General features: G+C 38.8%; 12 protein-coding genes, 1 non-coding gene and 1 pseudogene across 41 annotated transcripts; 7 read left to right on the plus strand and 7 right to left on the minus strand.

The window, feature by feature from the left end:
• The first annotated feature begins 10,763 nt into the window (after window positions 1-10,763).
• Window positions 10,764-14,000, plus strand: LOC104600523 (mediator of RNA polymerase II transcription subunit 11-like). Of its 2 annotated transcripts, none has more exons than XM_010263509.3 (4): window positions 10,764-11,146; window positions 11,487-11,556; window positions 11,650-11,766; window positions 12,699-12,905. In XM_010263509.3, the coding sequence occupies exons 1-4, from the start codon at window positions 11,061-11,063 to the stop codon at window positions 12,828-12,830; spliced, it is 405 nt and encodes a 134-aa protein (XP_010261811.1). In that variant the 5' UTR covers window positions 10,764-11,060; the 3' UTR covers window positions 12,831-12,905. The 2 variants fall into 2 exon arrangements, with proteins under 2 accessions (XP_010261811.1, XP_010261809.1); XM_010263507.3 differs by lacking the exon at window positions 12,699-12,905 and adding an exon at window positions 13,486-14,000 and having other exon boundaries at window positions 10,776-11,146.
• A 6,457-nt stretch (window positions 14,001-20,457) lies between these two features.
• On the minus strand, window positions 20,458-86,976 carry RECQL3 (DEAD/DEAH box RNA helicase family protein). Its single transcript, XM_010263514.2, has 20 exons — window positions 86,834-86,976; window positions 85,814-85,989; window positions 84,998-85,105; window positions 84,867-84,874; window positions 84,694-84,777; window positions 78,780-78,920; window positions 78,633-78,667; window positions 77,347-77,430; window positions 65,558-65,646; window positions 58,343-58,495; window positions 58,163-58,259; window positions 43,283-43,286; window positions 43,015-43,164; window positions 42,841-42,933; window positions 42,688-42,753; window positions 42,456-42,589; window positions 41,785-41,876; window positions 23,884-24,014; window positions 22,588-22,697; window positions 20,458-21,089 (listed from the first exon to the last, which is right to left on the minus strand). The coding sequence occupies exons 2-20, from the start codon at window positions 85,962-85,964 to the stop codon at window positions 20,615-20,617; spliced, it is 2,205 nt and encodes a 734-aa protein (XP_010261816.1). The 5' UTR covers window positions 85,965-85,989; window positions 86,834-86,976; the 3' UTR covers window positions 20,458-20,614.
• Window positions 86,977-87,067: 91 nt separating this feature from the next.
• LOC104600524 (small ribosomal subunit protein uS14z/uS14y/uS14x) lies at window positions 87,068-89,587 on the plus strand. Its single transcript, XM_010263511.3, has 3 exons — window positions 87,068-87,232; window positions 88,057-88,156; window positions 89,336-89,587. The coding sequence occupies exons 1-3, from the start codon at window positions 87,171-87,173 to the stop codon at window positions 89,342-89,344; spliced, it is 171 nt and encodes a 56-aa protein (XP_010261813.1). The 5' UTR covers window positions 87,068-87,170; the 3' UTR covers window positions 89,345-89,587.
• A 2,959-nt stretch (window positions 89,588-92,546) lies between these two features.
• On the plus strand, window positions 92,547-116,207 carry LOC104600527 (Alpha/Beta hydrolase fold-containing protein). 2 transcript variants are annotated; one of them, XM_088893885.1, is made up of 8 exons: window positions 92,547-92,860; window positions 93,335-93,654; window positions 97,170-97,367; window positions 98,032-98,304; window positions 98,667-98,769; window positions 104,100-104,218; window positions 113,974-114,150; window positions 114,938-116,207. In XM_088893885.1, exons 2-8 carry the CDS (start codon window positions 93,355-93,357, stop codon window positions 115,790-115,792), a joined length of 2,025 nt encoding a protein of 674 aa, XP_088750011.1. In that variant the 5' UTR covers window positions 92,547-92,860; window positions 93,335-93,354; the 3' UTR covers window positions 115,793-116,207. The 2 variants fall into 2 exon arrangements, with proteins under 2 accessions (XP_088750011.1, XP_088750012.1); XM_088893886.1 differs by having other exon boundaries at window positions 92,552-92,860; window positions 98,109-98,304.
• A 3,067-nt stretch (window positions 116,208-119,274) lies between these two features.
• LOC104600529 (protein STRICTOSIDINE SYNTHASE-LIKE 4-like) lies at window positions 119,275-125,916 on the minus strand. 2 transcript variants are annotated; one of them, XM_010263521.3, is made up of 8 exons: window positions 125,778-125,916; window positions 125,270-125,326; window positions 121,936-122,296; window positions 121,621-121,833; window positions 121,193-121,260; window positions 120,737-120,973; window positions 120,441-120,573; window positions 119,275-119,795 (listed from the first exon to the last, which is right to left on the minus strand). In XM_010263521.3, exons 2-8 carry the CDS (start codon window positions 125,290-125,292, stop codon window positions 119,523-119,525), a joined length of 1,308 nt encoding a protein of 435 aa, XP_010261823.1. In that variant the 5' UTR covers window positions 125,293-125,326; window positions 125,778-125,916; the 3' UTR covers window positions 119,275-119,522. The 2 variants fall into 2 exon arrangements, with proteins under 2 accessions (XP_010261823.1, XP_010261822.1); XM_010263520.3 differs by having other exon boundaries at window positions 121,621-121,845.
• Window positions 125,370-134,566, minus strand: LOC104600528 (polyadenylate-binding protein-interacting protein 7-like). The gene is made up of 6 exons (XM_010263518.3): window positions 134,183-134,566; window positions 132,427-133,298; window positions 129,726-130,173; window positions 129,561-129,631; window positions 127,233-127,348; window positions 125,370-126,107 (listed from the first exon to the last, which is right to left on the minus strand). The coding sequence occupies exons 2-6, from the start codon at window positions 133,213-133,215 to the stop codon at window positions 125,804-125,806; spliced, it is 1,728 nt and encodes a 575-aa protein (XP_010261820.1). The 5' UTR covers window positions 133,216-133,298; window positions 134,183-134,566; the 3' UTR covers window positions 125,370-125,803.
• A 14,832-nt stretch (window positions 134,567-149,398) lies between these two features.
• Window positions 149,399-153,158, minus strand: LOC104600790 (putative calcium-binding protein CML18 pseudogene; annotated as a pseudogene).
• Window positions 153,159-182,216: 29,058 nt separating this feature from the next.
• Window positions 182,217-185,895, plus strand: LOC104600530 (uncharacterized). 9 transcript variants are annotated; one of them, XR_016079798.1, is made up of 5 exons: window positions 182,220-182,613; window positions 182,823-183,328; window positions 183,578-183,639; window positions 184,000-184,026; window positions 184,110-184,547. XR_016079798.1 is itself a non-coding variant. In XM_088893915.1 (4 exons), exon 2 carries the CDS (start codon window positions 182,833-182,835, stop codon window positions 183,307-183,309), a length of 477 nt encoding a protein of 158 aa, XP_088750041.1. In that variant the 5' UTR covers window positions 182,220-182,613; window positions 182,823-182,832; the 3' UTR covers window positions 183,310-183,328; window positions 184,000-184,026; window positions 184,110-184,547. The 9 variants fall into 9 exon arrangements, 6 of the variants coding, with proteins under 6 accessions (XP_010261825.1, XP_088750041.1, XP_088750042.1 ...); XR_016079799.1 differs by lacking the exons at window positions 184,000-184,026; window positions 184,110-184,547 and adding an exon at window positions 185,591-185,895; XR_016079797.1 differs by having other exon boundaries at window positions 184,000-184,547.
• Window positions 185,896-190,536: 4,641 nt separating this feature from the next.
• Window positions 190,537-203,648, minus strand: ALDH7B4 (aldehyde dehydrogenase 7B4). 2 transcript variants are annotated; one of them, XM_010263524.3, is made up of 15 exons: window positions 203,215-203,648; window positions 202,741-202,827; window positions 202,443-202,574; window positions 201,832-201,904; window positions 201,664-201,686; window positions 201,450-201,513; window positions 196,637-196,682; window positions 195,533-195,713; window positions 194,686-194,862; window positions 194,434-194,598; window positions 193,052-193,192; window positions 192,835-192,932; window positions 191,194-191,343; window positions 191,012-191,081; window positions 190,537-190,918 (listed from the first exon to the last, which is right to left on the minus strand). In XM_010263524.3, the coding sequence occupies exons 1-14, from the start codon at window positions 203,347-203,349 to the stop codon at window positions 191,027-191,029; spliced, it is 1,527 nt and encodes a 508-aa protein (XP_010261826.1). In that variant the 5' UTR covers window positions 203,350-203,648; the 3' UTR covers window positions 190,537-190,918; window positions 191,012-191,026. The 2 variants fall into 2 exon arrangements, with proteins under 2 accessions (XP_010261826.1, XP_010261827.1); XM_010263525.3 differs by having other exon boundaries at window positions 190,537-190,933.
• A 13,923-nt stretch (window positions 203,649-217,571) lies between these two features.
• Window positions 217,572-224,995, plus strand: CCX4 (cation calcium exchanger 4). Of its 17 annotated transcripts, none has more exons than XR_016079557.1 (6): window positions 217,572-217,697; window positions 217,802-220,132; window positions 220,858-221,118; window positions 221,464-221,748; window positions 222,643-224,675; window positions 224,780-224,995. XR_016079557.1 is itself a non-coding variant. In XM_010263526.3 (2 exons), the coding sequence occupies exon 2, from the start codon at window positions 218,040-218,042 to the stop codon at window positions 220,023-220,025; it is 1,986 nt and encodes a 661-aa protein (XP_010261828.1). In that variant the 5' UTR covers window positions 217,572-217,697; window positions 217,802-218,039; the 3' UTR covers window positions 220,026-220,326. The 17 variants fall into 17 exon arrangements, 1 of the variants encoding a protein (XP_010261828.1); XR_016079543.1 differs by adding an exon at window positions 220,581-220,633 and having other exon boundaries at window positions 217,585-220,132; XR_016079549.1 differs by adding an exon at window positions 220,581-220,633 and having other exon boundaries at window positions 217,585-220,132; window positions 220,858-220,953.
• Window positions 224,996-233,570: 8,575 nt separating this feature from the next.
• Window positions 233,571-234,391, plus strand: COPT5 (copper transporter 5). Its single transcript, XM_088894029.1, has one exon. It carries the CDS (start codon window positions 233,733-233,735, stop codon window positions 234,162-234,164), a length of 432 nt encoding a protein of 143 aa, XP_088750155.1. The 5' UTR covers window positions 233,571-233,732; the 3' UTR covers window positions 234,165-234,391.
• A 131-nt stretch (window positions 234,392-234,522) lies between these two features.
• TRNAA-CGC (transfer RNA alanine (anticodon CGC)) lies at window positions 234,523-234,596 on the minus strand. Its single transcript has one exon. It is a non-coding gene; the product is annotated as a tRNA-Ala (tRNA).
• Window positions 234,597-240,007: 5,411 nt separating this feature from the next.
• Window positions 240,008-241,461, minus strand: LOC104600535 (protein LURP-one-related 6). Its single transcript, XM_010263529.3, has 3 exons — window positions 240,997-241,461; window positions 240,576-240,818; window positions 240,008-240,422 (listed from the first exon to the last, which is right to left on the minus strand). The coding sequence occupies exons 1-3, from the start codon at window positions 241,231-241,233 to the stop codon at window positions 240,279-240,281; spliced, it is 624 nt and encodes a 207-aa protein (XP_010261831.1). The 5' UTR covers window positions 241,234-241,461; the 3' UTR covers window positions 240,008-240,278.
• A 6,383-nt stretch (window positions 241,462-247,844) lies between these two features.
• Window positions 247,845-252,937, plus strand: LOC104600536 (uncharacterized). The gene is made up of 5 exons (XM_010263530.3): window positions 247,845-248,702; window positions 250,300-250,352; window positions 250,545-250,589; window positions 250,669-250,713; window positions 252,290-252,937. The coding sequence occupies exons 1-5, from the start codon at window positions 248,556-248,558 to the stop codon at window positions 252,768-252,770; spliced, it is 771 nt and encodes a 256-aa protein (XP_010261832.1). The 5' UTR covers window positions 247,845-248,555; the 3' UTR covers window positions 252,771-252,937.
• Window positions 252,938-260,040: the final 7,103 nt, after the last annotated feature.

Below are 260,040 nucleotides of genomic sequence, written 5' to 3' on the forward strand. Positions count from 1 at the left end.
CCGGTTCCCAATTTTTCCGGTCTAACCATTTGGTTTGATCCAGTTTTGAAAACACTGTCCCCATCAACCCAATATTCAATTTGATGATATAAATGATCAAAAGGATATATTGAGTATCAACCACATGGTAAATTTCTCAAAGTACACTAAACTGTCTTTAATATTCAAAAATGTAATTTTATGAAAATTTTGGAAAATTTATTGAACTTGTGTAATTTTGAAATTTTATTCAAATTTATTTAATTTTTATTAAATAATTCATATTCTTTTTAAATGGTTTACTTATAAAATTATACTAATTTATCTTATAATTTCTAATATAAACTAACCAATGATTTCCTTTTTCCAATATTATACTAATTTATCTTAATAATTTGTGTAATTATTTGTTCAAATTATAGTTTTCCATTTCCCATAGTCATTTATCTTTAATAATTTTCAATAATTTGCCAGGAAAATTACATAAATTTTCAATGGTTTTCCAAAATCTATCAAATGTAATAAATTTTCCTAAAATTTCCAAAATATTCTAATAATTTTGATTAATTATTTAATTCATTTTAAATAAACTTTTAAATACTTTGTATCTTTTAATTTCAAAAGTTATTTTACGAAAATGTAATTTTATGAAAAATTTTTAAAATTTGATTACATTTCTATTATTATGGGGATTTATTGAAAAAATATTTAAATTGTTATTAAATATATTTTTTATTTGGTAGTTTACTAACAAAATTACACTAATTAATCTTTTATTTTTATATATAAATTAATTAAAATTCGATTTTCTAACATTATAATATTTTGTTCCCCCATTTGTATTTGGTTATTAATTATAATAATAACAATAACTAAAATTTTATACTTTTTGATAATTGTTAAATATAATTCTCAATTTTATAGAAATTAGTTAAAGAGTTTTCAATTTTTTGTAAAATGTTGTTAATGAGTTAATTAATAATAATATCTATTAATTTTTGGTAATTTACTAAATGTACTAATAAGAATATTTATTTTTTTGTAATTTACTAACTCTATTTATTAACTTTTGGTATTAACACTATTTAATACTCATTGAATGTGGGTGGGATTAAATATTAATCATATTTAACTATTTATTAATTAATATAAATTTTTTAAGCAAGGGAGAGTGAATATAGATTGGGGGGATGCATTTTATGAACTTATTAGGGAGTAGGGCAACATGACACTTTCCTATTGATTAATGGGAGTGGTGGGAAGGGTGACATGGCTTAATGGGAGTGGTGGGAAGGGGAGAGGAGAGAAAAGTCAAAGAGAATGTAGGGTGGGAATAATGGAGCACGAAGAGCCATGGTGAGAGGGACTCGTGCTTTGTTAAGCGAAAGTTAAACAATATGCCTAAACCGATACAACCCGAGTTGGTGGGTTTTCGCTAATGGTCAATCGGTTTCGAGTGACAAACTGCGGGCTTGACCGGATTGATTTGATTGGCGAAACAACCTACAACTGAACTGAACCGATCATTGAACACTCATAATTTCAACTAAATTTATAGTCTAATATCTAATAAATAACAATAGTTTAATCTCTAATAATTATTGATAATTTTCTATTAAATAACAAAAAAACTTTTATAAATAATTATTGAAAATTACTAAAAATAAAATAAATATTAATTATAGTATATATAAATATATAATGAGCATACACTATTATTGTAAAATTATTACTAATAAATATAATTTGATTGATAGTTAATTTTTATAATTATTAATTGATATAAGTGAAATTAGTTATGTACAATATTATTTAGTTATTGAAATAATATTGTTATTTAAATTCTTAAAATATTAATTATTTATTGAATTTAATAATCCATAAAATTATAATTGTACTATTATTTAATAATTCGTTATTAATTTTGTAAAATATTAAATTATTATTAATACGAATATTATAATTATTTTTCTATTTTTTATATATTTTTTAATTTATTACATAATTTTGTTATTTTAACTATTTAAAATTGTCATGTTAAATATATTGTTATTTAAATATTTAAATAACATGTAAAATATTTAAAAATTTTATTTATTTTAATGTTATTAAGTAATATTAAATATTTTTATATTATTTAGCTATTTTTTAGGTTTTCTTAGGATTTTTAGTTATTGAAATATTTAAATAATGCTTTATTTTTTAATGTTAAATTTTTATTGTTTGAATAACATTTAAGTTGAATAATTTATATTGTTACTACATAATTTCGTGATGAATTTTATAAAAATATTGATTTATGAATAATATGAATATTATTAAATCTATTAGTTTTTTGTGTCTTGAATAAATATTTTAAATTTAGTATATAATTTCATTATAACATTTAAATAGTTTTGATTTTTTTTAATTGAAACTTTCTTTAGATAGATATAGATAAAAAGTGGGGGAGAGGATAAATAGGAATTAGAGATAGTTTATGAGAGAACCTCTTTAAATATTAGAAAGGGTCATTTACTAAAAATCTACCCTATAGTTAGCATTTTACTAAAACACCACTTATAATTTGCAACGGATTTAATCAATCTTCTATTAGATGATAGTGAAAAATGACAGTGTTGACCCTAATGTTCGTTTAAATAAATTTAATCAAAATAAAATAGAAATAAAAATATCATTTTGCCCTTAATAAGACACGAACAACCACTCTATTGGCTATATTTGGCCAATTTTGTTTTTTGTATAAAAAAGTGTTAAGGGTATTTTTTGGAACAAAAAAACATGGGTGTAATGGCAAAACAAACACTCCTTAATGAAATGTTGATTAAGTAGATAAATTGTAAAATATATGGGATATTTTAGTAAAATGAAAACTATAAGGTAGGTTTAAGTAAATATGTAAAAGTATAAGGTGTGTTATAGTAAATGGCCCTAATAGAAACACGTAAGAGTATATAATTATTTTATATTTTTAACTTTTTAAATAATTAATAATTATTCATATTTTATATACAACTTTTAACAAATTTTTTATAATACAAAAATAACAATAATTAATTTCAGTTAGGTTTATTCATCAAACGTATGAAACCGACCAAGTTGGATCAATTTCACTTTGGCCATTTGTAAACCGACCAAAACCAAATGACCTAATTTAAATGTAATTTTTAATATGAAAAAGTGATAAATTTCCCATATTTCTTAGTCTAAAATGTTTCATTTCATAAATCTAATTTTTTAATAATTGTTGTGAGTGAGGTGGTTTGGCTATGCACGGGAGTTTCCATAAAGGATAAAGGAAAGTCGAGTATAGGAGGTAGGCTAGAGGCTAGGGCAAATGAGGTGATAGAATGGTTATCTCGTCATGAATTGGACCCCTATTTATAAGGAGGGGATCCTGAGGTCCCAAAAGGAATGAGCCAAAAGTGTTTGGTTTCCATTAAGAAATGGAAGCTTGGATTTTGTGTTAGTTGTTAGGGAACACTACTACGGTTTTGCCACATGTCTTATGAGATATCTCAATGACGAACTTTCCTTTCGTTTGAGGATTCTCGTAATACACGTGTGCCACTTCCTTTCGTGATCCATTTAAAAAGATGTGGCATGGGTGACATCACTATTTAGCTTGCGCACCCTCGTTAGGCTCATGGGGTGTCCTGTCACGCGCGTTACTTAACAACACATGTTTCTATTATTTGTTTCTAATATGTGGTGAGTATATGCTCATCCCAGTTCTACGATGAATTTAAACTCATCGCAAGTCCGCGTGGGTCCAAAGTTCATCGCATCCTGTTTCGGCTAAGAGTTCATCACAGAAGTTTGATGAGTTATGAACTCATCTGCAGATGTACAATGAGTTATGGACTCATTACAGGCATTTGCATAGTATTAGTTTGACACCTCCTCTGTTATCATAAGTGACCACCATGTACCTACAATTAGAGGTGTAAAGTGGGTCGTGTCGGGCCGGCACAACACAACCCGTACTTTGTGCGGGCCATGCCGCCCTCCCCGGTGAAAAATTTGGGGTGTGTGTCATTACCCCCAAAGTACAGGGTGGTAATTTATAATTTATGCTTTTTTAATAAATAGGTGTAACTCTAATAGATTACCAAAAACATATTTGGTCATTTATATTTAATTTTAATATTTTTAATGAAAAATATAGAAAATTACCAAAAAAAGGACAAGTCTCTAATAGACTACCAAAAAGGAGTTCTTAAAATTATGCTTTTTTAATTTATTTTTAATAAAATAGATAAATTACCAAAAAATGGATATGTCTAATTTATTTTAGATTATTTGATATATGTATTTTAAGGGGGGGTCACAAATAACTCTTTATTTATCTCAAGCATAACTTTTTTTCCCTATAAAAAGAAAAAACCTTAATAAAATAACTCGGGAGTTCAGGTCCCCAATGGGAATTTGTCTCAACTATGTGGTAGATAAGGAGTATGATCTCCACCCTAAGCCTACCACATTGTCATTCCTAGTTATAAACATGCTATCAAAATAAATAACAGAAACGTATAAAAATCAAGAAAATTATCAAAAAAAAAAGGCATGCATGATAGAATGACGGTTCAGCCTAGAGTCAGAATTTCTAGGCCTAAAGTACAGTTGGGTAGGTGCCAGATCGGAGTTGATGCCAATTCATGGGCGAGCATTCGTGTATGGAGTAGGGTTTTTGACATTTTGAATTTTTATAGCTTTGTAGTGGAATTCAAAAATCTGCATTGGGTCTGTCCGTACTTTTCCGTATTATTTATTATATATTCATCAATACAAAACTAAGTACGAAAAGTGTTGTTATTAAAGACAACAACTATAAATACTAAAAACATAATAATAATTAATACTCACCCCATGATCCAATGATTGGGCCAAACAGGTAATAGTTCAACTACTTGATTCTAGGGGTGGTCCCGAGCCCAGCTCTTCATGAGCTATTAGAGCCTAGCTCATGAAAAGCTCAACTCGGCTCGATTTTAACCGAACTTCGAGCCGAGCTCATAATAATAACAATAACAATAACAACAACAACAACAACAACAACAACAACAACAACAACAACAATAATAATAATAATATAAAATTATGGAAAATAATATATACAATACAAATATTATATAATATTTTTATTTTATATATAATAATAACTAATTATAATCCTTAATTTTTTAAATATCAAATAAAAATATATTATATATTATATATATATTTTTTATTTTTATAAAACATTTTTCTCAAGTCGAGCTTGAGCTGAGCCGAGTTTAAGCTTATGAGCTTTTGACTTGAACCGAACTCGAGCTCAAGGTTCTAGCTAAAACTGAGCTTGAGCTCGAGCCTTGTACTGCCTTGGCGAGCCGAGCTTGAATAGCTAGCTATTCGGCTCGGCTTGGCTTGAATCCACCCCTACTTGATTCATTGAGCCATTGACCAAGTATAGTGTATATAGATATACATTATACTTATATATTAAATATTATATATGTATATAGATATATAGTATATTTAAAATCAAAAGCCAAAATGAACAAAGAAAATTGGAATGAAAAATCCAATTAACCAAATCAATCCCAATTTGGTATTTTTTGAAAAACCAAAGAACTAGCTTGATTATTAGTTAACCTAAAAACCGGTGGTTAACCGAACCAACCTGCATATATATCATCTATATAGTGTATATAGATATATATTATATTTCTAATACATCGTAATAATCCCTAGCCAAGTATTTTTTTTTGACAAACAGTTCAAGGTGAAATGGGTCCAGAAACATGAGTGGGTGGTGGATCAGCCAATACATCCACCCAGGTTGACAATGGGTTGAAAACATTGTTGTGCATTGAAGGCTATCAAACTTATAGAAACATTAGGGTAAATTGCTGAAACATGCCCTAGAGTTTATGGTTGTTGCTAAAACCTCCCAAGGAATTTGGTGATTACAATCACCTCCCACGGACTTGATGACATAATTGCAATTAAGTAGACCCCCTTTGGTAGAATCTTCTAAAAAGAGGCATAGAAATGTCTAAAATACACATGCAGTTGTTTTTGACAAAAAAAAATTCATTTTTTCAAACATTTTCTCTTCATATGAATCACCACTCCACCCCCCTCCAATCTCTCTCTCTCTCTCCCTCTCTCTCTCTCTCCCTCAAATTGATTTATTTTTCAAATTTGCTCATTATATCAATCACCGTAAGGGTTGCAACATTAAATTATCTTTGTTTTATCGTTCATATGGTTTATATTGTTTTTTGGTAGAAATCAACCTCGGTAGTAATTACATGAATATTTTGGGCATTTTCATGCCCTTTTTTAGGAGATTAGGGGGGGTCTATTTACAACTGAATCATGAAGTTCAGGGAAGGTGGTAAAGTTACAATTACTAAACTTTAGGGGAAGTTTCAACAATAGCCAAAAACTTCATGAGAGATTTTAGCAATTTACCAAAATGTTTTTATTTATTTTTTGTTTTTTTTGGTAGGAAGAGAACTTCAATCAAGACAAGCCAGAAAACAGGAATGCAACTGAGGAAAAACTGAGAAACTAAAACAAGACTACCCTAACAGGAAAAAAAAAGCCAAAAACAAGAAACAACTAAACAAAAAGTCTAATGAGGAGGGGAGATCTGCCTTTAACAGAGACAACAACCACCCTAGAAGTCCTGATGAGCAAAGACTAGCCAAAAAGAAACATTTATCGGCCAAAGCATGGGTAGCAACATTTACATTTATTCCAGGCAAAAATCTTATTGCAAACTCCGACGCTGGTCGAACACAGTCTAAGATAAATTTGACCCATGGTTTTCAAAATCGGACCTGACCGGACGATCGGACCGGAAAATCGGGAATCGGTCACATGACCGATTCCGTTTTTCCCCAAAACTGTTGATTTTGGTGAGAAAACCGCTGAACTAGCCGGTTAACTGTTCGACCCAGTAACCGGACCCCTGACCGGTTCAGTTTTAAAAACCATAAATTGACCAAAATTTAAGGACTTAGCCAAAAAGAACACCCTCAAAACATGCCAAGGCCTCTGCTTGAATCACAAAACCAGCTCTCAAAGGACCACATTTAGCAGCTATACAACGACCATAAGAGTCCTGAGCTACAATCCCAAAATTCGTCTTTCCTGATCCTTGAAAAAATTGCATCAACATTTATTTTAAATTTTTAGTCCATCTCTATTGTGGGGGACTCTAGGAGCTAGAACCCATACGAAATCCCCTAGAGCTAGAAGGGAGCTGTATTGGTGATGATAAAGTTCCCTAATCCACTAGACTCTGTCATTGCCTCCGAACCCTGTTAATGATCAAAGAGGGATTGGGGTTAGTACCATTAAAAACCCAATCATTTCGCATTACCCAAATATTCCACATCAAAAGGGCTGAGTAGGAGACCAATTCATTCTTCCTTTCTTTATCGATAGAACATGTTTTGAACCATTCCTGAATCCATGATTTGAAGTTTTGTTCTTCCCTTTTGCGAGGAAAATCTTAGGCTTAGGTAGCTTCCAAACCAATATCTACTAGCAAAATCACAAGAGTAGAGACAATGGAAGATTGATTCAGCAGAGGAGTGACACAAGGAACAGTCTCAGTAATTTTTCTGCCAACTAGATTTTGTTTTTATCTATATTTACTACTTGCCACATAGATTAGTGTGATAGCTAGCATTCTCAAATATAAAAAAAGGGCATGAGGCGGGCATTGCATGGTTTGTCGTTCTAAATGAAGTTATATTGAATTAGATATCAGGTTAAAAAGACAAACTACAAATATCACCAAAAGCTCTTTCCTTATGTTGGTACGTAGTTGTTGATCATACCATTAGAGTACAGAGGATACCGAATTAATACTTCACGAACGTTCGTGATAAGTTCATAATTCATTGGACATATGCATCGCATAATTGCGATAAACTCATACTCGAAACAGGTCACAATGAACTTTGGCTAGTGTGAACCTATGATTAGCTTTAAACATGCATAAATCTGCGATGAACTTTAGACATATGTAAATATGCGATTAACCTTATACACGCAAAGATTTATGATGAGTTTTGGACACATGCGGAGCTGTGATGAGTTCAAAGCCATTGTAGAACCGCGACGAATGAAGAATCACTGTAGATCGGGAATAAATATTAGTTACACGTGTGTCTTTAAATTACATGTGTGACTGTACACCCTGTGGACTTAGTAAAGGTGCACCCACTAAACAATGTCGTTACTCGTGCCACGTCAGTTAAATGGGATGGAAGGAAGTATCACACGTGGGTTATGAGAATCCTCAAACAAAAGGAAAGTTCATCCCTGGGACACGTGGCGAAACCCTAGCAATGCTCCCTAATAATTGATGGCGAATCCGAGATTCCCTTTCCTAATGGGAATCAAACGCTTTTGGCTCCTTCCTTTTGGGACCCCGGGATCCCTCCTTATAAATAAGGGTCCATCTCATGACGAGGGGATCATCTTATCACTCACACTCACCCTAGCCTTGAGACTACCTCCTGCATCCAGTTTTCCTTTGTTCTTCAAGGAGATCCTCATCATAGCCTCACCACCGCACTTACACCTTTTTTATGTTTTTCCTTTTCTACATGAAAGACATGAACAAACACAAGAAATTTGTGTTAGCCCTTCTCTTGTTTTAGTTATTGACGAGGGGTAATTTGGTCATCCAATGACATCATGACACATGTTATCTCATAATAGCTGGGTGACACCTTGGCACCATGTAAGCAGATAATCTCGGACACTTTATAATTGCATCATTCACAATGGGGCCATCCTAGTAGACCAAATTGCGAACAACTAGATGGAATCTCAGGTCGGTGTGTGTGCAACCAGCTTCCACTGGACTATCCTAGTCCCGTCAAGACGTCAGGTCAGCATGAGAGGCAACCTGCTTCTGCCAACCTAACATGAGTTCAGCTAGCGACATGCTGGATCTCCTTCTTTGAGTGAGTTACCGTCTCCGACTTCTCTAGGATCACGACGCTCAACCGTTAGACCCGTCTACCCGCATCGTTCGCATCGGAGTTGATTGGATGGACCTTATCCCTCTGAGTGTGGTTTCCTGGAAATCTCGGGTGCATTGCGAGAAGCTCTTGGTTTCTTACGCCTATATAAAGGCATCTCATCCCTTAGAGAAGGTACGCGTGATTCATCTTTCAAACACTATAGCCCTTTCGCTATTTAGCTCTCTCTAAAATCTCCAGTTCGCTGACTTAAGCATCGGAGTGCCTACCCTCGGATAAAGTAGCCCGTGCATTCTAATACTGTCTCTTTGCAAGTTGACACGACGAACTAGCTAGCTCAACATCCGAATTGTCCTCCAACAGGGAGCTGTCAGATCGCACACCATCAATTATGATAAGAGTCAAATGCTAAGAGTACAATTCAATATTGGAGAAAATCCACAAAACTACTCAAGGATCACAACAATAGAATACAATCATTTTTCATTTTCCAGGGGCATTGATGAAAATCATGAATAAGACTCTTTCATTATTTGGGCAGGGCTGCAAATGGATGAAAAAGATTTTATTGTGTCTATATGTGTGTGTTTGGTAATAGAAATACAAAACAACTACAAAATCACTTCCCCACAAGAATTGGGTTCTCCGACCAAGGAGGATCATGAGCAACCCACAAGAATTGAAAGCTGCCACCTAATGAGCAACAAGATTAACAGCCTTGCTAATCCATTTGAAGGATATCTTGATGTCAAATAAGATATGTCATAGAGGATAGGCCATACTTATTCACTGTTTTTACTGGGTGATGCATTGCACGTATGCTTCATCAACCTTGTTTCAATTACTTTTTCTTTGATTATTTATCTTTTCCTGGACCTTTTGATATCATTTTCCCTTTCTTAAACTTCTTTGTCTTTTGTTTTAATGGATTGCCATGCACCGCATAAAGTTTACACGAAGAGTAAACCTTGTCAAAAGCGTTTATTGCAATAAGCACTCAAAATAAATGCTCCCAAATATGGGCTAAAAAATATGAAATAACTTTAAGCCTATGAGTTGAGAAAACACTTCCATCTGATTTGACCATACTCCTTATAGAAACAAATCACAGAATGACAATCTAGAAATAGTGATTATAGAGTTGCAAAAACAACATCAACACACTCTACCTCTTTAAGCCTCCTTCTTTTACAAATTTTAAGTGCACTTGCCCAAGTATATATTTGATAGGTAACACAACTATGTTCTTTTGATTCTCAGGTAAGTCGTAAAAAGCTAAAATTTGTTCCATCATGTTTTATAAATTTTTCTCGGATGTGGAAAAAGTTATTTATTCACTTATGAGATGGATAAATTTTACCTATGTAAATGAAGTTCTTTTAAACTTAAAAACCCAATACTTAATGCAAAAATAATAATGTAAAATGGGTCAATAAAAAGAAATAGCCATTGACAAATTTTCCACTTTAGTAGTAGCAAATTAAAAGCAATTAAGTAGATGCTGTATTCCAAAGATCACGTATCCACCATCCAAATCATTTTTCATTTCTCTTCATGGTGTACCTCCTCGGTTTACTATTTTCAAACATAAGATAGTAAAATTGGGATTTCAAAAAATTATATTAGTCACCGGGCATTTGCGATTTGCGAATGGATTGTAATGGCATGTTGGCATGTAAACAGCTGGAAAATATTTAAGTTATGATTCAGTCCACCCCTAGGTGGAGTTAGGATTTTGTAAGGGTGGACTGAATCCTGCCCGTGGATTGATGTTAAATTTATGAGATAGGATGTGGTTTATAAGGGGACTATAAATAAGCTAGGAGAGGGCTGAAAAAAATTTCTGAAGGGATTGCAGTTCAAAAATCCAAATATTTAATCAATTCTCAGAAAACTTAGGCTGTATTTGGTTTGACTCCTTTTTTTTTCCAAGCTGTCCCTTCAAACGAAACACAGCCTTACGGATACTTGGATTTTGCAAATAATATAGGGGAAGTTTTAGTCCATTCGGATTCGGGTGACATTCAAAAACCTCACTCTGTCGAGTGACTCAAGTCTGTCCGACTCTTCTATTCCCTGCAACTAACGATGTTGCTCCTCTCATCGACGAGGCGACGACGAACGATTGTACGAAAATCCTTTCATCGACGCCCCTATCCCAGTCGGCTTTCTCGGTGAATCTCCTTTAACCGTCTTTTCTTCTTAGTCGTCCTCTGCAATTGCTTCCCTTGTATCTGCTTCTCTCTTAAGAGAGATCGTACCAGGACTAAATCCATTTTGCTTGGTCACCTCAATAGACAAGACTTTCCAACAATACACCAGGCACACCCGTAATTCGATGATTTGACTTCCTGAATCACATTCTCAGATTTGCAATTTCTTGTATCTATTATCCAAAAAAAAAGAAGAAAGATTTGCAATTTCCTGAAGAGATTCTTGAGAAAAAGAATCATATGTTATTGCAGAAATTATTGATAAGTCAATGACGGGTTCTAAAAACACCTTTTTTTTTAGGAATTTTGGTAACTCAATGGATTCTCAATACCAAAATACTTCATTGCAGAGGCTTCATCATGTGGAGAAGGTAAGAGAACCTGAAAAACAAGCAAAATAAATGTTTCTATTCAGATGATGCGTATGTTTCACAATAAGGAGGAAATTCACTTTGATTGCTCAGAGGATCGTCAGGGTTTTGGAGCTTGCTGGTAGTGTAACGGACGAGCTTTCAAACTCAACTGGCCCACGGATGGAAATTCTTAACAACCATTGTCGTGAGTTCATGCAGTCAATCATGGTTTGTACTTTATACATTTTTTTTACGAGTATTCCCTTATGCTCTCTGATTTTATGCATTCAATTGACTTGAGGAATTATTGGTTTGCTTGACATGATGGGTTTCTTATTAATAAAAGGATTTTGAGCTTCCATTGGCTTGAGTAGGAGACAAAATTGGGATGTGATTTATGTTATTGATCAAGTTTATGTACTTATAAAAATTGCATATCTATAGTCTGTATGGCTTAAACTCATAAATTCTAATGTTAATTTAGTTTTTATAAGTATGTAAACTCAGTTCCTCCCAACATTTGTACTTCACTCGCCCCCCTCCCAGAAAAGAAGAAATGTAAGCAGTTATCTTCTAATTCTATATCTCAGGCAGCTCGAGAATTTAAGTTGTCGAGCTGGTACTTACATCTTAGGGCTCATTATATCTTTGGGCTGAGAATCAAGTATTGCCCTAGATTTCTAGTCAAGTTGCTTGGTAGGATCAATGCCAACAATAATGATGAAGATGATTATGTTAAGTTTTTCTGACCTGGGGAAGTGGAATTTATTTAGATTTATCTACTTTAAAGTGTTTCAGAGCTTAAAATTTAGATATAGTCATGGAGTTAATGTTGATTGTTATCACAGAGCATACCTTATAGTGCCAGATAATTTCCATTCTTTCTAGTACTTAACTACTAAGCATGGTTATTAAGAGGGAAGTGGTTGGTTGTTGACTTATCACTTAGATTCAAAGGCAATGGGAGTTCAATTCGATTCAATGGATGTTTAAAAATCTTCAATTGGTTAGTGTACATGAATAAATACCCAAACTGTATGATGAATATTAAAATTTTCTCCTTGTACACTCCCTGTTATATTTTCTTTGATAATAGGACTTCGGTTTTATTATTGATAACAGTGGAACTGTTGAATACTGATATGTTTCGTGTGCTTTAGAATTTAGATGCATCCTCAGAGGTTACAGCTGACTACAAGCCATCTGATTTTGCTTTGTGTAACTATATTATGACCTTGTGGTTTGAGGTGTTATTCATTTGTAGAATTACACAACGATTTAATGTGTTCTGAAGGATCATGGCTGATTGGCTGCTATTGTATTTTATTGGATAAGGTCTCATGAATACAAAACCTTTTAAAATCGAATCAGGCATCAAGCTGCTCAAGTCTGGAGCTCACCAATCCGAACAATAGTTAAGCTTGACCCTCTTTGCTGCCTACATACATCTACTTTTTTTTTTTGATAGATAGCATACATCTAATTGCTTGGGCTTTGTTCCAACCCTCATGGTTTTAACCCTATGGCTCTTATTGAACTTCGATTTTTCCAACCATTGGCTTTTGCTGCCAGAATATAAAGATCTAAGCACTTAATACATTATATTTTGCTCTGTTTGTATTGCTTAGGATGCCAAGATCAGGTTTGAAGCTTTGGAAAATTAATCAACTCTTCCTTGAAACATAATATTTGGCTGGACAAAATACAGTCTGTTAAATCTTCTCTTAGTTTCTCTTCTTGTGTTTTTATTCCTAGGACTGTTTAACAGGGCTCGTCACTCTTTATCCCAAATTGCTAAGAACTTTTGATGCTGACTGTGTGTGGATGGGATCCCCCACGCTCTATATTGAACCCTTTGTTTTTTCTTTTTGTTAATAGTATGTTTTGATTTATCAAATATATATATATATATATATATATATATATATATATTTTACATTATGTCAGAACATTCAAGTGACATTGCGGGAAGAAATTAAAAGTGCATGTGAGTATCGCCCATTTGAGAAATGTGATTACAGTTCAAGAATATCCAACGAAATCTGTTTCAAGAAGCTGGAGTATGTCATTGAGCAGTTAGATGGCATGAAACAAAGTATTGGTCAATATTATGGTGCAATGTGATGAGCCAGTCATAAGCACACTTACTGACTGACACAATATCCTTTCAACCTCTTATATACTGTCTGGTTTAGACATCTTTCTCTCTGACTCTCTGTGATCCTGCAAATATACAGATTTAATGCCAATTCGTGCTTTGCTAATTTGTTAGACATGTCCAACAAAGATGTATTGATTGAATACCTTGTTACTCTGGATTTCCTACCAAAAATGATTTATGTATTGAACACTATGGATTGCCAACAAATAATCAAAGATGTATGCACTGATTACTATGATGGATTTGTGCATGGCGGAGTTGTGGGATTCTCAAACTGTTGAATGTAATGTATATATTGCATGTTGGTTAATCTATTTTTAATTTAGGGATGAATACTTTTAACATTCCCTGAGGTGCAATAACAAATTCTACCGGTCTACAACTTTCCCTGAGTTTTCTGGAATTACTTAAACCTCCCTTATTGGATGTTGTGGCACCCCTAAGGTCTCTTTTCCATTAGTTTGCTGAATGCCTTTTTATTAAAAGCACATGTCCTAGAAAACTTCACGAAAATCCAAATATACTCTCAAGTCAAATGATGTTAAATTTCATGAAGTCATATTGTCTCAAAAGCTTTTGATATAGTATTAAAACCTTGTAAATGGATAGATCATCTATAACTTTCCTTTGACTACCAACGCCAACCTCTGGCAACCACAGCTAGCAGTTTGCCTTGCATGACATTCAAAGTTCAAATTGCCAACATGATTGTCGCATTCCAAATTATCATCATTGATGAAGGGATGGGAGATTCATCATATGGATGGCCGAACCCTGTAGGAAGGTTGGGCGAAATTTCAAAAATTTCTTTACTCCCATGTGTGAATCCTATTCCTAGTTTAGAAAACTGCATTTTCAAGGTTCGTTCTTGTAACCAAATCGGACCAAATCTGAAACCAAAATTAGAGAGGGATATACCTGATACGGAGTCCACGCAAAAAGCTTCTCCCAACGTAGGTGTTCACGCCCAAAGAGTGTACCAAATCCTCCCTTCACTGAAGATGACACAACTTAGGATGAGGTAAGTAGTTCTTCACCAAGAACTTGTGATTTTTCAACAAGAATCGAGTGGGGTAGTGAGTATAGATTCAAGATTGTTTCTTCTAGCAAGAAACAATATCAAGATCAAATCTTGATCAGATCCAAGAATTGGAGATTGAACAGGGTAGGGCGGCAAGAGCAAGAAGAAAAAGAACTGAAGGCAAGATCAGTCTGACTGAGTTGTCTTCTCTCTGTGTTGTGTGTCTTTTTCAGGTTCGCCCTGCTCTCTATTTATAGCTTTAAAGAGACAACCTCATAACCTGATTAGGAGTCTCCTCATCCAAATCTTTATTTGGATCTGGACTCTTTAAGTGATAAGGGTAATCCCTTATCTTATTTGTAGTTCAAGATCAACTAATTCCTAATCAAATTAGGAGTTTCCTGATCTAAATTTTTATTTGGATATGAACTCTTTAAGTGGATAAGACTTATCCTCTTATCCTCATCTGTTGATCCAAATCCAGATCCGCCCCTATTTAATTAACCCAATTAACATAGTTCGAAATGGGCTTTAGGCCCATTAAGTTTTCAGGCTCATTTCCCTTTAATGGCTAGCTTGGCTCTCTTTGTATGGCGTGGGACCCTAACATTGATCTACACATCAGCCACATGGTAGCCTCTGTTACAAGGCCTGGCCGAATTCACTGCTGGATACAGTAAACCCTTGAGTCCATCACCATGGGCTCTTAATGAGCCCAACATTTACACTAAATGGTCCTTGGGTCCAACCATCTTATGAAGGCCCAACGATTGTGGGCAGATGCAAGATTAGCCCATCAGGTATAACCCTCAATGGTCTTACACTTAACCTCTCAGCCCTTAATGATAAACACTACCCGACAAGAGAGGACCTCTCCCTCGGCTGCAAGGTGCAGTGCTGCACTCTCTACTCACATGGATATTGGGAATTAAAACCTTTTGCAAACAATTTTGAAACCATAATATATATATACCAAATTTCAAACACATTTGAAATCCATTGCCGACAGTTTAGGTTTCCATTAGAGAGAGTGCATTTTCTCGATCATTCACTTTGTCTGACAAAGGGGCTGATCCTGTCACTATGATCACCCACTCAGATGAATTTTCGGATTATCTCAACATACCCAAGTTTTGACCCCCTCTAAGGATCTCACTGATTGGCATATTAAAGAGCGCCTAATCCAACACCTAGTGTAGTATCATAGTCGAGTTTAGGGGTCAGGTGTAAAATTTCAGTTTTGCCCATCTGTCTCCAAGGTCTAGGGCAATACTGGAATTTTGGTCCGGTTCAGGGTTTCAAGAAAACCCACACTGCATGTACCTCAGGTCTCACTCTGGCAGCTGAGATAAGCCACCCCAACCAACTTGGCGGCATATCAGTGTCAGCCTTAGCAGGATAAATCTCCCCAGATTTATCCAACGACTGTGAAGATTCTAAACTAACACGAGTCTCATATGTGTCCAGTTTAAGGGTATTACACAAAAACACACCACAATAACATGAATCAAATATGTATTTTATTCATTTACAATAAATGTCATAATGTACATCATGTTGACTGGAGCTAAGGGCATATACTGTCTAACAGTTGAAGGGAGTTATGGTGGATTATTTAATTAATTAATTCACAAACAAAATCCTGTTAAAAATTGAAAGAAAACATGCTTTCATAAATCTTTCAAAAATGGCGGGTTTATTGCTATCATCAATTCTTCTTACTTCTTAGACTCCAAGAATCTAAAACCTTTACCAAAGGATGGCATTATTCCCTCAAGACTCATTTCAAATTCAATCCTGGTTTGGAAGTGTCTTTGCCAAAGGAGAAAATGGTGTTTGAGAGACCAGGTCAGATGGTTACATGCATGGTTAGTCATCCGAGACACCAATCTCTTTTAAGTGGTAGAGCATTTCTGTAGGTGTGCCTGTGACGGGTTACTGCTATGGTGGTTTACCATAATGTCACGGTCTGACACAAGCTTAGCTTTGCCTACGCTTGGCGGGCTTACATTAAGGGGCATCACCGTCATTTTCGCTTGTAAGATTTTTGGGAGAATTGATGTTATCTTTAGGCAAACCTCTAAAAGCTTAATGTACTCTTTGAGGAGGGGTGGTCGACCTCCTTGGGTGCCTGACCTTGGCATGTGGGTCTAGCTTAAACATGTCCCTACACCTCGCCAGCCCCTTGCCCAAGCTGATTGAGCTATCCCGTTGCCCATAGTGCACAGGTGTGTTCCGGCCCAGCGGTTGCCTATCATCATCATCGGCACAACAGGTGCCTACATCATTGGCATATAGGAGTCCCTCTCATCGGCGCTCAGTCGCCTCTCATCATGGTTGTCCCCCTTTAGCACGTAAGAGGCGCCTCCCATGGACCGGCTAGAGCCAGTAGAGAGCCCCGACTATAATTTGAATATGGATAGATGACTGTGAGCGGATAATTAAGGGAAAAACAGTATGCAAGATTATATAATATGCACATCCAAGAATAATAATTAATACCAATGCAACAATCAAATTATAAACCCTTGAAGAAATAGAATCTGATTTTCTTTTATGTATACAATAATATTTAATTGGGTTTTAAACTGCGCAAGCAGCACAGAGCAGCTTGGCTCTGGCTCGCTAATGAGACTTTTCCGGGCTTTTCTTTAGAGGCTGGTAATGAGTCTTCTCTTCCTTTGCCTCATCATCCGACTTATCCATTTCATCATCTTTGGCAGTGGGATTTTTTTCATAGTAGGGAACTAGGGATTAGTTTGGCCTTTACATCGGATTTGCTACCCACACCATACCGACTTAGATATTACAGCTGCACATTAGGATTGTCTTCCTTATCATTCATGGAAGGATGTTCCTCATACAAGGCGGTGTTCTGTTGGTTGGGATGTGAGAACAGTTTGTGGGTAGCAGATCCAGAGTGGACTGGGACCATGACGAAGGTGAACCACTGTTGTCAATGGCTCCACCAGAGTGGCAGTCATCTCTTTCATGAGATATAGAGATGTGAATAGACCAGAACTGCCACCACCATGCCCACTTACTTGATTGCTTAAGGAATAAGGCCCATGTTTTCTCATTTTCTTCTATGAGAGAATTGCATTTATTTGAGGACTCAAAATTGTCGATTTGCCCAAGCCCAAATAATGCTTCTTGGAAAATGTATGGTTTGAGCCATCCTCCTGTGTCCTGTCCTCACCTAGCATTATGCAATGCTGTACAACATGCTTTGTTTCTTGTAATTGGTTATCATTATTTCCACCGGGTGAAATAACTCACTCCTTGGAGGCTTGGAAAGGATTTCTGGTTTTTGAGGAATGCAAATTGAGTCAGGAAATGCATTCTTTTAAAATCTAATTCCAATTTAGAACAGAATGATATTTTGATTTAAGTAAATTGATTTTTAAAAAACACAATGTCAAAATATAGGATGTTTTACTTGGATATATTTTATAATGTAAAGTATTTTTATACTAATACATTTGTATGTTTTTAAGGATTCAACATATATAATATACAAAATACACCATTTTTATTTTACAATTTTTAAAAGATCAAGCATTATCATATTCTCCTTTAGTAGATATATCTATTTAACCAATTTTGGCATATCTTTTAGGGTAAATTTCTTAAACTACCCTTATGGTTTAGCTAATTGACTAAGTGTAGCATTACTGTTTGAAAATTGACTAACACTACCCCTACTATTTTTGACAATTGACTAATACTTCCCTTACCATTAGTGCCCCTTAATATTCGTTAACAAAAAGACTAAAAAAATTATTTTGCCCTTTGTTTTTCTTCAAAATTTCACCTCTGCATTACTCACTAAGGCCTGAGGGATTTTCACCGGTGAAGGTCTTGGATTTTGGACTCTTCTCTCAGAGCCACAAACCTCTCTGAAGGGGACTTTTCCCATAGGAAAGTAGTGAGCACGACAGATTGGAGTTCCCCCATTTGCTATTGTCCCTTTCCATTTCCACTCTTCAGTGAATGGAGACTGATGTAAATCAAGATTAAATTTTTGCCATTTAACAGGATTAGGGGAAGAACCAGAAGGTCCTGAACCTACATCATAACCATTATAAGAGACATTCAAATGGTCATTTCTTTCCGCAACGAGTTCATTGAGCGATTAAGGACGCATTGAGTTCATTGAGTTTGGCCAAAATGAAACAACAAAACTCACCTCCCTCTCTCTCCACCACCCCATCGAAATCCCTTTGCCCACTTTTCGTCCAATCTTTTCTCAATATTTTCGTTAATCATTCTTTTGTTTTTCCAGTAACTTTTCAGGAAATTATCGTTGCTTCTCACTGCTGGTAAGATTTTTTTTTTCTCTTGATTGTTATTGGCAGTGATTGTTCCTAGTTTCTCCTTTGGTCTTAGATTTTTTATGTTTTTTTCTACAAAGTGGAATTTGTGATCCTTTGCATCGGACGCTACAACGATCTACCAAATATTTCAATATTCCTGGAAAACAGGGGATGGAGGTTACAATGATTGTTCCTGGTTTCTCCTTTGATTTTAGATTTTTTATTTTTTTACTACAAAGCGGAATTTGTGATCCTATGCATCGGATGCTACAACGATCTATCAAATATTCCAATATTCCCTGAAAACAGGGGATCGGAGGTTACAATGATTTATTTCGCAATGTTAGTGAATGGCTTATCTGAGCAAAATGCAAAAAAATAGCATGAGCTTACCTGTGTCAATGCCAAATAGTTTGACGATGGAGTTGATGTTTCTGGCAGATGAACTTGAGCAGACGACTGGAAATGGGAGAGAAATGCAGTCTAGTGGAAAGGTGTGGCAAAGGGCTGAGTTCAAATAGGGTTGGAAGTTATAACAAGGGCAAATTGGGTATTTTTGGAAGTTATAAAAGTCACGTGATAAACGCTTGAATGGTTTATGGCAGAACATTAACGGTAAGGGAAGTATTAGTCAATTGTCAAAAACAGTAGGGATAGTATTAGTTAATTTTCAAATAGCAAAAGTACACTTAAGTCATTTAGCTAAACCATAAGGGTAGTTTAAGAAATTTACTCTATCTTTTATTTTTTCCAACCACATTGCATACAAACTTTTTCATAATATTAGTATTGCTAATTGATCGCTAAAATTAACAAGTATAAAAAAAATTATGTTTGTTTTCTAACTATATATATCTTAAATCTCCCACCATTTCTTAACATTTTCCAAGTATGTCCCAGTTTTTTATACTTCATATTAACCATTAAAATGTTTTTACACGTTATTTGTAGTTATTTTGAGTCTTGCATTTAATGTTGATGATGCATTTGTGAGATGTTTGTCTGCTTACTTAAGTCCACACCACTGCTGTACTGGTCTTTCTTTAGTTCTTTCCAGAACGTAAATTGGATCTTCTCAGGACTTAATTAGAAGAAATGACAGTTGCCAGTTAATTGCTATGTAGTTGCATGCGTTCACATGCAGGATTCTGACGTTACAGAACATCTTAGATGGATTGCCTAATAGGTGAATATCAGCACATATCTTTTAAACTTTCTCAAAAAGAAAGAAGAAACTAGTTTAGAACCCGGGGGTGTTCGCAACTTCGCATGTATGATTTTGTTTTTCTAAAACAAAACCAGCTACCAGCTTAAGATGCAATAAACATATTTTTTATGAAGTAGCACAGTTAGTTTTGTTTTAGAAAACAAAATCACACGTATTGACACACACCACCCAAGTGAGAATCACACTTTCCAACTTAGAGAAGCTTTGTTATTTCATTAAAATTACAACTAGAGATCAACTTTAATAATCAAGAAACAGCATAAACTTTAAGCAGAATTTACTATGCAAGGATTATATCCACCACTAGCATGACTAAAAGATGACTAGGAGGGAATAAAGCTGATTTCACCCTACTGAAATTTCATCCTCTTCTCTGCATTCTTCTGCACAAGTGTGGTTGAGTGTTTGTTTGATGTCGAAGAAATATTTGATCTACTTTCCTTTCCTTTGCTTTTAACAAAATCTGAGAATGATGGGATTGGAGGTAGCTTTATATCTTGGGAAGGAGTTTCCAACTTTAGATGATTGAAAGAACATTCTGATCCAACAACGCCATCAATTTCTTCTTTACACACTTCGATTGGTCCTTCACCCCCATCCTTGGGGGCTGTCAATGGCAAGGATGGTGATGGAAGGGATTCCATTTTACAAGTGTCATTCTCCTTCATGGAACAATTGCCAAGACGATCCATTAGTTCTGCAGAACTTGCAGTTGATATCCACCTAACCGTACTTGCCACTTGTGAATTATAGAATGTCTTCCCAACCTTTCCATACTTGTAGCAATCACATTCAAGAAAAGCTGCAAACACTTCTAACTCAATACTGCAAAAAACAGGTTACAGTAAAGATCAAATTGGATATTAGTTTTGAGGGTTTCTCACCCTACTCAAATTAATACAAATTACACTTTGCCTATAAATAAAAAATGATATTATGGTGAACCGCCACAAAAAATATGATATTATGCCACTTGATATTCTCCCCGACTTCACCATAAACAAGAGAACATACAGAGGGTTGGGTCTAGTTTGGAATTCCTTGGAGCTACTAGGCCTGTCAATGATACCCGAAGACCGAGGCCCGATCCGACATCTAATTCAATTATCTTGGATCCGGAAGATGCATTTATGTAATCGAATTGGATTTGGATTTGACTCCATCCAATCCGATTAAAATCTGAATCCGATTATATTATAATATATATAGACTTTAATATATAAATTTTATATAATTATATTTAAAATATAAAAAAAATATTTTATATATTATATATGAATTTACATATAATAAATTCAGTATGTTATATTTACACTAATTTATTATACATAAAAGTTGAAAAGTCTATTTTTTTTTTGGTGTTTTAAAAGATTAGAGTGGAGTTGGATTAAATCCAAATTCGATCTGAGTCCGTTAGGATTCGAATTCGAATCTGAGGTCTTCAAATCTGATTGGATTTCGGATCAGATTCAGATGTAAATATTCGATAATTGGACCGGATTCAGATTTTGCTGAATCTGATCTGATTACAGCCTTACTTGGAGCTAGATATCTATGGTACTGTATAGCTCAACTTTAAGGGTGCGACTTCAGCTGGGTTAGCCTGAACCTGACCCAAAAGAGTCAGATTGGGTTGGCTTGGGTTAGGGTTACGGTTGGAAAGTATGAACCTGACTTAACTTCATATTTGTATGTATAAAGTAAGTACTTATGTATATATGCACCATGCAACCATAAATGTATGTATTTATGTTATTATGTATATATATGTATGTAAAGTGTAAACAATTACACATTTTTTTAAAGCATGATAATAATGCTAACACTTGAGTAATCTCAACCCTTGAATCTAGAAAATAAGAACATTTTGCAAAAGGAAGTAGGCCAACCCAAACTGAACCTGAGCCCAACCCAACCCCAAAAGGGCCAAAGCCCCGGTTGCGCTAGGGATAGTGTTGGGAGTTCAACAGCTGAGGTTGGGTTAGGGTTGACCTCAACCCAACTTAACCCGGTTTGACTTAAACCCTACTCAACTTCTATGGTAGGTTAGATGGCTCTGGTGCTCTCTGATTAACAGAGTTTTTATTTTATGATCTCTGCTGCAGGACCAATAAAAGATTTGATTCCCTTGATGGCACAGGCATAATTAATATCTTAATGAAAGTTACCATTTCTTATCCCAAAAAAAGAATATATTGTTTCCACTTTTCAATAACACACCTAGTTTCCTTAGGAGATGGTAAAACAAAGCAGGGATTATTTACAATTCTCAAGAAACAATATCCGTTTAAATCACAAGGATTATAAGATGAAAAGTTCTTACTTGAGTTTGCTAATCTGATTTTGTTTCTGCCTTAGAGCATTGACAAGCCTTCGTTTGCTTGCTTCCCTCAGCACTTCAGATATTGCCTTCTTGTTAACAAGGTTACTATTCTGTAAAAGAATACAAGTACAAGATGGCTAACAACATTAATGCATGCTATCTGTGAATAACAATCATCTTCCCAGCTTGCTTATTCAGCAACCATTAAACATGATATTGAAATACACATGGTGAAATTTAATGGGATTGATGGGTTGAAAACATAGGAGATATTTAAAGGCTTGTTAAATTAACACCATTCATCAATGTCTTAAATGCCATGCTACTTCACCGCCTGTGCAAGCTCGAGTCTGAGAGTGGCCACTTTGTGCAAAAAAGATGCTGGGGGTCAAGTCCATATCCAGTTCATTCCTAAACCCCAGATATCTAGAGCCAATTGGTAATTCCCTTTCAGCATCATCAGCATCATCATATAAGCCTTGTCCCAACTATATGGGGTTGGCTACATGAATCCTGTTTCATTTTTCCATTCTATTGGCCTTTATTAGTGTGCAAAATGCAAAATTAACCACATTCCAAGTGTTCAAAAGCAAACACTTTTTCTTGAAAAGGGGCGCCTTAAAATGGTGTACAGTAAGGACACAAGTTTCCACATCCACATGCATTGACCAAAGTAATCATTTTAATAGGGGTAGAATGATGACCTTCACCATGGGGCAAGTAAATCAATGATCTAAATTAATAAAATCTCTAAGTTCATTGCACCAAGAAACCAAATAATGTCAGTCATTTTCTTATAGAATCATCCAATATCGAGGAATCCATGCTCTTAACAGCCAGAAAATGAAAGGCAGCATACCAGTCTCATAAAGTTTAGCATTAGATTGAAAACTCATAATTGTCAAATCAATGATTAACTGCTAATATTAGAGGGTTAAACCAGGAAAGAGAGCAAAGAAGAATTACCTGCTAAGAACCATGGTGCTCAAAGAATGGGTGTTTCTGTTGATATTGGGGTTGAAAAAGGTAGAGCTTAAAAAGGTCTATTTAAAAGTGATATGGGATTGGCAAGAAGTATCTTGGGTTTTCTCATAAAATGCTCAAGATCCTTCAGTAGTACTGTGATAAATGTCCCATCATTTCCTATGATTATCACAAAAAGTTGATAGCTGAAAAACACATCTGCATGATCATTTTTTCGGATTGGTACTTTTTCAGTGATGGTGATTAACATTTTACAACTTCAAATATTTGTATCCCCTGTTTTAGGAAAGTGTGAGCAGAAAAAGAATGGACCTGCTTGTTAGGGTTTTTTTTCTGATAATACTCCTCTTCTGCACGCTGCAAGAACTCAATTTTCTCATTCAATCCTGATTTTGATGATAAATTTGACTTCTTAGACAAGTCCTCCAAAATCTCCATGCCATCTGTCATTTCAAATGTTTGCCTTATAATTGGACATAATGATGTAAAAAAAGCAATGCTACAAAACGGGAATTTTTTTGGGACCTTGTGAATCATGACTCGTATGCAAATGCAGAGCATGTACAAATCTACTAATCTACTATCTTCATGGTCTAGGAATTTCCTATATATATATACAGGCATAATTATGGTAGGCATTGATTGATGTCAAACAAGAACAAGAAAAGATTGGGTGGATGGATCAGAAAGAATCATGCCTAAATCCAATGTAATGTCAGAATCTGATACAGATTATGCAACTGGCATATGCAACATGTGATCATAATTCATTTGGAAGAATTAAAGCAACCTTGCTGGAAACAAAATGAGACACAAAGGTTTTATGATGTAAGATACATAGGATAATATTGGGGCACAAGTTTTAAGAGAACAATTTTATGATTAGGACTTGGAAGGAAAAGAAAAGTAATTTGATGTGACCTACAGAAAATGTTGGCTAAGAACTTTTTCTTCGATCAGTAACAATAAAAAAAATTATTAAGTCAAATAAACAAAATGTACAAATTTACAAATAGAGGTAGATGACCACTGTCTACCCCAACAGAACATCCATTAAGCTCCCTTTGGAACCTCCCTCCAAAACAAATCCCTCCTATCCTATGCACCCCTTGTCTAGCTGATGCATCAACCATACAATTTGCACTCCTTGGAATCCAATGGAATGTGGCCACCAGGATTTCTGCCAACAATCTAATTTTTCTTTATATGTATCTGTAACTCCAACTTCTCAGAGTTTGATCCTTAACCATCCCACAACCACCTTTGAGTCTCCTTCCATAATAATATTTTTAAAGTTCAATTTCTTTCCCGCCTTAGTCTATGTATCACAGCCATCAGTTCTGCCCTTGTGGAGTTCCCATACACAATAGGTCCTGAAAAATAAGGTCATTACCTTCCCCTCCTCACATTTGAATACCCTTCCAACACCAGACGCCCTTGGATTCCCAAGGCTGCAACCATCAAAGTTCAATTTGGTATAAGGTGGGGCTGGCATCTTCCATATGAATCTAGTTTTCAGCTTTAGAGAAGATGAATTGGCTATAATTAGCCAATTTCTACCCAAACTATCAAAGGAAAAGCACTCAAAAAGCAGAGAAGTTTTGACCCAGTGCACCACCCTCACAAAAATGGTTTCCATTAAGGATTCCTTAGACTGGATTTTATCAAGGAAGAACCTCTTGTTCCTTTCTTCCCAAACAATCCATAAAATAGTGGTTCTCAAGCATCTCCACAAAGCTTTACTTCTCCTCCTAGGCAGTGAAAAGAAAGAATTTAAGATGAGTCTCTTAAGATCTGAATCATCTGATGGCGGATTCCACATGCATCCAAAAAGAGAAAAGAAAGAGATCCAAAAGGCAGCTGCAAAATGATAGGAGATTAGCAAGTACAAGGATGTTTAACGATCAGACCTGCAAAGGAAACACATGTTAGGAGAGATGCAGCAGTAGGTCTTTTTCTTTGAAGGGTATTGCATGGATTAATCTTCTCATGTATTGCATGGATTAACTCTAATGGGTATAGGGCCACCCCAAATAGCCTTGGTCGGGAAGTTGGGACTTGAGATTCAAGGACAGATTAGAAGACAAGGTATTGAAAAAGGAGGCACAAGCCGTCCAAATTCTACAATCTCCCTCCAACAAGTCCAAATGAACCCCCCCCCCCCCCCCCCCCCCCCCCAAAGGACACAATGAGCAAAGACACCTCTGAGGCCCCTTCTAAAATTAAGATTCCAATCTAACTCATTCTGGGACATGGAAAATCAGTCTGAAGCAAAGGAATTCTTATTAGAAGTAACAAAAAAAAAAAAAAACAACAGAGAAGGGGACTATCTTTAAAGAAACAATTCCCCATTTCCCCACCACAAATTAGTCAAGAATTTGGTTTTGAGTGTACCTCCAGTTGAATGTGTTGAAGAAACTATGTAGGTGTTTGTACCATTGCCATTTATTTATAAAAGTAAATGCCTTGGGTTATGTGAAAGCTACCATTGCAAGAAACACCAAAATGAAGCTTCTTGGAATGCTACCAATTTCCCAAGCATAAACGTTGCCTGAGAAAACGGCAATGATACCAAACATGCCCTAAGAGGACAGAGAAAAAATGGCTTTCCAAGGAGCAACATTAGTAGATTGAGCAGCAGCTAACCCACATCTCAACTATCAGCTGGCAAGCCATGGATGCTCTTAACCACGGGACACCATAATCTATGTGATTCTCTTGGAAATCTCCACACAATTTATCTAAAAGTGCTTTATTTTTAGCTAACAGATTCCTAATGCCAAGCCTTCCATCCACCTTGCTCCTACATATTGTGTCCAATAACCATTTCAGAACCCCTCCAAATTCAGTTCCCTTCTTTAGTTCTCTACCCTAAGAACTTGAAAAAAGCTAAAAGAAATTTCATTACCATCAGATATTGCTTTTATTTGTTTCTCTCTCTATAACTTTCTATATATTGCAAGAATTTCAGCATTAAATTAGCTTCCTAATCACATCATACAGTAATATAGCCCTCGACTAACTCTCATACACCTTCCCTAGACCTGTCCCTAGCCATACAAACCCAAACCTAGAACTGAAACCTTCACAATTATCATTTTCTATTCAGTTTTCCATGATTTTTTTTTTTCAGTCTGACTTGGATCATCAGGCCTACATCAAATTGGTACTAGAGCATCTGATCTTATATCAAATGCATCCCATATATTAAACTTCTAATTTTTTTTTTATCAATAAAAATTTCATTAATTCACCATAAGAATAATTGCAAAAAGGAAGACAAACACACTTATCTTCCAAATACAACTTGGGTCCTCAAGAAAGAAAAGAAAAGAACAGGAAGAAACAATAAAATTACATCTTAGCCCAAAACATTGAATCCTTTTCTACCCCTTGTTTAGCTAATCCATCAGCTAAAGAATTGGCTGATCTTTTAACCCAGCTCATCTTAACTTCCATCTCCCGCACTAGCCACTTAAACTTCCTCCTCTCGTTGCTGTAATTCCATAAGCCACTGTTGTCTTTATTCAGCCACCCTATCACCACCTCCGAATCCCCTTCAATTAGGAGTTTTCTGATATTCATCTCCTTAGCTTTCTGAAGTCCTTCCATAACTGCAAAGATCTCAGCTCTAAGGGAGTCACCCAGCCTGATTGTCCAGGATTCCCCCTACTACTCCCATCAAAGTTTAGTTTTAAGAATCCAGCAGGTGGTGGGGGGGGGGGGGGGGGGGGGGTCCAAGACACACTCATTACTGACTTGGTCTGTGTGCATTTTGCAATTTCACCGTACAGCCCTAATATGGATGACAGCCCTCAGTTCTTCTGCCCCTCTCTTAGCTTCTGAGAATATCCTGGAATTTCTTTCTTCCCATAATGTCCAGCATACTGCAGCCCTCAGCCCTCTCCACATAGTCCTTCCCCTTTTCATACACCACCTGAAAAAGGAAGGGGATAAAAGGCCCTGCATATTTGATGGAGGGTTCCAACTACACCCAAAGATGGAAAAATCCTATTCCCAAATTGACTTCGCAAATTGGCAAGACACTAGTAGATGAAAACCAGTCTCCCCATCCACTTTAAAAAGAACATACCAATGAGGTGACAAGCAAGTGTTGGGTCTCTTCTTTTGGAGCAGATAGGCTTCCCAATAAAAACTACCAACCCTAGGAGGAATTGGTTTGCACCAAACCTCATCAACAAGGAAAGGGGGGATTACAGGACTGGTGGACTGGCTTAAAACTTTGAAGAAGGAAGCACAAGAAAAGGAGCCAGTGGGGTTAGGGGTCCAAATTCTAGAGTCCACCTTAGTGGGGTCTAAGAAAACATTATCAAGAAGTTCAAGGAGGCTTGAAATACTGTCGAGGCCTGAGTCCCTCACACCCTTCTTAGACCTAGGTTCCACCCAAGCCCAGACCTAGGTTCCCCTTTAAACTGGTCCTTTAAAGGGGCATTCCCCACCCAAGTTTGTTCCCAAAATTTTATGGAGTTACCTGAATTCAAATCATACCTGATATTAGGGGAGAATACTGGTAGTAGATCATGAATGACTTTCCAAGGAGAAGTGCTTGTGGTCCTAGCTCGGATTCCAACATCTCATCCATTATGCTCCAACCCATGTATGCTTGCCACTATTCTAGCCCATAGCTTCTCCTTCTCCAGTGGGAACCTCCACAACCACTTCCCTAAAAGGGCCATATTCCTTCTTCTAATGTTCCCAATCCCCAAACCACCACAAATTTTACTCCTGGTCACCACCTCCCAGATAACTCTATGATCCCTCTTCTCCTCTCTTGGCTCCCAAAGGAAATCTCTCATCATCCTCTCCAATCTGCTAGAAACCTTCACTGGGATTTTGAACACTGACAGGAAATAAATGGGTAAGTTTGCTAGCGTGGCCTTAATCAGTGTAGTCCTTCCACCAAGAGAGAGATAATTCTTTTTCCAAGAGACCAGTCTCTTTTCAAACCTTTCCACCGCTGGGTTCCAGAAGCTCTCTCATAGGGTTATCACCTAATGGCTGCCCTAAATAATTCAATGGCCACCTTGAAACTTCACACCCTAGCACTTACGCACTCTCCCTAATTTCTCCCCCCTCCATATTCACACCCACTACACAGCTTTTCCCGAAGTTCACCTTCGAGTTCGACATTTGCTCGAAAAGTTGTATCACCAGTTTCATGTTCCTGATGAAACTCACATTACCTCCTTCACAAAACAAAATTGTATCATCAGCAAACTGTAAGTGAGTGAGGGAGGTTTCCTCCCTTCCAACTCTCCAACCTCTAATGAGACCCCTAGAGTCTGCTCTGTGAATCAATTTCCCTAGAACATCAACAATTAGTATGAACAAGAAAGGAGAGAAGGGGTCTCCTTGTCTTATACCCCTAATGGCTGGAAAGAAATCTACCACTGTCCCATTCACTAGCACTGAATAATGACAATTCCTAACACAACCCATGATCCATTTGCACCATCTAGCCCCAAACCCAAATTTGATCATAACTCTCCTAAAAAATTCCTAGTCCACCAAGTCATAAGCCTTTTCCAGATCCAACTTACAGACCACTCCCTTCTTTTTATCCTTGAAGTTCTCCACATTCTCATTAGTGATGAGGATTTGATCAGTAATCTGTCTGGCAATACCTCCTTCAATCTCAAAGACAACACCTTTGCGATAATCTTATACAGGCTATTTACCAAGCTAATTGGCCTAAAATCCTTTGTGAACCCATCCGACCCTGGAGCTTTTGTTTTATCCATAGAAAACACAACCTCCTTGATCTCTTCCAAAACAAATCTTCTTTCCAACCTTCTCCTATTCTCCACCCCTACATCTGGCCAATCCAATCCTTCTACCCACACCCTTCTACTTACAGGCCTTCTTAGAATGGATTTAAAGTGCTCCACACATGCCCCTGCTATCTCCTCTTGTTGTATTAACTCAACTCCATCTACTACCAATTTGGAAATAAAGTTCCTCTTTCTCCTTCCCTCTACCAAAGAATGAAAATACTTGGTGTTTCTGTCTCCCTTATGCAACCATTTACACCGAGATTTTTGCCTCCAGCTTATTTCCTCCTTATGCAGGCAATCCTCTAATTGTTCATTGTCTTCCTCTCCAAATTCTCCCCTTTCTTCTTTAGAGTCAAGGCTTTCAAGTTGGTCCATCAGAGCTCTCTTCTTTCTTCTATCCTCCCAAACTCCAAAAGATTCCACTCCTTGATTTTTGCTTTCAAAAATTGTAGTTTCTTATGGAATCTCATCCCCTCCCATTCCACCATTGGGTTACATTCATACCACCACTCCCTTACTTTATTGGTAAACCCGGGATGGAGTAACCACATATTTTCAAATCTAAAGGGGGCAGGTCCTCCACTCCTTTCCTCCTTGCATATCACTATGGGCCAATGATCCGAGGTCACCCTAGGGAGAGCTCTAGAGGTCAAGTTCCCCCAATGTTCTTCCCAGTCCAAAGAGAACAGGAATCTATTCAGCTTAGAGCAGATGGGCCTAGATTGGAGATTTGACCATGTAAATGTCTTGTGGGCTAGAGGAATCTCCTTAAGCTCAAAGGCATCCACAATCCTGTTAAACTTACTCATGCTTGTTGTCACCCTTTGATTAGTCTTATTGGTTTCCTTCGAATATCTGATCACATTGAAATCCCCACCCACACACCAGGGCCCATCCCACAACCCTCTAACATCAGCCAATTCCTCCTACAGTTTCTCTCTATGTAGTCATTTGGTCCGTATACATTTGTAAGCACCCCAACATAACCATCCTCTTGCTGCTTAAACTTCATGGAAATTAAGTGCTTTCCAATCAACTCCTCCATGCCTTCAACCACATCCCTCTTTCACATTGTTACAATCCCCCCTGAAGCACCCCACGAGGGAGCAACCACCCAGCTAATCCCCCTGGCTTTCCATACACTCCTTGCCCATATATTATTAAACTCCATTCTCTTGGACTCCTGTAAAAGTACAATGTCTGGGTCATACCTCTTTATTACCTCTTTTATTGTCGCTCTTTTCCTCGCACTTCCTATTCCCCTCACATTTCAACTAAGTATCTTCATTTTCACTTCTTTTTAACTCCCTCTTCACCTACCCACTACTCTCCCCCTTTCCTTTTATCTCCTTTTACCCCGAACTTCTTGTCACCTTCTACATCTCTTTTCAGTCTCTCAACTATACTCAATTTTCTCTTCTTTGTTCTGATCTCCTTCTTCCTCTTCCGTAAACCTTCTTTCAGCACATTCAAATCTTCCATCCTACATCCCAACTTCCCCACAAATTCCGCTATCATGTCCTCTTTAACTGATTCCTCCATCACCGTCCTTTCTGCATATTCCCCTCCACCTCTGCCCATCTTCGCTTCCTTCCTCCCTTCTTCTCTCCTCTCCATCCTTCCTCCCTATCCTATTACTGTTACTTCCCTCCTTCAAAGTTCTTTCCCCATGTTCCTCTCCAACTCTGCCCTCCTTTCCTTCCCTCCTCTCCACTGATCCCTCCCCTCTTCTCTCCTCTCCATCCCTCCTCCAAACCAAATTTCCTTCCACTTCATTAAACACTCTTTCAATAATTTCCCACACTTTCTCGTTCCTATACCTCCCTTCCCGCACCTTCCCACTGTCCTTCGTTCCCCTCTTCATTACCTCAAAAAACCCACCATCTTGCTTGGCTACACATTCATGGGCTACAAGACATGGAGCAGGAACGAAATATGGAACAAAAGACACAGGAAACACATTAGTAGCACAAACCGAATTCACTTGGTTACCTAGGTTTGATAGAAAGGTTGAAATAGGACTGTTCCTAGCCTCCCTTTCTTGTTCCAGAGGTTGGTAAATGTTTATCTCCCTGAGTTGGTTGGAAAGCACTTCTATCCTTTGGTTACCCTGGCGACCTTTCCTCTCTACCACTGGTTCACCCCTAGATGTTGTGTTCTTGCTCTGCTTCAGGTTCTCCCGATTTACCCCTTCTGTTGTACCTTGCAAACTCTGTAGTCTTGAGGATGAGTTATTCCTATTAAAACCTTCAACCCTACTTGTTACAGGAAGTCCAAGCCTACTTCCTTCCTCTGTTTGATCTTTCTGGCCGCCAGTTTCATGCCTCCATGTTTCCTCTGTGTCACGCTGAAATAGGCTTGCAATGTTCCACCCACCCATGTCACCTACACCATAGCCACCTTCGTCGTTTACACTACCAATGCTGGTACCATTATCTAAGCAATCATCCGATTCCTCATCTCCTACACTACATTGCACCCAACTTTAATCTGTCTCCTCCCTCTCTTCGGCTCTTTTCCTTGCATATCTTGGGTTCGGCCTCTCTGAGGAGCGTCGCAGGAAGCTAAACTCCTCTAGGTTTCGGTAGGGGACCCATTGAAAGTTCCCCTTCTCCATTTTCCGCTGCTACGGACAACGCCCATCCTTTCTCGCCTCGCCATCTGGGACGATGATAGACCATTATCATTGTCTAGAAACGGCCTTTGGGACATCCCCTTACCCTGACCCACATGACCTTTTAAGTTATCACATGGGTCATTTAAAAGGTTCCTCGTTTCAGTATTAGACTCGCTCGATCCGCCTGTGTGACCTTTTAAGTTGTCACATGGGCCCTTAAAGGAGTGGCCTGGTTCAGTATCCGATCTGCCCAACCCACCCACGTGACCTTTTAAGTTGTCACGTGGGTCCTTCAAAGAATGTCTCGGTTTAATCTTCAACCCGCCCGACACACCTAACACCTTCAACGGCTCGGACCAAGCCATTTGGCGCCCAGGACCAATTAGCTTCTTCGCCACGTCAGCATAAGATGAAGAGCCCGCCCTTACTTTGTTTAATTCAAAACCATTTGAATTAATTTCCTTAGATAGATGGTCTGTCGTTTGGTTTTCCCTAGCTGGTACATTAACCTCAAAATTAACTTTCGCCTGCACTACCTTTTCACTGCCCACTCTCTTCCCTCCACGTGTCCACCACCCTGCCATCTCATCATCTTCAACCTTAGAACCGCTTCCCCACCACGACTATTCGACTTCTGAAGCCACCCACACCTTGTACTAGGCATCATCCGAACAAATTTCAAAGAACCTAGGCAGGTTCTCATGTTTAATACCAGCTACCTGTAACTCAACGGCACCCAGGTTTCGTTTATCAACTTGCACCAAAATACCTCCCAGGCTCTGCACTATGTGCTCAAGAGCAGGGTCCCGCCAGAGGTGAAAGGGAAGGCCTACTAGCTTCAGCCGAACACACCCATCTTGAACTGCGACTTCATTACAGATTGGGCTCCAGTTCTGGACCTGTACCAGATCTCCATCCACCACAACTGCTTTGAAACTTAGCTCCTGGTCACCTACATCAAGCACAACTTTCATCTTTGCAAATGGGAACAACGTTGCTTCAAGTAGTCGCTCAAGATTGAACAGACACTTAAAAGGAGAAGAAAAAATAAGAAAAGAAGAGGGAGAAAAGAGAGAGAGAGAGCTCGAGAGAGATTTTGATAAAAGAGAGTTGGGTTGATGTTTGAAACAGCTGCCCCCCTCTTAAATTTATATACATAGTATCATACTTGTAAAAGGGCTGAATTGCTTACATGGCAAGATAAGATAAGATAAAGATAAAAAAAGACTATTCCTAATCTTATAAAAGACTAGCCCTCATCTTATAAAAGACTAGTCCTAATCTTATCATAAAGAACTAATCCTAATCATAACTTATTGCTGACATACGAACAATGGGGACCACCTTCGTGGGGTCCACATTAGTGTTCTCTACACTACCCCTCAAGTTGGGAATAGATGTTTGTCATTCCCAACTTGCATAGATCGGCCTCTAACTTCTTCCTTGAAACCGCCTTGGTGAGAAGGTCTGCCAACTGCATGTCGGAGGTGATGTATGGAAGACATCTTGAGATGTAACCCTTTCTCTGATAAAATGTCGATCCACTTCAATATGCTTAGTTCTGTCGTGTTGTACCGGATTATGGGCTATATTGATGGCAACCTGATTATCACAGTACAACATCAAGGGTTTCTCATAAACAATACCTAACTCCTGAAATAATCATCTCAACCATAGAATCTCACCTACAACATTTTATTTCTTGCTCCTCCAAGAGACAAGGTTACCTCCTACAAAAGCACAATATCCAGAGGTAGATCTTTGATCATCAACACACCCAACCCAATCAACATCTATGTAAACTTCTATCTTCATGTGATCATTGTTCTTGAATAAAATGCCTCTGCCTGGGCACCTCTTCAAATATGCTAGCATCCTCTCAATTGTAAGGAGGTGAGTAGTCATAGGAGAGTGCATATACTGACTAACCACACTGACTGCATAACTGATGTCGGGTCGAGTGAGACAAAGATAGAGAAGTTTTCCAACTAACCATTGGAACATAGCTTTATCTTCAAGGGGCTCTCCACCCTCTGCACTGATCTTGTGATTTTGTTCAATGGGTGTGTCAGCAGGCTTAACACCCAACTTTCTCGTTTCTTCCAACAGGTCAAGGACATACTTTCTTTGAGAAACAAAAATTCCATGCTTGGATTTGGCTACCTCAATGCCCAAGAAGTATCGTAGTTCTCCCAGATCTTTTACCTCAAACTCTTGATGAAGGAGTTGCTTAAGGGACTCAATCTCAGTATTATCATTTCCTGTTACTACAATATCATCCACATATACAACAAGCAAGGTTAAGGAAGAATCCACTCTCTTAATAAACAAGGTGTGGTCTGACTGAGCCTGTACATATCCAAACCTTTCAAGGGCTTGTCTAAATCTATCAAACCAAGCTCTGGGGGATTGTTTTAGTCCATACAAGGCTTTGTTCAACTGACAAACCTTCTTTCCTGTCTATATACCATAAAATCCAGGAGGCAATTGCATGTAAACTTCTTCTTGCAAGTCTTCATTGAGGAAGGCATTTTTAACATCTATCTGATACAACGACCAAGAGTAACTGGCTGCAAGAGATAATAAGACTCTGATAGTGGTCATCTTTGCTACTGGTGCAAAAGTTTCCAAGTAGTCAATACCATATGTCTGAGTAAATCCTTTTGCAACTAATCGGGCCTTATACCTTTCAATAGAACCATTAGCATTATGTTTCACAGTGAATACCCATCTACATCCAACTGGTTTCTTACCTTTAGGATGATCAACTATCTCCCAAGTATTGTTTCTGATGAGGGCACCCATTTCTGCTTTTATTGCATCTTTCCATTTTGGTACTTCCAATGCTTCTTGTATTGTTCTGGGAATGGGAAGATCGGCAATCGATGCGAGAAAAGACTTATAGGAGGGAGACAAATGATCGTAGGACAAGAACTGAGAAATACTGTGAGCTGTGGATGTGGTGCAACGACGCTTGCCCTTACGAACTGCTATGGGAAGATCAAGATCATCTAATGAAGGTGAAGGCTCCATGGTGAGATGTCTCTCATCTGTAGTATCTGTGGTACCTGGATCTGGCTTTGCAGAAGGAACTGGGGCTACTGTGTTACCGGGATTTGGATCTACAAAGAAGACTGGGATTGGCCTGCACTGTCGATGTCCGAAATCAACCTGTCTCCATCGTCTGTGATAGACTCTCACATCCCTGCATCTCTAATAGCCCTCCCCATTACACCCCTCTTCACTTAATGGGATAGGTAAAGGAACTTCTGACGAGTTAATCTCAACCTTTCCCCCTGAGGAGAAACTCTTGGATAATAGGGTACATCTTCAAAGAAAGTGGCATCCATTGAGACAAATCTTTTCCCAGAAGTAGGTTCATAGTAGCAATATCCCTTTTGAGTTTGTGCATAACCAAGGAAAATACATTTTGAGGCCTTAGGATCAAACTTGGAACGATGAAGGCCAAGAATCTGAACAAAGCATGTACAACCAAAGGTTTTAAGGGGAATGGTAAATAACTCTTTATCAGGATATAAGAGGGTAAATGGAGGTTTCATGTCAAGAACCCGTGAAAGAATCCTATTGATGAGATACATTGTTGTAAGAATAGCATCCCCCCAGAAACGTATAGGCACATTGGAGGTAAACATAATGCTTTTGGCTACCTCCAATATGTGTCTATTCTTTCTTTTAGCAACCCCATTTTGCTGTGGTGTATGAGGACAAGTACTAATGGATAATCCCATGTTCAAGCAAATAGGAGGCTAATGGGTTTGCAAAATATTCTTTCGCATTATCAGATCTAAAAATTTTGATTTTGGCCCCAAATTGGGTTAAAATCATCTGATGAAAGATCCTGGTTAATGCTAGAACCTCATCTCGAGAACGCATGAGATAAATTCACGAAAAACGAGTATAATCATCAACAAACAGTAGGAAATATCTGTACCCCCCATGGCAGTGGTATGGTAAGGTCCCCAAACATCAGTGTGCACAATTTCAAAGGGAATATTACTTCTATTATTACTTAATGAATAGGTTGTCCTGCAGTGTTTTGCAAGTTCACAACTCTCACATTTCAAACTAGACATCTGGATAGATTCAAATAAACTAGGAAACCAACTCTTCAAAGCCTGAAAAGATAAATGACCCATCCTATTATGCCAAAGCATAGCCTGATCAACAGATTGAGAAACACAAGACCTCTTAGTCTTACTATCTTCCCAATGAGGACTCCCTCCAAGAAGATGGACTCCATTTGCCTCACGGCCAGTCCCAATCACCTTCCTTGTCTCCAGATCCTGAAAAACACATCAATCCGGAAAAAAGGTTACTGAACAATTCTGGTTTTTTGTAATGTTACTAACTGAAAGCAAGTTAGTACTAAGCTTAGGAACATGCAAAACCGAAGATAAGGAAATAGCATTAGACAACTTGATGTCTCCCTTGCCAGAAATAGGAACGAGGGAGCCATCAGCAATGGACACTTTGTCTCTACCTGAAGATAAGTGATAGGTAGTAAATAGAAACGGCAAGCCAGTCATATGGTCAGATGCTCCAAAATTTATTATCCATGAATGTTCTGTATTACTTGTAGCTGAGGCCCGATTACCTGAATGAGCAAAAGCTGAGGTAGGGGGTGTTGATGGTGTCTAAGGAGGTGGAGCTGAATTACCAACTTCATTTTCCAGCTGAATTAGAGCAGCTCGGCCAGCAGCTAGAGTGTCTAGAGGATTGCCTCTTGTGCTAGACAGGGTTGTACTATCAGTATTAATAGCCATATTTGCATTCCCCTTTTTGTTTCTGAGTTTTGTTGGAACTAGATGTGGATGCAACTTCCAACAGGTCTCTTTAGTATGTTAAGGTTTCTTGCAATGCTCACATACTAGGTCCTTTTTAGCTTCTTTCTTCATGTCTCTTTCCTTATCACCCCCAGATTTGGGCTTAACTGCTGTCAGAGCTGATTCAAAAGGCTGTTGCTGGAGCATAACTTTTCTCCTAGTCTCTTTGCTGTGCACTAAGGAATAGGCCTGGGACAAAGTTATACTGTCTCTTGTCAACAATTGCTGCCTCACAATATAATAATCCGAATTTAGACCAGCTAGGAACTCAAACACTATTAGTTTCAATCTGCTTTCTGTAAATCTGTGCATCCTTCTGACTTTCCCATTCAATTGATTCAAGCTGGTCAATTTCATGCCACAGGGATTTCAAGATTGAAAAATAAACATAAACTTGTTTCTCACCTTGCTTGAGATTTTTAACCTCACATTTCAGCTCATAAGCCCTAGCAACATTAAGGGGCTGAGTAGGTTTCTTTCACAGCATCCCATATTTCTTTAGCTGTTTTTGCCCATAAGTAATTTCGGCTGATGTGTGGCTACATGGAATTGCACAACCATGTCATCACCAAATAATTTTCCTGAATCCACTTAGCATAAGTGGGATCCTCCTTATTTGGTTCCTTCACATCTCCCAACAAATAGTTCAGCTTTCCTCTTCCCCCAATGGCCATCATGGCTGATTGGGCCCACTCTAAGTAGTTTGAACCATATTTACAGTTTTAATCTAGAAGGTCTTTTTAGTCATGCCACCTGAACCAGTCCCCAAAACACCCTCCCCTTGGTGCTTGAACTCCATTCTTGGTTAGGGGTTAAGCAAAAAACACCTTCTATTTACTGTAACAATAAGCCTACTGGGTCTGAAAACTAACGACAGTAGGTCTAGAAGCAGAAATCAGATTCAGAGAAAAAATTTCCAATTCACTGTATCACTGTATCAATCAGCCTACTAAATCTGAGAACTAATAGCAGTTGGCCTAGGTACAAAACTCCAAAAACAGAGATCAGAGAACAGAAATCTGATAGCAGCCAAACTTAAAAACAAGTCTAATCTCTTATCCGGACACAGTAACAGTCCTGGATTTCAGGGTTTTCCCTTAAAACCCTAGAAGAGAAAAAGAAAAAAATTCTATATAGCCGTACCTCATAAATTAAGCTATCCTTGCTGCTTCCCTCAAGAAGGAATAAGACCTTACCCAGGAATTTCTGAAAAAACCTGATCTTGATTAAAAAATCTTCCTGAAATTCTGATCGCCAACTTCAGTTTGCTCAAAACTGATCTTGATTCTGATCAACTCGAGAAACTTCTGAAACAGAACTGATCTCGGAGAAAAATCTTCTTGATCGCCAACTTCAGTCTTGATGAGAGAACCAAAAAATCTGATTGGCACCTCCAATCTTGATCAAAGACCTAACCTTGGTCACTTAATTCTTCTCTGATTCTTCCTGATTACAAGGAGCACTTTCCAATCCTTGGACAGTTGCCGAAGACTTCTTGTAATCTCCAAGAATCAGTCGAATGAAAAACTCAGCCCTAAATAATTCTCATGTGGTCGGCTGAATTAATTCCACATGAGAAACCCTAGATCGAATGCTCTGATACCAAGTAGTCACTCAAGATTGAACAGACACTTAAAAGGAGAAGAAAAAATAGGAAAAGAAGAGGGAGAGAGAGAGAGAGAGAGAGAGAGAGAGAGAGAGAGAGAGAGAGAGAGCTTGAGAGAGATTTTGATAAAAGAGAGTTGGGTTGATGTTTGAAACAGCCGCCCCCCTCTTAAATTTATATACATAGTATCATACTTGTAAAAGGACTGAATTGCTTACATGGCAAGATAAGATAAGATAAAGCTGAAAAAAGACTAATCCTAATCTTATAAAAGACTAGTCCTAATCTTATCATAAAGAACTAATCCTAATCATAACTTTTGCTGACATACGAACAGTGGGGACCACCTTAGTGGGGTCCACATTAGTGTTCTCTACACTTCATTTCCAATGCCTATCTACTGTATTCAAAACCTTCTTCTAATCTGTCACTCCTTTATCAGCCACTAACACCATTGTTTTCTTCCAATCATCCGTCCCCGCTCCTACCAGTATTCTTCTATGAATAGAAGAGCAAGCGACCACCATTCCAGGAATCGGAGGGCTTTGCACTTCTACACTCCCAGTAATTAAAATCAAAACTGCCTCCTGAATTTTTTGACCCTGGTCTTTGGATTTTTGACCAGTTACCTTCACAAAAACCATCCACCCTTTCTACAATCTCCCTTCCGGCACACAGAGCATTTGTTTTCCATTTGTTGCAAAAAACTCCGCCACAGTGATGAACCACCCCTTACTGTTTTTTTTTTCAATTCTATTTCATATTTCTTACCTGGAACTGACATGGAGTTTTTCCAGCCATTCACCTTACCAGAGTTGATAGCCCCATCTACAAAGCCTTTCATCCATACTATGACCTCCTTTGGTACCAGTACTGTCGCCCTGTTATTCTCTCTGATTTTCAGTGCACCCTTACCTTTGGTCTGTTCCTCTTCAAACTTGAAAGTCTTGGCTTCGATCAACACCTCAGACCTCCATCTTCCTACGACTCTGAATCCCCTCTTGCTCTCCATCTTCCCCTCTTCATTTCCATATTAAACTTCTAAAAATCCAAATCATACACATACTATATGTTTTCTATGAAAGGTTTATTTACTTTTCTCTATTTTAGAACAATTCAGTGTCTAATATGCATTTAGTCAAAATAACAAAATGCATGTATCATTATCATATGCACACTTCCTAGGGTTTGTCCAAAGAATTAGCTATTCCTACATTTACAGAGAAATTATGCATATATAACCTACTCTCCTTTATTCAAAAAATTGGCTAGTAGTACAATAAATTCTGGTATTCTAAAAGATGGGTAAAAAGAACCCATATCCACATATTAAATTATAATTCTTGAATTAATGGATGATTATTTGTTTTTTTTTGATAAAAAAATGAACTTTTTATTGATTTGGAAAAGTTAGCACATACAAGCAGCCCTTGGAGAGGCGCGAGCTGCGATCTCTCCACTAAAGAAGAAAACAAAAGAAATAAGTTACAATTGTGCCCAATACAAAACTTCCCTCGCCGCCCCTTGCTTGGCTAGACAGTCCGCCATAGCATTTGCTGATCTCCCCGCCCATTTTATTCTTAGGTCCATGTTTCTTGTAAGCGCCTTAAACTTTTTAATTTCATTCCTGAAGCACCAACTTACTCTGGGTCTTGCAACCAGCTTATTACAACCTTTGAGTCGCCTTCAACTATTAGCTGGTTCACCCCTAACTGAGCTGCAAACTGTACACCTTGCAGGGCAGCAGATATTTCTGCTCTAGTAGTCTCCCACTCCTAACGGACCTGAGAAAATAAATATCACATTCCCGACTTCATTCCTCAACACCCCGCCTACTCCAGAAGGACCTGGGTTTCCTAGACTGCTTCCGTCAAAATTCAACTTCGAGAAGCCTGCAGGAGGTAATGACCAGCTTGTTCTCACTTTAGTCTTGGAAGAGGAACAGCTTGCCACTGCTGCCCAATTCCTCCAAATGTCATTAAAGGAGAAATGGTGAAACAAGTCCAAAGATTTCAGCGAATGAATCACCCTACCCAGGATGCAGTCCTTTAACTCTTGAGGGTTCCTTTCCTTTTCCAAGAAAGTTCTAGCATTCCTTTCTTCCCAGATTGTCCATATCAATGCAGCTCTTGCACACCTCCACATGATTTTACCCCTTTTCTGTTGCCAAACAAAAGTCGAAGTATCAAAAAGCGTTCTTAAATCTGCTGGCAAGTTCCAACTGCTCCCAAACAAAGAGAGAAGCCAGTTCCATAATTCTGCAGTAAAGGAACAAGACCTTTTCTCTGTTAGGTTCAGAGGAAGGCCTGCTGGGGGTTAGAACAGCAAAGGGATTTGAAAAAAGAAGCACAAGAGAAAGATCTTTCCGATCTAGGTGTCCAAATTCTTTTGTTAGGTTCAGAGGGGTTCAAAAAGACTTGATCAAGAAGGCAGAGTAAACTGACTAAGCACTCAATCTCCTCATCCCTTAAGCCTCTACGGAACCCAAAATCCCAAGTAGGAGCCCAAGGGGTTTCCAATGAGGAGCAAAACTTGGAAACAACCTCTTTTTTGTATCGAGAAACTGAGAAAGAGGAAGGGAAAAGGGTTTTCAGGGGAACATCTCCAACCCAAATGTCCTCCCAAAAGAGGACGGAGTTACCATCACACACATCATACCTGATAAGACTGAGAAACTGAGGAAGAATATTGTGCACTGCTTTCCAAGGGGTTGCTGAAGTTGCCTGCCTTGATACACCAGCATCCCATCTATTCCCTGAGCCACCATGTATGCTTCTTATCACCTCATGCCACAACCTGACTCTCTCTAACGGCCACCTCCACAACCACTTTCCCAGTAAGGCTGTATTTTTCTGAATTAAATTCCCTAGTCCCAATCCCCCTTCCTCTTTACTCCTACACACCACCTCCCACTTATTTTTGTTTGCCATCAGTTGTTCTACTTAATCTAAATCTTGATGTAAATTTTGAATCTTTGTAACCCATGTGTCTTAAGTAGAATTCACAATTTTTCTAATTACCAGACCATATGATGGACGCAGCTAATTATTGAAATGATGCAAACCAATCAAATTAGAGAACTTAGTAATGTGATTGATAGAACTCATGCAATCAAGTGGCGGTTTTAGCACTAAATACTAGGCTAAAGAAAATATTAAACAGATAAAAGAAGGGAGATGAACAGGAGAGAAAAAGAAGAGTATAAAATGGAATAAACAAGAAGTCCAAGGAAGCCACATAGCATTTGACTGAAGCCACTCAAAGCCTCATCCCTTGCTTACCAGAAAAAAAGCATTAGTTCTAAACTTCAGCAATAGAGAGTTTTGGGAAAAAAAAATCTGGTTGAGATACCATCAGATTCAGAGATGTCCTCAGAACAACTTGCTTCATCATCACGGTTCCAGAACTCTGTGAATTGCTCATCAGCAGTTGTATTCATGGAGCTGAAACATGGCATAGTTAACCATAAAATATGCCAAAACAACATAAAAGTTCAAATTTTAATCCACAACATGTCAATCAAAGTTAGTTTCCAATTTAACGGAAATTGTAAAACCCTTTTTTTGGAGAAAAAAATAATAATAATTCATACATATTCAGACCATTAACTTCAAATTGGTCATACTGAACCCATATTCAGATCCTACAAGATGCATATATGCCACCCTGATACCTGGCGGTACCATCACAGAAATCCAAAATGTATGCCCCTCTAATACCCAACATATATGCCTCATCATATGAATAATTTTTTTTTTCTTTTTTTAATGCATGAATGATTTTTTTTGGGTTGCTACTTCTGATATAAAAATCTGTTGACTGTTTCCTATTAAAATAGTTCTTTGGCTCTGCATTCTTTAAAAGCCAAAAGTAGTCTTTCATTTCAAACTCTCATCGTTTGAGGATATACATCTAGTTAACCAGCTATTCTACATTAAACCCAAGCTTCAATGGCTATTACCCAATGCAAATCTGGACAATAGTTATACCAAATAGATTATTAAATGAGGACATAAAAGTACTTGTTGATAATGATGCCAGTGAACCGATTCTTCTTGCAAGTAGTAGAAGCAGAAGTAAGCTCATCCAAATACTTGGCAACTAGATTTGGGTGTTTGCAGGCATCACATGATTTTCTACACCATGATATAGGGACCTGTTATTCGAAGATGACAACAAGTACTTTAATATGGAGAGAGACAGAAAGCATCAATATGTACAAACATAATTGCATATAAACCTAGTGTTCAGTACCTGTTCTCCAAAACTCTCAAGAATTTTCTTTCTACGACAACCAGAACCTTCACAGTATTCAACCATCTGCATGCAGGATTCACCCAGGCTCTGACATGATTCCAATGGTTAAGGCAGTACTCCCAAACTTTACTAACATCATTGAAGGTGTACCTGATTGAAATCTATTAGCGATTTTTTTGACAAACCATCATGGGAGCTTGAAGACTCTAGCTTCTTAACCTCAGCATTATTCAAAATAAATTCCTGCCACAAATTTTCTAAATGGTTCAGAAATCCAAATAAAAAATACAAATTAAAAGGAAGAAAATAAGATGTTAATACAACCATTCTTTTCCGGTCATCTATTCCATAGTACAACAAACTTCTTGAAGGCAGTTGATCACGACCAGCTCTTCCAGACTCCTGATAGAAGGATTCCATTGACTTTGGAATATTGAAATGGCAAACAATTCGGACATCCTTCCTATCTATTCCCTACAATTTTTTTGAAGCTAATTAACTTGGACATTCTTCTGGAAACTATTGTCTTTCATATCTGCTGAAAGAATGAATAAATCAAGATCTTTTTGAACCAGAAAGTCCTATAGCATACCATCCTGAAGCAACACCAGTCATGGCTCAATTAACTGCCACATGCACCAGAGGAGCTCCAAAAAGAAGTCCAGCAAGCAAAGCAAACAGTAGATATATCAAACTCATGTTAGTCACAAGTGTCACAATATAAAATTCAAGGATATGGGCTAAAAAGAATAAAGAGTACAGGAAGAAACATTAACCTTCCTTTTTAAGATATAAGTCAGACTAACAACCTTTTCTGGCTTCATAAGATTTTCATAGCCCGATAAGGTAATCAAGTCCAGCAAGTGCAAGGTCTTAAACTATGCATATTACAAATAGTCCCATGAATTCTCTGTAAAGCGGATGGAGAAACTGGTTTTCATCTATTGGCAACTTGCCAGTTTGCTAAGTCCATTTGGGTGTGGCCATTATCCCTCTCATGGTTTCAAATGTCGTTAATGTCGCCCGACATATGTCGATGTCGAGGCTCACCGACATGAAAGTGGACGGTAATATAAAAATTACATTATGTCGGTCGACATTTCCTATATTTCGGAAACGTCGACCAAATCAGTCCAAATAACCAAAAAAATACAGTTTTTCCTATTATGTCGACAAGATGTCGACTAATGTACATTAAAAATATAATATATTAGTATATTATATTAATATAATACAGTATATTAATATAGATTATTCCATTAATAATTTCTACTTAATATTTCAAATAAAATATTTATAAAAAGAATTAACAAAATATAAAAACAAAAGAATAAATTAATTACTTTATAATATAAAACATAAAATATTTTTCAAGTAATAAAATATTAACTAGTTAGTATTTTTTAAAATATTTATTAAAATCAGAAAACGTTTATTAAATTTTATAATAAACCATATTCTACATTTAATATAAAAAATCAGAATAAATTTAATAAACTTTATACTAAATCATAATTTATTATAAATTTAGTATTAAAAATCATAATAAATTCATTAAGATTGAAAATTGGTGCCCCCTTTTGAATGAGGTTGCTGTTATAGAAGGCAGTTTTAAGCTGAAGCTGCTAGGGCTACCTTTTCATCTCTGGCAAAAATTCACCCTAGAGAGATTGGTGCGAGCGATGGGTAGTGTTCTCTATCGTACAAGACTACAAATTTGAGAGCAGTTCTTTTGAGAGTTGCTGGAATGAAGCCTGAGGAAGTTCCGAGGGTACTACAACTATGCGTAGAAGGATACTGGTATAAAGTCTGGGTGAGTTCGGAAGTTGAAATGTTGCAGTGGATAGGGAGGTCAAAGCTTGAAGGAGATGATGACGTGGCAAGATGGATTACAGTTGGCGGGATTGAGCAAAGGAAGTTTGGACACGTGGCAACTGCTGGAGTGAAGCTTTCATCAAATGTGGAAGCTGAAAAGTCGAATGCCGAAAGTAAAGAGGCATTTTTGGAAAAGCTTTCAAATTTTTTTGAAAACAAAAACAACTTTACAGCTGGTTTGTCCTATGCGGAGTTGATCAAAGGAGTAACTCGGTCAGACCAAGGGGCGGTTCGAGTCAGGTCCAAGTTTGAGTTTCTCACTACACATTATGACCCGACTGGCTCAGTTCCGGGTCAGTTTGTTCATAATGAGATAAGGGCCCATAGCACTTCTTCGGATTCATGTGACCACTTAAGTGGTCACGTGAGTCATTTTTATAAGCATCCGTTGATAGACAATTCCAAGTGTCTATCTTCTTCCTCACGAGATTCGACTGTTGGGGACCGAAAATCTCTTTCAGCCAGCCAGAGTTCATCGAAGAAGACTCTGAGCTGGATTCCAGTGATAAAACATAGAGAAGACGACCGGGATGGGACGGAGGGAGATAGGCCAAATCCAAGATATTCCAGGGGGTGTAGGGAAGACGGTGAAGATGAGGATGGTGGTTGGGTCAGTTGTGGTAGCTCAGAGGAGATGTCAGACTCAGACGATGAAGCGGAATTTCAGTGTGATAAACGTCAAGGAGAGTTGGAAGACACCTTAAACACTGATATACTATACTCAAAGCTTGCAACAGAGGATCCCTTACTGCATAAAACCTCCACTGGGTGCGGAGAGATGAATGTTGCCGAGTGTGCTTTGAAAGACAAGGAGGAAAATCGAATACTAAGTAAGGAAGAATCAATCGGGGACAATAACTTAAGACAAGGGACCTGCAAGAGAAATTCGGTTGCTCACCAAAATTCGAGCAGAGATGGCACATGAGGGGATAAACGACAGAGCCTCGGAAGTACGAACAAGGGTGAAGTCAGCCTAGGTGGCGATCAGCTAATCCCTATTCAGAGAGTGGGAGGACTAACCTTGTCGATTGTCTCTTCTCCTATTCTTTCAGACCCAGGTATGGCTGTGGTTTTGGTTTTAGATACTAATGTCTGCTCTGCCTATGATGTCAGTCTTTCAGATTCTAGTCGTGCCCTTGTACTGAATACCCAAGGATTAGAAGCTGACAATGAGGAGGGTGGGGAATTACAGGAGGGGGGTAAGAAGGTGGTGAGGGTGGGTAAAGCAGATTCAAGTGAATTAGCTAGGGGGGAATCTAAGGAGGGCAGTGGTAAGTTGGAGAAGGAGAAGGAGGGGAACGGGAGGAGTGAGGTAGGGGGGGGGGGAGAAACATAAGGGAGAGGAAGAAGAGGAGTCATTAGCTGAATTTGTAGGAAAGTAGGTTGCAAGGTGAAAGATCTAAATGAGCTAAAAGCGTATTTACGGGCTGAAAAAGATGGCGGGAATGGGAGGAAGAGAAGGTTAGGTGAAGCTGAGAAATTGAAGTTGGAAGTGGATGAGGGCAAAGAGGCTAGAGTAAGGAATGGGGAGGGGAAGAAAAGGAGGCTATTAGAAGGAAAGGGAGTGGGGGTAAGCAGAGGTGTTGAAGAAATGAAGATTGTAAGCTGAAATGTGAGAGGGTTGGGGGTGCAAGGAAAAGAGCTTTAATAAAGGAGGTCTTAAAGAAAGAAAACCCAAACATTGTTCTAATTCAGGAATCTAAACTCATGTCATTTGATAAGAGATGGGCTAGGAGCGTGTGGAGAGTGAACGGACTAAGCTGGGTTAGAAGCCCTTCTTGGGGCTCATCTGGAGGGTTAATTACTTTGTGGAAGGATGAAGTAGTGGAGGGAGTGGAAGAGTTAATGGGAAGGTTCTCAATTTTTGTCAAATTTAAACAGGTGTCAGATGGGTTTGAATGGGTCCTCACTAATGTTTATGGCCCCAATGGTTACAAACAAAGGAAGGAGTTGTGGGAGGAATTGGAAGATATTAGAGGTCTATGAGAGGGGCCATGGTGTGTAGGAGGGGATTTCAATGTGACTAGGTTCACCGAAGAAAGTAACAAGGTGAGGCAAAGGAGCACTACCAGCATGAGGAAGTTCAATGATTTCATTAATGCTTTTGAGTTAAAGGAATTGAACCTTCTTCATAATAGCTTTACTTGGTCTAATCTCCAAGCTGAACCTATCTGTTCCAAATTAGATAGGTTCTTGTTCACCACAGACTGGGAGGAGCATTGGGGAGATTTGGTGTCAAGGGCCTTACCTAGAGTTACTTCTGATCATTGGCCTATAACGATATGTAAGTCTGATCTTGGTGGATGTGGGCCTTCTCCCTTCAAGTTTGAAAATATGTGGTTACTTCACCCGAACTTCAAAGACAGTGAAAATTTGGTGGAATGAAAGTAACCCGGAAGTCAATTGGGCTGGGATGAAATTCCATTGGAAGCTAAAAGAGATGAAAGTCAAAATTAAGGAATGGAATACTATACATTTTGGGAGGATAGAAGAGAGGAAGCAGCAGTTGATAAGCCAGATAGAAGAGTTAGATGCGAAGGAAGAAAGTGGATGTTTTGGGGATCGGGATAAAGAACTGAGGTGGGAGTTAAGGAAGAGTTTGGAGGACACAATTTTCAAAGAAGTAAGTTGGAGGTAGAAATCTAGACACAAATGGATGAAGGAAGGAGATAGGAATACAAAATTTTTCCATGCAATAGCCAATGGTAGAAGAAAGAAAAACACCATTGTTGAAGATTAATTAGTTTTATGATGTTTTTCTGAGTAGATGTTTTATGTTAGTCGTTAGATAGGAGGTGGGGACCACAATAGTTATGTGAGTCCAAATTTTATTATGTTTTTTGAGTGTTATATATGCTGTTTTATGTTTTGCCGCCCTATGAGGGCATAGTTGCCTTTGTATTGTTCTATTATTTTAGTATAAATAATAAGTGAAGGGGGCGGCCAAATTATTGCTCTGTTTTCTTTCAACTTCTCTTCTTCTCTTCTTCTCCTTCTCTCTTCCTTCTCTCTTCAATAAACTACTTTCTTTCATATTTTTTTAATTTAGCAGATTTCTACTTGGTATCAAAGCATTGGCTAGGGTTTCTTGAAGCATTCTCATGCAGCCCTAGATCAACCGACTGCATGAAGTGGTAAAGGGCTGATTAATCTGCTATAGATTGCCCAGTTCTTGGAGTTTTTGGTGGGATCTAGACATCAGGAAGGTGATCTACTGTTCAGCATCAAAATCAAGAAGAACTGGAGTACGGGGAAGAGTCCCAGAAAAATTGGAATCTTTGTTTTTGATCTGATCTTGGGCGCCCAGGTATTGTTAGTTTTCTTTTGATTTTCTGAAGGGCGGTTTGGTTTCTGAAATTTTCTAGGCCTCCCAGAGTGATCAATTCACTTTTCTCTCTGTTGGGAGGCGTGGGGAGGAGAGAGATTTTCCTCCAGCTAGGGTTTTCTTCTTCCGGAAGGGTTGGTTTCTATGTGAGTGGTATTAGATTATTTTTTGAAGGTCTCCAGTCTATTTTTTTCTTACTGTTGAATTGTTTGAAGTAAAATGGAGAGTTGGAATACCGAGATGAAATCTACCGATACTGTGGGACTAGGTGTTGGAGGTAGTAGTGATATTTTTGGGTCTGGGATCATTACTACAGTAAAACTTGATGGTACAAATTATTTGGAGTAGGCACAATCAACTAAGATGGCTATTGGTGCCCGTGGAAAATTAGGGTATCTCACTGGGGAGGAGAAGAAACCTGATACAGACTCTTCCCGATGGGTGCAAGAGAATTACATGGTAATGTCTTGACTGTGTAATTCTATGTTACCTCATATTGCAAAAAATTTCTTATGGGCTAATACATCTAAGGAGATTTGGGATGGAGTGACTAAAACTTACTCTCATAAGCAAAATGAAGCCAAAGCCTATCAGTTAAGAAATCAGGTGATAAGTATGAAACATGGAGAAAAACCTCTTGTTATGTATTTCTCCATGCTGAAAACCCTATGGCAGGAAATAGATCACTTAGAAACTGCAGTATGGGAAAGTGTAAATGATGCAGCAACTTATCACAAACTGGTAGAGAGGAATAGGGTTTTTGAGTTCTTGGCAGGGCTGAACCCTGAATTTGACATTGCTAGGCAGCATATTCTTTCTAGGGAGGGTGTGACACTCTCTCAGGCCTATGCTTTTGTCTCTGGAGAGGAGAGTGGGAGGAATGTAATGCTGAGACAGCCTGGGATTGACCAGTCAGCTATGGTTGGTACAACAAAACCTAAGCCGAATGGAGACAGAGGGAGTAGTGAAACTAGAAGGGAAGATAAGAAGGACTTGGTGTGTGATTAATGCAAGAAGACTAAGCATACCAAGGACACTTGTTGGAAGCTTCATCCAAATCTTATGCCTGCTCGGATAAGAAACAAGAAGGGAAATGCAAATGTAGCCATTACAGGAGACTCTTCAGCCCCTCTCTACCAAACCGATTGGGAATCCATTGCAGTAGCAGCAGTGAAAACAGAATTGAAGAGGTTTGGATAGCTTATGAGTAAGAAAGATTCACCTAGCTCTAGCCTTCCAGATGGACAGCAGAATGCAGGAGCCAACTACACCACTTCCTTTGCACTTTGCACATACAGATAGTTCATATGCAACTGCGAATTTTGCATCCACTTCAGGTAAGGAGGGACCTCCCTGGATTATACTCAGGAGCATCTGAGCATATGACTAATGCCCCTACCATTTTCAGTTCCTATCAGTTGTGCTCTGGTAGAGATAGAGTCTCTACAACAGATGGTTCACATATGCCCATTGCTGGGAAGGGGACAGTTGGAGTAACCAATGATATAACTTTGTCCTCTGTTTTACATGTCCCTAGACTTCATACCAACCTATTTTCTGTTAGTTCTTTGACAAAAAATTTGAATTGTTCAGTGACCTTTCTTCCTGGTAATTGTGTTTTGCAGGATCTGGAGTCAAAGAAGATGATTGGGAGTGGTCGTGAGATGAATGGAGTCTACCTTCTGGATGAGATTCCGAGACATCAGGGCCATCATGTTAGCAGTAGCAATAGTAGTGGGTCAGAGTCAATAAACCAGATTATGCTTTGGCACAATCGCTTGGGACATATTTCTTTTAATTCTTTGAAATGTCTTTTCTCAAAGTTGTTTGAGTCTGTTCAATTATCTACTTTGGAGTGTGAGAGTTGTTAGTTAGGAAAGCATTGTAGACGACCTTTTAAACCAAGTAATAAAAGAAGTACTTCTACTTTTAATATTGTTCACACTGGTGTATGGGGGCCATATCAAATCCCTTCCATGGAAGGATTCCGTTACTTTCTCTTGTTTATGGATGATTATACACGATATTCTTGGATATGATTGATGAGATCACGTGATGGGGTTCCTAACTTAGTACAACAATTCCACCAGATGGTTCTCACACAATTTGGAGTGAGAACTAAGGTTTTTAGATCAGATAATGCTAGAGAGTACTTTGATGGAGTTGTGCATATACACCGCAACAAAATGGAGTTGCTGAGAGGAAAAACATACATATTGTGGAGGTGGCAAGGAGTCTTATGGTGTGTGCTTCAGTTCTTGTGCAGTTCTGGGGAGAAGCAGTTTTTACAACCATACATGTGATTAACCGTGTTCCTTCACGGACTTTGGGGTTTAAGGTGCCATTTAGCCTCCTTTTTCCAGATGGAAAGATATTTCATATACCTCTGAGGGTTTTTGGTTGTGTTTCTTTTATTCACATTCTTGGCCCTCATCGTAAGAAATTGGATTCTAAGGCCAAGAAATGTGTTTTTCTTGGGTATGCTCAGAACCAAAAGGGGTATTGCTGTTATGACCCAGTGTCGAGGAGCAGATTTGTCACTATGGATGTTACCTTTTTTGAATCCACATCCTTCTTGAGTGGTTCTCCTCAGGGGGAGAGTTTTGGGGAGGAGAACTCACAATCTGTTCCTCTTCCTGTTTTTGTTGTGCCTCTATCAGTTCAGCCACCACCTGCAACATCAATTCAGCCAGCACCTGCACCTCCAGTTTCATTACCTGAGCCACTACGGGCAGCCTCACAACAATATCAGCGCTGACAGATGATGGTTGACTCCACACATCCTCGACCCACACCACTCTCTGTTAGTCCTTCTGAAACTCCAGATTCGACAAATACAGTTCCAGGTATTCCTCTTGAGCCTGTTATGTTTTCTGATGATAATGTTTTTGTCCCTAACACCATTGTTGCAGCTGATCCCACTGACCTCGATCTTTCCATTGCACTTCGTAAGGGGAAGAGAATGTGTACAACCCACTGCATTTCACACCATCTTTCCTACAGTGCCTTATCACCCTCCTACTGTGTTTTTCTTTCTTCCCTGAATTTTGTGTCTATACCCAGGAATGTTACTGAGGCTCTCTCCAAACCTGAGTGGAAAACAACCATGCAAGATGAGATGGATGCTTTGGTCAAAAACCAAACTTGGGAAATAGTTGATCTCCCCTCAGACAAGGAGACAGTCGGATGTCAATGGGTATTCACAGTGAAGTATAAGGCCAATGGCAAGATAGAGAGGTACAAGGCAAGGTTGGTAGCAAAAGGGTATACTCAGACCTATAGTGTTGATTATCCAGAAACCTTTGCACCAGTAGCTAAGATGAGTTCAGTTCATATTCTTTTATCTCTAGCAGCCACCTATTCATGGCCCTTGTTCCAGCTTGATGTCAAAAATGCTTTCCTCAATGGTGACTTACAGGAGGAGGTATATATGGACATTCCAATAGGCTTTTATGAAAATGTTGGTAAAGGAAAGGTGTGCAGACTCAGAAAATCTCTGTATGGACTGAAACAGTCACCTAGGGCTTGGTTTGACAGGTTCAGAGGGGCACTCATCCGTTTTGGATACACACAGACACAGTCTGATCACACCCTCTTTGTGAAGAGGAGAGATGCTTTGGTGTCAATTCTGATTGTATATGTGGATGATATAGTGGTGACAACAAATGATCTGGAGGAAATTGATGATCTCAAAAATCATTGCAGCAAGAATTTGAGATCAAAGATCTTGGTGAGCTCAAATACTTCTTAGGGATTGAAGTTGCAAGATCCAAGCATGGGATCTTCATTTCACAAAGAGAGTATGCACTTGACCTACTGCGAGAGACTGGGAAGCTGGGGACCAAACCAGCAGACACTCCTATTGATTCAAATCACATAATTAATGGTGTGGATGGTGAATTGGTAAAGGATGTGGGGAGATATCAAAGAATGGTGGGCCGACTACTGTACCTGTGTATGACACGACCAGATATTTCTTAGGCTGTTAGTGTTGTGAGTCAGTGCATGCATGCACCTCGGGTTCAGCACTGGGAATCTATTGAGAGAATACTTGCATATCTGAAAAAACACCCTGGTAGAGGCATTCTTTTCTCAAATCATGAGAATCTGAAGCTAGAATCCTATACAGATGCAGACTGGGCAGGATGCTTAGATGACAGGAGGTCTACATCAGGAGTGTGTACCTTTGTAGGTGGAAACTTGATCTCCTGGAAGAGTAAGAAGCAAGCGGTTGTGGCAAGGTCAAGTGCAGAGGCTGAGTATAGATCCATGGCTCATGGTGTCTTGGAACTTCTTTGGGTTAGATCTCTTTTGAGTGAGATTGGGGTGAAAGCAGAGGAAGCTATGATGTTATACTGTGACAATCAAGCTGCAATCAATATTGCCCACAATCCAATTCAGCATGATAGGACAAAATACATTGAAGTTGATAGACACTTTATAAGAGAAAGGGTAACAACCGGAGAAGTTTGTTTGCCTTATGTCTCTTCAGAGTTGCAGCTGGCTGATGTTCTCATTAAAGGGGTGGCAAGGAACAAACTTGAACATGATCTACGCAAGTTGGGAATGTGTGACATTTACTCCCAACTTGAGGGGGAGTGTTGAAGATTAATTAGTTTTATGATGTTTTTCTGAGTAGATGTTTTATGTTAGTCGTTAGATAGGAGGTGGGGACCACAGTAGTTATGTGAGTCCAAATTTTATTATGTTTTTTGAGTGTTATATATGTTGTTTTATGTTTTGCCACCCTATAAGGGCATAGTTGTCTTTGTACTGTTCTATTATTTTAGTATAAATAATAAGTGAAGGGGGCGACCAGATTATTGCTCTCTTTTCTTTCAACTTCTCTTCTTCTCTTCTCCTTCTCTCTTCCTTCTCTCTTCCAGAAACTACTTTCTTTCATATATATTTTTTTTAATTCAGCAGATTTCTACTACCATATATAAGTTGGAAGTTGATGGGACAGTTTTAACTCAACAGCAAGAGATTGTTGGGGCTTTTGCGGAACACTTTAAATCCATTTTCGAAAAGCCTCTGCAAGCGAGATTAAGGATCGAAGGGTTAGAATGGCCTAAGCTCCCTGATGAGTTGAGGTTGTGGCTGGAAAGAGAGTTTGACTTAGAAGAAATCAGGGATGCCATTTTCTCCATGGATAGATCTAAAGCCCCGGGCCCTGATGGTTTCACGATGGCCTTCTATCAAGATTGCTGGGAGATAATTAAGGTTGATATTCAAGCAGTGTTCTCAGAATTCTTTGGAAGAGATGTGATAAACCCAAGGCTTGAATTCTACTTTTATTGCTTTAATTCCGAAGAAGGTTGGGGCTTGTCACCCTAAAGAGTTCAGACCCATCAGTCTGGTTAACAGCCTCTACAAGATCATTGCTAAGGTGTTATCTAGAAGAATTAGAGTGGTGCTCCCCTCAATTATCTCCCATAATCAAGGTGCCTTTATGATGAGTAGGCCAATTGTGGACCAAATCTTAATTGCAAATGAGAGTGTGGAAGATTACAGAAGTAGAGGGGAGAAAGGGTTGGTGTGTAAGCTGAATTTGGAGAAGGCATATGATCTGGTTGATTGGTCTCTGTTGATGGAAGTTTTAGAGTCTCTTGGGTTTGGGCAAAGGTGGTGCAAGTGGATAAAAGGGTGCATTAGAACTTGCCATTATTCTGTGTTAGTAAACGACAGAGTGGTGGATCACTTTCCAGCTGTCTGGGGTACTAGGCAAGGGGACCCTCTCTCCCCGTTCCTCTTTACCCTAATTGCTAAAGTGTTAGGGAGGCTTATTGAGAGGGCAGACTCCAGAAATCTGATTAGTGGTTGGAGAGTGGGGAGGGATAGGGTTCCAGTCACTCACCTACAATTTGTAGATGACACAATTCTGTTTTGTGATGGCAAGGAGATTAGTGGGGTGAGCAATCTAAAGATGGTGATTAAAGTGTCTGAACTAATGACTAACCTCAAAGTAAACCTTGATAAGAGTTGTGTGATTGGTATTAATATGAATGAAGGAGAGGTGGAGGAAAGGGCCCGAGCGATAGGTTGTGAGATAGCTCATTGGCCACTGAAGTATTTAGGGCTTCCTTTAGGGGATAATCCTAGAAAAATGAGTTTTTGGAATCCGATGATTGATAGGTTCACTAAAAGGCTAGCTTCTTGTTAGAAGAATTACTTGTCTTTGGGGGGTAGGATAACCCTGATTAAGTCAACATTGGCAAACCTTCCAGTCTATTACTTGTTGGTGTTTAGAATCCCTGAAGGAGTTTGTAGGGAGTTGGAAAAAACTAATGAGAGACTTTTTATGGGAACCCGGGGAGGAGAAAAGGGACCATAGAGTTAGGTGGGAGCTAGTTACAAGAGCTAAAAGTGAAGGGGGACTGGGGCTGGGGAACTTGAAGAAGAAGAATGAAGCTCTGTTAGGGAAATAGTTATGGAGATGGTCCAAAGAAAAGGAGAATCTGTGGGCTAAAATAATCCTAAGTATTCATGGGCAAGAGGCAGCTGGCTGGGATCCGGGGCTATCACCTAGGGCTTTAAGAGCCTCTCCTTGGGAGTCCATTCGTGCCATCCTTCAGTCTTTTCTTCCCCTCATCAAGTATGATCTTGGTTCTGGTTTGTCGGTAAATTTTTGGGAACACACTTGGGTGGGGGATTTTCCTTAGAAATAGCAGTTCCCCTCCTTTTATGCTCTGTCTAGGTTTAAAAATGAACTAGTAGCAACCTTTGCTACCCTATCTAACTCTGCTATTGGTTGGAACTTGGGTCTTAGAAGGGCTCTTGGAGATTCTGAGTTGGAACCCATTTCGAATTTGCTTAAAATCTTGGATGAGGTAGCTCTTGAACCTTCCCGTGTGGACTTTAGGGTTTGGTCTCTTGTCCCTTTGGGTATCTTCTCTTGCTCCTCTTTTTTCAAAGCATTGACACAACCTAGTCCGGTACCTGGGTCTTCTTTTCCAGTCCGGGAAGTTTGGGGTAGCCCTATCCCTCCTAGGGTAGGTGCTTTTTGCTGGGAAGCAATCCTAAAAAAGTGTAACACTTGTGACATACTTCAAAAGAAAAGGCCTAATTGATGTTTATCTCCACATTGGTGCATCTTATGTAAGAAGAATGGTGAAAGCTGTTATCACTTGCTTGTTTCTTGCCCTTTTATTTCAGAGATTTGGTGTTGGTTCTTTTCTTTATTTGGTTGCAGGTAGCCCTCCCCTTCAAGCGTGCAAAGCTTGTTCAATTCCACTCCAGTGAGGGGTTTAAAGAAGAGAGGTAAAATTTTGTGGAGATGTGCTAAAGCTGCTATTTGTTGGATGGTTTGGGGAGAAAGAAATCAAAGATTATTTCATGACAAAGAAAAAAGCAAGGAAGCCCTCATAGAAATTGTTTATGTTAGGGTGGCACACTAGGTCAAGTCTTTGAAGCTTTTTGAAGCCTATTCAGTAGGAGACATCATTAGAAACTGGGAAGACGTGGCTCGGCCAGTTCCTATGTCTAGTGCTATTAGACCTGTTTGGACTCCACCAGATTTGGGTTTCATCAAATTGAATTTCGATAGTAGCAGTGAAAGTAATCCAGGCCCTTCAGGCATAGGTGATATTTTCAGGGATGAAGAGGGTCAAATTATTGCTATGTTCTCAGGATCTATAGGCTGGGGGGATTCTCTGAGAGCTGAAATCTTGGCAGTTCTAGGAGTAAAAAGAGCTAAGCAGTTGAATATTAGTAAGCTGCTGGTGGAAGGAGACTCTCAATTGACTGTTAGTTGGTTGCAGAAGGAAGAGTCTAGCCTGTGGAAGTTCTCAAATGAAAGAAAGAAAATCAAGCAGCTAACTCAGAATATGATTGTAAGGGTTCAATGGGCCAAGAGGAGCATTAATTCCATGGCTGACACCTTGGCTAAACAGGGGGTGGGAAGATCTAATTTCTTTTGGGCTATATTGTAATAGGTGTTTTCAGTTCTGTAAGTGAGGGTTAAGATGTCTTACCCCTCCAATCTGGTTGTAACTTCCATATATTTTTAATAAAATTACTGTTATTGATAAAAAAATAATAAATTCATTAAGTTTTATAAGAAATCAGAATTTATCATAATCTTAATACTACAAAAAGGAGAATCGGTTTATTAAATTTATAATAAAACATAATGTATTATAACTTTAATATTTAAAAAATCAGAATAAATGTATTTCCATTTACTAGTGTGAAATAAATATATTAGAATTTATAATAAATCAGAATTAAAAATAAGAAAAGAAAATATCAGATAACCTTGTAAAAACATCAAAATGCATAATAAATCGGTAAATCGTCATTTACTAATTTGTTATTGATCTTAGTTTCTTAGCTTTATATAATGGTTGGGAATAAGATAATAGTCTAGAAATATGTATAAATGCTTCTTTTATCATTTTACAAAACATCTTTGCATATTTCCACATATTTCATAATATTTCCACAATGTCTCTAATTTTAACAATATTTCCCCTCGACATTTCCAACATATGTCCTATATTTTGGTAAGCGACATTTCCATCGACATCGACATTTTAAACCTTGATCCCTCTTTGGGGGTAGATGGAATCCTCCATCAAATTTGCAAAGCCTTTTTTCCCCTTCCTTCTTCAGGTGCCGAATGAAAAGGGGAAGAACCATGTGGAGATGCTTGAGGGCTGTAGTATGTTGGCCTTTGTGGGAAGAAAGAAATACCAGGATCTTCTCTGAAGTAGGGAGGGACAGTGAAGAATTGAGAGAACTGATCCATAAAAGGGTAGTACAGTGGCTGAAATCTTCAGAGCTGTTTACAGACTTCTCAGTGGATGATTTATTGAGGAAGTGGGGTGAGATTGCTAATTGCACCCAGCCCAAAACAATAATGAGTGTGTTTTGGACCCCCCCCCCCCCACCGGCCGGTTTTTTAAAACTAAACTTTGATGGGAGTAGTTGGGGAATCCTGGACAATTGGGGATTGGAGGTGTGTTTAGGGATGAGAATGGGCTTGTTTCAGCCATGTTTTCAGCCCCAATTGGAGTGGGTGATTCTCTCAGGGCTGAGATTTTTGCAGTTCTGGAAGAAGTCCAAAGAGCTAAGGAGATAATATAAGAAAACTCATCATTGAAGGGGACTCAGAGGTGGTGGTAGGGTGGCTGAATAAAGAAAATAGCAGTTTATTGATGTACAGTAATGAGAGGAGGAAATTTAGATGGATGGTTCAAGAGATGGAAATCAAGATCAGCTGGTTCAAGAGATGGAAATCAAGATCAGCTGGGTTAGCTAAGCAAGGAGTCGAGAGGGAGTTAATGTTTTGGGCACAAGTGTAATTTTTTCCTTTTTCTGTTCTTGGGAGCTCAAGCTCCAGTTGGAAGATAAGAAAGTTTATCTTCATCCTTGTAAAATTTTTGTGATTAATTAATGAAATGTGGTTATTGATAAAAAAAAAAAATCTATGCAATATGGTTTCGTCTGATTCAAAGCAACAAGTACATAGACAGTTGTAGTTTTGGGACCCCAGGGAAATCAGGGATAAGTCTCAGAAATCATGTGGAAGAAATCCTGATCATTTACACAGATCTCATTAGAGGTGCAACTTGGTGTGGGTCAATTCAATTTTTTTTATCAATAACTGCAGATTCATTAAGATAGAAAATTGTGTGTACAGAGTAAAATGCAAAGACTGAGAAATAAACTTTCTTATCTCTCCCCAAATATGGTCAACTCAAAAAATTTAAGAGACCACATGAGGGCTGGGCTTGGTTGCATGATAGCAGATCAAAATTTGGGTCCATCATCTTCTTCGTGTACAAGGTTTGGAAATTATCTCAGGTCTCTAAAAAGGTCAGTTGAAAGATGGAGCAACCATGAAATGGTTCAAGGTGAAGATCTGAGTAGTGTTAGTTCAGGTTTAGGGGAAAAAGAGAAATGGGAGTGGGATATTACTAGATTTGTTCTAGAAGGTAATTCAAAGCTCTCAGAGGTTGGGGTGGTTTCGAAATGTGGGATTCTATGTAAGAGTGGTAATGCCTAGGTCCTGTATTTATTGCAGGTACTGCAAAGCTGCACAATTGGTTGATTCTTGTCTCAGTACCCCCATCCCAATAGAGACAAAATCTGTAGTATTTATCAAAATCTAGACAATTTACAAGTGGCTTTTGTCACAGTTTCACAAGTTGAATACATTAAATATCATTGCACTTCTATTCATTTATTTTTTGGAGGGCCACAAGAAAGCTCAATGAGAAGATGAAAAGAAAAGTACAGATCTATTTAAGATATCCAAGTTTACAGTACCCGAAAGCCACTGTTGCCACAACAACCTGTATTCTGGAAGAAATCCAATCATCTAAAACTGAACTTCGCAGTTTACTGTTCAACCCTGCATGATAAGCTAAAAAGAACATCTTGACTAAGAAAATATGTACACTAAAACTATCAAGAATAAGGCTAAGTATGAACATTTTATTCAATTACCAGCACAGGAAATGCCATTTTCTGACAAATGAGCAGACAAATCATCACAAGTTGTGCGTTCAAGACAATAAACAATTGAACATGCATCTCCACTGGACTTAAGCACATTAGACAAATCAGCATAGGCATCATCCAACAGATCTTTATACCGAACTGCATTGCACAAAAATCTTGTCAGGTAGGAAAACATGGTAACTACAACTAACGCTAAGAGTATCACTAGAAACACAAGAAAACTTGTGATAGATGTTGTCATGGAGAAATTGCAAACACTCCAACCTACATGGAAACATTTATCGCCCAGGTGGTAAATCTACTAGAATAACTCTAGTAGTGTCCTAGGTATTACAACTAGAAAGAAGAAAAAACCTAGCTTTATACTGGCATTCTAGGCATTATTCCTAGAGAAAGAAAACATAACACATTCTAAAAGATTTGAGTGAATTCTCAAGAAATGTAAATAGATAGCACTTCATTTTTTTTTCAAAAAGAAAATAGTACATGAGTATATATAGACTTGGTCTGAAAATTGTCTTCAGAGCAAGTAACTCTTGCCAATTACTAGTTACCTGCTTATTTTCTCCAATTATAACTTATCACCTACCCATTGCACCTATTTTCTTTAAATGATACCTTCAACTTGTCATATACTTTTAATCTACTTAGAATTTACTTCATGTAAGTAGCTGCTTTTTCTTTTTTTGAGAAGAGGTAAAGTATAATTTTATTAAGATAGAAAAGCCCCTGTACAACTAGTGGCTATACAATAGGAAAATACAAAAAAAGCCAGAAAATTAGACCACTATCCCTTTTGTGTTTACAAAAAGATTTTCAAAATCAAAAGGAGAGCTATAATTTGATCTTTCTCTTAGTTGAGCTGATGACTAGGAGAACAGATTACCCACTATTTTCTGCCACACTTCCTCAATTTGACAGCCTTTGTTCTGAAAACCCCTTAAATTCCTTTCCTGCCATATAATCCAAAACACTTCTCCTGGAATCATTTGCCAAATCACTTTTCCTTTGCTCAGGCCTTGGATCCACCACCCTCTCGATAAATCTTGTACAGATGCTGGACAGCATCCTTTGAAAGCAAAAAAGCTTGAACACTTTCACCCAGATGTTACAAGTGAAGCTGCAATGCAATAAGAAGTGACTTACAGATTCTTCCACCCTGTTGCATAGGACACATTCTGCTGAATCAAACATAATTCCTCAATTTAACAGGTTGTCCTTAGTGAGGATCTTATTTAAGTAGGCAGACTAAACAAAGAAAGCTACCTTTGAAGGTATGTACTTGCACCAGATTATACCCACGGGAAACTGTAGCCATCCCACCATTATTTTTGAGTCCCCATCAATAATCAATCTCTCAATATTTAGCTCCTTGCCTTCCTATACTCCAATTAAAGCAATGGTTGGGGTGAGTCAGGTGACCAGGGCTCAAATCATGGAAACAGCCTCTCTGTGTATCTGCAGAGGTACGGCTATGTACATCTATCCCTCCCTAGACCCCGCATTGGCAGGAGCATCATGCATTGGGATTTTTATACTCCAATTAAAGCAGACATGACTTCTCTTAGAGAATCCCCTATTCGAATCAGCCCTGAAAACATTGCTTGTACCACCCCTCCATCCCTAAAAACTACTCCCACTCCTTAAGGCCCTGGATTTCCCATGCTGCTTCCATCAAAATTTAACTTGATGTAACCTTCTTCAGGAGGTTACCAATGTTGAGAAATTGTTTCTTTCTTGTTACCAGAACCCACCGTCTCCCTCCATTTCCTAAAAATATTATCGTCAATGGAAAAAGGTGAGAAGAGGTCTATTCTTTGGTCCAGTGTGCTACTCTAATTGTAACACACTCAATAACTACTTTTTGTTCTTTCTTTCTCAAAAATTCTTGCGCTTCTTTCCTCTCAAATTGTCCAAATTATTGTCGCTCTTGTTGTTCTCCACATTATATCTTCCCCTTCTATTTGGCCATTTGAAAATTGAGGAAGTGAATAGTCCAACCATGTTAATCTTACCATCAAAGGCCTCCCAACAAAAAAAACTGACCTTGGGAAAGAATTGGATGACACCATATTTTTTCAACAGGAAAAGGCTACAGCAGATTAGAAGGGGAGTTCAAGAAAATGAAGTCTAGCAAATGGAACAAATTAGTGACAGAAGAAAGTTTCGAGTTACGAATGCCCCTTCAATATCCCAAATCCCAGTCAAAACCAATCCCAAAAGGAGAAGCAACCACAAACATAGAAATTGTCTCGCCTTTTAAGGAAGACAACTGAAAACAAATAGGAAAGCAGTCCTTCAAAGGGGAGTGTCCCAGTCACACATCCTCCCAAAAGCTCACCAAGGTGACATCAAAAACATCATGCCTTATGCCATTTAGGAAGGTAGGAGGATTTTAGCAATTGCCTTCTAAGGAGAAGCTCTAGTGACCCTTCAAGAAAGGCCAACATCCCATTAATTTGCCATGAGCCTATATATGCTACTAATTACTTTATGCCACAATCTATCCTTCTCAATAGGCAGCCTCCACAACCACTTCCCACAAAGCTACATTCTTTTTTATCCAATTACCCAATGCCTAATACACCGCATTCTTTCCTTTTGCACACCACTTCCCAATTCACTAAGCAGTCTCATCTCCTCGCACCCGGTTCCCACAAAAAAAAAATCCCTCATATTTTTCTCCAACTTATTTGCTATAGAATGTCAGATAGGAAAGACCAAGAGCTAATAAACAGGAAGGTTAGACAAGGTTGACTTAATTAGAGTTATTCTACCCATCAAGGAAAGGCAACTCTTTTTCCATACTGCCAGTTCATTTGTGAACCTCTCTAAGATAGGATTCCTAAAAAGAAACTCTCTAAGATTGCCACCTAGGGAGAGACCTGAATACTTTAAAGGCCAATTGGAAATTGAACATCCCAAAACTTCAGCACATTGAATAAATTTCCGAGTTGTTAAAAGGTTTAAACAAAAAAAAAAAAAATCCGAGTTGTTCCAGTCTCAATGGCTTTTGCAAGGTTAAGGGGAGATTTATTTGGAGTTGGATTAACAAGAGGACTTTGAAGACAAAAACAACCTTGAAGAGAAGAAAAGTGGTTTCTGTTCCAACTGACGAAGGTCTGAAGTGAATTTGTTTTGTTGTTTGGTAGTTGGAAGGGGAGTTTTGGGCTGTCTGTTTAATAGGTGTTCAGGTAATATGAGAGGGAGCTCAGGTAGGATTTGAGGCATGGTCAATGTTGGGCATTAGTTGGGTGGTTGGACAGTGTTGTTTGGGTTTTGATTGTGATTAAAGCTTTTGGAAAATTTGGGGTGGTAGGTGTCAGCACCCGATTTTTTCTCAATCCTGTCTGAACCCCCAACTCACCCTCAAACACTCGATTAGACCATTCCAATCCTTCCAAAACCCAAAGAACCCAAATCTCTGCCGCTAAATCCTTAAAATTCATCATCAAACCCACCTAATACCCTTAAAGCCCAAAAATGCCCCTGCATTCCAAACTCCAAAAATACCCCCTCGTACCAAATTCCTAAAATGCCCCTCATCCAAAATAACCAAAATATCCCTCATGCCAAATACCCCAAACTACCCTCTTTTCAAGTCACCAAAACTACCTTTCATGCCAAATGACCAAATTGCCCTCCATTCCAAATTCCTAAAATATCCTACTTCCAAATTATGGAAAAAAATTCTCATGCCTAAATTCCCAAAATACCCCTCATCCCCTAAATTTCCAAAATACCAAAGTACCCTCATTGTGCCTAAATTCCAAAATACCCCTCATCCCCTAAATTCCCAAAATACCCTTTTCCGAATTACCAAAATACCACTCAATTCCAAATTCCCAAAATACCCCTCATCTCTTAAATTAGCAAATACCCTCCAAAGCCAAAACACCACTCACCAAATTACCCGAATACACCTGAAACCCCAACCTGGCAAGATGTCCCTCCAAATCCTAACTTACCTACCAAAAACCCCAAGATTACTAAATTGCCCTTCTTACCCCAAATCCCCTTTTTGACCCCTGAAACCCCAACCTGTCAAGATGTCCCTCCAAATCCTAACTTACTTACCAAAACCCCCCTTTCATTTTGAGAAATTTCTAAAATACCCTCCTTCACTTCACATTATAAATAAGAGGAAATTGATTTTGAGAGGGGGGAGGAATGATTCATTGTCTTTGACCTTGCGGCAAATGCAGAGTGGTGACGATGGGTGGTGAGCTTGGATTTCCCTAGTTTTCTCTCGTTCCCCTTCTCTCATTCTTTCCCCCCTCTCTCCATTTTGCTTCTCTCTCACCAGCTTCTTGCCTTTACATCACTTCGACCACAGGCCGCATTTCAAGTTGCAGTGGCGGGTTTGAACACAACTAGCAACAACCACTCCTCTCGACTCCTCTAGCCATTTGATTGAGTCCAAAGGTGGGAATTTCTGATAGAAAAGGGGTGGGGATTTATTTTCTCACCCTTTTGCTCAGGCTCCTGCATCCAAAAGGGGTATGGCCTAGAGGATAAGAGCAAGGATTTCATAGTTACAGTACATCTTCAAGCTGTCAGGGAATGCACGTTCTCAAATATGAATCCACATGCTTTCACTGTTTGAAATTAGGAAAGGGATTTGGCATTCACACTAACCAGAGAGAGGGGTGCCTAATCCCTCCTCTCTCTCTCTCTCTCTCTCTCTCTCTCTCTCTCTCTCTCAACTTAAGCCAGACTAGCCTTGTTTAGGCCGAGGAGTGTGGAGTCACTAGCGTTCGATTAATTTTGAAAAATGCAATTCCGAGAGGCCCATCACTCCCAATTATCTATTTCGATGGGTGGCAACTCCATCTGATTGGCCATGAAGTGAACTGTTGGGTTTTTTCCATCGTTCACAGTAGGGTATTTTATTTTATTTGAGGGTGATGACTTGTCACCCTTTTTTCTAGATTGGAAACGATAATTTTATTAATACAAAATTAAGTACTACTGTCAACCCCTCAACAGGTGTTGAGTCTCAAGTAATCTTTATTACAAAATTTCCCAGAGCATACTCTCCCTCGTAGTCCCTTGTTTAGCCAACGTATCAGCTAAACCATTAGCTGATCTCCTTGTCCATTTGAAGCAAGCATCAATCACCCTTGTTATATTGAGGATTTCCCTTATGGGCTGTCTATAAATCTAGGCTCCCAACTTACCTAATTGCAGTCAATCAATTAACAATTTAGAGTGTCCCTCTATCTCAATTTGGTGTACCCCAATTGTTTGGCACATCTTACTCCTTGAAGCAAGCCCATCACCTCCACGCTCAATGAGTCCCCCACTCCTATTGGCCCCAAAAACAAAGCCACAATTCTGCCATTTTCATCTCTGAATATTCCCCCTATACCTAAAGGGCCCGGGTTACCTCTAGAGCTCCCATCAAAGTTCAGTTTCATTCTTTGTTGTGTTGGTGGGGACCACAAATCCTGTACAGTAGGTTTTATGGAAGCTGTAGATGCCACCATGCCCCAATTCCTGTATATGTCCTCAACTAAGAAGTCTCTAAACAAATCCAAAGTTTTCAACCATTGAATAGTCATAATGGTTATTCTTTCTACAATTTCCTCGGATTTCTCTACTCCTTCAAAGATCCTATTGTTTCTTTCTTCCGAAACTAACCATAGGATAGCTGCTCTTGTGGCTCTCCACATTAATCTTCCACGCCTCTTTAGTTGCCTAAAACAATCTTGGGCAAAAAAGGCTTACCACGTCCAAGGGAGGTGTCCACCTACAACCAAAGATAGAAGAGAACCCAGGTCCAAATAAAGTACACGAATGGACAAGAAATTAAAAGGTGTATGATCGTCTTACCAGAACCCAAGCAGAGGCTACAAACATGGGGTGACTGGCAAAAATTTGGCCTTTTTCTTTGCAACATATCTAGAGTAATGGTTTTTTTTTGAGAACCACCTCCTAGCAAAAGCCCAAATTTTTGGAGGTACAGACTGACACCACCTCCCAGATGGGGAAAGTTTCCAAATTCTACTGTCCAAAAAAGATTGATCCAAATAGGTTGACCCTAAAAGGGTGACTAATTCATCCACCATTGCCATTTCCAACTTCATTAGATCTTTCCTTAGACCCAGGTCCCAAGAATTATCAATAAAAACTGAAGAGATCACTCTTTTATTTTTTGACAGTGAATAAATAGTACGAAACCTATCATTAAGGGGAATCTCTGCAACCTAAACATCTTCCCAAAACAACACTTGGTTTCCTGCACATGCATCAAATTTAAATTAAGGATGGAAGGCAATATACCATGAATAGCTTTCTAGGGAGAACATCAAGAAGCCCTAGGGTTGACTCCTACATCCCAACCATTGTCTACCAATCCATGAATGCTAATAATCACTTTATGCCAAAGTCTATCTTGTTCCAACAACAATCTCCATAACCATTTCCTCAACAATGTTGTGTTTCTTAGTCTGATATTTCCTAGTCCTAGGCCTCCTTCACTACTTCTAGAAACCACCTCCCACTTCACTAGCTGGTCTTTTATTGGTGTCTCCTGGTTCCCAAAGGAAGTTCCTCATAATCTTCTCTAGCTGGTTTGCCATTTTCACCGGTATCCTAAAGGTAAATAGGAAATACACGAGTAAGTTAGCCAATGTTGACTTTATTAGGGTTATCCTACCTCCCAAAGAAATGTAATTTCTCTTCCAAATTGCAAGTCTCTTTGTAAATCTCTCAATCACTGGATACCAGAAGCTATTTGTATTTGGATTTCCTCCCAATGGTAGTCCCAAATATTGTAATGGCCAATCCCCCACTTCACACCCCAACAGTCCAGCTAGCATATCCACTTCTTCTCTCCCTAAATTTACTCTTTCCATGCAGCTCTTGTCCCAACTAATTTTAAGGTTGGAGATCCTCTCAAATTTATTTATGTCTCTTTCTAATAATTTTTTCTCTATCTATAATAAAAAAATATTGTACTTTGAAAAATAAAAATCCCATCTGCCCCTGCAAGAAGCATTTGAGGACTGCTAGAAAATGAAAAATCAGTACTAGTTCACTTAACTCCAGGTGCCAAATCTTTGAATCCACATAAACAAAGAAATAATAGAAATCTACATCAAGTGAAATTAGAAATTCCTTGTCTCAGTGAATAGAAATTAAACAATTAAGAAAATGCAAAGGAATTAGGATTGGATTTGGCTAGCAGGACATTACCTTCATAAAATATATTAGGACGATTAAATGATGACCGGAGGACTAGAGGGTTTCGCAAGCATAATGACTCCATCACATCTTTCTGAACTCTGCACAAAAAGAGGCAATAAAGGATATGGTATTGTGTTGTACTTTAAATGAAAGAAACTATACGCAATAAACAACACTCGTGTCCTTAAATCACAATATAAAATCATGGAGGTTTTACTATGGAGTGTGGAAAAAGAAACAAATTTGCTTCCAATATTAAGGAGTTTTAACTTTGTAGGCAATAAATTTTCATCTTTCTATAGGGACATTGTTGTGGATCTTGGTCATGTTGATGAAATTGCCTTCTCCCAATGGTGCTTTTTTTCACAAATAGTGATTTTTCCTACTTTTACTTTTGGTGAGCAGGGGGAGGGATGGAAACAAGGGTTTTTTTTATGTTATGTTATGTAGGGTTAACAAGGTGTATCATTTCTTACGCCTATTCCTTTTTATGTCAGCAAAAATGATAAAGGAGAGGTTTATCTATAATATAGGAAAATGTAGGAGTTCAATGCAACAATAAAGGATCCATAAGAGGGAATACCAGTGTTTTAAAAGCAAGAAGCACAACTAAAGCACAAGGGGTTCATATAGCCTGAGATGATATGTGCAAGGCAAGGCACATGCCTAATTGAACTGGGGGGTGTTATCCTAACACCTACCTTTAGGTTGTACTCGGTTTTTTTGTTTAATAAAACTTTATTGTTATTTAACAAGAGAGAGAGAGAGAGAGAGAGAGGCGATAAGATACAAAGCTTCATACATTTCATGATTCCTTAAGCCTCTCCTAAGGCCTAAATTCCATGTTAGATTGTGCTCAATGATCAGAATATAAGAAGAAACAACATATCTGTGTATATAAAAATGGAGTAAATGGAAAAAAATCTATCCTTAAAAGGCACATGCCCCCACTAGATATCTTCCCAATATTTGGCTTTATTAGCTAAATGAACATCATATCTAAAATGTCTCTTGCATTCAACTTATGTCCCAGCCATTAGCCAAGAGGCCATTGACCTTTTTTTCTTTGGGAAAAACATATGCTGCTGGAAAGACAAATACCAGAAGAGCTTTGACCAATCAACCCCCCCCCCTGAATTTTGATAAATACCACTTGATTGATAAGCACTTTTATGATATTGGTTGATTGGTGTCTGGCATCATAGTAGAACCATTTTCTTTATTGCCTAGTTCAAAAAATATTAGGAGAATATGTCTTGTCATGTGCAATTTTATTCCTTTACTTTTGATAAAAGTTCAGACCTGCACTAGATTTCTGTTAGAAATAGTATTAGAGGAAGATTAGAAGAGAGAAGAAGAGAAGAAAGGAGAAGGAGAAAACTAGTTCGAACAAGAGAGAAAAGCCACTCTCTCTAGTCGGCTAGGTTATATTTATATGTTTCTATTAAATAAAACAATTATGTCCCTACTTAAGTATGGGACATAAAATTTTGGGAACAAACCTGGTGGGGAGTGCCCCTTTAAAGGATCAATTTCCTTCTTTGTTTGCTCTTTCTGATTTGAAAAATGAGCCGATCTCGTCTTTCACCACCCTGTCCTCTTCCACTTCTGGGATTGGGTGGAACTTGGGCCTAAGAAGGGATTTGAGGGACTCAGACCTCGACAGTATTTTGAGCCTTATTGCTCTTCTTGATAACGTTTTCTTAGACCCCACTAGGGCGGATTCTAGAATTTGGACACCTACCCCCAGTGGCATCTTCTCTTGTGCTTTGTTCTTCAAAGTCTTAAGTCAGTCCACCAGTCCTACCTTCCCCCCTTTCCCTGTTGGTGAGGTTTGGTGCAAAGCAATACCTCCTAGAGTTGGTAGTTTTTGTTGGGAAGCCTATCTGGAAAGAATCAACACTAGTGATCTACTCCAAAAGAAGAGACCCAATACTTGCTTGTCACCTCAGTGGTGTGTTCTGTGCAAAGCGGATGGGGAGACTAGTTTTCACCTACTGGTGTCTTGCCACTTTGCGAGGTCAATTTGGAATTGGGCTTACTCCTTATTTGGACAGGGCCTTTTCTCCCCTTCCTTCTTCAGGTGGCGAATAAAAAGGGGAAGGATAATGTGGAGAGGACTAAGGGCTGCAGTATGTTGGACACTGTGGGAAGAAAGAAACTCCAGGATATTCTCATAAACCCAGAGAGGAGCAGCAGATCTGAGGGCTATCATACATATTAGGGCGGTACAGTGGCTGAAATCTTTGGAACTATTCACAGATTACACTGTGGATGACATGTTGAGGAAGTGGGGTGAAATTGCAAATTGCACACAGACCAAGTCAGAAATGAATGTGGTTTGGACTCCCCCACCTGGTGGATTCTTGAAATTAAACTTTGATAGGTGTAGTAGGTGAAATCCGGGACAATCGGGGATTGGGGGTGTTTTTAGGGACGAAAATGGGGTCATTTCTGCCATGTTCTCAGGCCCAATTGGAGTGGGTGACTCCCTTAGAGCTGAGATCTTTGCAGTTATGAAAGGAGTCCGGAAAGCTAAGGAGTTGAACATCAAGAAACTCATAATTGAAGGGGATTCAGAGGTGGTGATAGGGTGGCTGACTAAAGATCAAAATGGTTTATGGAAGTACAATAATGAGAGGAGGAAATTCAAGTGGCTAGTGCGGGAGATGGAAGTTAAGACATGTTGGGTTAAAAGATCGGCTAATTCCCTAGCTGACGGTTTAGCTAAACAAGGGGCAGAAAGGGATTCATTGTTTTGGGCTAAGCTGTAACTTTAGTGTCCTCTTTTCTTTTTTCCTTTCATGAGGCTCTTTGTGGCTCTTGGAAGATAAGTGTGTTTGTCTTCCTCTTGTAAATTCTTTATTGATGATTTAATGATGATTTAATGAAAGTGTTATTGATAAAAAAAAAAACATTACACATCAGCTTAAACATAAATAGAAAGACTAAACTACCCCTATACAGTTGACACTAACACTCCCCCTCAAGCTGGTGGCTATATATCATATAGTCCCAGCTTGTTACATATGTAGTCCACTCTTCCCCGACTTAATCCTTTGGTGAATAAGTCTGCCCATTGACTTCCTGTGTTAACATATGCAGTATCTATCACTCTACTAAGCACCTTTTCTCTCACAAAGTGACAGTAACTTCTATATGCTTTGTTCTCTCATGAAATACTGGATTATAATAGATGTGGATTGCAGCTTGATTGTCGCAATAAAGCTTCATTGGAGTGTCAATCGAATATCCCATCTCATGTAGAAGATTTTTCAACCACACTAGTTCACAAGTGGCATGTGCCATGGCTCTGTATTCAGCTTTTGCATTGCTTCTTGCCACAACTGTCTGTTTCTTACTTTTCCATGTCACCAAATTACCCCAAGAAAAGTACAACAACTTGTAGTGGACCTTCTGCCAGATATAGAACCAGCCCAATCAGCACCGGTGTATCCTTCTATTTCAAGATTTCCTCCACTCGTGTATATCAAGCCATGACCAGGAGCTCCCTTCAAATACCTTACAATCCTTAGAACTACATCCCAATGTGGAACCCAAGGTTTCTGCATAAACTGACTCACCACATTAATTGCAAGGAAATATCTAGCCGAGTAATGGTTAGGTAGTTTAGCTTACCCACCAACCACCTGTACCTTCCAGGATCTTCAAACTCCCCACCCATATCACTACTCAATTTGGTATTTGGTTGCATAGGTGTTTCAGTTGGTTTGGCACCTAACAATCATGTCTCCTCCAACAAATCAAGAGCATACTTCCTCTGACACAAAATAATACCGTGCTCAGACCTTGCTACTTCTGTCCTCAAGAAATATTTTAATTTACCAAGGTTCTTTGTTTGAAGTGCTCTTGTAGAAAGGTCTTCAGCCTATCAATCCCCAATCTATCGCTACCAGTAATGATAATATCATCCACATATACCACCAGTAAGATCTTTCCAGCATGTGAATCATAGCTAAATACCGAGTGATCAACCTGACACTGTTTCATACCAAACTTCTTTATCACTTCACTAAATCTACCAAACCACGCACGGGGGGGGGGGGGGGGGGGGGGGGCTGTTTAAGTCCATAAATGGCCTTCTTTAGTCTGCACACCTTACCATCCTCCCCCTAAGCAACAAACCCCAATGGTTGCTTTATATAGACCTCCTTAAGGAGATCACCATGTAAAAAGGCATTCTTTATGTCAAGTTGAAACAGAGGCCAATCATACATAGTAGCTAGAGATATCAAAACATGAATGGAACCAATTTTAACAACAGGAGAGAAGGACTTGATGTAGTCAATACCATATGTTTGGGAATAGCCTTTGGCAACCAGTCAGCTTTCAATCACTCTACACTATCATCAGGTAAATACTTAACAGTGTATACCCATTTACAACCCATAGATTGATTACCAGAAGGGAGCGTGGTGAAATCCCACATGTGATTATGAGCCAAAGCTAAGAGTTCTTCTTCCATTGCATGGCGCCACCTTGGAGAGGCAAGGGCATCTTGGACATCCATAGGAACCGAAATAGAAGACAACAAAGAAACAAACTGACGATGGGAAGCAGAAAGGTGAGATACAGAAATATAATTGGAAATGGGATGAAGTGTACAACTGCATTTACCTTTCTGCAAGGCAATAGGAAGATCGAGGTTAGAAATAGGAGGTGGAGCTGGTGGGGGGACAATTGCCAAATCTATTGACGGTGAAGAAGCTAGAGGAAGAATATATTGGTACATGTTGTCGATGCATATACACTTGGCGGATGGGTGGCCTTTCAACAAGAAGTTGCATTGGAGGCGAAGACTTAGTCACAACCGGAACAAGTGGGATGGGGTCCTCAACAAGAACTGGAAGAGGAGGAGGAGGTGAGGAAGAAGAAGAGACATCACCGGACCCAGAAAAAAAAAAAATCAAAGAAAGTAACATTAAGGCACACAAAGGAACGTCGAGAACTAGGGTTATAACACTTATACCCTTTTTGGGTCTGGGAATAGCCAAGGAAGATACGCTTTTTTTTATCAATAACTGAAACTTTTCTTAATAAAGGAGAAGGAAGAAAATACAACAGAAGGGGGGTAAAAACTCTTACCCCACCCTAAAAGAAAAACATCATATTACAACACAGCCCAAAAGAAACTAGCTCTTCCCACCCCTTGTTTTGCTAAAAAGTTTGCGAAAGAATTGGCACCCCTCTTTGGCCATTGAAACTGAATTTGCATGTCTTGAGTAAGCTGGTAGATTTTCTTTTTTTTTTCATTCGAGAATTTCCACAAACTAACATCTTCCTTTTGCAACCAATTAATAGTCAATCTAGAGTCACCCTCCACTAGAAACTTCCTAATATTCAATTGTTTGGCTCTTTTTATTACTTCTAATAATGCTGAAATTTCAGCTCTCAGAGAATCCCCCCAACCTATAGGCTCTGAAAACATGGCCAAAACTCGACCTTCTTCGTCCCTAAACCAAAGAGAGGGCATGGATTTCCTCCATTGCTGCCATCAAAGTTCTGAAACAAAAGGACAAGAGACTAATAAGTGATAACAGCTCTCACCATTCTTCTTACATAAGATGCACCAGTGTGGGGATAAACACCAATTTGGCCTTTTCTTTTGGAGTATATCACAAGTGTTACACTTTCCTAGGATAGCTTCCCAGCAAAAAGCACCTACTTTGGGGGGAATCGGTCTACCCCAAACTTCCGGAACCAGGAAAGGAGAATCAAGAGCCGATTGGGAATGGGTTAATTCCTTGAAAAAAAGAAGAGCAAGAAAAGATACCTGAAGGAGTAGGAGCTCAAATCCTACAGTCCATTCTAGAGGGATCAACAACCACCTCCTCTAGAACCTTAAGCAAATTAGAAATGGAATCCAATTCAGAATCTCTAAGAGCCCTTCGAAAGCCCAGGTTCCAAACAAGGACAGAATTAGAAAAGGTATGGAAGGTAGCAATAGGCTCATTTTTAAACCTTGAAAGAGAGAACAAAGAGGGAAATTGTTGTCACTCACCCAGAAATGTTCCCAAGATCTTACAGAGTTACCAAAGCAAAGGTCATAACTGATAAAAGGAAGGAAGGAAGGAAGAATAGCATGAATAGACTTCCAGGGAGAAGCTCTTGAGGCCCTAGATGAAACACTCGTGTCCCAGCCATCTGCCTCTTGCCCATGTATACTTAGGATAATTTTAGCCAACAAGTTATCCCTTTGTTAGTCTCCATAACCATTTCCCCAGCAGAGCTTCATTCTTCTTCTGCAAGTCACCCAAGCCAAGACCACCATCCTCTTTAGCTCTAGTGACAAGATCCCACCTAACTCTATGATCCCTTTTCTCCTCCCCAGGTTCCCATAGGAAATCTCTCGTAAGTTTCTCCAGCACCCTACACACTCCCTTAGGAATTTTAAACACAGACAGAAAGTAGATAGGAAGGTTTGCCAAAGTAGCTTTAATCAAGGTTATCCTACCACCCAAAGACATGTAGTTTTTCTTCCATGAAGCAAGCCTACTAGTGAACTTCTCAATCACCGGGTTCCAAAAGCCCCTTTTGCAAGGATTATCCCCTAAAGGAAGTCCCAAATACTTCATTGGCCACCGAGCAATCTCGCGTCCCAATACTTGGGCCCTTTTTTCCACCTCTCCAACACATATTAATGCCAATCACACAACTCTTATCAAGGTTGACTTTGAGGTTGGTCACTTTTTCAAACACATTAATCACCTATTTTAAGTTTCTAACCCACCTAATCTCATCCCCTCCACAAGAATTGTGTCATCCGCAAACTGTAAATGAGTGAACGGAACCCCGTCCCTCCCAATTCTCCAGCCACTTACCAAACCTCTAGAATCTGGCCTCTCAATAATCCTCTCCAAAACTTCAGCAATCAGGGTAAATAGAAAAGGGGAAAGGGGGTCCCCTTGCCTAATACCCCTAGTAGCTGGAAAATGGTCTACCACCCTACCATTCACCAGAATGGAATAGTGGCAAGTCCTAATACACCCCTTTATCCATTTACACCACCTCTGCCCAAACCCAAAAGACCCTAGGACTTCCAACAGCACAGACCAATCAACCAAGTCATAAGTTTTTTCTAGATCTAATTTACACACCAACCCCTTCTTCCCATTTCTTTTTAGATCTTCCACACTCTCGTTTGCTATTAAGATTTGATCCACAATTTGTCTGTTCTTCACAAATGCGTCTTGGTTAGGGGAGTGGATTGTGGGGAGAACCTCTCTAATTCTACGCGAGACCCTTAGCAATAATTTTGTAGAGGTTATTGACCAAATTGATGGGTTTGAACTCCTTAGGGTGATAAGCTCCCTCCGTTTTTGGAATTAAGGCAATAAAAGTAGAGTTTAGACCTACTGGTGTCTTGCCATTTTGCGAGGTCAATTTGGGATTGGGCTTTCTCCCTTTTTGGATGTAGATGGAATCCTCCATCAGACTTGCAGGGCCTTTTTTCCCCTTCTTTTTTCAGGTGGTGGATAAAAAGGGGAAGGACTATGTGGAGAGGACTAAGGGCTGCAGTATGTTGGACACTTTGGGAAGAAAGAAACTCCAGGATATTCTCAGAAGCTGAGAGAGGAGCAGCAGATCTGAGGGCTATCATACATATTAGGGCGGTACAGTGGCTGAAATCTTTGGAGCTATTCACAGATTACACTGTGGACGACATGTTGAGGAAGTGGGGTGAAATTGCAAACTGCACACAGACCAAGTCAGTAATGAGTGTGGCTTGGACCCCTCCACCTGGTGGATTCTTGAAATTAAACTTTGATGGGTGTAGTAGGGTAAATCCGGGACAATCGGGGATTGGGAGTGTTTTTAGAGATGAAAATGGGGTCATTTCTGCCATTTTCTCAGGCCCAATTGGAGTGGGTGACTCCCTTAGAGCTGAGATCTTTGCAGTTATGAAAGGAGTCCGAAAAGTTAAGGAGTTGAACATCAGGAAACTCATAATTGAAGGGGATTCAGAGGTGGTGATAGGGTGGTTGATTAAAGATCACAATGGCTTATGGAAGTACAACAATGAGAGGAGGAAATTCAAGTGGCTGGTGCGGGAGATGGAAGTTTAAGACATGTTGGGGTAAAAGATCGGCTAATTCCCTAACTGACGGTTTAGCTAAACAAGGGGCAGAAAGGGATTCACTGTTTTGGGCTAAGCTGTAACTTTAGTGTTTTTTTCTTTTTTTCCTTTTCTTGAGGTTCTTTGTTGCTCTTGGAAGATAAGTGTGTTTGTCTTCCTCTTGTAAATCTTCTATTGATGATTTAATGAAAATGTTATTGATAAAAAAAAAAAAAAGTAGAGTTCAGACCTGGGTTAATCACCCCTCTCTCAAAGAATTCAGAGAACACAATTTGGATGTCATCCTTAATTATCTCCCAACAGTCTTGATAAAAAGCCATCGTGAAACCATCAGGTCTCAAGGCTTTAGCTCTATCCATAGAGAAAATGGCATCCCTTATTTCTTCCATTTCAAACTCCCTCTCCACCCATTCCATCAACTCTTTTGGGAGTCTGGGCCAATCCAAACCTTCAATCCTTAATTTCTCATTCAGAAGTCTCCTGAAAATAGATTTGAAATAATTCACAAAAGCCCCTGCAATCTCGTTTTGTTGGGTTAAAGTTATACCATCAACCACCAACTTAGAAATGGAGTTCTTCTTCCTTCTACCATTCATAATAGCATGGAAAAATTTTGTGTTCCTATCTCCTTCCTTCACCCATCTGTGTCTGGATGTTTGCTTCCAACTGATCTCTTCTTTGAACAAAAGATCCTCCAAATTATTCCTCAACTATTTATCCCTTTCCCCGAAGAAGCCTTGTTCTTCCTTTGCATCTAAATCCTCTATCTGGTTAATCAACTATTGCTTCCTTTATTCTAATCTCGCAAAGTGATGAAGATTCCACTCTTTGATTTTAACTTTAAGCTCTTTTAACTTCCAATGGAATTTCATACCTTCCCAATTAACCTTCGATCTGTCCACTCCAGGTCCAAGATTATGAATAAAACATACACACCCAAATAAAATAGTGTCCACTCCATGTCCAAGATTATGAACAAAACATACACACCCAAAAACCCTAGGAGTAAGGGGAAAAGGAGACAAGGTAGGAAACAAAGTGGTGAAAGGAGAATGACCTTCAAAGATGGGCATGGGCATCCTAATGAGGAAACAAGAATGTAAGCACAAGGGACTGAGCAGTTTCCAAAAGATGGTGGTTCTTTCTCTTAGCCAACCCATTTTGCTGAGGTGTATACGTACATGAAGTTTGATGGATAATGCCATGTTCCAAATACTCCTAAAACGGTGTATAAAAGTATTCACAACCATTATCAGAACAAAGAATCTTAATGTGTACACCAAATTGGTTGCGAATTTCAGCATAATTTTTTTGGAAAATGGAAAACAATTCACTCTTTTCTTTCATTAGATAAAGCCACGTCATCCTTGAATAACCATCAACAAAATAACAAAGTATTTGTAACCATTGTATGACACTATTTCATTTGGACCCTAAATATCTAAATGAACTAAAGAAAAAGGATTCGACATACGATTATCAACCCTAGGACTAAAGGGAACACGATGATGTTTCCCCAACTGACATGACTCACAATCCAAAACAAAAAGACGACTCAACGACGGAATAAGTGACTTCAGTTCTTTAAGCGATGGATGACCAAGTCTACAGTGCCACTGAAGAGGAGAACGAGATGCCTAAAGAGTTGTTGACAAACCACCACCACCATCAAGATAATACGGTCCACCAGCTTCATGCCCTCCAGGCCTCCACCAATTTTCATCCCTGTCTTGAGATCCTGAAACACACAAGAAGAGGGGTAAAAGGTAATAGAGCAATTACGAAACTTAGTTAGCTTACTAATAGACATAAGATTAAAAGGGAACTTGGGAACATACAAAACCAAGGACAGGGATAAAAGGTCTATGTCAACATTACCAACACCACAAATGGAGGATTGTGGAACCATTAGCAAGGGTAATAGCATGTGATGTGGAGCATTGTAAAAAGGGAGGAAAAAACACCTGGAGTCCCAGTCATATGATCAAAAGCTCTAAAGTCGATAATCTAGGAGGTGGGTTTGGATACCAGACAAACCATACCTGAATGTGCGAGAGTAGTTGTATTCTGTTGAGAGGTGGCTTAGATAAACCGCTTATACTCATCACATGGGACACTCATCATCTCCTTCCCAGAGACATCAGTAGATGTAGAGGGCATCTGATCAGCTTGTTGCTGAATCTTAACATCAGAAGTGGGGAGATGGTACACATTCAACTCATTACGAAGGCTCCTCATGCTAAAATAGGACTCCTCAAGACTCTCATTACCCTGTTGCAAATTAAAGTACCCCTGATAAAGCCAATACACTCTAGTAGTATTGTCTTGTCCCGAGTACAATTTCTTAGCATGGTTCCAAATCTCCTTGGCTATATCTAGGAACATAAAATTCACACTGATCTTGGGTTCCATACTATTCCATAACCAGGTCATAATCTGTGCATCTTCTTGTTCCCAATCACTATACTCCTGAGAGTCAGCGGGAGGTTTTTCTTCTCTTACATGCTTCACTTTCTTCTTAGCTCTAAGAAAGCCCTCTATCGATTTTGCCCAAGGCACATAATTCTCCCCATTCAACTTGATAGAAGTCATCTGAACATTCAGGTAGTCAGTGGGAACCATAACACTAGATTTGTGTTCACTACTGTCTCCCATATCTGAATTCCTTTTTTTTTCCTCATATATCAAACTTCTAAATCACTTTTCACCACACTGCATACTAGTGAAACCACCCACAGTCACAATTTTCAGCAATACCAGTTGCTGATTTCTTCACTTTCAGCACCACAAAACTACCACACAACTACCTGAATACACACCATGGCACTATCAACTCACCAGCCACTCGATTCACACTGAAACACACATATAGCCCACCAATTTGATCACCAAAAACCAACCTGACACTCGACTGTCCACTACACCACCTGAAACAGCCCCCTTCGTACCATCGATTAGAGGGCTTCCTACAAACCACCACAAACACCCACTAAACCACTGACAAGAGGCATGAAAACCTCCAAAGGGAAAGGGCAATCACTCCATTTCAGCCCTTTTCTCTATCTCCAACAGATGATGAAGAAAACTGTAAAACCCTAGGCTGAATGGCGATAGAACAGAATTCTGGGCAGATCTGATTTTGCCACAGTGGCACTGATACCATGATAAAGTTCAGACCTGCACTAGAATTCTGCTAGAAATATTATTAGAGGAAGATTAGAAGAGATAGAAGAGAAGAAGAGAAAAGAAGAAAGGAGAAGGAGAAAACTGGTTCGAACAAGAGAGAAAAGTCACTCTCTCTAGTCGGCCAGGTTTTATTTATATGTTTCTATTAAATAAAACAAAAGGCTATTATGTCCCTACTTAAGCATGGGACACATCACTTAACATAAACATTACACATCAGCTTAAACATAAATAGAAAGACTAAACTACCCCTATACAGTCGACACTAACAACTTTCTTCCATTAATTGCACATGCTTGTCGAATTTCTTTATTTAGTGGACTGTTATTATTAATTTGGGAGAGCTTTTAGAAAATTGATATGTAGGTTAGATCCTTTTCACTTCCATCCCTCTGTCTCATCTAGAACTAAACTAAACATGCTAGAAACATCCCATAATTTAAATTCATAAAAAAACCCTGCTTTATATCACAATAAGACAACTCTTCTGCAAGAAATATACAAGGAGACTTACTTAGGCACAGCTGTGGCTGTCAAAGCTAATATTGGCACATCCGGGAAGTGCGTCCTCAGAGATGAAAGTTTCCGGTAGCTAGGCCTGCAATGCATTAAAAAGTAAGAAAATTGGCACATCCGGAAGGACATTGACCAATCAACCCCCCAGGTGAATTTTGATAAATACCACCTGATTGGTTACCACTTTTATGATACTGATTCATTAGTTACAAGTTTTTCAGGTACCACGTCTTTCCAGTATCATAGTTGAACTCTTATAATATGGCACCAAAGAATATATTAATAAACACATATCAGTCAATTCCGACAAAAAAAAAAAGAACATGCAAGTGGGTAGATGAGCCCGTCTGCTTGTTGGTGTTGCATGATAGATTGATAGTTTTTATTTTGTTTGTTTTAAGATTGTTTAAGCATGGGGGTTATTGTATGCTTGCTTTTCCACTTTTCATCTTAGAGGAATTGTGTAGGGTTGGCATGGATAGCTTTCTCTTTGAGGGTGGGCCTTGGCACAATGGTTGGGTTTCTCTCCATTGCAACCTGGGTGACCAGGGTTCAAATCTTGGAAACAGCCTCTCTGTATGTGCCAGGGGTAAGGCTGTGTACATCTGTCCCTCCCCAGACCCCACATTGGCGAGAGCCTTGTGCACTGGGTTGCCCTTTAGGGATAGCTTTTTCTTTACTGCCTCTGTCTTTTCCTTATGGATTTTTTTTCACCTTTTCTTGCTTGAGCCACAAAGCTCTTTTCTTCCAGGCTTTTTACTGGAAAATTTTATTTTACTATCAGAAAAATGCAAGATCACTGGATTAACAGAAAGTATGGTCTTGGATAGAGCAAAATGGAGGAATGGGAGGATTTATGTTACTGACTTATTTTAGGCTGGACAAGGTACATAATAGGACATTGGATATTTGATGGGAGATATTTAATTAACAGGGGGGAAGTTGATTAAACATGTGGATGTGTGGGATAATGGGGAATTATGAATCATCTCTTTGCCTGGTCTAATATAAATCTTTTTGAGGTAAAATGGGTTATGAACACAGGTCTACTCTGAAAACAACCACCCTCTATTTCCCCCACTGCACCGGGACTTATCCACCTTGGCAAGTGGCATCTTTGAAATCAACTTTTTCATTTTTCTGCCACCTCATGTAAAAAGCTTTAGATGGATAGGAAGTTATAAACAGTACCTGAAATAGAAGTTGTACAAAAAGATAAAAAATGAAGTTTTTTGTTTCATCACAAACAATTTTGGAAACTGATTGTAGTTTTTATCTACAAACCTGAAATCATGACCCCATGTTGAAATGCAATGTGCCTGAGAAAATAATAAAAACAAAAAAAACAGAAGTACATTAATATATCAAGAACTAAAAATGCCTGCTAAAAATCTTAAAAGTATTTTTATTGTTGTAGGCAACATTTCACACCTCATCTATGGCAATTAGATTCAGCAAACCTCTAGCATAAAGCTTTCTTAGTTTCGACATAAATCCAGCTGTTGCAATCAATTCTGGAGTAGCATAAAGTAACCTTAGGGAAGGCTTTCCAGAGTCAAGATCTTCATATATCTAAAAATTGAGACAATAACTATGGTCATTAGAAACAATATAAAAACTTGACTGTATATCTAAAATTCTGAAGCTTATATTAAGATATAAAAAAGAGTAGCAGAAAATATAGAATATAGTATTATAACAAAAAAAATAGACCTAGCTACCCCAAATGAGACTAATCAAGACTTTCAGAATTTGGACCATCCCAAACGGATTGATGATCCATTTTGGAACTACAGAAAACTGGACCAAAAAGAGGACACCAGCTTAAAATAACAGGCTAGCCTATGAAGCCTGAGCTTGGCACTTCCTTACCTTCTATTTCCTCTAAAGTTTATCTCAAATTTGTCATTCTCTTAACAAATCTGGGAGCTTCAAAACTCATTGTGATGCAGGAGCACTGTCAATATAAAATGTCAAGTTTTAAAGTTATAAGATGTATGAAGAAAGGGGAGGTCAAGGTGCAAGCAAAGTCAGAATAATTTTTTTTGATAAATAACTTTCATTAGAATCAAAGGATTACATCTGTTACAAACATCCCAGTGCGAGGCATGAGGTGCACCATCACTCTTTAACAAAAATATATGGCAGAGAATCAGCCAATGCATTGGCCTCCCTTCCCACCCACTGTATAGTTAAAATCATCTGTTGTGTGAGCCATTTGAACTTCTTCATTTCATTTCTGTAACACCAAATCACTGAATCTGGGTTCTTTAGCCAACCCAGCACCACCTTGGAGCCTCCTTCTATCATCAATTTCTCCACTCCTAAATCTTTTGCAATCTGAATGCCTTGTAGGGAAGCATATAGTTCTGCCTTTAAAGAGTCTTTATGTCTCATTGGTCCTGAAAAGATGGCTCTTAAATTTCCTTCCTTGTCTCTTACAGCCCCTCCTTTGCCAGATGGACCTGGGTTGCCTTGGCTGCTCCCAACAAAGTTTAGTTTTAGCTAATCTTCAATGGGAGGATTCCAAACTGACCTTGCTTTAATTTTTTGTACTGCACTAAAGGCTATGAAGCTCCAATTCCTCCAGATATCATCAAAGGAGAAATATTTGAAGAGGTCCAATGTTTGCAAGCAATGTATAACCTTGGTCATAACAAACTCCATAATTTGTTTTTTACTTCTTTCCTTCCCTCAGAAGATTATTGCATTTCTTTATTCCCATAATGCCCAGATCATTGCATCTTTTTTCTCTGATCCAAAACTGTCCAAAAACTTTTCCTTTTGGGTGTTAGGAAGTCATTAATATACTACATTTGATCTAAGACAAAAGGTCAAGATAGATCCTATGTTTTTTTATGTACAATTAAAATGGGATAGGTAGAGAAGTCCATTCTATTCAATGGGTTGCTAGACAAATTTTATTGAAGAAAGGTGGACCATGATTGTCAGATTCACAATTCAATCTTAAACAATCTTAACTCTCCATAGACAAATTTGCCATCAATTGAGCCCAAAACAAATGATTCCTTCCCACCCCTTGTTTTGCTAAGACATCAGCAAAACCATTTGCCATCCTTTTAAGTTTTAACCCAACTGAATCGCACATCCATATCCTGAGTCATCCACTTGAATCTTTTCTTTTCATTGTTGAAGATCTAGAAACTCTTTTCTTCCTTTGCAACCACTCTACTACCAACTTTGAATCACCTTCTATACTCAGCTTTCTTACATTTGATTCCTTTGCCTTTTGCAGACCTTCCATGACCGCCATAACCTCAGCAGCCCTTAAGGAGTCACCTACTCCAATTGGGCCTGAATATAGACCAATAGTTCTGCCTTCACTATCCCTAAACACACCTCCAATACCAGAGTGATCCGGGTTTCCTGCACTGCTCCCATCAAAGTTTAGCTTGATGTAGTCAATCATTGGGGAGCAAGGCTTAACTGGATTTGTGGCAATCAAAACTAGCCACCTCCTTCCAATTATTCATGATATCACCTGTTGAGAAATCAGCAAACATTTCCATAGATTTTACCCAATGAACCATTCTCACCATAATGGTTTCGATGACAGCTTCTCTTCTTCTTTCCTTGTCTAAAAATAGTCTTGCATTTCTTTCTTCCCATATAGTCCAGCTCACAGCTGCCCTAACACATCTCCATAAAGTGTGCCCCTTTTCTTTGTCCACCTCAAGAAATTAAAAGCAAATAAGCTTTGCACATTAGACAGAGGAGACCACCTACACCCAAACAATGGGAAAAAACACTCTCAAATAAAAGCTATAAAAGGCAGGAGATTAATAAATGAAAGCAAGCTTCCCCCTTAGCCTTACACATAACACACCAGTGTGGGGATAAGCACCAATTACATCTTTTACTTTGGAGTAAATCGCAAGTATTAATTCTTTCCAAAAAGACCTCCCGACAAAAACCTCCCACTCTTGGAGGGATAGGATCTCCCCAAACCTCCTTCAATGGAAATGGTATCCCCAATGAATCAAAAGGTTGAATAAGGGCCTTGAAGAAAGAAGCACATGAAAAGACACCAGAAGAAGAAAGGGTCCAAATACGACTGCCAGGTTTCGAAGAATCTAAGTAAACCCATTAAGGATATGAAGCAAATCCATAACATCATCAATTTCCGAACCCCTCACTCCCCTTCGCATCCAATCCCAATCAAAACCAATTCTTGAGTTTGAAGGAACTAGGAAAGAGGACGCAATGTTATCTTTATATCTCAACAAGGCAAAGATAGAAGGGAGCTTATCTTTAAAGAGAGATTACCCACCCAAATTAGTTCAAAATTCTATAAGGTTACCAAAACAAAGATCACACCTGACAAAAGGAAGGAAAGATGGGAGTAAAACATGGATGGCCTTCCAAGGAGAGGCTTTGGTAGCCCTAGTCTGAATTCTAGCATCCCAACTGTCAATTGCAATTCCATGAATGTCAATCACTACCTTAGCCCAAAGCTTGTCCTTATCCACAAGTAGCCTCCAAAGCCACTATCCCAACAAAGCCACATTCCTCTTTTGTAAATTGTCTAGACCTAATCCACCAAACTTCTTGCTTCTTCTTACCATTTCCCAGCTAACTCTATGGTCCTTTTTCTCCTCCCCTGGATCCTACAAAAAATCCCTTATATAAGCTTTTCTAGTTTTCTATTCACACTCACTAAAAACAAACAAAATACACAGGTAAATTGGCTAATGTGGCTCTTATCAATGTGATCCTTCCTTCTAATGATGGATAGCTTTTCTTCCAAGATGCGAGTTTCTTGACAAATCTTTCAACTATAGGATCCCAAAAGATGCTCTTTTTTTAATTATCTCCCAAATGAAGCCCTAAATACTTTAGTGGCCAACGAGACACCTCATAGCCCAAGATGTTGCCACACTCCAACATCTCCCCCTCTTCCATGTTAATACCCACAATACAACTTTTGTCAAAATTCACCTTAAGGTTGGAAATTAGCTCAAAAAGTTGTACAATCAACTAGAGATTCCTAACCTAGTTTCTATTTCCTCCTTCACAAAAAAGCAAAGTATCATATGCAAATTGCAGGTGTGTAACTAGAACCCTGTCCCGACCAATCTTCTAGCCCCTCAACCACTCTTGTGAATCAGCCCTAGGAATAAGTCCAAGGACCTCAGCTATTAAAGTGAATTGAAAAAGGAGATAGAGGATCTCCTTGCCTAATCCCTCTTAAGGCCGAGAAGAAATCCACCATGGTTCCATTCACCAACAAGGAGTAATGGCAGGTCTTAACACAGTTCAATTCAACTTGCACTCAATTCAAAGTATGCAATTTGAAGGCTTTTTATCCAGTAAATGAGATTCAATTAATAGAAAATTCTTCCATAAATTAGATTCATTGTGTTTTGCAAGATAACTTTGCTAACTCAAGATCAATTTTCAAGAATATTATATGCAAAATATATGGGTCTTCCACTTCTTTCGCTTCTTGGGTTTAATTTGCTCGATTGATCATTTTTAATGGATAGTATTTTTTTTGAAAAGGAAATAATTAATTAAGATATAGTCAATTGATAGCAAAGTTTCATTATAAAATACTGTTAATTTACTTGTTTACTATATTCATAATCAAGATATGAATAATATGCGGATCTTCCACTTCTCATGGTGTACTTCACAAAAAAAATATGAAAAATACACAACATACCATCATAGTCTCACTATATCATCCTAATTCTTCTCAAAGTCATTCTTACAACGTCCCATAATGAAGAAAAAAATTAATATCCTTCCAAATAATGTGAATAGGCCTTGACACATCATCATAGAAGGATTTCCTTTCCTTCCACTGATCCCACAAGATGGCAAAAGACTATTCTATGAAGAACTTGGCCCTTTGTATCACATTGAATAGCCAACCAAGATTGCAACAGCACAAAAACTTGATCCATGATACCCCAATCAATGTCAAAAAATGAAGGGAGAAAAAACCAAAATAAAAAATAAAAAAGAAGAAGAAAACTTATTTACATCTTAAATTGAAGAACAAAATGATGAACATCCTCTTCAGAGACCTCATGTAAAATGCACTTGTTAGCCAACTTTATGTTCATATTTTATGGTAAAGTGTAAACTTTTATTAAAAGAAAATTAGAAATTAGATGAGAGAAGAATGTTGAGAGCCCACTCCAATATGAAATTTCTCTTGAAAGGAGGCAATACAAAATCCACAGAGCTACATATTCTTATCCAATAAGTCTAAGCTTGTTCAAAATTCTTGTGGGAGACTCATTGTAAATCCTCAAACTAGAGATAAGTTATTAAGGTTCAACCAAGATGAGAGATCAGAAATCCAATTACAGTACCCAACCTCCTGTGACTTACAAATTTTCCATCAGAAGTATGCATGCACACTTTTCTATGCAAGTGATAGCTATCTGCCTTCTCTTACTTCATAGAATTCATTTTTCATACAACTCCCACGCGTGCTTAATATGTAAACCCCAGATACCTTTTGCATAGTCCCTCCCCCCTTCACAATTTCACATTAAGCATCCTTTCAGATCTGATCTGATTCCCAATATCCACTTTGAGCACCAAAACAGAAACAGAGTCACTAATCTCTGGCAATGCCTTTTTCATCCATATTGGGTTGTCAACCATAATTGTGGACATTAGATTTCATGATAAGGAAAAACTATGTCCTTAATTCTAGCAAGTAGATAAAAGATTTAACTCTCTTGGTCTGCATTGCTTTGCAAATTAATTCCTAATAAATTCAGGTGAATTAAATTTGTTGTTCAAACATGGGAATGATATAACACCTACCCAAAATACCACCTGAGTTAGTCGAGTCACTGACCCCATTGAGCATTATAAAAAATGATCTAACTGAATATTTACCTCTAGGCTCCTTGTTTGAATTGTCTCTTTGATCTCACAAAACGAAAAGATCCTCAAGCTTTTACAAAAGTACCAATTGTACAAGTGGAAATAATAAGAGAAACAGATATACAGCTCCACACCCAAAAATATAGACAACCAAGGCTAGCCCACAAAGGCTCACCCCCCAAGAAGCCCTTAATTTTCTCCTAGCTTTGTTTTTCTCTTGTTCTTTGCCAATCTCAATTTCTCTCTTCAAATCAAACCAAAATAAATTCTACTTTTCTTCAAAAGAAGTAAGATCTCTATAACAAAAATCCCTTGTATTCACCCTAAGCCCCTGAGATCTTAACTCCCTCAAAATCTCTGTACACTTCTAGAGAGAAGTATTCAAAATTTATATCAAATATTCATCTTGTGCAGTTCATTTTCATTTCTACCATGCTAACACACCATAAGAAAATATAACGACTCCAATACTCACCTTTTCTCTGGTATGCGACACCTGGGTTGAGGAGAGATATTCTGCATGAATCCCTTTCTCCTTTAATGCCATCACTTGGTTTTCCTATTCAAGAATACACCGAAACTTTCTATACCAAATCTCAGAGTTCTAGAAAGTAGAATAGCATTATCTAAGTGGTACAGAATCCTTACCATCAATGCTGAGAGAGAATCCATAAAGCCAATTAAAATGGTCAGAATCGCATTCAAGCAAGCAACCCTACCTAGTTGTATGTCACAAAAGTTTAAGACATAAGAGTTGAACTAAAATGAAGAGCATTCACCTATTAAAGGGCAAACAACAAGCACAATTCCTGTTTTTGCTAATGCAGGGATCTGGTAGCACATTGATTTTCCTCCTCCAGTTGGCATAAGACAAAAGCAATCTCTTCCTGTGAAAAGTGTTAATTTAATCAGTAAACCCTAGTGCTTGTTACAAACAAACTCCATGTTGAGTACAATGCAAACTGGAAAGGATCACTGCTCAAATAAGGAAAAAAGAAAATGAGATGGAGAAAGTTGCCCTTTCTCAGTGCATTTTTCATTTGACCTGCATGTCTCAAGAGTCAAGACTATCGCCAAAAAGATCCCAGAGGGGATCCTATGCCATAGTATGCCACAACTATGGTATGGCATAGGATCCCCTCTGTGGTAGCTTGGGTGTCTTGATTGACAAGATTCCAGAGCTTCTGTTAACCTTTGGGTGTTCACAAAAGGTGCAATTGGTACACAAAAAAACATATAACTTGGACCACTGTAGTACCATCACTTATTATGATATTTTTTATAGAGATGTCATATATCCTATATAGCAAATGATACCCATGAGAGATCCCCTTACTGCACAACCAGAATGTTTACAATATGCATTGCCACAGGGGAGAATTGCTTCATCCTTCCCAGGTTTCTCAGGAAAACCTGTCATGAATATAAGAAACATATAAAAAGTACCTGCTAACTAAATAAATCCATTTAACAGCTAGAACTTTTTTTTTTGGATTCAAGCATCATTTTGTGCAAGCTGGAATCAATTGGGACATTGGACAACCCTGAATATACTGGCATCAGTTAACATTTCATGAAAAGATAGTTAATAAAACCTGACAAAACTGCTTCAATGGCTTCAAGCTGCTTCCCTCTGAATTCCGAATACCCAAAATGCCATCTTAAAAGCTTTACTAGCCCCTCTTTTCTACATAATTGTTTCTCAGTGCCGAACATATTTTGCACTGCAAGTGGTAGTTTCTTCATTTCTGTTGTGTATCCCAAAGGTAAACTACCAAGAGAGAACAAGTAATAGTATTAATTGTTGGATAAAGATATTAGTAATTAAATTATTAGCAAAAACAAACTACTATTATGATCTAAAACATCATATATAGAGAGACCAATTAAGATGTGTAGAAGGTTTGAGAAACAAAAAGTATTCTGTAAGTCCCTAAAATAAAAGTTCTTTATTTGCTGATACTTCAGCTTCTTTTTGTCCTCCCGGAAAGTGATTATTTCATATCCTCATTATTCTCATTCTCAGAAGCTCTGGAATCTTGTCAATCAAGACACCCAAGCTACCACATGTCACAGATTGGAAAGTATAACCTTTTTGATCAGTCAAAGAATTCTTTGCTTACTTACCCATAGGAAAAAAGTAGAATTTAGGATTTGGCATCATAAAACTATTCCCCATATTGCAAATTTCATAATATTTGAATTGAAATGGAAAGGGAAAATTAAAGACTAACCTACATCAGGTAATGCCTCAAATGCGCAAGTATTTAGAAGTATAGAATCTAGCAGAAATTAGTCGAAACCAATACCGCTCCCTACAAATTCATACTTCCAGAAATTCCTAAAGCATAAAATCAAATAAATTAATGTATTACGCGGTTCTGAACTATACCTGATTGAACAATGCCGGGAGGGAGAGAGGGAGAGGGGGAGAGAGGATTGAATTTGTAATGTTAAAAAAAGATCAAACTAACAAATTTGATAAATAGTGCAAGTTAAAGAAACTCTATTTTAGCACAATCGGAATGTTTTTGGACTCTCTATTATCAACCAAATGATATAATGAAAAGATTCAATTTATAAAAACGCGACATCAAGATAGAGGAGCGAAGTACCTGAAAGTCTGAAATTCGATACAAGAGAAGAATTGAAGAAAGAACTCGAAGTGGAGAGCGGGAAAGCAAATATGTGCGTGGGTACTGCGTCACTGCGTCATTTTCAATTGCAAAAGAAAACAAGGGTATTTTGAGGAAACTGAAATAGAAAACGTGGTTTTGCACTTTATAATTTATAGGGGTATTTTGGACATTTCAAATATCATCTCGCTTAAGCCTTCAAAGGGCTCTGCTCGTGCAATTAGGGTTTTTCGAGGCGCATTGTGCTAGCTAAACTCTCCTTGTCTCTGTCCATCTCTGCGGTGCTTTACCTCTGAAGTTAGGGCTTTCCGAAAAAATGGGGCATTCGAACGTATGGAATTCTCATCCGAAGAACTACGGCCCGGGATCCCGTGCCTGGTGAGATGATTTTGTTTCAATTGTTTTACCTATCGATATGTTAAAAACCAAACTTCTCTTTTCTCTTGTTTAGCCAGTCGATATGTTGAAATTAATTATTGCTATCTCCTTTCTTTACTTTTTTTTTCTATTCGCAATGGTCCATTGTGTTATCTACTCTGTATATACTGATTCTCGAAGGAGTTTACAGTGTCCAACTGTAGATCAAAGAATATTGGCAAATTTTATTGACTTTTGAAATGATCGTGTTCTCCCGTAAAAATCTAGGTACCATTTCCACAGCGTTACAGGTTGGTCATGAGAAATTATTTTATCACATCATATTAGATAATCCCTTCCCCTAAATTTTTCTCATTATATCTGGGGGCTTGAATCAGCTGACTAGTTACCCTATTTAAGGGTGTAGTAATTTGATCTTCTTTATACAGATCTCCTGCTGATTTATCTCTTCATTTTAGAAAGCTGTAAGTGAGAGAAATAAGGGTCGCATCTGTTTTCCATTTTCTAGTATGCCTACCTTTCTGCATCCATTCCATTAATTAGAATTTTATAATTGATGTTAGACGTATTGCTTCACTTTAACTCATGCATCATTATTTCAAGATGTACCCTATTGTGCCGTGGGTGCATTGTGCACACTCATATGAGATGTTTCTTTCATAGAGCCGGACAGCTGATGTGCAGGCCAGTTTCTCCCAAATCCCAATAAAGACCATTTCTCTGTCTTTGCTGCACATATGAAGTCGCCTTTGGGAGGCTGCATGCCTAATCAATCTCTCTCTCTCTCTCTCCTAGTGATCAACTACTTTTTTTTGTTTTATCAGCCGTGTTTGTGGAAATCCCCATGGATTGATAAGGAAATATGGGCTAATGTGTTGTAGACAGTGCTTCCGCAGCAATGCTAAGGAGATTGGCTTCATTAAGGTTAGTTTTTATGCTTTATTAAGGTTGGTTTTTTTATCATGTCTAATTCTTTTTTGTCTTTTGATCACTTATCATCTCTGAAAAGTTAACAAGGATTTGATTTGTATTATTTGTGGTTGTTGTGGTTATTATTTTATTTTTTTATATTCTGGCAAGCCATCAATACAATGTATGAGGGAAAACTGAGACAACTTGCAAATTTCTACGTATGGGATTGAATTAAAACACCAATTTTCATCATTCAATCTAGTTAAATCTAGATATTCTGGCAAGCCAACAATACAATCTAGTTAACAGCTGATTGATGTCTGAACATCCTTTTGATATCCATCCTTTTTAAGACATCATAAACCATCCAATATATAATTCATGAGTTTGAATTTCCTAATGACAGCGCACTACAAGGATCAACCCAATTCAATTTTTTTTTTCTTTTGACATCCCATGGAAATCGTCTCATTCTATTAGGTCCCTAACTTTTCTTCTAGACTAATGGTTTGGTGGGTGATGTGGTTGAGGATGGACCTTTAGAAGTAAATTTGTACAAGGGGCCTGGCAATTAACTTTCTTTTCACTCCTTGATGTTTTGACTGATTATTTTGCTCCATTCCCTTTTTTATTTAATAAACTGTTATTTACAAGGAAACAACTGTTTGCTTTGCTGCTAGTCACATGAAAGATGTTGATTCTATAAGAAATTGACCATTTAAATATGCCATTTTGACTTGCCATGATTTTGTAGTGACAGCAACACTAATACAGGGGTTCCTTGCTTTACTGCATCAACATTTTCTAGCACCACACATCTCAACTTTGTAGGGCGTAGTGTATAACAGTAAAAAATAAATAAATGGATAAAGATAGCCACGCTTTAATATGCTTCAAAGGCTGCTTTGGTACTTGGTAGACAATTTAATCCAATATATTGCAGGTTAATGGTTTTTTATACTAGACTATACAGTAGACATATGGCAAATTAGTCTGTCTGCTTTGGACAGGTTATCTTAACCGGTTAATGATCAATCTGTTTACCTTTGAAAAAGGGAGGGCATCTAACAAAAATATTTAGATGCCTGCAGGGGAGGAAATCTTTTTTGATATACTGTAGCCTGTTAGCGTTGTGCCGTTGTGGATTTTCAAGGCTTGTCTAATTTTTTTTCTTTATTTTTAACTTTTCAGTACCGCTAAAGATGAAGATCCTCGCAGGAAAGCAACCGAGTACAGAATAGAAGAATCGACAAGCTTAGCATGTAGTCAGTAATTCAGCAGTTCTATTGTTACTTGATCATTTACTTAAATGTTTGATCTCTAGAGTACTTTGAATTTACTGGTTTCATTGATGGTCTCTTCCTAACTTGGTTCATACAATTTCGTCTGAACCAGCATTTTGTCATTGGACAGCAATATAGTTAAGGGCAAATTTCTTAAATACCCCTAAGGTTTAGGAAATTAACTAACTATACCCTTACTGTTTCAGTATTGTCTTAAAATATTCCTACTGTTTCTTACAATTGACTAGTTCTACCTTAACTTTTATCATTTGTCAAATTCCATACACTTGGCACCATGTGACATAATTTTTAAAATCCAATTTAAAAAAAAAAAAAAAAACCCAATGTAAGGTTGGTGCAAAGGTGTCAACATGCACGCCTCCTATTGGCGGGTTCACGCATCCAGTGCACCCATCGCGGACTCGTTATTTAATATCATGTTCCATGACTATAAGGTTTTTTTTTTAAGTTTCCAAAAGCAAGTATTGTTTTTTGAACAAAACTAACTTGGTTTTACTAAAGGCAAGATGCAAGAATGTGTAAGTAAGTGTGTGTGTGTTTTTTGCTAATATATATGGTAAGCTCAGAAATAAATAAAAACAAAAGAACATGTCGTTGAACGCTAATCAAAAGTTGAATCAAGGAAAGAAAAGGGAAAATTATACTGCCATATAGAGGTTTGGTATCGATGGTGTTTATAAGATAAACGTTTTGTATCGATGGTGTTTTGTACGATTTTGTCTTGAAAAACGAGACAAAATCTGCTTTAAATGTTTTGTATGATTTTTTCACACCTCAGCACCATTAGGTGCCATATAAGCCAAACAGTGAAAATCGGTATTAAAAATGAAAAACGTCAAAATTGGTATTTTTTTAATAAACAGTTCACATGATTTTCAAGAGAGCCATTTATCAGATAAACAGTTCAACCAAATAACTTTTCAGGCGTTTTTTCGCTCAATGCATCTGCAATGCTGAGTTGGCATTGTTTCTTCCAAAATCTGCATTGATAAACCACCTATCAAGCCAGAGAAAAGGGGGCAAACAAATCAAAAAGGGCAAAAACCCCTCAAAGTTTCTTTTCAGGCAAAGACCCCCCAAACTTCTAAATTGCAGCATTTTCTCCTCTTAAGGGTTGATGGTAAAAGTAAAGGCACTGAATTGTCTATTCAATATTCTATGACTTGACATAAATAAATATTAAAGTGATGAAAGTAACCATTTTAAAGCATAGATCATTCTCAAAGGCTGATGAATCACCTATTCTCAACCCATTCTCAAAATGAACCTTGTTAAAATAAAGTTGAGAGGATCATATGAAGTTAGGATTTTAGAAAAATCTAAACCAAAAAGGAGCTTGAATCTGCTCCTCGCATGGATCTCACAGTATGTCCCAGCTATACATCTGGAACATCTCCCCAGTTTGTATGTTATTATTCATGGGAGATATTTTTAATACACTGTGGGATGTACTGTGAGATCGGAGTGAGAAACATTATGTGTGGACCAAATCCCAGTTTTACCAAAAAATGACAAAATGATTTTGTAAAATAGCATAGTTTTAAAAATATTTAATGGAATACTTTATGAATTTAACTAACAAAATGCTAAGAGCAGGGGCAAAACATCAGAATCATAAGTTTAGAGGGATTTTTGCTGAAAAAATAAAGTTAGGAGGGGGGAGGGCCTAAGTATCAATGTATTACTATTCCTTTAGTACAGAGTGGCGGTCCATTGGTATAGAGTGGTCAATTGAAAATTGTCTTAAAATAATATAATATAATGCAATATAGTGTATTGCATACAAAATATAATTCATATCATAGATTACATTATATTTATATAATAGAATTTAGGTGGAGTTTGGGAGTGCTTATTCTAATAAGCGCCCATGAGCATTTTATGAAAAGGCATTTATTTGGAACAGGGGGTAATATAGGCCTTTTAAAAATTATATGACGAGCCAAGACCAAAATTTGGACTTCTCAATTCTCAAATAAGTGTTTATTTGAATAAACACTACTTTTTAAGCACTTCCAAACTTGGTGTAATGATAATGATAATAATAATAATAATAATAATTAAATTTTTGTAAGGATATAATTATAAAATAATAAATTTTTAAAGGTTCCAAAACAACTTTACTATATTCAAACAAAGAACTTTAGAAAAAAAGCCAAAAAAAAAAGAAAAACACTGACAAAACTAAACTAGTGTCTTAATGCTTGAGACTTATGCCTCGTTTTTATAGAGGTTTAAACTTCACATTAAAGTTGTAAGACTTAAGCCTTAAGACAAAGTTTATGCACCTCGCCTCATGCATTAGAATTAGGATGGACCATTCTAAAACCTTACTCTTGGGGACAAATCGAATCCTTAAGACTATATTTGGTTGCAGAGCAATCTTATTTGAACTAGTGTAAATGCATGGGAATGCAAATTTTGGTTTAATTTTGTTTTGGATTTTATTTTATTATGCTCTAGGTCTTATTTTACTTAATTTATATAACAATAAAACAAAATAAGATAAATTTTGAAATATAAATAAATCATAATTTGCACCAAAATTATTTACACTATCGGCTCCATTTAGGAGTATAAATGCAAATATGTAGAACTCAAAATATTATATTTTGTATTATTTTGTATGTATTTATACAATACAGCCTAAATTTAGGACACCTCACATTAATCTCACAAAAACATCCCACCATGCATTAGGAACATCTTACATACTTCTGTTATTATTTACTATAGATGTTCCCAATGCACGAATGTACCTGTAAGGCGCAAATAGCAGATCTCAATTCTTATATATATATATATATATGATGGATATGTATCAATGTAAAATACTTGCACGTTTACTTCTTCGGGCAACCCTTTTCTCTTTCTCTCTCTCTCAACCCTCACTGGGTTTTTCTCGTCGGTTTCCTTACGTACTTCTGTTATTATTTACTGTAGATGTTCCCAATGCACGAATGTACCTGTAAGGCGCGAATAGCAGATCTCAATTCTTATATATATATACGATGGATATGTGTCAATGTAAAATACTTGCACGTTTCCTTCTTTCCGGCAACCCTTCTCTCTCTCTCTCTCAACCCTCACTGCCTCACTGGGTTTTTCTCGTCGGTTTCCTTTCCTCCCGCGCGGTGCCGCAGACCCGCGGTCCATGTTCTCGCGAGTGGGATTGACATTGAGGGTATTTGTGTCTTTTCATGTAATAAATTTATAATTAGCGTTTCTCTCAAGTTGGTCTCTGAAGTCTGAACATAAAACGCGTCGGTTGGACAGAAATAACTGAACTTCTTCTCCTTCTTTATGAAGTAAACCCAATCCGTTGAAGTTGAAAATCCAAGAAATCAGGAAATTCCTTTATACCCCACAAGGAAAAGGAGACCGATTTTCTTCAGAAATTCGAGGATTTCAGGTAAGTAAGCTGTTCAGTTTATCGCTCTCTCAGCTATGTCTAAATATTGTTTCTGCTCTTCTATCATTGTATTTTTTTTTTAAATTTGTTCATTCTCCGATCATTCGTCTTTGGCTGCTCGACAAATAGGAAAGTTTGACGATTTTTTGTTAATATTTACTTGTAAAGATACTTCTAGTTCAGCGTTCTCTCTATCTTTCCGATGACGCAGGAATCTAGCCAGAAGAAAAAAATAATGATTATAATACTGTAAATCGTTCCGCAGGAGGAAATTGGGTATTTCTTTCAGTGAAGATTCGATTACAACCAGTGACTTTTGGCACTACACATAGAATGACTTTGATTCAAGCCGATAAAGGAATTATTAGTTTTTTTTTTATTTGGGCATATAGCGTAATAGCTGAAGTGAAGAATAACTGACATATTTAGTTCAATTTGCCGAACTTTAATCCACTGTTTTTTTTTTTCGTATAGGTGCTTTTGGATGAAAATTTATGGCAACGGCAACAATGGCTACTGCAGCTGGTGCAGCTGCTCTTTTGTATTACACATTAAACCGGAGATTGCAATCCCCTCTGTCTCAGGATGACGATGAACAGAGTGGTAGTGGTATGCCCAGGCCTACTCCATCTAGAACTAATCAAGTTTCACGTAGACCTATTCAAGCTCCGGCAACATGGTTGGAGACAATTTCAACGTTGTCGGAAACACTGAGATTTACTTACTCTGAAACTCTAGGGAAGTGGCCTATTGGGGATTTGGCTTTTGGAATTAACTTTCTTCTTAAGAGGCAGGTTAGTGCATTGCTTGTGGTTGTGGAGTTTAAGTCTTTTATTTTTCTTTTTTTTGGCAAGAATTTTAGCTATGTTGATTCACAGTGTTTCATTATGCTTTCTCATAGTTATCTTAATGGAGTTTTCACTAGACTGTTAAGTCTAGACCATATTTATATCGATAAACTGTAAGGAGGCCAAGCGTCTTTATAAAAATATCATCAGTTACTGCTGTTCCCTTTCTGCTTTTGCCACCACATATTCTACCGCCTCACTTTTTTGGGAACCACTGATTTCTTCCTTCCCTCAAAGTGAGGATAACTCTTGCTTCAATGGTAAAAGTATAAATCTAAAACAGATTTGGCTTCAGAATATGTATTTAAAACAGCCTGTACAATCTAATGATGTATAGGCAGCAAGTTCTTTCAACCAAGTTTCATTTATAAGACAATAAAAACAAGTTTAGGACCTTTATACAATGAATAAAGTTTTAAATAGATTTTTGTTAATATTATCTAACATATATGTTATCTATCACATAAGAGGAACTGCTTTTAGCCAGATCATTTGACTAATAGATGGGTGGAGAGAGCTGAGTTGTGTCAGGGTTGTACTCCCAGGATAGTTTTTCTTCTATCATTCTGCTTGTCCTTGTATTTGCAGTGGTTTGCCTCCTCACTTGTCTTCACTTGGTAGGTGAAGATTGTAATTCTCACATTACCACGCATCTAGGTAAGTATGCATGCTTCTTATCCTGACATTAACAGCGCTCAGGTTCTTTGTTTCTTTCATGTACTGCTATTTTATCAATGAAATTTGAATCTCATGTGGAACCCTCCACCTCCTGGGTTTATCAAACTAAATTTTGATGGCAGTAGCATGGGGAATCCAGGGCCTTCAGGTATTGGGGGGGTCCTAAGGGATGAGAGAGGTAATGTAATAGCTTTGTTCTCTAGTCCAATTGGAGTGGGAGACTCCTTGAGGGCTGAGGTGTTAGCAATGTTGGAAGGGGTGCAAAGAGCCAAAGAAATTAAAGTTAAGAAACTGATTATAGAAGGAGATTCTGTGATTGTTGTGGATTGGCTGAAAGAAGACACTTCCAAGATGTGGAGCTACAGCAATGAGAAAAGAAAATTCAAGTGGCTGATTAAGGATATGGAAGTCCTATGTACTTGGGTTAAAAAAAATGCTAATTCCTTTGCTGATGGATTGGCTAGGCAAGGAGTTTTTAGAAATTCTGGGTTTTGGGCTCAACTGTAAGGTTTTGAGTGTTTAATTCAGATGTATTTCTGTTCTGGGGAGTTAAGATTCTTTAGCTCCTCTTCCCTGTAATTTTTTTTCCAATATTAATGAATTCTGTGGTTATTGATAAAAAAAAAGGAAATTTGATTGTTCATTGGCAAATTCTTTTACCCTCTAGAATAGAACTGGTCTTTAGCACTTGATGACCTCAACTAAATGAAAAGTGATACTTATAAAAGCTTGACATGATGAATTTTTAGTTGATCTACATGTGGTGTTCCTTGAGTGCTTCCTTTGCAAAATTGGTGATTAAGCTTAAGTTTAGTCCTTGGTGGTTGCTTTATTGGGAATTGTAGATCTTCATGTGTGTGTAGTCTTTTTGGGTTCAGTGTACCATCAAGACTTGAATAGGGAAAAGGCATTGCGAATGCCATTTTCTGTGGGAGCCCTGGTTTATGATTATATAGAGGTGGAGGGAAATATACCATTATTGGTTGGATGAGGGCATGCCCAGATGGACTATGGGCACATGAATCAGTAAAACAAGAGCTTTGGCCTCCAGAGTGAAATTGTTTAGCTTGATTCCGAGGTTGACCAACTCTCTTGCTGGTAGCCTTGCTAGAGGTGGTGTTGGGAGTATTTCTTCATATTGGTGGCAGGCTCCTCAGTAGGTTTCCACTCTGTATTATGGGCAGGTATTTTGTGATACTGCTGTCTGTTTTTTTATTTATTTTATTTTTTTGAAAAAGGTAAAGTATCATTGTATTGTATTAATAACAAAAAGTATAACTGTATTGACTGTTTATCATTTGAGGTTCTTTGGTCCTCCACTATTCAGGTTATTGATAATTTTACACTTCTCTTTCTATCTTTTCTGCATTTTATATTTATAAAAAATTTCAGTTATTAAAAAGCTGTACAGGAACAAGACAGACTATGGTGTTTTCAACAACATTCAACGTGTAAGTCTTGGGGAATGATTATTAGGATTAAGATGCAACTGTAAGCATCCTATGGCCACCTTTTTCAGGACTCAAGTTAGAGGCTTGATCCTGATGATACTGTAAAATGCTTTTAACAGAAACGTGGAAATTAAAACAAGATAAGCTTTTGCTTTTCTTTAGATAAGTCCAATTGGGATTACTATAAGGGTTAGCTCAACAAAACAACAAAGTGCCGTTAAAATACAGAAAAAAAATAATACCTTGGTAAAACGGTACCTTATTGATAAATAAATTCAGTTATTAAAAGCTATAAAGGAAGCAAGAATGACTTGTGTCTTTTCAAGAACATTTGAGAAATGAGTCTTGGGATGCAGTGAATGCTTGTTCAGTTCAAGTAATGTTTAAGACTGAAAATATAAAATAGTTTTCACAAAAAATATGGAAATTAAAACAAACCAAAATCATGCAATAGTTAGCCCAAAAAACAACAAAATCCTGATGCATATTCTCTTGTATACATGGGGTATTGTATCTACAATCATTGCTATATACTCAAGACCTATAGGAGAAGGTGACTCAACTAGAGCAGAAATGTCAGCTCTTCTACAAGGCTTGAAGATAGGCAAGACCCTGAAATTGTCGAGTTTAGTAGTTGAGGGTGACTCAAAAACTGTGGAGAGGTGGCTGAAGAATGATTGCAATAGGACATGGCTGCATAGGTGCACCCACCTTAAGGGTGTATTTGGTTTGAAAGAAAAGGTAGGGAAACCTATACAAACCTTGTACAAGTTTCCCTACCTTTCCCTTCAAGCAGATAGCTAGGGTAGGTCCCGAATTGAAGCTGGATTGCTGGACCTATAGATCAGCAAACAACCTAGCTGATTCACTAGCAAGGCAAGGGATCAACAAGATCAGTTGTATTGGGGAGTAACAAATTAGTCTAATGTGTAAAATAACAATAAATAAAAACCACTGTTACTCATCAAACAAAAATTACTTTACGATTAAATAAAACAAGTTCCATTAAAACACAGTAACATAATACCTAATGTATTTATTTATTAAGAAGGCATACCTCTATTTGTTAATTGTTGCCAATCCAGAAAAGGGCACACTTGTGAGGCTTTCCCAATTTGTCTCATTCCTTGCACAAGGTAAATGTGTCGCATCATTCCTTAATGCTTTAAAATGTTTTACCTAACCATCAGCAAATTTACATCAAGTAATAACACTTTGCATATGCCTTAGCAGATCAATTCCATTTTCCAATTAAGGTTCATGCTCTAACAACATCATAAGGCTTTTATCAGATTTTGTTAGGTTGCTGACCTTGTCTATGCCACTGTGCAGGGAAATTTACATGTTGCTAGTGTATTTGGTGGTCAAGATAGTTTACAACTCAGAGGACCTGAAATAACTGCTGAACTAAGATACCTCTTAAAATTATTGACTCTCTGTTGGCATTTTTCAAAAAAGCCTTTTGCATTGTTTTTAGAGGAGACTGGCTATTGTCAAGATGGTGTTCTTCTCCAGGAACCTAAAGCAGGAGTGAGTGATGCTTGAACTTGATTTTTTCTATTATTTTTATTTGTTATTTCTATCAGGTGCTTGTGTCTGGGGTTCAGAAGTTATGATTTAACGGTTCTAACGTTGTAATATTTAGTAGATAATACAGTCTCTACACTGCAAACTGAAAACATATGTGGTACATTGTCATTAATTAGGAGAGTTTTGATAGGGGCCCATCTGAGAAGATTTGTGGGCATAGTCTGCATTAAAGAGAATGAGCCCTCAGTGAATGTTATTACATGCATGATCCTAGGATGGCATGCTATTATTCTCCCACTAATTATGCCTGAATGTTATATTGGTAGAAGCATCTTTATTATATCACCCTCGACTTAGTCATAGAACTTCTAAATTTTGGTGCAGGCGAACCTTGCCCTTAGAATGGTATCTTGGTCCTAGGCATGGTTTCCTTATCCTTTTAATTCTTCTTATCTCGGCATGCTCCTAAAGGGTCACTATTAGGCAGGCTTGAAACTATGATGCTTATCAATTTGTGGTTTTACATTTACTTCTGCTCTTTCTTTCAACATTTTTGTCAAGAATTATATAATAACAAAATTATATGCTTAGTTCCCCTTAAATCATGAGATAATACCACATTCATGTATGCTATTGAGTTCATTAGTTCATTTGTTTTTGACAGATTTTGAAGCCAGCTTTTACAATTCTGGCTGATAAAAAAACAAATTGTTTTCTTTTATTGATCCGTGGAACTCACAGCATCAAGGACACATTGACAGCCGCAACAGGTGGAGTGGTGCCATTCCATCACACAATTGTACATGAAGGAGGAGTTAGCAATTTAGTTTTAGGCTATGCACATTGTGGAATGGTTGCAGCTGCTCGATGGATTGCAAAGCTTGCTACGCCTTGTCTTATTAAAGCCCTGAAGGAACATCCGGAATATAAAGTCAAGGTAAAACTATTCTATGATACTCCTGTTTCCCTTATTCAGCATTTCCTTTTCCAGACATAAGCTGAATGCTCTAGTTATCAACTTCCAATATTGGTTTGCTTTAATGCTTGCTCTTTTCCAAAGAACATGGATTTGACAGCATAAAGTCAGCCTCTTGATTTGGTTAGTGTAGAATTAATCACTCTTTTTTTTTTTTTTTTTTTTTTCTGGGTGAACCAATTACCAATCTATCATCAAGGGACAAATGCCATCTACAATCCTCCTATCATCTTGTCACTCTCCCCTTCCACATGCTCTAATATATAGCGAACAGGATGTAGATGTATGGTGTCATATTTGTGACAATTTCTTCTCTTCCTCAGATTGTTGGACATTCATTGGGTGGAGGCACTGCAGCACTTTTAACATATATTTTACGTGAACAGCAGGAGTTTTCAACAACTACTTGTGTTACATTTGCTCCAGGTTTGTGTTCCTTGGCATGATACCAGAAACCAGATACTAGTACATGCTTAGCACATCCATGTTGGGCATGTATCCAACATGACACTGGATGCTGCATTGTTGCTTTCAAAATTTAACAACATGACACTGGATGACACTGGGCATGTATCCAACATACATACATACATACACATACACATACACATACACACATACATAAACTTTTCAGATGACATCAACATATTAAATGGACACCAAGTTGGATTTTCCATTTGGATACCCATTTCCCAAGTCTGTATCTTTGTCTGGATGTGCATTTGTGCATCTTAGGTTCTTTGGCATGCATTTCTCAAGAAATTTGTTCTAGCTTTGTTAGTATGAGCTTTTCTTTAATAAAAAAGAAGAGAAGAAAAAATGGCTCTGAAATGAAAAATCAGTATAGAGGAAAAGAAATATAAAAATCATAATCCCAAACTCTATGACCCTACATTGGTGGGAGCCTCGTGCACTAGGATGCCCTTTTATATTCCCAAACTCTAACTATCTACTAGGTGTTTTGGATCATCCAAACAACCAACTAGGTGGCTAGTATATATGCAAACATTTCACTGGGTAAAAATAAGTAATTAGGTCTCCATTTAAATTATTGACATATGTGTGCAAGTCAATATGAGTATGTAACAGTTCATGAGCATATAGTCCTCCAAAAATTAGGATTCTTAGTAAACCAGGGAAGTTATTCAAAAATCTTGTCTTTCTAATATGAAATTCTGATGCTATCGAACTGTCATTCAATCATTAGTAATTTGTTTTGGAGTTTATAATTTGTTAGACAGTTTTGTATGCCCTTAGCTTCAATCAGAATGATGTACTTTATGAGTTTATTGTAAATGAATAAAAGTGCATATTTGATTCATGTTCCCTTGGTATGTTTTTGTGTAATACCCTTAAACTGGACACTTAATGAGACTCGTGTTAGTTTAGAATGTTCATAGCCAGTGGGTCGGTCTGGGGAGACCTATCCTGACAAGGCTGACACTGTGGTGCCACCAAGTCGGTTGGGGTGGCCTGTCTCAGCTGCCAGGGTGAGACCCTAGGCACATACAATGTAGGATTAATTGAATCTTTGAACTGGACCAGATTTCTAGTATTGCCCTGGACCTTGGAGATTGATGGGCAAAACTGGAAAGTTACACCCGACCCCTAGACTCGATTATGATACTGCACTAGGTGTCGGATTGGGCTGTCTTTGATGTACCAATCAGTAAGATCCTTAGCAGGGGTTAAAACTTGGGTATGTTGGGATAGTCCGAGAATTCATCTGAGTGGGTGATCATAGTGACAGGATCAGCTCCTTTGTTGGACAATGGTAATGATTGGGGATGCACTCTCACTGATGGAAACCAAGACTGCCGGCAGTCGATTCAACCGTTGAGATTTGTTTTGCAAAGTATATTTTATATGAGATATAGAAGTATATATATTATGGTTTATAAAATGTTTGCAAAAATGTTTTAATTCCCGGGATCCATACAAGTAGAGAGTGCAACACTGTTCCTTGCAGCCAAGGGAGAGGTCCTCTCTTGTCGGGCAGTGTATGATCATTATGGGCTGAGAGGTTAAGTGTAAGACCATTGAGGATAATACCTGATGGGCTAATCTTGCATCTGCCCACAGTCCCTGGGTGTTACAAGGTGGCTTGGCCCAGGGACCACTTAAGGTAAGTGTTGGGCCCATAGAGCCCATTTGATGAGTTTTCAGGGGGTGCACTGTCCTTAACAGTGTATTCGGCCAGGCCTTGTAATAAAGGCTGGGCCGAACCCATGTGGCTGATGTATAGATCAATGCTTGGGTACCACGCCATACAAGGAAGCCCAACTGGGCAGCAGTTAGGAAGGTTAAGTGAGTACATAAGCTTAATGGGCCTAAAGCCCATTTCGAACTGGGCTATTTATTTAGTTAATAATGGGGCGAATTCTGAGATGGATTAGCAGATAGGATAGGGTCAAGACCCTATCCACTCAGAGAGTCCATATCTGAATGTGATTCAGATCTAGAAACCTCCTAATGAGATTAGGAGAAAACTAATCTAATCTGCAGATAAGATAAGGGTTTATCCTTATCACCTGAAGAGAAGGCTGATCCAAATATGATTTGGATAAGCAGCTCCTAATGAGATTAGGAGCTGATCTTTTTAGGTTAACAAAAGAAGGAGGGGGCGGAAGCCTTTAGACACACACATCAGATTTTCTTCAGTGCTGAAATCAAGAAGAGAGAATTCTACACCCTGCGAATACTCTCTTGCCGCCTCCCTGTTCTTGCCACCCTGTTTGCCAGTTCGATCTCCAGTTGTGGGAGAAGTCAAGATTCGATCTTGACATTAGTTCTTTGAGAAAGAATTGATAGGAAGCTGTGCTCACGTGCCATCCTGCTGATTCTTGCGAAGGACAGAGTTCTTGAAGAAGAACACTGCTGATTCTGCTCCATCCTGCACTGCGCCATATTCAGTGGGAGCAGTATTTGGATCATTTCTTGGGCGTGAACACCTTCGTTGGGAGATACTATTTCTCCGTATCAGGTATAATCCTCTCCTACTCCTTTTGGTTCAGATCTGGTTCAGTTTATGGTTCAAGAATGATCATTGAAAATATGATTTTCTAAAATAGGGAATGCGATTCCCAGTTGAAGGGAGAGAAAAATTTTTGAAATTCGCCCCTTATTCCCTAATCTTTGGGCGTCTATACGATGAATCTCTCATCCCTTCACAATTAACATATAATTTAGACTTTATGTATAGTAGTTATTTATACTTGATCATTGACATGCTCAAGGAGATTTTATTAGGATTTTTAGAACCTGCTAAAGAAAAGTTAGCAGGGATTTAATACATTACAGTGGTAAAACAGCCAAACAGGCTGACCAAAAAGAGAAAAAAAATTAGTACAACTCTATGACAGGCATAACTACTTGATCATTGACATGCTCAAGGAGATTTTATTAGGATTTTTAGAACCTGCTAAAGAAAAGCTAGCAGGGATTTAATACATTACAGTGGTAAAACAGCCAAACAGACTGACCAAAAAGAGAAAAAAAAAATAGTACAACTCTATGACAGGTTTTGTTTGCCACAGTCCACAGGGCCAATTATGCCCCAAACTAGCTTCTGCCCGCTTGCCCTTTCTCTAGTTAGTGCATCAGCAAGAGAGGGAGCCAATCTTGTCATTCATTTGAATGAGATATTCAACAGACTGGCTAGCACTCTTACCTCTCTCAATAGGAATCTGAGATCCCATGGACCATTTTCTGCAGAGGACATCCAATCTATTACAGCTTTACAAAATACACGTGTATAGACATGCATGTGTGTGTGTTTGTAAGTTTTTTTCCTCCCTGGCCTGAACCTATGTTCTCAACTCCTTTTTTGTATCTTGAAAAATACAAATGGTCCTTAAATGGCCAAAACCAACCACTTTTTTGCCTCAACTAGCAGAAGCCTATGTTATATAGATATGGCTAGGACACAACTAGACAAGGTGGTGGGTACAAAATTTACACTAAATATTCAAGTATCCGATGTGACATGGAACCTATTTACAGGTATCTGGGTATCATAGGTAGGGCAACAACCTTTATCTCTCTATCAGTCTATCTACCTATGTTTTTCCTATCTGTTGAACTAAATTTTGGAAGCTACTGGGCATGGATTCTTTGTTGACGTGTTATTCTTTTTATTGGTAGTTACTGGCCATTGCTCTCTCTCTCTCTCTCTCTCTCCTGGTTTTGGATCCTTTTGTATGTTTCTCTTTCTCTTTATTTAATACATCTTCACTACCCATGAAAGAAACAGAAGTATTTTAGAACTGAGATTAACAGGGATTTTGTAGGTGAAAGAGGAGAAAAGGGTAATCAATTTGAAAGGATATCATATTTTCATTTTCTGTTAATAGTAAAGAAGGAATAGAGAATTGGTATCCATGGTGTAGTCATCAACCTTAAGATATTTTCTTCTCAATGTTTCAGATTTCAATTATCATTTAACTATCATGGTTCCAACTTCCAATAACACTTCCTCTGAGGATGTATATGCACCAAGATGATGGAACCATTTTGTTGAAAATTGGTTATTTGTCCTTTCTTGTTTTATGTTCATAAGATTGTTGGTGCAACTGAATATTAAAAAGAGTAAACAGAGGAAGAAGATGGTAGTGACTGGGAGGGCTGTGATAAAGGACAAAGTGGGATTTATAGTTGGGTGGTTCTTTTGCATCATTTATATCCTCACATGTACGGTCTTTTCCAACATATAATACAATCGATAAAATTACTATCTCTCTCACCTAGAAAAGATATAGATACTGTGTAGTGAAAAGTTTCAATGCTTAGATTTTAAATCCAGTGAACTTTCTAGCTATTTAACTATGCTACTACCCTTAGTAGTAGTACTGTTTGAATTTATTAAGGAAAATCAATGGAGACAGAAAAGAAAACAATCAGTGGTTGGGTGTGTGCACAAGCATGCCAGAGAGGGGGGGGGGGGTGAGTTGCCATCTGTTGTGATGGTTGGAATCTGGAAAAAAATAGAACCCTGTAGAAGGTAGAGAGAGGGAATAGATATCAACTCAACTCAACTTAACTAAGCCTTGTTCCAACCATATGGGGTTGGTTAGGAGAATCCTGTTCTGTCATTTTCTGTTCTCTTCAGTACTGTATCCATTGTTATCACTATGCGTTGCCACTTGGAATAGCTAGTATGAACATGAAATGACCATTCAGGATCAATGTCCTGAAGATGTTTTCTTTTTGATCAGTAACAGAAACATTATTGCTTAAGAAAAGAAAATTAAAGGGTCATGTACATATATAAAATTTATACAAGAGTAAAAGAAACCCCCAGTCCTTAGAATAGACCCAAAATCATCCTACACTTACCCTTACATATAATCATTCCCCCAAACAGACCCCCCCCAACCCAAAAAAAAAAAAAAAAAAACCTTACTCAACAAGGATGCATTCTCATCATAGGAATTTGGAAAAAAGTTTTAATGCTGGCTGCCAACTTGATAGGAACTACCTTTATCTGGGATTGGGACCAGCAATGTAAGGCAAGTAACCTGGACCTAGGAGATGTAGTAGTGCCCCTTACTTCACCCTAAAAAAATCCAGATTTACACTATGGGAGCACCCTGGTGAATTTTATTTTGAGCTGCCCATTGGCCCCGGTTATTTCCATGAAGGGATCAGTTCAATTATTGTCTCAATCTCCAAGCTTCTAGAATTTGCTTACTTTTTATGTTATACCTGCTGTACTTAAAAGATTTACTTATAGTACTAACTAGTTTTTCCAAATACAGCTGCTTGTATGAATTGGGAGTTGGCAGAATCAGGCAATGACTTTATCACTTCAGTTATAAATGGGGCTGACTTGGTTCCTACATTCTCAGCTGCATCAGTGGATGACTTGCGATCTGAGGTTCTGTACATGCAATCTATTTAAAACAGTTCTGAACTTTGATGTCTTTCTCCTTTCCTCTATTCTTTCTATAATGACAAATGCAATGCTATATATAATATGTGAAGATCTATTGTATATTGATGGAGCGCAATCCGGTTGGTCCTAGCTATCAACGATCTTGCATCTGACTGGAGCAAAAGGTGCCTGAAACGGGGAAGAAAGCGAGTAGTCTCCGGGGAGGAACCCGGTGAGAGTGCTCCGAAGCTCAAATTAGTATTTCCTCAAAGGCAAGATAAAAAACCATATGGCGCAAAGTTATCACATACCTTTCTTCTTGGGGGGAAGAAGGCCTTTTATAACCACTTCGCACACTCACTCCCAAGCTCCTGTCAGGTCGGGTATCATTACCTCTGCACTTCTGCCAGTTCGGGTGTCATCACCTCTAGTGGGGCAGACAACCGCCGCTGCTCTCTTTGTCGGAGCCGTCTCTGTAACTGGAGGTGGCGGTGGCAGGTGGTCGTTGAAGTGCGGCTGTCAAGCGTCAGATCCTAAGTCAGTCAGGTGCGCCGCCTCAGGATACGGACTCCTTTGGTGTCAGGTACGGTTGTTCAGTTCGGCGGCCTGGAGACGAAGTGCTGGAGTGGTGTGCGAGGTGGTCTTAAGTTCGGATAGAAGTGTGGCCCAAACTGCCCTGGGGTGGGCCAGTTCGGGTTGTTGCCCTTTGCGCTCTTCGTAAGGCTCGGGGTCAAAGGGAGAGTTCGGGCTCCTTTTGGGGAGCTCGGACCGCTGGTTCCTCCTCTCGGAGCTCGCGCCTTGAGCGTACTGCCGTGCCAAGCTGTTGCTTCTGCTAGGTCACCCTCGGTTGCTTCCATGTGTTGGATGGTCAAGAGGTCGGGCCAAATCTTCCTCCATCAATTGCCCCCCACTCCTCGTGCTAAGGGTCTTGCCTTGGCGCGGGGAGTTTGCGAGGTGACGGGTGGATTTGACCCGTACTTCAAACCGGTTGACTGATGGCGCGAAGTGCGCGTTCGTCAAGAGATTTTCGGGTTCCTCGAGCACCAAAAAGTCGGAAAACGCGCCAATCCGTCTTTAAATGCTAGGAGACGTGACAGCGTATGTTATTTCAAATTCAAAAAACGCGCCACCGTTGCCTTTAATGCTGGGAGACGTGACAACGGGCGTTATTTCAAATTTGAAAAACGCGCCGCTGTTGCCTTCAATGCTGGGAGACGTGCGCCGGCGCTGCTTCAGTTTCAAAAGACGTGCGGCCAGTCACGTCTCGATCTTAGGAGGCGTGCGGTCAGCTTGATCGTGGGCCGTTCGATTTGCCTCGATCAGAGCCGTCGGTTTTCGGTCACTGTGGGTATAATCAGTGGGGGACCCCCAGTCGCTTTCCATCGCCATTCTCCTGCGTTTGCTTCTTGAGCTCGCGTCCAAGTTTTAGCTCGCGTCAACCTTCCATAGTCTGTTAGCTTTTTCCGGGTGAGTCAGTACTTTCTTCCTGGTGTTCTTTTCCTCCCGATGTCTAGCTCGAACAGTTTAGACAACTTCTCGAGGGGGTCAGATGCAGGTTCTACGAACCGAGCTGCATCCCTCGACAGCCTTAGTGAGCTCGAGGAAGAGTTCGAACCTGTAGGCCGAGTCGCCTCGGGTAGTTTGGCGTCCTCCCGTTGAGGTCGGACGTTAGACAAGTTTGGGCCATCAACCATGACGCCTGAGGGGCTTTACTCCCTTATCACCCAGTTCAACCTGCCCGGGGAGTATACTTACTTTATACCCTTGGGCGACTTCCCTTGGGAACACGGTTCTGACGAGATCGTGATATTCCGGGAGCAGCTCGTCGCCGGGCTGCGCGAGGTTATGAACCACTTTGGCATCATCGTCGGTCAGCTCCACCCTAATTCTATTCGCAATTTGGTTGGGACAATCTCCCTTTTTTGCGAACACATTCTGCCTTTAGACCTGAAGATCTTTTCTTCCATTCTCATGCTTAAGAAGCAAGCGGGTCCCCTTCCCGGGCGTAGGCGGCGTACTACCTGTCTCCTCGCCCGGGGTTCAAGCTTTTACACGATCTTCCCAACAAGGTCCTGGCGTGGAAATGGGACTACTTCGGGGTACGAAGTGCAACGGGGTGGCCGTTCCAAACCGGGTGGGGGTTGGCTGCCCCCGACCCCGGTGTTACGCTAGATAGGGAGACGGCGAAGGGCCTCCGGGAATGGGCCCGACTCGGGCTAAAATGCCACCATTATCTGACGGAGGCCAAGCTCATCCAGGCCGGCCTGAGTTCGGGTAGGTTCCTTGCTCAGAGGCTTGCCTTTTGCTTTGCTTTCCGTTCTTTCGTTTTTCTGATGCCGAGCTCTTTTTGCAGGTGTGATGGACGCAGAAAAGACTCGCGGTGGGAACCTGTTTCATGCCATGAAGAGGAGGAAGCGAGTTGCCAAACGGACTCGTGCCGAACTGCCCCGAGATGCGAAGCCCGAGGTACCAAGCTATTCGCCAGTGGATCCGCCCAGGGAGCCCGAGATGACCCCTCTAGTACAAGAAGCGGCAGGGGCCCCTTACGCCGAGGCTGCTTATACGGGGGTTCCTTACGCTGAGGCTGCTTATACGGGGGCTCCTTACACTGAGGCTGCTTATACGCGGGCTGGGCCTTCAGGCTTGGGAGGCCAAGGCGAGTTCAGGAGCGTGCTGTTGCCGAACCACGCTCTTCAAAAAATTAGGGAGGCCGTTTACCTTGAGGAGGTCGCGGCGTGGACCGAGCTTCCTTTGAACCACGTAGCCGGGCGTGCTGCCTCTTATGCCATGGTGGTAAGTCAGCGACTTCTTGTCGGGCTCCTTGTCATTACCTTTCTCGCTATTGCTCTTTTAACATTCTCGTTATTTTTCCTTTTGGTAGGTGAACTCCTCCATCCATGCCTTAGCGGTCCAAGCGGAAAGGAGCTCGAGGCGGGCATGAGCTGCCGAAGAGGCTTTCTGCGCTGCACAGGCCAGGCTGGCGAGGTCTCAGAGAGACACCGAGGCCATGGGAGTGGTGGTGAAGCACATGGCGGACCTGAGGCTGGACTTGAAGCATCAGATTGAATACCTTCAGGAGGATATTAGGGAGAGGACAAAGATCTTTTCTCAGGGCATTGAGGATGCCAAGAAGAAGGCCGTTGAAGACTATATCGCCTCGCCGCGCTTTGACGACCTGATGGTGGGCTCGTACAGAAGGGGTTTTAAACTGAGCCGGTGGATGATCAGGAACACGTACCCCGAGCTCGACATCAGCGCCATAACTACTTCGCGCATTACTCAGGAGATGGCCAACGCGGCTGATGGTGAACCGGATTCTAAGGATGAGGCAGGACCCTCGGGTATCGTTGAAGTGCCTTCCGAGGGTGAGGACTGAGATTGTCGGACTACTGGAATATATTTTTTTTTTTGGAATGTAAACAGAGTATTTTGTAATGAAATGTTCTTTTGATTAAGTGTTGTTTTGTCACCCTCTTTTTTCCGAACTGACTATATGCCTCTGATGATGAGATGCCAAGGTCCTTATCAGCTTGCTGTTAGCACTTTGCCTGTCAGCTTGGTGTTAGCATTTTGCCTTTGCGTGCCCATGCCGAAGAGGTGACTAAGTCTTATGGTGCCGAGGTCCTTGTTAGCTCGGCATTCTAACCCTCAGGCTCTGGTAGCGACTCCTAGTCCACTTCGCTTGGTGATTTATAGGTAGTATCGTCTTAAATTAACGACGTTCCACGCTCAGGGTACTTGTTTGCCCTCTAATGTTTCGAGCTCGTATGCTCCCCCGAGTGCTCTCTTTACTCGGTAGGGCCCTTCCCAATTTGGTCCAAGTTTGCCCACGCCGGGCTCGGGTGTCATGATCTTATGGAGAACTAGGTCGCCGACGCGGAAGTTCCGCTTTTTTACTCTGGCATTGTAGTACCGAGCTACTCTTTGCTGGTAAGCTGCGGTCGGATGTACGCGAGGTCTCTAACCTCGTCCGGTAGATCGAGGTTGGTACGTAGCTCGTCTCCGTTTGTCTGATCGTCGTATGCTTCTAGTTGTAGTGTAGGTACTTCGATCTCCGCCGGGATTACCGCTTCAGTGCCGTAGGTGAGGTTAAAGGGGGTCTCTCCCGTGGCGGTTTTTTCCGTAGTTTGGTGAGCCCATATAACACTTGGTAGCTCGTTCGCCCACAACCCTTTAGCTCGGTCTAGTCGCGCTTTCAGCCCGCGGAGGATAGCTCTGTTCATCACTTCTGTTTGACCGTTTTCCTGCGGGTGCGCGACCGATGTGAAGTTCTGCCGAATCCCCATATCTTGGCACCATTCCTGAAATTTGATGTCCTCGAACTGCTTGCCATTGTCCGAGATTAGTACTCGAGGTAACCCGAAGCGACATACTATGTTCTTCCAAAAGAAGTTTTGTACGTTTCGAGCTGTGACTGTTGCGAGAGGTTCAACTTCTACCCACTTTGTGAAGTAATCTATCGTCACCACTAGGAACTTCCTCCCACCTGTTGCTGGCGGGAATGGCCCTAGGAGGTCGATGCCCCATTGCGCAAAGGGCCATGGACTGGTGAGATACTTGAGGTCGGCGGCAGGCTGATGGTGGATATTGGCATGCTTCTGACACTTGTCGCATTTTCTGACGAGCTCAATGGCCTCTGCCTTCATCGTTGGCCAGTACCCTTGTTGAAGCGCCTTCTGGGCGAGGGCTTTGCCCCCTAGGTGTCCGCCGCATAAACCTTCATGAGTGTCGCGGAGTACGAGCTCGACTTCGGCAGGTCGCAAGCAACGCAGGTAGGGGAGCGTGTAGGATCGTCGGTACAACCGTTCGTCTATTATGACATATTTGGCTGCCTGGCGCTACACCCTTCTGGCTGCATTGTGATCCACAGGGAGGGTCCCATCTAGCAAGAAGCTCGTGAGTGGGTCGATCCAGCTCGGCTCTGCTTCAAGGACGGGAGCGACCTCCTCTGCCCCCCCGAGAATGCTAGGCCGAGGTAAGTCCTCTATGTACACGGTTCTCATGACGTTGTGACTGGTGCTAGCTAACCGGGACAGGGTGTCGGCCTCAGTGTTCTCTGGCCTCGGGATTTGCTTGATGAAGTGTGACTGGAAGTTGAGCAGAGCCTCCTTTACCTTTGCCAAGTAGGCGAACATAGTTAGCTCGCATGCTTCGTATTCGCCCGTAACCTGGTTGACCACAAGCTGGGAATTGCTGCAGATAACTGTGTTTCGCTCTTACCTCTTGGGCTAGGGCCAGCCCGGCTATCAATGCCTCGTACTCCGCCTCGTTGTTGGATGCCGCGAACTCAAAGCGTAGCGCGTATTCCAATTTCGTGCCACCCGGGCCGTGCAGGACTATTCCAGCCCCGCTGCACTGTTGGTTTGAGGAGCCATCTACGTGAAGGATCCAGGGCTCCTCATCCCAGTTCGCGTTTGGCCTAACTAGGAGAGATGCCACCCTGGCTGCTACCTCACGGGGTTCGGACTCTATTGGCCTGGGAGCTTCGGGCTCACCCGAACTGGGGATCTCGGGCTCAACCTGCCTAGGGACTTCGGGGCTGAACGTGCATTCGGCGATGAAATCTGCTAAGGCTTGGGCCTTAATAGCAGTTCGTGGCTTATACTGGAGGTCGTACTCGCTGAGCTCGATGGCCCACTTCGTCAGCCGACCGGAAACCTCGGGCTTGAGTAAGACTTGCCTCAGAGGTTTGTCAGTCAAGACGATGACAGTGTGAGCCTTGGAATATGGGCGGAGCTGCAATTATCAGTGCGTATGCCAACTTTTCTATCTGCGGGTATCTCGTCTCTGCTCCCTGCAAAATTTTACTAACATAATAGATGGGTCGTTGGACTCGGTCTACTTCTTTTATTAGTACCGAACTGACCACCTCGTTGCTTGCCGAGAGGTACAGTTCTAAGACCTCGCCCTCCTCGGGCCTGGTTAAGACCAGCACACTAGCGAGGTAGTTCTTTAGCTCGTCGAACGCGAGCTGGCAGTCTCGGGTCCATTCAAACCCTTTGCCTTTAATTGCTTTAAAGAAAGGCAGGCAGCGGTCTGCTGACTTGGACATGAAGCGGCTCAGGGCGGCTATGCGGCCATTTAGCCTTTGAACCTCTTTTACTTTTCGGGGTGGTCTCATATCTAGGATGGCCTTTATCTTGTCCGGGTTGGCCTCAATACCGCGCCGGTTGACGATGTACCCTAGGAACTTACCCGAGGTGACACCGAAGACACACTTGTTTGGGTTTAATTTCATGCTAAATTGACGCAGAATTTGGAAGACAGAGTGCAAGTCTTGTATTAATTCATGCGAAAACTGTGTCTTGACGACCATGTCGTCTACATAACATTCAATCTTCGTGCCACTTAAGGGCTTAAACAGCTTATTCACGAGTCTTTGGAAGGTCGCCCCAACATTCTTTAGTCCGAAGGGCATGACTTTGTAGCAGTACAGGCTGAACTCGGTTATGAAGGTGGTTTTTTCCTCGTCGGACTGGTCCATCCTGATTTGGTTGTAGCCCGAGTAGGCGTCCAAGAAGCTTAGCAACTCATGTCCCGAGGTCGCGTCCACTAGGCGGTCAATTCTGGGGAGGGGGAAGCAATCTTTCGGGCAAGCTCGGTTCAGGTCGGTGTAGTCGACGCACATGCGCCACTTGCCGTTTGCCTTTTTTACCAGAACTGGGTGGGTTGGCTACCAGCTCGGGTAATGAACTTCCCTTATGAAGTCTGCTGCGAGGAGCTTCTCAACCTCTTCATCAACTGCCCTCTAGTGTTCTGGGGCTAAGTTGCGTTTCTTCTGGCTTGGTTTCGGCGCCCGAGTTGGATCCTTCCGGCTGTCTCCTTGATTGGGGAGTTATTCTCTCTTCCTTTTTTCAAACCCGCCCCCAGTCCTTTGGTTGATCACCTCCTCCGTTCGCATGAACTTGTCCGCGAGCTTAAGGAACTCAGCAATGGTCGCGGGCTGGTTGGCCACTATGTGCCACTTGAACTCCTTGTGTGTTACCCCCATCTTGGCTGCCGCGAGCTGAACTGTGGGGTCCAAGCGTGGGATCTGTAGGCATGCGTTGTTAAACCGCTTGATGTAGCTGCGGATGGGCTCCCCTTCTTTCTGGACCATGCCGAGGAGGCTCTCCTCGGTTCGGGGGCATCGCTTGCTGGAGACGAAGTGCGCGGTGAAGACCTGCACGAACTGGGCCCAACTCCTTACTAACATGGGGGCCAGGTTCCTGTACCAGGTGCGAGCCACTCCTCTGAAGGTGGTAGTGAAGGCTACGCACATACAGGACTCGCTAGCCCTAGCCAGGTGCATCTGGGACTGGAAGGCATCGACATGGTCGCTGGGGTCAAAGGACCCGTCATACTTGTCGAGTGGGGGGAGTTTGAAGTCTCTGGGCATAGGAACTGCAAGGAGTTCTGATGACAGGGGGGAAGGGACTGAGAGGATTGGGGCAGCCTTTACCTCTTCCGAGCTCGCTTCTTCTACACCTCGGAGCTCGGGCAGGACGCGGGTTGCGGTTTGGCGGTTTTGCCGGCAGCGCCTCTGCTGCTTGGAAGGCCCGACGTTGGCACTACTTGCCTCGGTGCTCCCGAGCTCGATGGGCCTGGACTGTTGGAGGTAGTCCGTGGCTAAGGCACTGAACCGGTTTTCGGTGTGCAGTGGCCCCTTCTGAGAGCGCCGAGGTGATGCTGACTTGATGGATCGGGTTCCTGGTCTGTTGGCGCGTGGCGAGGCGAGGGCAGCCACTCTCTCTCTCCTGCCGGGGGATGAAGCCTGGCTTCTAGAGGGGCTCCGAGCCTGGGGGGCCCGAGCTTGGGAAGCCTCCTGGTGGGGGTGCCCGCCTTGAGGGGAGGGCTTGGCTCGCCTAACGGCGGGGTGCCGAGGTGGGAGCTGACTTTGAGGCAGTTGGGGGAACTACTGCTGGTAGTGGTATTGGGATACATGGTGCAGCATCTGCTGCTGGTAGATTTGATGTTGTTGAAGCTACTGCATTTGGGCTTGGATGGCCCGCATGCCATGCACCAGGTCATCAAGCTGGTTCTGGCTAGTTGTCGGGGGAACAATGGTTGGTTCAGCAAAGGTGGTTCCAACAGAGGGAGGAAGGGGGACGTTCATGGCGGGAAGATTCACGGGCGCCACTGTTCGTGGCGCATTCAGGCTGGGGATCCCATCCACTGGAAGGGGGATGGTGAACTGTCCGATGCACACCACGGGGACTTGAGGTTGTTCCCCAGTGGCGTTCATCTCCATGCTACGTCCGTCATTGCTGGAAGAAGCCATGGGTGTTGGGGTTTCTTGGAAAAAAGGTGTTATGAGAGTTTTAGAGGGAGGCTTTTAGAAGCGTTTCCCACAGACGACACCAATTGATGGAGGGCAATCCGGTCGGTCCTAGCTGTCAACGATCTTGCCTCTGACTGGAGCAAAAGGTGCCTGAAACGGGGAAGAAAGCGAGTAGTCTCCGGGGAGGAACCCGGTAAGAGTGCTCCGAAGCTCAAATTAGTATTTCCTCAAAGGCAAGATAAAAAACCAGATGGCGCAAAGTTATCACATACCTTTCTTCTTGGGGGGAAGAGGGCCTTTTATAACCACTTCGCGCACTCACTCCCAAGCTCCTGTCAGGTCGGGTATCATTACCTCTGCACTTCTGCCAATTTGGGTGTCATCACCTCTGCTAGGGCAGACAACCGCCGCTACTCTCTTTGTCGGAGCCGTCTCTGTAACTAGAGGTGGCGGTGGCAGGTGGCCGTTGAAGTGCGGCTGTCAAGCGTCAGATCCTAAGTCAGTCAGGTGCGCCGTCTCAGGATACGGACTCCTTTGGTATCAGGTACAGTTGTTCAGTTCGGCGGCCTGGAGACGAAGTGCTGGAGTGGTGTGCGAGGTGGTCTTGAGTTCGGATAGAAGTGTGGCCCGAACTGCCCTGGGGTGGGCCAGTTCGGGTTGTTGCCCTTTGCGCTCTTCGTAAGGCTCGGGGTCAAAGGGAGAGTTCGGGCTCCTTTTGGGGAGCTCGGACCGCTGGTTCCTCCTCTCGGAGTTCGCGCCTTGAGCGTACTGCTGTGCCGAGCTGTTGCTTCTGCCAGGTCACCCTCGGTTGCTTCCACGTGTTGGATGGTCAAGAGGTCGGGCCAAATCTTCCTCCATCATATACCCTTAACTCAGTTGCCTTGTGATTTGCACTATGCCTTGCTAATTTTGGAGCAGGGTAGAATGACAATTTGTACAAATCAAGTGACCAAAACTAAACATTTTGGAGGTTATCACTCCTCATTTACCCAAATTATTTCATCTTCTTGTTCACTATGTTCTCCTTTTCCTTTTTCCCTTGAGTCAACATTGATGCTGTAATAATTCATATGTGCAACTTTGAAGCTTGCCCTTGGCAAGGAAGTATATTTTAGGTGTCACAAGGCAACCAAACTTAATGGGCTTGATAAGTGTCTTCAGCATTTATGCGATGACCATTAAACCAGGGTGAGTAGCTACCCTGGTGCAAGTTCAGATCTGCTGACCACAACACATTGCTGGCCACATTCACCCAGCCGCACATTGGAAGCATCTCTTGTACTTCATATCGCTGGTATTCCCGATGTACGGCTGGGTGAATGTAGCCAGCAATGTGTTGTGGTCAGTAAATCTGGACTCCCCTGGTGCTACCCTCAAATGTGATATATCTTGGACAAGTTGCATCTTAATTGGCTAGAATATTGTCCATTCTTTTGGTGATGGGAAGTATCTTATTTGTTTTTTATTTGTTTCCTTTAATCTATTTCTCATCGTGCAGGTGACGGCATCTGCATGGCTGAATGATCTGAGGAATAAGATTGAGCGCACTAGAATCCTGAGCACAGTCTATCGTTCTGCATCAGCATTAGGTTCTCGTCTTCCATCAATTGCAAGTGCTAGAGCAAAAGTTGCTGGTGCAGGTGCAATTTTACGTCCAGTCTCTGACAGCACACAGGTGAGCATTTTGATTGCCCTAAGCAACAAGAATTAAATTTACTTCACCATTTTCTTCCACCCGGAATATCTTTTGTATGTTGGCATGGAGTTCTTCCATGATTTGGTCATATTAAAATTAATTCTTTTGATAGTCATCTTTTTGGCAAGTTGTTTTGAAAATTACATGTTGTAATGGATTTCTCAGATAATCAAGAGAAGCAAAATAAAGTGAAATCCCACATAAGGTTATAGATATTTGAAAGATGAATCATCTAGAAATTAAGAAAGTTTCATTAGTTTACAAATTCACAGAAACTCAATTTCATCTTCCATGTCTTTTCCCCCTTCGCCATGTCTGCACCAGGTTGTGCTTTCAACATAAAGAAAAGTATATTACCAAAAGGATGATAAAAAATAACTTAAAAGATAGTGATTTGGTAACCACAACTATTCATCCTGTAAATGTGTATGGTTTCATCTGGGATGAACTTCTCATTCCAATAGATGCTCAGGTATTCCAATGCCTTGACAGATAATTTGTTGAATGTAGCAACTTCTTTATGATTTTCTATTCAATACTGATTAATATGGACATACAGAATGGTATGAGTTCCGAGATTTAACCTGTTCATCAGGTAACCTAGGTTTTGCCCACAACGTGTCTCATGTTAGAGTGGTAATATTTTCTAAATTGACCTCCTGGTGTGGGTTTAGCACACCCTTTTATATTTTTATCTATCATAATTTTGTGGCAATTATGTTATTGGATCCATCTATTGTATATCTTTAATATTTAATGCTTGCAGGTCATGATGAAGAGAGCTCAGAGTGTTGCTCAGGTTGCATTGACACGCCCTACCCTACGCCTGCCCTCCTGGTCATGCATGGGTGCTCGTCATCGAGTGCAGGCTGCTCGTTCAGCATCACGGGAAGTAAACCCTGTCGAACCTTGCATTAGTACAACAGAAACTACTGAGCATCTTCTGTCATCTCAGGAATCGATAACTACAGTTGAAACCATAGAACTACCTATTTCCACGTCTCAAGGTATGGAATGGACTTCAGGACCTGAATCCTCTTGCTCAGATGAGATGAACGTGCACACCGTTGTGGAGACTGGGGAGGATGATGGTGATGCCCTCATGAGTCATGGTAGATGTGAGGGTCACATGGCTGAAGTTGAGTTATGGCAACAGATTGAGCAGGAAATTTACAGACGATCTGAAAGTGAAAATGGTAATGTGGCGAAGGAGATGAGGGAAGAGGAGGAAGCAGCCATTACTGAGGTGGGTGAAAACCTGCCTGACAGTTCAATGCCTAAAATGAAGGAAGCACACCGTTTTTTCCCTCCCGGAAAGATCATGCACATTGTCAGTTTCCTCCCTGAAGGGCCTCAGTGTGAAAATGGTGTTGCAAGAGACTCTAATACAGCCAATGTGGAGCCACCCGGGGACAATGTTAGGATTTTCCTCACTCCAAGGTCGCTGTACAGCAAACTAAGACTTTCACAAACCATGATCAGTGATCACTTTATGCCTGTATATAGGAAAAAGATAGAGCAGTTGATTTGTGATCTTGAGAAGGAAGAGGCTTCTAATGATGCTTATTGTGATAGGAAATCGGAGAGCTGGCCTTATAGGGAAAATGACAAAAGAGAATAGCTTCTGTACCAGCAAACTGAAAGGGCAATGGTGGAACCTTGGAAACTGAAACCTAGGTTGTTTAAACTGTTGTGCATAAAAGCCTCTATGTATATGGAGCTGAGATGTGATACAAAAAGATCCATGTTGATGAGCCCATCGGATGGCATTACGTGATATTGTTAGGGAGTATGAAATGAGAGGTTTGTGAGTGGGAAGTATTTGGAAATGATATATAATATATGTGATCTCTGTTAAAAAATTGAGGTCCCGAAAGTGGGGGTGGGGATCTTGATTTCTCCAATTTTTTTCTCAGTTGGAAATGTCTTTCTTCAATCCAACGATTCAACTATATGCTTATATTTTACCGAGAGATGTTAAGACTGTTAAGAGTTGTAAATTGTAATTGCCATTACTTCCTCCTGTTTTTCACATCTGCCGTTTTCCTTCAAAGTTTTCTGTACGCAATTCCTATCTTTGTGTCTTTAGCAGGCGAAATCCTTCTCTCTATAGGTTTCAACCTTTTCAACCATAATAAATTGTGAATCAAACCAGAGTTCTGTTTCAAGGAAGTTGAATCATTTCATGAAGATTTGTGACGGTAGACTATTGGAGAAAAGAATCAAAAGAGAGTTCTTATGCGAGAGGCAATCCCTAAAAAGTAACTACGATTAGTCCAGGTTGTACTCTTTGGCCATGTTTGATTCGCTGCCAGTGACCTCATTCTTTTAATTCTTGTTGATTCTGGAAAAGAATGAGCAATAATTAATGAGATATAGGTGTTTGGATATTCATTTCTTGCTGCAGAATTCATTCTTTCCAGAATGAAATTTGGGTCTCAGCAAAAATTTGGGGCACGAAAACTTTTTGTGCCCCATCGTATTAATTCTTTTTTTCGTTCGAACTCGAGTCCTCTCGATTTGAACTCACTGAACCCTCGTCCCTCTCTCTCTTCTATACAAGGTAAACCCTCGTCCCTCTCTCGGTTCTTTTTCTTATTGCTTTGCTGTTTTTTTTAAGTATAAATTATCGAATTATTTTCCTCATTGCTTTGTTGTTATCGAAGTATAAATCCGACAATCCGATTGAGGCATTTGATAAAGGCACCCAGATGATAGGTAGCATTTGAATTGAGGCCTCTGTTAAGCTTCGCCAACTGAAGGGAGAGACCCTACATATTATCCTGCTTGGCTCTGTTTGAGGATTAGAATTTGGGTTTTACCCATGCATCCATGGCTTAGTTAGTATGTAGGGGGCCACCCAATTGATATCTTGGTTGTATGGCTGTCGAAGTGTAGTTTATTTAATTATAAATACATATTTTGTGGATAATAAAGACAGTGAATGAGAAGCAGTGAGAAGGTTTCAGGTAGTTGTGTTGGTTTTTTCTTGTGTGTAGTGTAGGATGGATATGGAATTTATGGATCACGACAATTCCGTGAAGCAGAGGATCACTGAACCAGGGCCGAGCAGTCCCTACTCAAACCCTAAACCTAATACTTTGAACCCTCATTTGACAAATAACAGAAAGCTAGGCTAACCTTGCTGCACCATTAGCATGGGAACAACAGTCCTCGTCACCAAGGGAAAGAGATAGCCATAAGGAAATAAAGCTAAAAGATTGCTACTCTGCATCAAAGTTTATATAATAAAATTCTAGTTTGGAAAAAGAGAATGATCTCACCTTAATTAAATCCTACCACTCATCACTGTAATCAGTATGGAACCAGTATGTTTCTTATGAGCCAAGAATATAATACAAATTAATTGTACATAGGATGACTTTGCATAACCTGATGTAATACAGATTATATTTCTAATTTTTCCAAAAAGGATTATTAGATATTTATAAGCAAATTTTTAGTATTTGACCCCATCTTCAGCAGTAATACCGAAGACATCCTTCCAGCCCCCAACAGGTGCAGAAGTTAGTAGGGTGGGATAGGGGCCTAAGTCCTAACCCACCCAGGCTCTGCCTATGTAATATTTACCATAGGCCTAAACCTGTAAATGCCCAAAGGAAGCCAAGTGACTGCAGAACAGCTCTTTATTGGACCACCCGATTGTGTTAATTAAATTTTTTTTTAACTAAAAGATGTCCTTTTTACCTAAATGCAAGACTAACTTGGATTCCTAGGGATCTAAATCACATAGCAGATGGTTTAGCCAAATAGGGTGTATTTCTGGAAGAACTTTATAGTGATAGAATCCCTCCTCTGTAAGCTTTGGGGTTCTACCCCTGCCATTCTTGCTTAAATGAAATTTGGGGATACCTCTACTATTTAATAACTTTTACACTTTCAATCCTTGCAATGCTGCTAATACCTCCCTTATTGAGTCATGTGCTTGTAGCCAGCTGGTCCTGAAAATAACACTACTATGATGCCATGTGCATCTCTAAACAGTCCACCTATTCCTGAAGGGATTACCAATACAGCGACCATCAAACTTGAGCTTTATAATATGATCCCTACTAGGATTACATTGGACTCATCCCTGATTTCTTGCTGTTGAGAGGCCAGTCACCTATTACCAAGTATAGTGATATATTTTGGAGTTGCTGTTGCCATTCCCCTTTTGTTGGCTAGTGTGAGAAAACAGGTTTGAGTCTGACAGCGGCCATTTTGTGCAAAAAATGCCAAAGGTTAGGACTGAATCCAGTCTTCCCCTCTCAAGACCCAAGATAATTGGACCAACACTGGGTAAATCCCGATGTCTTATATAGAGAGATTCACCGTTTCCATGACTGTACATTGATACAGGCCAAAATACACGTCCATGGACCAATATGGACCAATAAATATTTTTATTCTGTGATAATATAATATATGTCCATCAATATGGACCAATATTCTGTGATAATATGATCTTGATATGGGTGATTGAAAGCCATTCAGATTACCTTCATTTGACTTGAAAACTTTTGGGAAAAGGCTTGGGAAGTTCCCAAATTTACCTGTTTTACTAAAAAAAAAAAAAAGCATTTAGCTTCCTTTCTAAAGACTTGTACTTGGTTTAAAAACATAATATAGTAAGTTGCAACAACCTAATCAAAGTGCTCTATATCTTATGTCCTATTAAACATCAAGATCCACTTGGAAGTTGGAATCTATCATCAGCTGCGCCCTATATATGTATTCACATTTCCCAGTAGGTTTTTGAAATTGAAAGTATGTTTTCACTTTTCAATGTATATCAATATTTTATATAACATTTAGTATTTATATTAATTTACACCATTTGAACTTTGTTGGTATACATCACATTAAACAAAGTAAAAAATAAAATGTCCAAAACATATGATTTATTTCAAGACAAATAAGTATGAATATAAATATAAACATTACTATAAATTGTATCCATATACATACAATGTATTTTTATGCATAAAATAAAATATTATATTTATACTTTGAAGCTTATCGAGGATTATGCCTCGCCTCTGCCATTTTCCTTTTAAAACTTTGCTTTTTCTTAATTCAATATTAGTGAAAATAGCCTCGTTTGTTTGCAACATTACTTTTTTATTTTCAAGGGAAACCCTATTTCTAGTAACGACCTACATTCTTCAAATATATCCTTATATTGAGTACTGAGTACTAATGCCATACGCACGATCACTAATCAATAAAAGTTCCCCAAGAATTTGATTGGCGTCAGGTAGGTACTAGAACTCTGCAGCTCTCTGTTTTGTGTTTTACGGACATAAGCCAGGTAGAGCGTAGATGATGATGATGCTGGCTGAGAGATTCTAAATCAACTTTAATTTGCCGATGAAGTTGGAGCTAAGACTACCCACGTAGAGTTGCTTTTCAAACTCCATCGCCGAAGTGACGAAGGACATAACCTCTCCACTCGAATCGTCCAACATCTTGATCACGTTACCGTCGATTCCCACATTCATCACTGTCGCTTTTCTCATGATACTGGCGATTATGTTGCTTTTCAGCTTCGGAAAATTTGCCACGAAGCGTTTGGCTAGTTTCGACTTGTTGATCAACTCTAACACCGGATTATTCCTTAACTGCCAAAAAATAACAAAAAAAAAAATCATAGTTTCAGAAAAAAAAAAATACAACCATGAAAGCTCGTCTATGTCTTTCATGGCTCCCCGGCCTTCACCACCCCTGGCTCCGTCCTGTGTCTACCAGATATAGACAGATGGCCATCGAGGCGCCAACGCTATAAGAAGTAATACTAATGCCATTGTCTTGCTGGTTTTTCGAGTTGTTGTCTAAGAGACAGAACAAGCTGATGATGATGCTGTATTTGGGGCCTGATGGCAGAGACATCAAAATATTAGGAGCCGGCCTAATCAGCATAGCCAGAAATCTTTGGACCATCTGATCAATGCATCATTTTTAGAGCTTCCACTGTTTTAACTGGACATTTGAAAAGCTGTTCGATCAAGCCCCAGCTTTAAAATCAGATATTTAGATAAAGTTATAGGCTGATTTTCGTCCCAATTAATCCAGAAGGTGGGTTCCATTGAATGGTAACTAGAACAGATTGTGGGTCTCCAGCTCCAGATTAGTTACTGATTGTGGTTGTGGGTTCCATCTTTGCTCTCATTAGTTCAAAGAAAAAGATGGACGGAGTGAGGTGAGTGACCAGTCCACGATCAATTTATTTGGAAATATAAAACAATTAATTTAATAGAAATAAATACCTCGAGCACGGCAATCCAAAAAGATCCATCTGGTGCAAGATTAATATTATCAGGTCCTCCCGGAAGTTTGTCGACAAAAATCTCCGTCTTCCCTTTCATCTCCCCCTTTAACCAATGTTTCAGACACCGGAATCTGACCCATTATCCATGCATGAAGAAAAAGTAGTCATCAATAAAATCTAGCAAAAGAAGGTATATGTATGTATATATAATTCTTTTAACCCGATATGTGGTCTAACACCATTTCACATGTTTAACTTTAACACGACCATTATCATTGATTGACTCTCCCTTACTTCCATGTCTCGCAAACTACTAAGAAGTCTTGGTCTTTTGAGAGAGCGACGCCATTGGCAAATCTTAGATTGTCGAGCACTATCGTTGTCTCCTTGGTGGAGGGATCGTATTTGAGAAGTCGGCCGTGGGGTTTGGCTTCCAGCAAATCGAGATGCCATACATCAAATCCGAATTTTGTGCTTGCATCGCTGAAGTACACGGTGCCGTCTGATGATTCGATTACATCGTCTACAAACCTGTAACACATCTTATCTAATTTTAGAAATGCAAGATGTGTTTAGATTTTGAGTTGAGATCTGTTAAAACAAGATGTTGTTATCTGTCTACACAAGATGTTTCAACAAAGACCAGATCAGGTAGTGTTGAATTTCATCTGATGATGATCCAGGCTGTGATATTCAGCAGATATATATGGAATACAATAGGCATAAGTTATGAACTTCTGACATCGTTACCTTATTTTTGAACCATTAACATGCGAAGCAAGTATTGCCACGCCGTCTTCACCAACCCTCAGCAACCCCTGTGAATAGTGATGCATATATAGTAATATCTTAAACAGTTAGTTAATTAGAGGAAGAGCTCTACTTATGAAAAAAAGTTATGTGGGTTTCCTTCTTTTCTTTATTCAACATAGTATCAGAGTTTGTTTGATTAAAGGATTTTATATTCAATGATATGTTATCAGAACTTATTTAATTAAGCAGTTTAGTATTTGATCTTCATCCAATTATTCTCATTGTATTTAATCAAATTACAACGGAACTCGTTTCATTCATGGACTTTGTGAGAAGAGGCATGCTATAGAATGAAAATCTATTCAGAGACCTCACCTAATGATGGCTTAAATTAATTAAGGACAGTTGTTATAGAAAATCCCCACCTTATCAGCGTCGCAAAGGAGAATATGACCAGTTGAAGAAGTGGCAACACCGAGCAAAGAGTGGCCGCCAATGAACTTCCAGTTTTCCCAGGAACCATTTCTGTGCAGTTTTTTAACCCAACCGTCCCTGGTAGCTGTATAGATGGTACCTTCTTTATCCACACATATATCTTCTGGCCCTTCTACATATCCTTCTCCAACTTTAACAATTCTCTGAGAAACAAACTAAGTTGCTCATGAGATATATTATTGGGCAATCATATACAAAGCTAGTTGGTGAAAAAAAAAGAATGGTTAGTGATCAGTGGTACAGACCTGTAACACATTGTTGGAAGGGAAATTGATGAACTCCGACCCAAGAGGAGGAAACCCGAGAGGTTCAGGAGAAATGGGTGAGAAGAAGAAAATTTTAACTAGAAAAGCAAGTAAGCAAGCCAAAAGAAAGCTTCTAGTTCTAGAAGCCGATAAGAAAGCTTCTAGTTGACGCGCTGCAGGTGGGGTAGGCATCGTCATAGATCTCAGTATCTCATCATCATCATCACCACCACCACCACCACAACCAGCACTCACCACTCTCCACAACAACAACAAGAAGCTAGTTGTGGAAATTAACTTTACTTTGGCTGTTGCGAACGTTAAAGAGCATGATATTAGGGCCCAAAAGTTGCCCTTACGCCTACAATCCAAAAAAAAAAGAATCAAATGAATTGACGTGTCATATTCAAAGACAACAAAAAAAGTTCGTTTTCAACAGCCAAAGAAATACTCTCGTCCAAAATATATTGTCATGACACATTTTCTTGTGTATACGATAGGGGCTGGTGGTGAAAAAGTGAAAATGAATCGGGGATCCTATGCCATGCATTTAGGATTAGAAGTGGAGTGAAACAAGAATTGTGAGGATGCAAGTGTTTTGATTTTTGTTTTAGTTTATTTTCTTGGAAGGAAAATAGACTCGATGTGAACTGACAAGTGACGAGGGCATCAAGTGATGGACAAAAACGAAGGCGACAAAGTTAAGAAAGAAAAATCAGCTAGCGTCTTAGTATGTGTTTGGTTTCTTTTAGTGTTTTTCATTTAAAATTTGTATTATATTTAATGGTAAAACTAAAAAAGGTAATAATTATAAGCATTTATGACAAATAGGCTCTACATCAGCTTAATAGTGAAAAAACGTCTGACCATTTGTGGAAGCTTTAAAAAATAACTTCCACAAACGGTTGACGTGCACAAAAACCTAAGTCCACTTTTATCATTCTTGATGCATTAGGAAGAGTAAGAGAGAGAAACTACTGAAGTGGCACCTATGTGGCAGCGTTTATTGAACAAATGCCAACAAAACTAAACACCCTATTAATGGTGTTAAAACCGTGTATGATATGTTCTACTGTGGCCCAATCTTTAATATCTTGTCATGTGGGTTAGATGTTTGTATAAATAATGGGTTACTTAATCAATAACAAGTGAATTGCATGTGAATATACCATTGCTTCCTGACCATTGACTACAATCATGTTTGTAGGGAGGCCAAGGCTGCATCCTACATTTAGCATTTTTTATTTTAAGGATTTATCTCTTTTTTGCAATTAAAATGTCATTATGAAAATTGAGTTTTTAATTAACTTATGTTAGACAAATCCGTGCATATATCATTCCAATAGTCTTTTGTAACCTTGCATTGGGAATATCCCTCCATAAAATAAAACACAAAAGTATGGAGATATTCTCGATGCAAGGCATTAAAAGCTGCTTGAATGGGCTTTGCCCTGACCAATAAGTCCTTAAAATAAGAAATGCCAAATGCACCCTAAAACTACAGCTGATTGGTTTGCAAACAAGAATAACTCTTGTGCGCAGAGACAAGTTGTAATAGGCCGGCCTATATTTGCTAAGAGCATGCTTGGGGTAGATTTCCCCTCTTGGGGAATGATTCTTCCTAAACTATCAAAAAAGAAAAAAAAAAATTGTTTTGTATACATGGGACCCACACACTAGTTATGGATCAGGATGAATTGGAAATAAAATCATGCGCACCGGTTGGATTACCTATCATGCATTATTCACTGCAGCCCCATCTGGCCCCATTTGTATTGAACACTGATGAATTAGGTATGCATGATTTTGTTTCCAGCCAATTCGGACTTTGGACTCATGTGTATCACACACCCACATACTTAGTGGGTCCTATAAAATACATATTTAGTGCATTGAAAACAACTCCTATATATAATATTATCATTCACGGGAAGATGTTTTCAATATATGGTTGTGATGCACTGTAAAGATGGTGTGAGGCATGCTCTGTGAGAAGATTCGAACTCAAAAAACATTCACGGGAAGATGTTTCCAATATATGGCTTTGATGCACTGTAAAGATGGTGTGAGGCATGTTCTGTGAGGAGCAGATTCGAACTCAAAATCTGGCTTGTTCACTTGTAATTGGTTACTGGACTGTTAAGACAGTAGTGCAACCAGTAAATTGACACCTTCAAGTTGATAGGGGTATATTTTTGTCTTTGTACTGGTTTAAAAAGGGAAGGGTTATTTTGGTATATTAATTTTATTAAATGATGGTGGATATTAATTCATGAATTCCACTATACTACTATAAAAAAAATTATAGTGGTATTCAATAAAATTCATGAAGGGGGTGGGGCTTGCATAATAGATTTATCCTGAATTTACATATGTTAAGGGGGTGTTCGATAACATAGTATTGTTTTTAAAACAAAAAAGGATTGCCGTATCAACAAAAACAATATAATTTTACTGATGTGATAGTTATTTATTTATTTATTTTTTTTCAAAAACAAAATCATGTTGTTGAATACCCCTAAGTATTTGTGTAACACTGAAATGTAAGTACGCATTCAACTTCCATCATTATCACCATTAGAATCATTGTTTTGTTTTGTTTTTTTGTCCAAAGATCATGATAAACATTTTGATAAGTCCTGAAAAAATAAGGAAATTTCAGGAGCTTTTCTAGTATATGGAATGTTTGAGGTGTACTTTTAAAAAGGAAATTTCCCGATTTGTACCCTTTACTTTGGGTCTAGTGTCACTTTGGTCCCTGAACTTTAAAATGTGATAATTCAATACCCAAACTTTTAAAACATGACAATCTAGTACCTACTCTTATTAGTTGTTAACCAGCTGTTAAGTAGCATTTGAAAAAAACATAAATGTCCTTGAGTGTCATCTAATTTTCTTTATCAACCATCCAAACATTGATAAAAAATTAACAGTCTCAAATCCTTGCCTATACTAATCTATCCTAATCGGGAATTTTCCATTAACAGTCCTGTCACACGTGGACGGGCATTGTTATCCTTTCACTGGTTTAAAAGGGTTGTTATTTAAGTCTGTTAACTTTAACAAGCGACGATTCATCGATACTACAGAATGTGTTGCACCGAACAGCCATGTGCATCCTACTTTTCTCATTTTAATTGTAGTAAAAAAAGCTTTGACCATTGAGCCATTGGCCGACGGTGCTAGCCTATACGCATTAAGACTAGGAATTTTGCAGTTTGGACCAGCAGCTCAGCGCAAGATGGTTCCACTATATATCTAGCAAGTAGCAACTATAATTTATGTTCTTTTTTCTTTTTTATATTTAAACTTCAAAAGATTGAAAACAAATTACCTTTTTTTTCCTGCACAAACCATCTGAATCAAACAGATGAACGATTGCCTCCTTGTCCTGTTGAAACAGGCATGAGACCAAAGTTAAAAAGAGGCATAAATGAAAATTAAGAGGACCAAAATTTCCATTATGTATCTACGAATTTGGGATCAAGATTTCTATTGTTACACAGATTCCCAGACTAGATGAAATGTACATCACTTTCTGTTACAGATGAGGGGTAAAAAGGAATTTAATCAAAAATAAAATTACGATACAAGAACACGTGAAAAAATAACAGTGACGAAATCTGGTGAAGCCCCCTTTTAAAACTTGCAAAATGTGACACCTTGTTACCTGTTAAACCCTAATGATACATGTACTCTTTTTTTTCCTTTTCTTCCTTTATCCCTTTTTTTTTCTCTTTTCAGGCCTTGATATCCCTATCTCTCTTCTAGTTCCTCAAGTATACACATACAATTGGTAATGATGGTTTGTTGGATCCTGACTATGTCAAAAACTCCTATACCTTAAAAAGTGTGTCACGTATCTGAATCAATATATCACAACCCGCAGCAGCCCTGGCTGTGGCTGAGTACAATCGAGGCGCTCCTCTTCAAGCAGATACTGCTCCACAGCAACTGGCAGCTTAGCTGGAGTTCGGGAACCCTTGGTGTGGTGGCCTGTACCAACACTAATATATACCTGCAGGCGCTGCTGGGAAGATTTGGCTAAGGTCCTTAAGATGTTTAGCTCATGCTTCAGCATACGAATAGCTTCATTGACATTAAGTCCATGAAGGTCTATCAATTGCTCTTGTCCCCTTCCATAGCCCTGCAGCTCCGGAGCAATTGGGTTCCTGCAGAACAGTTAACCAGCACAACCATCATACTTAAAGGTTCCGGTAGTACACATAAACAACTTCATTTATCTAGTGCACCCAACAAGAATGCAGAAACTTCTAGATTTCAATATCATACAAAAACACCATCATATTCAAAAGCCTACAGCATGTTCATTATTTTGCCCCTTATCAAGAATATGTAAACAGTAAACCTACAACGGCATTATGTTCCATAGGAATGTGTGTGTGTGAAAATGGAATGATATGCTCAAAGATTAATTTACAAAAGCTAACCATTTCAAGACAGTATAAAGTAAAAATTAATGCATTTGAGATTGTCACCTGAAATTCCTTTTTTATGGTAATGTAATGAATTGACAAATCAGCCCAAATTTAATATGGAACAATGAAGAAATACTGGCAAGAAAGGAATAAAATACTGACATAGCGACAGGTATAAAACAAGGGAACATTCCATTCATATGATACATGATGTTGGCCCTTTCTACAATAATTCAGTTACTGTAGTATTATCAAGAAATTTGGTATCAGATGGATGCCAAACCACTGGACCATCACCCAGGTTCTAACATTAAGAACAATATCTGGCTCATAATGTGGAAGAACAGATCATAAAAGACTAATGCCATGGAAGCTCGTCCTTTATGTGGATAGCTGTGTTTGACCCTTAGGTTAGAAATTGTTGGATGGGAACTTTATCTTCATTCATCACAAAAAAGAAGACACACTCCCACAGAAAAAACAGAACTGTAAGCCCATGTACAAACACAGTTATGGACGCCATAACTACCCAACATTATATATTTGTTTGACATTGTTCCAACCTGAATTTTACTAGAATTAGGACATTTACATTTTTTATTAAGCAATTTCCTTTCATCCTTTTCAGTTTCACTATGTATTATTTTCAAGTAAGAACTGAGCAGATTCATATACACACACATACATGCATGCATGTGTCCATGATAGAAAGAATAAAATATGGTTTAAAAGATTAAATAATAAGATACTAATGCACACCCAGCAAACAGAAAGCCTTTTTTTTCACTCACAAAAAAACCGAAAAATTCTCTGATTATAACAGAATCTTGCAAATTAACTTGTTAGGAACACACAAACCTCTGATGATAAATTGATGATTCCTGAGCTTTCCCATGAGCAGCTTTCATATGCATGTTATTATGCAGCTGTCCTTTCACTAGAGCCTTGTTGCCTATGAGATGTGCTTGCCGTGCCTGTTATATAGGGCATCCTTCATTAGGATAAACATAATGCATCCGAGAGGCCAGGATATTAATAATGAAGAGAATGTAAAGAGTAATCTCAAATCAGCAAATGGTACTTTTGAAATTGCACTTCAGAAGCTACTGCATACAGCATTAAAAGCAGTAAGCATCATCCCTATCCTCAACAATTGGTCAAAAAGATGCCCACCCTGCATGTATTGAACCAAATGATGGCAATAGGGCTGCCAACTAGACTAAAACAGTGCTACTGCAGCATATCACTGGATGGTTTTCCTCTGGCTCCATGTTCAAAAGCTTGAATGATTGACTCAAGTAATCGCATTGAATTGGTGCAGCAGAGATTGAATGACAAAGTATGAACATTGTTTTTACAAGAAAAGAAAACATTGATTAGAATGAAGGAACATGTCAACTGAAAAGGGGCATGAATTCAATTGACTAGGGTGAAACCGGAACTTAGAGAAGGGGCATGTAATTAAGTATAAATTGCACTTCTATAATAGTTGAAACTCCAATGATCACATAAATAATCCTTCAGATGAATCAAGAATAACATTTTTAGGTGGTAACCAAATCCAATCAACTTGAAAAGAACCTATCTTTGCTCAAAACTGACTTAAAAGCCAAACAACTTTGTGGGACTTCCCCAGACAGATATTTCAGGTAGGAGTTTCCTCCATTGATAAAAATCTAGGGCTCCCAATGGATCAGATTTAATCCAAGTTGAATTTGAACAAGATTCATTTAAGTTGGAATCAGATATCCATTTAACCATGATTGGATCAAATTAGATTTGAAAGTCTGGTCTGTTTACTAATTAGATCGAATGCAGGTATCATTTGATTTGACCCACTAAGATCCAATCCAATATATGACCCTTTTTAGAACTTTAATTTTAACTTCTTTAGGATTAAGTGGGATTTGAGATTTATAGAGATATATTTTTATCTATTTATTTTGTATTTTGAATGCCACAAAATATTTTTATATATTTTGTATTTTGCAGCAAAAAAACACTCGTTTTATATTTAACTTTGTGGCATTGCACTAGTTTTATAGAGATTTGTTTAGCTTCAAAATGAATCAGAAGTAAATGGGATAACCAAATATTAGTGGTGCAACTTTGACTGGATTATACTGAAACCAACCTGGAAAAAGTCAGGTTGGACTGGATTAGATTTGGGTTGAGGAATTGAGTAACCCAATCCAACCCAAACCCGAGATATCTTCATATTTTTTTTTGATAATATGTATAAACATTATATACATATTCGTGTATATATATATAGATATATGCAAATATGCATGCAAAAATTATTTATCTATGTATATGTATCAACAATTTTAAGTTTAAAAGCAAAAACTTTCTATGGTAACCCAAGTATAGTACTACTAAAGCACCATAACTTTGTCCCTGTACATATAATAATGTTGAAGCCAGCTAAAACAAATCTACTAATTTTAAGTCTAAGAGATAAAAACATTTTTAACATAAAGAAGTCAAGAAATTAGGCTAGCCCAATCCCATTCCAACTTGAAGTCATAAAGGTTGGGTTAGAGTTGGACCTCAAGCTGACTAACCTGGTCCAACTTGCACCCCTACCACATATCAGTTTGCAATGCTCCACTTTGCTATTTCACTACTAAGATGTATTTGTTAGTATTTCTTTTTCCAACCATTAACTAATTAATGCATATGCAGTTTGCAATGCTCCACTTTGCTATTTCACTACTAAGATGTATTTGTTAGTATTTCTTTTTCCAACCATTAACTAATTAATGCATATGCTTGGTTTTCTATTTATATAAATTACTTCATTACCTGTTAAAAAATCATGTGTCAATTGACTCAATTCACAGCTTACTAGCACATGATTCTTATAGCATGATACCAATGTCTTTGAATGCATATCTCATAAATATCCGTCTCAAGTCTAAAAACAGTGAATTGTCTATCTGAATGTATATGACCTAATTCCTATGAACCTGGATAACACTTGTCGTCATTGATCATTCTACTATCTTCAAAAGAATCAGTTAAAGGGTTTCTCCTCAACCACTGCATCTAAAAAGGGACTCTGTTTCCAATGCCAGCATGTATATGCAGGTTTTTGACATTATTACAAATTCAGAGAATCTACCCAGAAGTGGACAGCCTCTACTATAGCAAATACGCAGAGGAACTTTCAAGTCTCAGTACCTGTTCAAAGCATGCATTTTGAAGGCGTGCATGATCACGGGCTTCCCCCCTCAGCTCCGAATACATATTTTCTGCCATCTCAACATTGTTAAAGCAGATAAAAATGTTGAAAGGGGAAATATCCCCATCAAACATGTAATGAAATAACTAATTGAGGAATATTACCCACTGCCTCTCCAGTCTCAAGCCAAATGGGAGATGTCTGAACTGTACCATGATTTTGCATCTTAGCACCATAAATGGATCTCCCATGCCCTCCACTGTAGGAGCTTGATAAGATAGAACTTTTACTGGAGCCAGCACTAGCATCTGTAGAACCATTTCCCTCATACTTCCATTGACCAAACTCCTGAGATGCCAGTTTTCTGATGGCTGAGGCGAAATCTATAGCACCCCTAGATGGAGAAGAATAGTTGGACTTGAAGAAAAGGATACCATCCTCACCAGATGATTGTAGTGGATTGGAAGTTTGTTGAATGTCTCCTCCAGAATACTTCAATGGTCCATTTTGACCATCTGTTGCCGAAAGCACAGGGAAGTCCAGCACACTCAAGTTTTGAGATAAGAGGGTCTTGGAACTAAGATTCTGATTCAAGTCATTGTCTACTTGAAACTACAATAGCAAATGAAATGTATTTAGCAAGGATCAAAGCTTCAATGGACTATATGGCTATTAAGGAAGATAAAGCAGAAAATTTTTGCAGAATTTTCTATAGTTGTCAAGGCGACACCTAGGTGGACACCTAGGCGTAATCGCCAAGAAGTTTTCTATAGTGTGTTATAAAAAACCTTTATATTCTTAATTTTTGAGGTTATAATTATAAAATAGACATTTTTAAACTAAAATATTCATTTTGTGTGTTTATATATCAACATAAACATTGCTAAATGCTGTATTGAACCCTCAAAGGCTTCAAAACCAGAATCAATAAGGAAGAACATAAAATGTTGTCCAATCAACACATTTTCTTCTTTTCTTCTTTTCTTCTTTTCCTATAACAGAAATAGGGGTTCAGCCCCTATATTTTTTTAATTTTCTTTTATTTCTTCTTTTTCTTCTCATGAATATGTTGGAATATGTTGATTTTTTATACTTTAACATTAAGTTTATACTTGTGAAAATTATGGATATTTATTAAGGAAATATGATTATGGAACCTAGGGAAATACCCTAGGATACATGTTTTTACTTAAAAAGATCCATCGCCTAGGCGACAAGGCACCCCCCTGTCACCTAGCCTCGCCTTGGCGCCTCGAAAACTATGATCTAGTCTGTCCCCAACATTGAGTTTGTACCAATTTCATGAAACAATGCAACAGATGGACCTATCTCCAAGCTAGTTAACCTAATTGGGTCCATCAGATACAATTTTTGAATAACCACATGAGGGTGGTAATATACATTCATGTATATCTGACTTCTGGCTACTCTCACATAAATGACTTAATAAGAAACATAAAAATAAAAGAACATTTATGTGCATGCACTTATTATTACAAATTTAAAACCAAATCTCCTCGTTGTAGCAAAAATAATGGAGAAGTTTAGAGGAAAAAGCAAGGGATAGGACATGTAGCCACATATTCAACCTTGAAAATCATAACATCAAAGAAAAATTACTAATTATCCATGGTTCAAAAAGGCTCCAAGTACTCAGAAGCCTAAGCCTCGGCAGGACATACATATTGTGGCCTATGCCTTGCCTCATCTTGTCAAGGAATTGAACTTTGTACCAAGACATGAAGCAATACTGATACACAGGCCTCATTCAGGGACAGGGAACATATAAAATCCTTATTAATGATTAATGAATAACTAAAGCCATACCATTTGTTATTGTTTACTCATTTTTTTATCAGTAAAAGGCAACAGATTTTATTAATTGGTTTAAAGAATGAACCATGCTGAACATTTCTTCTCTTTAATTCTGTCTTCATTCTTTAAGCATGACTGTGATGTCAAACCAATAGTCCTTCAGACTGTTAAGAATTGAGATAGCACTTCAATGTAAGCTGTGAGGTATATATTTGATCCTTTAACAATGCTTTTCTGAACCAGGACTTTTCTAAATAACCCATTGCTAGGAAGCCTATGGAACTAGCCTAGGATTTAGATCCCCTACCACCACACACACAAACATAAAAGAAAATAAAAGAAAAAGAAAGAAAAACCCCTCACTTAGATGACACTTAGGCATAGGAATGGCAATGGGGCGGGTTAAGGTTAGGGAATATATTATCCTCATTGGGGATAAAAACAACCCTCCATCCCTTATCCCTGACAGAGACAGGTTCCCTGTTGAGGACCTGAATCCCCAGAATTTTTAAATAAAATTATTTTAAAAATAGATTTTACTTAAAATAAGAGATGTTTTAAATAAAAAATATTTTAAATATATTTCAATATAAATAATATTATATATGTACATATTTAATATATAATTGGGGTCAGGCAGGACAGGGAATTCACTGCCCAGCCCCATCCCTGCCTAGTTCCACCCCTACCAAGGCAATCTCCACCCCTAACCCCATTGGGTTGGGGAAGTTAGCACCTGACAAGAATGGGGAAAATTGCCATCTCTACTTAGGCAACTCCTCGTTGCCTAGCCTAGCATCTCCTTGGTGCATTGACAACTATGATATTCAGAATCTCAGAAGACTCAGAACCCATAATTGGGTGGTTCCCACCTAAGAAAGGGCCTAAACCTATCCTTATATGGGAGAGATGGAAAATTATGGGGCCCCAGATGGGTAATGGGTCTTCAGAATGTAGCATGTAATTCCTTAAGTGTCTAGACATTCCAAGAGAGAAGCATGCATCCTTGCCTTGATAAAGGATAGGCCAGGTAGGAAGAAATCAGCATACCTCAAGTTGAGTGAGCATCTCAATGGTCAGATTCAAATCATATCCATTTGCACAATAGACTTCTGCAAGGCTTTCAGCAGCAAAACCAGGGAACTGGGAAGCCAAATACTCCACAGGGTTTATGTTGGTATCATCCAAAACCAATTGCTCACCTAACATATCATTTACAAATCCAGGGCCAGAATTTCCATTGTAGGGAAAACCCTCCCCTTCACTGCTGACATGCTGATCACCATTCATAAACTGCTTGTGCCAAATATCAGTTGGTAGATTCATGAAAGCAGCTGAAGACCGATTTTCTCTATAAGATGGAACTGAAAATCTCATCTTCTCAATCATGACATCACCATCAATGCCATGAGAAGATAATTCTTGTTGCTTGCTCAATATCCGTCCATTGCCCATAGATGCAGAAAACCTTGAAGCATCCCCAGCATCATCTAAGGACAAACCTGCAAGCGAGAGGCTCCGGGGTCCTTGTAAATCATCTGCGCCCATGAACTTAAAGTCAGGAGTGATATCATCAGGGAGCTGGTGGCGCCAATACCGGTGGGCCTCGTCATCAGAATTATTTGATACATTAGATTCTGACCGATCTAGTGCTGCTTTTCCAGATGTTCCAGAACCAACTAGCCCCGATGTGACACCTGAAATGCTGGTGGTTCCAGATGAGGTTCTAAGGGCGCAAGGAATGAACTCTGCTGCATTTGGATTCAAAGTTGTCTTCTTACTTGGAGAATTCAGCTTTGGGTCGTTGTTTGAGATACCCTTTCTGGACAAGCTCATCATTACTTGAAACAAATAAAATGACACAGTACATGTAAAAGACTAGAAAAAGGAAAATGAAATTTTGAGCGAGTATCACCCAAACCCTGCAAGACAAGAATTGAAGAATAAAATACATCAAACCGGCAGAGGAGGCAAATAGAAGGAAAAGTAGACTCCAAAATTCCATACTTAAGAATGTCATGTGCAAACGAGCAAACAATAAAGGGAGGTCTAATTCATAGGGAAATCTCCATACCTTTAGTGTCTACCTTATAAGTTTGCACACTACTAGGTTTTTGAAATAAATAGATAAAATATACAACCAACAATAGGAGACAGATATCAAAGGGATAATTAATGGAACTGCAAAGAACCACATATAAACAACGACACTGACCTGAACAGAAAATGGAAGTTTGTTTAAATATATAGAGTTCATGACATGACATATATAGAAACGAAAAATGATATGTAAATCGTTGATAAGAAGAAATAAGGTAACACGAAAATGTAAAAAGAAGCAACGGAAACATCCAAGGCAGTAGAACACTGAATTTTAGACGCATCAAAGCTTAATAAGACCAAATTGACAAAACAATAATATCGACATGGACAACATAAAACTTTATCAATTTTCACCAACAAAACAAATGAACAAAAGCATTTGCAACCTTCTCGCAAACCCAAAACGAAAAACCCTAGTTATGGCATCAATATCAGATATAAAGCCGTTCGTTTTATTGGCATCCCTTAAACTACTCCAGCAAACAGCAGGCATCAAAGCTAAGATATAAGAAAAGAAAGACCCATATTACAATAGTTCGATCTTATAAGAATTTAGCTTCGGAAGATCCCAGCAAAGAAAAGACAAGAGAAAAACCAAGAGAATAGAAAAATTACAACCGAAATAGGAAGAACCAAAACCACTACAGAAATTAAAGTCAAATAGATATTTGAAGATCTCAATAACGGGTTAGCTTCTTTATACCTTTACGAGTGTCGAGGAGAGGGGAAATCGAATCAAATCTATTCATCGAAAAAGGCAAGGGGGAGAGAGGGGAGAGAGAGGATGAGCAGGGAAATAAAGAGAGAGAAATAAATGTTCGCAGATAAAGGGTGAGAGAGAGAGAAAGAGAGGAGAAGGGCTACTTCGTATCTCGTCTTCCGAACTTGGTCTGTTATTTCAAGCTTCTCTCTGGTTTATTTTGGTCTTCCTTTCGAAACCCTCTTCCCGACTACCACCACCACCACAAAAAGAAGCTCCATATGAAACCACCCTTCGCCACTCGATTAGATGACTCCTCCCTCTCTCTCTCTCCTCTCTCTCTCTTCTTCTTCTTCTTCTTCTCTTTCCGTCTCTGTCCCTCTTGACCCTCAAATAAACCAGCATCTTTTATTTATCTTTAATCAATTACCCTCTTCTTTCGTGAAATTTCCAAAAACGAGTTTTATTAGAAAGAGCACTCGCACAAGAGCTCTGTAGTCTGTACGACACTCGATGGATGGATTTACGCGGTAAACAATGATACAGTGCCACTGCATCAGCATTGATCTATGCAATATGCCCATCGTTTAGTAGGAAGATTCCATTATTTAGCATCTAGACCCACCCTCAGTCATATCTGACGATTAGAGATTGCTTTTCTGCAATCTGCACCAGTGCTCTACTTGATCGTGAACTCCACGTGGCAAGATATAATAGAAAGAGAAAGAGAGAGAGAGAGAGAGCGCTTTTTGTGCGAAAAAAGCATGCACTAACCTTGTTTGGAGTGTCCGTATCAGGACCGTATTCGCAAATCCAAAAAGGTCACTTCCATTGATTTTCCAGCTGGCTCTCTGGTCCGGTCTCTCTTGCTTGTATTGTAATAAGACTGCTATCAAGTATCAACCGGCAGGCGAGCCGCTGGATTAGCATCCAACAAAATATTAATTTGTTTGCTGAAGGAAAATAATAGGTGTACCTCAACCGTCGGATTTGTGGAAGGATAAGGAATATTCTTTAACGGTCTTCTAAGTTCTAACGTTATCTCGTTTGTATCCGAATCCTAAGGTCCAGAAGTGACTACACGTGGGCAGCGCTTATTCAACCGTTTTTCTACTTCTCCAATCTCTGGACACGTCGGCGAGTGCGAGGTTAATTGAAATTTGAAAACTCGCCGCTCACCAGGGCCCACACATGATGGAGGGCTCTGAATCATTCGATTGGTATCAGGTTGGAAACAAATGCCTGTGAAAGGTGGGTCGTGACTTTTATGCGTGGTATGATGACAAAAATAAACCCTTCCCTCCATAAGGGCGTCCACATTGAATCAAGATCCTGCGCTAGTATCAAGCCCAAATAGGAGAAAAGTTATCAGGCCCATGCCAATTGCCAAACCATGGGTCTTTGCAATGGCTTTAGCTTTCAGTTACACAACAATCATTTTTCCATAAATTCTCAAATGCCCACAATTCAGTGATTCTTCACTGGTTCACTGTCTCTCAAAGCAATAAATAAATAAATAAATAAAATTCACTAAATTCAGCACCATTGTGCAGATTATTTTATAACGAGTGAAGTGACTGAACTAAATCACTTGTTGCATTGCCTTAATGACTGTAACTGATAACACAGCCTCTGGATCCACCAAGAAGTAGAAGATGCAGGTACCCTTCCAGCGAGAGGAACAAGAGACGCTGAATGGTGGGCCATTTTCATTGTTCTCCAACGCTCTGAGTGCAACGAGTGGTAAGAATTAATCATGGATCAGGATTCATCTGGGCTCAGAACAAACTTCAAGGAGTAGCTTAGATTAGACAGCGCTTGGCCCAATCCTCCAAGAATGAAATAGAGGCCCAGGCCAGGCATCGAGGCCTATGTACACTAAACATAAACATATTTTACCGTATATATGACAGACCAATCACTTGAATCGGGATTAGATTAGATAAACGCTTTAGCCCTATAGCAGACTGCGGGTATGGAGATATTCCTAATATACGGTGTAAAAGGCTGTACCAACGGTATGAGCACTGAAACCAATCTCACCAGTGATAAAATACATAGAACCCACACTATGAAATTGAACTGTTGTGGCTCTCATGTATTTTATGACTGATGTAGAGTATTATAATTGGTTCCACAGCCTGCTAAATAACTATTGCATTCAGTTAATTGTATCTGGATTAATTTAGGTCCAATGTAAATATCGAAGCAGCACATAAAATGTGCACTTAGGTGCCAACTAGTTGGTTGGTAACTTAGAAAGGCCTCTTGCTGGTTGTTAGCGGAGGGAATCCCGCCTGCACCTGGATTGGGGTATTGATCCGATGGGTCACGCGGTTACGCCCATTGAATGTTGAGGTTGTTCACTTAGGCTGAGCAGGGCGTGGAGCGTATATTATGTGTGTACGTTCATACGTGTATGCATAGTATAACTCTTCCTTAGGTTGCATGTTGTGTTGCCTAACTTAAAGAATTTCGACTACATCGGCCTTGGGTTTAGGGTTTCAGCCCATCCCAACCCGACCCAAGTTGCACCCTAAGGCTAACTCTTCCTGTAAGCATTCCTGCAATTGTTTTTACCTTCAACTTCCTTTACTATTAGATGCAATTTGTTCAGTTGGTAAGATCTTAATTCCCGCCTTTTAACAGGGTTGAGGGGGTTATGGGGTTTGGGAGATAGGGTAGGCCCATGAAAATAAACAATAAAAAAAAATCCCTTTACTAAATCATGCCTCAAGGTTACATTACATGAACCGTGACGGAATAAGTTGGGCCCAAGGTTACCATGAGGGCCAAAATTGGCCCAGGACCGTGTTGTGTACAAATTATAAGAGTTGAAGTTCGGGTGCATATTGCAACCTGGGTCGGGTATAGGCCCAATTTTTAGAGCCCATTTTCAAACGGGCAGGGGAATGACCCAGAATGGCTCGGAGCAACTTGAGACAGAGCAGCATCCACATCTTTGACCCAAGCAGACCAAATATTCCCCAGTTCACCAGTTGGGTCTTGTCCTATGAATGACAACTTGGTGGTTTTCAGTTCAGCTGGATTAAGGCTTCAAGTGATGAATTCAGATCTACGCTCCACAAGGGGGAGCCCCACAACGTCCCACAGCACATCCCTGTTGTGTATTGGAAGCATTTCCCGATGATGATATTATCGGTTCTGATACTATCATTAGGAGATATTCCCAATACATAGCGGCGATGTACTGTAGGACGCTCTCTTGTGGGGCGCAGATGTGAATTCTCAAGTGATTGGGCAGGGCACCATCAAACCCGAATTACATTGATTCATATTCCCGATGATGATATCATCAGTTCTGATATTATCATTAGGAGATGTTCCCAATACATAGCGGCAATGTACTGTGAGACGCCCTCTTGTGGGGCACAGATGTGAATTCTCAAGTGATTGGGCAGGGAACCATCAAACCCGGATTACATTGATTCATATTGATAGATGAGTTAAAATCTGCACCCCACAATGGAGCGCCCTACAACGTTTCACAGCACCTCCTGCCTTGTCTTCCGATGATGACACTATTGATTCTAATACTATCATGGGAACATGTTCCTAATACATAACGGGGATGTACCGTGAGACGTTGTAGGCCTTGTGGGGGGCTGACGTAAACTCTTAATAAACATGATATATTTTTGCTATTTGATTGGCTCGTTGCAGGTACTGGTACGTACCAGTACTAGTTGAATTCAGTCAATGCAATCCACATGGTTTACGTCAGTCTATATGTATAACTATAATTAAGGCTCTTTGGTTTCTAAGAATAGGGGTTCTATTCCGATTCCAATTATATAATTGGGCGGAATCAGAATCTCATTCTTATTCATGTTGGAATGGTATTCTTTCGTATGATAGAATGATTATTCCTTGCCCCTCTTCTGAAAATGAAATCACATCCTTCTGAGTTCAATTTCTATTCCCATTCTTGTCTAAATCAAGCAGATTATGGGAATAGATCATTTTAATTTTGACTCCAAAGGATTTTGATTCTAATTCCAACTGCGATCGACCCTAGGAAGATATATATATAAACTAAAACAGAGAAACCAAAATCAAGAAAGGTGATGAAATTTAGCTCTCAAGTGGAGTTCATCCAGGGAAGTTTTAAGATCTTCTCTTTTACTGACAAATCAGTTTGAAGCTGCATTTTCTTCATCTATCTCTGTTGAGAGTTGAGAGTAAAAAAGAGATACCTCCCTCTAGAGGGCCACATGAAACAACCATAGGCTGTGTTAAAAACAATATATTCCATAGTACATGGACTTAGTAACCATAAGGGGGTATTCTTTTTTTCTTTTATTTTTTAGATTTTGAGGAAGGGAAGTTGGTCAATGAGATTTTGGTTCTTATTGACTAAGAAACGCATGTCATTTTTTTAGATTTATGTGGGGATCAACGGAACTTTATTTTTCTGGATACCATCTCCTATGTGGGTAAATAACTTTATCACCTAGGGGGAAAGTTGTCAACACCTAAAATGAAACAAAAATCCTCATTTTTATAATGGGTTTTTATGGTTAGAAGTCTAAAACCATCATTACTTTACTTATTTGGGAAATAAAAAACAGAAAGATAAATGTACTTACCTGAACAAATATTAAAAAGCTCTCTAATTTGATACAAAAAGAGATCTAATTTGTACTAAAAAAAGTCTCTAATCGAAAAGGAAAAGAAGTACTAAGCCACTAGCTAGCATAAGTATTGTAGGAGCTTGGGGCATTAAAATTGTTTTTTCTTGTGTAATAGAAAATTAACATATTCTGACTTCTATAGTTCTATTTTCCAGTATGGTAGTCAGTCGTGGATTCTAGTGAAACCACAGGAGTCACTCTTCTAGGTCTCACTTATCTAGGTAAGTGGTATTCATTTCCTAAGTGAATGAACTTGGTTTTCAAAACTGAACCAGACTGGAAAAACAAGGAACCGGTCAGGTGATTGGTTCCTTTTTGCCCCAGAACCATTATTTTGCCAAAAATCATTGATTTTGTCAGTAAACCGCTGACTAGGGCAGTCAAAACGTTCGAACCGTCCAAAAGTTTTGGCCATTTTTTATTCTTTTATCAGAATGGGCCATCCGTTCGGTTTGAACGGTCGGCCCATTTGACCCGGGAACTGAAACCCTTACTGGTTTGTTGTCCGATTCAGTTTTAAAAACCTTGTGGATAAATAACTTTTCCATCGAGAAGAAAAATTATCAGTATATGATGAAATAATATTATCCCTTCTAATTCTCTCTTTTTAAGAATAAAATAGTCATTGCCGGGAGAAATAAAAAAACACAGGAAAATGGCCAAAATGAAACGGAACAAGGCGTAAAAGGAAATGCCCAAACAATGTCGGTGGGAGTAGTGACAAATAAACTTAGAGAGTAGAGAGGAGCTTTTTAGCAAACATTTACGAAAGCAGTCTGGTCCAGTTGAGACAAGATGGAGCTGAAATTGAGCTTGGGAAACGATTTTGTCAACAAACTTAATAAACGCAGAGTACAAACCATAATTTGATAGGCTAGGACAATTACCATGGCCAATTGATCCAAAGAAATGCTAAGTTGGTTCATTGGTACAGAGGACAATAATGAGCCTCGAATTAATTGGATCTTAAATTCTTGACATGAACAACATTTGGTTCTTTTCCTTTGGATTCCAGAATTCTAAGGTAGGTTCAGGGTTTAGAGATCAAAGGATGTAATGTTGGTTCTATTACAGACCTGCTGGCAAGCTAGCTGACAAGCTTCCGACTTGCTTTTACTCTCGAAACCTACATAAATAACAATGTCATAGCAACATATTACAGGATCATTAGGCGATTGAGGTCTGTCGTCTGAGAGGCTGAGACGATTAAGATACTAGTATAGATATTATTGCCATATAGCCTACCAAAGCCAAAGGGTGCCCCACTTTTTAAATGATTTTGGAATGGTGCAGAGTCAGTGCTTCTCTTTAACATCAGTTATTGTCTTGTATTCGGAAGATTATTGCAGAAAAGAGGGTGTCCCACTCCTTTTTAAACACTCGGGCCCTTTTAATTAGTTCATGTTGGTACACATATTTTCTTTATTCATAAATCTTACTTCTTGTCCATTTCAAGAAAAGTTGATTGGAAACATGGAATTCAGCTAATCAAATTTCATTCTTGGGACGTCTACTGGTCTACATGCTAAAGATTTATTTAATCAACGAAAGATGGACGATAATAGTAAAGTGAAATAGGAAGTAAGGTGTTGTTTGGATAAATTTTTGAAAGTATGTGATGAGGGCAGATTTGGCCCTCCAATTGAAATTGCGACACGTGGCCCTTCGTGACAACTAGGCAAACACCCAGACAAACAATTTACCAAGTTGGTGTCCCACTCGGGCACCGGTCTGACTAGCCTGGCGCAACCTGCACGTGACCTACGGGCGGCCTGCACGCGGCCTGGCGCAGCCTGCGCGCGACCTGGCGCGGCCTACGTGACCTGGCCAGATCAGCCTGGCAACCTATAAGACGCCCATCGAGAACCATTAACGGCATACCCCGTGAGCTCGGTAGCTCACCAAGGAACTCGCCAAGGAGCTCGGTAGCTCACCAAAGAGCTCGCCAAGGAGTTAGGCAGCTCTCCAAGGAGCCAGGCAGCTCGGCATAGCTCCCCCGGGCTTCTCGCCACTTGTAGGGTAGCTCGATACAGAAGAGTAGTTTGGCATATCGCAGGAAGATCTCCTGTCTGACAACCTAGCCCAGACACTGACACGCCGACTGACACAGGCGCCGACCTGGCAACCTGGCCTGGACACTGACCCGCCGACTGACACAAGCGCCGACCTGACAACCTGGCCCAAACACCGATCCGCCGACTGACACAAGCGCCGACCTGACAACCTGGCCCAGGCGTCGACCTGGCCGCCTGACACAAGCGCCAGCCTGACAACCTCGAGGAGTTCATCACCGTACCCCGGTTCTGATGGGATATGACGAGTCTTACCGTTTGAAGGCTTTTTCACCCACCTAACCCGCGAGGACACCACTATATAAGGACTTCGACCCCCAAAGCCAAAGGGGGGAAAAAATGATGGTAACCCTTGCTCTCTAGCTCTCTCATTTCTCTCCAAGCTCTCTGTAATCAGAATGCTAACTTAAGCATCGGAGAGTCCCCGCCGGGAAAATACCCCGGGTCCTCTGATTCAATTCTTGCAGGTCCCTCAACTCCTGCCGCCTACAAAGGAGAGGAAATCACCTCACGCGGAGGGTAGTCGAGTTGCACTGCTCCAGGGAGCTCCACCATCCTCTGAGTTGCAGGCCGCCTAGGAGCAAGTCAAGTGACGAGTCCACCAGGCAGTTCGCCACCAAGCAGTTCGTCACCAAGTAGCTCTCCACTAGGGAGTTCACCACCGGGCAGTTCACCACCAAGTAGCTCATCACCAAGGCACGTCACCACCGAGTCAAACAACGAGGTACTTAGCCAAAAAATTTATACATCACAAAAAATGATACATGACCAGAAACAGTTACATCAGTATGAAAAGTATGATTCCATGTGCTTTGCTATTTAAAAGTATGAAAAGCATAAAGTAAGCTTTTAATACTTTATGTTATTAAGTCCCTAAAATATTTTATATTTCTAAGCTTCTGACCACATGGCAAAATATATAGATTTAACATGTCATTTGAGGGGTGGGGGTATATCAATGTATTCAACGACAATATATAAATATCATGAGGCAATATATATGAACAAAATGTGGTATTTAAATGCATTCACATGGCTTTCATATGTACAATGTTTTGTTCGGAATGGGATCTTCTCCTCACACATGGGTGCCTCACAGGCACATCTACCATGCATTGGGAACATCTCCCATAAATAATAACTTATAAGTGCGGGAGATGTTTCCAATGCATGATAGAATGTGCGTGTGAGATCGGTGTGAGGCATCCTGTGTGAGGAGCAGTTCCCAGCCTCATTTTGTTGTACTTTATATATTATGATTTTTTTTGAAAAGAAGTTTATATAAATTTTTTATTAAACACATGTTTTAGTAAAAATACAAAAATAGAATCATGATGCCTGCTTTTAAAAGTATGAAAGCATAAAGCACGAAGTTTATCTAAACCACACCTACAATAATATGATTTCCACTTTATATGAAAGATAATATGGGTAGGAATTAGGAAAAAGATTGTTTATTTGATAGAAGTAATGAAGCAAAATGAAGTAATTGGTCCCCATATAATAACCGTAAAAACCAAGGCAGAGGAAGGAGGTTCAAAATTTGCACTTCTAATTAATGCAAATCTTACATCACGGAAGAGTGCAAATTATAGTTATAAAAGTGACCGCAAAACCGAATCAAGTGCAAATTTTCTATCTGATTTAGATTCGCACAGCAAAAAACAGAATCAAATGTTACAAAGAGGGAAATTGCTCAAAGTAATAAATGAAATAATCTTGAATCCCTATGCCAAATGAGGATGATAGAAGAATTCCTTGTGAAGGCAACAAAAATGATAATGGTCCGTGATGTTAGGAGTGAGAGTGATGTTGTAATTCTCATTCTCTTCAGAAAGTTCCCTCTTAGGCTTTCTAAAAGAGCTAGTACTTCTTTTATAGTCGTTTGGATGTCACGAGAAGGACATGATAGTTTCATACGCAAGAAGATTGTCAAAATGATATCACAATCAGTTGCAAGGTGCCAATTGAATTCCGCCTACACTACGATCTGCTCTTCACACCAACCTTATAGCACGTTCCAACTGCACATTAGGGTGCGTTTGGAAACGAGGTAAATGGAGTGTAAGTCATGGTTAAGGGTAAATTTATACTTTAGTTCGGTTTTGCTTATATTTGGCAATAATGCATTTATACATTGACAAATGACCGAAAACACATTTTCCAATGCATGTTTACATTGATAATGAGATGTAAAAATACATCAATAAAAAAGAAGTAAAGTTGCATTCAACTGGACTTTTAATAAAAAAGGCATATACTTTATTGGAGTTCATATTTGCATTCATTGAAGCTAAAAGCCTATTTGTTAAGAAGGTAAATTTGTCAATGCAAAACTAACCCAACTTCATATTTGTATGAACCATTTTACACTACATATTTATATTCAAACTCTGGCATCTATATGCAATTATTCATAGGAGATATTTTCAATACACAGTAAAATGTGCTGTCAGGTCAATGCGAAGAGCAAATTTCGATTGGTTATGGATTTGGGGAATGTACCAACCCCCAATCCAGTACTAGGAACTGCCTCTTCAACAACCCGTGTGCCTCACTACTAACAACCTAACTAGATGTTGCTACTTATATCATTATCCCTCTTTGTTGTTAACCTTATTTTGCATAATAGATTGATTTACAATACTATGTTTCACAGGGTCTCATGAGCCTCCCTTGCTACTTAGGGAATGGGTCCATGCCCTTACATCATTCTCTAATTTTCTTTATTCTTCTTAATTAGAAGTAATTGGATAGAGTGTGATTAAAAAAAGGACCTAAATGAGACAAAACTTATCACCCCAAATGACACTTTTATTTCTTTGAAATGCATAACTAAAATTAAGGCTGAGCCAAGATATTGGAACTAATTACTATTCTATTAGTGGAGACTCCACTGCAGAGTTCAAGGACTGAGCCACGTAATAAAGTAGGGGATTCTTGGCCCCACCAAACTTTTATAGTTTTGTAATTTAACAACTTAGGAAAATTTTGGTTGTCACAATTGCTTGTTATTTTTTATTTTTTGGTAAAAGTAGGAGGAATTATACAAGACGTGGATAACTTGGCCCCAAAAATCACTCAAACAAATAAACAAAAGATTAGAAGGGAGGGAAAAGGGATTAAAGAAAAAAGGAGCTTTCGATGAAGAGAATTTGATTTGCCAGCCAATTTTCAATTTGATTTGCTTCTCTAAAAGAGTAAAAGTTTGAAACACCTCGACCTAAGGAGTCACAATTACTTGTTAATCTCACATGAGACATATATATATGTATTCTTTCCATTAAAATGTTAAGGTTTCATCCCTCACTTCGATGCCCCTCCACCTCATATCCCCAAATTAGAAATATTTAATTTATTTATTTTTCATTCCTAAAAAGCCTTTTTGTAATCAACCCAAACCTTCCTGCCCCTCTTGCCCTATTTCTCCTCAAACCTTTGGCTCTTTTATTCTCTATCTCATCTCCTTTCTGCCAAGAAGACATCCTGCGGAAAAACATAAACACCCATATAAAAAAGTCCGTTGGGTTCTTTGTAAAAATGTAGGGAAAGAAAGGGAAAGGTAAGGAAACCTTTACAAGCTTTGTGTAAATTTTTTACATTTTCCTTCATTTTTTTACTTTTTCCTTCAAATCAAATACAGCTTAAGGGGGCGTTCTTTTTTTTTTTGAATTTTAAGAGAGGGGAAAGTTGGTCAATGGGATTTTGGTTTCCATTGATCTAGAATCCCATATTCATTTCTCAGATTAATGTGAGGATTAGGGAAAGCTTATTTTCTTAAGTATCACTTAACCAGGTAAGTGATACCCATCTCTTAGGTGGGTAAATAATTTTCCCACCTAGGAGGAAAGTTGTTAACACTTGAATGAGACAAAAATGCCCCTTTTAATAATGATTTTTTTTATGACTAAAATGGTCATTAGTTTATTTACCTGATAAATAGAAGAACATGAGCAAATGCACTTACCCAAGTAATTGCATTTACCTGGATAAGTAACTTGTTGAAAAGCGAACGAGGCCTAACTGCAACAAGCAATATAGCATTTGGACATTGAAGTATGGTTTGAAGCATGGTTTTCAAAATCGAACTGGAAAAACTGGGAACCGATCACCTGACCGGTTCCATTTTTCCTCCAAAATCATTGATTTTGGTCAACAAACCGCTGAACCAGCTAGTTAACCGTTTAAACAGTTTTGACCATTTCTCAAATTTTTTAATTTTTTTTATTTTAACGAACTGACTGTTCGAACCGACAACCAGGCCATGACCAATTCGATTTTAAAAACCATGATTTGAAGTCGTTTTTTTGGTATTTAGTGATATGGGAAATTGGGAATAAACCAACTAACGTACCCAATGAACCAACACTCAATTGGCAAATTGGCATTACCTCTGATTTGAAGTGGAAGCATACCACTGGTTGCTCTGATGGGAGAGTGTAATAGCCAATAAAATGTGGTCCTCCACCTCCACCACGCTGATGGCTTTGACTGTATATGCTGGCCCACCTTCTGTAGTTCTCAATCTTTGAGCAGGCCAAACATCAGAACTCAGAAAGCAAAATTTGCCTTAGAACTTGGGCAACCTTGTGCATGCGGGACACGGCAAGGCGAGACATGCACTTGGATACAATACAATTAGCTGGTGGTACCGAAATAAAACGAAAAAGTGGATTCTGTGCACTTTCAATGAATGAGTGAAATAGACGGGTCAATGTGCACGCTAGCTATAGGAACATCTTTCCTGAATGGTAATATTTAAAATGGAAATACGGTAGATGTTGTACTGGCTAGGAGATCTGAGCTACCTACAACTCTCTCTACTCATACTCTAATAGCCCTGAATTGCGGTTAGAGGTGGATTAGAACTGAACTGAGTTGAATATCTAGTTATTGAGCTAGAGATTTGAGTTTAAATTCAATTTGACTCAAAAACTTGGATGTTCAAATTTGGTTACAAGTCATCATTCTATAAAAATAAAAATTGTATATATAAAAATTATTTTTTATTTTATATACAAAAAAATTATTTATTATCACATATATAAAAAAATTATTTTTATTAAAACGTATTTATTATTATACATAAAAATAAAAATATTATTTTACATATAATAAAAATTAATGAAATCAACAAAACAGACGACGTAATCCCGTCTTACCCTTAACCCATGTAAAAAACACATTCTCACCATCTCAAAATAAAATAAAAATTAATGAAATCAACCCCCCCACCCCACACCCCCAAAATAAAATAAAAAAAAAGAAAGAAATAAAGAGTATACTTTATTCGGGTGGTTGCTAAACTGGCTTAGGGTGTCACGTGGCTGATTTTGTGGCCACCCTCTTATGGCCAAGTTGGAATTGTCACCCAAAACCGTGTAAAGGACAACTATGGCCAGGAAGGAGTGTCCCACACGAACAAGGAAGTAAATTCCGTCGGAAAAAGGAAAATTCTCCAAAGATTTTAACAGACAACCTCATCTTAACAATCTCAGAAGTCTTATCTAATCCGAACACAGTCGCCTAATTATAAATAGGTATACCATGCTCAAGATAAGGGACTTTTTAGACTCATAACTCAATCAAGCACCCATTTTACATTCATCTCGGTCTCGACCAACACACATACCTTGATTCGTCTTGACCGACCTCTTTACCACTTATTAACTTGAACGTTGGATTGACTAATCGAGAAACAACTCCCCAAGCCTCTAACTCTTCCTATAATTGCAGATTTTGATCTTTCCTCATCGACCTCATCCAGTAGACATGATTATTTATCTGCAACATCGGTTCAGAACACCACGGATGGTAGAGCACCACAACTAATCATAACAAAAATCTCTAACAATCTTGTTTAAGCAACTTTGTCTTGACCAGCTATTCCGATTCACCCTTAGAAATAAGACACCTGTCTTAAAAATGAAACAATAAAATATCTTGAACCACCAGAAAAATACAATAAAATATCTTTCAGGTTGAAGCATCTCCCTGTGCGTGACTTAATTAATGAACCGTTTGTTGTGCAATTGATGACATTGACCGGAGCATTTTGGCTTTATTTTGGGGCAATATTGGAAATTATGGAAAACATATTTAAATTTATATATAAATAATAGTTAATATTTAGTGCGTACTGCGCACTTGGTAGACATGCTAATGTTATTAATTGTTCTCTTCTCAATTTGAACGTGTAATGACGTGATTATTCAATTTAGGAACACATCGATTTCAATTTGAATTAATAGGGAATGTTGATTGATGAAATAGTTTTGTTACTTAAAAGAATTGCGAATTAAATGTTCATGCGCCATGACTGTCACTGGGTCTAGTACACTTAAACACATAAATTGACAATTTTGTGGGTTTATTGTCAAATCTTATATATATACACCTAAACTCTAAAAGTAAAATAGGGTACGGACGAGCCTTATGCGTTCAGGAAATGGAATCTTTCGATCCTTTTACGTTTAGGAAATAGAATCTTTGCATGCGGGGCCAGACCGCCAGAGGAATTCGTGTGAGAGTTCGAGATTAGTCCGATGGACAAAGACTAAGCACAACACTGAATAGCCTGATGGACTGAATAGCCCGTGGACTGAATAGTCTGATGGAGAATAGTCCGATGAACAAAAGCTAAGCACAACACTAAATATGAATAGTCCGATGGATAGCCTGATGGACAGTGGACGGTGGACAAAGGCTCATAATTTTCGGCTGAACACATCAATCTTTCTTTCTTTCTCTCTCTCTCTCTTATCGTCACCTACCTTGCTTGACTCTGTAATTCTCTCTGTGTTGTTCTTCGGTTGAGCAGAGCTTATTACACATCAATCTCTCTCTCTCTCATCGTCACCTACTTGTTATTTATGTTTTATATTTTCTACGTTTTTAAGTAACTTACAACTTGTGTCTTTATAATTTAGAAATCATGTCTATTCGATATATCAGTCATATTTTTTATCAAGTAACAATTTCACAAGTCATTGGTTTAGGTTGGAAAGAAAATTTTGGATTTTATTTATATTTTATATTTTCCATTTTCTAAATTTCCAGCATAATCTTTGTATTTTAGAAAGTATGTCTATTCCATATATTTTTCATATTTTTTCTCAAATCACAAATTTGCCATTAGTTTAGGTTGAAACATTCTTTTTATGGAATAAGAAAAAGTTCGCATATATTTAATAGAACAAAATATTAAATAAAAAGTAAAATATAAATCTTAACAACAAAATGTAAAATAAGAAACGAAGAAAAACTGACATTTTCAAGTGACAAAAATGAACAAAAACTTTTGGATTTTATTTATGTTTGGATTGAATTTTCTATGCTGAAATATTTGAATTTTGGACGGTTTGTTTTTGTTCTTAATCACAGATGTGTCTATGGACGGACCACTATCTTCATGGTTTTTTTAGGCCCTGTTTGATGATTAAGTACTTGTTTTAACAACCACTTAAGGTTGTTTGGTAATTCACTTTTCAAATCACTTATTATGTTTTTAAGTATTTATTGGGATGGAGATGTTTGGTAAGCTACTTTTCCCACAAGTACTTATACACAAATGACAATTTTACCCTTCATTGTAGATTATTCAGATCTCTCCCTCTCCCTCTCATTCTCTTCACCGGAACTATTGGAACAGTCGGAACTATAGATTGGACAACAGAAAGACTCCTCCGATTAACAACCTTCACAAAATTCTCAGATTCCCATTTTTGCCTCATCGAGCGCAAAAGAGCACTAGGGCTGTTCATAAGAAGGCCCAACCCGACCAAACCGACCAACCCGGACCGACCCAACCCGAGTCGGCCGGGTTTTCATTAGCACGGGTTGGTTTCGGGTTGTGCAAATTCCTAAACCGATGATTCGGGTCGGTTTCGGTTTTTACACAAGAAAACCGAAACCGACCCAAACCGAACCGACTTAGTTCCTAGTTCAAACATGAAGTTCCAAAGCCCATCAGGCCACCTAGTTTTTGAATGGTTGCAAGAAACTTTGGATTAGTGAATAGTGATTAATGAATAACTTTTGTGATTAACTTTTCATTTAAATTTTATCATAGGAGATGGCTGAAATGATGTTCAATTTATGACCGTTTTTAAAATTAGTAAGATTTTATCACAGGGATGAACTTAGAACCGAAACCGACCCAAACCGACCAGCTCGATTTTGCTTAACATTGGGTCGGTTTCGGTTTCTATGTCAGGTAACCCAACCATGTCAGGTCGGTTGGAAAAACCGTAGTAAACTGACCCAACCCGACTCAAACCGACCAGCTCGGTTTTGCTTAACACTGGGTCGATTTCGGTTTCTATGTCAGGTAACCCGACCAGGTTGAGTCGGTTGAAAAAACCGCAGTAAACTAACCCAACCCGACCCGTGAACAGCCCTAAAGAGCACATACTTTCATCGGGCATGTGCTGATGGGTATACCCAGATATCAAGTAAGTCCACGTAACCGCATTTTTCTCCAGAAAATGCTTTCAAGTCCATGAGTTGTCAAAAGCCGCAGCAATAATAGCCTAAGAGAATTCCTGGAAGTTAATCCAACCATCGCCATTAGTGTCAGCCTCCTTAATCATTCTTGTCAATTCCGTTGCCGTAAGGGCATGACCAAGCTTGGCCATGGAATGGGCCAATTCTGCCGTTGTAATGTATCCATTGCCATCACGGTCAAACATCCGGAATAGCTGCCGGAGTTGCTCTTCTGTGTATGGAGATTTCGTAGTGAGGATCTCTGGCGACACCAGGGTGACGGATTTAGAGAATTCAACAAAACCATTGTTGTTCATATCAGCCCTCTGAATTAGAGCGTTGAGTTGATCCTGACTCGGCTTGAGTCCAAGTGATGTCAATAATGACCCAACCTCAAGCTGGGTTAGGCTGCCATCATTGTTCCAATCAAATGATCGGAAGATCTCCCTCAGTTCTGCAATCTACTCATCATCGAGTTTCAACGGTTCCCCTGTTTGAATAATAACTAATCATCAATAGGGTAAGACGATAGAGAGAGGGGGAGTTGATTCCCGTTTTTGAAAATCGAAGAGTTTTGATTGGTTTATGACATCAGATTCCCGTTTTTGAACGGCACGGACGTTGCTACTATTCGAACAGGCTGCTGCAACTCCTTACGGCTACGAAAACGACCTCTAGAAGTGGTTGGAGACAAAGTGGAGGGGCGAGATTGAGGGGGAGCTGATAAACGGAAAAGGAGAGAGAGAAAATGATGAAAAGGGATAAAAAAGGATGAATAGATCAGAGGGGGGGAGGTTGTCACCGCTGCAACTCCCCTATTCTCGTCGAGAAGACGATGAACAGGGGTGAAATCTCCTTTTATCTCGTTAGGGAAGAGAGGGGGATGATCAGGATGGGTAAGAGAGAAGGAGAGAGGAAGAATTTAAACGTTGTGTTGATGTCAAGGGGAAGAAGATGATGAACAGTACTTTTAGGGTGTAGGGGTATTTTAGATTTTATAAAAATTTATCAGGGACCGTTTGTCCTATTTTTTTTGGAGAAGTATTTCTTCAAGAAATAATTAAAAAAAACCAACTTAAAGTCATTTTTTCAAAGAGGTACTTTAAAAAAATGTGCTTATTCTCCACTTCTTTACCAAACACCCATAAGTATTTCAAAACCACTTAATGTGTGATCTCGTGTATTAAAAGAAGTACGGGCCTTAGTCTTGTTTCTTTTATTTCTAGGGACTTAACTATCTTAGCAGTATAGTACGTTTAATTTTTAAATTCAATAAAGTGCAAAATCAGAATGAACCCTATATTTGGAACTCAAAATGCAAACCTCAACCATGTGTAAAAACTTATTGCTTTGTGGTTTAGTAAAATAAGATTTTTAGGAGGTTTGGGGCTCCTTAATGGCTGAAGCTAAAGTTGGGTAGCTAATAAACTTGACGATTTTCCTATTTAATATTTTACATATTTCTAAATTATTTGTCATGAAAATACAAGTTTATGGAATTAATCTTTTTTACTAGAGATTGCATATGGCATGAATGAAGGAAAATGGGTATTTTCAAGTGATTTTTTTTTGGAAGTATTATTTTTTGTTTAGTTTGTTCTTTGTAAAGTAGTGTGGCTTTTTTACTTGCTTCTATCTATCTTTTGGACATATATTACAAGTCCTATTGGGACTTCAAAGCAAGATTGATTGTCTTGATACTAAATGTTGATTCGATAGAGGAAAGTTCTTAGTTGAAATTAACCGAATGGCTTATTAAATGATGTAGGGTCATACCATTTTATATTTGCCTAAACAAAAATTCTTTTCTTCTAGGTTTTCATATAAAACATGCTACTCGGAGAAAGTAGTTTCTCAAGAAGCCAAGTTGAATATTCATCACCAACCCACTAATTCATTTCTTCACTTGTTGGACTACTTAAGTTTTTGAATCATTTCTTCACTCGTTGGACTATTTATGGTTTTGAATCATTTCTTTATATTTGTTGGACTATTTATCTCGGACTACATTTACGTTCAACACATTTAATTTACATTATCACTTCTTTTACTTTATTATTATTTTTGAAAGGTCTAATTTCAGATTTACGTGGGAATCTGGAAAAGTTTATTTTCATAGGTATCATTTAAGTCATCTCCCAAATGGATAAATAACTTTCCCACATAGGGGAAAAGTTGTCAACATTTGGATGGGACAATAATACCCCTTTTAATAATGGATTTTTATGGCCAAAATGGTGATTGACTTATTTACCTGCTTAAATAAAAGAACATGAATAAATACACTTAGCCAAGTAAGTGGTTCATATTCAAATTTAATCAATGTTAAAAAAAGGGTTAAGAAAAGGGAGGGAGTACTCATCACAATGGAAAACCGTTTAACAACACTACAAAATTTATCGATATAAAACGGAAACAACTTTGTGTTTTGATAAACCAGCATATTTATATTGTTGAATAAATTGATAAGCGTTCAAAAGGTATCGTGGGCAATAAAAATTTCAGAAATTAGGCCCCATTTGATTCACAGGAATAGGAGTCTAGAATTGGAATATTATAATTCCAACTGTTTGATTGAGCAGAATCAGAATTCCATTCCCATTCATGCTGATTTTAATTTTCATTCACATTCCTATCTAAACCAAACAGAATATGGAAATAGACCATTTCAATTCAGATTTTGAAAGATTTTGATTCTGATTTTGACTGATAACCAAACGGACCCTTAATAAATATGCATAATATCTCAAATCAAATTTTGAAACAAATGGGTGATAAACACGCTACGCGATCACAGTCTTTTCCTTTGAGTTAATCTTTCAAAGTTTTGTAGGTAAGCCTAGAATTGGAATATTATAATTCCAACTGTTTGATTGAGCAGAATCAGAATTCCATTCCCATTCATGCTGATTTTAATTTTCATTCACATTCCTATCTAAACCAAACAGAATATGGAAATAGACCATTTCAATTCAGATTTTGAAAGATTTTGATTCTGATTTTGACTGATAACCAAACGGACCCTTAATAAATATGCATAATATCTCAAATCAAATTTTGAAACAAATGGGTGATAAACACGCTACGCGATCACAGTCTTTTCCTTTGAGTTAATCTTTCAAAGTTTTGTAGGTAAGCCTAGAATTGGAATATTATAATTCCAACTGTTTGATTGAGCAGAATCAGAATTCCATTCCCATTCATGCTGATTTTAATTTTCATTCACATTCCTATCTAAACCAAACAGAATATGGAAATAGACCATTTCAATTCAGATTTTGAAAGATTTTGATTCTGATTTTGACTGATAACCAAACGGACCCTTAATAAATATACGTAATATCTCAAATCAAATTTTGAAACAAATGGGTGATAAACACGCTACGCGATCACAGTCTTTTCCTTTGAGTTAATCTTTCAAAGTTTTGTAGGTAAGCAAAGGTAGAAAAAAAATAGCACATTTTCCACGTGGATGGAAATAGGCCACGGATAAAAACGTAGCAGCAATACGACATGAAAAATTACATCAGCCAATTTTGGGCTGCTGCAGCCCACAAGTAAAAATCATATGCAGAAAGCGATTCCTCTTCGATTGGTCTAAATCAACCTTGTTGGGTCCTTATGATTAGGTAAAGTGATAAAATCTATTCTGTTATGTCAACTCGGTGCTTCACATCTGCTGTTAGCGTCGATTGCTAATTCTCCAATCAGCTGGGCGGAAGCTGTTTCACGACGGTGCCGGTCCTGCCGGAGCCATAACATCAACATATACACAGCTGTAACCCCACAAGCGATGTTGACAATTAGACTTATTCACGGGCCGGGTTCGGGCGGGCCGGGCTTAGCCTTTTTATTAACAGAAATTGTACAGGCCCGAGTCCGATTCGACTTTCAGGCAGAAATTTTGAGTCCAAAGCCCGATCTGCACATAAAATGTCTTATTTTTATATAATTTAATAAATTAATATTATATTAATTTAGTAATATTTTAATAAATTAATATTTGATAATGATTTTATAAATACATACATATTATATATAAAAAATGTATATTTCTATTATATGTAATAGTATAGGGCTGGGCTTATTTGAGAAAGCCCGAGCCCGCCTAAAAAATAATCAAACCCAGTATTTAAATCCCGAGCCAAGCTCGCATGCTTGAAATTTTGTCCAAGCACAAAAAATATTGGGCTGGCCTGTCGGGCTACCCAGCCCATGAACAGGTCCATTGACAACTAGAATAGCACCACCAAATAGAACTGCCACTGGGTCGAATCTATTTGCAAAAACTGAACCAATCAAACCAATTATGTCGGTTTCGATTCTGACTAACTAGCTAGATTAATAATTGGGTTAGCACCGGTTCTTCTTGTTCTTAACAGATGTAATTAATAATGAGTTTGACTAGGATGCCCAAAAGATATCGTACTGGAAAAACTTATAATCAATCAACCGGGAATCATAAAAGTAATATCTGATCATATGGGTTTTCATCAAAATTCATAGGGGTTGTGATTGGTCAAAGTCTTTCTAACATCATGTGGTGAAAAGACATGGTACCAGAAGAGTTTTGACCATTCAAAAATCATTTAAATTCCAGCTGATTGGTTTAGAAGTTTATGATACTAGTTGATTGGTCACAAATTTTGCGGATATCATGTCTTTCCGGTATTATGGTTGAACCTTCAAGTCTCCGATTTTCTTGTGAGGTCTGTTATATTTCATATATAAGAGTAAGTTTTATATAATTGATAGGCAGTATTATGACCTGGTTGGCATTGGACCAGGGGCAATGGGGATTTCAACTCACTTAAGAAGACACTACTATGACCACATTAGGCGAGTTGGGTGCAACATATGCAAATATGCACATCTCCTTAGCTAAGGTGACTTAGGCTGCATTTGGCATTCCTTATTTCAAAAATTTGTCTTCTTTTTGTAGTTAAAAACTCAGTGTTTATAGGTGATTTTAATGGAAAAAGGAGATAAGTCCTTAAAATAAGGAATGTCAAATACAATCTTAATGATTGATCAACTAGACTAAGGCTGTATTTGGCATTCCTTATTTTAAGGACTTACCTCATTTTTTGTAATTAGAATGTTCTTATGAATACTGACCTTTTTAACTTACAAGAAAAGAAAATAAGTCCTTCAAATAAGGAATGCCAAAATGTAGCCTAAGCCGACCTGATACCAATTGATTTGGCCGAGTATATTCTTGGGAGTAAGGTGAATGGCACAGCCAAAGCTAGAACTTATTTCACCTCTCACTCTCTAGTCATAGTGGATGAATCCTGGGACATTAGCACTCACTCAGCTTCAACAGGTTTATATTCGTTATCTTATTCCCACAATGTTTACATTGTAAAAGGACAGCCATGTCAGGTAAATGAACCCTCAGAAGCTGAACTTTGGGCAATCATAGAGGTTTAAGAAGATTTGTTCTTCTAGGAATTCGGAGGGCTACTCTAATCTCTAATGCAAAAGACGTTTTGTTGAAGCTAAAGAGAACAACTAGAAACATTAGATGGAATAGAAAAGCTCTTCAGGATCATGCCAAGTATCTTCTCACTCTTTTTGATAATATAAATATGATCTATATAATTAGGAAAGATGTAAATATCATTCACAATCTAACAAGAAAACTAATGTAAATAGGACTCAGTCTTTTCGTACTAGCTCACCACCTTAACTTCAAATAATCACTTTTGTATAAGGGGGCTCCTTTTGTATCCTTGACGTTTTGGTGGATCCTTTTACCTTAAAAAAATGTGTATGATCGAACCGAGCTAGCACATGCATACAAGCTCACGACATGTGCCTTGTCAATCGAAGAAGCAACACATGGACATCCATGTGAAGGCATGCTAGACACCATAAGCAGAATCGACATCGTTAGATGCTGATTGCTATACATTGTGGTACTTATTAAAGCGTCAATGCCAATGCATTCAACATGGACCCATTGCCAACCACATGCACATAATGTGTCAATAATAGGCATGACAAGTGGATTAGGCTCCAATCATGTGTGAATGGCCGGTTCATTTCAAGAAGATGCTCTCCTCCTATAAATATGTGAACCCCTAAGGCTGACAATCTTGACTCAAACCCATTTGACCCATCAATACCCACCCAATCTATTTGCATGTCAATATGGGTTGAGTAATCCATTAGGGTTAATGGAAAAAAGTCAGGTTGCGTTGGGTCGATGGTACCTGATGAAGAAAGATTTGGCCCGACCTCGCAAATCACGCCACGTGGCAAAAAAACAAGTAGCTCGGCACTTAAAACAGCGTACCGAGGGTACAAACACCAACGGGAAGAGACCAGCAATCCGAACTCCCCCCGAAGAGACCGAACTCCCTACAAGGGGCCCGAACTCCCTACTTAGAGCTCGAACTCCCAACACGGGGCCCGAACTCCCTACTTAGAGCTCAAACTCCCTACGAGGAGCCCGAACTTCCAACAAGGGGCCCGAACTCCCTACTTAGAGCTCGAACTCCCTACGAGGAGCCCGAACTCTCCCTTTGGCCCCGAGCCATGCAAAGTGGTGATCCGAACTGGCCCGTCTCATGACAGTTCGGGACACCCCCCCTCCTATCCGAACTCAAAACTTTGCCTCACACACCGCTCCAAGCACTTCGCCTCCAGAGCATTGAACTGGACGAACCACACCGTACCTGACACCAAAGGAGTCCGTATCCAGGGGCGGTGCACCTGACTGACTTGGGATCTGACGCTTGACGGCCGCACTTCAACGGCCACCTGCCACCGTCACCTGCCACCGCCATCTCCAGTTACAGACACGGCTCCGACAAAAAGAGCATTGACGGTCCTGCCCCAGCAGAGGCAATGACGCCCGAACTGGCAGAAGCACGGAAGTAATCATTCCCGACCTGACAGAAGTCTAGGAGTGAGTGCGCGAGGTGGTTATAAAAGGCTCTCCACTCCCCCAAAGAGGAGGTATGCAAACTTTGCGCTATTTGGTTTTATCTTGCCTTTGAAGGATTCTAACTTGAGCTTCAAAGCCTTTACACCGGGTCCCCCCCGGAGCTTCCTCATCTACTCCGTTTCAGGTCCCCTGCTATTCAGTTCAGAGGCAAGGTCGTTGACAGCTAAGACCGGCCGAATTGCGCATCATCAATTGGCGTCGTCTGTGGGAAAGCTACAAAAAGCCTCCCTCCAAACTCTCATAACCCCTTTTCTTCAAAAAACCCAACACTCATGGCCTATTCCAGCAACGCCGGACGTGGCACGAAGACAAACAACACCGGGGAACAACTTCAAGTCTCCGTGGTGTGCGTTGAACAGTTCACCATCCCCCTTTCGGTGGATGGGATCCCCAGCTTGAATGCGCCACAAGCAGTGGCGCCCGTAAACCTTCCTGCCACGAGCATCCCCTTTCCTCCCCCTATTGAGAAAACCTTTACTAAACCAACTGTCGTCCCCCTGGCAGCCAGCCAAAACCGGTTGGACGCTGATGCAGTGCATGCGGGCAATGCAAGCCCAAATGCAACAGTTCCAGCAACACCAGCTTCACCAGCACCAAGTACTGCACAACATCTCCCAGTATCACTATCAACAGCAGTTCCCCCAACTGCTGCTGAACCAACCACTACTTCCACCTCGGCACCCTGCTCCGAGGCCGATTAAGGCCTCCCCGCAGGATGGACGCCCCCTCCAAGGAAAGGCCTCCCAGCCCCAGAACCCCCCTAACAGCCAGGCCTCGTCCTCAGGCCGAAGAGAGAAAAAAATCATCCCCGCCTCACAACTCGCAGGCGGGTCGGGAACCTCGCTCGCAAGATCGACACCTCGGCGCTCCAAGCCCGAGTTCTCGCTCACGGAAAACCGATTCGGCGCCCTGGCGGTGACTACCAGCATTCTAGGTCCATCGAGCTCGGCAACACGGAGGCCAGCAGCGCCAATACAAGGCCCACTCAACAACGAAGGCGCCGGCGAAGTCGCTGAACTGCCACCCGTGTCTTGTCAGAGCTCAGAGGCAAAGAAGAGACGAACTCGGACGAGGTAGGAGCTGCCCCGATTCTCTCAGTTCCTTCCCCCTTCGCATCAAAACTCCTGGCGGTCCACTTGCCTAGAGATTTCAAGCTCCCACCTCTGGACAAGTATGACGGGTCCTTCGACCCCAACGACCACGTTGACGCTTTCCAATCCCAAATGCACCTCGCTAGGGCCAGCGAATCGTGCATGTGCGTGGCCTTCACCACCACCTTCAGGGGGGTAGCTCGCACTTGGTATAGGAACCGGGCCCCCGAGTCGATAAAGTGCTGGGCCCAGTTCGTGTAGGTCTTCACCGCACACTTCGTCACCAGCAAACGGTGCCCCAGAACGGAGGAAAGCATCTTCAGATTAGTCTAAAGGGAAGGAAAATCCATCCGGGGCTACATCAAGCGATTCAATGAAGCATGCTTCCAGATACCGCGGTTAGACCCCGCGGTGCAGCTCGTGGCGGCCAAAAGAGGAGTAACGCACAAAGAGTTCAAATGACAAATGGTAGCTAACCAGCCCGCAACCGTGGCCGAATTCCTCAAGCTCACGGACAAGTTCATGAGGACAGAGGAAGAAATCAACCAACGAGCCGAAGGCGGGAACGAGAAAAGAAAGAGGGAAGGCGAGCCCTCCAACCCAGTCGACAGGAAAAACCTGGCCCGGGAGCCGAAGTCGAACCAGTCGTTCCGAGCTCCCCTAGAAGTTTGGACGGATTACACGCCGTTAAACATGAGGCGGACCGAGATCTTAATGACGATCAAGGACGCCCCATATGTGAAGTGGCCACCTCGCCTAAAGGGAAATCCGAACGAGAGAAATAAGAATTTGTATTGTAGTTTCCATAGAGACCACGGTCATAGTACCGAGCAGTGTAATAATCTCCGGGACGAGATAGAGTGACTCATCCGTTGCGGATACTTAAGAAATTTTGTACAGCACAACAATAATAACAATAAGGCAGGTCGACAAGGGGAGCACGAGAAGGATGCTCCCGAATCTAGCAGTAGACCTGCCGAACGGTTGCAGCGACAGCCTCCGGAAGAAAGGCCAGTTCGGGGAACCATCCATGTAATTGTGGGAGGTTCGGTGGTAGTAGGATGTACCTCGGCAGCAGCCCGGACTTCAGTTCGCGAAGTGGCCCTCGAGGAACGGAACCCCCCAAAAAGACCAAAGACCGAAGAATCAATCTTCTTCACGGAAGACGATGCGCGAGGGGTCCACTACCCCCACGATGACGCACTTGTTATTACACTAAGGATCAGCGACTTCGAGGTCAGACGTGTACTCGTAGATTCGGGCAGCTCAGCGGACATCTTCTTTAAATCAGCATTTGACCAGCTACAGTTACAGAAGAGCGAGTTGAAGCCCGCGAACACTCCTCTGGTGGGTTTCAGCGGAGAGGAAGTCAGGCCCCTCGGAAAAATAACAGTACATGTGGAAGTCGGCACATGGCCTTGTGCGGTCAGACTCAACCATGATTTCCTGGTGGTCGCGACCCACTCCCCATACAATGCCATAACAGGGCGGCCAATCACACATATCCTACAAGCGGTGGTCTCCACCTACTATTTGGCCATGAAGTTTCCTACTGACTTCGGTGTGGGGGTAGCGCGGGGCGACCAGCTCGAGTCCCGCAAGTGTTAGGTTGCCGCCTTGAAGGGAAAAACCAAGGTGGCCGACGACCTCGAACTGGAGCGGTTGCGGAGCAAGGTGAGGAACGAGCTTCGCCCACAGAGGAAACGGTCACATTCCCGACTTCGGCTACGGACCCAGCTCGCACACTACAGATCGGTGCTTCCGTCGAGGAACCACTACGAACCGAACTGGTGAGTTTTTTACTTCAAAATTTAGATATTTTTGCCTGATCCGCGCCCGACATGCCCGGTATTAGCCCTGGCCAGAAAACTCACAAACTTAATACTGACCCTGTAGTCAGACCCGTTAGACAGAAGAAACGCAACTTAGCCCCAAAGCGCTGGAGGGCGGTCGATGAGGAGGTTGAGAAGCTCCTCGCAACAGACTTCATAAGGGAAGTCCATTACCCGAGCTGGGTGGCCAACCCAGTGCTGGTAAAAAAGACGAACGGCAAGTGGCGCATGTGCGTCGACTACACCGACCTGAACCGAGCTTGCCCGAAAAATTGCTTCCCCCTCCCCAGAATTGACCGCCTAGTGTACGTGACCTCGGGACATGAGTTGCTAAGCTTCCTAGACGCCTACTCGGGCTACAACCAAATCCGGATGGACCAATCCGATGAGGAAAAAAACAGCTTCATAACCGAGTTCGGCCTGTACTGCTACAAGGTCATGCCCTTCGGATTAAAAAATGCCGGGGCAACCTTCCAAAGACTTGTAAATATGTTGTTTCAGCCCCTGATTGGCACGAAGATAGAATGTTATGTAGACGACATGGTCGTCAAGACACAGTTTTCACAGGAATTAATACAAGACTTAGATTCTGTCTTCCAAATCCTCCGTCAGTTTAGCATGAAATTGAACCCTAACAAATGCGTCTTCGGTGTCACCTCGGGCAAATTCCTAGGGTACATTGTCAATCGGCACGGTATTGAGGCCAACCCGGACAAGATAAAAGCCATCATAGATATGAGACCACCTCGGAAAGTAAAAGAAGTTCAGAGGATAAATGGCCATATATCCGCTCTAAGCCGCTTTATGTCCAAATCAGCAGACCGCTGCCTACCTTTCTTCAAAGCAATCAAAGGCAAAGGGTTCGAATGGACCCAAGACTGCCAGCTCGTGTTTGACGAGCTAAAAAGTTACCTCGCTAGTGTGCCAACCTTAGCCTAGCCCGAGGAGGGCGAGGTCTTAGAACTGTACCTCTCGGCAAGTGACGAGGTGGTCAATTCGATACTAATAAAAAAAACAGACCGGGTCCAGCGACCCATCTATTATGTTAGTAAAATTTTGTAGGGAGCAGAGACAAGGTACCCGCAAATAGAAAAGCTAGCATATGCACTGGTGATAGCAGCTCGGAAACTCCGCCCGTACTTCCAGGCTCACACCGTCATCGTCCCGACTGACAAACCTCTGAGGCAAGTTTTACTCAAACCCGAGGTTTCCGGTCGACTGACGAAATGTGTCATCGAACTCAGCGAGTACGACCTCCAGTACAAGCCAAGAACCGCTATTAAGGCCCAAGCCTTGGCAGATTTTATCGCCGAGTGCACGTTTAGTCTCGAAGCCCCTGAGCCGGTCGAGCCCGAGATCCCCAGTTCGGGCGAGCTCGGAGTTTCCGAACCAATAGAGTCTGAACCCCGTGAAGTAGCAACCAGTGTAGCATCTCTCCTGGTTAGGCCAAACGCGAACTGGGATGAGGAGCCCTGGATCCTTCACGTAGATGGCTCCTCGAACCAGCAGGGCAGCGGGGCTGGAATAGTGGTACGCGGCCCAAGAAGAACAAAATTGGAATACGCAGTACGCTTTGAGTTCGCAGCATCCAACAACGAGGCGGAGTACGAGGCACTGATAGCCGGGCTGAACCTAGCACAGAAGGTCGGAGCAAAGCACGTAGTTATCTGCAGTGATTCCCAGCTCGTGGTCAACCAAGTTACAGGTGAGTACGAAGCACGCGAGCTCACTATGATTGCATACTTGATAAAAGTAAAGGAGGCTCTGCTCAACTTCCAGTCACACTTCATCAGGCAAATCCCGAGGTCAGAGAACACTGAGGCCGACGCCCTGTCCCGGCTAGCCAGCACGAGTCACAACGCCATGAGAACTGTGTACATAGAGGACTTACCTCGGCCCAGCATTCTCGATGGGAAGGAAGAGGTCGCTCCCGTCTTTGAAGCAGAGCCGAGCTGGATCGACCCGCTCGCAAGCTTCCTACTAGATGGAACCCTCCTTGCGGACCGCAATGCAGCCAAGAGGGTGCAGTGCCAGACAGCCAAATACGTCATAATAGACGAACGGTTGTATCGACGATCCTACACGCTCCCCTACATGCGATGCTTGCGACCTGCCGAAGCCGAGCTCGTACTCCGCGACACTCATGAAGGCTTGTGCGGCGGACACCTAGGGGGCAGAGCCCTCGCTCAAAAGGCACTTCGACAAGGATACTACTGGCCAACGATGAAGGCAGAGGTCGTCGAGCTCGTCAGAAAATGCGACAAGTGTCAGAAGCATGCCAATATTCACCATCAGCCTGCTGCCGACCTCAAGTACCTCACCAGTCCATGGCCCTTTGTGCAATGGGGCATTGACCTTCTGGGGCCATTCCCGCCAGCAAAAGGTGGGAGAAAGTTCCTAGTGGTGGCAGTAGATTACTTCACAAAGTGGGTAGAAGCTGAACCTCTAGCAACAGTCACAACCCGAAACATACAGAACTTCTTTTGGAAGAACATAGTATGTTGCTTCGGGCTACCCCGGATTCTGATCTCCGACAACGGCAAACAGTTTGAGGATATCAAGTTCCAAGAATGGTGCCAAAGCATGGGAATTAGTCAGCACTTCAGGTCGGTCGCACACCCGCAGGCAAACGGTCAAACAGAAGTAATAAAGAGAGCTATCCTCCGCGGACTGAAAGCACGACTAAACTGAGCTAAAGGGTTGTGGGCGAACGAACTACCAAGTGTTCTATGGGCTCACCGAACCATGGAAAAAACCGCCACAGGAGAGACCCCCTTTAACCTCACCTACGGCACCGAAGCGGTAATCCCAGCAGAAATCGAAGTACCTACGCTGCGACTAGAAGCATACGATGAGCAGACAAACGGAGACGAGTTACGCACCAACCTCGACCTACTGGACGAGGTGAGAGACCTCGAGCACATCCGAACTGCGGCCTACCAGCAAAAGGTAGCTCGGCACTATAACGCCAGAGTAAAGAAGAGGAGCTTCCGTGTCGACGACCTGGTTCTCCGTAAGATCATGGTACCCGAACCCGGCGTAGGAAAACTCCGACCAAATTGGGAAGGACTCTACAGAGTAAAGAAAGCACTCCGGGGGGGGGGGGCATACGAGCTCGAAACCTTAGAGGGAAAGCAAGTACCCCGAGCATGGAACATAGCCAACCTAAGGCGATACTACCTATAGACCGCCAAGCAAAGTGGATAAAATCACCACCAAAACAGGCCGCGTGAGTGCGGTAGCCCAGACAGGAAACAAATCGGACGTATGATTAGTTCGGCAAATATGCTCAGCTCAGGAGAAAGAACAACCAACACTTAAGCAAAAGTCATTCCATTTCAAAAGTAAGGTAGTACATAAAAAAAAATGTACAAGCCCAGAGCTATTTCTTCATTATCAGAAGGCACTTCAACAATACTCGTAGGCCCCGCCTCGCCCTCGGAGTCTGGCTCACCATCAGCAGCATTAGCCATCTCCTGAGTTATGCGCGAAGTGGATATGGCGCTAATATCGATCTCGGGGTACGTATTCCGGATCATCCACCGGCTTAGTTTAAAACCCCTCCTGTATGAATCCACCATCAGATCGTCAAAACCCGGCGAAGCAATGTACTCATCAACAGCCTTCTTCTTGGCATCTTCGATACCTTGAGAAAAGATCTGCGTCCTCTCCCTGATGTCCTCCTGAAGGTACTCGACCTGATGCTGCAGATCCAGCCTCAAGTCCGCCATGTGCTTCACCACCACTCCCTTGGCCTCAGCATCTCTCTGAGACCTCGCCTGCCTGATCCGTGAAAAACGAGCAGTCTCTTCGGCAGCACGAGCAGCCTCCCCGGCAGCGCGACGAGCCTCTTCGGCAGCTCGCGCCTGCCTCGAGCTCCTCTCTACCTGAGCCGCCAAGGCATGAATAGAAGAATTCACCTACCAAAAGGACCGAGTGATCAAAAGAACCAACAAAACGAAAGCCAAAGAGCTCTAAAAAAGAGAGAACACTTACCACCATGGCATGGGTAACGGCACGACAGCCACTTGATGCAGAGGGAGATCAGTCCACGCCGCGACCTCCTCGGGGAAGATAGCCTCCTTACTCTTTTGAAGAGCATGGGTCGGCGACAACACACTCCTGAAATCCCCCGGGGCACCCAAGCCCGAGGGCCCAGCTCACGTATGAGCAGACCCGGAGTAAGCAGGAACACCGGAGTATGTAGGAGCCCCTGTGTAGGTAGTCTCAACATAAGGGCCCCCTGCCGGCTCCTGCATTGGAGGGACCATCTCGGGCTCCCTGGGCAGATCCTCTAGCTGATGGTCCGGCACCTCGGGCTCCGCATCCCGGGGCATCTCAGCGCGACTTCGCTTGGCAACCCGCTTTCTCCTCTTCATGCCTTGAAACAAGTGCCCACCCCGGGTCCCTCGAGAATCCATCACACTTGTGAAAAGGAGTTCGCCATCAGTAAAAAGCAAGAAAGACAACAAGATAAGAATCTCTAAAGTGAAGAACCTACCCGAACTCAGGCCGACCGCAATGAGCTTGGCCTCTGTCAGATACTGTTGACACTTCAACCCAAGCCGCGCCCATTGCCGGAGGCCCTTCGCCGTCTCTTTGTCAAGCGTGACCCCGGAGTCAGGAGCGGCCATCCCCCACCCGGTCTGAAACGGCCACCCTAGCACACTTCGCACCCCAAAATAGTCCCGCTTCCATGCTGGGACCTTGTTGGGGATTTCATGTAAAAGCTTAAAGCCCGGGCGAGGAGACAGGTAGTAAGCCCGCCTACGCTCGGGGAGGGGACCCGCTTGCTTCTTAAGCATCAGATTGAAGAAAAAATCTCCAAATCCAACGGAAAGCTCTCTTTGCTAAATAAGGAGAATGTCCCCACCAAATTTCGAATGGAATTCGGGTGAAACTGGCCGACCATCACGCCGAAGTGGTTCAAGACTTCGACAAAGAGGGGATGGAAAGGCAATCGCAGCCCCGCAGCGAGCTGCTCCCGGAATATCATGATCTCATCAGGACCGTGTTCCCAAGGAAAGCTACCCGAAGGTATGAAATAAGCGTACTCCTCGGGCAAGTTATAGTAGGTATTGAGGGATTGGAGCCCCTCGGGCGTCATGGTCGAAGGACCAAACTTGTCTAACATCCGACCCCGACGAGAGGTGGACACCAAACTACCCGAAGCGCCTCGGCCTACGAGCTCGAACTCTTCCTCGAGCTCCACCTCCGGCTCGCTAGGGCTATCGGGGGATGCGACTCGGTTCATAGAACCTGCATCAGACCCGCTGAAAAGACTATCTGAGCCATCCAAGCTAGACATCGGGGAGTGAGATGGGATCCAGGAAAGTACTCACCCAGACAAAGGCTGTAGACCACAGGAGCTCAGACGAGCGGAAGGCCTTGAACGCGAACTGAAAAAACCTGGACGCGAACTGGATGCGAGCTGAGACTCGGACGCGAGCTCGAGAGAAATACAGAAGTGACAACGGCTGGGGGCCCTCCTGCTATTTATACTCAGTGACCGAAAGGCGACGGCTTAGATCAAAGCCAATCCGACGGCCTACAGCCACACTGACCGCACATCCCCCGAGACCGAGGCGTGATTGGCGCACGTCTTTCTGAAACTGACAGAGCGCCGGCGCACATCTTTTCGAAACTAACGGAACGCCAGTGCACGTCTCCTAAGTAAAAACGGCAGCGGCACGTCTTTTTCAAATTTGACAAGACGCCTGCTATCGCGCCCCCCAAGTGGCGCGCTTTTTCAAAATTTCGAAATAAAGCGCGCGCTGCCACATCTATCAGCGTTTGGGCAGGCCGGCGCACTTCCCGCCTAATGGATGCCCGAAGAAACCCAAGGAACCCTGACAACCCACCTCGCACCGCTAGAACCAAGATTCAAAGTGCAGGGCAAATCTACCTGACACCTTGCGAACTCCCCGCGCCAGGGCAAGACCCTTAGCACGAGGAGTGGGGGTTAAATGATGAAGGAAGATTTGGCCCGACCTCGCAAATCATGCCACGTGGAAAAAAACAAGTAGCTCGGCCCTTAAAATAGCGTATTGAGGGTACAAACACCAACGGGAAGAGACCAGCAATCCGAACTCCCCCCGATGAGACCGAACTCCCGACAAGGGGCCCGAACTCCCTACTTAGAGCTCGAACTCCCTACAAGGGGCCCGAACTCCCTACTTAGAGCTCGAACTCCCTACGAGGAGCCCGAACTCTCCCTTTGGCCCTGAGCCATGCAAAGCGGTGATCCGAACTGGCTCGTCTCATGACAGTTCGGGACACCCCCCCTCCTATCCGAACTCAAGACTTCGCCTCACATACCGCTCCAAGCACTTCGCCTCCAGAGCATTGAACGTGATGAACCACATCATACCTAACACCAAAGGAGTCCGTATCCAGGGGCGGCGCACCTGACTGACTTGGGATCTGACGCTTGACAACCGCACTTCAACGGCCACCTGCCACCGTCACCTGCCCCCGCCATCTCCAGTTACAGAGACGGCTCCGACAAAAAGAGCAGTGACGGTCTTGCCCCAGTAGAGGCAATGACGCCCGAACTGGCAGAAGCACGGAAGTAATCATTCCCGACCTGACAAAAGTCTAGGAGTGAGTGCGCGAGGTGGTTATAAAAGGCTCTCCACTCCCCCAAAGAGGAGGTATGCAAACTTTGCGCTATCTGGTTTTATCTTGCCTTTGAAGGATTCTAACTTGAGCTTCGGAGCCTTTACATCGGGCTCCCCCCGGAGCTTCCTCATCTTCTCCGTTTCAGGTCCCCTACTACTCAGTTCAGAGGCAAGGTCGTTGACAGCTAAGACCGGCCGGATTGCGCATCATCAGTACCCATTAGGGTCAGGATGGGTTAGATCAAAGTCAACTCTATCTATGCTCGCCAAAATCTCAAAAAAAAAAAAACAGCAATTGAAGTAATTCGAACTCATGCCTCATAGTGCCTTCACATTTCATTACAATTCCTAACCACCATGCCACATTTCATTTTGAGATTAAAAGTGAAATAAAATAGATTTTATTAACTTTCGTGTTCACATGTAATTTTACACAAAAAGAACTTTTATAAAATATTTTTATGAAAAAGATTTTTACGAAATCTACAAAAGTACTTTTACATTACACGAAAGCACTTTTACAAAATTGCATTTAGACAAAAGCACTTTATGAAAGTACTTTTATAAAAACACTTTTATGAAAGCATAAAAGCATTTTTACAAAAGTACTTTTATGAAAGCACTTTTATGAAAGTACTTTTATAAGAATAAAAGCACTTATATAAAATTACTTTTATGAAAGCAATTTTACGGAAGTACTTTTATAGAAGTACCTTTTGTGAAAGCACTTTTATAAAAGATGCATTTTTTTGCATTTTTCTACATTTTCTATAATTTTTTGCAATTTTGGTATTGATGATGCACAATCCGGCCGATCTTAGCTGTCAACGATCTTGCCTCTGAACTGGGTGGCAGGGACCTGAAACGGGGGGAGAAGAGAAGCTCCGGGGAGAACCCGGCGTAAGGGCTTCGAAGCTCAAGTTAGAGTCTTTCAAAGGCAAGATAGACCAGATAGCACTAAAGTTCACATACCTCGTTCCTGGGGGGGTAGGAGCCTTTTATAACCACCTCACGCACTCACTTCCAGGCTTCCGTCAGATCGGGCATGATTACTTCTGAACTCCTGCCAGTTCGGATGTCTCTTCCTTTGGCCGGACAGAACCGCCACTGCTCCTTTTGTCGGAGCCGTCTCTACGGCTAGTAACGACGGTGGCAAGTGACGGTAGCAGGAGGCCGTTTGAAGTGCGGCTGTCAGGCGTCAGATCCCAAATCAGTCAGGTGCGTTGCCCTTGGATACGGACGTCCTTGGTGTCAGGTACGTTTGGTCAGCCTAGTGTTTCGGAAGCGAAGTGTTGGAGTGGCGAGCGAGATGTCTTGAGTTCGGTTTGGGGAATGTTCCGAGCTGCCATGGGCCAGCTCGGGTCACAGCTTTGTGAGGCTTGGGGCCCAATATAGTTCGTGCTCCTTGCAGGGAGCTCGGGTTCTCAGTAGGGAGCTCGGGTTCTTAATAGGGAGCTCGGACTCCCCGTTGGGAGCTCGGGCTCTTGGTAGGGAGCTCGGGCTCCTTTTAGGGCGGTCTGGTGGAGTTCGGGCTCAGTAGTGAGCTTGGACTTGCTTTTGGTGCTCGCTTCGGGCGCTCTACTGTCCCGAGTTACTTGTTTTTTGCCACGCGTCGGGTGATTGCGAGGTCGGGCCAAATTCCCCTTCATCAGGTTTTTTTCTACATTTATCTATAATTTTTGCATTTTCAGGTATACGGGTTTACTTGACTCGTTTTTGTCATGTGATAATCTTGAGAGAGATTATTCTCTCAAAAATTATTATTTTAGGTGTACAGGTTGTCCCAACCAATTTTTGTATTTATAGAATTATAGGTGAGGGTAGGTGAGTTAGTATGACTGAGGGTGGTTAAGGGTTAATGTGGATGGGTCAAGTGGGTCAGGGTGGGTTGGTATTCAACCCTTACCCAACCCAACCCAATCCACCCATTTGCCACCCCTATCCCTTGTTTGTTCCAATACTCTAGACACTCTTTAACACTTACACCTTGCATACACTTTGACTCACCTCCAAGGTTTTAAAAACTAGACCAGACATGGAATCGTTCTAACTTAAAAAAATAAAAAAATGTAAAAAATAAATAAAAACAACTAAAAACCGATGTTTGAATCGACAATTCAACCACCCGAATCTACACATTATTGAACAAATCAACGGTTTTTGGCCAAAAAACGATTTTATGACGAAATGGAACTTATTACCCAACTGATTCTCAGGTCAACCGGTCTGACCATCCGACCATTTCAGTTTTACCACCTGATTTGGACTGCTAAATGACGTGTAGGAATCGTGTTCGAGTTGGGTGTAGAAAGAGAAACTATTATTATGCCAAATATATTGCAATTTACTTTTTCTTAATGCATCTTATGTGATGAAATTGCAATTTATGTATTTCAAGGTTTTCCCAAAAACATTAGCCTTTCTTTTTAATTTTCTTGAAGAGGAATTGCACACCAAGACTTGGAATTGAGCGATCCACTGGGGAGTGAATTCCATGGAATTGGAATAGTGGTGGACTGGTGGTAGTAAAAAGTGAAAAGTAAAACCATTCAAAATCGGGAATTCCAAAAGCACTCCCGTGAATCCATGAACCGTGATCAAAACGACTCTTCCTTTAATTTTATTGGGATCTGGGACCAAGAAAAGCCAACTTGAGGGAATTGTCTAGATGGATGGATGGATGGGACTTTTTGGGGTGTGACATACATCCAGTTGCCACATGGAAAAGTCATACCTGAAAAGCATACGTTACCTCTATTTATGAATACTGAATTGTAGTGAGACAAGACAAATAAGAGAAATACTTTTTTTTGTCCTTTTCTTCCAGCAAGGAATGTGGTCCAATGTAAACACGTCGGTATTAGGACAATTTTGCAGCACAAATTCATGAAAATTAGGAACTGATCGTCATGGTTGTGGGGTTTGTCTCCAATTGCCCCCTCCCACTGATCTGGTACCACACATTCTTGCATTATTAATAATGACAAATAGAAGCCGGAGGATCATTTTATTATTAATGCAAAAGAGAAACTTAATTAAATGTTGTATTAGTCTATCAGAACCGCTTGATAACGAATAATTAATTGCAGAGATTACGAAGAAAATTCATGGACAAAAGATAGAAGAATCATGTGACGACCCATGATCTCTCTCGATCTCCGTTTGGTATATAATTAGGATGAATTAATATCTGTTATTTTGGTCATTTTGATGTGTTTAAGATTAAGTTGTTATTTTTGGTGAGGTCCATTTTAATTTTCAAGGTCACCGGAAAGTGTACCAATTAAGTTCTCAAGCCAACCCAAATAGACAAAAAGCATAGGCACCGTTTATTGATAGGAATGGTTGCCAAATGCAATGTGGAGATGGAGTGGGCGAAGCGAAACCTCATCACATGCATTTGTTATCAATGTACCCCAAATGTTTCTGATACTATGAACCCTGAGACACAACCGCGTGATTCAGGCACTAAATACTCATCAACCATCCCATGGAGGTATGTTTGTTCGATTAGGGTCTTCCCTCCTCCTCATGGTAAGTTGGACGGCCCAGTGCCAGGTCAGATGTTCCGGTTTGGGATTTGGACTCTCTCTCTCTTTCCAATAGCGCATGTTCATTATGCTGAGATGCCCAAGTGCTCATGTTCATAATAAGAATAATAATAAATTTCATTGTCCCTTCCTGTTTCGTTACTTTAGCTAGGGCCGGGTCAGTGTGGGTTTAACACCTAACCCGACTCATTGGCATTCCTAGCGCTTTGTACACATCATGTTTCTATCTTATCTAAATCCAAGTGCTCCATAATATGGTTTTTAAAACCGATCCAGTGACCGAACCAGTCAGGAGTCCGGTTACCAGGTCAAACAGTCTAATCATTCAAACCGAATGTTCGGCCCGTTCTAATAAAAAAATAAATAAATAACGGTCAAAACCGTTTGAATGATTAACCGCCCGATTCAGTGGTTCATTGACCAAAATCAACGGTTTTGGGGGAAAACGGAACTGGCCACCTGACCCATTCCTGGCTTTTTCCGGTCTGACCGTCCGGTCCAGTTTTGAAAACCATACTCCATACACTTGAAGATGATAATTTTCCTCATCCCCGTCGAGTATTTGGCTTTGCCAATCCGATAGGGTTAGAGATGGAGATTATCTTGGTAAGGATCGGGGTGAGGATGGGGATTGATAGTGATTCCAACAAGGGACAGGGATAGGGACGGAGAGTGAATTCCCCGCTCCATCCCAGATATATATATATATATATATATATATATATATATATATATATATATATATATATATATATATATATATATATATATATTATTTATATTGAAATATATTTAAAATATTTTGATATTTTAAAACATTTTCCTTTTTTTAAATAAATCTATTTTTTAAAGAATTTAATTTAAAATTCTAGGGATTCGGGTCCTTGATGAAAAACCTAGTCTCCATCGAGGATCAGGGATGGAGGATTCTTTTTATCCCCAGCCATGATCAGAGTGAGGGATGAAGATTTGCTTCAAAGTCAGAATTGGAAATAGAAAATATGGTCCCCAACCCAAACACGTCCCATTGTTATTCCTACATATACTTGGAGAACTAGACATTGACCGTGGGCGGGAACAATACACAAAACCCATCCAACCTCCTTATGTAGGATCTAATTAAGATGGGTCCTATTTCCAATCCCTCACTTTTCGCTTTGGCTTTGGCTTAGTTGGTGCATCTTGCATTGAATTTTATAAAGATTTTAAAAGCCCCAATCGACTGTATGTCCTTGTAAAGAGTTGGGATTAGTTGAATGCCCTAGCTGTATAGAAGTTGATAACCAATGATAACGTTTCATGCCCGTCATTAAAGCAAGTATTAGCATTATTTAGTGAAGATGAATATGATACCCTATCTTTTAGATTTTGTCTCTTTCTTACATACAATATCTTACCTAATATGTGATATCACTTTTTTTTAGTGTTTTTTGATAAATCACTAGACCTTTAATCTACCAAATCGACATGGTTAATAATTGGGGGTCACTTGAGCCTTCTGGGCCTATTACAGACACTGTAAGGTATAAGCCCAAGGTCTTGGTTGGGAATCTGATCTGCCAATTTCCTAATCAGGCCAGTAGAGTCAGTACCGGGGCCGATCCTATCTGGCTCAGGTAGAGCAGAAATCATAAAATAAGCGTGAAAAGTGGAAAAAGAAATGAAGTCGGAGCGGGATGTGTAGATGAAAGTACAAACAGACAAACACAAAATGGGAGGGAGAATTTGTCCACATCTTAGTAAAGTGCAAAATTCCCAACTCGTCTGATCATGTTCGTTGGCGCAATGTCAGGGTTAAAAAAGAGGACCTATATATATGCAGCGAATGAACCTCGGGCCTCAGCTAAAAAAACTGTTGTCTTTTGTCATGATGGTCTGGGCCAATCTTCGATTACAGTTTTTCCGGGCATGAATCGGAATGCAAATTGTACTACTACAACACATCCCGTCCAAAAAAGGCGCGACTCAAGCATGCAAATGAATGGGGTATTTTTTTCAATGCATGCTCGTCCATGTGATATGATTGTTGGTACTGTCAACACTCAAAAGACGTTTCTGTTCGTGATTCTGTTACAAGTGATTCCGGATCTGCTCCCAACAAGATCGAGATCGGATTCAGTCCTTACAATGCTGCTCATACCGTATTTGCAGCTGTATATTGGAAATATCTCCTTATTTATATGTTTTTATTCATAGAGAGATATTTCCAATGTATAGTTGCAATTGGTTGTGAGGATGAATCCATGTTCCACAAGAACACCGTCGTGTCTAACCTTCTTGGTGTTCCCCATCTACAGCTGTAGTGTCTTGCGGGTAGGTGTAGCACATGTAATTAGTGTGTTAAATCAATTACAACATGTTTGGTATCACAGCGGGTTCACTAAAATGGGAATGTAATCATGTACTACTATCAACCCTACCAATTAATAGGCTACAGCAGCACATCGGGAACACTCATATATGGGGATATATTTCAAATGTGCAGCTTTAGGTGGTATTCGGTAACGTGTTCATCTTGTGAATGGGCTGTTTCTATCCATGCTACAAGATAAATTCCCCATTCGGTTGGTTGTGAACAGGATCAGTCCATACTATATCATGGACCGGCCCTATTCACACCCCAAATTATCATCAACAACACTTTCTCATTGATGGGATCAGTCCATGGTTCGTTATACTCTGCTTCACAACATCCTCCAAACCCTATACATCATTTTACCATTGAAGGTCTCCTCTGCCAAAGATCTTTGCCGCTGTGCTCTGCAAAATCTCTCCACTGCCAGTATATCATTAGATTTGTTAGAAATAAATTTGTTAGTTTGTATAAATAGTTTGGTGCTATGCTTATCTTGCAATAATATGTTATTTCTTTTGTTTAAATATTATTTTTTTAATATTTTTATCAATAAAATAATAATTTTTATTTTTTAATTATTTTATTATCATTTTTGTTAAAATTAATATTTTTAGTTAATATTCAATTGTCAAAGCCTTTTTTCAATTTATTTATTATATAAGTGATACAAATTAGATATTCATGATCGACTGTGTAGATTATTTCATAAATTGCATATGAGATACATGGGATCAAAAAGTGTGGTTTGGACTAGTCCACACCACACCTACAGAACACCACTGTGGGTGTGAACTGGTCCAATCCACACAATCTGTCCATAATTTAGAACACTTGTGGACTGTGGTGTGGTGTGGATTAGTCTTTGCCACAAAATGTGGTGTGGACCAGTCCACACTCACCAATTTCTCATCCACACTACAAAATACCCCCTCAGTTTCAGGTTGGTACGTGAAGATAGTATCTTTGTGCATAGCAAATTCGAGCTCCTTAGGGGGAGTCAAATTTGATAGGCACACTCAGTGGTTGGGATTGAGGTTCCTTCTGTTTTATTAACACGTCAATAATTAAACATGAAGGTTAGATTTGAGATCCCTATGTCAATTTAGGTTCCATATTAAGATTCAAATTTCCATACCAATTACAACCCTATTTGAAAAAAAAAATTGTTTTTGCCAAAAAAGAAAGGCTTCATGACTGAATGGGGATCTGCTCCTCACACGAACCTCACAGCCACATCCCATCATGTATTGGGAAAATCTCCTATGAATAATAACATACAAGTATGGGGGATGTTCCTGATGTGCGAGCAGTACATACTGAGGTCTGTGTGAGGAGCAAATCCAAACTCATCATGACCATCTACAATTAGGGTTGTTCACGAGTCAGGTTGGCTCGGTTTACTGGCATTTCTCCAACCGACCCGACCTGGTCGGTTTACCTAGAAATGAAACCAAAACCAACCCAGTACTAAGTAAAACCGACTTGGTCGGTTTGAATCAGTTTGGGTCGGTTTTGTGAATGATTCTCTTGGTGTGAACGGTAAACGATTCAAGTCTAAGAAAGCAAAGGCTAGATGCCTGGAAATTAAAAATGATTTGATGGATTAAAACTGATATTTTATAATATATATCTGAAATATATCATATATATATATAATATTTGAAATATGTTAATATATAATATATCTAAGTCGGTTTGGGTCGGTTCGGTTTCGATTTTCACACATGAAAACCGAAACCGAACCGAACAATCGGTTTATATTTTTTGTAGCCCGAAACCGACTGGTGCTGAAGAAAAATCGGCCAACTCGAGTTGGATCGGACTAGATTGGTCGGTTTGGGTCTTGTTATGAACAGCCCTATCTACAACAATATTTCTGAACTAAGAGTCAATGTCAAACATCTTATTCATGAAGATAGTATTGACTAGCCCATTGCTAAAATTATATGAATTTTTATTTCTGTGTGCCTTTTGTTTTGTTTTTATTTAGCTTGTATTGGGTGGAGTTGAATGGTTCAGGAAGAGTCTTGTAGACTGTGTTTGGGAATGATGTAAGCGTAAATGTAAATATGTAGAGTGTAAAACAGTTCATATAAATTGTAAAGCTGGGTTAGTTTTGCACTGATAAATTTACCATTTTAGATTTTACCAAAACTTTTAGTTGTAATGAATGCAAACACAAATTCCAATAAAGCATATGCATTTTTTTTATCAAAAGCCCACTTGAATGCAAATTTTCTTTTTTATTGATATACTTTTACATCTTATTATCAATGTAAATATGCATTAGAAAATGTGTTTTTTGTCATTTGTTAATGCATAAATGTAATATTACCAAACACAAAAAATAAATAAATAAATAAACCAAAATACAAATTTACTCTAAACCGGGATTTACATTCCATTTGCATGTTTCCAAACGCAACCTTAATGTTAGGGTTTTGGGCAAAATGGGTTACTTCCTTTCCTATTATTTCCTCCATTATTTTTGATAATGGTAATAATATTTGAAGATGGCTGCCCCTCGACTTAGAGAAAAGTTTGGATTGAAAAAGCATATGGCCTCAGATTTTATACATGATAGAGACCGTTTCAAGAAGCAATATTTTTGAGATTTTTCTTGAATTACTATAGCGATCTTGAATCATCACTCTGACCTGGCACATTGAAAGGACTAATTAATATTGACAACTTATTTGAGATAACATACCTTTGTAATGAAAACATTTTAATAATGAAGTCAACACACTTTAGCAGGTTTCTCCATCAAACAAATTTCTTCTAAAGAAATAGTGCATAATTGGAGGCGAAATATTCCTGATTCATGGTCAAACGAAACGAAACGCCTCTAATGAAATACCTGGTGGCCGGTGCTAAGATTTTCTTCCCCTTCTTATTTCTAGTTTTTTATGATGTTTTCTTTCATCGTTAAATTGGTTCCAGTAAGGGTTCAATTTGTTTCAATTGATTGTAAATTGTGATGGATTTCTACTAAATTGATGAGGTGATTATTTATGGGTCAATCATGCATTCCTGAATTGCTTAGTCACGCAACTCTAAGCACTTAACAAAATGAGTTGGACAAATTGTAATTGAAAGGCGAAAAATGATCCACGGGTGTTCCCCTGAGCCCGCTCTCTATTATGACTCATGAGCAAGATTTAGTGAAATTATTCCTGCCAAGTGGAAAATGAGCAACCTTTATTTAGAAAAAAAAAAAATATATATATATATATATATATATATATAAATTTTGAAACTTTTACAATCTTTTATTACAAAAGCAACCCAATATTATTATTTATTTAAATGTTGGGATGTAAAGAAGTAATGCACGTGAAAGCTGTGGTCTTGTATAAAATTATAGGGAAAAGTACAGATAGGTCTAATGTAGATTTCTGATTTTCATTGCAGATTTATTAATTTTTAAAATATCAAAACCCCCTAATCTATACATTATGAATTGACATTAATTCTAGCCTAAAAATTCTAACCTTTGACTGAACTTTATTCTCCCTAAATTATATGAGGCAAATAGAAGAAGTTGCATCACTCAGTCCCTTCAAAGAGTTGAGAGAAGACCAGGCTCCCTCTTGAGTAAATATGCACCCAACTTTCTCTTATTCTAGTATTATTTTTGGACAATATTTGTCTTTTGATAAGGTACATGGGCAAATACATTTATTCAATTACCCTATTCTTTTGATCATAAATTTTACTTAACTAAATTAAATAATTAGTCATTTTTATTCAAATTTCATTATTAGAAAGGATAATTTTATTCAATAATATTTTAACAACTTTCTCCTTATTTTATTTTTTTTTATATGAGAGATAAACAAGAATATGAAAAGAAAAAAATCAATTTACCATGAATTCCCCAATTAAAAATATGCAAACATGAATCAACTTTTCCATTGACCAATTTATTCCTCAAGGGGTCAATAAAAAAAATAGCCCATTGTTTTTTATGTTATTTTTTATAACCTAAATAATTAATTAGTGGATTATTATCAAGGTTAACCAAGCAATAAGCACACACGCACTCGAAGGCACTTATAATTTGTTCCGACCAACAAAACCATTGACGTGTCGGTAATCCATTAACAAAGAATAGGTCGGCGACGACTCGACGATCATATCTTTTAGTTTTAGTCTCTATTCTGTAGTTTCGTTGTCGTCATTGATTGAACATGAAGAGCGCTATTCCATTTAGTAGATAATGAAATGATGGTGATAATGAATGTAAACAAAATGGGCTTGTTGACAAATATCATCACCCGCCATCATCTTCTATCCTTCTTCCTAACTAGCTACAATAATGCACCATTTTATATTTATCTTCTTACGCTGATATTATCTTTCTTTTATTTTGTGCGGTTGGGGAAGGTTGATCTGGGCATTCCATCATTTGGATTTCTTATTACTTATTACTGAACTGTGTGTAACACGTGTTTTCAATTTATGCATCACGAAACCTTTTCGTTGATGATCTGTGCTGGGTGCGTTTGTGTCTCATAAAAATATGAGATTTTATCCACACCCACCCATTTCTGACACAGACAGGACCTACAGGGGAAAGTTGTCGAATTTCCGATTTGGCAACTTAGTCACTCGTGTAAGTGATCCACATCAGCCCTCGGTTTTATTCTTGTTTTGTGGTTTTTACCTTATATACCCTCAAAATTAACAGCTGGCCAAATTGCTGAAATTTTCGGAATGGGGAGTGGAACGCGATGGTCTTTTTTTTTTCTTCAACCAACATCTCCTACCCAGCCACAGGATACTACAGCTATACATCTTTCTTCATGAATGGTAATATTCTTAACGTGAGACTGTAGTGATGTGTGAGCAACTGTGGGTAGAAGATCTGAACACCTTTTTCTTTTTTCCCTCCTTTGAATCATTTTAAAAAATTAATTTTAAGGTTTAAACGACTGTAAAAAGAGTATAAAATGCATACTAAAAAATATATTTTAATAGTTTATTGAAGTGTGAAATGTTTTTTAATTATTACTTAATCAATGTAATCTTATTTACTAGTTTTAATTATTAATTGATTATTTTTCTTTGTTTTCTAAATTTTTATATTGATGTAGCACGGTCTCAAAATTTAAAACCTATTATGTTGTATAAACAAATTATCGTAGTATGGATGTGGCGGAGACGGAGAGGATACTTGCCTTTCATATGATTCCTGTACCTTTAAAACTTAAAAGTAGAATTAGGGATGTGATTTGAATTGGAATTAACATTAAACATTAGTATATTTTCAATTTCAATTTGAGTTTAAAAGGAAATTAATTTGGGAATTGCCAATAAATCTACTCGGAGTGTATTAGTATGCTTATTGACGAATAAAGGGCTAATAGTGTGTTGATATCAACCAGGAGAGATAAAGGGGTGTATGTGTGTGTGTGTGAGAGAGAGAGAGAGTTATTGTTATCTGATCAAGAGCTTTTTCAAACATTAATTGTTTTTACTAGTGATGATGACACGAAATAGATATAAAAAGAAAATAAGGCTGTGTTTGGTTGCAGTGCAATTTTATTTGCATTAATATAAATGCATGGGAGTATAAATGAAAAAATAATTTTTTTTATTTAATTTTGTTTTAAGTGTTACTTTATTCTGTTTTATGTCTTAATTTATTTATAAGTTAGAATTTACACTCAAATCATTTGCACTGCCATAATTTTGCACCAGTGAATTTATTTGCATTGGAACCAATTACAGACTAAATTGCAAATGTGAAGAGTATGCTTATTGACGAATAAAGTTAAGAAAATAAATTATGTACCGGTACCCTATTTACCAACTGCATTGTAATTCTTATCACAAACATAAGGTATGATTTTCTTGCCTTTTAAGTTTTAATGACATTGATTTATTTGTGATATTTGTGCAAGTCTCTTTAATTTCCATTTAATAATAATAATAAAAAAAACTCATCCAATCTGGAGGAAGGCCACGTTTGGGAGTGTTTTGGCACCACACCATTAAGGATTTATTGGTGTTTGGAAAATAAGCCCGAAATAAGTGTTTATTTTAAAAATAAGGGCTTATTTTTTAAGCCCAAATTTCCACATTTTTTTAAGTACTCATACAATAAGCACCTATTCAAATTTTTTCTCCCAGAACTATCTTCAACAAATATTAAGAATACTAATTATACCCTTTCAATATTGTTACTTTTACAAAAGCACTTTTATGAAAGTAATTTTACGAAAGTACTTTTATGAAAGTCCTTTTACAAAATAGCTTTTATAAAAGTACTTTTACGAAAGTACTTACTTTTATGAAAGCACTTCTATCAAATTACTTTTATTCATTCACTTTGGATTGGATATTTTGAAAAGTTGAAAGAAAATGAAGGACAAAAGAGTCACACGTGATTATTGGAGAAAAAGACCACCAAACACCCAATATAAAATAAGTTCTTATTATTTAAAATAAGCACTTGAAAAAGTTTGATGCCAAATGTAAATAAATGCTTATTCGAATAAGCACTTATTTTTAACATAAACTCTTTCAAACATGGTCGAATACCTGTATATCTTGACATCTAGCTATAAATTTACATTCAAGTTCATAAAATAACATATTTTCTGACCTTGGTAATTAAAACTTATATCAAAAAAAGCTAGGCAACCAAACAATTCTCAAGTTATCTAGAATTGCAGGCAGGTGGGAATCGCTAGTCATCTGGAATATCAAGTTGTCCGGTTTCACAGTTCATTTGGAACCACAAAAAATTATGGGAATCGCAAGTCATCTAGACTAACAAGTCTTGGAATTGCAGGCAGGCAGTGGGGAAAATACTAATGGACGTAGGGCCAAGGTTCAAAGTATCAACATGTACCAGCCCGTATCGGTCGATATGTATCATTCCGAGACCCCACCGATACGCCCCTATAGAGGGTGTATCGGGGGTCTAACCGGTTCAGGGGATGGAGGAGACCTAAATCGCCCCCCCCCCCCTGAACTGGTTTCAAAAAAAAAACTAAAAAATAGTATCGATTCGCCCGATACGTTCATACCAGTGTATCGGGCGTATCGATATTTTGAACCCTACATAGGACCACATAAATCTCTATATGCATTGTGCTGCTCTTACGTTTACTTCCTGATTCTTTACTTGCCATTTGATTTCTTAGTTTTAGGTTGTGTTTGGAAACGATGCAAATATGTAGAGTGTAAAACGGTTCATATAAATTGCAAAGTTGGATTATTTAGTTCTGCATTGACAAATTTACCTTTTTATCATACAGACTTTTAGCTGTAATAGATGCAAACACAAATTCCAATAAAGCATTTTTTTTATCAAAAGCCCACTTGAATTTTTTTATTAATGTACTTTTACATCTTATTATCAATGTAAATATGCATTGATCTGTCATTTATCAATGCAAAAATGTAATATTATCAAACACATGCAAAAATAAACCAAAATACAAATTTACCCTGAACCGGAATTTACACTCATTTGCATCGTTTCCAAACGCACCTTTTAAGTTTTTAGCATCGCAACAGATTATAACCCACCATCCAGCCAGTATGCACGGCTTGTTTGAACGTTACTTCTGTATCCTATTGTTGCAATAAAGTCCTTAATTAGAAAGAGATACACTGTCACATATCGCAAATCGCAATATTCCCAAAAGACCCATCGGTAAATATAGTAAGTAATTCATTGTCACGTGTGCTTGTTTGATAATATGTTGTAGATGTTGCTGGCTCCAATGTATATACACATAAAGGATTAGATTTGATGCCCTTAGGCTATATTTGGTTTGAGGGAAAATGTAGGGAAAGGTAGAGAAACTTTTACAACCCTTGTATTAGTTTTCCAGTCCTTTTCCCTATCTTTTCCTTCAAACCAAATATAACCTTAAAGAAACTGCTCAAACACCCACACAATGGGAGTGGTTCATTCCCCAAACCTTGGCTGAATGTGATGGCTATTTTAAATACATGGGACCTGTACCTTTTACAGTAAGGTCCATAATTTTATTACTGGCGTGAAACTTCATTATTGATTCAGCAGCCTGCTAAACAGCTATCGTGTTCAGCTAACCCAATCCTATCAATGGTGCTCTAGTTCAGGTGAAAATTCAATCCCAAGTCTCTGCTACAACTAATAAAAGACCTTAGCAAGTGGCTAGTTGGCACCATATCCTCCCACATGAACTAGCTCATTATCTATTTCATCATCAACATTTAATTTTTCTAGCAAATGCTAGCCCATTAAAACAATGTTCACTTTATATGATCTGAGGTGGACTGTGATCACATCTCCCCTTCTTCCCATTGGCATGCCCCACTTTATGACTTTTAGCTGATATCAGCTTCCACGAAGGGAAAGGGAATTAGGTTTCCCCCTTATTGTATGAAATAATACTCTTCATTTTGCAAGCTATCAGAACCCAATTTTTTTCATCTCTATTCACATCCAAGTTTAATTTTTTTACCATTTGTTAATAATTTCTTTAAAGGTTGTGGTTGATTTTGTATAGATTTTGCTACCTTTTCCTTCCTTTCCTTTAGGGGTGGCAACGAGCCAAGCTTTTCATGAGTTACTCGAGCTCAGCTCGTGAAAAGCTCGACTCGGCTCGGTTTCAACCGAGCTCAAGCTCAATTCATTGGCTTGACTATTAAACAAGCCAAGCTCAAACATACTAGAGCTTGGCTCGTGAGGCTCGCAAGCCGGCTTAGTGAAACATTATCCTTCATCCCTTTTGATGAAGCATTTTTTAGAAGCACCCTGTTGTTCTAGCTACTTCTTGATGTCCGATGACTCAGTGGTCGAGCGGGAGTATTTCTGCTAGATAAAGGTTTGGATGTCGAACTGATTGGATTGAATTAGGAGGCTACTCGGGTGCCGAGCTGGGTAGCTCTTCGTAGAGACCTGCAAGGAAACGGTGTCAGAGGACCCGGGGTGGCTAACCCGGCGAGGTCGCTCCGATGCTTAAGTTAGTACTCTTGTAGTAGATCGTGAGCTAAAAAATCAGAAAGTATGAGAGCTAGAATATACTTAATCGTGTCTTTCCCTTGTGTCATTAGGGTTTGTGCCTTTATATAAGCATTGTTTGGTGTGGGCTTCACGCACTGCATTTGAGATTTCCGAGAGGTTGCCTAACCAGTCCGAAATCCCCGGAGCTAACCGCCATGCACGTTGACCATCCTCCGGAACACTCGAAACGTGGGCCAACTTTTGAGAAACATGGGGGTGTCGGGATATGCATGCCGAATTTGTTGACGAGCATGTCTCGCAAGTCGCCACTGGGACATCAGTCAGGTTGACACGCCCTCACGTTGAGGTCACTTCGGCCAGTGACAAGGTGCTTTTAGCCGACCTGAGTTGTGGTTGAGGTCGATAGGTTGGCGTTGAAGGCGGGTCACCAAGTCGAGGCAAAGAGAAACCGCGATCTAAGACTCTAAATCATTACTTAGGTGGTGTCCATGTGTGATTCAGTTGTTCCAAAATGATATATATCACGATGTCATTAGAGGGCCAAATCCGCCCTCATCAGCTTTAAAAAAGCTTTCTTACGGTAAATACTTTAAACCTTCATATTTCATTGTTTTATGATAACTTTTTATTACAAAATACAAATCAGAAAGTACTAGTTCGCGTCCCTTTTGGATGAGTATCGGTTAATCCCCTAAAAGACCTGATATCATCAAGTGAAATGCCAAAATTATCCTTTGGACGCAGAGAGTGGAAATATTGAGTGGGACGATGAATGCTTGTAATCGAACAATATGCAACTCTTGAATTTCTTTGTTTGCTTAGGGACTAAAGCGGCATCCAATGAAAGAATATGTCCGATTTTGTTTTATAATTTGTCTTTTATAAGTTACACCATGTCTATGTCTATCTGTATGTCTTTTGGAAATCGGAGGGTGAAGTTTAGGAGAGGATTATGATCTCCTTCTTTGCTTTTGCTTGCATTGCTCCCATGATTATGAGATTCCTCTAGAAACCTTATCCGAGTTTCCGCTCTTGGCCCTACGTTGATGACAGGTACCAGCCAAAGCGGAGCACCGGAGGACTGGCATTGCAACCTGTAGCGAGGGCAGTTTTGGTAATTGAAAGACCCGTCCTCCGCAACCGGCAATGGCCAGTTCCTCTCAATATGTGGAAACCGGAGAAAAGGTGACGTACACGTAGGATAAACCACAGGTGGCAGGAAGATTTTGGCTAATGGAGGCCGTAGAAAGCGGAAGAGAGGGCTCCCATCCAACCCATTTGGCTCAGACGACCCGCAAGAAATGATAATGGAGACAGCTGGCAAGGTCAATTTATCTGAGGCCAGCATTGAATGCCAGCGGAGAGTTCTGACGTGGATTCAATCACCAGTGCCTCCGAACCGCCAATCATTGGGGCCTCCCCTACGTTACAAAAAGGAAAATAAATCTCTTCCTCCTCTGCTTCTCTTCTCACTTCTCAGGTCTCGGGAGAAATAGAGCGAGAGAGATATCGACTGGTTTGTGTTTGTTCAAAGGATTCAACCTTTCGAAGTTTCGTTTCAGTCGATTTCCATAGACAGAGTGGAAACTGTGGGATAGTATCTGTTAATCGAAATTTTTGAAATGTCTGTAATTTCTGAACTTGTGCTTTTTGACGGAGAAAAGGTTGAAGAAGGTGAGTGGGAGAAGGAGAGATAGCAAGAAGACCATAAGAGTGTGATCGCTTCGACTCGGCGTCTCTGTACGTTTTAAGGATTCAAGGAGTCGGCAAATCGATTGAAGCTGGTCGACCAGGAGACGGTCTTAAAAAAAAAGGAATTTGGACCGGGAGATATCTTCAAAACGGTAAATTCTGATTGAAGCCTTTTCTGCTTTTGAAGCCTGCGCAAGGAAAAACATTCCTAAGTTCGGTGCAAAACAGAAGGAGTTTGACTTCTGTTAGGTTTCTTGTTGTGCATCTATTTCCTTTTTTGTCCTCGAAAATTTTGTAAGTCTGATTTCTCGGGGTAACTATAAAGGGGGATCTTCTAACGATTTCCAGTTGCGATTTCTAGGTTTACGGCAATGTCTGCTACTGTTCTAAGCGATTCGATGGCCATGACCAATCCGGAATCTCAACCGACTACAATTGAAATCGGCGGGCAGAGTGAAGTCGAGTTTGCGAAATGCGATTGCTGCGGATTAACAGAGGAATGCACGCCGGCCTACATAGCTAGAATAAGGGAGAGGTATCAAGGACGGTGGATCTGCGGCCTCTGCGCAGAAGCTGTCAAAGATGAGATTGTCAGATCGGAGAGGCTGATTAGTACTGAAGAAGCCTTGAATCGACACATGAACTTCTGTAAGAAGTTCAGATCATCAACTCCACCTTCGAACCCTACAGAGCATCTAATTTCCGCCATGAGACAGCTTCTTCGCAGAAGCTTAGACTCTCCGAGAGCCCTGAGGTCGACGCCTAGCAGTCCTCTCAGGAAGGAAAGCGAGGTTCGCCCTCCATCCCTTGCTCGATCCGAAAGTTGTTTCCCAAGCCTGGCAGGTTGAATCAAAGCACATTACAGAGGTAAAAAGAAAAAAAAAAAAAAAAAAAAAAAAGAGAGAGAGCAAGGAAGAAAAATAGAGAAATTGAATAATTGCAGCAACATTTAGCTTAGGTTAGTTAGGATTTAATGGTTTATAGACTTCCCTGTTATTAGTGATTGATTCTTAGGTTTTTGTTTCTTTCTTGCTCATTTTCTGGATTTTAATTGTTATTATTCTGCTTTCGGGATGAATCAAAATTGGCTGCTTTATTTATTTATTTACTGTAAAGACGTGGTTGGATGAATTGAAGGCTGAAGGAATTCTCATTCCTGGACTTCAGTTTATAATCTGGTACGTCTTGATCTCCTCTGCTTGAAAAATCTTTTATTTTATTTTTTTTATTTCCGAATCCTAGAGATGATATTAATAATTTCAAAATATCTCTGTAAATGGAAACTCGGCAAAAGAGAATCAGACTACTATATTCTATATATGGTAAAAATTAGCTGTTCTGAGGCTGGTTCAATCTTGTCCAGTTGTATGTAATGGCTAAAAAGGTAAATAAATGATCAAAAGGTGGGTCGAAAAGGCAAATACCAAAAATTAGGTTTTGGCAGGGTTTGAAGTTGCAGAGTTTTTGCAGAGAATCCCTTGCCTGTTAAGCTTTATTTTGATCTTTTCCTAAAATCCGATCTTCTCTTTCCGTTTCAGCACAGCCGAGACAACGAGGAAGGAAAGGTATAGGAATATTTATTTATATCCATTTATTTAATCATTTTTTGATTGTTATTATTTATCATTATTATTGACGGGTGACTTAGGAGAGGAGGAAAAAGCAATAGTGCAAGACTGATTGATCAATGCATGGAGCCCCCCCTGTGTCTGGCCGACAGAAACTAGAGGAAAGAGGGTTCCGTTTCGTGCAAAACATGACCAGGTACAAATACAATTATACAAAGCGGGGTCCTCTTACACGGCCAGACCAGAGACAGACTCTAGTATGATTTCCGCTCTGATATTAGACCCGGGCCAGGGTCTGCCACAGTCCCGGCGGCCCAACGCTCAGTCTGGACATTGCTCGCCGGAGTTGTCAGTACTCCCCCCCCCCATCATTGCTGTTTTTAACCGAACTTTCTCGCCGAAAGTCGGAAACCTTTTCAGGTGAACTGAGTTGTGAATAATTTGGACTTGTGTGGACAAATCTTGCATCGAGTTCCAATGAAGCAAAACATAATAAACCTCATCTTTGCAAGTTGCAACTGTACTTTTGACGTTGCTGGTGCTATCTTGAACGATAAAACCAAAGCAGGGAACTGAATATTAAAGCAAATCAGATCCCTAGAGGCGCATTGGCTCAATTGGCTCTGGTTCCTCATATTACGCCAATAGACTCGCATGCACCTGTTAGGCTGTTACAATAACCTTGATAGAATTAGCTGAATTTGATAGCTGTTTTATATTTTTATTGACTTTGGGTCCAACCAGTTTGCTCACACCAGTTACATTGGCTTTTGGCTTTGGTACCATAGGGCCAGATTTGATCATTGCACAGCCATTTAGATGGCCCTTCATGACCTCCAGTAGCTAAACCACAACAGCCGAATACAAGTTAAACCCTCCCAAAGAACAACTTTTCTTTTTTCTTTTATTAGATACAAGATAAAGGGAATCCGGATCTACTACTGCCCACCTCCTACCAAAGACATTGCAAACGCTTATCAGATATTTTCCATGTGCGGCTGTATTATCCTGTGGGTAGGGTGTGAATAACATCTTCGGCTAACAAGAAAAATTTGTAGCGGAGATTTTAGATCAAATTTGTTTGTTGCCACTTGGGTATCCCTAATAAGAAAAATCTCGTATTATATCTGTTTATAAAAGAAAAAAAAAAAAACTTAGCATATGTTATTTTTATATTTTAATAATCTGAACTTAGGAGCTTTAAGTGTGTTGGCCCAACGCACGAGTAGAGGTTGTCCGGGGGCCATCCCTCGTATCAGGTAAGATTTTTAATTGGAATACGTGGTAATTTTCTCGGATGCAATGTGACTAACTGAAGTTAGTCGACCTAACGTATCTTTCCATTTTTTGCGTAATGAAAAAAGGAAATCTAGACTACCTAGTATATCTATTACCATGTATAAGCATACACACGAGGAATTCAACGCCCCTTTTGGTGGTTTTTACAGATGGAATATTTCCTTCTCTATGACCTTCTAGTATATAAAAAATGTATTTTTGTACAGACAGATGGGTTTCAACTTTCAATTCCTGAAAATATTTACCACATTTTTCTTGGTAGGCTTACCTGTTGCGTGGATGGAAGTGCAATCCATAAGAAATATGTTCCTGTGGAGATAGAATATGGATAGAGAAGACAGAATTTCGTCCACCAGATTACACCCAAGAGAAACTTGTAGAGGAGATGTATTAACTCTGGCTTTCAGTTCCACGTTTCACCCATGCAACATATGCCATTTATAGTTTTATACACCGTAAGGGACCACATGTTCCACCTGCGAGTTTCAAAAGCAGATCAGAACTGTTGGTTTTGAAAAAACAATGGTTCTCAAAACTAAAACACATAAAAGTGTTTTGTCTCCAAAATGCAATAAGAAACGATATATATATATATATATATATATATATATATATATATATATATATATATATATTCTAGAATTTCTGATTTGAAGAACATGTTTTCATATGCCGATTTAATATTATGCTTCATAAATTGTATAATAATTTCACTCCAGAATTTGTATTTGTTTTAAAAACCATTATTTGATGGCTTAAAAACATGAAAGTGGTTTTTGGAATTAATGCTGTTTTATGAGACATTTTTACAGAAAACAGTGCTGCATAAGCATGCTGTTTTCTCAGGTATTCCATTTGGTACCATTGTTGTTACTGTCACATAAACATTTTTCAATGCCATGTCAGCATACTGTAAAAAAAATGGGAAAATACAAAAAAGGACATTTTCTGTGATCACACTTTTCTTGATTTTCAAGGCATTATGGTCTAAGAAAACAGAAAATGTTTCCCAGAACAAAGGATTTTTGATGTGGTGCCATTTCCTAAGAAAACAGCATTAATACCAAACACCTACGAAGTGTTTTCTGATACAAAACCAACTTATATCTGCTTCCCAAAGCAAAAGCACAGTTAAAGAAAGTATTTCAACTTCTTTCATGATGTGACAGTCTCAAAAGTAAATAAAAACAAAAACATTCATGGTATAGAATAACCACTTAGTTGAAAAACAGTTTGGCTTACCTAAATTTAAACTAGTATGCTTTTGTCCTTATCTTTGTCCTTGTGTGATAAATCCATGCAAGTCCAACATTGAAACTACCTACTACAGATTTTCAAAACCATAATCTTTGTCATTTTCTGATGGTCAATACTTGTTATAGTGGGGTCAGATGCCTAAAACCCATTAATGCTTATAGTGGCTAACATGGTGTAATTTCAGTTAATCTCTATGGGTAACTGTGATGGTTGTTTCCTCACATGCCTAATGAAATTGTGTTCAAATAAATTTTTAGATTAGTGGAGTGTGTTTAGTGAATAGTGAGTTGTACTTATAAGAGGAATTAGAGTTTAAAACAAACTTGTTTTTTCCTTTTTCTTTAACCTGAAAAGACATTTTCATTAATAAATGCTCAGAATAGAGCCAAAAAATGTTACAATAAAAAAGAACATACTTGTTTTTGACTGCAGATACTACTGCACAGTAGTTGCATGTCCACGTAAGGTAAAAAAAAAAAAAAAAAAGACTTTGTCATTAGCTGGTTGGCACCCCTCCCCCCAAAACCAGGGGCAGGTGGGATTTGATCTCAAGTCTCCGCTACAACCAGTAGAAGAATTGATTGGCATCATACAAACAGAAAATCCCCTTATTTGTCATTAGTAATCATCTTTTAGGCTCCGTTTATTTTTGTTAAGTTACCCATGTTCTTTTATTTTCCAGGTAAATAACGCAATGACCATTTTAGCCATAAAAATTCATTATTAAAAGGGGTATTTTTGTCCCATTCAAATGTTGGCAACTTTCCCCTATGTAGAAAAGTTATTTATCCATCTAGGAGATGGGTATCACTTTCTTGAGTAACTAGTACCTAGAAAAATAAATTTTCCCTGGTCTCCATATAAAGCTAAAAAAGGAACATAGGATTCTTAGTCGATGGGAACCAAAATACCATTGACCAACTTTCTCCTCTCTCAAAATCCAAAAAAAAAAGAATGCCCCCTTAGAAACTAATCTAGGTGAGATGTGCTCTTTGATTCAGCCTAATAATAATTATACTGCATTGAAACTGTTGAAACGAAAGCATGGATAGATCTTCCTGGCCAACAATTAGAACCCTTTTCTTTCATAGGGATATGGGTAGCCTGGTAGGTACGTGGGAGCCTCTCTTTGGCATATATGCTTGACCAAATTGTTGAGACTGGGAGTCCAAATACAAACGGAAATTAGAGGTTAAGGAATCGCATTATATGTTAAATAAATAAACTAGGAATTATGAAGAAGAGACAACATGATTAATAGATAACTAATATTGTATCAATGGTTTATTAAACTAATTAATTAACTAACATACATTGTAATGGCAATAATGAAGAAGGTATCTTAGCAATAAGGAATCCGAGGTGGAGGGAACTATACTGAAAAGCAATTTGACAACTCTTGAAATTCTCCAATCATATTGATTCTCACAGGCTATCTATAATTCTATATTCTATAAACAATAAAACTAGAGTCTACAATCCTCCCTTACCTCTCATTATGCTAAAGATGACTGGGTCCTGATTCCATACCCAAAGATAATGGTGCAATAGCGAAACATTTGGCCTTACAATTCCAGAGTGGTTACTAGTTAGGCTGAATTGCCAATTAAATAGATAATATCATATACGAAAACGTTGTCAATTGAACTTAGTTGTCATTATCTTTTTCTTGAACTAGTCGTCGTTATATATAATAGCTTGTCTTAAGGCAGTTAGTCTGGGCAAGGAAATACTAAACCAGCCACAACAAATCTCCTTGCCGGCGTGCAAACTGCTATAACAAGTTAAAACAATTCTTAAGCTTAGCAGCCACTTTCTCCTTCCTCTCATCTCAAGCCATTTGTGTTTATTATGGTTTATATTAAATATGATGAAGAAGAGTACTCCAACAATACCAAAGACAAAAAAGGGATAAATTACAGATCCTTAGCCTCTGAACTTTGTTTTGTGACAAAGACTCTCCTAAACTTTTGGATTTCAGCACTTTGACCCCTATTTCATAGGGATGTTCATCAAAAATTGAAAAACCGAAAAACTGAACTGAATCGATGAAACCAAACCGTCCACTATATATTGTATTTTTATACATGTTATATATTTTTAGTATTTTTATTATAATTTTATAAATTGGTTTCAATTCATGATTTTACAAAAATCGATGGTACTAGTTTGATTTGAAAAATAGGATCATGATTTGATTAACCGAACCGTGAGCACCCCTAGTAATACTTCATTAATAGTGAAGGAAGGTTTAAAATATCACAATATATCAATGCGTATCGTATTAATTATTAGGGTCACTGGTGCATTACATTCGAAGTAGGCTATTTCAATGGTTTAAAATGATAAAAGAAGTAATGTTATATTCATTGCTCACGTTAGACTCAGCTCAGAAACTCATTAATCAAAACTCGACTTTAACTCAATTGAATTTTGGTTTTTCCTACTTGATGAGGATATTTGACTTGACATACTCTAGTATTAAGTTGATTTGGTTGGAGATGGAGAAACTTTGGAGTTCAAATCAGCCCCCCACAACGTCCCACAATGATGACATCATCATCAGGAGATATTCCTAATGGGGGGGCTGATTTGATCTCAAAAACTTTAGTGTGAACAAGGTGCAGCTCTAGGTAAAACTAATCATAAAATATTAAACAACATAATATATTGAAAGTATTATAAATAAAAATATATTAAAAATTAGTATTTTATTAAATACTCGAGTAGGCATGCAAGCTGCTCAAACTGAGTATTACAAACTCGAATCTCAACTCAACTTCTCAAGCTCGGCTTGAACTCAATAATTTGTGAATGAAATATTCAAATGTGAGTATGTAATGAGTCAAGCTAAAATGGCTCACGAGTGTCTTGACTTGACTTGCTTACACCCCTCTAAGTAGAAAGGAAGAATAATAAAAATGGGCATGCTAAAGCACAATCTCTCTCTTGAACTGAACTGGAGTACTGTTCTTCCAAACCCTAAGATGGACTTTGTTTCTTCTTTGGCAAGAGTTTGTAAGCACAATAACCCAATTCAAAAGATATTTTGCTTTAGCAAAGTGCTGAAATCTAGAAAATAAAGTTCAAGGGGCTATGTGTCCTCATCCCCAACCAAACCCGAATCTCTTATAAGCAAAAAACTCTGCACACATTGGAATATCTCCCATAGGGGCTATGTGAGTATGTGTCCTCATCCACAAATACAGGGTGATAGTTTATAATTTACCCTATAAAAACGTGATAATGGAATTGTCCGGTGCCCACATCTAGACAAACCCGGATCTCTTATAAGCAAAAAAAACTATGCACACATGGCATCCAACCACACATTGGAATATCTCCCATACACGTGTTTAAGGAGATGTTGAATGTGCAGGTGGATGTCGATACTTTTAGAGTGTGTATAGCGTTTTTGCTTGCTGGATATCCCATTGCCATCTAGACCCTAACAAGGATTATGAAGATGTAGGTTCGTAGGCTAATCCAGTCTCGGATCAGGTAGGCACACAAGAAGAATACACCAAGTAATTTGAAGGCAAGTGTCAAAATATTTATCGTGTGATTAGAGTTGGCAGAATATGCTCACAATGGTGTGCCTATTGAACCCGGTCTCCTGCCCACATTTCTAAAGTTGGGTGGTAACCGATAAATAGTTGTCACACAAAAACAGAGACTGTGATCATATTTCCCAATCGCACTGATTTTCTTTGTTTTCTCACTTCATCTAGAATCATTGCTGCAGTGCTGTCCTGAATCCTAATGTATTACTACTATACTTAAAAACACACCTGGACCCTAGTTTTGGGCAGCACTGGTCGACATCGTGGTCGAAACCGAACCACTGACTAGATACCATATTCCAAGTCTGAGTCTCTGACCACCAACTTGATGAATGGGCAAACAACTAGATCCAGTAAGATGTATCATCACCAGGCAAAAAAACACTGCTGGCATCCAATAATCAAATATGATATCAATAGCTCAAGACCTCCTTGGTGCCCCCAAAACACGGAAGGCAGTAAGTTCAGGCTACAAAATACTCTTTCAGTTTTGTAGTCCAACTTCCAAGCTTGAACCCATCAACTGTGAGAAGGGCATTTAGCAAGGAATGAAATCATCAGAGCCACCAAAAAAATAACACAGGAATAAATAATAAATGTTCCTTTATTTATTTTCCTTTCCATTCCCTTTGTTTCATCAAGAAATCTGGAATAATAGCCAACCCAGTCTCGTTCATATTGTCTGGCCAGCCCTGCCATTTGACACTTTAAAATTGCCAATAGTGGCAAAATCTTAATTTGAAATTTCAGGGTGAGAGTATTGATTATTCCTGCAGGTGGAACACCTGCAGTAAGTTTCATGTAAAGAGATGGTAAAGCTTGCAGAGGGTATCAAAATAATAAGATGACAATGCACAATTTACCAGTGTTGGGACCTTTTAGCCGAAGTTGATTCCTTGTGCCAGTGGGAGTTCACTCCCGTAATTGATGGTACTGTCAAGAGTCATTAATTGGTCAGTGCCAAATCTAACTTGCATTCTAAAGTCTAAACTAATAGGAATAGGACTCAAAAAAAAAAAAAAAAACAAACTTTAATCAGTTTTACCATGTAGAACGCCGCATGTACTGCTTCCAAGAGTCACTTCCGGCTTCACGACCACCTCCAGTGGCCTTTTCACCACCAAAAGCACCACCAATCTCAGCACCGTTTGTGGGTATGTTTACATTCACAATACCACAGTCACTGCCATGTGGCCTGCATGACACTCAAATGTGAGAACACCCCAACTACTAGAAATTGAACTTAATCTAGCACATGAGACCAAAAAAAAGGCTACAGTGGGTTCCACAAATTTGTTTAAAATATAATCTATAATTTTGAAACCCTGAAAAAATGAGAGAAGCTGAGGAATGACCTGCTTACAGCAATTCATACGAAAAAAAGGATATTTAGTAATTCAGTGCCACAAGATTTTAACCTGTTAATTAGAGGTTATATATTCTACTCGCATCAACTTTTAAGGTATGACGGTTCTCCATTCTTATTCTATATTCTTTATAGAATGAGCTATCAAATCCTTTTTTTCATTCCCTAGAATGCTCGAAAACATGATTCAAAGTTTTTAATGTTTTTTCTTTGGTAGAAAACGTTTGCAATGTTTACATTTATCTATTTATGGATAGCCTGAATGGATTTTTAATTCAAGGGAACGAAAAAACAGGATTTGGTAGCTCATTCTATACAGAATATAGAATAGAATGGAGAACCATGGCTTCTACTGTTGACCTCAGATGGGACAAGTTAAATGAAGATGATCTTAAAAGTATCCGAGGAAATTAGAAATGTAAGTAATTTTTGCAGCTAGGCAAAGGGTTTAATGATGGATGTTACATGTATATTTTCTATTCACACATGATCACTGAAAGAAATGCATTTATGCTTGGCAGAGAAACTTAAACAAGTGGCTCATGCTCTTCTAGAACACCAACTGTCAGCTTTGTAGCAAGAACAATCCCTGGTCCCTGCATCTCAAGCTATTTCCCTTAAAATGAGATAAATGAGCTATTCCTTTCCCCGATATTGGTTATTTCCTTTCCATTGCTTTCATTACCACTGCTAACAAAAATATAGGATGCATGTGGTGAGGCAAAAAGGCAATCCCATCCCCCAAATTATGACAAAGAATGTTCATTAGTTCCAAATTTTGCTCCAAGAGATCCTGCGTTTAAGGGTAACTGGCTGCTGCACTGCACTAATTCTACAACCTTAAGTTTATGCAGTAATGTTAAGGACGCCTACCTGAATCTTCTACTCACCATTCAAAATAGTAATATGCACTTCATATACAGGAGAAAAATGCAATGATATACCAGAAGAGATATAGAACAATGATCAATGTATAACAGTAAGTCATTTGTTATCATGGATCTGAGTATTAATCTGGTACGTCATACACCCCTTGCAATGATAACATAACTAGAAACCACCAGAAAAGGTTTCATTTAATATCATGAGTTCAAGATAATCAATCAAATTTTCACCTTGCCATCAGATCAGAAATAGTAATCTGAAGAGAAGCAAAGGAAAACTTATTATAATCAGTGGGAAAGACCGGCAAGAGGCATTACATTTGGTAAAACCACCATCTAACACAGATATCAGTCCAAAAGGTCATGCATGCATTACAACAAAATAATTACTGACACCAGACATTAGCAAAGGAAGCTTGTTACTATCAGTACTTACCCAATCCATTTGAAGATAATTTCCGGTCTACGTGTGAAGATAGAACTACTTAATCCTTGTGGTACAGAATTGTTTATTTCAATTGCTTCTTTTAGTGTCTGCAAAAGGATTTCATTTTTATTCAATATAAATAAAAGAGATGGAGAAGACTGATCCAAACCAATTGAAAAACAAACTGAAAATATCGAGACAAAAAACAACTTTATAAATACAGTACCTGAAATTTCATCACATAAAGAACTGGAGCAAACAATTCTTCTTTAACTACAGCTGCACTTGGAGAAATTTCAACTATAGTAGGCTGCACAAAGTTTCCCTCAGATTCTATAACAGATCCTCCAGTGAGGATCTTTCCCCCCTGTATAAATTTAACCAATGAGAATGGAATCAAGGCTAAGTAAGTCTAAAAAAAAATGTTGTGCACAAGGGCTGTTTGATAACAGATGAAGTGATGGAAAAGAATGACTTATTGCTTTGTCTTTTATTTGATAAAATAATTAAAAAGTAAAACATTTGAGGGTATAGTAATTAACCCAACTTCAGATTAAGCTATTAAAGAGAATCCAACCTCCTTAGTAACTTATTCACTGAAAGACAAAACAATAAGTCAGTTTAGCCACTTCAGCTGCTATATAAAGACCCCCCCCCAGATGGTTTCAAGACTACCAATTTCACTTCGTATTTCAGCTTAACCTTTAAGTAATGCTAAACAGCATCTATGGAATGTGAAGAAGTTTTTGAGTGGTAACCACACAACAACAATCAATTGAACCTTGACGCTTTCAAAGGATTAAATCAAGAAATATAAGCTATTTTATTTATTTATTAGTGTATTTATTTGTTGTGGGATCCTTTCTGTTAGCCCTCCCATCCCTTTTTGTTTTACACGTTAAATAATTTTCTCTTACATTTCTTCTTTTTTTTTTGCTAGGAAGAAAGAGTACTTGTTGAATTATTTGACAGTAAGTCCTTAGTTTGAAATTTGTCAAGATCAATGTGGTTTTCAAGGGCTGAGAAAACAAATAACTCCCAAAAACATTCAAACGTGAAACAAGATTAACAGTCTCAGCTTTAGATTCTGTTAAAATTTGAAGACCTTTCTAATTCTGGGATCAGCTAGTAGATTTTCCCTTTTCAGTTCGGGAAATTCTTCCAAAGGTTGAAGGGGCCAAAAAAGCTCAGGGTAGACCAAAAAGGACATGGGTAGAAGTAGTAAGAAATGATTTAAGCACTAAAAATTTAATAGTGGATATGGCTTTAAATAGAACGGATTGACGAAACAGGATTCGTGTAGCCAACCCCATATAATCGGAATAAGGCAGGGATGAAATTCTTCCAAAGGACTTAAGGAAAAAAATGGCATTTCAAGAATTATCCAGTAGTTAATTAAGCAAATTAAATGGACGTATGGATACAGTTGCTATAATTTCAAAAGGGGGAAAACCAGATAATGTGTGAGCATGCATGCAAATAAAAGGCCAGTACCCAATGCATGTAAATATTGTAAACAATATGAAAGAGATTAACAAGAACAAAAATAAAATGAAAATTTAATCACTGATATCAATTGAATTGGATTGTAAGAGAGGTAATACATGCCTGAGACTTTATTATTTCAATGCCCTTTTCAAAGTTCTCTCTTGAAGCACGAGTATGCAGTGGCCCTAGGAGGGTACCTTTCTCCAAAGGGTCCCCAATTTTAACTTGTTTGTAGACTCCAATTAGTTGATCCAATACATTTTGATATATACTTTCATGAAGAAGCTGTAACCAAAAGAAAAAGGAGGAAACTTTGATTCTTTGGCCACATTGAAACTTTATAAATGCATGCATACACACAAAGTATTTTACCAGTCTACGACAAGTTGTGCAGCGTTGACCAGCTGTACCAACAGAAGCAAACAAAACAGAACGCACAGCTAGCTGGATGTCAGCATCATCCATGACAATTATGGCATTATTCCCACTTAACTCAAGCAAGCATTTCCCAAACCTCTCATTGACTGTTTGTTGAACCTTAAGACCCACCTGTGGTTGTAAACATGTGAGATGTACTAATGGAAACCCTTGTTATATGATTGAAAGTCAATAGAAATAAGAGCAAAATTGAAAACATAATATATAAAAGAAAATAAATGTATATTTGATCAAAAACTTAATAATAATAAGCAAGAAGTATATAAAAGAAGTCCTACATATATGTCAAAAGGAAAGAAGGTGAATTTTATAAAAAAAAATACAGTACGTGACTAAGATGTCAGACACTGTTCAGTTCAGATAATTTGGAACAAAGAAAAAATATTGTCTTTCTTGATATGAACAATCAGAATTCCATGTTAGGCAGGGAAACAGTATCAATTGCTAGCTGCAGCTACCAAGGGTAAAGGATAAAATACATGGTGCTTTTGTCTTAATCCATATTTATAATGGTACAAAACATGGTTTACATATGCATTAAAAACAGAACTATTCTTTCATGAAAAAACCATAGTTACTGCTACTAAAGAAACACCACAGAAGGATCATTGAAGATTTGTTTCAAGTAAAGCTCAGCGATAATGAGCACCGGAAACATTAATTGTTATTCTAAACTTTCAGGGGGAGGGTTGATTTTGATATTAAGTAAACCATCAGCTCAGTAGTTAGTAATTTAGTGCAATGAGAACCATTTCAAAAAGATTAAGACAAAGATAAATACCTTGGTACTTCCAGTGAACGAAACCAGTGGTATACGTGAATCTTTTGCTATTGCTTCACCTATTTCAGCACCCCCACAAAAGGAAGTAAAAATGGCACCTGGTAGGTTGTTCTTCTCTAGGACAGTAGCCACAATCTCTGTCATTGCAATAGTGATTAAAGGAGTCGTTGGGGCACCCTTCCTATGAAAGATAGCACAGTGAGTTCCATTGTAAAGAAGGGATGCTTTTAGGTTGAACAGATATAATGGAACTATAATTCAGGGCCCAGACAAGCTCCACCTCCAAACTTTGATTCACAGGTAAGTTTTGAGTCCAAAAGCAAACATGGACAAACTAAGCCACATTTGTTTGGGCTTTCATGGATCATAAACATAAGTATTTCAATGGCCTATGCCACTTGATGAAAGCTAAAATACATGAGATGCATACAGCTGACATGAAGTTGGGGAATAAACATACAACCAATCCCAATGAACTGACAGTTTGGATGATGCAGGAACCAGAGGATCAAAATTGAATTCTTTTGGATTTATTTTTGTGTTTTCAAGCAATGCAGGTATTTTGGTCATTTTACATGTAGGGGGGGTCCAACCTACTGGTTTAATTTGTCTAGCTGTAGCTTAGTTGTTTTTACAATTTTAGACTAATTAGTTAAGTAGCTAAGGAGTCCTTTAGTTTTATTTTTGTTGGGGTATGAGTGGTAGAATCCTTTTTCTTACTTTAGGAAGGAGTTTGGCTGATCTTAGACAACCTATGCATTTTTATTATTGCAAATATGTGATGAATGATATTGGAATGATTATAGGTGGCTGATGAGTGATTGATGATTTTTTTTTGCTCTTTTCTTTCTTTAAATCTTCTATCTAAATCTAATTCTAAAAAAAAAAAACCATTTACATACCACAAACACTTTACTAAAAGAGTTCATCTAACATAAGGATGAAAATTGATTCAGATACATTTATTATTCAGTTAACATAAAAAAAGATTCATGTTTTCCATACTTGTATACTAAATAAGACAACCCTGTACACCCCATTTCTAGGGTGAAATCCAGGCACAGAAATTTGAGAAGCAGAGCATATAAGGTGTTGTAAACTTACCAGACAACACAATTTCCACAGACTAATGCAATGCAGGCATTCCATCCTACACCAAACAATGTAAAGAGGTCATGTAATGGAAGAAATGTTTAACCATCAAACTTATAAGAATTGAAACCCCATGCCCTCCTTTTAGGCTTGCCTTAAAGCAAAGCCCAAGGAAAACATTGATGCTCAACCTTCAGGTTCATACCTACAGAAAATGCATTTCATATGCTACTTGGAGTAATGTTCTCTAAAGTGGCCACTTGGCACAGAAAGCGCCAAGGATAAGGTCCATATTCAGCTCAACCCTCCCAAGACCCTGGATAACCAGGACCCACATTGGGAAATGACCCCCTTATATTTTAGGGGTTCTCTCTTTTATTGAAGGAGAGAGTGCTTAATGTCGTTGGTGGGTGGTATTTATATTAGTTGAAGTAAGGTGTTCTCATCAGAACAACAAGTTAAAGACAAATTAAATTCATGTGGGAGCCATCTAAATAAAATAGCCCCTCTTTTGGCCAGGCAACAAGATTTCTGATTGCCCTCCATGACTAGGTGAGCCATCTAAAGACAAAGCTCTGTTATAGTTCATCTCGGGGCCATTTGGCAAGCCTTTTGGGAAGATCTTCTGGTAGCTCTGACAGTCAAAAGGCACACTGAGCTTTTGCATGAAGATCTGAGCAGCCTGAAGCTAGCTTGGCTACCGCATGTCTTTCTGTGCATCTTTCCATGTCTTTCCGCGCGAGAATAAAGTGAGAAAGACGTGAAAAGCTCAATTTGGAGCTTCCTGAAATCAGCCCAAAATGGGCTTCTCGCATCTTTTTGGCGCACCAACTTTTGGCGGCTAGATCTGTTATGAACTAAACAGAAAAAGACCGCGGCACAGTCTGCCCGGCTTGTATACAGCCGAAAGACCGCACAGAAAGACACACTAAACGGGCCCTAGTAAGTGTTGACTAAATGCCATAACCATCTGATTATCTGACATCTTGAAGATATAGTTCTATCGCTTTGTATTGCTAAAAGAGATTAATTTCTTTTTCATGCCAACATAGGCATACAATTACTGAAAATGATATAGAAAAAACGGGGCAAATAAAACGACATCATGAAAGCATGCATCAGGTGGTACAGTGGAAATTATAACATTCATCATTCATGCATTGCATGTGCCTCCAAGTATGACACATGAAAGTAACCTAAAAATCTCTAAAAAAGTTATTATTACCAGAAGAAATAGATGGAGTTGACATTTAAGTAATGTTTACTTCATCTATGTTAGCATACTTTATTAACCAACAGTAATGATAACATGGCAAACTTTTGCAATCTGTTGGATAATTTGGAGGGAAAGGAACATGAGAATATTTGAGAGGAAGAAATATAACAATGGAAATTTTGTGTGTGTGTTTTTTTATCAGCAACTCAAAGAATTTTATTAGATCTTAAAATGAGAATTGTACAAGAAGTTGTTAGAAATAACACCCATTACAGCAAAGAACCCCTCCACCAAACCATTAGCAGACCTCCACTGAATTTGCATATGTCTTGACAGCATCTTGAACCACCTGAATTCATTTCTGAAGTGCCATAATACCCTTCTCCTTTTTTCATCCAGCCAATAACTACTTTTGAGTCCCCTTCTACTGTAAATATTGTAATCCCCATTTCCTTGGCTTTTTGCACCCCAAAAATAGCCACCATGAACTCAGCTTTCACTGAATCACCCTGCTCAATAGGCCCCGAAAACAAGCCACAAATGTTCCCACTCCCGTCCCTAATCACTCCTCCAATTCCAGAGGGACTCAGATTACCAAAACTACTTCCATCACAGTTAAGTTTCATCCAACCTTCACTTGGGGGAGAATGAACCTCCAAAACCGTCCAAAACCTTTTGATTCCTAGAAGAAGAAAGGGCGATTGATCCCTTATTCCTAAAGAAGCCTTTCACTGAAAAATCAGAGAATAGTTTCAAAGCCTTCACCCAATGAACAACTCTAACTATGGAAAAATTGTTGGTAGCATTTTCTCTATGATACAAGAATAATATTAAGCTCACACTGAATTTGAAGATTTGGAGAGATTATCTTTTGTAGCTGATTTAAGTCAACTTTAAATATTGTAAATGTTGAAAATTAATTGTTCTTTGTTGTTTCGTTTCTGATATAAGTTGCTTTGCCTCTTCACCTTGAGTGTAATCCTAATCTTTTCTTCTAATAATTTTTTATTACCAAAAAAAGAATATCATCACAATCCCACACATTGGAGGACACTGTTTTTAAACCTGTAGAAATTTAGACAATTTTTCATATTTTAGAGGAAGCATAACAAGTTTGCAATATAGCTCATTTGGAATTTGAAATATTACTGATTTTGTCCATGGACTTTTAGAAAAGATATCCAAATTTCTACTGAGACACATTAGATCCTAAATTCTGTTGATTTATCAATGGGTCAGCATCATCATCATCCAAGCCTTACCCCAACTATATGGGGTCAGCAACAATGCAACATGAATCCAGTTTCGCCATTCCATTCTGTTTAATGCCATATCCATTATTAAATTATGGGCACTTGAATCATTTCTAACTACTTTGATCCATTTCCTTTTTGGTCTACCCCTAGCCCTTCTAGCCCCTTCAACTTGCAGCAGATCACTTCTTTCTTATGGGTACTGTTGGTTGTCTTCTATACATATGACTAAGCCATCTTGGTCTCCTTTCTTTCATTTTATCACCTATTGGTGATTTGGTGCTACTCCTAGGTCTTTTGAATGACTTGGTTTTTGACCTTATCCTTTCTAATTTTTCCACTCATCCATCTCAGCATACACATTATACAAAAAAATTGTGACCAAGATAAAAGATGTTATTGAAATGATAAATAACATATGCCATTCATGGGTTCACTCATTAGGCTCCTAAAAGAGCTCAAACAAATATCATGGCATAGTTGTTCCTCATCCTGATCTAAACATGCATCAAGGAAGATTCCCTGGCTTCAATTTAACATGTTTTTTGAATGAACAGTGTAAATCTAATTTACCTATCTTTTTCCTGTCGGTGTTTAAAATCCCAATGAAGGTTGCTAATAGATTGGAGAAGTTAATGAGAGATTTCCTGTGGGAACCGGGAGAGGAAAAGAGGGATCATAGAGTTAGCTGGGAGATAGTTTGTAGGAATAAGACATGTGGTGGTTTGGGGCTTGGGAATATTAGGAGAAGAAATATGACTCTGTTGGAAAAGTGGTTGTGGAGATTCCCCTTGGAGAATGAGAAGTTATGGGCTAGAATAGTGGCAAGTATTCATGGGCTGGAGCATAATGGATGGGACGCTGGAATCAAAGCTAGGACCACAAGCAATTCTCCTTGGAAAGCCATTCATGACCTGCTACCAGTTTTCTCCCCTAATATCAGGTATGATTTGAATTCCGGTAACTTCATAAAATTTTGGGAACAAACCTGGGTGGGGAGTGCCCCTCTAAAGGATCAGTTTCCTTCTTTGTTTGTTCTTTCTGATCTGAAAAATGAGTCAATCTCGTCTTTTACCACCCCGTCCTCTTCCACTTCTGGGATTGGGTGGAACTTTGGTCTAAGAAGGGATTTGAGGGACTCAGACTTTTGACATTATTTTGAGTCTTATTGTAATTCTTGATAACGTTGTCTTAGACCCCACTAGGGCGAATTCTAGAATTTTGACACCTCCCAACGGCATTTTTTCTTGTACTTCTTCCTTCAAAGTCTTAAGTCAGTCCACCAGTCCTACCTTCCCTCCTTTTCCTATTGATGAGGTTTGGTGCAGAGCAATACCTCCTAGGGTTGGTAGTTTTTGTTGGGAAGCCTATCTGGAAAGAATCAACACTGGTGATCTACTCCAAAAGAAGAGATTCAATACTTGTTTGTCACCTCAGTGGTGTGTTCTTTGTAAAGCGGATGGGGAGACTGGTTTTCACCTACTGGTGTCTTGCCATTTTGCGAGGTCAATTTGGGAATGGGCTTTGTCCCTATTTGGATGTAGTTGGAATACCCCATCAGACTTGCAAGGCCTTTTTTCCCCTTCTCTTTTCAGGTGGCGGATAAAAAGGGGAAGCAGTAGATTTGAGGGCTATCATTCATATTAGGGCGGTACAGTGGCTGAAATCTTTGGAGCTTTTCACAGATTACACTGTGGATGACATGTTGAGGAAGTGGGGTGAAATTGCAAATTGCACACAGACTAAGTCAGTAATGAGTGTGGCTTGGACCCCTCCACCTAGTGGATTCGTGAAACTAAACTTTAATGGGTGTAGCAGGGGAAATCCGGGACAATCGGGGATTGGGGGTGTTTTTAGGGATGAAAATGGGGTCATTTCTGCTATGTTCTCAGGCCCAATTGGAGTGGGTGACTCCCTTAGAGTTGAGATCTTTGCAGTTATGGAAGGAGTACAAAAAGGTAAGGAGTTGAACATCAGGAAACTCTTAATTGAAGGGGATTTAGAGGTGGTGATAGGGTGGTTGATTAAAGATCACAATGGCTTATGGAAGTACAATAATGAGAGGAGGAAATTCAAGTGGCTGGTGCGGGAGATGGAAGTTAAGATACTTTGGGTTAAAAGATCGGCTAATTTCCTAGCTGATGGTTTAGCTAAACAAGGGGCAAAAAGGGATTCACTTTTTTGGGTTAAGCTGTAACTATAGTGTGTTTTCTTTCTTTTTTTCTTTTCTTGAGGTTCTTTGTTGCTCTTGGAAGATAAGCGTGTTTGTCTTCCTATTGTAAATCTTCTTTTGATGAGTTAAAGAAAGTGTTATTGATCAAAAAAAATAAATAAATAAACAGTGTAAAAAACTCACCCAAAACAGCACATGGGAAGTTGAAAGCTGTAATTACACCCACTATTCCAAGAGGATTCCACACCTGTGGTATACAGACCATGTGTTTGCACAATGTTATGAATAATGTTCAAGAGAAAACAAAATTGTTACCAATAATGCTTTGCTCATAAATTGCTACAATGTGCAGGTAATTTTAGTAACCCTAGACCAAAGTCAGAGACATGCACCAAACCTCTAACATCATGTGATTTGGACCTGTTAACAGAAAATACAATGAAAGTCTATTAGAAAAACAAAAACATGGTGGGAAAAGAAACCTCCAGTGAAAACCCTGATACTGAAAAGGCATGCCAAACCAAGCTACAGATAAGAAGAGTAACCAGTATAATTTTTGACTTACGCTCGGAGGGAATAACCGATCCATTTAGTTGACGACTTAGCCCAACAGCATAATCACACATGTCAATAATTTCCTACAAACAATTGAATATCAGGGGTCAAGAGAAAAGACTGTGGTCTTAAAAACCAGCTCAGTTCTAATTGAAAGAAAACTGAAAATCATGTTCCAACTTCATTCAAGTCATTAAATGGCACATATACAAAGTAACATACCATCCAACAAGTGGTTGCAAATCTGTTTATAGTGCTTAAGCATTATAACAAGTGATGGTTTATCAGAACATGTGGCAAAAATTGCAGTTAATTTGGAGCCAAAATCCAACGACTAGCTCCTAGATGCGTATAAACCCACAAGATATGTGGCAAAAAAGAAAAGAATAGCATGAACAAGTAGCACATTATTAAAAAAATGACTAATAAAGTAATGACTACTAACTAAGGAGTTTGTACTCCAGCAAAGGAATTTCATAAACAATGCGGCCTGAAAAGCAGCTGTTGAATATGGAGTAAAGATATGATCGGAAATTCTGCGGCATCCATATTCCATGATTTGAAAAATAACTATGAAACAAACAGAGATGATGATGTGAAAAGAAAAGTAACGCAACAGACCTGAACCTCTCCTATTCCTTCAGGAAGCATCTTCCCCATCTCAAGCGATACAAGCCTGCCAAGATGCTGCAGTTTGGATCTCAACACGTCACCTATCTGTCTAACAATTTCACCTCTTTTTGGCGCAGGAACCTGATAGGAATGAAGGTTCCTAAAACTCTTAGTTCTAAATCGCATGGCTATAGAACAGTGAAGCACCATATACAACTATCTAATGTTCAATTGTCAATTAAATCTAGGATGCATAAAAAGTTCAGAGATAATCTCAAAAAAGCATCATCTTGAACGATAATCTCACTTGCATCCATATCTTCGCCGCTTCGTTGCAAGCCTGCAGACCTTCCTCATAATCACTAAGGGATGCTTCCGCAACTTCAGCAATGATCTGAATCAACAAGAGGGGTCAGTAGAGAAGTTCTAGATGAAATATTTTACTAATTACTAATGAACGTAACAGAAACACAGCTTCTCAACCAAATGAAGTAGGTTTTGTGTGTAAATGATTCCTTCCGACGACGACAGTAAAGGGTGAATGGTTATTTGAATCAAGAGAACGTCCATAACACCCTATGCTGATAAGGTCCACATTCCACTCTAAAAATCAAATTTTTATTTGATCCTCCGGCGAACAAAAGTCGTTGAGCAAGATAAACAAATTATCTTTTCCACAGGAAAAGAATGATGACCCGTCCCCAGATCAAGTGTTAATATCTCGATAAACCGATTAGATTCGATTTTAATAGGGTTTAATCGAAGACTGGAGAATCCAAACCTGATTGTTTGCAGGATTCACAGAAGAAACTGTAGGACCACTACCCTTCCACACCCCATTGACATAACAGCCCGGATTGCGAGGACCCAAGCCCAGCTCCTTGAGAAATTCATACTCTTTCCTCGCAAAACCCATCTCTGAAATAATTGCCAAGAGTGATTTAGAAAAATGGATAAAGCTATACGCAGAGAAAAAGATGAATCGATTGGGGAACTGGGGGTAAATGTTAGGGAGAAAAGGAGGGAAGAGATGAGGATGAATTTGGTTACGCAAGTAGAAATGGAAGTGAAGACTGAAGAGTTTCACAAGTAATGGTTGATATGATTCGATTGGAAGGATATGATGTAGGATACAACCACCCGTCTCACTTTACAAGTATATATACGATTGATCATCAGTAAGCAATTTACAATTGGAACGTGTCAGAGTGCATCGACTCGATGACACTCAAAAACAAGAAAATTTGATGCAACTGCCACGTCCTTTTTTGTCCTTTTATTATTGTATTTTGTATTTTAATTTTTCTTTGTTGACCAAACAAAATAACTCACTCCCCATTGCAATTATTGGATATGTATAGCCAAAGCCAATCCATTTAGATCAACTTGCAGCCAAAAAAAAATCCATTTAGATCAACCAAACCATCTATGATCTATCTTATAGCCACTGTAACTTGATAATGGAAGAAAAGGGATCCAGCTTCCAATTTTGGAGCAGGTGCTTGACCAGATAGGCAGATACCAATTTCCATTAGTGGGTTTCTGAATTTAGTGTGAAGAAGAATAACCAGACTTAACTTGATTACTTGATTTTCTACTAGAAAATCACAGTTAGCACGGAGGAGGGGAAGAGGTTTAATAAGAATAAGAGAATGGGCCAGATGGCCGTTATAAAGTGTCATCTCCATCAGAGGTCCCCATCATCTCTAGTCTCTGTCTCTTTTGATAAGTAGAAGTTGTCATGAATTTGAATACCCAACTGGAGTGAGAAATATCAATCGAGTTGTTTAAATTTATTGTTGATTTCTGGGCATCTCACCAGGGACGATAAGTAGCTTGTTGATTTCAAATGCCCCATCGAATGAATGACATATTTACTTCATTACACATCTCTGAGGTTCCATTGCTTTATTTTGTTTTGCTTCTTACACAGTTACACGAAATTTGCTTCCATTATTGCATGTCTTCCGCCTCACTTTTCAGCCATGTCTAATTGTGTGTGGAGAGCAGGAACGAATAGCCAATGTGATTTCTCACTTCCCAGATACGACTTCATCTATTCATCTTATAGTTTTATTTTTTGGGGGGCGAAAGAGAAATGCTTCATTGCATAGTCACTTTGTTATAAGAAGTAGATAGGCCTCTTCATATACCATATTATCCCCTATAGTAACACACTGTCTAATATTCAAATGTTGCCAGTTGGCCCGCCCATGATCACAGTGAGAGTAAATCCTGAGTGAGAGGTGATTTTTTAGGGAAATTTATGCTTTGATCTCTCCTAAGTTTTTATTGGTTTTCTGAATATATTGTCCCAAATTCTCACCTAGCAGAAAATACAGAAGCTTTAGGGCTGAGGACTCAGCAGGCAGAGCATAAAGTCCACTGGCCCTGCCACGAAAAGCCTACACAATTCCATGGGTTTGATCCCCAACCCTGTGGAAGGATGCTGACTGACCATCTCAACCATTTTGGTATGGACTATTTATCTAACCAAATACATACATACATACCCAATTTATAAGGCTTTGAGCTAGGGGGGCTTTTTTAAATAAGTATCAACTTTTAACAGACTTACCACCGTGAAAGGTTTTTACTTATGAGGGGGCTTTTTTCAATAGTATCTAGATTTTGCTTATTTACCCCTACTCACCAAACCAAGGAGGGGTTTATTTTAAAAAACTGTCTTATTTTTGCAAATTTATCATCACTCTTCAAATTTTATAATTAGGAGGGGCCTTTTTTCAAAAAGTATCCAGTTTTCACAGATATACCACGACTCCACAAGTTTTTTAGCTAAGAAGGGTCTTTATGTAAAAAAAAAAATCTAAAATTTGAAATTTTAACTGGACTCGACAAGGTTTTTACGTAGGAGGGGACTTTTTTCAAAAAATATCCAGATTTCTTAGATTTACCATGACTCTACACATGTTGTTCACATTTTCAAAAAGAAAACCCACTCCTCATATACATAAATTGCATTTAACTACATTTAAATTTTTGAACTCATACATGTAATACTCTAAGACAAGTGCCATACACTCAATAATAGTTCTTTAGAAATACATGAGAAGTGGGAAGCTCACATTCTCATCCATTCCTAAAAAAATGCAAGAAATGTAGAAGTGATTATCCACAACCCACAACCACTTCAATCTACTGCAATTTCAATAGTTAGTTTTATTTGAATTTCAAATATAAATATAATTATTAGACAAATAGTGAAACAACCAATGAGATTTCCCAGAACCTAAACAATATCATCTCCTAAATTATCTCTAATTCCTATTTATCTTCTAAATTATCTCTAATTCCTATTTATCTTCTAAATTATCTCTAATTCATATTTATCTCATAAATTATCTCTAATTTAATAGAGAGTTTCTCTCATAAATTATCTCTAATTTAATAGAGTCTCTCATAAATTATCTCTAATTCCAATTTATCCTCTACCCTACTTTTTATCTATATCTATCTAAAGAAAGTTTGGGTTAAAAAATTTAAAATTTATTTAAATATTCTAACAAAATCATATAATATAACTTTAAAATATATATTAAAAACACAACAAATAATTTTATATTTTTATAAAATATATCACAAAATTATGTACTAACAATTTAAATTATTTTTTTCTGTATTATCGATTCAAATGTTTTTCAAATATTTAATAATATGTAATAGCTTTAAATAAATAAAATTTAAATAACAAAAAAATTTAAATATTTTATAGATTATTTTAATATTTAAATAACTAAATATTTATCATAACTAGATTTTAAATAGTTAAAATAACAAAATTATGTAATAAATTTATAAAATTTCTTAAAAGTATAAAAATAATTATAACATAATATTGAAATTAATAATAATTTAATATATTACAAAATTAATAATGAAATTATGTAATAATAGTATAAATTATGATTTTATCTATACTTAAATTCAATAAATAATTAATATTTTAAAATTATTTACATATTATTTAAGTATTTCAATAACTAAATATTTTAAATAACAAAATATTAAACATAACTAGATTTTAAATAGGTAAAATAAAGAAATTATGTAGTGAATTTAAAAAATTCTTAAAAGAAGAAAAATAATTATAACACAATATTGAAATTAATAATAATTTAATATTTTTACATAATATTATAAATAACTAATTTCACTTATATCAAGTAATAATTCGAGAAAATAACTTTCAAAAAAAATTAATATTTATTCATAATAATTTTAAACTCTTAATCTATATTTGTTATATAATTATATATACCAAAAATTAATATTTATTGTATTTCAGTAATTATTTATTGTTTTTTGTGATAAATGTATTTTCAATGATTATGTATAAATTTATTTTGTTTTGTTATTTAATAGTAAACTTTGAATAATTATTGGATATTAAACTACTATTATTGAAATTTTTAAATTTAATTTATCATACTTATTGTATTAGTTGTATTTTTGTTATAACTTATTGATTAATATTTATTAGAGATTATACTATTTATTGACTAAGTTAATATATTTTTAGTACTTATTGTATTTTTGTAATTATTGTATTTTTTATTATCAATATATTTTCAATAATTGTGTATTTTCGCTATAAATTTTCAATATTATTGGAGATTAAACTATTGCTATTTATCAAAGATGAGACTATTAATTTAGCTAAAATTACGAGTGTTCATGAATTGGTTCGGTTTGGCCGTAGGTTATTTGGCTAACCAAATTGACCTAGTCAGGTTGGGAAGTTGGTTAGCTGAAATCAACTGACCTTTTGTGAAAACCGACTCACTCAAGTTGTATCGGTTTGGGTCAATTTTTTGGTTCGGTCAGTCGATTGAAAAGATTTAAACTTAGAAATTTAATTTAATTTTAAAAATTATAATGCAATTATTAAAAATAAATTAAAAAATTAGATTTATGATATAAAACATTTTAGACTAAGAAATATGGGAAATTTCTCACTTTTCCATATTAAAAATTAAATTTTAAATATAAAATGTTAATATTTATCCATGGTTAGGTCATTCGATTTTGGTCGGTTTACAAATGGCCAAAGTCAAACTAATCCAACTTGGTCAAATTAGGAATTTTTTTAGCTGCGCCAGCCATGCCAAAAGCGCATGCAAAAGCCGACCTAAAATACTAAAAAACTGGCCAACTCGGGCCAAGTTGATCGGGTTGGTAAGTTTCATCAATTTGATGAATAAACCTAATTGAAATTAATTATTGTTATTTCTATATTATAAAATTTATTAAAAGTAGTATATAAAATATGAATAATTATTAATTATTTAAAAAGTTGAAAATATAAAATAATTGTATACCCTTATGTGTTTCTATTAGGGTCATTTACTATAACACACCTTATAGTTTTACATATTTACTTAAACCTACTTTATAGTTTTCATTTTGCTAAAACATCTCATATTTTACAACTTATTTACTTAATCAAACTTTCATTAAGGAGTGTTTGTTTTGCAATTAGGCCCATAATTTTTTATTCCAAAAATACCCTTAACACTTTTTTGTACAGAAAACAAATTTGACCAAATATAGCTAACAGAGTGGTTGTCCGTGTCCTATTAAGGGCAAAAATGGTATTTTTATTTTTATTTTCTTTCGATTAAATTTATTTAAATAAACATTAGGGTCAACACTATCATTTTCCATTGTCATCTAATGGAAGATTGATTAAATCCATTGCAAATTATAAGTGGTGTTTTAGTAAAATGCTAACTATATGGTAGATTTTAGTAAATCCATGAAACTATAAGGGGTATTTTAGTAAATGAGCATTTTCTATTATTTAGCTTTCGCTTAATAAATACCATGCATTGCACGGGTCCCCGCTAGTATTATTATAAAAAATAAAAAAGAGTACCATAACGGGGTCACATACTAAATAAAATATGGTAAGTCTTTTAAATCAAATAAAAATCTATCAAAACAACAAATGAAAAACCTAAACTAAATTTTTAATATAGATGATTTAAAAAATTGAAATTTTAAAATATTTCATATTAGTGGCCCCGTACTGAGTACGGGAGTCATACCTAGTTCAATCTAAAAATATATCCCATATATAGACTATTTGAAGAAGTTGATGGAGCTTACGTAAAGAGTAAGCCCGGTCATAATCAGAGATTGCCAAGCCATTACTAAAAATCAAAGGAAGGAAATTGTATTACAACCATTCCTGAAGGATCCCGGGTCACCTCAACTTATTTCATCAGATTTGGTAAGGTGGTAGGCCACTTAGGGCTGTCACCGGACCAGTGTAGGGTAAACCCGGTCTGGGTCCCCCCACCTGGTAAGAAAGCACAAACCTGGTCCCGATCCGGACCCCTCTAAGATCTGTAATAAGTATTAGGGGTTTGTTTTGTTCGCAGTTGGAATTGGAATCATAATCAGAATCAAAATCCTTCGGATTTAAAATTGGAATAGTCCATTCCTATAGTTAATTTGTTCGATTCAGATAACAATGAGAATGAATATGGAAGTCAATAGGAATAGGATTTCATTCTCAAGGGAGAGGTAGGGAATAATCATTTCCTCAAATGAGAAAATGTCACTCCAACAAAAATAAAAATAGTATTCCGATTCCAAACAGTTAGAATCAGACTATTCCAATTCCAATTCCAGACCCCTATTCCCATGAACCAAACTGGACCTAGATTCATAAGGCACCCTATCATTAATCGGGCTTATTGGGTTTTGACATGGAAAGACTTCGTTATGCTTAACAAGCCTTTAGCCTGTAATTTTGAAAATAGCATATGCAAAACCAATGCTGATGCTATTATAATTGAAATTCACCTCAAAATGTGTGTCTATACTCCATAACGTTTGTAAATTTTAGGTTGGATGAGATTTATTTAGATGACCCTATTGGTTTGTTATTACTGGCTGAACCATTTGACCCAGCGGATTGAATCATTAACACACCACTTAGAGGAAAAACAGTCCAAGTCCATGCATTAATTGGATTGGTATTCTAAGCATTGATGAAGATCTCTAGTGCATTCAACATGTGCCAAAGGTAGTTTAGGATTTCTGAAATATTTTAGAGACCATGCAATGAAATAGGAACCATTTGGATTTGGTGATGGTTGAAGTATTGCCTTCTTTATTGGGAGGAAATAATAAGAACATTTAACGAAATGGTGATTAAAGCAAAAGTTATTAAGGAGCTCACAGTTAGGGGTGTTCAAAATTGGTTGATAAACCAAAAACTGAATCGAACCAAACTGAATAAGCTAATTCAGTTCGGTTAATTCGGCTATCGGTTTGGTTTGGTTTTATATTTTTAATTGGTTTTCGATTTTGGTTTTATTTGATTGAAATTTTCAATTCAATCGAACTGAAAACTGAATTAATGTTGTTATTTAGTTAAATATATTAAACATTAATGTATTATTTAATACTTTATGCTAATTAATTATTATATTTCCCAATGAACAATTAATAATAGTTAATTAAAACCTAGATTCATTATTGATTGTTTATTAGTCATTAATTATTAATTATTTTTTAAAATGGGCAATTCGCCAATTCTCCATTGGCATAAGGCTTTGAGCTAGCTTTTAATTAATAATAGCTAATTAATTAAAACCATTGGGCTTTGGGGTCATTTTAACTTTTAATTAATAATAGTTAATAGTTAATTAATTAAAACCATTGGATTTTGAGACCATTTTAACTTTTCATTAATAACACTTATTAAATGCTTATCATTTATGTGGAACCAAGATCCAATCGAACTGAATTCAGTTAGGGTTGGTTCGTTCGATTCAGTTAGAGAAAATAATAAAACCGAATAGCCGATTAGATTCTTAATTTGAACCAAACCAAACTGAACCGACTGGTTGTACACCCCTACTCGCAATCCCTTTCATAACCTATACAAAGCAGTAAATAAGGAAAAAGAGAATGTGCTTTCATGTAAAAACCACTAGATTAGGTGAGAGATTTCTTTTTGGAAGCTCATAGGAATATCATTCCAATCAACAAATTACATCTCAGTATTGATCAACAACCCTACAAAATGAGGAGCATCAAATCAGGCCAGGTCATTGATCTATGTTGCTGAAGCTCAGTTTGGAAAGAGTACAAATACAAATATGTATAGTGCAAATGCACACAAAATAATACAAAATACAAGGTTTTGCACTCTACAAATATGTATTTGTACTCCTTCTAAATTGAGTATGAATAGCAAAACTAAGTTAGGAGAGCATAAGCCACTAAGTCACAAAACCCATATAATGTATATTTATATTAAACTCCACAAGATGGGAAGGAAGCAAGAAGATGTTCGCAGTACTTCATCGAAGGGATGTGGGCTTTAGCATCAGCCATTAGGGGTGTTCCCATAAAATGTCAAACTGATCAAACTGGTCTGCCCCAACCTGAGTTGGCCGGTTTTTCAAAACTACTGGTTGGTTTCGATTTGTATGAAAACCGAAACCAAACCGATCCTATATGTTTAAGTAATTATTAATTAATCCCTACCCTATATGTTAAATGTTGATATATTTTATGTGTTTTGTTGGAACTTTGAAAAAAAATTGGTTATTTATGATAAAAACTAAAAACGTAAAACCAATACAAATATAATACAATGGTACAATATTTAATTCAGTTTCGTATAAATTTAAATATGTATTGACAAAAAAACCAGTTTTGCATAAAAACTAATCGATTTAAATATATATTTTGATTTTGCATAAAAACTAAAAAGAAATAAACTTAAATATAAATAGATATTTAGAAAAAGATATTTTAGTTTAAAATATATATAAAAACCGACCCAAACCGGCCCTTCATGTTTGGATCAGTTTTGCTTTAAGGTCGGTCGATTTTGGTTTAGTCAATAAATAAATCAACTAAATCAGGTCGATTGAAGAAAATGGATCAAACCGACCCAACCCGACCCATGAACACCCCTATCAGCCATAGGAAAAGGACCAAATGACCATTTTCTCCTTCTCAAAAGGAGTAAAAATTAACTCCATGGAATTAGTCTTGTGGATGGGTTCCTAACAAAAAGGAGATAAATACTAAATACTTGAGGTCCAAAACATTTTTCAAAAATAGGGAAATCAAAGATTTTTTTAAAACCCTACGAGATATTAGTAATAATTTACCCTTTGAGAAGTTTGAGAACATCAATTGAGATTTTCAACAATCCCTTTTTTAATCTTCTATATATTAAATAGTTTGAATAGGCCTGTAAAACCTTTTTTTTTAAATATTCATATTTTTTAATTTAATCCCTCTCTAATTGTATGAATAGAAAATATTCATATTTTAAGATCCCATTTAACAATATAACTATTTATTCATATACCTCTAGATATTAATTAAATTGCTTCCAAGTCTCATGGCTGCTAGGGCCACAGAGTGCAAATGGGTCAGATTGAATCAGATATACCTAGAATTAAATTTGTTTCATATATTTAATTAATAAAAATGATCAAAATATTATATATTATCAATAAAAACAATCAAAATTATTTTAATATCATATATCATGAACAAATGAATTGCATGAAATTTAAACTTATGTCTCTTTAGTAAAAATATAACATTAATTAAAATTGATTTTACCAATGGATACAATATAAATTTTAAGTATATAACCATATATATTTTTAATAAAAGTTCAATAGGATCAGATCTAATTTGGATTCAAATTCGGACAAAATGGATACCGTTTTGCAGCCAAGATAGCTGCCATTTATTACCCATTTTATTAAGTTCTCTTTTTGGTACCCATTTTATCAAGTTCTAGTAAGTATATGTGTATAACATCTTAATCCAATTCTTCCTATTCCATTTTGGTTCCAGATCTACTACCCATATGGCTTTCAAAATGATATATAGCCGCATATCTCACGTATAACTCCACCGATGACAACAAATAAATAGGAAACATAGTTGAGAATTGAGATATGCGGCTCTGATACGGAGATAAGTGGCAGATCCGGTCTCAATTTTGAATTCGTCTGAAAAATTCGAATATTGGTGTCACAGATAATAATGGCAACGGGGTAGGTTCGGGGTAGGGATCATATTCTCCATTCTTGTCCCTGATTCCAATTGGGGATAAAAGTTGTCCTCCATCTCCAATCTTTGATGGGAACGGGTTTCCGTGGGAACCTAAATCCTCAAAACTTTTTTAGATAACAATATTTTTTGAAAAATATATTTATTTAAAATAAATAAAAATTTTTAAATATAAATAATGTAAATAATATAAATAATATCATATATATACTAATATATATTTAATATATATAATCAGGGTCAGGGCGGGGTAAGGACCTCAATCCCCATTTTCAACCCCGACCCCTATTGGAGATTTCTATTAATCCCCATTCTCGTCCCCATCCCCATTCCGCCCCCCGCCAAAGCAATCCCCATCAGGCAGGAGAAATTGGGTCTCTGTTGGGACGGAGAAAATTGCACTCCCTAGTCATGAAGAAGAAAAGAGATTGGCTTCGATATCCATCCTGATCCAATTCGATCTATTTCAAAGCAGTAGGCAGTAGCACTAGGGGTGTTTAGCAACAACAAGTGGGTGGAACCGTGGAAGACTCACCATCACCAAATGAGCAATCACCACTAGGGGTGAGCAAACGGTTTATTCGGTTAAAAACCAAGCCGGATAAATAAAAAATTTAAATGAAAAACCGAAACTGAAACTGAAATAAACCAAAATTTTCGGTTATTTCGGTTAAAACCGAATTTCAACACTATATATATTTTAATATATATTGTAGTATATATTTTAATATATATCATATATTAAAAAATATATTATACAATGTATATAATAAATTATACATTTTAATACGTAATATACTATAATATACTTTATACATATTATATGTTAATATATATATTATAGATAATAAAGTTTGGCTAATTCGGTTTTTTCGATTAACTGAATTTCTAAACTTGAAAACCGAAACCGAAACCAAAACCAAAACCAAAACCAAAATTTTTCGGTTCGGTTTTTCAGTTTTAACCGAATAATGCTCACCTCTAATCATCACCCTAGGGCCTTTTCGGCAATACGGAGAATTCAGCAAGGATATTTTTATCGACAAAAATTCTAGATTTTCGTATAATAAGATTCCAATCTGAGGTGTAGGAAGTGCTTTCTCATGTGAACATCCCATCCCCATTCCCCACCAAATCATCAATAAAAATCCTAAATGACGGAAGTCGGAAGGGGTGAAGTCTCTTAGAAGTTTGATGGCATTTTTTTTTATATTTTATTTTTTTATTATTTATTAATGACATTAAATGTTAATATATTTGACCCAAAAGTTGAACTATTGATTTTTGTCAAATAGTAAAATAATTTCATTTTTGGTCAATTCTAAAGTATGTATTTCATTTTCATTAACAATAAAAATAATTATTATTTATTACACTTAATTTTTAATTTGTTTAATATAATACCATTAATGTGTTTAACATTTTCTACATTTTTGCAATTTTCTATATTTATTTATGTTCTAAAAATTTTATTACCTAACTATGGCTACATAGGTTTATCAATTTGATTTGGATGGTTGAATTGCTTAGCCACCACTTGGATAAAGAATGGTTTTGTTTTTTAGCTAGTTTTAAAGCATATGGATTCATAATGTTAAAAATATTGACATAACTTAAATAATTTATTGGTGAAAAATAACTTAAATATAGGATTTAATAAGAGAAAATGGGAGTTAATAACTTTAAGTATAAGACTTAATGAAAGGGGATTAAATAAGGTGGAAAGTAATATATTTTCCATCCTTACGATTAGAGATGTAATAAATAAGCAAATATGTGCATTTTAATAGCCATCAAAAGTTGGCAATAAAGCTATAATAAAATGACTTTCATACTATTTATCAAACAAAGAAATAGAGGGTAATTTTAATCCAAAAACTACATTTACACTTTTATATATAGTATAGATATAGTTATCTTTTTTCTTTTGTTCATTTATAAAAAAAAAGTAAGATTTAAATAGAAGGAATTGAATGAGATGAAAAGTAGTAGTTCAATTGACAATTTAAACCTTACAATTAAATAGGGACTAAATTCAAAAAAATGAGTACTTTAGTCAATGTTTTAAAAATCTGACCAGATCAAACGATCTATTTGGCCCGAAAAATGGGTCAAGTCATCAGTTCCATTTTGGCTCTGAACCGCTATTTTACAAAAAGCCGTTGAAATGGTCAAGGAACTGCTGATTCGAACTATTTAACCATTAAAATGTTCAACATGGTTAATGGTTCATAGGTTGCTTTCAAACTAATTCCAAATTTTTTATATATTTTAAAAATATAAATTATAAAATAAAAATGATAAAATAAACTTTCATATCTCAAAATCTTGTTTGATTATTCCCAATGGCCAAAATTAGTTTGGTTATTAGTTATTCCATTTTGATTTTGAGTTTTCTCATTTGTGTGATTCTTTTTAAGTTATAACAACAAAAAAAAAAAAGTAACTCCAATGAAGAAATTGAAAAATTGATGCAAGTGATGGGAGATTAAACATTGATCTTATATTAAAACCTAAGATACTCCAATAAAGCAAATGATCTGGGATTTAAGAAAGATTTAGAGAAATTAAGAAGAGGGCAAGCGATGTTGTAGCGTCAGTGACAATGAACAAGGAGATAGTCGTCGCTGCCAATTCATTCTTCTTCTTCTTAGGGCAAACAATTCTACAACATGGTGACAACCACCTCCGATGACACTTCTTTCTCTTCTTCTTCTTCTTCTTCTTCTTCTTCTTCTTCAAGGTTTTTAAAACCGAATCGGACAACGAACCAATCAAGGGTCCAGTTCCCTGAGTCAAACGGTATGACTGTTCGAACTGAACGGATGGCCTATTCTGACAAAAAAATAAAAACAATAAAAATGGTCAAACCATTGAACGGTTCAGACGGTTTGATTGCCTAGGTCAGCGGTTTGTTGACCAAATCAACAGTTTTTGGCGAAATAATAGTTCTAGGGTAAAATAGATCAAATTGGTTTCCCAGTTTTTTTGGTTCGACCGTCTGGTCTGGTCTGATTTTGAAAACCATGTTTTTCTTCTTCTTCTCTTTCTTTATTTCTCACTTTTCAACTTTAACCGTCCGCCTCGTTCTTAGGGGTGATCATTTCAGCCCGACCCACCCTGGAAATTCCGAGCTTGGGCCAGTGTTTCGTGTTCAGGTCCGACCTTGCCTACATATATTTAAACATACACATTTTGTGTATAATGTTTATATATATATGTACACATTTTTTTATATATAAATATTATAATATGACATGTATAATTTATATTATATATAATATTTTATTTTATATAATGTATAAAATAAGTCTATATGCATGTTATATGCCATTAATATAAAATATTATATATATGTAATGTTTTATATATGAAAGACATAGGCCCGAAATCAGGCCCAACCCGTATAAACCTGAGCTAAGCCTGAGCCTATATAAGTGCAAACCTAGTCCGGGCCTATCTCAGCCCGACCCATGATCACCCCTACTCCTCAAAGTCTCACACTCCCCTCTCATTAATGTATATATATGATGGACTTAAACTTAATCCTAACATAATCGTCAAAATAAAAAAGTTACATTATATTTTACATCTTACTGATTTGACATGCTCAAATTGGACGGTTGAACCATTGACTCAGAAACCAAAAGTCAAAGCGGTTCTATTTTTGGGCCAGTTTTTAAAACCTTGATTTTAGTCAAAAGAAAGTTTCACAATCTTATTTATATTTTTAATAGTAGTGTAAATATAGAATTATAGATGCGTTTAAAAATTTATATATATATATATATATTGTATTTTTGTGTGTAAAAATAATTCTAACATGTCATACTTACTTTTGTTTAATATGATAAATACATGATATTATACATGTGCTTGCATGTTTTTTTACAAAATTTATGTATTTTTATGTTTTATTATTTATTTATGGCATTAAAGGTTAACACATTAAACCCAAAGTCAAACTATATATTATTAATTTTTATATTTCATGTTTGGTCAGTTCTAACTTCTAAATTATGTATTTTATTTCATTATTAATAAAAATAATTCATGTTTATTACACTTATTTTTTAATTTGATTAATAAAATATCATTAATGTGTATAATTTTTTTCTAAATTTTTGCAATTTTTATATTGATTTCTATTTTAAAAATTTTATTACCTAACTATGACTTCATAGGTTAACCAATTCGATTAGATGGTTGAATTCCTTAGCTACCACTAGGGGTGATCATTTCAGCCCGGCCCGACTAGGAAATTCCGGGCTTGGGCCTGGGTTTTGTGTTCAGGCCCGGCCCAGGCCTACATTAGGCCTTCAAATTTTAGGGTCGAGCTTGGGCTTAATATTTCAAGCCCGACCCAACCCATATATATTTAAACTTACACATTTTGTGTATAATGTATACAAGTTATTTTACATTATATTATATATTTTATATATAAATATTATAGCATGGCATGTATAATTTATATTATATGTAATATTTTATATTATATAATGTATAAAATAAGTTTATATGCATGTTATGTCATTTAATATAAAATATTATAGATATGTAATGTTTTATATATATGAAAGACATTGGCCCAGAATTTGACCCGTTCCGGCTTAGGCCCGTGCCTAAGCTATAGCCCTTATCATAAGTGCAAAGCCTGGCCCTGCCCCGACCCATGATCACCTCTAACCACCACTTGAATAAAGAATGATTTTGTTTTTGAGTTAGCTTTAAAATATATGGATTTATTTTTGAGTTAGTTTTAAAATATATGGATTTATATTGTTAATAATATTGATATACATCTAATTAGTAGTATTTATTAGTAAAAATAAATTAAAATATAAGATTTAATACCTTAATTAATTAAGACCTAATGAGAGGGAATTAAATGAAATTAAAAATAATAATTGAAGTTTCAATACTTAATACACAAATAAGATTATAATAAAATGAATTTTATACTTTTTCTAAAACATAATTTTAATAAAAAAATTTCATACTACATTACACTTTTATTTATATAATTTATAGTATATAATATAGATTGTTTCCAAAAAGTCTTTTAAGTTGAGTAGACGATACACGGTATGGCCGGCTGGTGAGGGAAGACCGGAAGAAGGAGAAGAATTAGCAGATTATTTCATTGGAGCTTCTTCAGCTGTCTCCTTCAGGCTTCAGGTACCTTCTCGATACCTTAATCCCCCTTCGGAAAACCCTTCCTACGCCTATAAACGACAAACTTTCCTCGAATTTATGATCTGTTTCTGGTTATCCTATTCCAGGTTAAGATAATCTCTTCCATCGGTAATTTAACATTGCCTTTTATCCTTATTTTGTTCCTTACTGAATCGAAAGTTAGGGTTTCATCGGGCGTGAATAGAAACAAAAATCCTATTTGTGTTGAAGGTCTACCAGTTTGGCAATTGAGATTTTTGAGGTTAGATTTCTGGATTTTTCGAGTTCATGCATCCCTGAATAATACTTCAGAATTTTAGGGCTGGAGGCCCCAAGAAGGGGGAAATGGCAGAACCGAACAATTTTTATCGAACGAGGGGCCGTCGATTTCGTGGATTTTTTAATTTTCTCTGTACTCTGGTGGTGTTTTTCTTCTTCTACAATCGCAAAGATATTCCGAAGAATCCTTTCCTCAGGCAGTTGCCTTCTACTCTTCCTCCTCAGTGGAACTCAAGAGGCGATTTTTATGACCGAAAGGGTCATTCCGAGGTCATTCACAGGAGAATCGTTGAAACTGGTCTTAATTCGTCGAATTATCTGGTCGGTACTGATGGTGAAATCCAGAATAATATGACGGCAGACAATCCATCAGTGTGCAGTGGATTATTGGAACACGAGGGTTACGCCAGCCAATGTGAGTACGTGAAATCTCAACCGCAGTGCGCATCAGATGGATTCTTTAATTACATTGTGTTCTTCTACTGCGACTGTCAAAACTTTAGGATCTTGGGGTATGCCGTCTTGGGCACATGGCTTCTTGCTTTATTCTATATGTTGGGTAATACTGCAGCTGACTACTTTTGTTGTTCCTTGGAGAAGCTTTCAAGTCTCTTGAAGCTTCCCCCAACGGTTGCTGGTGTTTCTCTACTCCCTCTTGGAAATGGAGCTCCTGATGTGTTTGCTAGCATTGCCGCTTTTGTGGGCACGGATGCAGGTGAGGTGGGTCTCAATAGTGTTCTGGGTGGAGCTGTTTTTGTTACTTGCGTTGTTGTTGGGACTGTCTCGCTTTGTGTTGCAGAGAAGAGGGTTCAAATTGATAGGAGATGCTTTATCAGAGATATTTGTTTTTTCCTCCTCACCCTTGTGTCACTTTTACTAATTTTGATAATTGGTAAAGTGAGTGTTGGTGGAGCAGTTGCCTTCGTCTCGGTCTATATTGTTTATGCTTTTTCTGTTGCTGCAAATGAGATCTTGAGGAAACATGCCCGCAGGTTAAAGCTGGATGCTGTGACGCCATTGCTTCCAGTCAGAGGGAGTATCTTTTCCATAGGAAGTGAGGAAGATGAATCTATTTACAGCTCACTACTGGACATAGAATCTGAGAGTGATCCACCACACCTTCATACTACCTTACCACAGTGGATGTGGGCTTCAAATGTGGCAATTTATTCAAATCAGACATCGAGGATTAATGAGTTAGATAGCCCAAGGCGTTTGTGGGGATGGACTGATGAAGTAAGTGATATTGATGACCGTTCACTCATTTCCTGTTCTAAAATATTTTCTCTGTTGGAGATGCCTTTAACACTCCCGAGAAGGTTGACAATTCCAATAGTTGAGGAGCAACGATGGTCCAAAGTGTATGCAGTCTCCAGTGCCTCATTGGCTCCCATGCTTCTGGCATTTCTGTGGAATACTCAAGATAATGTGGATTCTCAAAGCAGAAAAATTGCATATGTCGCAGGTGTTTTGGTGGGTGGTACACTTGGTGTTCTTGCCTTTCTCTTCACCCGAACTGATCAGCCACCTCGCAAGTTCTTATTTCCATGGGTTTTTGGGGGTTTTGTTATGAGTATCATTTGGTTCTACATCGTTGCCAATGAACTTGTTGCCCTCTTAGTGGCATTTGGTGTAATTCTAGGAATCAACCCATCAATACTTGGATTAACTGTGTTGGCCTGGGGCAATTCAATGGGTGATTTGATGTCAAATGTCGCACTGGCAATGAATGGTGGGGATGGTGTGCAGATTGCTTTGTCAGGATGCTATGCAGGGCCCATGTTCAACACACTTGTTGGTTTGGGGATCTCAGTGCTGCTTGGAGCCTGGTCAAAGAAGCCTGCATCTTACTTGGTTCCCCAAGATAGTAGCTTGTTTTATACCATGGGGTTTCTCATGTCGGGACTTTTCTGGGCACTCATTGTTCTACCTCGGAATGACATGCGCCCTAGCAGGTTGTTGGGTGTGGGCCTCATAGTGCTTTATTTGATATTCCTCTCTATCAGAATAAGCAGTGCAATAGGCGTTATATCACTTGCTGGTCTAAATTGATATTTGGATTGATCACAACCAGAAGGAACATGTCAACTTTGGCAGTTTCATGACCTGCCAAAAGTGTGTTCATGAATTGTTCATGTTGGATATTTATTTGAATCAAGGTCAGGAGGAACAAAATTCTTGCAGTTTTCATGTACCATCAAGTTGAACTGGCATTGTGAAATGTGAACCCTTTGTATTGTACGTGACAATACAATGTATACATGAATACATAGGACAATATTTCCTTGATATATGCATTACTGGTTTAATGATAATTGAACAGAGATATATTCAAATTAGTTGTTTCTTCAAATCTTTTATTGTGTGTGCATTTTGTCATACTCTTCTACTATGCTGGCCCTGATTTGGAAATAGGTGTTTTAACTGAACCTCTTGGAGTATTTGGCTTCATATATCTGCTTGGAAATTGCTAAATCACTTGATAACAATAGTTTCATTTTCAGAACTGAAACAAAATTTGGTTAAGCTGTTGGTTTTATAAATTAGGAAGTGGTTATTGTTGCCTTTATTATTATTAATACGTGTGTTTTAAATTTGTCTTTTTAGCACCTGGAACTAGTACCAACAATATGCATGCAACACCGACCATGTGACTTATGGTAATGTGATTAATCACTTGACACATAGTGTGAGTTTGAAATATTAATATGGCTGACTGTGAGGTTGAACAGGATTCTTATTATTAATTTATTAGGCTTAACATGTTGACCCATTTGTTGATGTCAAAGACACAAGATCCATTTATTGATCCACTTCTTTGTGATAAAGTAGTGATTTTGTTTTTCCGTTCATCTTTTGAGAGTGATCTGGGTGATATTGATAGGTACTGTGCTGATCACCAACGTTAAAAGAAATTACCATGCTGAATCCAATCACTTCATGCATCTGCAACTTCCCTAATACATTATTTTTTTGAAAGGTGTCATGCCATTCCATGGAAATTTCTCTTTCTTTCCCTAGCCTCGATAAATACAATTATCTTATGGTGTTCCGTAAGCAAGGAGGAATCAAAGGTTCTAACTTTAAAAAACAAATAATATCTTTCTTGTCCTCCTATATGCATCAAGATGGTGGCAATTACGAGGTAAGAAAATGGTTTGAGGAAACTTCAAGAGTCAAATATGATGACTGTAGAATTTCTGAAATGCAACTAGACCTGTTCATGGGCTGGGTGGCCCGATGGGCGGGCTTGGCCCCCGGATGGGCTTGAACTTGCAATTGAGCCCATGGGCTTGACCTCGGGCCAAAAGCCCGACCTGCAATAAATTCAAGCCGGGCTCGGGATTTGCCAAAATAGCCTAACCCGAGCCTGGCCCGGTTGGACCTATAGACTAAACCCAAAAACCCTAATATCCTAAGTAACCTTTCTCATTCATCTCTTTCCACTTTTCTAGTTTGCCAAACTGCTAAACCTCTCTTCTCTTCACAGTGATTCACATCCTCCTCACACTCTCAGGCAGCCGCAGAATCGGTGAACACTCATCGGTGCAACAACTCTGGCAGACCGGCGGTGAGTCTTCTCTTTCTCTCTCTCTTTCATCTTCTCACTTCTTCTCTTTCAAATCTTAGACACTGGCGAGGCAACGAACACAAGCACTGGCGGCGGCGGTGAATCATCTCTCTCTCTCTCACTCAAACGCGAACTGACTCCACTTTTCACTGTCAAAATCGTAGCTCACTGCGAACTCAGCACCGGCGAGCACAGTCACTGGCGGTGAGTCATCTTTGCCATTTTGTTGTATTACAAAATTATTATTTAGTGTTTACATAGCCGAATGCTATTGTTTGTCCTAAATCCGAATGCTATTGTTTGTTTGAATGCTATTAGGGATTTGTTAGGGAATCGTAAAAACAACCTGATGCATTAGGGATTCACTGCACATTTATTGGCTTAGTTTTTCAAAAGTGCTGAAACTGTTAGATTTGATTATCCTAATTCCTAAAGAAAAAACATTGTATTTTGGCTTTGGTAATGTTGCAAGTTTGCAATTGGTTTTCCTTTTTATTTTTATTTTTTGCAAATTCAGAATTTATGTTGAATTTATATTATTTTTTTAATGTAAAAAAATTCTGAATTTATATTGAATTTAGAATTTATACTAAATCCAACTTTATATTTAATTTTTTAATGTAAATAAATTTTGAATTTATAATGAATCCAACTTTATAATTTATTTTTTAATGTAAATAAAATTTGAATTTATATTGAATTCAGAATTTAGATTAAATTCAACTTTATATTTAATTTTTTTAATGTAAATAAAATAATTAATTTATATAATATATCTTTATAGAAAATTGATCTATATACCATTTGAGTTAGTTAACTGTTCCATGATTGATCTAATACATAAAAATGGATATATTTTGTGCTTTTTCTTTTTTTTTTTCCTATTTTTTTCACTTTTTCTCATAGATATGTTGTTGACTTGGTCACATCTATTTCTTAGTAGATAAAATTGACTATATTTTTCTTTTAGTTATTTTGATAAATTGTTTTTCTTTTAGTTTTTTATTTAATATATGTTTGTCATATTGATAAAATTAGAATGCATTATGCAAGTTATTTCAAATTTAATAATTACTAGCATGTCAATGGCAAGTGAAGGTGTGGCTGCAGGAATAGATATAGTTGACGATGACTATCAAGAGTTTGACAAGACTTTCACTAAGAAAAGATTGACATCTAAGGTGTGGGAAGAAATGGAAAATATTAATTCGGAGAAGGCACAATGTAAGCACTGTAAGAAAATCTTACAAGGTAAGTAAAATAAGGGAATTACTCACTTGAAGTATCATTTAGAGTGTTGCCCTAGACGTACAATTCAAGATATTAGATAGTACAGAATAATTACTCAATCAAATACTGATGGGAGTATTTCTTTTAAAAACTACAAGTTTGATCAACAAGAGTTTCGTAGGGCATTATCAGTTTTTCTTATATGTGGAAAACACCCTTTTACTGTTGTCGAAGAACTTGATTTTAGATTCTTTATTCAATCTATAAATTCTAAATTTAAAAATATAAGTAGGCATATTGCTAAAAGAGATATCGTGTCTTACTATGTGAAAGAGAGAGATGGTGTGAAAATTGATTTATCTAATACACTTGGTCGAATTTATTTAACTTTTGATAATTGGAGATCTGAGCACACTGATGATGAATTCATGTGTATAACTGTTCATTGGATTGACAAAAAGAATTATTTGCTTTAAAGTTTTGTCACATTCTTTTGATGGATTATCTTTAGCAAATGAGGTGGCCATGTGTTTAAGCAAATAGAATATTGATCAGAAAATTTTTAGCATTACATTAGATAATGGTAATTACAATGATGTAATGACTAACTCTTTGAAATTGAGATATTTAATAGATAAATCTTTAGTGTGGTGGTGATTTTTTCAAAGTTCGTTGTTGTAGCCATATTTTGAATCTTATTGTGCAAGTTGGTTTGAACATTGTTGATGATATTGTTACTAAGATTCATAATGATGTGAAAAATATAAAGAAATCAACTTCTCGGAAGCATAGATTTTATGAATTTGTTAAAAAAAGTTCACTTAAACACAACTAGAAGATTGATGTTAGATATGTGTGTGAGATGGAATTCAACTTATTTGATGTTTGAACATGTCATCTATTATAAGTAACTCTTACAACGTTGGGGGCAAAATGGTAATATTTTCAAAATATTTATGCTTTCGGAAGAAGAACAGGGAAATGTGGATAAGTTTTACAAAATTTAAAGGTTTTTTATAATGTTACTTGCATGTTTCCTGCCACTAATTACCATACTTTAAACATTTACTTCAAGGGACTGTGGATGATTCATAGACATTTAATGTTAGTGAGTAAGAAATCTCAGAAATTTATGATTGGCATGATTAGAAATATGAAGGAGAAATTTGATAAATATTAGGCTGAATATAGTATGATTTTGTCTTGTGCTATTGTGTTGGATCCTCGTTGCAAGATTAGGTTAGTGGAGCCGATGAGCATGTTAATGCTATAATTAAAACTTTTCATGATTTGTTTGATGAATACAAATAAAATTTTTTCTCTACCTCTTTTATTGGATATTCTAGTCAGTTTGACATGAGTGCCAGAAATGATGATGATGACGGAATTGAGGATTATGAACAATTTTTAAATTCAAAAAGAAAGATTCAAAGCGAAAAAACTCAATTTAACATTTATTTGGAGGAACAAAACTTTGATATCAATGCAGATGTTGATGTTTTGGAGTATTGAAATAAGAGTTCACTTGGGTATCTTGAATTGGCATCAATGACTCAAGATATTTTGGCTATTCCTATTTCCATAGTTGCATATGAATCTGCATTTAGCATTGGAAAGAAAGTGATCAATCTTTGAAAAAGTTTATTTAAATCCAAGACAGTTCAAGCTTTGGTTTGTCTTAAAGATTGGCTCTATGCACAAGGCTTTGTATTAGGTATTTTTTTATTTATTGCTTATTAAAATATATGATTTATTGAATTTTTTTCTAATAGATTTTCCAATTGTATGAAGGGGGACCTGGCTTGTTAGGGGCTTCATCAGGATCAAGTTTTCATCAGGATCAAGTTTGTTAGGGGCTTCATCAGGATAATGAAAATGCTGCACTTGATGATATGTTTTAGGTATTATAACAACATAAATTTCAATTATTTATTTGCCATTTGACATGATAACAAATTACATATGTGATATGAGTAATGAGTTTATCTCTTATTTTCTTTTGTAGGATGGTTTGGAACTTGGAAGTTGGAATGTTCAATCTTAATGGTGAATTCAAGAATGAATAGATATGGCTAAAACATGTTTTGTTTGATATGAACAACGAAGTGGTCTTTTATTTTATTTTTTAGAATGGTTTGAAACTTAAGAATTGGAATATTCCATCTTGTTGGTGAATTCAAGAATGAATGGAGAACATGTTTTATGGATTTTGTTTGTCTTATTTAGATTTTTTTTTTATGATTTTGGAGGAATATAAAGTTACATGAATTTAATTTGGGGTAATAGCACATAAGGACAACATTTAGGGTTTAATATCAATAAAAGTAATATATTTAAAAAAAATTCAAAAGTAGGTTGACTTTTTAAAATAATATCAATAAAGGGCAAAAACATTGTTCATCTTCTTCTTCTTGCCATTTGTTCATTAGATCCGTTGTCCGTCGCCGCCTGCCACCACCCGTCACCATCGTCCGTTGTCGCCCGTCGCCGCTTGTGCCCACCTCCGCCTCCGACAACGTTGTCGGAGGCAAAGGTGGTGGCGACGACACTAGTGGTTTCTCTGTCCAATGTCACCACCTCCGCCCACCTCTAGCAACGTTGCCAGAGATGGGTGGAGATAGAGATGGCGGCGGCGGCGGGCAGAGGAATGACCACCAGCGCTGCTGCTGCCACCTTTGTCTTCGGCCACCTCTGGCAACGTTGTCGGAGGCGGCGACGGGTGGCAGCGGACAATGGTGGCGGGTGGCGGCTTTGGTGAACAAATGGTAAGAAGAAGAAGATGAATAGTATTTTTGCCCTTTATTGTTGTTACTTTTAAAAAGTTAACATATTTTTGATTTTTTTTAAATATATTACTTTTATTGATATTAAACCCCAAAAGTTGCCCTTATATGCTAGAAACCCATTTAGTTTTAGTGTGTCATGCTATTTGTAGGAATATGAAGCTATATGATTTGGTCTCATGTGTTTTATTTTTAGGTTTTCCTTGTCTCAGATGTTTTATTTTCAGGTTTGCCTTTGTTGTATAGAAACAACCAAACAATAGAGAACATATTAAATAACCTTAAAGAAGGTTGATTTATTTGATTGTTAGAAAAAAATGGAATTAAAATGGATTCTTTGTAGGAGTTAAAATGATTATTATGTGTTTTATTTCAGCTTTGCCTTGGTTGTATATAAACAATCAAACAACTGGGAATATATTAAACAACCTTAAAGAATGTTGTTGATTCACTTGATTGTAAGAAAAAAAAATGAAATTAAAATGGATTATGTTTATGTCCATTTGAATAGTTTTTTTTATTTAAGAATGTAAAATGGTGTTTTAAAATGTAAAAGAAAGGGAAAAACCATCTTGTAGGCCCGTTGGTCATTTGAATAGGAAAAAAAACCATATGAATTAAAATGGATTATGTCCATTTGAATAGGGAAAAATCCCCATCTTTCTATTAGGTCGAACTTTGGGCTCAGGCTTCGAGCCTAACAAAATCTTGTTTATAAAGAGTAAAAGCCCTACCCAGCCTGGCCCATGAATAGGTCTAGTTGCAACTAGTGTTTTAAGAATGTCATTGACCCGGGCGATCGAATCGTTTGACCTGGAAACTAGTCATGCTTTTGGTTTTGTTTTTGCCCTGAGCCACTATTTTGAAAAAGCCCCATTGAATTGGTGAAAAAAAAATGCTGACCCAGACAATTAACCGTCCAACTGTTCGACCTGGTTAATGATTTTTTTTTTACTTATTTTTCGCTTCATGGGGCTACACAACAGGGGGTAGCCCATCCCCTTTCCCTTAACCCTCCAACCCTTGGTGGCAGCAGGATTTGATCCCAGGTCTCTACTCAGACGAATGAGAGAACCTACCAACTCGACCTAGTTAATGGTTAGCGATGAATGAGAGAACCTACCAACCCGACCAAACTGACCAACCCAGATCGACCCAACCCGAGTCGGCCGGGTTTTCATTAGCATCGGTTGGTTTCGGGTTGTGCAAATTCCTAAATCGATGATTCGGGTCGTTTCGATTTTCACACAAGAAAACCAAAACCGACCCGAACCGAACTGACTTAGTTCAAACATGAAGTTCCAAAGCTCATTAGGCCACCTAGTTTTTGAATGGTTGCAAGAAACTTTGGATTAGTTGATGAGGGTAGATTTGGCCCTCCAGTGAAATTGCGACACGTGGCACCTCATCACAACTAGGCGACACCCAGGCAACAACTTACCAAGTTGGTCCCACCCAGGGCACCAGCCTGGCGTGGCCTGCGCGACCTGGATCAGCCTGGCACATGATCCGACCTGGCCGACCTAGCTGACCTGGATCAGCCCGGCACATGATCCGACCTGGCCGACCTGGCAACCCAAAAGACGTGCCCACCGATAAACTCGGCATGCATACCCCACGATATGTGGAGGCCGGCCCACCTTCCGGAAGTTGGTCAACGTGCATGGCGGTTACCTCCAAGGAGCTCGGCAGCTCACCAAGGAGCTCGGCGGCTCTCCAAGGAGCTCGCCAGCTCACCAAGGAGCTCGGCAGCTCTCCAAGGAGATCGCCAAGGAGATCGGCAGCTCACCAAGGAGCTCGGCAGCTCCAAGGAGCCCGCCAAGGAGCTCAACAGCTCTCCTAGGAGCTAGGCAGCTCTCCAAGGAGCTCGGCAACTCTCCAAGGAGCTCGTCACCAAGTAGCCACTAGGGAGCTCGTCGCCATAGGCAACTCGCCACTTGCAGGGTAGCTCGGTACAGAAGAGCAGTTCGACATATCGCAGGAAGGTCTCCTGCCTGACAACCGTACTTGACAGATCTGGTGGCAGCGCCCACATCTCTTGCCAAGCGGTGTCGTGCTTGCCATCTCTGAAAAGCATGGCACGCCCGATGAGTCCGTACCCTGCAGCAGCAGCCTGCACCTGTCACCTCAGTCCTGATAGTAATGGCTTGGGTAGTGGCAGTTACGCCTGATGTGACTGGGCACCACTATATAAGGACTCCGACCCCTAAAGCCAAGGGGGAGGGGAATGGAAAAAATGGAGGTAATCCCTGCTCTCTAGCTCTTTCATTTCTCCAATATCATCTTAAAGCTCTCTACAATCAGAGAGAAGATCACCAGGGAGCTCCACCATTCTCTGAGTCACAGGCCACCTAGGAGTAGGGAGCTCGTCACCAGGTAGCTCACCACCAGGGAGCTCATCACCAGGCAGCTCACCACCAGGGAGCTCGTCACCAGGTAGCTCGCCACCAGCTCACCACTAGGGAGCTCGTCACCAAGTAGCTCGTCACCAGGCAGCTCACCACCAGGGAGCTCGTCACCAGGGAGCTCGTCACCAGGCAGCTCACCACCAGGGAGCTCGTCACCAAGTAGCTCGTCACCTGGTAGCTCACCACCAGGGAGTTCATCACCAAGTAGCTCACCACCAAGCAGTTCGTCACCAGGCACTTCACCACTAGGCTAAATGATGAGGTACTTAGCCAAAAAAAATTGATACATCACAAAAAATTGGTATGTGACCAGAAACGGTTACATCAATTAGCGCCGTCTGTGAGAACACGCTACAAAAGCTAAGTTCTCATCTTACAAAAGCTAAGTCCTCTTCTCCCAGAAAGCTAAGTCCTCTTCTCCCAGAAAGCTAAGTCCTCACTTTTTAGAAATTGAAGCTCTCACTTTATAGTTTCATTTTTTATGAACTCAAAGACTACGCAGGGAGCTAACAGACTAAGTTTACTTTCAATTCAGTTAAAACCTCATCAGTCTTCTTCGCAAGGTCTCCCCTACAAAGATGAGCTCTTCGTGGCTTTCGCGGGAGTTGGTGGCTAACAGACTACAAAGGCGCCCTTACTGGTCGAGCCTTCCAAGGCTCCCGTGTGAGCTGGCGACCTAAAGTTAGTAGTGCTGCCCCCGAAGGTCGAGCTCTTAGTAGCTTCTTGTAGGAGTGGGTGACCGGCATTACGAAGCTGATGCTGTGCAATCATAGCTCTAAGGCACCCACCTGATCGGCTCGGCACCTTACAGGTAGCTCGACACCCGGTCAGCTCGGCACCTCACTGGTAGCTCAGCACCTTGCAGGTAGCTCGACACCTGGTCAGCTCGGCACCTCACTGGTAGCTCGGCACCTCGCAGGCAGCTCAACACCTGGTCAGCCCGGCACCTCACAGGTAGCTCGGCACCCGGTCAGCCCGACACCTCAGGTAGCTCAGCACCTAGTCAGCTCGACACCTCACAGGTAGCTCGGCACCTGGTCAGCCTGACACCTCAGGTAGCTCGGCACCTGATCAGCTCGGCACCTCACAGGTAGCTCGACACTTGGTCAGCTCGACACCTCAGGCAGCTCAGCACCTAGTCAGCTCGGCACCTGGTCAGCCCGACACCACAGGTAGCTCGACACCTCACAGGCAAAGCCTACAAGCCACATTACTGCTTAAGACCCGATCGCCTCTTCGGCATGGGCAAAGTCAAGAAGAGTGGACTACAAGTCACTCCCAAAGGCTATGGGCCACATTATTGCTAAATACCTAGTTGCTTCCTCAGCATGGGCAAAATCAGCAAAAAGTGAACTATAAGTTGCCCCTAGAGCCTAAGGGCTACACTACTGAACTGGCGGAGACCTCCTCACCTTATAGGCAACTCGCTACTTGCAGACAGCTCGCCACACACAGACGACTCCCAAGGCCTAAGGAATTGGATCGATACTTACTACCTCGTCGACTTACAGGCCAAAAGAAGAAATACTCCCTTCACTGAGTTACTCTCAGCTCGGGAGTGGGGGGCAAATGATGAGGGCAGATTTGGCCCTCCTATGAAATTGCGACACGTGGCACCTCGTGACAACTAGGCGACACCTAGGCAACAACTTACCAAGTTGGTCCCACCCAGGCACCGGCCTGACGCGGCCTGGATCAACCTGGCACATGATCCGACCTAGCCGACCTGGATCAGCCCGGCACATGATCCGACCTGGCTGACATGGCAACCCATAAGACGTGCCCACCGATAAACTCGGCATGCATACCCCACGATACGTGGAGGCCGGCCCACATTCCGGAAGTTGGTCAACGTGCATGGCGGTTACCTCCAAGGAGCTCGGCAGCTCACCAAGGAGCTCGGCAGCTCACCAAGGAGCTCGGTAGCTCTCCAAGGAGCTCGCCAGCTCACCAAGGAGCTCGAAAGCTCTCCAAGGAGCTCGACAGCTCACCAAGGAGCTCGATAGCTCCAAGGAGCTCGCCAAGGAGCTCGACAGCTCTCCAAGGAGCTCGCCAAGGAGCTAGGTAGCTCTCGAAGGAGCTCGGCAACTCTCCAAGGAGCTCGCCAAGGAGCTCGTCACCAAGTAGCCACTAGGGAGCTCGTCGCCGTAGGCAGCTCGCCACTTGTAGGGTAGCTCGGTACAGAAGAGCAGTTTGGCATATCGCAGGAAGATCTCCTGCCTGACAACCGTACCTGACAGATCTGGTGGCAGCGCCCACATCTCCTGCCAGGCGGTGTCGTACCTGCCGTCTCTAAAAAGCATGGCACGCCTGACGAGTCCGTACCCTGCAGTAGCAGCCTACACCTATCACCTCAGTCCTGGCAGTAATGGCTTGGGCAGTGGCGGTTACGCCTGATGTGACTGGGCACCACTATATAAGGACTCCGACCCCCAAAGCCAAGGGGGAGGGGAATGGAAAAAATGGAGTTAATCCCTGCTCTCTAGCTCTTTCATTTCTCCAATATCATCTTCAAGCTCTCTACAATCAGAGTGCTAACTTAAGCGTCGCAGAGTCCCCACCGGGAAAATACCCCCGGGTCCTCTGATTTAGTTCATTGCAGGTCCCTCAGCTCCCACCGCCTACAAAGAGGAGGAAAAGACGGAGTTCTCACAGGTCCCTCAACTCCCACTGCCTACAAAGGAGAGAAGATCACCTCATGCAGAGGGCAGTCGGGTTGCGCTGCACCAGGGAGCTCCACCATTCTCTGTGTCACAGGCCGCCTAGGAGTAGGGAGCTCGTCACCAGGTAGCTCACCACCAGGGAGCTCGTCACCAGGCAACTCACCACCAGGGAGCTCGTCACCAAGTAGCTCGTCACCAGGTAGCTCGCCACCAGCTCACTACCAGGGAGCTCGTCACCAAGTAGCTCGTCACCAGGCAGCTCACCACCAGGGAGCTCGTCACCAAGTAGCTCGTCACCAGGTAGCTCACCACCAGGGAGCTCGTCACCAGGCAGTTCACCACCAGGGAGCTCGTCACCATGTAGCTCGTCACCAGGTAGCTCGCCACCAGGTAGCTCACCACCAGGGAGTTCGTCACCAAGTAGCTCACCACCAGGCAGTTCGTCACCAGGCACTTCACCAATTGGTCAAATGACGAGGTACTTAGCCAAAAAAAATTGATACATCACAAAAAATTAGTATGTGACCAGAAACGGTTACATCATTAGTGAATAGTGATTAATGAACAACTTTTGTAATTAACTTTTCATTTAAATTTTATTATAGGAGATGGCTGAAATGATGTTCAATTTATGAATGTTTTTAAAATTAGCAAGATTTTATCACAGGGATGAACTTAAATTCGAAACCGACTGAAACCTACCCAACTCGACTTAAACCAATTAAGTCGGTTTTACTTAACACTGGGTCGGTTTCGGTTTCTATGTCAGGCCCCAAATGGCATGACTCTTATATTCTAAGACTATTTATTTTTCCATTCTACAACCTTTGAAGAATGAAGTATCATCGGCCTTTTCTTCCAACGCCGACCGCCGACCACTTTTTGCAGTCACGAACAAGACTGGCGACTTGGCTATCTCTTTGGTACGGTGAACAAAGATTGGTGATGCGGCTACCTCTTTGCAGCAGCAAACAAAGACCAGCAAGGTGGCTATCTCTTGCAGTGGTTTTCTCACTGTTATGGAATTATCCTATTTGATTTTTTTTTCCATTCTTTTTAGTTTGGTACCTTGTATTTTCATGAATATAAACAAATATATATGCAAATGCTCTTAAATATGTAAATGAATGTGCACAAAAGATTATGTGCAAATGCTCTGTAATTGAATATGTATGCTGAGTTTTCTATACAAATTTCCGCATTTTTTGGTACTATTTTTAGACATTTCTACCGGCAAATTTAAATATTTAATGGTAATAGTTTTAATATTTTATTTTTTTTTCATATGGTTTCAGTTTTCTGCAATTTTCTATTTATTTAATATTGTATCTAATTTTTATATTTGTATTCTTGATGCCATGCCACATATTGACATGTTGAACCGCTGACCTGAAAACGGGAGACAAGGGGTCGGTTTTTGAAACACGGTTGCAACTCAACTTGAGGAGCTTAAGCTTAAAAGAGAGAGTTTAATTCCGTTAAGAAGTATCAAGTGCGGACAGTAAGTATGATGAAATAAGGGAACGTTGCAAATTCGGAATGGTAAATCGTAAATGGTAGTGGCCCACTGGCCCTGGCCCCATCCTCGTTGCAAATTCGGAAATCGGAATGGTGTGTATATAATAAACAAGACTACATACTGAATATCTGGTATGCCAGTTGCCGTTTTGCGTCAAGAACCAAGCATAGTTGTGACTTGTGTGACTCATCTTATTATTATCTTACCCGAGTCGGACTGTTTAAGGATTGTAGTTGGGTTTTCCAACTTCCAACTACAATTCCTAAGTCTTTTGGTTTAAAGGAAAAATGTAAGGAAATTTATATAAGATTTGTAAAGGTTTTTTAACCATTTTTTTTCCTATTTTTAAAATATCGATATATTCAATACGTCGATAGGAGTGTATCGAGTAAATTGATACACATTTTAGAGCCTTTTTTTATTTTTTATTTTTGTAGTCTGTTTAGGAGGGCCGATTTAGGTCTCCTCTACCCCTGAACCGGTCAGACCTCTGATATACCCACTGTAAAGGGTCCCGGAATAATATGTATCGCCCGATACGTATAAATATTTTGAACCCAAACTGATAATTAAAATGGGCCAGAGAAAGAATCCATTTGATTTGAGTAGGGTCGTGGGTCGTCCAGTCAGTCTGGGTGTGGGGTTGATACGATACGTAACATCCTATGATACGATCTGTCTGTTCATGAGCCGATTTCAATCCAACGGCTTTTACTTGTATATAAAGTTAAAAGACAGATGCTTGTGGCCTTTGTGACGTCCCGATATTAGGACATGGAGTGAGATCTAACTGGATTGTCTGAAATCTCAATTAATTGGTGAAATAGTTATAGATGACTGAATCCAGACTTTGGTTTAGCGCCGGAAATTTAGAAAAGAAAACAGATAAACCCACCTCACCAATTGCTATTTATTTTGTTCCATTCAAACTTGGGAATTTGGGTTGGGGGGTTCTCCAACTGCAAGCTTCATGCTGTATATTATTTAGTCCTGTACCGTCCAATGAGGGGAGGAGTGCATTATTCCCGTTTTCCTTTTTCTTTTTTGTCGTTTTGCGTAGTAAAATTGGTATTTAGTAGTACACTTCTTCTTTTCCATGTTGTGTACTACACACACACGCACGCTGATTTATTAGATTAGATGGAATGTTGAAATCCAAACCTGTAATTCTTTATAACAAAACGCCCCTGGTATTCCAGCAGAATAACACCATTGCCATTCAATTTGGATCATCTATCCTCTACGGCTCTACCCATATACGGCAACGGCAAGTGCACTTGTGTAATTAGCACGATATCTAAGGATTTTTTTTTTTTTTTTTCAGTCCTTCCCGAATATCAAATTCTCTTTTCAAACGAATACCAAGACTTCACGAATATCATTTCCTAATAAAATAATAATAGTTTACTCCCTTTTATCTTCTTCGCCCTTCCTCGTTCAACTACCTTTCTTCTCCCTCCCTCTCTCGGCTCTCAGGCCTTGGTCGAATCTCTCCCTTCAATCTAGCTATTTCTGCAATTCTCACCCACCTCCATCCAGATTTTCCATCTCCCGATCTCATCTCACTTCACCAAAGGTAGCGAAGATGATGCACATGACCTTCTACTGGGGCAAGAAAGTCACCCTCCTGTTCGATTCGTGGAAGACCGATTCATGGACCAGCTACGGCCTAACCCTCCTCGCCTGTTTTCTCGTCTCCGTGTTCTACCAGTACATGGAATATCGACGACTCCGATTCAAGCTCCTTGCGAACGGTAAGCCCTTGTCCCCGCCGATCGAAACTCCTCTGCTCAACCCCAGACTGCCCGGCGGCCGGTGGAGGAACCCGGCCAAATTCGCGGTGGCCGTCTCGTTTGGAATTAATTCGGCGATCGGGTACCTTCTGATGTTGGCTGTCATGTCGTTCAATGGAGGCGTATTTATTGCCATCGTATTGGGTCTCGCCGTTGGGTTTTTGGTGTTTAGGAGCGAAGATGACGAGGTGGTCATGGTGGAAAATCCATGCGCTTGTGCTTGAGCCTTGAACCTTGGCGCTCGCTTTTCATGCATGTTTCTTAGATCTGATCACACTCTGCGTTGATGATATTCGATCCAACCGGTTTTTGGGGGCTGTGTGATTTATCTTGGTTATTTGTCTTACTTATTCATCGTCACCAACTCTGTGTTTTATTAATTCTTCGGTTCGCTTCTTGTATGCGCAAATTGTGAAAAGGTTGTTTGTTAATTTATGTGATTTTTAGACCCAGTATTTCATCTTCATTATGAAGACAATTACAGGATTGCTCGTCTGTCGTCCTTCTGTGTTTTCTATATCATGATTTCATGAGAAACTGAAGAAGAGGGTAAATAAAACAGCAAAACCAATGAATAAGAACTGTCTGAGCCCGTATTCGAACCGGGGACCTCTAGTGTGCGAGACTAGCGTGATAACCAACTACACCACCTAAATTTGTTACCTACGATTTTTCCGAAGTTCACTTTAATAGAAAGTAGATTATGCGATAGACCCAAACAGGTCACAAGTGGCTTTTCTTTTAATGTGTTGTAGTAGGGCAGCCGAAAGTTGTTATCCCAACCACACCAGGTCATAATTCCAGGCCCACTTTGTGCCACTTGAATTCAAGAATCATTTGATTTAAGGCAATTCGCCATCAAAATGCAACGCGTCAAGTAAGCCAGAATGATTCTTCTTAAGATCATTATTGGCTAGCAGGTTTTTCTTTTTTCATTTTCATTGGTGGGATAGGATATGAAGAAGATATACTGCACTGCAATTGATTAGCAGTTGAAACACAAAACTCATTACTATGCGAAAGGGAAAGTAACAAATTTTATTTACATCCTTTGGTGAAACCAAACTGGATGATCATTCTTCATCATCTGTGCTTAGTAGAGGCAAAAGAGGAGTCCCAAAAAGAACAGGTCTGAAAATGTTTGTCTCTATAAATAGCAGTTCCTTCTCATATGTCATATCCAAAAAACTTTGCCATTATGACTTGAGATGAAGGAGGAGGAGAAGGGAATAGTGATAGGGAGAAGAGCAACTGTAATTATTATTGCCATTACCTATTTGATTTCCTTGAGGCCCTACCAGTCTTCTTGTTCGAAAGTTAGAGTGCCTTCTTTTCAATTCTTTCCAGTGTTTTTTAGAAGAATATTGATTATTAGGACTCGAAAGGCTCAAAAGTGTTTGCTGATATTTGATTAGTTGGTTTCTTTTCTTATGAGTGTTTCTTAGTACATACACGAGCTGATATGCATCAGTCTATTGGATTTGACAACATGAAACAAAGGTAGAATCCTGACATCATAAAGGGATTTCACTATTTCCTTAGATATTAACTATTGGGTGCATTTATAGGCATGTCAATATGGATTAATATCAAACAACTTCAACATCGATTGGGCAATAGAAACCTAATCAAATCACTTTCTTTTAGTCAGTCTTTTTGTCACAATCACCTTCAAGCCTAGAAGACCATAAGACTTTTATTTTCTTAATGGGGCATTCTTTTTTTGAATTTTGAGAGGGGGAGTAATTGGTCAATGGGATTTTGATTCTTATTGCCATGTTCTTTTCAAATTTATGTGAGGATTAGAGAAAGTTTATTTTTTGAGTATCACTTACTTGTAGGTAAATAACTTTCTCACCTCTTTCTCATCTGGGAAGGAAAGTTGTCAATACTTGAATGGGACAAAAATGTTACTTTTAGGCCACGTTCGCTTTTCGGTAAGCTACTTACCCAGATAAATGCAATTACCTATGTAAATTTTTACTGGGAAACACTCACCTAGGTAAATGCGTTTATCCATGTTCTTTTATTTCTCAAGTAAATAAGGCAATGACCATTTTAGCTATAGAAATTCATTATTAAAAATGACATTTTTGTCCCATTCAAGTGTTGGCAACTTTCCCTCTATGTAGGAAAGTTATTTACCCACCTAGGAGATGGGTATCACTTTCCTGTGTAAGTGATACCTAAGAAAATAAACTTTCCCTGGTCTCCACATAAAACTGAAAAAAGAACATGGGATTCTTGGTCAATGGGAACCCATTGACCAACTTTCTCCCCTCTCTAAATCCAAAAAAAGAACACCCCCTTAATAATGGATTTTTATAGCTAAAATGGTAATCACCTTATTTACATGAGAAATAAAAGAACATGGGTAGATCCACTTGCCCGGATAATCATTTTTTTGGGAAACATTACTTAGATAAATAACTTACCGAAAAGCAAACATGGCCTAAAAGAAAAGACAGAAAAAACAGAGTATATCTTCTATGAAGGCTTATATATTTGATGTAGTAGCAAGTGAACACCATATGCAATTTCTTGTCGACGAAGCCAAATAATATATCTATATCTATATCTATCTATCTATCTATCTGTCTATCTATTTATTGTATTATGGAGAAATTTATCCTGTCTAAGTACAAAGTTGCATATATACCATCTATCAACCGAGAAAGAGAGCTCTCCCTAAGAATCGATCAAATATCTATCAACCGCTAAATCTGTCATTGTAACAACTGATCAGACAATTCCTATAGCATAAAGGTTACCTATAAATAATTCCATTATATTATACCTCAAAATGGAGGGAATCGTTTCACTCTCATTTTTACAAGTCTTTTATGGTCCACCTGTGGTCCCTCAATCAAGGAAAAAGTATGCATTCGCTAGTCAAAAATAGAAACTAGAAGAAAATAAAAAGTATGTATTCATCATGACAACCGAATATAATAGTGTAACCCGGATTATTCATTTAAGGTGATGATAACATGCAATAAGGCTGTGTTTGGTTTATGATATTAGTTTTTTATATGTTATTTGCTGAAGTAGAATGCCATGTTTTCAGTTTGTATAAGCGAGGACTAAGGAGTAATTATAGACAAGAAAAAACACTTCAAGCAAAGATATCATAGTTGAATACTTGAATCAAAACCAAAATTCTGGTAGTATATTTGAGTAGGCATGAATTTAAACCCCACAGAAGAGTAGGCTCTTTCCATTGTGAATGCTAGTGGGCGGGCCTATACCTGCATCTAGAGTTCTAGACTTGTTTACTGAACGGGCATTGGGCTCGGCCAATGAATATTTTAGACTGTTTCAGACTTGGGGTTTGGCCTGGACCCAATTCAAAATTTGGAAAAGCTTAACGTGAGACTGGCCCATGAACAGGTCTGATGGATTGCTTTTACCACTGACCCGCTAATCCTGCTATTTGGGTCTAGCGTATAACACCCTGCTCTTATGGGCACCCCACAGAGTGTGCCCCACAGTCCATTCCAACTGGGAATACCTTTCCATTATAAGTAGGGGAGATATTCTCAATGCATGGTGAGATGTGCATGTGGTGCGACAATCTGAATTCCCTCATGACTAGACTATGAGAGCCAAAGTCGCATAACATTTCATATATATATTAGCTTACCCTTTCCTCCACCTTATCATTGTGCTGAGAATGCAGTACTCCGGTTTGAAAATCAGACATGTCAGGTTGAGAAGTGGCAAGGGTAGAACCAACTATCTAAGGGAATCAGGTGATGTTATGGTTCCCATAGGTAGGATTAACCGGTTAAATGGTTCAATCCCTTTCAGAGGCCATTCTGGCATTCCAAAAATCTAGCTTTTAGACAAATTCATTAGTTTTTCCCGTTTAAGTTGTGTTTGGTATCATTGCCACTTCTACTTGCAATCTTTTCTTAGATGATCAATACAAATTTTAAGAGAATATATTTTTGTCTACTACAAATGCTTTGAGTTATCAATACAACATTTGGTACCATTGCTGTTTTGTCAAGAAACATCAAGTTTAGTGTTTCTACAATAAATGACAATATTCAATCTAATGCCTATATATATATTTTTTTGGTATAAGACCATTTCTCAAAAATTTGTATTAACCAACCTAAAAATTTGAAAGTAAAAGTTGCAATAGTATCAAACATAACCTTAGTAAGTTTCTTTGATGACCAAAGATTATATGTGGTAGCAAGGTACCAACTGGCTAGTTGGTAAAGTCTCTTGCTGGTTGTAGTAGAGACTTGGGATCGAATCCTACTTGAACCAGAGTTGGGGGATTTATGGGTTTAGAAGATGGGTTACCCTATTGTATTGATTATTGGATTTTAATCTTGATAGAGATCAAGCCCAATGGGGTTTGATTGATCAATTACATGAAAAACACACCTGCACACATATCTTGGAAAATAATTTTTTTTTTCTTATTAAAATCAGTTTTGAACTTGTCTCACATAAGAAAACTACTAAACTTGCTTTGAGTTTTTAAATAGGAGTTTATTTACACTCCTTAGCATAGGCATGTGTGCGGCGCAATGAGATGCACTTTTAGTGTGAGGCACTGTTGATGTTTTAAGGATATGAATTTGCTTACAAATAACATATTAAAGAAAATGTCTTTAAACGCACCTTATAACTTCTCCTCCAAATTCCCAACATTTATAAGCTATTTCAGTGCCTTGGCCCAGCCAGTGATTGTAAATAGAGTGTGGTGACTGGTGAGCAGCTCTGGACTCCATTGACAACATTAACCCTAAAATCATATCTGTGCCTATAAAATTGGGGCTATGTGCTTTTTTTATTTTTCCATAAATTTGTGGTTTTGGGATCTGAAGGCTGAAAACACAAATGCGATGCGATCTTTTTATTATATATCTCAGTCAATAGACCTTATATATACGTAGTTTTGTTTTTCTGTTGCTTTGACATTTGGGATGTCTTAAAAAAAAAGAAAAAGACATTTGGGATGTCTTAAGATGTATTATGTAAAATGGAAGAAACAAACAAATTCCGTAAAGAATACGATTTTTGTTGTCTGAATAGTAGTTATAGGAAAATGACGTTCCTTCTCATCTTCCCCAAGTCATTTTCTAACTAAAGAGAGAGCCAATCTACTCCATTCAAATCTCATAAAACCCATATTTATACCACGATTCGGGTTTATTTTCCATTTTAGGGAGACACCAAGCAAAATGGAAATCGTTCGTTTTCCCAATGAATAGGAAAACCATTTGTTACCCTTTCTTTTACATGCAACCAAAGTAAGGTTTTGAAGCTTTGAAATAGAATGACCAATTGACCAAACAAGAGAATCATTTCTAGATTAGAGCTGGCAATGCCAGGTCTAGACTAGAAGTAAAAAACAACGCTTCTCGTAATAAACAGAAGCACAGAAGACAGTGATAGGTTTTCTTTTTGGGCAATAGAGGAAGCTCAATGTTTGAATCTAGCTACCAACTTTTGCAGGAAATCGATGACAGGCAATGGCCACTTATTCCTCAATCTCAGATAATTCAATTTGGGCAAACAGGTATATTCTGTGGATGGTTTTTAACTTTGGACGGTGCACTAAAGACACCCATCTTCTTGCTTGAATTGGACGTTTAATTCCAGACAGGATTGAGTGATCCATTCATCCAACATCAAGATCTGGGCCACAACCTAATGTGGTCTACGACTCTACGTTGCTTGTAAGCTTTTTTTTTTTGCACATGGAATCTGAAATCTGGGGTGGCCACTGGCCAGAGCGAGACCCATTGGGAAGTTATCAAGTTAGGTCTAAAGCTTTAGCTTCACCTGCCAAATCTCTTTTCAGTTTCGGGATTCTTGTGGCTTTCTTTTCTCTTCTCCTTGGAAACCATAATTCTTTTAGATTAAAAAGAACACCTGGAGGCACCAACACGGAAAAAAAAACATCCGACTACCTGGTAAAGACCTGGGCCCGAAGTGGACCGTCGACACAGGTTCTGCTGAGTTTGGATTGGCCACGCCAACCTGCCTCCACGTGGCAAAATAAACGAAACTGTTGCCTTGATTCTCATTCCCAAGTACGTCATAAAGACAAAAATAATAATCTCCATTATATATAAATTAACCACACAACCTTCTTTCTTATCTACAGCCTCTATTGATTGTCATACATTTATCCCTTATCCCTCTACAATAAAAAAAAAAGGAAGAAAAGCAACAACACGTACGTAACATTTACTGATTTACAGAGATAAGAGGAGACGAACCTCTGTCACTCTTTCTCTCATCATTCTGATCTTCTACTGATTTGTGCAAGAAAGAAATTACAGGAGCCTTATGGCTACCTCCAGTTCTCATCAACACTGAGTAGATTCGTCATAAATGTTGTCAAGAATGGCAATGATTCCGAAGACAAAAGCTTTGTCAAATCCCGGTTGCACCACCACATGGTAGAGATCCTTGCTTACCAACAACTCCTCCACCTCCTTCTTTATTTCCACCTGCACTCACAGAATTATATATATATATATATATATAACGTATGAGTTCCCAAACCCACACGTTAAAAATTCTCTCTGGATCGATCTCTCTGCGCGGGTGTGTGTTTGTGTGGAAACTGAAAAGAAAGAATATGTTAACGCATATCTATATACCTGTGCTACAATGTTTCCCTTGGAATCAAAGATGGTGCAAGCTCTAGCGGGGAAAGAACCCTTGATCTGAAAATCCCAGTTCTTGCTGCACCTCCTGGGTTCCATGCAAACTTTGATGGAGTTGTTTTTGACAAGGAACGATTTCGGCTCCTTGAGGCAGAATATCAACTTCTCCATCCCTTCGTAGTCTAACATGTAACCTCTCCATTGCCTATGAACGCTTAGCGCCTGAACAATACCTCCCTGAAATAATGGAAGTAACATATCAAATAAGGAATTCTCTGTGATCTCACCACTGAAATGAATTTAAGTATTCAATGGTGAGATGAGATGGGTATATAACAGCTACCAGAAGCAAGCTTGAAGCATTAGAAATGCATCAATATGATGAAACTATTGAAGCCTTTAATTTTTCTGTTACCTTCCGGCGTATGAGCAGCAAAGGTTCTCCATCAGCATCCCTCAACATGAGTTCACCTCTCACACCCAAGGTTCCACAGCCATCCACCCTGAAAACCACCCTTTGGCTACAGTCTGTAACCACAAAACCTCCTCCATTTACCACATGAGGCCGCCTCCTCACTGTTAGAACTATCTGAGAAGCCGAACAAAAGATTTTGCTGACGATGGGAGTTAAGTTTCCCTTTGATGAAACCATTTTCCTTTTACCTTTGGTCGACGCACACCCCAAATCTCTCTCACACTCATCAAACTAACTGAAACCAAGGATTTTATCGAGTTTCATTTAGCCTTAGCGTTTACCAATTATATATAGACGTAAGCTAGGGACTCAAGAGGCTCTCCTTTACTGTGAGTTTCAAAGGTTTGGCAGGTTTTGCCTTTGTGATCAAGCAAAAAAAGAAGCTTGACAAATCCTTTTGAGTATGGAGTTCATGGACACCACTCATTTATTTATTAAGCTGCATGGCTTCTCAGAAAGTGTGTTAGTTGATAGTCTTTGAGGTAAAGAAAAGGTATATTAGCTTTTTGAAATTAGTGGCTCAGAGACTAAAAGGCTCAAACTACTGAGAATCTTGTCCAAGTTTGAATTGAACACAGTCTGTTTTTCTGCAAGAGGTTTGAATTGAACGTAGACTCTTTTTGGGATTCCTTAATTCAATAATTTGAAATAACTTTTGGGGCACTCAATATCCATAATCCCCATGTAATTTGGATTAACAAGTAAAATGATTAGCTATTGGGGCACTCAATATCAGTATTCCCTTAGCTTTAATTTTTCAATTGCTGCAATATTGTTCAAATAAAATTAACTACTTTTGTCGACTAACAAAGACATTATATGTTTCTGCTTTCGTTACAAGGTTATTGCATAATTAGTAAAGAAAGGGGTTTCACCTAACAGTCTAATGCTAGCTCTGTAGCTTGCCTAACTAATATGATTAAGAAAAGCTAAGGAAATGGAAGGGAGTATAATAAAGCTAGTCACGTAAGATTTCAAGGTTAAAACAAATTTCAAAGTTTTTCCACGTGGCAAGCTCTCATTACTCGATTCTGGTAACATGTGATGCAGATGTCATATTCTCATCTACAGTCTACACCAAATGATCACATTCACAGATTAAGGAACTAAGGTTGGCAATTATTTACTCGACCCAGCAAGACAGGTGGCTTCAGGGGTAGTCTGGACATCAGGATGGTCAAAATTAATTTGGCTGTTGTTAGATCTTCAATGCATTTAGAGAATTTTAATATCTGGAGATTATCTGATCCATTTATGAGGTTTATTTATGTAGTAGTAATTGGCAAAAGCTAGGGAGATCTGAACTATACAAAGAACAATCAAGGCCAATAACTCAATATATGTTCCACCCTGAAGCTTAACCAGACCAAAAAGCAAATAAATAAATAAAATTTCTGCTTAAGATCACCTTCTCTAAGGATCAGCTTGAAAGCTAACATTCCGACGGTTTAGGTTTTTGTGCTGACTTGATAGTATGGCCCTTTTAGGTGGGATTGTTAGGTATTTCTGCTTTGAATTCCAAGATGAGTAATGCAAACCTTAAGTAGTTTCCTGTTTGGAAATTAATACTATTTAAGTATTTTTTTTTCTCTCTCTGTTTTATTTTTTGGGTTTTGTTCCCCATGATTAGTTAACGCATTTTTTCCCATAAACATAGGCTAAGCATCTTGTTCAACCACATAAAATCTTGGTTTTCTATAATTTCTTCTCTTTTCTATATATTTCTGTTTTTTGTCCTATTTCTATGGTGCAATCAGTCTTTGTGATTGTGGTTCATTATCATCATCAATTCATCATCATCATCCAAGCCTTATCCCACTGTTTGGGATCAGCCACATGAATCCTGTTCATTCTTTGATTAATACTGTTTGGGATCAATCACATGAATCCTGTTCATTTTTTAATTAATGCCATACTCATTGTGATTGTGTTTCTGTACAATAAATATTGTCAACAATAAAGGTTGAAATTCGATTACTATAAAAGTTTTGGCTATAAGGTTTGGGGTGAAATAGTTTGGTGAAGAGAATAAAGTTGGTACGTTTAGGGAAAATAAATTAAAGTTTCATATGATACAGATAGTTTTAAACAAGAGCATTAATGAAATTGATAATTGAAGAACATTAGGATTTGTTTAATATATAAATACTTGGGATGGTGGATGAAACAATAAAAGATCTTTGTCCGCTTAGTTGAATTCACACCTAGCTGGAGATTTTGTGCCTTAAATTCCTTAATTGTTTAAGGGTTGTTCTGAATGCGCATTTTACTGCCATGTCAGCCAAAACAATAGCCACATAATAATCCTTGCCTTTTGTGTTGTTTTATATTTATTTTTTCCATTTCTTATGCTGCTAATAGTTCCTTCAACTACATTTCCACACGATTGAAACTTATCCAAGGATCATGTTCCTTGATCCAAACTTATCCTTTTAGGCTACGTTTGGTTGAAGCGTAATTTTATTTGCACTAATGCAAATGCATGGGAGTGCAAATGAAAAAAAATGCAAATTCTCATTTAATTTTGTTTTGAGTTTTACTTAATTCTGTTTTATGTCTTAATTTACTTTATTTGTACTGCAATCAAACGAAATAAGCTAAAATTTGAAACAAAAATAGGTATTGCAACTAAACACAGCCTTAGACTCAGTTTAGGAAGAGTGCAAATATAAATATGTACAGTGCAAAACTTTGTATATGGTATTGCCAAACCTTATATTTGTACTGTACATATTTGTATTTGCACTATTCTCAAACTGAGTCTAATAGGGTTAGGAAATGAAATGGAGTGGGGCGATTTGATATGTGATCATGCTTCATCAGCCATTTAGCATATTTGCATCCTCAAAAAGGATCCAAATTTCAAAATATATCTAACCGGATTTCTTTAGTTTCCATTTATGTTTTAATTTGTTTATTTGCATGACGGAAGAAATTTTGTACAACCTAATGCAAAGAAGAATCCAAAGCAAGAGGGAACCTGAATTTGCATTTTTATTTGCACTCATGCATTTATATTCTTGCAAATGGAGTTGCAATGCAAAGAAATGAAGCCTTAGGATTTGGCCCATTTATATGTCCTGACTATATAAATGGATCAGATTGGGATTCATCCCACATTATCTGACCAGGATGGGAATCACATAAAGTGATCCATTTCATACCCTGCATGGGGCGTTTGGATCTCCTATGGTCCTACTCACATCTATCTACCGGACACTAGAGCATATACTGAGAACTTTTTCCTATGAATATTAGCATACAAGTACAGGAGATGTTCCCGATGTATAACTGTGGTGTGGTATCGTATGCGGGTAGGAGATCCGGACAGTAGCTGATGAGATCCATTCATTATTCAATTGGGTTTTTTAGGCCGATGACCCAATAGCTGATGGTCACTTGGTATCCCTTGGTACATGGAGGCATGGGATCCAACTTACATAAGTGCAGGCTCTCCGTAGTAAGGTCAATAGGCCTCATGTGCACCCTGTTCCAACCCCATCCCCACTTCTTGTCCTAACCAACAACAAAATGAAAGGCAAGGAGGAGGTTCTCTATATGACCTATCACATTTTTTTCCCACATGGAGGGATGATGTAGTCCTGGTCCCCACCTTTTACTAATATTTTCTACAATTAATGTTAACCATTAAAAATTTTGACATTTTAATCTTAAACTTGTAGGGAAATAGGTATTCATTTTGAGAAGACATTCTATTTTTTTAAAATTTAAAAATGATTTTTTTTGGGTAAAAGGGAAAGCAAAAAAGAACACAATAGAATCGAGAGGCACCAAACACACCCGAACACAAAAACTAGACCTAGGATGCCACCCAACAAAACGTCTCTGTCTTTTGCTAAGACCATCCATAGCAATCTGAGCAAGCATTCAATAAATTTTTCACAAGAGTGTACTTAGTGATCGGCCCCAGTATCATTCTTACAATCCATACAAGAAGCTGACGATAGACACGAAATAAGCTCCTTGTAATCTCGAAAGCCCATTTTGGGCCCATTACCATATTGGCAAGTAAAGGTTATTTGGTCGTTCAGTAGTTTTCCCTGAACGATCCGATCAGCAGACCCGCTCCTTCAAGGAGATTATCATCTATACAGCCCTATTTAGTTTCTTTTTCACGGAGTTGTGAAATTGTATGTGATTCTCATGGCCCAATTCCAGATTACTTCAGTCAAAGGGCCAATGAAAATCAGGCGCCCAACAAATGTTTTCATTTCTTTCGGGCCCATCCAGATGCAGATTGCTGATTGCCGGCCCACACGATGGACAGGACATGGGACTCGGGTCTCAGGACTCTGGAGGAAAGCATCTCTCCTCTCGCTGTCTCACCGATCTGAAAGGACAGCTTTATGCGCATCTAGATCTCACCCTTTGATCTATATCAAAGTACATACAATGAAATGCTTTCAACTAATGTGATCTTACGTACATGCACTGAAAGCTGTGGTCCCTTTCCACTGGATTACGTGACGTGACACGCATTTAATCTTCCTTTTGCAATTATAAGAATTGAGCTGGGCCAAGTCCTGAAGAGTGGGCCTTTGGCTGTTGATTCCAAGGGCTCAACGGGACGATCACCATATTCCTTTCATATGAGAGACCGGATATGCTTTTCACACAGGGCGCCTTACTCAAATAATATTATTGACGGAAGATTAATAATTGGGATCTGCTCCTCACAAATGGAGCTTCACACCGACCTCATATTCACATCTCACCATAGATTGGGAATATCTCCAGTGAATAATAAGTACGGGAAATATTCTCAATATATGGTGAGATGTGAATGTGAGGTTGGTGTGATGCGCCCCTCTGTTAGGCAATTCCTTTCACAGCCATACGCGTTGAACCGCCTCTCATTGAGTGACATCTGTTAAACCATCCCTCCTTTATCATACACTCATCGTACGGTTCCGATTGAGAGATGATTCGGATCCAAGGAACCCGGATTCTAACTCCTAAGCAATCGGACTATCACATCACCAGGTTGATTTGCTAAATACGTATTCATCCCTGAATAGAGACCACGTGTCTACCTGGTTAGCCAAACCAGGACTGGCAGTCGCAAAAGAGTAACGCGACAATGATTGCTCATTTCCGTCATTCTCCTTCTATCTGAACTGGGAGTAATATCAACACTCGATTACCAATACTCTAAGCTGTGTAGAAAGAAAAGGACAACGTCCCGATTTCTCTTAATTTACTGAAGTATCCCTCTTATATTGTCCTCTTCATAGATGCATTGACGAAAAAGTCCATATTAGTGATGCTACTCGAGTTTTGTTTTACCTTTTTCCCTACTCTCCACCGTAGCATAAAATAGTAATTGCTGCCTCGCACGCTAACCTCTGCGGCTCTGCCAAAGCCCTTGGATTGCTAACCCCCCTCCACCATTTAGACACGTCAGCAGGGCATTTACCGTAGTACTTTGGAAAAGAACACATCACACGTCGCGTGTGAGGTCCTGTCATCGTTCCCTCCCTGGGGAGTGGGGACCACCAGGACCAAGGTATCCAGAGCCTTTTCTTTGTCTTTATTTGGGAATTAATATGTCATTTGTTATTAGACCTTTTTACCCTTCCACTATGTTGTTTTCTGAATTCTGATCACTACTAGTATCAGGATTCAGGATCTAAACTAGCACAACCACCCCTTCCTCTTGTCTTTTCAGTTAAGCAATCCCAATGTTCTATCTTACAGAAATAGTTATTGGCTATTTACACCTGTAATTTTCTCAAACTACCCCATCAGCACTTCTGCTTTCCTCATCTCTTGAACTTGCCCTTAGAGTTGGGGTAACGGACTAACGGCGTCCGAGAAGTTAGGGTGACAACGGTCAGACAACATTGACATTCATACTTGCCAGTTGCCAAGCCTAAGGGATAAGGGCTCGTTTGGTGTACTTCTTGTAGTAAGTTACCTTGTAAATTATAGTCCCCACCAGAACTGAAAGGCTGAAACCCTTATTACGAAGACTTAAGTGGGTGAGTGGACGAATTTCAGAAGGCTATTCCTATTATATTTGATAGGATTAATCTTTTTCTGTTTTTTTTTTTCTTTTTTTGCTTCAAATGATTAATTTATTTCAGTGAGAAAGAAACAAACAGTGCTAAAAGGAGAAGGAAAAAAATAAAAAGAAAAAATGAAATACTGGCCAAACAATGCCATATTAAAATACTTGATTTATTAGATTATTCGCTCTAGGGATTAGTGAAGACAATGCCTCTTTTCATTTTGCTTCTGGCGTGTGAAATGACTAAAATACCCTCAATCATTTGGTTCGAATTCGAAAAAGCAAAAAAGAATCCAGCCCTCGGCGGCAAATGTATGCAGATGCAGGCAAGGACTGAAACCTGACGGAGGAGACAGAAACCACGTGGTCGTCCATTTGTATTCAACGCCCTCACTCACCGGTGTTACCTTCGCTAGTTAAATGACTAAAATACCCTTCAATATTTGTTTAAAATGCTTCTCTTTCCCAGACCAATAAAATAATCAGCCATCGCAGACACGAGTACACGACGATATATAAATATATACAAGGAACAGCAAGGAGAGAGGGCCGGTGTTGGGACCTTGGGCGTCTGTTCCGGTATCGAATCTGTTATTTTGCGAAAATGTAGGGTCTATTATAAGAAACCAAAACCCCAAAAATGCCCTTTTCTCTATCTTACGCAAGAGTCACGTGCGGTCTGATGTACGGCGTCGTGCTTTTCGCCGTTGGGGAGAGAGAGAATAGAAGTGTTGTTGTGTTGTTAGTGATACAAGTTATACACACAAACACAATATAGCGCCAGCGGGTAGCAAGTAAGTATCTCACAGTCTGCTAAAAATGGTCTGGTACGGACGGTTGCAGGCTTTAGGGAGTCCATCTTTATGGATAAAAGCAACGCGTCGAAGGAGATCAGCTTTCTTTTCTTCTGCTGCTGCAGAGAATGGATCATGGGGGGTTTTGATGAGGAAGAAGCTTCTTTTAGGGTTCTCACTGGAGTCGCCAGCAGGTCTACTATCTCTGCTTCTCCTCCTCCTCCTCCTCCTCCATTGTTAGTCGTAGCCGTAGCTGCGCTCTTTATCTTTAGAATGATAGTGGTGTTTCTCTCTCTTCTTCTGCGACCCCGCAAACCGCATTTTAAATGAATGCATTCATATCTTATGCTCCTGCTGCTCCTGCTCCTGCTGTTTCTACTGCTGCCGCTGTTGTCGCAGTCCTTACACCCTTGTCTTTATAGTTTCAGAAGCCCTAATTTCTTCTGTCTCTGCCACTTGACCTTTGCATTGCATTCATTACCCTAACTAATAATTGCTGCTGCGCCTCCTCGTCTACTTCACCATCACGGCTCCACCACCTCCACCATCACCACCACCTACTACTACTACTAGTCTTCTACCACTACCAACACTGCTCTGCTCTGTCATTGCTTTTCCCCTGGGTTCCGGTAATCAACTTCCCTTTCCTCCAGCGATTTCTCTCCCCACCACCAATGGCGTCTCCCACTCGCTCCTCTTCTCCCGTTCCTTCTCTGCCTCCGCCTCGCCCCAAGTCCCCTCCTCAGTATCCTGATTTGTACGGCAAGCGTCGGGAGCTCTTAAAGGTTCAGATGCTCGAAAGAGAGATCGGCTTTCTTGAGGTCTGCAGCTTTTCCACATTCTCTCTCTCCTCTGTCTTTTTCTTCCTCTTCTTCTTCATCATCTCCTCTGTAATTTACAACTGTTGGATTTGTACAGCCAGTTCCTGAAAATGGTATTTGATTAGATATATCTCCTATACATTCCAGATTCTGTACGATTATTATCTTTACATTTTCGTCGGATTGATTGGGTAAAACACTGCATCCTTTACATCAGAGTGAATTAGGAGAAAGGAATAGTATCAGCAACTAACTTCTTGAAAACATTAATTGGTTTTCCATCTCTTCTCTTCTGGTCAAAATGAAAGCCGTCTTCTTCTAAACTAGCCACATTCACGAAATCGGGATCGCCCTTCTGGTTCAAATTGCACGCCTTCCTTGATTCTCAGCTTCTCACCGAGTGAAAAAACAAGCCTAGTAACTGACTCCCGTACTACCAAATCGACCTGCACTTTTCAAATTCATCTGCCACTGCTTAGAATTGAATCTTGCTTTTGAAGTTACATCCCTTCTTCCCGTTGTCGTATTTCATTATTTGAAAGAAATATTCTGGCACATGAACTGAAAAACAAAGACAGATGAACATTTCATTTCCGATTTTCTGAGCATAGACTTGGCTTATGTGGCGTATGCTTGGTCTAATCTGATAAATTAGCTTGCTAGTTGAAAACCCAGAGTAAGACGGAAAAAGGGAATCGGTGAATGAGTTCCAAGAATGATTGCATCAAGACCTATATTAGTCATCCTCTATGTCTTTCACAGCTTACAACAGGAAATTTGAGCCAACCGTTACAATGGTTTCACCTAGTAGATCTCATGAGAGTTGTCATAAGGTACCCTGTATGAAATGAAACTAAATCAGATGACCAATGATGAACAGGAATTTCTTATTCTAACTTGTAGGGGAAAAAATCTTCCGTTCAAATAAATGTAATAAATTATAGACTTGAATAAAACAATAGCATTCCCTTTTATCTTCGTTGTGTGGCACGGTGCACTTCATTGTGTTCCAACTCCAAGTGTAGTGCAAGTTTTTACCAAAAAAAAGCCTACTGCAAGTAGTTTACATTCTACAGGACTTAATGAGAAACTGGTTATGCTATCTTATTTGGGTGCAGATATTGCTTCAAATGAGAATAAACATGGAGCTTCTGGCTTCATTACAGCTTGGATTTATTGATCTTAGTCTGAAGCATCTGCAGCTTTTCTTTTCCTTCTTTTCCCATTTTTTTAATATACTCCACCTTGTTGAAGAAGATGACTTCTGTTTCTAAGTTCACTTTGAATAATTATCTCAGCCATGATTTACATGTTATCCTAACTCTGGCAGGGTAGCTTGTAATTAGATACCACAATTATGTTTCCAGGTTGATTGTCATTTTAACAGGGATGACTATTAATTAAAACTTAGGCATATTGTAATTATAATATCCTGTGATAATTCAAATAGAAGATGCTATTTACTCTGTTTAATTTATTTCACGAACTGTTAACGCAAAGCAGGCATGTAGAAGGGGAACAACCTGAAAATATTGTTTATCTGTTTGAGAGTTACGGAAAATGAATAATGTCTTAATAGACAATTTGTTGCAAGCAGGAGGAGTTAAAATCGCTTGAAGGCCTTCAACCTGCCTCTAGACGCTGCAAAGAGTATGCTTTTTCTTCTTCGTTTCTTCTTTTGTGCTTGTTCAATAGTTTCCTTACATAGCACCAGTTTACCTCATTTGACCGACCTATTGAAAGATTTTAATTGATGCATATTAGTCATTCTATGCTCTTCAGTTTATATCAGGAACATATGTAGGCTATATTATTAAAGAATTTGCAATTTTCACTTCGCAGGGTTCATGATTTTCTGATGGCAAACCCAGATCCTTTGATACCCACGTAAGATCTTACAACATCATATTTCGTTGTGGAAATTTATAAAGTGATCTGATTTCTTATGCTTTTCTTTTTCAACCAGAAATCGGAAGATCCGTAGATCACATCGCTTCTGGAAATGGCTTTGGTACTTTTCCTGGTTCTTATCTTATCTCTTTTAATTCTGGAAGACACAAAACCCTGTTATTGCAAATGCATGCATAGGAAAGCATTTTCTTTAAATAGAAAACCAGAATGATGCATACTGCCAATACAAAAACAGAATGGGAAATATTTTCTCTTACACAGTAAAATAACATATATAGATATATCTGAAATTCATTATAGGAATTATTGCGTTCTTCTCATGATTGAAAGTATAAAATTTACCATGTCTTGAATCAACAATCATTTAATGCATGCCCAAATGAAACACTCAACTAATGCGTGCCTTTTTTTTTTGTGTTAACAAGCGTGCTATGTATTCTTGCTGTTTTTTCCTATTATTTCTTTTGCTAGCCTATGAAAGATTATTTCACAAAGTTCTCTTTATGATTTGAACATCTTCCTTTGACTGCTATTCTCTTTATGTGGGCTATGTGCCATACACTTTTGAGCCTATGATGTTTCCATCATAACCACTGTAGGTGTTACAAGTAAGCATTGTGGATCAGCCGTTAAGGAATCTCTGTGGGTTATTATGAAGGGCATATGATGTTTGAACAAGGTGTTTAAAGCATATTTTACCAATGGTAACATATCCTAATATCTAGTGAAAGCATAAAAGTAATAACCAGTGACATTACCAAAAGGTGTTTAAATTTGCACATCCTGTTTTCTTCTTTCTTTTCTTGGGAAGGGGAGGCTCCAAGTCAGATTACTGTAAATGTAGAAACCAAAAACCTCCTAACATATGGTGAAGGACTGAGTTTTGAAGGCATTCTTACCTTCTGTCATATCAAAGGTTCCTCTTCTCCCCTGCAAGGGGGTTGTTTGACTAGAAATGGTTCTGATCATTATTTACTGCTTACCAGAGATGAAGGAAGTAGTCAACCGTGACTAACTAGATTCAATCATGTTTACATGATTGTGTTGCAAATATTCCTTACAGGTTTGACTAGGAACATAATGATTTGATTTTAGAATACTCTTGTTACAAGTAGTGTTTTTGTTCTCCCATTTTGCTTTATTTTATAGTTGATTGGAAATTATTTTCCCTTTTCTCTTCTTTCCTTTATCTTTTTCTTTCCTTCATATCTTTTTTTTTTCCCTTTTGTATCAATTGGTCCAATTTGAATACTGAGATTCTTCCTTTAGTTCTCTAAATAATTACTTTCTGCATGCAAACATGCAAGATCTTTTATTTTAGCAGACTATACTTGTTGTATTTATTTCAATTAGGAACCAATTAAATATACCAAGCTGCTTGCAAGGGTCTTGGGCTTTGTATCTCATATGCACTCATTGCAGATCCAATCATCTTAGTCCTTTCGAACTAAGGAAACCTTTTGTGTTGGTGCCAGTCCTATCAATACAAGGATAATGATATTATTCATTCCATTTGACATGTGTTATTTTTTACCTCCAAGTTGATTATTTGAGATGAGTTCCATTGGATACCAGGATAATGCATGGTTACTAGTGGTTTATCTGTCATTGTGGATGGTATTAAGGCATTAAGATCCTTCTCATTTGCTTCACTACAACACATGTTTTTTGTGCAGTGGGAAGTCCTGCTTCAACTTTTCATGGATTTGCTGCTGCTTCAGTGGGTGCTCACTTCGTTTATCAATGCCAAGCTGCTGCAACTGCTGTCCATCAATGAAATGTTGGTTCTGCCGCTGGCCACGCTGCCATTGGCCACGTTGCAGCTGGCCTAGTTGTACTTGGCCTAGTTGCACCTGGCCCAGTTGCACGTGGCCTAGTTGCACTTGGCCTCGTTGCGCCTGTCTACGTTGCACCTGCCCACATTGCACTTGTATTCATTGTCACTGTCCCCATTGCCACTTGCCCACATGCTGCTGCTGCTACTTCTGCTGCTGCTTGGAGAAACCATCTTGCGGACAGTGTTGCACTCTTCCTTCTCTTTCTTGCCCAGATTGTGATCCTTGCAGTGGATGTACATGTTCTTGTCCTAAATGTACAAAGGTATGCCATTGTTCAAATTGTACAAAAACATGTTGTAGTCCCTGTTATCTATGTTAGTAGGCATTGATCATGTACGATTTCATAGATGGCTACCTTGTTCTTAGGCATGCTAATTTTATTCTATTGGAGTACAAGTGTTAAATAATTTTTGCCCAGGTTGGACATGTTCTATTTTAAGCTTTACAGGTAATAAATTTTGAATGTATCTAATGATTTATATTCTAGTTGTTCTGACACTTGTATTGAACAAGTTATTGGAGGTGCCAAAGGAGAGTGCACATTCTCTTTCCATTCAAACAGGCATGGTAGAATTCATTTAAAGGATTCTGCTTGGTTCCAACCCTAAGAGGTGAAAAGTGTCCAATTTGACCATATTTGATAAGCAAAAGAAGTTGGTTGGATTAGTAAGAAATAATTTAAGCGCTCATAATTTAACAATGAACATGGCACTAAAGAATAGAATGGCAAAACAGGATTCATGTAACTGACCCATGTAGTTAGGACAAGGCTTTAGATGATGATGATGAATCTCAGGGCTTTTTGAATGAAGTCCAAACTTTGTTTGGATACTACCATCTGTGTTGTATGGAGATTTGGTTCATGGAAGTTTATGCTCTGCTAATTTTATGTAATTGTGTTGTTATTAGGAATAAAGAAAGTCAGACCCTTTCTATCTGGTGACGTTGTTCTTCTCATCGTATTATATTCTATTGAACCATTTAGAAAACTTGAAGTTGTCTTTATTCTGAGGGGATATTAGGTTGATAAGATTGTGATGATTTGTGTAAGATAAAGTCTTGGGGGTGGGGAAGGGGTGAGGTCGGGGAAGAAATGTGCAATGGGAAAAGAGGTTACAAATGTACGCCACCTTATCTATAACAGTCTGGTTTCTAATTTCTAGTATAAGCAATTGACAATCAATTTGGCTTACAGTAACGGGGAGGGGTTTCTGAAGTCGTTTGACAGTTCTGTGGCAGCAAATTTTGAGAGTTTAAAGCCTCCTACAGTCTAACTTAGACTAGTTGGGTTAGATTTTGGGTATGAGAGTTAGGGCCTTCACAAGTTGCTTAAATCTTGATCCAAATGGCGCTGCTGGTTCTCCTTCAAATAGGTCCGGACCAATTTTGTCATGGCAACGATTCAGGGAGGTGAGCCTCAGCTGCCATTGAACTCTTAGAGGCCGTCTTACACTTGGTAAATGATGTCTGCGTCAATATTATGATTTGATTTTGTCCTCTCAGAAGAAAAGTCAGGGATAAGTAGACTGCGGTCCACATCAGAAATCTGAAATTATAATCCCCTCGTAGTCTATTAGTAGCCACCTATAAACCTTATCCCGTCTGTGGATTTGGCATCGATTCACGTCAGAATTCATCCGACCTGTACGGTGCGGCTCAGATTTCTAGGGTGGACTGAACAATAAAAATGCGGGCAGGCAGCACCCTCTACCACGTGATTTTGCTTGTGCAAGTTGAGTGAATCATATATATATATATGAACTGACAGACTGACTTACAGTCTTACACTCCCATTTAACTGAACACATGCTGCAAGTTGCACTAAGAAAAATCATCAACGGGTATTTAAAGAAAAAACTAAGATATTAGATAATGTCTAGTGGATGTTTATCTTAGAAAATGGTTGGAAATTAGGGGTGGATTTGAGTTGAGCCAAGCCAAATACTTGGCTTTTCGAGCTTGACTCGCTGAAATTGTGTTAGGCTTGAGTTTGAGTTTGAGTTTGATTCGAGCTAGAGACTTGAACTCGAGTTTGGCTCAGTTCGAAACTTGTAAGTTTAAGTTTGGTTCGATTCAAGCTCAATTGTAAGTTGAATTTTTTTTCTCAAAAATAAAAATTATACGTATAAAAATATTTTTTTTATTTTACATACAAAAATTAAGAATTATAAAAATTATTTACTATTATACATAAAAATAAAAATATTATATATAAAATATTATTATATGTAATAAAAATTATTTATTATTATACTAGGCTTATGAGCCTTATTTCACTATGCTCGAACTCGGCTCGAATCTCGATTTAAATCGAACCAAAAAGGACTTTTTCAAGAGCTGAGTTCGAATAGCTGGTGAGAGATCGGCTGGTGGAAACTCGGACTCAGTCTATTAATTGTTCCCAAAAATAAATATGCCGGTGTAATCAATTGTTTGAGTGATGGGAACACACAGTCCGTCCAAACAAACTGGACTGACAAATTTATCGCCTACTGGTAGGCATGCACGTGAAAATTTTGTCACATCCTAAAAAGAATATGGTAAAAAAGACAACCATACCAATTTTAGAAATTGCTTAATATGGACTTAAATAACATCATGTACTTAAACATAACCCTGTATTAATAAAACATTATATGCTGTTAAGATGTGACATCAGTTACTTGCTTTGTTGCTTTAAAGATCCAACTTTGTCATTTTATTGATCCTCAATCAGATTGGGGCTGGTTGATCGTTTTTAATGATGTATCGATAATTGTTTGTAAGATAAATAAATTTTCCTATAATAAGCCCTATGTGGGTAATTGATTTTTTCATCTGAGGGGAAAATTGCAAAATATTATAAACTAAAATTGTCCTTTCGAATAATAAAACATATGGATAAAAGTGATTAATTGTTTAACTTGTAAGAAACTAGGTTATGGAAAAAAAATGGGCTAAGCATGAAGTATCACACTGAGACTTGGCCATCACTGCCATTTTAGCTGAGATTGTCGTGTCCGGCTTCCCACTTGGTTTTCTAATGGCTTCCATGATCATTTATAACGCCTTGACCACCATCTTTGCCAATTCAAGAGCCGGTTTATGCTATATACATGGTCTCTGCAATTAGGGGTGTCAATTGGACTGGATTTCGTTCAATCTGATCCAGTCCAATGTGAGTCCATTATAAATGGACCAGGTCCAATTCAGTCCAATGAATATTTTGGATCGGTCCAATTCAATCTGTTCAAACTTGTTTTGATTTAGATTGGTTTCAACCTAAATCTGGTTCATCGATACCTATATTCTTATCTTATATCAATGGACCAGATATTGGCTTAAATTTATTATGGATGGACCAGGTCCAATCCAACCTAATAAATATTTTGGACCGGACTGGTCCAATCCAATATCTCTTGTTAGTTGACACCCTTGTCTGCAATTTTTCCCCCTCAAAAAAAAAAATAATAATAATAATAATAATAATAACCATCTCTGGAATTAAGACTCAGTTTAAGAGTACAAATACAAATATGTCGAGTGAAAAACCTTGTATTTTGTATATATTTGCACTGTAGATATTTGTGTTTGTACTCTTTCCAAACTAAGGTGTATAACCTTCTTTGTTGTAAGCCAAAGGTCTGATTTCCCTCCTTTGTTCCGACTTTCAATTCCTGCAAACACCATTGTTGAGCTTCACTGCTAAATTCCTGATTCCATCACTGTTCCTTGAACTCCAGTTTCTTGATTTCTATGTTTTTTCCCCATTTGTGATTATATATATTTTAAGTCGCAAAACTCTGTTCTTCGGACCCACTTCCTGAATTTCAATTATTTGCAATAAACCGACTTATAAGAGCTTTGATGGCTCCCGTTGGAAATCTGGTTAATCTTTCAGCTCCTTTTTTTCGATTCTATTTTTGTCTATGAATAGGCATTATCCTAATTCTATTATTCTCAATCTCAAGAACCGATCGGTTGTACTCCAAGCCTCACGTCTTGCATTCTTACCATTCCCACAGAATAAAATCTGTTCTTTGCTCCAATTGAGTTATCTACAAAGTACGGCAGAACTCTGCACTGAACCATTAATGGAACACTGAACTCAGACAATAGTAAGGAAGAAAATGACAATATTTGATAAGAATATCTTTTTCAAGAGAAGGGATGCATGTGTGCAGAGAGAGAGAGAGACTTTAGGAGATATAAATTGAAGAATGCACTGCATTTCAGTAACCGGAAACGTAACTCCCTGGGATGCCACCCATCATAATATTAATTCTAACTCTTATAACATTCTTCTGTAAACTGCGACTCAAACGGCAGCAGCAACTTCTTCAAACACCTCCTAAACATCGAGAATAATGGCATAGTTTTCGCTGAAGTCTGAACCACTTGCAGGCTGCAGCAACGAATTATTGTGATGAAATTGTTCGCCAGAGAGAAGAGCAACTCCTAGGTGGCCGGGAAACACCTCACCGGTTAGAAAGTTACAGGAGAGCGCCTGATCTTGATCAATTGATCCGGCAACACCCTCATCCACATATGCATTGACAAGCTGATCAGCATCATTTATAAAGAAGCATGCATCATAGTCACCACCACTGGCACTGACCGTTTTTAATAAATTGACCAGAGTCATCCAACAGTGGTCCTAGCGGCAAAACGATTACAGGGGTGCTACCAGACCACATCCATGGCGTACTATGATAATTAAGCGGATCTTAAGCCAACCCTGATGCCAAACTCAGCGAAATATTCGGTCTGAGATCATGCACCCAACTTCTAACATCCCCAGTCCAATCCTTTTATTAAAAGGACCTATATGCATGGCTAGCTCCTACAGAATTTCAACTAAAAACACAGCAATTCAGGCTGAAGAAAACACCTCGGCACCAGAAGCCATCTTGGGCCATATAATGGGCTAAAGTGGTTGAACTGAATGACTTGATTGTGGGTGGGCATTTTGAGAAACATCAAAGTCGACTATGTTCCTGCAGCCCACCCAAGCTTCAGCAGCGTTGAATTTTTTATCCTTTGCCTGAAGAATAGCATCTTTCCAAGAGAATCATCTGCTTCGATTAATCTTTATGTGATTTCATGGTGGTTGCCGGTTGGTGGGGGTTTCTGGCCAACAAGTTTGAACGGATGAAGTATAATGAGCTAGAGCTCTGATTAGAAACCTATTGCCACCAATATTGAAAATTTCAGGATTATTAGCATTCACATAACAACATGAAAAAGCAAAGAAAAACTCAATTACCACAAGAATGACAAACTACAACTCATATACTAAATACATTATTCAAGCACTGAAACTAAGATGGGGATTGGGTTTCCAAATTAAACAACTATGGTAGTGCAAATGATTTGGCTGCAAGTTTTGATTGCAGCTACAAACAGTGCAAATTCATTTGTACTGATGCAAAACTATGATAGTGCAAATTGGCTGCAAGTTTTGATTTATTTTTGTTTCAAATTTTACCCTACTTTGTTTGTTTGTTTGTTTGAATTAAAAATGAAGTAAAATAAGACATAAAGCAGAATAAAGTAAAATCCAAAACAAAATTAAACTAAAATTTACATTTTTTTTCATTTACACTCTCATAAATTTGTACTGATGCAAATAAAATTACACTGCAACCAAACACAGCATCAAGATCATTCCAAAAAAAGTTCCTTTCTCTCACTCACATCTCGTTGAACAAAGCAAGGCTTACATCTTTGTTCCTTAAAGATGATCTGCTCTCATGGTTGCGTCTGCTCTTCAGCTTTGAAGAGTGAAGTAGTGGACTACTTTTTAATAGAGCAGGGGGCATCTTCACCGCCCAAATTGGACAGAAACATCCCAATCCCAAAACCAATCTGATTTATCAGGTCCTGGTTTTTCCAATTCAAGTACATGTTTTAGACGATAAAAGCCTGGGTTTGGCTCAAATCTAGTATGGAATTTGCGAAGCAAAAATAACACCATCAAATTGCCCTCCTACTTGCATTAGAAAGGTCAGAAAGAAAGGAAAAAAAAATGGTGCATGTGCAGCACAAAAAATAATGTTGAACACTTAGTTGTTAGAGCTGAAAGTAACACATTTTCCTTCTCGCAATAAAACCCTAGATCCTGTTATCTCCACTATTAAAGAAAATCTTAGGCTATGTTTGGAAGGAGTACAAATACAAATTTGTAGAATACAAAACCTTGTTTTTTGTATTATTTTGTGTGCGTTTGCACTGTACATATTTGTATTTGTACTTCTTCCAAACTGAGCCTTAGAATTTTTTCATGCAAAGATCTCAATATTTGTTTTGGGTTTTACTTTATTCTGCTTCAAATCTTATTTTGTTTCATTTGTACTGTAATCAAACAAATTAAGATAAAATTTGAAACAAAATTTGCACCTAAATCATTTGAGCTACAAAAGTTTTGTATCAGTGTAAATTTACCAAACACAGACTTAAAGTTGTGTTTGGAAACGATGCAAATGGAGTATAAATCCTGGTTCAGGGTAAATTTGCACTCTGGTTCACTTTTGCCTGTGTTTGGCAACATTACATTTATGCATTGACAAATGACAGACCAATGCATATTTATATTGATAATAAGATGTAAAAATACATCAATAAAAAAGAAATAAATAAACTAATCCAACTTTACAATTTATATAAACCGTTTTACACTCTACATATTTGCATTCACACTTATTTTACACTTACTTTTTTTAAATAAAAAAAAAAGAAACAATTGTATTTATAGGAAAGAGGTCTAAAACCCACTTTTATAAATAAAAAAACGCAACATAAAAATTTAAAATGGACCAACTTGATGAACACCCGACTAGCAAGCTGCCAAGCTCACAAAGAAATTTATCAATTAGGTAATCCGCTCTGGTTATTCAAATTCTGTTTCGTCTGTTTGTTTGTTGGGTCTGTTGCTCTGTAATTCCCTTTCTTTTAATGTAAACCCATCAGTTACCAATGAGGAGTACTGAGTTGTAGCTGTAGCCTGTAGCTGCTAATCTAATCCGGTATTGCTGAGGAAAGGGAGCCACAAGGACAAATCCTTTTCCTTTCTCTCCCTAGTGTCCAAATTCCAACCACTTGATTTGTTATTTGCGTAAACGCCAAATACCATGCTTCAATTGGAAACTTCCCTTGTTGAATGGCAAATCCTCGTCTCGAACTCTCATTTGCGTTTCTTTTGGGTCTGTGCAGTATGCAAAGTTCTGGGAGATCCGAACTCGGGGGTAGTGGGCGTTACAGTCAAGTGCAGGATGCAATATTTGCTCTTGCCACTCACATCTCGTTTGTGATCCCGATTCCCCGAACATCACACACGATGTGGCAATATCACAAGATTAAGTGGACTATCACTCGGATGCCAAATCCAAGATAATAAACGAAACCAAACAACCCCAACCCCCACAAACAACCACGTTCTTACGTGGATCAAATCACACCGTTCGATTTACTGGGTCATGTTATTGCATTCATTTTCGGGACAAAAACAAGCGTCAGGACATCACTGTAATTGACTTGACACACAATATAACCCCGATTTCACACTCAAACTACGAAATTGCCCTTACAACCTTTGCCCCCTTCCTGTTACG

Source organism: Nelumbo nucifera, chromosome 8 (genome assembly GCF_055504915.1).
Source record: "Nelumbo nucifera cultivar China Antique chromosome 8, China Antique-T2T, whole genome shotgun sequence".
Lineage (NCBI taxonomy): Eukaryota > Viridiplantae > Streptophyta > Magnoliopsida > Proteales > Nelumbonaceae > Nelumbo > Nelumbo nucifera.

Excerpts from the sequence above, each read along its gene's own strand:
- LOC104600523 (XM_010263507.3), top strand. The coding sequence starts at position 11,061 with ATGTTGCTCCTCTCATCGACGAGGCGACGACGAACGATTGTACGAAAA. Across the intron at positions 11,147-11,486 it reads TATCCCAGTCGGCTTTCTCG|GAATTTTGGTAACTCAATGG; the intron begins GTGAATCTCCTT and ends CTTTTTTTTTAG. Across the intron at positions 11,557-11,649 it reads GGCTTCATCATGTGGAGAAG|AGGATCGTCAGGGTTTTGGA; the intron begins GTAAGAGAACCT and ends TTGATTGCTCAG.
- RECQL3 (XM_010263514.2), bottom strand. The coding sequence starts at position 85,964 with ATGAAGAAACTACCACTTGCAGTGCAAAATATGTTCGGCACTGAGAAA. Across the intron at positions 42,754-42,840 it reads CGCTAATAGATTTCAATCAG|ATGGTTGAATACTGTGAAGG; the intron begins GTACACCTTCAA and ends TCCTGCATGCAG. Across the intron at positions 42,590-42,687 it reads TTGAGAGTTTTGGAGAACAG|GTCCCTATATCATGGTGTAG; the intron begins GTACTGAACACT and ends TTCGAATAACAG.
- LOC104600524 (XM_010263511.3), top strand. The coding sequence starts at position 87,171 with ATGGGGCATTCGAACGTATGGAATTCTCATCCGAAGAACTACGGCCCG. Across the intron at positions 87,233-88,056 it reads GGCCCGGGATCCCGTGCCTG|CCGTGTTTGTGGAAATCCCC; the intron begins GTGAGATGATTT and ends TTGTTTTATCAG.
- LOC104600527 (XM_088893885.1), top strand. The coding sequence starts at position 93,355 with ATGGCAACGGCAACAATGGCTACTGCAGCTGGTGCAGCTGCTCTTTTG. Across the intron at positions 104,219-113,973 it reads TGGATGACTTGCGATCTGAG|GTGACGGCATCTGCATGGCT; the intron begins GTTCTGTACATG and ends CTCATCGTGCAG. Across the intron at positions 114,151-114,937 it reads CAGTCTCTGACAGCACACAG|GTCATGATGAAGAGAGCTCA; the intron begins GTGAGCATTTTG and ends TAATGCTTGCAG.
- LOC104600529 (XM_010263520.3), bottom strand. The coding sequence starts at position 125,292 with ATGGTTTGTGCAGGAAAAAAAAG. Across the intron at positions 121,846-121,935 it reads CTTCCAACAATGTGTTACAG|TTTGTTTCTCAGAGAATTGT; the intron begins GTCTGTACCACT and ends TGAGCAACTTAG. Across the intron at positions 121,261-121,620 it reads TCCTTTGCGACGCTGATAAG|GGGTTGCTGAGGGTTGGTGA; the intron begins GTGGGGATTTTC and ends CACTATTCACAG.
- LOC104600528 (XM_010263518.3), bottom strand. The coding sequence starts at position 133,215 with ATGATGAGCTTGTCCAGAAAGGGTATCTCAAACAACGACCCAAAGCTG. Across the intron at positions 130,174-132,426 it reads AGATGCTCACTCAACTTGAG|TTTCAAGTAGACAATGACTT; the intron begins GTATGCTGATTT and ends TTGCTATTGTAG. Across the intron at positions 129,632-129,725 it reads TGAGACTGGAGAGGCAGTGG|AAAATATGTATTCGGAGCTG; the intron begins GTAATATTCCTC and ends TTGAGATGGCAG.
- LOC104600530 (XM_010263523.2), top strand. The coding sequence starts at position 182,833 with ATGTCTGCTACTGTTCTAAGCGATTCGATGGCCATGACCAATCCGGAA.
- ALDH7B4 (XM_010263524.3), bottom strand. The coding sequence starts at position 203,349 with ATGGGTTTTGCGAGGAAAGAGTATGAATTTCTCAAGGAGCTGGGCTTG. Across the intron at positions 201,687-201,831 it reads ATCGGTTATTCCCTCCGAGC|GTCCAAATCACATGATGTTA; the intron begins GTAAGTCAAAAA and ends TTCTGTTAACAG. Across the intron at positions 191,082-191,193 it reads TACATGCGGCGTTCTACATG|TACCATCAATTACGGGAGTG; the intron begins GTAAAACTGATT and ends GACTCTTGACAG.
- CCX4 (XM_010263526.3), top strand. The coding sequence starts at position 218,040 with ATGGCAGAACCGAACAATTTTTATCGAACGAGGGGCCGTCGATTTCGT.
- COPT5 (XM_088894029.1), top strand. The coding sequence starts at position 233,733 with ATGATGCACATGACCTTCTACTGGGGCAAGAAAGTCACCCTCCTGTTC.
- LOC104600535 (XM_010263529.3), bottom strand. The coding sequence starts at position 241,233 with ATGGTTTCATCAAAGGGAAACTTAACTCCCATCGTCAGCAAAATCTTT. Across the intron at positions 240,819-240,996 it reads TGCTGCTCATACGCCGGAAG|GGAGGTATTGTTCAGGCGCT; the intron begins GTAACAGAAAAA and ends CCATTATTTCAG. Across the intron at positions 240,423-240,575 it reads AGGGAAACATTGTAGCACAG|GTGGAAATAAAGAAGGAGGT; the intron begins GTATATAGATAT and ends CTGTGAGTGCAG.
- LOC104600536 (XM_010263530.3), top strand. The coding sequence starts at position 248,556 with ATGGCGTCTCCCACTCGCTCCTCTTCTCCCGTTCCTTCTCTGCCTCCG. Across the intron at positions 250,353-250,544 it reads GCCTCTAGACGCTGCAAAGA|GGTTCATGATTTTCTGATGG; the intron begins GTATGCTTTTTC and ends TTCACTTCGCAG. Across the intron at positions 250,590-250,668 it reads CCAGATCCTTTGATACCCAC|AAATCGGAAGATCCGTAGAT; the intron begins GTAAGATCTTAC and ends TTTTTCAACCAG.